Here is a 288358-nt window from a genome sequence, read left to right as displayed (position 1 = left end):
AACATCAAATGGAGGAGAGACAGACAAAAAAAACACATTATCACTGAGGGGGATGGCAGAAGGGAGGGTCCCAGGAAGAGGTGGGTTAAAGATTTGTGTATGTCCAGGCATCATATCCAACCTTCTCCTTTGGAGTCCAGTACAGCAGGTACTGTACTTCAGCAGCGCGAAACCACAGAGAGACAGGTGTTGAGTGCACTGGGTACTGGAGTCTGCAGTGCTGGACTGTGATGGGGGAGGAGTGGAATGCCACTGGTACAGACTGGAGCCAGGAGGTTGATAAGAGTATGTTGGTGGTGTCTGGGGGCGCATGGGAAAGAGTTTTGCAACAGCAGCTGCAGGGGAGGGCAGGCATGGAGCTGCTCGGTTTGCAGTGCTAGTAGTGCCTGGAGTGTGTCTGCTTGGTGTGCCATAACACTTAAGAGCTGCTCTGTGGCTTCATTCTGTCAGACTGCATTCTCCTTTCGGTCCCTTTTCTTGCTGCCCCGCCACTCCTTCAATTCTTGTTTTTCAGCCATGGAGTGCATCATAACCTCATGCAGAAAGTCCTCCTTAGTTCTTCCTGGCCGCTTTCTAATTCTGTGCCATCGTTCAGCCGGCAATAACAAAGAGGGAAGTTGGGCTTCCAAGGTCATATCTGTGAAGCCAAAGTGCAACATTTTACAGAAGCAGTATCATTTGCAACATACAGACCACTGATTGAGTGATTTAAAACACAGCCAATATTCACACACCTGTCACTAACTGGCTGACCCCAGGTAAGCATACCTGAGCCACAAGACCCCCAAAATGGTGAGTAACCTCAGGGGCAGGGGAAATCAGTGTTCCTGGACCCTACTGTACACTGGGCACGTGCTCTTGGAGTGAGCCAGCACTGCAGGGGAGACCTTATAATCATTCCTATCCCCACATTTTCCATAGGCTGTGTTCATTATGGAAGATATCTTGCTGCTAAGGGTGAGCAGGGAATAAAGGGAGGGTCTTCTCCAAGACTACGGCTTCCGCTCTGGCCCTTATGCAGCTCACCTGTGTGCAGCAATGGTGTCCCCACCCCACACCCTCCAGTGACAGCAGAGTGGCGTAGGAAAGTTACCCTAATGGGGCAAGAAACAAAGCAGTTCTGCCAAAGGATCTGTGGCAGTGGATTGCCCAGTATCTCCATTAGAGTTTCCCAGAGATCTCTGAGGCAGATTCCCGTGAAGTGCGGGAGTCAATCAACACCCTGTTCCACCACTCAAACTAGGCATGTGGTGGTACGCACATCATACAGACACAAGCCTGCTTTCTGCAACCCTCCTGCCCCCAACAACTTGCTTCAGCGATTCTCCAAATCAAAGCCACTTATTAGGGGCCTCCTCTCCTGTTTGCGCCTTGCCAAGATCCAATAGCTGTGACTGGCTAGCCTCCTCCAGGGTAGAGGAGAGCTCCTGGCTGCATGCATCTATGGCCTCCGAGTCATCCTCTGCACACAGCCAGATGGGGGCTGGATACAATCTGGCTGAGACTATGCATGTGCACCAGCCAGTTCCACAAAGTACAATGATGATAGGATGAGGCGGGCCCATCTGCGACAAACAAGCAACCAATCAGAGGAACATGGGGTTGGCAATCAAGTTCAGGCACTCACCAACTAAACTCTGAGCACCCCAGGTTTGGCTAGTCCCAGCTTTGCCACAGGTTCACAGAGGAAACTTCCCCATCTCTGGCCTTACTGCACACAAGGCCCGACCACAGTTGTGACCTCCTTCTTGCTCCCAGGTGCCAGCCCCTTCCTAGTGATGGGAAGCAGAAGGAAGGATACTGCACACTATATAGCAGAGCTGGCTGGCACAGAGCAGTGTGTACACTATGTCCTCCTAAAGAGGCATGGAGTCAGTGGGTGAAATCCTGGCTTTACTGATGTCAGGTAATTTTGCCATTGACTTCAACAGGACCAATATTTCACCCAGTGTTGCCCACCTTAAGTATTCAAAAATTGTGAATTGGGCTTGTGACACCCTGGCACCCCAATATTTCCCACTGTCATGTAATTGGGGTATGTGTTGTACAAAGTATGCCTTGTGAGGTATTCCTAAAGTCTTGATCTGCTAGACATTAATATCTCATTGGATTGTAGGTGTATCATCGTATCTGAAATTATGAAGTTTGTCTTCGTATGTGTTACTGAAACATGTTGTGCGGTTAAAAACACCCACAAGCAGCCTTTCAGGTACAACAGTAAAAAGGCCAAACAATGTTAATGGCTTATTGAGGAAATGCACACAAGCACCAGGGTTACGCCAGGAACTGTGTACAATAGAAATCTCTCAGAGGTAGCACTACACAATGGGAACTGTTTGATCCAGGTCACAGCAAAAGAGCTTTCCAGCAAGTGGGAAGAATATAAAAGGGGGAAATGACATCATGATGGTACCTCATTCTCCCTATAACAACTCACCTGGAAACACCTGAGGGGCAAGGACTGAACTGTGGGAAGTGATGGTCCCAGGCTAGAGCAATTTTTAGCCTGTGTATGAAAACCTGGGAAAGCCAAGGCAGCTTGTGCCTTAAAATCTGCCAGACTGTTTATCACTCAGGATGAGAATTTGCTAAATCATATCCTACATATCTAGTGTGTTAAATTTAGTTTGAGGTTTTGCTTATTTACTAAGGTAATCTGCTTTGATCTGTCTGTGATCACTTATAATCACTTAAAATCTATCTTTTGTAGTTAATACATTTGTTTTTGTTTTGTCTAAAACCAGTGTGTGGACATTATAACTTGGGGCAGAAAGCTGTTGCATCTCTCTCTCTCTACATTGAGAGAGAGGGCGAATTTTTGTACAGCGTAAGCGTATGTTCCCTGTGAAGCACCAGATGGTATAATTTTGGGTTTACACTCCAGAGGGGGGTGCATGCCTTAGTAATTGGGAGGTGCCTTAGCTGAGCCTTGCCATGCAGAGCTGATCTCAGCATGTGTGTGTGAAGCTGCAGCTGGGTGTGTCCCTACCTGTGTGTATGCTGGTGAAAGAGCAAGCCTGGAGAGCTTGGCAATTTATCACAGCACTACAGTGTGAAAGGGAGCCCAGGCTGGTGGATCAGGTGGGCTCACTGGTACCCAAGTTCCAAGTGGCACCCCTGGGGGAACCCATCACAGGGCTCCCAAATGATCACGAACCTGTCTTAAAAATCATGAGATTTCTTTATACCGATCAGTTTTGAGTTTGTCTTCTGAGCATGTAGTGCACATTTGGATCATGTTTCCAAACTTTTCCAAACATCCCAGAGGACTAGACTTATACCTTTTAAAAATGACAGGGGGGAATGGAAAGCCAAGGTTCTCATGCACTCTCGATTCCAGCATCTGGGCCTTTAAGAAAAACACTAAGTATTGTGACATTCGTGATAAAAAGCACAAGAGTCGGCAACCCTGAAGACCGGGAGCACTCCCCAGAATCACCCTGGCTTCCGAGGTCACCTGGTGCAGTGCAGCTCTACATAGGCAGAACCTCAATGGCACAAAATTCCTTTTTCCAGCAACCAGTTCCCATAGCATGGTGAGCATTGCACCTCTTATATAGATTTATTTTGTAAAGAGATCAGTTGAGCAGCAGTCATAACTCCTTGGTTCTATTCCCAGGTCCACCACTGTCTTATGTGACCTTGGACAAGTCACATAATTTTCAGTGCCTTAGCTGACCCTTCAGGAGAATGGGTATAGCACTATTTACTAATCTCAAAGAACTACTGTGAGAAGCTAGGTTAATGTCTAAAGTCCTTTGGATTCCTGGAATAAGAAGTGCAAAGTATTGTTATTACATATATTACTCCATAACTGTAGATCAAATGTTACAGCTAACAAAACACTAATTCCTCATTTAAACCTGATTGCCAAATTACAGTACCATGCATATCTACAGTGCCAGATAAGTAAATAGTGAAAATAAATAAATCTTGCCTGCTCTCACATGCTGTGCTGTTCTAGTGCACTTAGACTTGAAAAGAAAGGAAAATTATCAAGATTACTGGCCTTGCAAACCTATACCCCTTTTAGGTCCAATTTTGGGTCCCTGGGCGTTTTGACTGCTGCATCAAGCTCTGGGACTTCTATCCTGAGAACACTTATGCATGACGGGAGGAATCTCATGTATAAAGTTAAGCATGTGTGATTGAGTTAGTCCAGTCTCTGAGTGAGTTTCACTATCCCCAAAAAGGAGTTAAACCCCAACATCCTTTAGTTATCTACCATTAGATCCTCTAGTCTGTTTTCCTGTGTTTCACAGGCTATTAAATTTCCCCCAGTTGCCCCTGAATTGTTGGACTCAAGCATAACCTGTGTTTGACTAAAGCATATCTTCAAATCACCTCTCACTCTTCTCTTCAATAAACTAAATAGATTGAGCTCAAAGGCTCTCTTTGAAAGGCATTTTCTCCAGCCCTCAAATCATTTTGGTGGCTTGTTTCTGCACCAGCTCCAGTTTCTCAACATGGCAACCCTGATAGTATCTGAGCACCTCATATTCCTTAATGCATTTATCCTCACAGCACTCCTGTGGCACAGAGAGGTCCCATTATCTCCTTTGTACATACAAGAAACTGATGCACAGAGTGACTAAGTGACTTGCCCATGGTCACACAGGAAGCTTGTGGTGCAGCAAGGAATTGACCTCTTGGCTCCGAGGATAGCGTCTGAACCACTGGAGCAGCCATTTTCATCCTTGTCCTGGGAATTTCTGTTGCTGACATTTCTATTTTCAACTAAAGAATGGCATAGATTTTCTTTCTATAGAAAGCTTGAAACAGTTGCTTCTTCGGCCTGAGTGATTAGCCAATATTCAGGGCATTCTTTAGGAGGAGAAATCGGTTTATTTACAAAGAAGGTATTTGACTCAAAGTCCTGTTTCCTTGATCATAGTAGGCAGTTTCCTTGCTCACAATTTCCAGGCTTGTCCTTTTAGTCATTCTTGTGTCCAAGAAGTTCTGTCTCTGCTCTTAGGCTATGCTCACAACGATTTTCTCTGTCTTTCTGCTGCTCTTTGCTTTCTGCTCCAATACACATCTTTAACCAGTCAATGCCTCAGTCCCTATTTTGCAATCAGTTCCAAGGAAACCATCAAACCATGGTTTGGATTGAGTCTATTATGGGTAGAGTTGCATTGGGTGGTGGCTTCCATTGTCTCAAGCTCCCTTATGGAATAATATAACTGAATTGCTTCTTTCATTTAGCTATAATAATAAATTATATTATTATAAATTATAAATAATTTCATTTAGCTATAATATAAGAATAATAGCTATAATACCCATACTCTTTCATGAAGTCTGTAATTGCTTAGAGATCAAAGACATGCTTGACAGAAGCCATTAGGCCCTTCCAGCACAACAGGTTACCTTTTCTATTAGCATTTTTTTTTATGTTTGAGTGCTGGGACCTTTCCTGGGCTCCCTTTCTTTGGGCCTTAGCCTTTTCCCCATCAAAATTCCTATTTACAATAGAGGTAAATTTTGGCCCTCGGGTCCCGATGCAGTAAAGCATTTATGTGCACTGATTTCAATGGGGCTGCTCGCATGCTTAGACTTACACACACATCCTTTAGTGCTTTGCTAGATCAGAGCCTTAAACCCTGAAGAAAGCACTTAGGCACATGCCTGAATCCATCCCTATTCAGCAATTCACCTAAGGACGTGCCTCACTTCAATGGGGCGTAAGTGCTTTGCTGAATAGGGATGCTTTCCTGAACCGGAGCTTTCATGCTGAGCCTTTTGCCACATAACTACTAGCCTGTTTAACTCCTTATAGAAGTCAAATAAATGAAATTCTAGCCATCCTACTTGATGGCTTCTTGTCCTTTTTAACCTTCTCAGTTCAAAACAGAGCATTATCCTTTACATCAGGGGTAGTCAATAGGCAGACCGCAGGCCAGACCAGGACTGACAGAGGCTTTTTGAACAGACCCTGAAATCTTTTTTATTTACTTACTATCATCATTACTGGGGTTTTTTAATTATTATTTCTCTGGAGTTGGGACCTTGACCAAGAAATCTGGACCTTCAAAAAAAATAACTGACTACCCCTGTTTTACATCAACATAAAAAGGGAAAGCTGATTATGCCTATCCAGGGCCTGATCCTTTTCCCATGAAAATTCCTATGGATTACAATAGAGGCTCTGCCAGAGAGTAGGTATGTGAGAGACCGAAAACTTCATTCAAGAAGGTCTGAAGAATGTGCAAAAATTTGCCAAGATCTTATCTGTCATTGTCCTAACATGTGGCAAGTCAGTAAGCCCGCTCGGTGCCAGCTATTCATATCTGGGGGGTGCTACTCCCTATCCTAGGGGTGTGGGCAGGCAGAGGTGGGGAATGGATGCCTGGCTCCATCTCCACAATGCTCCAGCCCCGACATCTGAGCCGGTGCAGGAGGGGAAGTAATCTACGACTATTGACCAGGCAGGCCTATGAGAGTATATTATCCCTTTAATTAGAGGGAAACAGCTCAGAATATCTTCTCTGAATGCTGACAAGTGTTCTGGATTACAGTATGTACTTTTTATCCATATTATTATGCACTAGTTTAATTAATTAGAACCTGATACTGTGGAATATAAAGATCAGTAATAAACATAATTCTATGAAACAGGGAACAGTAATATCTAACTGAAGCATAAATATAGTTCACCTCAAGCAAGAGAAAAACTATTAATAAAGAATAGTAGAATTCTCTAATTATTCAGAAAAGCTCAATTTTCTGTTTTAAAAACAATTTGATGGAAATGTTGCAGTGAAGCCCTGGTTTGTATTCCTTCAACAGGTTCATTATTTGATCAGGTATTGATTTAAAGGGGATTTCATGGAGCAGGTTGGTATGGACTGTGTTAGCAGATGTCAGGATCATTACTCTTTGCCTTTTGCTGCACAGAACTTTCATTCGTTTATCAGGATCACTTCTCCATCAAGCCTCGCTTTGCTATGAACACAAACTGTAAACCTTCATGCTCAATCAGATTTCAACAGGTCACCCTCAGTTCCCACTGACCCCACACCTTATAGGATTAAGCACTAATGGTCATATTGTACCAGTGATTTTATAGCAGGACTCCTTGTTGTCCTCAGTGAGGAGTTCTGCTTACAAACCCATTTCTCAAAATACTGGCAAGAAAATAGCAAGCTGACATGCTCTGTGACTTTGATCAAGTCACTTCATCTCTCTGTGCCTCTGTTTCCTTCCCCACACTTTATTCTGTCTATTTAAGTATGTACAGTGATTAGCACTGTGAGACTCTGATTTCATTGGAGTCTCTGGATCCCTAAATATTTCCAGCAGCACTAGTCATAAAAAATGCTAGTATTAATTCAAAACTTTATTTTCAAGTGCAGCAATATACAGTTTAGACATGGTAGGCAGCACTTCTTACAGTATGATTTACCATTCATATGCCACTGATTTATTAATCTGTTGGGGTTGGTTTTTGGTTTGGTTTTTTAAACACATACACACACACACACCAACACACACCACACCTCTGACTTAACCCTCACACCTATCTAAAGATTGCACCTTCATTTTCATACCTGGTGATGCACAATGCTGAAATTTCATTTCTAGATATACTGTGCTAATTTCATGTCCCAGAAGAGAGACTCTATAGAATAAGAGGTTTGCTCATCACTTAGTACTTTACACAACTATCTTTATAACAGCTATTTTTGTTGGCTATCAAAATTTGCTCAATAAAGAATGCGTTAAATGATTTGATAGTCTGCCACCTGTGTCATCTGGGATATTTACAATAATTACATATAGCCAAAGAGTGTAATGAATTAGCACAAGTAGACAATGACAATCAAATATTAAAGCTCATTCATCCAGAATAATTCCTTTCATGTTCATGAAGTGTAGCCAATGCCTTAACATCTGGTCACTGAAGGCCTCTGGGAATTAAATGGCCCTAAAAGAAAAGCAGTGAGATGTTGTTAGGCAGAAGCCATGGCAAATGATAGAACACCACAACCCTCCTCTAGATAAGCAGAGAAGAAAAGTCATATTTCAGGGATCACCTTGGCCAGAAATGACATTTTTGAAGCCACTGGACATGTACTCTAAGCCGTAGACATGATCATTTGGAAAATTTAAGTCTGTTTAGTTGTCTCTACAATTCCATCACTTCTTCACTGTAGTTGACTTCATAGTCCTCATCCAGAAACCACCAAGAGTGGTGATTTGCATGTCTATGTAACTTTCATCAGAGGAGCTCGAAGTGCTTCACAGTGATTAAGGGCATGATCCAAAGATCTTAGTCATCACCGGTAGGGGTTTTTCATCACTGACTTCAGTTGGCTTTGTATCAAGCTGTAGTTTATCAAGCCTCACAAGCCCCTGTTGAAGTAGGATAACTGATTTTTACAGATGAAGAAAATGAGGCACAGAGGAACTCCAAAGACTGCACTGGTTTCCTACTTCTCTTTAGATGCAATTCAAGGTATTGATGTTGAGCTATACAGGCTGCAGGCTGAGACTGCCCCTCTCTTTATGTCATGATGTTAAAGTCAGGTGACATACTTCTACTAACACTACCCGGATTTGGATACCACAGGGCTGGGAGCACAGCATTCCCAAAGGAAGGCCCTCAACTTTGGCATTTGCTTCCTCCAGAGCCTGAATTTGCTAATCTGAAGGGCACAGTGTAAGCTCATCCCTTGTCTCAGGCTTTTACACGAAAGATCAATCATGGAGATAACAATGAGTAATGTCTATAGTCTTAAACACCATTTGTCAGCAAATTATTCCTATTACAGTTTATATATATTATACCCAGAAGTCCATTGTACAGTCACCCAATTTCACACAGTAAGAGTGGCAAGGTTGGGAGAAGAACCCAGGAGTTCCGATCCCTGTTAGCTACACTATTTTTATCTTTATAGAATACAGAGGAGCTAAATGGACTTGCCTATTTAGATATGAAGATCAGTGGGAGTTGGGCACCTAGATCATTTAGATGCTTTTGAAAATCCCACTACGTGCCTATCTGCATCTTTAGACACCCAGGCACCTTTGTAAATCTGGCCTTTGGAGTTTGCCCCTGCCCCACTGAAGTCAGTGAGAGGTTTGCCATTGAAGTCAATGGGAGCAGGATTAGACCCTTTATTAATTTGGCAGAAGCTTTTCTAATCACACAGACTAGGGGACACAGATTGTAGTTAAACATGATGAATGAATTTGTTTGCAGCTCTGTTTCATTGATGGAGAGATGTCCTGCTGGACATGGAAAAAGCTGTGTTAGCCAAACCTGGTTTTGGAAGTGGGTTCTGCTATTGCAGGTTAAAGATACTTTCCCCAGTGTAGACCAGATGAAGTCATTTTAGAACCTGTTTTCCCCACACTGGACAAAATTGATTCCAAATTTCTCATTTGGTCAATGAAAATATGACATGCTTTACTATAACTGCAAACAAGGTTTATGCCAAGGTTTAACTGTAGTCTACGTCTCTTGATCTGTAATTAGCAAAGCTTCTGCCATGTGAATGAAATGATCAGTAGTGACAACAATGCCCAGCTTGTGTTAGCTTTAGAAACAGAGAAAAGGCCTTATGTAATTACAGACACTTTACCTTGAGGTCCAATGACGGGATTACTTATAGTCTAAGGTCACTGAAGGTTTTAGCATCTTTTTTGAAGTACGCACAGGACAACGGTTCTTTCACTCTTACATATCCTTTCTTAAATGTCTTCCAGTTCAAAATGCTGACCGAGTTAATGACACATTTTATTAATTCCCAAATGGCCAGATGTCAAGATTCCATGTGCTGCCTATTTATCAAACAGCACCAAAGACTTTGTACTAACAAGTTAGATGATATTGAATTTGATTTACATTTCAAGTGCAACCTGTCTTCTCGGGAACACTCTTTTGTTCTTTGTAGTATGGGTAGAGTAGAGTAACCTATCAAACATTTCTAGTAACTATGCCGATAATCATTTTTTATGTATTGACTTTACAACTGTCAAGCTATAGGTACAATGGGCTTGGTTCTGATCTCAGTTAGACCAGTATAAATCATAATTAACTCCAGTGAAATCATTGATGTCACCAGACTAAACAAAAATTGCCTCTATATTTCTGACTTGGTCAAGGGAAATAAACAAGTGACTTCAATGAAGTCACATCCAAATTTACATGAGGTAACACAGATCAGAATGTTGCCTGCAGTGTTGTGTTTGCCTTTAACAAGGCTTACTAAATTTCATTCTGCCATCAACAGGCTTTATTACAGATCATCATTTTAGAAAAAATAGTCAGGTTTCAAACATACTTAAACTTGATACTGTAGCTAGTTTTCTTGTGACAAAAATCACAGCTGGTTTTGTTTATTTTTCTTTTGCTTCACCCCCCCCCTTCCTGTAGCTAAGACTACTGAAGTAAAATGTCAAGGTTACCTGGCTGGACCTCCTGAGCAGCAGCCTGGGGGGGCTTGAGTGAGTGTCGTGCTGGCGGGCTGGGGTAGGGGCCCCCCTGTCTCCTGGAGCTCGCTGCTGCCAGCGGGGAGGAGGAGTCCTCCTCTTTGGCCCCCCACCCCAGTCCCAGGGCAGCCTGCCCACTGTACCCCAAACTCCTCATCCCCAGCCCAGCCCCTCACCCTGCACTTCCTCCCACACCCCAAGCCTCTGTCCCAGCCCAGAGCCCGCACCCAGCCCCACTCCCGGAGCCCACACCCAGCACCCCAAACCCCCTCTTGCATCTGAACCCCCTGCCCCAGCCCAGAGCCTGCACCCAGTGTCCAAACTCCATCCCAGAGCCCGCACCTCCCCATACCTAAACTTCCTCCCAGAGCCCGCACCGAAACTCCCTCCCGCACCCAAACTCCCTCCTACAGCCTTCGGCAGGTGTTGGTGGGGGGGCGGACTTGGACCCCTGTTCTGTGCACCACCAAAAATTATACAAACCTCCTACTCCTGAGCTGAAAAGCCAGGGTGCAAGCTTTGTGCAGAAGAACGGGTGTAGGTCTGTTTTGAGACTTGTTGACTAGGTCCAACATTACTGGAGGCAATTATGATCAAATATGTTGAATGATACGTTGTTAAGAAAGGGTATGTAATGATCTTATCTAAATACTTAGAACTGGTCAAACACAAAAGGAAGCAAACTAAACACATGGTACCGGAGAGCTTTATAACAGAAGTCACAGAGACATCACTTGTGTTCATTTTATGCAGTTTTGCAACAAATGTACGTTAGAGAAAGTGAATCCAAATCCTTCTGTGATCAGAAGCAGGCTATTAATTACCATGTACAGCTCATGTTGGTGCCAGTATGGGAGGAAGACTGTCTTGTGGTTAAAACACAATGGGCAACCTCGATTATATTTAGGCTGTTCATAATTAATTTTTTTATATATAGAAAATATATATATATATATATTTCACAGATATCAATGTTTATTTTTAAGCATTTTTTCAGTTTTTATCTGTTTAAATTTCACAAATTTTGGGCTTTTAGCATCTTTCATCTATTTTAGTCTATTTAAATTTTACAGTTGTTGAAGTTACAGGGTTTCAGACAATTACAAGTGATTCAAAAAAGTTAAAGCTTTATAACCGTTAAAATACGAATTGTCAACAGCACAATATCCTTATATCAATTAAGGAGTTCTCAAGCACATTTTTCTTACTCTGTCTATCTGTAAATGTTGATCATCAATGGAATATTTTTCCATCCGTTTGTGTGTGTGTGTGTGTGTATGGTAAAAAGGAATCCGTGTTTACCAACATTTACTAATAAAAATCTAATCCTTCCAAGCCTAAATTATATTCCTGGCTCTGTCACAGATTTCCTTTGTGCCTTTGGGATAGTCTCTCTCCAACGGTCTGTAAAATAACCAGACTTCCATGGGAGGGAGCAGGGAGAAGAGGGATGTGGAGTCGCCACTCTTCCTCCCAAATCCACCCCCTATCCGAGGGGAGGGTGCTTCTACCCTCAAGTTCCAAGGCGACATGGGACACAAGTTCACATCCTTTACAGAAGGAAAGATCTGGCAGAGAGTGAATGGCCAGGCTCAGTCTTTCACAAATAAATAATTGTTTGGGGTTTTCTTGGCATTTAGAAGCCCCTGGTTGACCTTTTCTTTTTTCTTCCTGAGACAGGTAGAAGCTCCACACATGTAGACTGCTACATTATTGCAGGGATGGGGGCTAGCTGGGGCAGCAAGGGCTGCCTGATGAGGCTGCAACAGCCTAAATGTACTGGTGGCAATGGAGAAAGAATGAACCTGTGGTCCCCTTGCCACCCCCCAGGCACATGCACTGTGGGAGATAGTTGGGTGCTGCACATGAACTCCATCTCATGGTTCACTAGATGAGATGCATTGGCAAAAAGGCCTGAGAGAAAGGAGTGTGCAAACTGGATACAACACATCCCCCAGATCAAATAGCATAAGTGTTGCTGAAACGATCTAGCATCCGTGCAGTGTTTCTCTTGAGATCCATATCACGTTTACATTAACTTACTCATTACTAGCCCCAGAGCTATTTTTTCTTCCCGCCTCCTACCATGACACTCACTAACTTTCTTTGGAGAGTAAGTGTTTTTCTTCTTGCAATTAATCATCTCCCTGTAGAAGCAGGCCAGGCACATTCCCTGGCCAGCTTCAGCTGTGACATATTCTTGACACTTGGATCAAAACCCCAGAAGGCAACAGCCTTACTGAGAAATTCAGGTGTAGTGAAAATAAGATAAAAGGGAGCCACAGAAATGATAAAAGAGCTGGAGGGGCTGACTTAAGAGGAAAAATTAAAACAGTTAAATATGTATAGCCAGACTCAACATTGACTGAATGGGCACATCTACAAACAACCGAAGGATTAAACACACCAAGATCCAGATTCTCCTACTCATTTTGAGGAGTATTTCACTTTGCAAGTAGTCCTGCTAGAACCAGTGACACTCCCAGCAGGGTAAATTACCACTTAATAAAAATAAAAAAAGTCAGAGTGGCAGAACTAGAGCCTAAGGAAATAGAGGAATTTTTAGGGTGTACGTGGGAGGCATAATGCTAAGTAATGGGATGAAATTAAGGGAAAAAAGGGTCAGCCTATCAGGAAGTCCCATGCACTGCTACAGGCTGAGCACCAACTGCCTAAGCAGCAGTTCTACAGAAAAGAACCTGGGGATTAGAGTGCATGAGAAGCTGGATATGAGTCAGCAATGTGCCCTTGTTGCCAAAAGGCTAACGGCATATTGGGCTGCATTAGAAGGAGCATTGCCAGCAGATCAAGAGAAGTGATTAATCCCCTCTATTCAGCACTGGTGAGGCCACAACTGAAATATTGCGTCCAGTATTGGGCCCCTCACTACAGAAAGGATTTGGACAAATTGGAGAGTCCAGCAGAGGGCAACAAAAATGATCAGGGGGCTGGGGCACATGACTTATGAGGAGAGGCTGAGGGAACTGGATTATTTAGTCTGCAGAAGAAAAGAGTGAGGTGGGATTTCATAGCAGCCTTCAACTACCTGAAGGGGGGGTTCCAAAGAAGATGGAGCTTGGCTGTTCTCAGTGGTGGCAGATGACAGAACAAGAAGCAATGGTCTCAAGTTGCTGTGGGGGAGGTCTGGGTTGGAATTTAGAAAATACTATTTCACTAGGAGAGGAGTGAAGCACTGGAATGGGTTGCCTAGGGAGACGGTGAAATCTCCATCCTTAGAGGTTTTTAAGGCCCCACTTGACAAAGCCCTGGCTGGGATGATTTAGTTGGGGTTGGTCCTGCTTTGAGCAGGGGGTTGGACTAGATGACCTCCTGAGGTCTCTTTCAACCCTAATCTTCTATGATTCTATGAAAGATTTCCTTGCTGTGAGATCGATCAGAATGTGGAATAGGGAAATGGAAGAGGCACCATCTCTTGAGACATTTAATAGGGAACTGGCCAAAATGCTATAAAACAGACTGCAGAGAACAATCCTACCCTGGCAAGAGGAGGAACTGTTTATTGAACTAGAAAAATGTCATATAAGTGCTATGTATTCATCTGTAAGCCTCAGAGCGCTTTACAAAGGAGGTAAATACCAGTATCTCTGCTTTACAGATGGCAAAATGGAGGCACAGAGAAGTGAGTAGACTTTGCCAATGCCACCCAGCAGCAGAACTTAGAATAGAATCCTGGACTCCCAAGTCCAAGTCGAGTGCTCTCCCCAGTGGCCATACTGCCTCTCACACGGCTTAGCAGCCTGTTACTGTCTATAAGAGACACAATTCTGTTTAAGCTATCAACACCAAATAACATTACAAATACATACTAATAGTTTCAAAAGCTCTACATACTTTTTCCTGATCCCTGGCAGATCTTTCCTTGAAACTTGCCAGCTTGGTACAGAAACAAATATGTATAAATTAGCACTATGAAACATGACATGAATTAGAACATTTGATCTCTATCATTCCAACAAACGTTTTGTCATCTTTCCGTCAGTTCCTCAGATAAAAGAGGGAGCTGCTTCTCAATTTGAATCTCTTCTACCCATGCACAGTTAGCGGCTCTAAAGTCTCATTGCAATAAAGAAAAGGAGTACTTGTGGCACCTTAGAGACTAACAAATTTATTAGAGCATAAGCTTTCGTGAGCTACAGCTCACTTCATCGAAAGCTTATGCTCTAATAAATTTGTTAGTCTCTAAGGTGCCACAAGTACTCCTTTTCTTTTTGCGAATACAGACTAACACAGCTGCTACTCTGAAACATTGCAATAAAGCTAATTGTACAGAGTTTTTTTGGCTGCTGAAAATGGGGAAAAGCTGTACAGTTCTTTGAATCTCACGGCACACTGACATCCACTGGTGCTTTTGCAATCACTTCAGTCCTCCCTTCTCTTCACCCCTTTAAAATATGCAAAGACATTTTTAATTTGAATCTTTTTGTAAAGAAAAAGGAATGGCTGCATCAATCCTCTGCTTCATCCAAGAGTTTTCAACAATAACCACAGGCTGGCTGCATGTAACCTTGATGACAGCTTCAGAATCTCACCACTGTAAATTAGCATTTTCAAGACTGCATAAAAGCAAATACATTTGCATATTACCTGTTTGTTTTCATATCTCATTTACCGGAAGAACAGAGACACGGGAGAAACAAACAGTGCTCAACGCTGGAGACAAACTCGGCTGCCATATTGTCCCCCTCCCACTCAGACTTTGGAGAGGTTGGTCCTGGGCCCAGATCCAAATTTTATGGCTGAGATTCATTTCTAAAAGGTGAATTGAACTAGATTCCAGATACAAATCTATCTGAACCTTGGGGAAATCTGAATCCAGCATTCTAAGCCTGGTAGATCTCTGCAAGGTGGATCTGACCCAAATACAGATCCATACTCTTTTGAGCCTTAGGGAATTTCAGATCCAGGAACTCAGGACCATCTTTACTTAGCACTACTGACTCAAAGAGAAATACTGCAAATGGCATCTCCCCTTTCACATATTTCAAAGAACCAGATTCCAACATCCAAATCCCATTTGTAAATTTTCCAGGACCTTCAACCACTTCACTGCAATTTAGGTTATATGCTCAAAAGTAAATAAGTTCTTTTGGGCATTTGGAAGCAGAAAAAGTTGGGGGGGCCAAAGCCGAGGGATAAGTAGAAACTGAGAAGAGGCCTATCTTGTACTGTTTCCGCTGCTACCCTGCACCACACCAGGGAATGAATTCAGACTGGTCACCCAGCATGCCAGGGATAAGTCCGGCCAAGGGTAGAGATTTTTAGGTCACTTGCAGCATGGCTGTTATTTTACTACTTGAACCAACTATCTCTTACAGACAAAAGAAATAAAACCACTGTGAACTTCTGACCAGCTTAATTATTTCATTGCTCAGGGCAGGAAACAAAGTAGAGGAAGGGAAAAAAATACACACACAGAAAAGTGTCCAAGAGTCCATAATTTATCTGAAATGAACTTAATAAGACAACACCTAAGAGCAACACTGTAGTTCCTGGCCATTTGAAACAGAGGAAGAGATGGCAATGCCGTTCCATCACCGGCTTTCTGTCTCCTGACACAGGGAAGCTAATTTTACCCGGTTGCCAGGAACCACCACCCCCCCTCACCCCGCCAGGGTGACAAGTGCCAGTTTGTGATCTCTGCTTGTGATCTCAAAGTCCATGCTTGCATGATGCGAGCTGTGCTATTGCCAAGTGTCATATTTGGGTTGCGTTGCCTGCCAGAGCATTAATGGGCACTGCAGCAAATCCATGCAGCATGGAGAGAGAATGACCCAACAACGATTCCAACAAAAGCCTGATCCAGTCAATGGAAAAAACTCCACTGACTTCAGGGAGCACTGTGGGCCCCAAGTGAACAGCAAAGTGCTGCTGAAACACACTTAGCTGCATAAGCCTGATTGTGACCTGCTTATCAGATGGTAGGAAGGGTCCCCATCCCTGATAGGGTAAACTGGGCATGGATCCAGGATTAGCTCTTTCTTCAGACAATCATTGTGGCAGAACAGTTTTTACAGAGAAGAAGGCTGACCAGCTAGAGCAAATCAGACAACACAAACCTGGCTGCACCGCCCAAAGGAGAAACATTTTACAGCAACCTGCTACCATTTCTCTTTGGGTCAGATACCTCAGCTAGGACTCATTTCCTATGAATAAAACCCCCAGTGCTTTATGGTTTTCGTGCCTTTTCAGGCCTAGCTGCACCCTGCTTGCAAATAGCTGATTTATCTTCACTTTGTGAATGGAGGCAAAATAGTTAATAGACTATTAAATCACAGAACAAAAACTTAACATAGCCAAAACCAAAGTCCAATTACTGGAAAAGAATTGCTCAATCTTATATATGTGGCCTAAGAGTCGGGGCGGGGGGAGGGGGGGAGGTTGGAGCATGGGTAATAGATGATTGTTGCAGCCTTTTCCCCAGGAAATTGGCAGCTAAAGTACTCTATACCTCATGTTTAAACAGTAAACAATGAAATTGTTTTAGATACATACTCTAGGTACAGAGCTATGCCGAAGCAGATAAAAGTGGTAGCCATATATTTTGGGTTTGATCTTGCAATGTGCTCAAAGAATGTCAGCATTTCTCAGTGCACCCCTTTCTCCCAGAACTGCACAGGATAGACTGCACCTAGCCTCACCCTGTCTCAGTGTGCAAGAAAGGTAGTGCAAGGAGCCCATCTTCAATCACTTGCAGGCAGCAGCCCACAAAAGCCAGACCAAAACATGGCCTGAGCAATGACCAGGAGCTTGGTACAGACAGCAGCACTAGATTTGGCTTCCATTGAAGGAAATAGGAAGCCAAGGAGAGGAACTGAAATGCCACACCCTCCCTCTGAGTGTCCCATTCACGTAAAAAGCAGCCCTGGAGGCATTGTCAGAAAGGACTAGCTCCAGTGGCCTTGTCTACATGCACAAGTTACACGTTTAGTTAAACTGATGCAAATGTTGCACTGATTTCCTTAAACTAGTGTGTTTAGATTTGGCCTGTGACACCGATCCCTGCCCTTCCTGAATGGTAAAAACAACAACCCAGTAGAGAAACGCTGGGATGTCTACTAACAAGACTGTCAATTCTCCTTCCACAGCCTTATCCTACGCCCCTTGTTGACTTCAGTGGGTTTTGAATCAGGTCTTCGATGAAGGGAGTTTAATGTGCTCTTGATTTCAGTGGAGTCACTCCAGATTTACCTGTGTAACTTCCAGCAGAATTTTGGCCAGAGATCTTTAATTGCTCAAGGAATCTCAAGTTGTGGGTATTTATGGACCATGTGATTTCTTTTCAATAGCATAAGCTTTGATGGAGTGCAAGCATCATGCCCAGATTAAGGCAATCCCATTGCCCAGACATACCAAGACACAGGGCTCCCCATGTTCCCAACCCTGAACCATGACCCTGCCTCACTGGAGAGGTGGGTGAAGTAGGAAGGTTCCTTTTCCTTCCTGCCAGTAGTGGCAGCAACAAGCCCTTGCCTCATCTCCAGGAGCAGCAGCAGCCCCTCCCCACCAGGAGACAGGCAGGAGTGGCAGGAGAAGGGCCCTCAGCACTTAGCTCAGCAGCTGTGGTGTATCTATTTGGGTTGGTGGGCCAGGTCTGCTGCACACACTATTAATTATTATTAATTATTTGTATTGTGGTAGTGCCTGGGAGACCGAGTCATGGACCAGGACCCCTTATACTAGGTGTGGTACAAATACAGAACAAAAAGACATTCCTGTCCCTAACAGCTTCACTTACCAACATTAGTGGGTGCCCCCAGAGCAATGGGTTTTGGTGTTAACCCCCACACTGAGATGGGGCAGTTCACTTCTCCCACATCTGTTGTTTCAGGCTCTCTGCAGACTCAGGCATATAATATTTCTGCTTCAGTTACATGCAGTTCATGTTTTCCAGCTTCTCTCCTAGGAGGCTAAATACTTACCCTTTTCTTTTCTTAAAATGACAACTCAGATGTAATCACATCTCCAGGAGCTGTGGCCATGGCAATGGACCTGGAGTACATATACCTTTATACCACACTGGTAAAGATACATCAGCAGAGTCAGAAGGGCGCTGTGTGTTCATGAACCCATAGCGTACTGAATTCCTGTTTAACTAAAATCTCTTTATTGTTGTTTTCTAAAGAAACTGGAATGGTACATCCCCTTAATAATGGACTGACACATTCTTATCCCCGATGTCTTTTAGCACAAAGTAACTCAAGTAATACTGCCTTCTCCATAAGAAGAACAAATGAAAGCCAAGAGAGAGAAACATTATTCATTTTACAACTGATGTCTGCACCAATAGTAAAGTACGTCACTTATAATCATCTCTTCTAGCAAGCTGTTGTGACACTGAAAACAGGAGCATTGACTATGACTATAGTTCCAATCTATGTGGGCTACATTACTGGGCAAAATCAAGGACAGCCGTCTGATACTTATATGAAACACCATGGGAAAAATACACACTTAATGATTAGATAGCAGAAAACGATTTAAATACAGGCAATTTCATTACTAACCTTGGTGAAAATAAGGAGCCTTCATCCATGTTCCCTGTTGTGCACACAGAGCCCTATGGGTCTCTCCAGAGCACCACATATCAGAAAGCAGAAAGTATGGCTATTTGCATTGATTGATAAATTCCCAGGAGACCTTGCAACATCTCCAAGATGAAGAGGATTCTTTAGTCCAACGTGATGTTAAGATTGGGGCATAATACCATAAAAACAAGGATATTCTAGTGACATGTGCCCATCAGTGAACCTAACAGTTTCTACTGTTTGATTTAAAGAACCAAGTTCGTTAGCCTGAAAGCAGTAGCAGACATATCTCTTTGCAACGTCCGTTCACTAGACGGGGGCAAAAACACTCTTCGCCAACGTGTTACAAATGCTTAAAAGAGCATGCTGGAAAACTAAGTACATTAAGAGGTTGGCCATTGTGCCTAGACCTTGGAAGACACATAGTATAACTGCAAAATTTCTTGCTTTTAGTGTGTAGCCTCCCAAATTTAATGTTCTTTTAATCTTGTTACTGGTGCAGGAGTTGCCTTACTGAGCTCATAACACTTCCCAAGGTTTACATTAGTCATGTCTCCTAGCCAAGTTACATACAATCCCACAATAACAGATAAACATTTGCATTTTAATACAATGTGCTCCTAAAATGCTTCATTCAATAAGGTTTGTCTAGGATATTGCCATATCTGTCACACACGCACACCAAATCCATGCTCCAAAACATCCACCAGTCATATGTCTATATATGGCCAATAACTTGGAGTGATTCATTTTTTGGCCACCCAATGTGGGACTGATGTCTAGAGGTGCTGAGAACCCACACATTGATCTGAAGTCAAAAGAAGCTACAAGATCAACACGTCTGGAAAAAAAAAAAATCAGGCCCAAGGTATCTCAAGTTGGCCTCTCAAAAAGAGAGAGGCCAAAAACCAGTGGCCACTTTTGAGAAGTTTGGCCTGTAATTTCTGGTGGGCCCATGGTCAGTTCTGTTTAACATGGACAGTGATGTTATAGTGTTACAGCGTGTTGATATACAAATGTCACATTGAAAGTAAAAACCTATCTGTGAGTCACACAAGAACAACTAACAGCTACTTTCAACACAAAACTCTCCTGTTTACACACACACACACACACACACACTTCCATGTGCAAAGCCAACAAAAACTATTTGTATTTGCATTTCAGGGGGTTCTCGATCATAGACAACAAAAACTATTAACAATCTTTCCAGAGCCTTCTCCTCCATCACCTCCACCAAACACTGTTCAATCCTGCTGGTGGTCCACTCTTTCTAGTGGTCCACTCCTACCCAAAGTCCATGCTAAATGCAAAGAAATAACTCCTCCACTCTTCCGGGGCCCCATCCTTATAAAACTCTTCACCACCCCCCTAGGCGCTACAGAGTACTGCCTTCAAGAGCTCTCTCTCTGAAGACTCAAATCTTCCTGAACCACTGACCCTCAGGGCTTCTTCCTTGGTGTCATCATTCTCCAAGGCCTGTTTCAGGACTCTCCTTCACCCCTAATGCCTTTCACCCTCAGCATACCACTTCTTTCCTGCAGCTTCTCCCACAGCTGGGTCTCATCCTTATTTAAACCGGACACATCCTCCAGGTGCACTAAATGAGCTTTCCAGTTCCCCTTACCCCTTTCTGTACCAGGGTAGGGTTTATGCACTCCATCACAAAGTGATGAGAAGCTCAGAGGGATTAGCAGTTCCAGTCTCTCTCTCTCTCTCTCTCTCTCATGGGTATGGAGGGAGGGAAGAATTTCACAATATAGAGAGGCACTGTATAATATAAGTCAGCCAGAGTGACACAAAATCAGCAAGATCAGCAGGAGCCAGTGGAAATGGGAGTCTGGCCCACTGCCTATCTCTGGTGCAACCAGTCAGTGTGGACTACAGGTTTCTGGAGGTGACATAGGAATCTGAGCCTCTCCCTGAGGAGAAAAACAGGATGCCCATTGGACGCAAAGGAGGCGAGGAAAAGGAAGGACTCAATTAAAAACACAAGGGAGGGAAAGAGAAAGAGAAAAGGGACGAGTGAGAACATTGGAGAGAAAAGAGAAAATAGAGGGAGCAATGATAGATAGAGAAAATAAATAGTGAGAAGAGAAAGAACTATCTTTTTCTCTGCCACTATAGGCACCAACTTTATGAATTACCGGGGAGGTGCTCAACCCCCCCGCTCTGCCCCAGGCCCTGCCCTCACTCCACCCCACCCCTTCCCCCAAACCCCCAGCACCATCCCATCTCTTCCCACCCCGCCCTGTTCTTCCCCGTCCCCAGCACACCCCACCCTCACTCCTCCACTTCCCCGCTCATGAATGCCGCTGAACAGCTAATCATGGCAGGTGTGAGGCACTGGGAGGAGGAGAAGGAGCTGATGGGGGGGGCCTGCCAACCCCCAGAAGACCCATGGAGTCAATGCCTATGTCTGACACTACTCATTCTCTTTCTCTCTCCCTTCACTTAGTGTGTGCTTGGGCATATAGCCAGGTACACAATCTTTTGAAAAGTACTGACTCTCACACACCAGACACAATATAATTTAGGATGAATTAAAGTCACAGTTCAGAGCTGTACCCCACCTTAGAGAATGCCTGTTAACCTAATCAAATGCTGATGAGGATGGAATCCTGGGGATTGTAGAGACCTCCACACCAGGCAGTATACAAAGAAAAGTTGGCTGATTTGTGAAATCCAAAATTAAAAACTCAATACAGTCCAGGAGAGCTAGATATTAGGGCTGTCAAGTGATTAAAAAAATTAATTGTGACTAATCACACTGTTAAACAATAACAGAATACTATTTATTTAAATATTTCTGCATTTTCAAATATATTTATTTCAATTACAACTTAGAATGCAAAGCATACAGTGCTCACTTTATGTTTATTTTTATTACAAATGTTTGCACTGTAAAAAAACAAAAGAAATAGTATTTTTCAATTTACCTAATAGAAGTACTGTAGTGCAATCTCTTTATCATGAAAGTTGAAATTACAAATACAGAATTATGTATAAAAAACTGCATTCAAAAATAAAACAATGTAAAATTTTAGAGCCTACAAGTCCACTTAATCCTACTTCTTGTTCAGCTAATTGCTCAGACAAAGAAGTTTGTTTACATTTGCAGGAGATAATGCTGCCTGCTTCTTGTTTACAATGTCACCTAAAAATGAGAACAGGCGTTTTTGTGGCACTGTTGTAGCTAGCATCGCAAAATATTTAGTGCCAGATGCGCTAAAGATTCATGTGGCCCTTCATGCTTCAATCACCATTCCAGAGGACATGCGTTCATGCTGATGGCGGGTTTTGCTGGATAACAATCCAAAGCAGTGTGGACCGATTTGTGTTCATTTTCATCATCTGAGTCAGATGCCACCAGGAGAAGGTTAATTTTCTTTTTTGGTGGCTTGGGTTCTGTAGTTTCCGCATCGGAATGTTGCTCTTTTAAGACTTCTGAAAGCATGCTCCACACCTCCTCCCTCTAAGATTTTAGAAGGCACTTCAGATTCTTAAACCTTGGGTCAAGTGCTGTAGCTGTCTTTAGAAATCTCACATTGGTATCTTCTTTGAGTTTTGTCAAATCTTCAGTGAAAGTGTTCTTAAAATGAACATGTGCTGGGACATCATCTGAGACTACTATAACATGAAATATATGGCAGAATGCAGGTAAAACAGAGCAGGGGACATACAATTCTCCCCCATGGAGTTCAGTCACAAATTCAATTAAAGCATTATGTTTTTAACGAGCGTCATCAGCATGGAAGCATGTCCTCTGAATGGTGGCCAAAACATGAAGGCGCATATGAATGTTTAGCATATCTGGCACATAAATACCTTGCAATGCCAGCTAAAGTTGCACTTTCATGACAAAGAGATTGCACTACAGTACTTGTATAAGGTGAATTGAAAAATACTATTTCTTTTGTTCATCATTTTTACAGTGCAAATATTTGTTAGCAAAAATAATATACACTTTGATTTCAATTACAACACAGAATACAATATATACGAAAATGTAGAAAAACATCCAAAATATTAAATAAGTTTCAATTGGTCATCTATTGTTTAACAGTACAATTAAAACTGTGATTAATCGCGATAAATTTTTTTGAGTTCATCGCGTGAGTTAAATGCTATTAATTGACAGCCCTAATAGATATCAAACTACATTTAAGCTAAAATGCCTAGATTTTTATTATTCTGGGTATACTGCTGCTAAGGCTCTAAAACATAAATGTAATGGTCTATAATGGTGACAATACCGAACCTCAACAAAGAAGCAGCCAGTGTTTAAAAGATCAGGTAAAATCTACTATAGATATCCCACATCATGTACTGTACTTAAGTAGTGACAGAATAATCAGAGGAGGCAGCAGGAGGCTGAAAATATTAATTGAGGAGAATTCAAGTACAAGGCTAAATCAAAAAAGTTTAGGGATACTGGAAACTGCCAAGGAGCTTGGCTATCATCTCAGCAGCTTAGAGGGGAAAAACAGATAATAAGATATCAGTTTGCCCCACTTTTGTTCAGATAGGCAATTAGAGCAGTGTGATTAGACACATATCCAGCATTCCCTTTATGGGCTAAATCATCAGCTGGTGTGAATTGAATTATGACAATTTCACCCAGCTGAGGCTATGGCCCAGTATCTTTGGAACAGATCCTCTAAAATCTGATGCCCCTGCATTTCCTTAAATACATCTATGTTGAGAGAAGAACAAAAGTTATTATCCATTTCTTTTCCAACCATAGTCTCCTTGGACCATCCATGAAATGATGGTGCTCAAAGTGGCTTTTTCATCCCCATTTCACTATTAAATGGAACACAGAAATGAACTGGTCCACAAGGGATTCAAGAAACTTCCTAGGAAACTGGAGAAGATGGCGATTAGAGATCCTGATCCAGGCAAAGCACTTTAACACATGCTTAACTGTCTGTAAGCTTCTCTCAAAGAGTCCAAAGAGCCCAATGCTCTTCTTAGATTTATGGAAGCTCTTTATTAGTGTGTGTCTTCCACTGACTGAAGTCAGTTTTTGAACTAACATAGGGGCTTAAAGAGCTGGGAAACCCAGCTGAACTATGCTTCTTTCCTTTCCAGTGTCAAGTTCTTTCTCTCTCTTTTCTTCCTCCTATTATGACCACTCTCAAATGTGAAGCCCTGTCTGAAGTTTGCACTGATGTTTCTATAAATCCTGCAGCGAAGAGCAAAGTGCAAGTGAATTATTAATTATTATTTATATTCATTTATTTAGACTGAAGTAGTTCCTAGAATGTGGTGCAACCTGCCCTGAAGAGTTTACAGTCCAAACAGACAAGACAGACAAACAAGCAAAGACAAGCAAAATGTCTTAGGTCATGTTGGGTGTGTGCATCTTATCAGCCACTTTCTCTAGTTACCATCTGTCCCGCTGGCCTCAGCCAACTCATGATAAACATTGCTACCTCCTCCACTTTGCCTATCCCACAGCAAAGACACAGGTTTTGTATGAAAGTGTATGTGCAGGGAAACAGACAGTGGGGTTTGAAAGGAGAGTCAATTAGATGGTGTTGAAAGCACCTGGAACTTGAGGGGTGCTTGGGGGATAGGGTGCAGGCCCACATGGATTCTCCCTGCCCTTGCAGTTACTGTCAGCTCCTGCTGACTCATTCTGTCGTCCAGTGGAAGCCGGGGTTTATAGGATCCTTCCTTTATTGCTAAGATCATTACATGGAAGCTATGGGTGCTATCCATTAAAGGAGCATAAGCAGAATATTAGCATTTTAAAATGAGGTATCTGACCTTCCTGTGGATGGACATCAGCTATCCTTGGAATAGAGTGAAAAAACGTAAGTTAGACATAAGCAACAAACAGGTCAGAATTGCCCTGCCATTGAAATATGAGCAACATCTCAAGCTGAAGAGTAAACAACAAAACTGAGAAATTTGTTTCTCTACCCTGCCGAGGATTCTCCCTCTTTGCCTGCGGCTGCCCATAATTTGTTGGATGATTCATCTGGAAGTGTTTGATATAGCAACATTTGAAAAGGCTTAAACAAAAAACAAGTGACTGAACAGAGATTGAAGAACTTACCCAACTGAGAAACAAGCAACAAGAAAAAGGGAGACCTTGCAAACCATCCAAATTCAAAGGCTCTGACATTTCTTCTGATAATAAGCTTAAGGAAAACTGCAGCTTAAAAGAAGTGCTTCTGGGGATAGATCTGTACGAAGCCACAGAAGGTTTAGTTCTTTGAGTCCCAAGACAGAATTGCAAGATGACCGAGATGCATCCACCAGCTCCAAGCATAGGTTGCAACCTTCCCTAACAAGAGAGGAATCACTGTGACACACTTGATTAATACTGAGCTTTCCCAATGAAACTCCCTTCTCCATTCTATATGCATGAGAACAAAGCATGTACATATGCATAGGAGTGATGGATATATAACGTGCAGTATTTATTACATGCTGTGTGAGGTTGACTGGATATTGTGTTGTCTTGCCAATGACCACAGAATAAAGTCAGAGGGAAACCTTCTTAGAGGTGCAGCAGAGAACTCACTGATCAAGGGAAGGGTGGTGGGGCTAGGTTGGTTTTAAGGCTGCCCCAGAGACGGGAGCAGGCCTTATGCAACATTTATATCCCTGTGGACCTGTCTAGGTTATGACAGCCTGTCCCTAGCCGTCTACGGATATGCTGAAGCTTCATTCCCAATGCACCCTTCACCCCCAGCCTCATCTTAGGCATGACGCCTAAGATGGCCTTGCACAATGCCTGTGCTAAGGGAATCCTGCCCTGGCATGATACAGGGCTTTTAGGGTCTCTTTATAGCACTTGAGCTCTTTACCCAGTATAAAGGTGCCAAAGCAGGGGTGAACAGTCTGATCCTGTGAAAGTATTACCCGTGACAAACATAAAAAATAGACCTAGGGTGGAAGTTTCCAAAGCCTCTAAGTGACTTAGGGGCAGCTACAGTCTGCCCTGATGAACCAGACTCTGGCACCAAGGAAACAATTTTCTTACGGAGTCCTAATGGCCTAATTATGGCAGAACCAAAGAAACATATGCCTACCTGAGATCAGACCCTACTACAACCTCCAAATTAATTCCACTTGGGAGCCTGAGTATTCAATTGTTTGGTGCACATCACCCTGTTACCTACAGAACCTGACTTCTTATGGGCACTAAGTGCCCTTTCAAAATAAACTTGCCCCCCCCCCTTTTTTTGTTTTTTTTTGTTACTTGTCATAAACAAGAACTGCCAGCTGTGAAAAGCACTCAGCTGGCTGTTCTTAAAATGCTTTATAATTGTTTCTTTCTACAGAGAAGAATTTTCTACCCATACACGGGCTCAGCCTAGCCAATCACAGGATTGTAATGGGAAAGAACTCTGATAAGGCTATGTCATTGTCAATCAAAATAATTTAGGCCTCCAGAATGCACTCACAAAGTGGGAGGAAAGCACAGGCCCTGCTGCAGACTGACAAACCTCCTAGGAATATGTCACAGATGAGAAACCTCAAGAAATGTCATCCTATAGAATGGAAGTCTTCTGTTACCCAACAGGATAGTGACATCCCCTTCCTTTCCATATATCTGGCATGGGGTTCTTTGTTTGTTTTCAAACTATCATTCCAGAAAGAATAGATATTGATTGCCTGGAAGAACAGAACAAGATCTGTGGTAATTAGTGCTCAGCATAGTCTTGAGAATGAACAAGGATGCTGAAGAAGACATTATTTGTCTAAGCCGCTTTTGCCTGCAGGTGAAGTCTATTTTACAGCAGCCAAGGAACAACCAGCTGAGAAAATGATGCTAACTTCAACTGACTTTCATGCAGTGCAAGAACCAGAGGGGTGGTGTGTGGGGAAAGGAACTACTCAAAACTTGGTTCCCAAACAACTCATGCAAATTCAGGCAATCCTTCCTTTTGGCTTTGGTTTGCAAGAGTTTCACACTCCCAGAGTTATGCTCTGCATTTTGGGGTAAAAAACAATCCTAAAAACTCAAAGCAGAGACAAAAAGATGGAATTTTACCAGGTTTCCATCTAGAACCTATGTGAACCTCAAAGTTCCACAAACCTTCAGTGTCCTGGCTGAGTTTTGATTTTGCAGTGAAACCCAAAATGAGGCAAATTTTGTATGGATTCTGGGAAACAAGACCACTAAGAACCTCCAAGTTAAGAGTCAGATGCTCAGAAAGGTCCAGTCCCACAGACAAAACTACCAGTGAAATCAGTGTAATACAGAGTGTAATCAGAGTGAGAAGACTGGAGCAGATATTAATGGAGAAGAGACATTGATTCAGCTTTCCCATGGGCAGAGGAAAGCTATGCTGATAGCAGCCACATGGGGAATTGAGAAAGAAAGAAGTACATGCTGTTGCTGCAGAATGAAGGATTGAGTGACAAAGTGAGGGTTTTATCTCAGTCTAGTCTTTGGGTCAGGGCAAGGGTCGTGAGGAAACAATCGCTCAGATGCCCACAACAAATCCTGTAGGTAAACAAAACCCTTAAACTAAATCCAGAAAGGTTTAATTAACCTTTGTCGGGCATCTGAGAGAAAATCCATGACTTTCATACAAACTAGCACTGCAGCGTTGAGAAGCTGAACCTCAGCATATTATTAAAGTCAAGTACTCACCCTGCACTTTGCCAGAAGCTCAAGGTTGTGTTTCTATGAGCCAGTCTTTGGTGGCCACACTTGGGGGGATAGAAATACACAAGGGGCTACAATTATCAAATGTACTCAGGATTGGCTTACCTCTACTCCCACTGAATTAATTTGATTTTAGTGGGAGCCAAAATTAGGCCAATGTGGAGCACCTTTGTTAATCACACCCATAGCATCTGATTTCCTACCCCTCCCCTAAACCAGTGCAACTTTCAAGACTCTCATAGAAGGTGTGGAGCTTTCATTCTGCATGGACGATGGGCATCCCATATCCATTTAGATCTCTGTTTTGCTGCAAGCAAAGGATATGTGCACTTGTAGCAAGCGCTCAGTCTGTACAGCCAGAGTTCAATCCTGCCATCGGTACATCTTCCACTAGTGTGAAAAAGTAACCAAAGTTAAGCAAGTCTGGAATGTGAGTTTATTGCAGAAGCATCCTGAGGGATCTCCCCATCACCATCTGGTAAGGTCACGATACTGGGTTCTCCTTCCTCTCCTACTGCAGATGGTTGCTGATAAAAATGCCTTATTTCTACCCACAGGAAAACAGAAGTCACATTACTACTTCTTCGTTGAATATAGTCAATATAGTCAATCGGCATATCACTGTTCTTTTGGACTGTTCCTCCCAAGCCCACAGTTTTTCAACTCTGCAGCATATGCCAGCTTCAATAAAACCCAGATACAAAGGAGCCCCAGCCTTCAGCCTCATACATGGTACTACTGAACCAGTAACATTTTCTTACAGAACCCTGGAAGTGAGGGAAACACTGACAGGCCATTTAACGCATTTATAGGGAAAGCCAGATGGCCAAGATTTTCAAAAGTGATGAATGATTTTAGATGCCTCAATGTTTGGGTAACCAATCAGAAACACTTTAAAGGGGTCTGATTTTCAAAGTGCACAGAACACCCACTCTCTAAATCAAACCCCATTTAATAACCCGATCTTCAAATTGGGCACCCAAAAATGGAGGCAGGCTAAACCATTAACCATTTTTGAAAACCTCAGCAGAGACGCATGGTACCATGGCAAAGGGCCTGCATTCCCTACAGCCTGATAACTGCCTTGCTGACATGGAAAGATGTGTGATACGCTTATGTTCTCTCCAATCAGTGGCAGTGGTTTAGCTTTGAAATGGTCATAAAAGTTAATGCCTGAATGGAGCTGAATAATACAATTCTTTTAAAGGAGATTCATTTCCTTTATACATGGTGGCTACTAGGTCTTGTCTGCACTGAAACTGCACTCATCCCTTCAGTGCATGGTTTTAGGAAATTGAAAAAAGGCTAATTTTGTGACTGATACTGTCTAAATAGGTAGTAATTTGGCTTCAAGCTAATATTAGGCAAAGGAGTCTGGGAGGGTGTCATAAAAATAAAGGGAAGGGTAAACACCTTTAAAATCCCTCCTGGCCAGAGGAAAACCCCTTTCACCTGTAAAGGGTTAAGAAGCTAGGATAACCTCGCTGGCACCTGACCACAATGACCAATGAGGAGACAAGATACTTTCAAAGCTGGAGGGGGGGAGAAACAAAGGTTCTGTGTCTGTCTGTGTGATGATTTTGCTGGGGACAGAACAGGAATGGAGTCTTAGAACTTAGTAAGTAATCTAGCTAGATATGTGTTAGATTATGATTTCTTTAAATGGCTGAGAAAATAGACTGTGCTGAATAGAATGGATATTTCTGTCTTTGTGTCTTTTTCTAATTTAAGATTTTGCCTAGAGGGATTCTCTATATTTTGAATCTAATTACCCTGTAAGGTATTTAACATCCTGATTTTACAGAGGTGATTCTTTTTACCTTTTCTTACATTAAAATTCTTCTTGTAAGAAATTGAATGCTTTGTTCATTGTTCTTAAGATCCAAGGGTTTGGGTCTGTGGTCACCTATGCAAATTGGTGAGGATTTTTATCAAGCCTTCCCCAGGCAGGGGAGGGTGCAAGATTTTGGTGAGATTTTTGGGGGAAAGACGTTTCCAAACAACGCTTTCCCAGTAAACCCAGTCAAACGTTTGGTGGTGGTACTGGAAGTCCAAGGGCAAAGGGTAAAATAGTTTGTACCTTGGGAAAGTTTTAACCTAAGCTGGTAAAAGTAAGCTTAGGAGGTTTTCATGCAGGTCCCTGCATCTGTACCCTAGAGTTCAGAGTGGGGAAGGAACCTTGACAGAAGGTATAAAGCAATGCGCATCAAGGCTCCATCCGCTCTCTCTCTTGCTGTCTGTCTTATTGCATTGCAGCTCCATTCTTACCACAGTCCCCTTTGCATTGCATGGAACTCAACTCGCTTTCTCTGCCAAAAGTGTCACACACACAAAGAGCATCTGTACAGCAGTGATTTATGCTTGAAATTCCCAGCTGGGGATGACACAGAAAGGCATTTACAATGCAGCATAAGCTAAATAGCAAGCCAAGCCATATTTAGTAAATGATAAACAACCCAGAAAGAAAAAGAGAGAAAGAAGTTGGAAAAAAATACATTGCCTGGCTGTGAAATCCCTGAATATTTAGACACAAAGGAAATCAGTTGTCTATGTGTACTGGGGAAAGGATTCCCTGGCTTTCCAACTACAGATAACTGTCATAATATTTCTAATGGATGTGATGCTTTGGGGTTCACCCAGACCAGTGAGGGCTGAGGCACTGCCTGCCATGTAACCCCGGGTGCTTCTGTGCCGTGCTGCTCTGGCTCAGAGCCCTGCCACAGCAGCCTGCTTGCAGCACAGTGACAGCACCCTGGCTTCCACCAGCCCTTCCAGTCCCAAGACTCCCCCAACCCATCTCCCCTGCAGCGTCCAGTCCCTCTCACTGAACCCTTAAAGAAGTTATCAAGCTTGCTGCCTCCATAGAGACAGCACACACCCTGGCCTGTTAAGGCATTTTACCCTTCTGTTCAATACATAGCACTGATTGGGTTTTATAAGAAAACAAAAATGAGTTTTAGAAAGAAGAGGTATTTGAGTGATAATAAGTAACAGCAGAAGAGACAGATATGGTTACAAGTAAAACCAAACCAAACACGCTTTCGAATGACTAAAATTTCATTTTAGCAAGTTACAATCTTTGGGGCTATCCACACTGCAATTAGACACCTGTGCCAGCTGACTCCAGCTCCCAGGGCTCAGGCTAAAGGGCTGTTTAATTGTGGTGTAAATGTCTGTGCTTGGGGTGGAGCCTGGGCTCTAGACCTCTGTGAGGTGGGAGGGTCCCAGAACTTGGGCTGCAGCCTGAGCCCAAACGTCTACACTGCCGTTAAACAGCCCCTTAGCCCAAGCCTCAGTCAACTGGCACAGGCCAGCTGTGGATTTTTAATTGCAGTGTAGATACACTATGTCTAAGCAGGTTTCAGAGTAGCAGCCGTGTTAGTCTGTATCCGCAAAAAGGAAAGGAGGACTTGTGGCACCTTAGAGACTAACAAATTTATTTGAGCATAAGCTTTCGTGAGCTACAGCTCACTTCATCGGATGTCTATAATTAGTTTTTAGCTACTCTTGCCTCCTGGGCCAAGAAGAGCCACTTTTCAGGAACTAAAAGGATGCTTCTCCCCTTTGTCCCCTAGGTGGTGGATATCTAATATCTTTCGGCAGGTCTTTATAGCCTCAAAATTTATCTTTGTTTTCAATGTCAGGAAGCCCTCCTGGGGGCTCAGCTTTCTGTGTCCATCAGGGAGCCCCACGCATCCTCCTGTGATTTTGCAATGCAAATGATCTTTTCTCAATCGCCAGGGCAAATGAATAGCCCATTGTTCTTGGCCACACCTGGTTTGATTTGTGATTGAGTCCAAGAGGTGTTGCCATTCTCCTCTGTCTGGAAAAAAAAATATGTTGTCCTCCTTGGTCTGTTTACAGACTCCAGAACATAATATCAGAATGTCCACAATTCCACATACAGCATTGTGGCACACATTTCACAGTGATATTAAAGACTGATGTGTTAGTAGATTTCAAATGATCTATTACAAGGTATTTTTTAAATAAACATCATGACAACAGGTGTGTGTATGAGGTGTATTGAGCTGCTCAGGCCAGCTGAGTTTTGCTGTCACCTACCGGGGGCTCTGTGCCATCTGGCATGGGGTGATCTTGGGGTCACAATGCAGGAGAAGAAAGGACTTTTTCAGTTGTATCGCCATTCAGTTTCATTAGGAGCCACCTGCTGATTTGACCATGTCACTCCCCTCTAGGAATCCCTCCACTGGTTCCTCAAGCACCAGCACATCACATCCAAGCTTCTCGTCACTCAGCACCTTCAAAGCTCTGCACAGCTCTGTCCCTCCTTGCCTGTCCTCCCTTGTCAAGCTTCACACAGCCCCCTGCCCTCCTTGCTGGGCCAGTGCTCTCGGCCTTGCCCACCCATTTGTCAGCTTCCTCCACTGGGTACCCTGCATGGAGATAGGACCCTCCTGAGCTCATCACCAAGACCCTTCCCCTGCCTGCACCGAAGACCCTCTTAAAGATCCCTGACAGCAGGAGACTGATCTCAGGACCCAGTCCTGGGCTCTGCAGTGAATAGAGTTGACTTGTACACACATGACTCATTGTTCTTCCCCTGCTCCTAACCTCCGTCTTCTGCTCTGTGGCAAAATGTGACTAAATAAAAGCATGCACAGGGGCCTGAGATAGTGACCGCTCCTCAGGAATCTACTTCAAGTCTCCCTAAGGGGGGAGAGTGAAAGGAAATCTGTGAAAAAGGCCCATTGTTGAGACAGGGATGTGACGATGAGGATGCAGTGTTTACAATCAGGGGCAGTGAGTTGTATGGGCCCGTAGTGCCTGGGCTCCAGGAATATTCAGGGCTGGGGGCCCTGCTGCACCGATGTTTGGAGCTGGGTCTCTCCCTCGGGCCCTGCCTGCCTCACCCCCACACGCCTCACCCAGGTCCCAAAGGCTACAGCACTAGAGCAGCGCCAGTGAGGCAGCTGGCTGCTACTGCTGCACCTCAGGGCGGGGAGAGGGAGAGGGCACACAAGTGCTTGGCAGCCCTCCTCTCCCCCTACACCCACCAGGAGAGACGCTGAGGGGGCTTTCTTCCGGCAGGAGACATTTGGGGTAGACCTCACCGCCCCCCGTACTCCTTCCCAGTGCCTGCACCCCCACCCCATTCCCACACACCCCCTCCAGCCCCCAAACTTCCTCCCAGAGCCTGCTCCCCCAGCCCGGAGCCTGCACCCAGCACCCAAACTCAATCCCAGAGCCTGCACCCCAGACTCCATCCCACAGCCCAACCTCTCAACCGTCCTACACCCCAATCCCCTGCCCCAGCCCAGGGCCTGCACCTCAGACCTCCTCCCCCAACCCAAACTCCCTCGCAGAGCCTTAGGCAGATGGGGGGTGGAGGAGAGGGGCTCTGGACCTTCTGGGCACCACCAAAATTTCTACAAACCTGCCGCCCCAGTCTCAAACCACACTCTGATTCCATACCCCGAAAGTTTGGATTCTTCTCTCCATGAGTCTTTCCCCTCCCCTTCCCCTTTCCTTCTCCAGATGTGAGTGGTGCTTTTTTTCTTTGCAGCAGTTTGGAATCTGTATATTGAAAACCCAAGAGTAAAACTATTTTGTAGCAGATATAAAATAGGATGGATCTGGAGAGGAGTTAGAGAACACAGAGCTGTCCCCAAGAATTTACTGCCAAACAATGCCAGAAATATGTAAATAAGTGACTTTCAAACAAGGTTTACATGGAGATGAAATGTTTTAAACAGACTATCCCTGTGCATGAGAAGGGGACTGTTGTACGTGCAGGTGAATTACTTCTTCCAAAAGCCCTTTGTGAAAGTTTTCCTGGTAAAACATTTAAACACTAATGGCCTGATTTTCAGAGGTGCTGATCACCTGTAGCTGCCATGATAACTCAAGTGGGTGCTCAGCAACTCTGGAAATCTGGACAACTAAGCCCTGATTTTCAGGCAGGCTTTAACTTGGTCTCTAATTTTGCAGCCTATCATTTGCATCCACAATAAACTGCAGGCACAAAAGGTAGCAAATAGATACGTAATTTACCTGATTTTTTACTCTCAGACAGGTAGTTAGATGTCCAATTGCCACCATTTGCATCTGCAGTTCATTTACAGGTGCAAAGTTGTGGATCCATGTAGCAGCTGATGCAAAACTGTGCCTGAAAAATAAAGACACTTTGGAAAATTTAGACTTAGATCATCAATTGCAAATATCCTATTTTAAATATTAAAGAGACTGACAATACTGAGCCATGCATAGTGTGGGGAGATGTGGTTCAAGTTTCTCCATGTAGTTGTGCTTAACCTTGTCAAGCACCCTAGCCTCATATGCTCCCTATCATACATACATTCCCAGACCTCTCCTGAATACAAGCTACAAAATATTCCAAATTCTGTGGTTGATTTTAAAAGCTAGTGCAAAGAGCTGCACAAAAGGAAGACATTTGCAGTGCACAAACAAGTTTTATTGCTCCAACAAACCCCAAGAACTCTGATGCATATTCTTGAGCATCATCTACTGGCCCTTTATCTATTGACTAATTGACATATATCCAGGGAGCATATATCCTCTTGTAACAGTTGATAGTGTGCAATCAATCAATCATCAGATTGTAAGGCCCTTTCTTTTAAACTCCTTTTTGTGTCTTTACCTGCACAAGTATTCTCACTGAAGCCAGTGAAACCAAGATTGGCCTTTATTTATCAGCTAGCAAAGGAAATGGCTCAGGTGTCACACACTACATCTACATGGACCTAGGGGTGTGATTTCCCTGCTTGTGTACACATATTCGTGCTCTCTCATTGAGCTAGGGCGAGTAAAAATAGAAGTGTAGCTACAGTAGCACGGGTAATGGCAGCAGAGACATGGCTGAGCCAGGGGGAGCACAAACCCACCTGAAACCAGGGGGTACATATTCGGCACAATGCCCAGCATCAAAATGGCAGATGAAAATCAACGTTAATAAATGCAAAGTAATGCACATTGGAAAACATAATCCCAACGATACATACAAAATGAGGGCGTTTAAATTAGCCGTTACCACTCCACAAAGAGATCTTGGAGTCATTGTGGATAATTTTCTGAAAACATCTACTCAAGGTGCAGCAGCAGACAAAAAAGCTAATAGAATGTTAGGAACCATTAGGAAAGGGATAGATAATTAAATGAAAATATCACTATACAAATCCATGGTACACCCACACCTGAGTACTGCATGCAGGTCTGGTCACTCATCTCAAAAAAGATATATTAGAATTGGTAAAATTACCAAGAAGGGCAATAAAAATTATTAGGGGTATGAAACAACTTCCGTAAAAGGAGAGATTGAAAAGACCGGGACTTTTCAGTTTGGAAAAGAGATGACTAAGAATGAACACAATAGAGGTCTATAAAATCTTGACTAGTGTGGAGAAAGTGAATAATGAAATGTTATTTACTCCTTCACATAATACAAGAACTAGGGGTCACCCAATGAAATTAATAGGTAGCAGGTTTAAAACAAACAAAAGGAAGTACATCTTCACACAACATACAGTCAGCCTGTGGAACTCTTTGCCAGGGGATGTTGTGAAGGCCAAGACTATAACAAGGTTCAAAAAAGAACTAGATACATTCATGGAGGATAGGTCCATCAATGGCTATTAGCCAGGATGGTCAGGGATGCCACCCCAGTGTCCCTAGCCTCTGTTTGCCAGAAGCTGGGAGTAGACAACAGGGGATGGATAACTTAATGGATTGCCTGTTCTGTTCATTCCCTTTGAAGCACCTGGCATTGGCTCCTGTCAGAAGACAGGCTACTGGGATAGCTAGGCCATTGGTCTGACCCAGTATGGCTTTTGTTATGTCTGTTCTTGTTATATGTCTTGCTATAACCTACTTTTTATCTACAGGAAAGGGGAGAGGGACCTGGAATAACAGGGGAATGGGGAAAAAGTTGATCACAGGAAACAGTGGAGAATGACTAGAGCTTTGAAACGGAAGGGATTCTGGTTGTGCTTTTTAAATAAAATGCTTTTGTGCAAAGATTCAGCAAAATGTACCTACAATGTAATACCCTGCTAGATTAAAGGCTTAGATACGTTTGCAAACCTGAAATGAATTTTCTGTTTAATCCTGATTTAAAATATTCATTAATTTTGCAACAGCTTTCAATGATACAATTAACACAAATATTTTGCATTCTAAGATTTGATTCCATAATCTCATTTGTTTTAGAGTTTACTAGAGGATTGCTGCAAATTCAGTCCATCAGTTTGTTCACAGCAGTTAGAAGAATGATTTCCTTGTCTTAACCGGGAGAGCAGAACTAGCCCTTACATCTTAGTGCTGCTCTGGAGACTGCTATTGTCAATACAATATTGCATCACTGCAATTTCTCCTTACAGGAGCATCAGTACAGTTATAGCTTTCTTTCTTTTTTACTTTTAGGAGCACTTAAACCTCTCATGTCTCCCCAGATTATTTTTCCCAAAGAGAATATTTCCCCAATATCAATTCTCTTTGACTCTTCTGCTCACCACCTGCCTCACTGTGGGGGAAAAGTTTCATCTAGGGAATACACTGGTTACAGGATGGTGCAGGAATATTTCTTCAGTTTTGGTGACCTGGAGCTATGGAGTTCACTTCCCAGTTCTTTGAGGAGAACACTGCACTGCCCCCTCTCTGCATTTGCCACCCCTGTTTTAAACAGCTGTTCCTATATTTGATTCTTTAGTGGCTGTAAAGTCCTATCCTTTCCATTCTGCATCTCTCTGACTTTATTGAGTTCTTTTTCTTTCCTCATTTAAAGTCAGCATAATACAGCTCAGAGTGGAAGACAGTGGATTCGTTTCAATTTCTACTGGTGATTCTACTGAGAACTCTTTGGATTTAATGCCACCGCTGCTTATATATCAACAATGAGCACAAAAAGCGAAGATGCATCAAAACAAATATGTGTTACACATCACAGTGTTCCAATCCAAACTTTGGAGGATCTTGGCCCACTATAGAGAGAGAGAGAGAAGCAGCTAAGTTTACACACACACACACACACACACACACACACACACACACACACACACACACACACACACACACACACACACACACACACACACACACTCATTGAGTCTTTTGGCTTTTTTCTTTTAGAAGGAAAACAACCAAATGAGAAAGAAAAGTGAAGTATCTGTAAGGGAATGTTCTAGTGTGTATCTCCTCTGTAACAACCTCTCAAAACGGTTTCCTATCTCTGCAGGCCACAGAGTATTTAGAGATTTACAGGTGCAGTACACAGAAAACAAAGGCATTCTAGTGGCATAGTTAAATATGCCACCAGGTGAGTTGTGAAATTTGGATCTGAGCTTAGAAGGGAATGGGAGTCCTGATTTTTGGGTTTGGTTTGAAGTGCTGGATTTGTGGGTTTGGTTTATCTCACCTCAAAATATTCAGGAAGCTGTTGTGACGGTGCACTCCATATGTTTTATGGAAATATGTTTATAAGTGTAACTGGAATATGCTTCATGCAAAAAGTCTCTTGTAAGGTATTATTACAAAGTTTATGATCTACTGAGTGTGTCCATCCTAGTTGTTTGCTTGTATTATTTCTATGTCTGGAGTTAGAAGAATAACATATAAACTTGTAATACTGACGTAAACATGTTAAGTGGAAGCCATTAAGGGGGCTTCAGAATGAGCCTGAATGGGTTTGTTTACCTGCCAGCCTTCCTATGTCATCTCAACTGGAATTCATCTTTAACCTGGTGCTTTTCCATTTAGAAGGAGGGGTGGGAACCCAGAGAGAGACAAAGGATTCCCACCTTGTACCAAAGATATAAAAAGGGGGTGGAACAGAACAGAGGAGGCTTTCAGTCATGAGAAATCCCCTAGTTACCACCCATGCTGGAACTAACAAGAACTGTACTGGGGAAAGGATTGGGCCCAGACTAGGAAGAAGCCTACTCTGTGAAAGAAGCTTATTAGAACATCTCTAAGGGTGAGATTTACCTGTATTCAGTTTCTTAATGTATTAGGCTTAGACTTGCATGTTTTGTTTTATTTTGCTTGGTAACTTACTTTGTTCTGTCTGTTATTACTTGAAACCAGTTAAATCCTACTTTTTATACTTAATAAAATTACTTTTGTTTATTAATTAACCCAGAGTAAGTGATTAATACCTGGAGGAGCAAACAGCTGTGCATATCTCTCTAACAGTGTTAAGGGTGGACAATTTCTGAGTTTACCCTGTATAAGCTTTATACAGAGTAAAATGGATGTATTTGGAGTGTGGATCCCATTGGGGACTGGATGTCTGGGTGCTGGAGATAGGTGAACTTCTGAGCAGTTTTTGCTTAAAGTCTGCAGCTTTGAGAGTGTGGACCAGACCTTTGTCTGTATTTGCAGCTGGCTAGCATGTCTGGCTCAACAAGGCAGGGTTCTGGAGTCCCAAGCTGGCAGGGAAAACAGACTCAGAGGCAAATTCAGCACAACAAGTGACAGTCCCAAGGGGGTCTCTGCGACTGAACCCGTTGTTAGGATATAGATATTCAGGCCTGTCTGTAAAGGCCTATAGTCTAAGAATTTAGGTGTATTCTTATCACTTGGCTAGTTCTAGAGGTATAAAAGGGAGAATCAAAAACACTGTCTGACTGTATAAGGCCTTTTCTCATTGTGACAGTCTGAGGCCTTGTTCTTAGGCTAAGGCCTTTGGTTAAGCAACAGAGGCAATCATAAGCTGGGAAGCGATCGGTCACCTCCTCACATTCCAAACTAGTCACATTGAAATAAGGTGCTATTGGGCTGTTAGGAATACAGTCCTGCCTGATAATGCCTATCGCCTCCAGAGAAAGGGAAGTGCCTAGAAAATGTAAAAGGAAACTTAATTTGATAGCATCCTGTCTGGCAAGAACTCACTTATCAATAGCTGGGATGTGAAATCCTCACTTCTGTATTGTTCTATCACTCTAGTCCCTATTTCCCCATTGTTTGTCTGTATAATTGCTGTCTGGTTCTGTGATTGTTTCTGTCTGCTGTATAATTAATTTTGCTGGGTGTAAACTAATTAAGGTGGTGGGATATAATTGGTTAAAAAATCATGTTAGGATTGGTTAGTTAAATTTCAGTAAAATAATTGGTTAAGGTATAGCTAAGCAGAACTCAAGTTTTACTTTATAGTCTGCAGTCAATCAGGAAGTGTGTGGGGGGAATGGGAACAGGGAATGGGGGTGGGGAAATTGGAATCATGTTTTGCTAAAGGGGAAATGGGAACAGGGAATGGGGATGGGGAAATTGGAATCATCAATTGGCTAAGGGCAGGAATGGGAACAGGTACACAGGTGTAAGGCTCTGTGGTGTCAGAGCTGGGAAGGGGGACACTAAGGAAGAAAACTGGAATCATGCTTGCTGGAAGTTCATCCCAATAAACATCGAATTGTTTGCACCTTTGGACTTCGGGTATTGTTGCTCTCTGTTCATGTGAGAAGGACCAGGGAAGTAAGTGGATGAAGGAATAAGCCCCCTAACACCCATCACATCAGTAATATATTGTTTTCCCTTCTGACATCAGTGCCCCCTCTCTGCCGAGCAGTAGCAGAATTCTGAAGCCTTGCAGTGTTTTATGTACTGTGCAAGGTAATAACATCTTTCTAAAATTAAACTGGCTTTTATTAAGAGAACTATTTAAAGAGGTGTTGCAACTGCAGTTAGCATTCCAGACATGTGCACACAGACTCTTCCCTTCTCCAAACTTCCCTCCTCCAAACTCTTCCCTTCTGCAACCTGTGCTCCTCCCTCCAGGCTGGGACAAGTAGGTTGACTTCCGATCAGAGGAGAAATCAGTGATGCAGAGTCTCAGTATGTTCTAAGTGTAACTGCTTTATTTCCACATATACACCAGTCCTGGAACAGACCTGATCACAAAGAGCATGCAGGCAATTCCCTCTTCCAGAAATCTCAGACCTCACCTCAATATCCCATTCTTAGGAAGTTACTGTGTCCCAAGAATTGCCTCCAAATACAGGGTATTAGGCAGAGGCCAAACTCTGCTATCTTCCTTTGGGTCTCTCCAAGGACCACTGCATAATAAAATTAACAACGGTGCTGCATTTCTTCACAGACAGAAAATTGCAATAACACTCAGAAAAAGAATTTATAAGCCTGTATGTAACAGCACCATCTGGTGACCCCTGCCATAGCAACATTCTGAATTAAATAGATTATATTTATTGAATAAATTTTACATTCAGAGGGCCAGAGTTTCACCTATAGAATTTAAACTCAGAAAAGACCATTATGAATCATCTAATCTCCTGCATACCACAGGCCAAACAATTTCACCCAGTAATCCTGCCTCAAGCCCATAATCTGACTGAACAAGAGCATACCTTGTAGAAAGACAGCCAATCTTAATTTAAAGACTTCACATGATGGAGAATCCACCACTTCCCTTGGTAAATCATTCCAATGGTTAATTACCCTCACTATTAAAGACTGGTGCCTTATTTTCAGTCCTAATTTGTTTAGCTTCAACTTCTAGCCATTCTGTTTTATCATGCCTTTGTCTGACAGACTTCACAGACCACTATTATCAGATATTTTTTCCCCAGAAAGGTACTTCTAGACATGTGGAACAAAAGCACCTGAAAGGAGGAGATTATTTTTAGCAGATAATTAAGTGTCATTAGAGATATTACATTAAACACACAACAACACACCATAATATGCTCTTGGAAATCATAGCTAGATCCCCTCCTATACTTCCTGGGCATCTTTAATTTAGAGATGCATTGTTGCCTAGTGATTAGGGCAGGTCTCCTGGATTCTACTCCTACTGCTGTCATCTGCCTATTCACTGAGCCAGTTGTCAAAGCCTGATGGAAGTGGCGATCAAGGCAAATATGCTTATGCACTAGTGGGGTGAGGAAAACTCTGCATTTACGCACATGTCTGCGCACACAAATCAGATACAGGATTTTACCCACATAATGATGGTCAGTGTACATATTACCCAGCGCACCTACTGCGTTGGGCTTTGAAGAGTTGGCCTAGGTGTGACTATGGGAGTCATTTAACCATGATGTGACTTTAATTTATCCATTTGCATGAGCAGTGGTGTTAAGCTACCTTTGTTAATGCAAGTCAAACACTTTGAGACCCTTGAATGAAAGCTGCACTGGACAAGCAGAGAATTATTTAGTGATGAAATATGAAAATATTACTTTAAAAATTCAGATGATGTGAGTGTTACAAATAATTTATAATAAAAATAACCATCATGCCCAAACAACCATGAGGTAGAGACAAAAAAAGTACATCCCTTTCTATTCTCAGCTGCCACAGGCAGGTCATGACATACTCACATACCCCCAAAAAACTCACAACCACACACACTTTAAAAAAGTCACAGGTTCTTCTTGAGTCCAAACCTACAAGGTTATCTTGATCATTGGGGTAGCATTAAAGAAAAATTCAAATTTTAAAGTTCCCAGAATCCTCTCTTGGAAAGAGTCAATGGCAATGGGTTGAGTCAATACATTAAAAACACAAAGCTGGAGCAAAAGACCTGAGTGCTGGAAAATTTATAAAAACAGCTAATTCTTTAGAGGTTAAAAAAAAAGAAAAGGAGAACGCAGAAATGTGGAAGCTAGCGTTAGGCTTTGAGAAACCTTAAAGTCCCATGGGCAAGGAGGCATTTCTAAGATAAAGGGCTCCCTTCCAACCTGTGAGAGGCAGAAGGAGCGAAATAAGAAATAATAATGGGCGCAATTTACTAGCCCATTGAAAACCAAAAATCTTTTTTCCATATTCATTAGAGGAGGATAAACCTGGAGCCACAGTATGATAGAATCACATAAATTACTGAAATTTAGGATGCAGGTCTCTAAGGACTAGAGAAACTCATCCATTAAAATTCCATATTGGCAAAAGTGGATCAAGAATGTAAAATGAATAGGAAATTCAGAGTTTTTAGTTGCAAAACCAAACATCACTTCTTTATATTCATGTGCAACTGATAGACTTAATAAGGTGGGGTGCTGCAGAAAACAAATGTGAATGTACAAATTTGGCCGTATTAGAAGAGGGCAGCATGTTAAACTACTGATAAGGATGTGATATCCATACAAGAACACCCGCTCACTGCTAAATCTACAAAGGAGGAGTGTAAGATTTTGAAGGCTCTGCTAAGGTCTTATCTACAAAGGGACACTCAGAAAAACTAAGGTGGAAATAAGTGAATTAATAGAAACCAAATTAAAGCTATTTTTATTCTAAATGAGAGGTTCCACACAGGGGTTTAATCCAGTTTAATTAATCTAGTATATTTTGTAATGCCTACACATTTTGTCACCTAGACAAGGCCTAAGGTACCTCCCCCACCCCAGCATTTTGCTTGTCTTCAAGGAATGGGGAATGAAAATATTATCTATACTGGGAAAACCATCTACCATAGAATGCAGTCACAAGGCTCTCCTCAACATTATTTCACTGAATAAATCAGGCCATGATATAATTTAGATCAAGTCATAGGCCTCAATACTGCAATCTAACCTGCAAGGTATCCCCCTGAAATGAGGTCACTGTCAACATGACCATGGTCAACTGCAGCTAGTGAATACCCAATCTGAATTTCTTTCTGGTCTGGCAGGAGTCCATTTTCTGGGTCAACTCTTTCCTTGAGCAACTCCAGAAAGACTTTGGAAAAAACAGGCCACATGAACTGACACATCTAAAGAAGACATCTAGGACAATTGTGATTATATTGTGGGCTTCTCAGCTTTCTCTTTAGTCAGTCTGTCCAAAACATCATCTAGAGAAATACTATCTTCCTGAAGAACTAACACTGAATAGAGGATGGACTACATTTACTGTACTTCCACCAGGAGGACTTGGAAAGAGAAATATTTCTGACAGGGATGTCTTATTAATTATTAATGAGAGGTTAATCTACTAAGGATTGTTTTTTATCCTCTCACTCAAGTTAACAAGGCATGGGGAACTCCATCTTGTCTTTAGACCCAGTCTGGAATTTTATTACTATGGGTATGTACTTCTAGCAGTAGATAAAGAGAAACTGTCATTTTCCTCCCCTCTTGGTAAGGAGCATTGGCCTGAGCCTTCTTCTGAGGCTTTCCTGGCTACTCCCAGCTAGCATGATTTAGTTGATCTAGCCCAGCACTTCTCAGTGGTCTGCCGAGGGTTCACTGTGAGGTATAAAATGGAAGGAATTTTGGGCCATTTTCTGTTTTTTCTCCCTGCTGTTGCCAATCTTTTTTTGATAGTCTCAGATGTTAGGCAAAGAACGTTGGCATGCTGAGTACCTGTGTTATTTAAAAACCACATTGACCTAACAGATTGGTCCATTTCTTTATAATTTAAAATAAATTGCTATGCAGTAATGCTGCTACAAGTGCCATCTACTGAAAGAACGTATTTTCATTTTTAATAAAAATAATCCATAAAGATGCAAGAGTGCCACAGTTATATGGAGTGGGGAGAAACTAGAGAAATTCTTACAGGGTCATTTCGGTGACAAGTAGCAATACTTTTCCATCACCTGTTTTCATTAAATGTCATTTAAGAAGGTCTGTATCCCTTAGGAGGCCAGTCTTAAATGGCCTTGATTTTGTTATTATTGTACATCAAACAGTTCATTTAGGATTCCACATCTGAGACTGGTAAAATCGATTTGTTACATGGAAAGCTGCCTTTTTGCGTATAGATTGAAATCACTTTGTGGCTGGGGATATCATTTTATTATATGCATGCCCAGTATCTAGCACAATGCAGTCCTGATCAAGGCTTCAGGGCAACAATAATAATGACCCCAATTCTCATTTCCACCCAGGGCATTTCATACTACTATGGCAAAAAGGGTCATTGAAGTGGGTTTGCTTATACTGCTACCATGGTGTAAAGTGGCCTTTGTGTAAATGAGAAGCAGGCCCACTAATTTTTGAGTTGCAACAAAGATAAGAATTTGCCCAAATTTATTTCATTGCCCATATATTACCTAAGCACACTTGCATTTCAATCTGTATGTCTAAGGTGCTTATATTTCCCTATAATCATGCTATCTAAACACTTCACAGTCTGAAATGCATTTATCTTCACAGCCCCTCTGAGGTAGGGAGATGTCATTATCCCCACTTCACAGATGGGGAACTAAGGCACAGAGAGACTAAGGACCAGAGTTTTAAGATAGTTAGGTATCGCTGCACTCCGTGTTCCAATGCTTAATTGATTAAGGAGTCTAAATCTCATCGTCAGAAGGGATTTAGGCACTTAAGGACCTAAATCCCATCACTTGTCAATGGGATTTTGACTCCTAAGTCCCTAAATAATATTAAAGAAAATAACCATCCAATGGAGGCAGGAGAATGAAGCAAACAGAGATTTGATCTACACAAACAAATTAAATTAAAAATAAAGCTTCCTTATTAAAAGCTGCTTTATTAAACTTATACTTGTTGTGTGGACTGTGAAATTGTTTGGCATCTCCCTTTTATGTGAGGCAAGCTGAGAAAACAAGCTGGATCTAACTCATTGTTGGGCTTTATTATGTGCAATTCCTTTTTAGCATTCAGGGCATTTAACCTTGAAAAATAGTGTTGTTTTGCTGCTGTGTTTTCTGATTGTTAGTCTCAAGGCATCGCAGTGGCATCTTTATAAATCTGCTTTAGCTGGCAAATATTTCTTGCAGTCCAGTGCTGAAATCTGAAAAACTCAGATCACTTTTAGCTGTCAGGCAATTAATGTAATTCAAAGGAAATGAAAGGTATGTGCAACTGGGACTACTTTTAATAAGTGAGGGTTCCTGACTCATGCTTCTAAAGGGAAGAGTGAAAAAAAATCAATTAAAAAAAGCATATAGAGGGTGTTCAGAAGGATCTCCAGGCTCTAAGTGCTGTTACATTGTAGATATGCGACAACTAATATTTGGGGAAAAAAAACATGATAAATGCATGTACTATACTGATTATCTGTCTGGGAAGATGGAAATAGATTAACTTACACAGACCTGCAGCATCTCACATTATCTGTTTCTAATTTCTTTTTCTTAGCATTCTCAGGTATTTTAGACAGGGCGGATGAGGGAAAAGAGGTCTGGCTGCTGGGATGGGGGAAATCATCAAAAGACAAAATAAGACACGAGTGCTTTCACCTATAAAATACAAGGTCACATATAGAAAAGAACAAGCTCGATACAAAGCTGCTGAGTCACTGTTCAAGAAGCAATGCAGGTGGGCCATGATTTTCTTAAAACAAGTGCTTAAGGTAAGGCTACTTGGTCCATTTTCAAGCCCCGATCATTCAGAGTGCGCTATACAGACCTGGGGATCCACCCATGGAGCACTCGGCACAGGGTCAGGGTCTTCAGCACCTAAACAAACAGACTGATTATCAAAAGCAGCAAGCATCCAGTAGTTACCACTACAGTCAATGGGACCTGCTGAGTGCTCAGCTCTTTTGCAAAATCAGGCAGACACCTCACATGGATTTGGGGATTTAAGTTCCCGTTACTATTAAAAATGGCTTGTCCCTGGTAACAAAGGGTAGTGAGGTGCTTATTATAGCTGAGTGACCTGAAAAGCCCATTTAAATAATGCTCAATCCACAATGACAGCAGCTTGGATGTCTGTGTGAAATGGGGTAATGTTCTTGGTCAATATTACAAAACCTCCCCAGCACAACTGGCAACACTAGTTGAAAGGCCCAGCATGGTGGCCAATGCAGCGAAGGGTATGGCAATCAAACTCACTCTCCCCTAGAGGTGGTCAGTTCAAGATAGAGTTGAGGCACATTGGCAGAGCTTGTATGGCTACTGCCTTTGCAGTACCTGTTCTATGGGTAAATAGGGAACTTTAGTTAAGCCAGAGAAATAGATGGCTGATTGTTCCCTCTCTAGTTCCACTTGCCCTGGAAAACAACTCCCACAAGCTTAAAACTAACAAATGAGGCTAAAAAAACCTCATGAATGAACCATCCACTCAAATCTGTAGAAGGTTAGGAATCCCATGAGATCTGTGGTACTGCCTACTTCTTGAGAAACATGGTGTGTGAAGTAATGTCTTATTGGTCCAAACTGTGTTGGTGAGAGACACAAGCTTTTGAGCTTACACAGAGCTCTTCTTCAGGCCTCTCCCACCTAGTCTGTCTAATATCCTGGGACCAACACGGCTTCAAGAACACTGCATACTTCTGAGACGTCAGTTATCATGCAAGAACAGCCTGACTTGCTAAATTTTGGCACATCTGTTTCCAGTCCTGTGGAAGCCAGAGCAGCATGAAGAGTGGGCAAAACGAACTAATTTTTAACACCTCAGAAAAGATTTGGTTTGAGTTTAGGACAAAGGGTTATTAGTTTGGTTTGTTCTTATTGTTATTTGTTTGGGGGGGGAGTTGATTGTTTTGGTTATTGTTTTGTTTTTGAGAGAGGGGCCACTTAGGGACTTTATTTTATCTGAACCAGTTCATCCATCTCTGCTTCTAACATTTTGCATGGCAGATACCACAGCTCAGGCTGAAGCTTTCAGTTTCAGCAAAACTGGTGAAGATTTTGGGCTCTAGAGGAAGCTGGGGCAGGGTCAAGAGTCTGAGGAGAGAGCTAGGAACCAAGAACTCCTGAATTCTAATCCTACTGCAGACGTTGATTTGCCCTCTGATTACTTTGGACAAATCACTTCACCTCTTGAAACTGTAAAACAGGAATTCCTAATATTCACCCTCCTCTGGGACACATATAAAATGACTACATATTTGCTCAGTATTTTTACTACTGTGGCCCTCAGTGTTTCCACATTCATTGAAAATGAATTTTTAAAATGCAGCCAGTTTTGTTTATTTCTTTTGGCGCATTATCGATGAAAGGCCATTGTGTTTTACAAGCTCTGCTTTTATTTGATGGCCTGTAACTGTATGGATTAGAATGTTAGGCCCCAATTCTGTAGTGAGGTCTATGCAAGTGGAACCCTACGCCTCAGTTGAGCCCCGGACTTCAATAGAGTTCTACATGGACTTCATAGCTACCCAGATTGCTTCCTCTGAACTGTGCACTTTGATCTGATCTTCCTTCCTCTGGAGTCAGCAGGAGCTGTCTGTATTAGGATCAGATCTCTTTGTGATACTCCCATCTATAGTTATTAAAGTCGACTAAATAAATAATTCCAGCTGATGAAAATTAACTCAGCCATATAGGCAGATAAAAGCTTTGCTCATTATTGGAAGTATCTGCTAAGTTGTACCGTTAAACACCATGATAACCAATGCCATTACTGTAGGGTTTTTTAGATCTCATTTAAAGTGTAGGAAAATTTCTGCCTTATCCATTCAGAGCTTGTTTTTAAACATGACAAAAGTTTAAAATCAGGTGCAAGTCTTCTAAAAGCTCTGTCTTTTTTCCATAACAGCTTTTCTCTTAGAAATCTTAGACATAGTATGTGGATTACAGGTTGAAAACCATTCTTCTATGGTAATGACAGCCTTTCGTGGACCCCTTAAACATAGCCTGCAAATGCCCAGGGGACCGTGGACCACAGGCTGAAAACCACTTCTCTAGCTCATTGCTTCAGGTTGGCCATTTACCTCACAGCAGCTATTTCTTTCCGAGAACTTTAAAACTGGTGGAAGGGGTGTTGTCTCCATTCAGTGTTAAAAGCAGCTGATCTCTTCTTGTAGCCAGGCTCTTCCATAAATCTGTGGGGCATCCCATGCAGTTACCCTCAACATAATAAACACTCATTAATCCTGTTTAACAGTCATGTGCACTCATGGCTGTAATAGTTGCATCAAAAGCAATTCACATGTGCAGATTATGATTAGCAATTTTTGTTCTAATGCCAACGCAGCAATCAGTAAACATACAGTAAGCCACACTCGCTTCCCAACATAAGAAGCTTAGACTGGAAGAATTCATAGGAATTGCCATATGGGATCAGACAAGTGATCTATCTATTCAAATATGCAGTGGTCAATGCCAGATGCTTCAGAAAAAGGTGAAGAAAAAAGAATCCACGCAGCAGGCAGTTAAATTTCTTCCTAATTAGAAGCTGTTTTTTGTCCTGAATTACAAGGTTTATATCCCTTCCAAAACCTAATGAAGTCAATAGTCTAAGGATGGAGCTAGCAACCAAAAACTCCCAAATTCTAACCCCAACTCTGACACTGACTACCACTGTGATAACTATGGACAAGTCACTCCCTTTCTCTGTATAATGGGAATTCTACAGTTGTTTTTTTGTTGTTGTTGTAATCCTTGCCATAACAACTATGGATGTTTTTCATTAGCCATATAAATGTCCAATCCATACTTCAACCCTATTAAACTATTGGCTTCAGTGATAGTTTGTGGAATTCAGTGACACAAGGTAATTGTGAAAAAAGTATCTCCTCTTATCAGTTTTAAATTTGTTACCTTTCAATTTCATTGACTGTCCCCCTAGTTCTTGTGTTATGAGAACAGGTGCATAGAAGTGCCCAATCTAATCTTCTCTAGCCCATTAATTATGTTGCATACTTTTAGCATGTCCCCTCTAGAGCTCTAGCCAAGATTTAAATATCCATAGAAAGTGCCAGACTAGATCAGAAATGTGATCCAACTAGTCCATTACCTTATCTCTGACAGTAGCCAACACCAGATGGTTCAGAGGAAGATGCCAGCATTGCTGCAGTAGACAGATGTGGGATAATCTGCCCACCCCATGAAAGTCTCATCCTATCCCTAACAGAGATGGTTTTAAATCTGAAACATGAAGTTTTATAGCCCTTCCAATATTTGTTAGCATTAATGATTAGAACTCTGGATATTCTTGTTATCCACATAAACATCCTCTCTCTTTTTTTAATCATACTAAATTCTTGGCCACAATGTTAATGTCGCCAGATTCATTCTGCATGGTATAGTTATATTTCACAACAAGTATAAAAGACCAGCGATTTGGGAGCTGGGGTGTGCAGATTTGGAAGGGGGGTTGGAATACTTTAGTCATTATGATAGTTCTAAAGAGGATCATTGTAAAATATTCAGGAAGCAGTTGTATTTCTAATTAAACTTTGAGGCTCCATTCAGCGTAAAACTTGTGGAGGCCTATAGAACAAGTTCACATACTCTCTGGTCAAACTGTTCATTAAAAACAACTTATTCAATGAATTTAGCTCTTTTTATCATAAATTGTCAACAAACAGATGAAATTCTACAAGTTTGTTCATAATACAGAATTGTTTCATGAGTAACTTTCATTAACATACTAGAGAGAGTGAATTGTTCATGAACTGTTCATAGAAAGAATCCCATAATCTTTGGGATCTTTGGTAATAATTAATTTTTTGGTTCACCGGCCAAAGCAAAAACAAAAATTCATTTCAGGTCATTTGAAATGTTTTGTTCAAGCCAAAATGAAACATTTCATTTCGTTTCTGTCTTTTCACCCTCGCTAAAAAATTATATTGAAGTAGATTTCCAAATGGAGAAATAATTTCAAATTTAATTCAGCAAAACAAAGTTTTGCCCAACATTTTTTTTGCCCAGCTCTAGTATTTGACTTTTGTGACCAATCACCTACCTCGAGTGCTGCTGTTCCATGACTGGATACATTTTTCTGTTTTACCCAAAATATATTCTGATTTGTCAGGAAACAAACTTTGTTTCTAGATTAAACAGATCTCAGCTACAGACATTTTGAATTCTAATCTGTTTTTGCCACTGACTTGCTGGGTGGCATTGGACAAGTCACGCAACTTCTCTGCCTCAGTTTCCCCATGTGTAAAATGGGCACAAGTTTTTTCGTACTTGCAATGGTTTTGTAAGAACCAGTTTGTACAGCAATTTGAATATGTAAAGGGTAAAAGGGTAAAAAAAAAAATCAAATCCAGAGTTCTATTTGGGCAAACTGTTCACAGACAGGTTTTTACACTATTCCAGGAGCTCTTCCATTGACCTATTTACTAGAGATGGGCTAGAACCAGAACCTCAGATGTGAATGGCCTAGCACTTTGGAGAAGCTTGGATCTGGGTACAAGCTCCCCATTCTGGGCTCTACTCTACTGTTCAGATGGAGTTTGGTCTCCCCACCGAGCCACTATCTAAACCAAATCTTGCACAGATCTTTCTGGAGCTAAAATACCTCTCTGGTGCTTATGATATGTTAAGTTTGACTCACTAAACACAAAACTCATGGCATCTTCTAAACTATTGATCAAGCTTTGAGCTAAGATAGTAATGACCTATTCCCTCAACCTATAGGTACAGGAATAGAGATCAAACACTGAATGTTTCCCATTCTGAATCTGTCAGTAACATCTCTAAGTGAGGCACATGCATTTTTGCTTGGCTGTCTGTCATGAATTCACTTATCCATTCAGATGGTAGCATTCCAGCTGACATGGGTGGCAACCTAAAATGGGTTTAGATGGGTGGCATGCCTAACAGAGTAAGTACCATCTATTTTTCAGCAAAAGCACCCTTTGAGCCAACTCTACCCCCATGTCACATACATCTGATCACACAAGACCTGAATATTATTAAGGAGAAAAATAAATCACCAGCCTTTAAGGCTTCCAAGCAGAGTCTCTTGTATCAGATGTCTAGGAAACCTATAGTTATGGGGAACAGTTGGAATAAGAGCCACAGAGCATAATGCAACCCTCATGAACAATCCAGTGGCTGGAAATGTCTTTTAAGGGCCCTGACAGAAAATGTGTGTGTTTCTTTGAAGGGTGATTAGCTAGACATTTGTTTTCTGTTAGCCAGCGGGGATTATTCCATGTCCGTTCTCTCAGTACACGCTTAGTTCAGTACTGCTATGGGCTACTATTCAAATTCAGGGAAAGAGAAATCACTTTATTTTCCATGCTGTTCAGAAAAGATATCCTCTACCCCCATTTGGTTTGTGTCTTTACGTGATCCTTCCTGGTGGTAGCATGGCTGGGATGGTGTTGAATGACAATTTCTCGCAGTCACCAATGTCATATGCAGCTTCAATACATTTTCTTTAAATGAATAGTTTGTTTACCATCTCAGCCATTATACCATCCTAACACTGGCATTTTAGAATTCATCTTTTACTACTTCTTTTTTAAATGTTACTTGACTGAGGAGTGACCAAAAATAAGCATGTAAGCACAAGATGGGAGCATTGACATATTAGAAAAGATGATAAAGAACTGGAGAGAATGAAATATTGTGCCTAAAAGCCAATATGTAATCTTCACAGACATCATCTTATTAAAGTCTGAGAAGCCGCCTTTTTAGTACTATTCCTTCTATTGATTTATGGAGGGCCGCCTAGGATATCGTGTTAGTTCTTAGAGTCATTCACTGTTTTTTTATGCTAGTGCTTTTGTTTTAAATAGTCAGTCAAATTCAACCCTGGAGTAATAATGAGAATTAAAATACAGAATCGTCGCACCTCCTTACTCCAGAGGAGAACTTGGCCCTTGGCCCTGGAGATTCTTTATAAAATATAAACAAATATTTTGGCATTATAGGGTCTGATTCAGCGCCTGTTAATGTCAATAGAAAAACTTCTACAGACTTCAATATAGAGCTGGTCAAAAAGTTGGAATTTCCATCCTGTGGGAAATTGGGATATTCTGACATTTGTTTTCATTCCAGATCAGAATGAGATGTCAAATGTTTTCGTAGCACGGAAAGCAGAAAGATTTCAGTTCAGAAATGTCTAAATGTTTTGTTTTAGCTTGGTTCAGCCTTAAACTGCATTTGCCTGAGTTGCCAAGATACCTCACGAGAACTGTAGTTTGGATGCCTCTTACTCTCCTTCTCCTCTGTGGGGCAGGCTCCCTAGCTGAACTATTTGATATTTATAAGAAATAGTCACAACTAAAACACTACATTTAAATTGTATTAAGTGTATCATATAAACTGGCCTATCCAAGGAAAAACCACAATTAAGGATGAAATGATCAGACATCTTTCAGTAACTTGGTACAATGAAATGTAGCAGAAAGAGAGTTAAGATTGTTCCCTGGTATACTAGCTGAAAGGACTGTGAGACATATGGTAAGTCTGTTACAACTAATTTAACTACAGAAGAATTATAAGTTACATTTCTATGGTATATAATAAACTCAAATGCGTTAGGGAGCTGCCCACCCTTTCCAACTGTACATCGTTAACAAGTAAGTCACTCATTTGAGATCCACATTTACCTCCATGCATAGTAATGTGATGAAATATTGTTGTTATAAGTTATTTGTATGAGAAATAATTAATTTAAGTACACACAAAAAAGAGGAGTTTCAGAGTAGCAGCTGTGTTAGTCTGTATTCGCAAAAAGAAAAGGAGTACTTGTGGCACCTTAGAGACTTACAAATTTATTTGAGCATAAGCTCACGAAAGCTTATGCTCAAATAAATTTGTTAGTCTCTAAGGTGCCACAAGTACTCCTTTTCTTTTTACAAAAGAGGAGGTATCCGATGTACTGAATATAGAGTTATGTTAATGGGTACAAAGTCTGGCTCCTCTAACACTTTTCTTAAACAATGTAATGGTTGCCCTTAGAGTGAGTAGAAATGGCACCATAACCAATTGACACCAGCTTGCTCATATACCTAACTCAGAACCAGATTGTGATAGATTGTTACAAGCACGGGTGGGGAAAGCATCCAAATTGCTGTGCCAACCTTCCATAACTTGGGGTGAGAGTCTCTCTCAGTCACAGTCCCTGAGCATGCAACGGCTATTCCATTGGGGCTGATCCATGATGTTAATAGGAATCTTTCCATTAGCCCAAGATGCTCTCCAAAGAGGGCAGAGAGGTGCAAGGAGAAGGCAGGACCATGCACTCACCTGGCTTCAGCACCAGCCCACAAAGCAGACCATTTTCACAAGGAGGAGCAAACTGCACAATATTAGAGGATGATACTGCTCATGCAGTCCCCTCTTCACTGGCCCGCTCAGGGAGGATTTGTGCCAATGTGAGGCATCTGAGCCTCCCTTGGGACAGTGCATCTATGGGACCACCCCAAGACCAGGCCTACATTTGACCCCCAGTCCTACAGTTTTATAGGGTGAACTGGAGAAGCATCCAAAAATGGGTAACATATTTTCTTGAACTTTCTTTGGAATGATAAACTAAATTGAGAGTGGCTCATTCTTATGGCAAGTGAAATTGAACACCTTTAGACTAGGAGATTCCTCGAATAATGACTTTAAAAAAAGTTATAAACCAGAAATGAACCCAAACTTACCTTTCTGGTGTCCCACCACCACTTCCTCCAAGAGAGAATCCCTTTGAAAGGGATTCTGAAGGGCAGCAGCTGGCTACGGAATCCCCCCCATCTGCATGGCTCCATAATATCTCCACTGCTTAATATTATTCAGAGATAAACAATAGAAATACCTGAAATAGACACCTTAGAAGCCTAGTGATTTATTTCCACTCCCTTTAAAAAACTTTTTTTTATTATTATTATTTTCTATTTGAAAATACCAACCCTAACCTATCTTGGAACTTCACATCTGAGTTAGGGTGGCTCTGGAGTACCATGTGACTCTAAGGCCTCTATCTCTAGGTTTGTAGCAGAAGCCAAAGAGAAATTAAAGAAAAAAGAAATACAATGGAAAAATAATGAGTGTTCATTTAATCTGATCATAGTATTTTCTCAGGTGACTAAACAATCATTTGACAACCTATTTGGATTAGTGTTGAATTTGTTCTCTGTTAAGACAAATACCAGTTGGAGGCTAACTGGACCTCTGGAGTGTAAAGCTTCCCCCTATCTCTGCTGCTTGCTCCAGTTATTTATCAGGTCAATAGGTGTGCACAGATTCCAGGAAAACTGAACAGAGAAACAAAATTAGCAAGAAGACAAACAGAACTGGAGAAGCTGGTTCGTGCTTCAACTCCTACTTGGTTGTTGGGAAGTTTCTGTTTAGCTAACTCGCTTCTTAAAGATGCGGAGTGCAAACTACAAGGGTCCCAGCTGAGTACAAAATGGCACTAGGGTCAGCTAGCTGGAGTGAAAGACATGCAACGTTGCTTAGGCATTTTCCTTAGGAAAGAAGAAATTGAAAGAGAACAGTAGTAATTTCAGCACTGGTGAAAGTTGCCCAAAGCAGCTGCAGACACCAAAATACTCATTTATCCCGAGAATATATAAAGCACCAGCAGCCCCAACACAAGCCTCCACACATTACTTTGCAAATCTGACCCACTTCTAAGTCCCTTTAGTCTTCGGCCTCTCAGGGCTTGTCTTTATTGCAGCACAGTTAGCAAAGTGGAATTAGCCTAGTTTGAAAACAGCATGGGAGTTGCACTCATTGGATCAGCAAAGTGACCAGATTAGCCGTAGATGAGTTGTTGTAACTGTTGCAGCCCCTCTGCATTATTAGCTGGCATGTGTCATATGTCTGGTGACAGCGGAGAAGGAGATGGACACACACCTGCCTGCTTGGTTAGATTTATCGCTCTGACTGCTAAACTGAAATTAAACAGGAAAATGAGGCTTTGCAGTGGGAAAAGTACAGAGTCCCCTGAACATTTAAAAGGGCAGGACATCACAGAGTGGAGCATCAACTGCTTGGGAACTTCAACCACCAACTCCCTCTCCTCCCACAGGCCAGAGAAGTGGTGCCTTAAGCTTGAGCTAACTCAAGGTACAGATTTTTGTGTTTGGACAGGAATCGAGTTAGGGATAACACTTGAGTTAGGACTTGAGCTAACTGTGCTGTGAAGACACATCCTCCACTGAGAGCGCCACCAATGCTGCCAGGTGTGGCTGCTGTATTTGAGATTGACATCTGTCCATTTAGAACTGGACTGAGACCACTAAACTCACTTCACATAGATCACCCACAGGAAGCAGATGGAAACAACTTTTATGTACCAACCTGCTCTGGCTTGACTGCATTGCACCTACTTGCCTGAGCAAGACTCCTCTTGTAGGGCAGAGCTTTACAGGATCAAGCTCCTAAGTATTCCTGTGTTATTTGGTGGCAGATTTATAGCCATGTTACAGAACACTAGCTTCTCATTTCTCTGTCTTGGTGGAATTTTTTTCCTCTGTTTGTTCACCTCAGGTTGAGAGTTTTCAATATTTAAAAATAAATAATTAAATCGGTTTCAGTAAATGAAATACAACTAAAGTATGAAAGCCAAACATCTCCACTTTTATTTACCTGCCAGGCAACTGTTCTTGTAGTTTACTTGTTCATTTGGATGGGGCTCATTGGCAGGAAGTTTTCCTTGAAAACACAAATTGTAACACAAATTGTTACAGCCAAGGTATTAGTTGGTATCATTACCAGCTGAAATGAACTCCATAACAACAACAAAGAGGGTAATCTTTTCTCTGTTAAATATTGCTCACTTTGTAAGCTTGTCTCATTAGCCCTACTACCCCTTTCCTTTTGCTCATCAGGACCTCAAGAAAAAAATGAACAAATTTATCAAGCAATGAGGTAGGCCCTTTAGCACCAATGAAATCCAGGATGTGTTGGCATTCCTCCCCCTACCCACCCCCGAAAAAGCAGTCCTATTTTTCCAAGGCATTTTTTGGACTCCATATTCCAGATCCTCATTTTGTAAATCAGCTTAGTTTTATTGACACCGAAAGAGCCCATTTGTACCAGTTAAGGATCTGTCCCCCATGTAGCAGAGATATCCCACTGTGCTACAGGAAATCTTTGTTAACTGGCAGAGAACACATCATCCACACGTAGCATTGCATCAGAAGAGGGACTTTTGTGTAACGGATGCTATAATTAGCTGGAGGACTTAAGTCACCATTACTGATGCCTGGAGGTTCATTGGATAGTTCACAACAGTAGTTCTGTAAAGGGTTCACTCAATGCATGTACAAGCAGCTCAATCTACTTACAGTTCTGTAGACTAGGAACATGCTGCTTTAATGAACTACGTAAAGTTGGAAGGAAAAAAAAACATACACTAACTAAACTGGAAGTAAGGAAGAGGTGAAGTATGGCTCCAATCCATAATATTCTGAGTAACCCAATTAACCCCTTGATGACCATATTACTACAAGTAGTTTTTCCTACAGTAAGAACAGTGATGAATTTAATCCAGAGTTTCCTACCGGGAACATAAGAGTTACCGTATTGGATCGACCCACAATCCATCTTGTGCTGTATCCGGCCTTCTTCCTCTGAAGTATCTGGTGCTGGACATGCGCAAAGTAGACAGATGTTGTGCCTGCCCCAGACAGTTTACAGTCAAACACCGTAAGCTCTTCAGTGCAAGGCCTGTCTATTTGTGCAGCACCTAGCACAACAGCATCCTCATCAATAAATGGCACACCTAGATGCTGCTGCAATCTAAATAAATAAGAATGGGGGATAGTTTGGCTCCCATAGGAGCCTCCTTGTAACCCTTAATAGTTCGAGATTGGTGTAAGCATATTATATCTACCTTCTAAAAGCTTTTTTGTTAGTATTTACTATAATTACTAGTAATGGAATGCTCCAATCCTAAATATATGAACTAAATACATAGGCTTGTGTCCATATTGACTGTCTTTGCCATAAGTATCACTGTGGAAAATGCAGCTGCTCTGTTATGCTGTATGCTGACCTGGTTATTGGATATTTACTGTAGGAGTATGTTGGTTTAATGCAATAGGGGTATTTGTAATGAAAAAGCAGCAGGAAGAGAAGAAGAATGGCTCAAGATTAGGCACACATCCCCTCCAGTAGTCATTTGAGGGTTGTTAAGAGACAACGCCCACACTAGAAAACTCTTCAAAACTATCTCCTGACTCCAACCAACTTACAGAGCTGATTTTGACAAGCAGGGCCGAGACCTGGGAACCAGCGGATCAGAAGGACTGTAGCCATTTAAAGAGACTCCCTCAAGAGGGGGTTAGCTATTTGAGGGGGAACCAATCTGACACAGACACCCACTGGGGTGTCTGAAGAAGCTAGGCTTGGCCATGTCACCGATGAGGGATGAAGGATGAAATGTGCATGCAGACTTTTTATCTTTTAAAATCCATTTTCTTTAAATGCTTTCTTCTTACTAGTAAGCACTTTGGTCACAGACTCAGAGGGAAGAACAGCAGATGCCAAACCTAGTCAGACCTGCTAGATAAGAACAGTTGATTCACGGGGTATAGTGGCCCAGCAGGGCCTGGTCTAAGAGGGGAGAATCCCACCCGAAAAGGTGAAGGCACGAAGATTGGCACCTGAGGGAGTGCACTCAGACACCAGGAGGGAAGCAGAGGTGCAGCCAGCTCTGACAGTGACAGACACTTTTCTAGTCCTTTCTCAGAATTCTGCATCCTTTTTGCCAAAATATTCATTTTCCAGCTTCCTTTTCAAAGGTAAATGTTTGTCTTTACGGGTGGGAAGGGTCTGCCATCTTGGGGAAGTTGTGGTTTCATGAGTTGGACAATGGCTTCTTCCAGTGATGTGACAGTTTGAAGAACAGTCACAATGCCACCTCTTCATTCAGCTGGTCAAAGGATTTTGCCTCCCACAATGAATTAGGAAAAAAAAAAAAAGCTGGCAGATAGATTATTGTGATTATCTTAACGGCAAGTGTTTAAATCTCATTGTCACTGAAGTGCCTTGCCCGGATTCCTTGCCACAGCCATAAAGCCCGTGCACCTAGGATCTTGCTTGGGCTGACATCTTCTTAGTCTGATGGTAACATCCATTGTTCACGATTTTGTGAGAGCAGCGCAGCGCGCGATGATAATATATACCACAGTGACATACACTGCTCGTGTTAAAGATACATGGCTTGCCATCTGCTCCTCTTCTATTTTATGGTCTTTAAATTGCACTGTAATAATTGCCTGGCTGTCATTCTGGAAGGAGAAATGGGCAGTACAAGTTCTGCCAGCTAGCAAGACATAGGTGGAGAAAGCATTCAGGCAGTAAGCTTGAGACTAATTTTAATATTAAGTCTTGGGGGGAGGGAGAGTGAAGAGGGTATCACATGGGTAATCCAGGAAGAAGGATATTTTCTAGCAGCCTCCAACCTTCACTTCAGTTTTTGTTCTTTTTTACCACAATACAGAAGAAAACTATTTGAGAATATACTAGTGACAGCAGCCCTGCAATGGCCTCCTCTATAGGTCACCTTGTCCATCTTGATTATCAAAGGGTCTGATTTCCCTCTCTGCCCATACCCCATGGGAAAGAGCTCTGGAGAAGGAAAAACTGTTAAGGATACCCTCATAAAATGGGGGGTTGGGAGAGCCCCGTTTGTCTCCCTCTCACACCTACACTAGATGATAGGGCCCACCAAAAACTCTTTGGATCACAAGGACCCACTAGAGGCTAGAGTCACTCCTGCAGAGGAGTGATGCCAGCTTTAGCCCCACTGACTGGACCCCACACTGGCCCCTGAAAGCATGGCTCCCCCTGCCAAAGCTGCATACAGATGTAAAGGCAGATCCTTGCCATGGAGGGGTTCTGTAGGAAAGGTAACATAATGCAGACGGGATCTTTTCCTTTTAAACTCCTCGGGGCCAGAGAGTTGGACGCACAGAGAAGCCTCCAGAAGTCCAAAGGAAAGGAGGAGACAGTGCTGCAGATGCAGCTACATGTTCTTTCTATGCAGATGGGTGGGGTGGAAGAGCCATATAGCCATGGTACCCTTTGTATGCAGATCTGGAGGGCACAGTCCCACTCTATGAAATATGTGATATAAGTAGCTGCTCTACAAAGGCAGATAAACATGGGAGGGCAGGTGGCCAAGAGAGCAAGAATGTAGGGGCTTTATGAGAGCAAAGTATTAGTCAAGAAATGAGTCAAGTCAAGGTGAATGAGCTGGGAGAAGCCAACTCGGGAAACAAAAGGAAGGTAATCTGACTGTATGCAAAGAAGAGCAAGGGTTGGAACAGTAACTCAGAATCTGAGAGGACCATCCTGCATATATTTACATGCATGAGTAACTTGACTGTTCTAAATGGGGTTTAAATAGTTGCTTGCCGTGATGGTGTAGCCATGTTAGTCCCAGGATATCAGAGAAACAGGGTAGGGGAGGTAATATCTTTTATTGGACCAACTTCTGTTGGTGAAAAAAAAAAAAACAAGCTTTCAAGCTTACTCAGAGCTCTTCTACCAACAGAAATTGGTCCAATAAAAGATATTACCTCACCCACCTTGTCTTGCTCACTTTTAAAATGGAAAATTGGGGAGGTCAAATATTTGAAATTCAGAGAGGCTAGGGTAAGAATATGTTTTCAAAAAGTAAAAATCTTATAGAAAAGGCAAACATTAATAGTAATAAAAACTGAAAAGAGGCAAAGGTTAAATTATAAATCTTAAAAAAAATAGGAAAGGCAGGAATATGAATTTAGAAAACAGCTTCCAAGAAACAATATGCCAGGATTAACAGTACACACACCACAGTCAGTGCAATGGAGTCAAATAACAAGGAATGGGAATTTGGAACGAGTCAAATATGGGGCTTTTTACTTTATTTTATTTTTGTAGCCCTTTCCCATCCTCCTCCCTAAGTAACTTGCCAGATCTTTGGGGCAAGAACAGTCTTTTGTCTGTATGCTTTGTGCCTAGCATGCTTTGTGGTCAGAGAACAACAAATCATAATAATGGGCCATTGTGTGCTATCAGAACTCCCCATCTGGAGCAATCACCATATTGCTGAATCAAGTCCCTTGTCTTTTGGCCACCCAGATGATGGGCTTGCTGCTCACTAGTGATGTTGGGCCACACTCTGTGGGGATAAATGGGCACGGTGCTATTGATTTTCATGGAGTTTAAAACATGTGCACCTGCGAAGAAGTTGGCCCATTAATTTTAACATGGTGTAAGTGAAGGTGCCCACAAGAATTGATAAGCGAAGCTGGTGGCGCTCGCTATCCTTTTCTGAAGGAAGATTTTAGGTTGAATGCAGCAGGAGCAGAAAACATATTGCACTCAGCTGAGGCCTTTATCGGATGGTCATCTCACCTGAGATTTGTCACTATGGAAACAGGAAGCAGTGAAACAAACCAATCTGCCAGCAGATTAGTGACAGCAGACCTGCAAAGGGATCAGTCCCCCATTGCCCCCAAGCACCTGAGCCAGCTTTGTTTTTCTATTTTCCCTATGAAAACAAAAGCTCTTCCTGTAATTATGTCAGTTTTAGTTGACCAATCTTTTATTAACTTGGCTTTCAGTGAAGGCATACTATGCATGGGAGCTTTTTCATGGTGGGAGGATATAGCCATGGAGGGAGCACTGGGCCAGTTCAGAACCAAGTTTGTCATCCAAAGACTTCATTTAACGTACACATTAACCTTTTTCAGTTTATATTTTGGAGCAATAAAACAGCAAAACACTTGACAATATTACCTCCACAGTGAAGAGAGAAAAAAATTTGAACCCTGGAAAACTTGATTTTTAAAACAAAATGTAATTGACTGTACTACAATGGTCACACACACATGTGCACACACACTTGTTTCAAATCCTATCAGATTGAAATTTAGTGCACACATTTGCAGAGTAGATGTCCTCTAGCAAATAGAATAGAAGAGGTGGTTTGTTTGTTATTTTTGCTTTTTAAAAAAAATCAGTTAATATTTGAGGAGGAAATTTTACAAGTTGTCAGTGTAGTGTTTTTTGTGAATTTATTTGGTTTATGTGTTTGTGATTTAATTTTAATTTAATTTAATTTTCATAAAAAATACTAAAAAATAAACAGCTTAAAGCTTGTATACATCAAATAAAATTACACTGACACAAGTTTAAAGCTGCAAGACCAGACAAAACAAAACAAAAATCAGACAATATTACACAGATATTAGGGTGGATGTAACAAAAAAACAAAACAAACAAAAAAAAGGCAAAAAGGGGAAGAGGAAGAAAAAAGCAGAGAGGTCAGGTTGAATGGTAGTCTGAAATTATTGGACTGTCTCTGCATTCTTTATCCAAATGCATCAAGAAATGGGGTCCAAATTTCTTTGACTTCATATAGCCCTTATTGTGTTTGAGAAAAACAAAAACAGTTCCATGCAAAAAAAAATGTATAGCAGCAACTTTCAAAATACTTCAAAATACTGTACTGCATACCATGCTACATGTTATAGTAGACATGATAAGTCTAGTGTTAAAGCCTAAATGAGTGTAAATTGTAATATCTTGCATAGTGACCTGGGATCAAACTCTATACTCACATCAGGGAAAGTCAGTTATAACTCCACTGAAATACCAGCATAAAACATAAAGCATCACATGAGTAAGTGATGAATTAGGCCTTGTGTTTCCAAATGCAGTTTCCAAAAGAATCCACAAAACCTGTGAATGGAAGACCATTCCTAGCTGAAGTCATCAAGCCAAATTTACTGGTGGCCTCTCTCTATTGTACATAGTAGAGTTAGGCCAGTAGAGAATTTGGCCCATCTTCTTCCATAACTCATGATGGGCCTCTTCCATAGTCCACTGAAGTCAATGGAAAGACCCACTGGGGTCTGATGAATTGTGTATGTTCATAACAATACAATCTCTCCTGAAATAAACTGGTTTTGAAACACTCACAAATTACAACTTAATTCCCCCCCCCCTTCATTGTTATTTGAGCATCTTAAGCCAGTTCTCAGCCATGATCTAATTAGTGTTTGTTTTCAGTCATTAGGGTCTTTTCCATCTTCAAGACATCTCAAATTTGCTAGCCCACCACCTACATCTTGAGAATCATGGCTCACCATATGACCCTCTCTAATAGAGGGTTTTTTTCCTCTATTTTGTAACTGTAATGTCTATTTTAAATCAGACTGCATTGTTCCTGACCGAGACTAAGCAGCATCACTTGAAGGAATGAGAGCTCTAAAATGTGTCTTTTAAGAGTCATACAGTGGATTCACTATATTTGATGACAGAACTACTATCACTTAAACTAAGTCTGTCTATTTACTGCCTTGGAGAAGACTCAATAAAAAGATATAAATAAAATAATACTTTAAATACAGACATGTGAAACCACTCATCTGTGACTCATTTGTCCACTGGGACCCAGTACTGCACAATAAACACTGATTTAACTTGAAGTTTACAATGAGAAAATAACTTTAAAAACCCAGAAGGAGATGCATTCAAAAATTACCTCGGGGATTGGCTTTTCAGATCACTAGTGTCCTAATGTTTTGTAAACTTAGCATTTAAGATTTTGACTTTTTTTTTATGCCCAACTGAAGGGTGGTAACTAGAGTTTATAGGGTTGAGGCTAATCCCCTGACAAATACTGTTTTACCAGGGTAACATCAAAAAGGAATTGTGTTTTTTGAGGAGCAGGGGAAGACACTCTATAACAAGATGAGCTAAATAAGTAAATATGTACTAGCTTTCAAGACCATAAGAATATCTACTGTACTGTTTGCAAGCCTCAATTTCTACAGAAACTAGTTTCCAAATACAAAAGTCTGAGTACTGTACTTGTTCTCAAGGCTTTACACTATTTCTCTGTGATGTCTCAGATTTGTTATATAATTCTATGGATGATTCAAGCACGTCTTAGGCTAAGCCACAGCTATTTCACCCACTTCATGTCTTCACTTTTGTTCTATGTTCTGTATATTTAAAAAAAACAAACAAACCAAAAACAAAACCTACAAACAACCTTTAACTGCTTGTGTCACACCATTTCATAGCTCATGCACCTAGATCCAGTAGATGTGCGTTGTGTCAATCAATGACAGAAGAAACTTGAAGAAAAGGAGTACTTGTGGCACCTTAGAGGCTAACAAATTTATCTGAGCATAAGCTTTCATGAGCTACAGCTCACTTCATCGGATGCACGCAGTAGAAAATACAGTGGGGAGATTTGATATACACAGAGAACATGAAACAATGGGTGTTACCATAAACACTGTAACGAGAGCGATCAGGTAAGGTGAGGTGAGCTATTACCAGCAGGAGATGGGGGGGCGGGAGGGGAGAAACTTTTGTAGTGATAATCAAGGTGGGCCATTTCCAGCAGTTGACAAGAACATGTGAAGAACAGTAGTTGGGGGGGGAGAGGGAATAAACATGGGGAAATAGTTTTACTTTGTGTAATGACACATCCACTCCCAGTCTTTATTCAAGCCTAATGTAATGGCGTCCAGTTTGCAAATTAATTCCAATTCAGCAGTCTCTCGTTGGGTTAGTGTTTTTGTTGTGTGGTTGCTGGTATTTGCTTCAGGTTGGGGGGCTGTCTGTAAGCAAGGACTGGCCTGTGTCCTAAGATCTGTGAATGATGGGTCATCCTTCAGGATAGGTTGTAGATCCTTGATGATGCATTGGAGAGGTTTTAGTTGGAGGCTGTTTATTCGCCTTCCCCCACCCGCACCGCCCCATTCCTCACAGGTTCTTATCAACTGCTGGAAATGGCCCACCTTGATTATCACTACAAAAGGTTCCCCCCACACCCGCGCTCTCCTGCTGGTAATAGCTCACCTTACCTGATCACTTTCATTACAGTGTATATGGTAACACCCATTGTATTCATGTTCTCTGTGTATATAAAATCTCCCCACTGTATTTTCTACTGCATGCATCCGATGAAGTGAGCTGTAGCTCATGAAAGCTTATGATCAAATAAATGTGTTAGTCTCTAAGGTGCCACAAGTACTTCTTTTCTTTTTGCGGATACAGACTAACATGGCTGCTACTCTGAAAGAAAACACTTGGTCATTCTCTCATCTGAATCATCCCTACTTATGATGCTGCGTAAAGTAATAGTAATATATGTGTAAATTATGCTGTGGAATGCCCAAGCTATGCTAAACGAATTAAGGGGTTTCAGTTACTTAATGTAGTATTTTTGTGCTTTATCCAGCAATCTGGGATTTTTTGTGCTGTATGAGGAATACTGTATATATGTTGGGGTGGGGGAATTATTTGTTATGATGGTTCATTTGCTAGGAGTTTAGCACATGAACTGCATGGCTGAGATAGATTAGTGTTAAACTAGCCCAAACGGTGCAGTTTACAGAGTCCTTGCTATACCCATTGCATTCAGCTCTGGACACCAGCCAGGACACTGAAAACCAGAAGGAGTGAAGATAAAAATATTTTGTATGAAGGCAGGACCAGCTTTCATGAAAAATTACAGAAGCTACACTAAGAGACAACTAAGGCTGGAGTAACAGTCTGCATTTACTAGAAGGCATAAACACTGCTAAAAGGTGAGGTAAAAAGCACCAAGAGAAAGCCATTTGCATTTCATTGGGCCTAGAAAACCCAAGAACTATGCTACATGTTCTTGAGTGCCATCTACTGGCACTTTATTAACAGTTTAGAAATTCAGGATATGTCTACACAGCAATAGAAAAACAACTCAGGGCCCAGATCAGCTGATTCAGCCTTGTGGGGCTTTGGCTGCAGGGCTAAAAATTGCCATGTAGACGTTGGAGCTCTAGATGGTGCCTGGGCTCTGAGATCCACCCCCCTTGTGGGGTCTCATAGCCCAGGCCCCTGCCTGAACCCAAACATCTACACTTCAATTTTATAGCCCCATAGCGTGAGCCCCATTTCAGCTGACCCAGGCCAGTCGGGGCCATGCTGGGGTCCTTTTATCACGGTGTAGACATACTCACAGAGCACTCTCCTAACGAAAACCATGAATGAAGAGAAAATTCTCAGTGTAGAACTTGGAGTTATATCTTGGAGAAATAGGATAAAGTTGTGAAATGGAATATATAGACATTCAGAAAAGACTTCCTGTGAGAGAGAGCACACTCCATTTTGGCTACGGATAGACTCCCAAGTAAGGGGTGGAACGGTAGGGGGAGGGGGTAGGTACGCCAACATAGCTCCGGCAGTGACAGAGAGACTGAACAGATGTTGTAGCAAGAATTTTCTGCCTTTGACTTCTGTTTCAAATCAATCCTGGCCTGACCTTTTTTGATGACTGACATGTTTAGGATCCTGGTACCCTCCCACAAGCCTCTAAGAACATAAGAATGGCCATACTGGGTCAGACAAAAGGTCCATCCAGCCCAGTAGCCTATCTACCAACAGTGGCCAATGCCAGGTGCCCCAGAGGGAGTGAACCTAACAGGTAATGATCTAGTGATCTCTCTACTGCCATCCATCTCCACCCTCTGACAAACAAACAGAGGCTAGGGACATCATTCCTTACCCATCCTGGCTAATAGCCATTAATGGATTTAACCTCCATGAAATTATCCAGTTCTCTTTTAAACCCTGTTATAGTCCTAGCCTTCACAACCTCCTCAGGCAAGGAGTTCCACAGGTTGACTGTGCACTGAGTGAAGAAGAACTTCCTTTTATTTGTTTTAAACCTGCTGCTCATTAATTTCATTTGGTGGCTCCTAGTTCTTATATTATGGGAACAAGTAAATAACTTTTCCTTATTCACTTTCTCCACACCACTCATGATTTTATATGCCTCTATCATATCCCCCCTTAGTCTCCTATTTTCCAAGCTGAAAAGTCCTAGCCTCTTTAATCTGTCTTCATATGGGACCCATTCTAAACCCCTAATCATTGTAGTTGCCCTTTTCTGAACCTTTTCTAATGCAGTACCTCTTTTTTGAGATGAGGAGACCACATCTGTATGCAGTATTCAAGATGTGGGTGCGCCATGGATTTATATAAGGGCAATAAGATATTCTCCATCTTATCCTCTATCCCCTTTTTAATGATTCATAACATCCCATTTGCTTTTTTGACTGCTGCTGCACACTGCGTGGATGTCTTCAGAGAACTACCCATGCTGACTCCAAGATCTTTCTCCTGATTAGTTGTAGCTAAATTAGACCCCCATCATATTGTATGTATAACTGGGATTATTTTTTTCCAATGTGCATTACTTTACATTTATCCACATTAAATTTCATTTTCCATGTTGTTGCCTAATCACTTAGTTTTGTGAGATCTTTTTGAAGTTCTTTACAGTCTGCTTTGGTCTTAACTATCTTGAGCAGTTTAGTATCATTGGCAAACTTTGCCACCTCACTGGAACAATAATGGCAGTCACTTGCCTGTATTACAATTAAAATGGTAAGCACTTAGGCTCACGGGCTGTCTGTCATATTTTCGTTCTACAGTACCCAGCACCATGGTCCTCTGGCCTATAGATAATACTGTAATACAGATAATAGAATCTGTGGACCAAGTGGATTTTCCTGCTCTATTGCATACTTCAGTGTTATTCTCTCAGGACCTCCCTCACATAAGCTATTCACAGCTGATGATTTAGTAGGGGCGTAATACTCTGAGCATCCTCCACTCCCACACACTTCAACAGGTATTAAAGACACTGAGCAGCACCTCTAAGGGGATGCTTAGCACATTGCCAACTTGGGCCGTAATGCTAAGGTTATGCTAGGTGTTTGCAAAAGAAGCATGGCAACAAGTTTGCTGCTCCCAAAAGCCTATGGGATAAGCCCCCTTAAGAGCATCCCCACTATGGACCCATATTCCTGTTTGGAGTCTCATTGACTTCAGGAAGGCTCCGCACTAGAATACAGATTCAAAGTGGCACATCTATTTGCAGGATAAGGGCCTAAATCTGCCATAGTGTTTTACTGGCTTCCTTTAAAAAGTAATTCTAATTAGAAAACATTTTACATGACAAAGTAAAAATGGAGGGAAGGAGGAAAGAGGTCATCACAAACAAAACAAGCTGTATAAAAAATGGGGAATAATTCAGACTGTTTCATGCTACTTTGGATATTTCTATGAAACCTGAGAGAATTTTCCAGGTTTAAATATAAATTACTAACATTTTTTCTGCTGGCATTTTTTCTGTATTTATACATTAAGCCACTCAGCAAACAACAAAATCTGATACATCTTTTGAATGTCATAACATTTACAGCAACAGTTAGAAAAACAGTCTGACAACGTGATTGTATTACTAGGCAAGACATTTGATTTTAAACTTACTGTCAATGAAATAACCTGTTTATGATTATTTGCTTTGTGTGAGGAAGCAGTTTGTGAGGACATAGGTGATATCTGATCTTTTTTATCTAGCAAAACATGATCCAAGATATCAGGCTTTTTCAAATGACAGTGGAGTTTTATTTTGTCTCACTTTATATTTGTTCAATTGTTGTTTTAAAGACCATAAATCATAAGTAAAGAGAACAAAAACTAAATGTGTGTTATACTCCTTCAGCCTGTGTCAAATGGGGAAACGCACTCAAATTTCTAGAAGGGCATGAAAATGAAGGAAACACAATTTGTGTGGGCTTCAGTGAAGTAGATACCAGGGCATTCAATGAGTTTCTGAATGGAAAAGCTATATAGACAAATCCTTTGTTACATTATGTGGAGACCAGGTGCTTCCCAGAGTTATACGCCCAAATCATAGCATATTACCTCCGTTTTGCCTCCCTTTCCATACAAAATTGCACACAAAATTGCATGCATTTGAACTTGCTTGGTTAACAGCCAGGGAGACCCAAGGACCGTATTAATCCACAGAGTAGATGCAGCATTAACAATGGTGATGCAAGCTTCCCTACACTTGTATCTGAACTATTACCTGGAGAGACCAGCCTTAGAGGTGAAGAGAGAGCTCAGTGACCCATATCTACTCAATCTTTAGCTTCTCTGCTGAGGTCCTCAACAAGGATGCCCATTGCAATGGGCACCCATCCCTTGGGGACTGGGCTGATACCATCAACCTATTTCAAATACATAACCAAAGAGCATTTGGATTCTAACCCCTGTCAGTCACTACTGTTCTGAGATGGATTCAGACCAGTAGTCTAGGTGAGATGCTCCATTTCCTGATGATAACCCACTGAGCAGTCCAGTCCTTCTTTATGCATGTTAAATCCAACTCTGGAACTAGGCACACAACTGAGAGAGTTTGGGGTTCGAGGAAGGAGGGGGACTGTTCCTTTGAACACACAACACATCACATACCCATAAGGATGATCAATGGCAACATGTTCATCTCCCTTTAGTAGAATGATCTATAATCAGCTGAATGGCATTACAGCAGAAAGAGAAGAATACCAGGAGCAAACCTTTACTTGCATTTTCTCATCTATAGAGAGTTCATACTCTCATCGCTCAAGCATATCAGAATGTGACTTTGTGGAGCAAGCTGCCACTCTTCATCTGCAGCTATACACATCATTTTATCAGTTAAAAAGGGTTTATTCTTATCTTCAGTTGTAGGGTTTGTTTTGAATATAGGACACCTGTTGAATCTACAGGAGAACATCGGAGATAATGACATAGCTACTTGACACAACCCTACTAAAATACAGCAGCAATTCAAAAGGAAAAATATTTGATCAGGCACAGGTTCAGCAAAATTTGAATTATTTTAATAGATGTCAGGGGGGAAAAAATAGCTCCAATCAAGGGAAATGTCCTTCAGACCCTAGAACTAGCTCTCTTGTCTGTTTTTAAAGTACAATTCAACTTAAATATTCCATGCATTCTCTACTCTTATTAAAACTTCTTACAGTAAGACAAAGTTTAAAGCCTAACAAAGAAAATGTTGAACATTGTTATGGCATTTGAACACCAAAGCCCACTGAAGTCAATGAAAAAATTTCCATTAGGTTCAATGGGTTTTGTATCAGGGCCTACATTTCTAGAATACTGAAAGAGTCACATAACCAAGAGTTTTGGTTTGTTTGTTCAGAATTTTGATTTAAAAAAAAAAAGTTCTTGCTTTATCTGATTCTCCTCTTGCTTCCAAGGGAAAATGCATCATGAGGAAATGTATTTAAGCCAATGGATTCACACCCCAATGTAAGACTAGTGTGAGAAGAAAATCAGATTCCCACTCTTTAAAAATCAAAGGGACAACATAAGTGTAACTGAAGGCAGAAATTGGCCTTAAGAGATCAAATGAAAAATGCTTTCTGCAACAGCTACTCTTTTAAAGCCAAGTGTGCTGTCTATAACTGTTACACTAATGCAGGATCTCACCTGCTTGATCAGGGAGTCAAGTAAAAAAGAATATCTACAGCCCTACACTTGTTAAAGGATTAAGTAAATAGTACTGAAGAGTAATTCCAAACACAGGTGCTGAGCTGAAAACAAAGACAGGAAACAAAGAGTAAGAATACATGGTCAATTTTCACAGTGGATAGTGGTAGTGGATTCCCCCAAGCATCTGCACTGGGACCTGTGCCGTTTAAGCAATTCATAAATGATCTAGAAAAGGAGGTGAACAATAAGATGACAAAAATTTGCAGATGATACAGAATTACTCAATATGGTCAAGTTCAAAGTCGACTGCAAATAATTACAAAAGGATTCCACTAAACTGGGTGTCTGGAGAACAAAATGGCAGATGAAATTCAGCATTTACATTAGCTGTCACCACTCAAGAAACAGATCTTGGAGTCATCGTGGATAATTCTCCGAAAACATCCACTCAGTGTGCAGCAGCAGTCAAAAACACTAGTAGAATGTTAGAAACCATTAGGAAATTGATAGATTACAAAACAGAAAAATATCATAATCCCATTACATACATCCATGGTACTCCCATGCCTTGAATACAACATGCAGTTCTGGTCACCCCATCTCAGAAGAGATACATTACAATTTGGAAAGATGCATAGAAGAGCAACAAAAATGATTCGGGGCATGGAACAGCTTCCATTTGAGAAGAGATTAAAAATGGGGGGGGCGGGCTTGTCTATACTTAAACAATACAGCAGCACAACTGCACCTGTAGTGCTTCCATATAGACACAACATACACTGAAAGGAGAGGTGCTCCCATTGGCATAAGTAATTCACCTCCCCGAGCTAGATCGATGGAAGAATTTTCATACCCCTAAGAGATGTAGCTACACTGATTTAAATTCCCAGATGGAACTGCTCATCTTAGAAACGAGACAACAAAGAGAGATATGATAGAGGTCTATAAAAATCATGAATGGTATAGAGAAAGTGAACAGGGTTGTGTTATTTATCCCTGCACATAACACAAGAACTAAGGGCCACCTGATGAAGTTAACTACAGCAGATTTAAAACATACAAAAGGAAGTATTTTTTCACCCAATGTACAGTCAGGTGGTGGAAATCATTGCAAAGGGATGTTGTGAAGGCCAAAAGTATAACTTTGTTCATAACTGAATTAGGCAAGTTCCTGAAGGATAGGTCCCTGAATGACTATTAGTCAAGATGGTCAGGAATGCAATCACATGGTCTGGGTGTCCCTAAACCTCTGACTGTCAGAAGATGGGATTGGACAACCGGGGATAAATCACTTGATAATTGCTCTATTCTGTTTATTTCCTCTGAAGTATCTAGCATTGGGCACTATCCAAAGATTGGATACTGAGGTAGATGGATCATTGTTGACTCAGTATGGCCATTCTTATGTTAAATTAAATCAGTATAAAGCATCTCTTGTACCAGAGAGCAGCTTGTGAAGAAGACACAATCTAATTTGGAGGCTATTATCTCCCAAATAGCAAACCCAAACCCTTAAAAGCCCCATATAAAAGTCCTTTCTATCCCATTCAAGAAACATTCATTATAAAGCTTTTTCCAGAAGTGTCTTTCTAACATACTCCCTATTTCCTTCTGCACTCCAGCATAAATGCCTTCTAGACTAGAGTACTGGGGGTGCACGATCAAAACCTCCACTCTCTGACAAGATGTAGCATCTCATACTTGCTCTAATCTGCTGGAGAGTAGGGAGGAAGCTGGGTTAAAATAGATGTGGCTTTAACAGGGGGATGAGTTGTATGTAAACTGCTGGGTAATAGAGAGCTATGACTATACAGTTGTGGCCATATTCCACTCTATACTATTCCAGTGACTTCAAGGAGGTTGCACAGGGTGCATCAGTCAGTGCAAATGTGTGACCCTGCTCCTGTTTGGCTTGGACACTGATTTTAGCTGAATTTAAAAACAACAAGAATTCAGAGAAGACTCCCAGAGACTATCTTCCAAGCCAATTCAGCAGATTATTTTAGTTGGATTAATTCAGTAACTTCCTTCACCAGAATTGCCAATGGAAAATATAACTCAGGAGACCCTATGATATTTCCCACCTATGCGGGAACATATGCACATCAGCATTTGACTCACACCTCTTTGTGCCTCTCATTGACTAGCTTGTCTTTTCCGCTTGCTTCATTTCAAGTGGAAAAAATGAACATTTTTTAAAACAATGTTTTTATTTTCCTTGTCTGTTCATGGAACCTATGTAGAGCACTTGAAAACCATTTCTCCTCTTAGCACTCCCTACCCTAGCCCTCATATACATACAAAACAATACATCTTACAAAAAGGAATATGAAGATAAAATATGACACATTTGGGTTACCCCAAGATATACCCCTCACCAAAAACTTAGGAAGCCTAGATCGGAGGTTGTTATACTATATAGTCCACCAACACAAGCCATCAAAGGCAAGGAAATTAAACAGTAAAATCTTTCCACACCTCATTGACACCCCACTCCTCAGTTCCCCTTCTCACCCTGGCCTTGGTGGAAACCAGTAGGCTACCTGGAACTCCATGTTTGTTGGTATTATGTGCCTGATTAATGGAGGCTTTATAAGTGATTTCGCCCACAATTCTGGTTTGTATGAAACGCATATGTACGTGAAGTTTGGTGTTGGGTAGCAAATGGTAGTGGTAAGATGTTTCTTCTGTACAGTGTAGGAAGAGTACTGAATGGATGATCTACACTATTAATGGTGTTCTACACTGGGTCCTATTTTTTAACATAGATGTTACAGAAGTGATCACAGTGTGCATGTGTAATTTGGTGTGTGACACTGGTATCCATAATAGAGTTAAGACTGTACGTTGGTTGTTTTCCCACCCCAGCCCTTACCATGGCCCTACTCCCACTGGCAAGGTCTGCAGAGTCGTCAGGCCTCATGAGGTATGTTTTCTTTTCTCTCTGCAGTGTCTCTGAATTCCCATACCTTTGTCAGAGAAGGTGAATGGATCACAGTTGTACTGGGTGAGCAGCCTCTTATTCAGCATATTCTTTGAATTATTTAATTATTGTATATGCTGCCACTGCATTTATTAATGTAGACACTTCAGCAGTAAAGGAAATTTACTATCAGTTACAGCATGATTTGTTTGTGCTTATATTTACATAACTTGCCATGGCAGCACTATTGTCTTATAGATAAATCATACAAACTGCTGCTGTGACTCATATATTCCACTATATTAAATGCACTGTTGTCTTTTATATCCTGTAGGACAGAGGACAATCTCGTATCAGCAGCAGAGATCTTTCAGAATGTCATTGAAAGTCAGCAATCAGGAATCCATGGAGTACTGAATGTCCCTGAGGATATTGTGGAGTGTGGAGAAACACAAGATAAACTTGATGCAAAGCTAGCATCTGTACTCCAAAGGCTGCAAGAATCCAATTTAGCAAATTAGAAGCAAATTATAAGTTACAGAGGGTTATGTGGCACCATGTAATGGTACAGCCCCTAGTTCTGGAGCTGTTTCTGTCATATAAATATTAAGATTAAAAATCATTTTAAGGTTGAAGTTGTTTTCAGAGGGTTTTGATTAAGAAAATAGTGATGCCATTTGATTTAAACAAAGAGAGGTGTGGTTATGATTTCAATACACAAACCATGTACTAGCACTATGAATTACTTATTTTAAATTAAGGAAGACAACAAAACAAGAATGAACAAGAGTAAGGTTTCCATGAGAGAGCATGATGTTCGTTGCCTTGGTAACATACTGCATCAGCTCCACTTCACAAAATGGCAGCTGCCCTGGCAGACTCCTGGAGATGTCAAGATGAAATACGCAAAAATCAAAATCATTATGTTGTTTCCCCCCCCCCCCCCCGCCAAGTGGTAGCAGAATTCAAGGACTTGAAGGTGAGTTTCCTGATGGAGGAGGAATCAGTGACATGGATTTCCAGTGTTTTCTTTGTGCAACTTGTTTTAGTTACATTATAGACACACCAGTCCTTGAACAGACGTGGTTGAACACCACAAGCAGGCAATCCCTTCTTTCAAGAATTGAAGCCAACTCACTAGTACCAAGTTCCCATGGAGCAGCTCTGCTAGTTAAAGAGTTTAAGGCGGATAGGAAATTCTCCTGCTTCTTGCAACAACTCCACCAAAGAGAAACAGAACAATAATGCATCATTTCTTCAAAGGCTGTGCACTGCCCCCGAATGAAGCATACCCCCACCAATATGCCTACTAGCATCATCTGGTGACTCCCACCATAACAGGTTCATAGCTACCTACGCCACCTAAGTAACAAAGGCAAGGATTTAATTTTATAGTTGCATTTGATTTGGTGTAAGAAAGGAGGTATAGCTATAACATGCCATTGAGCCAAAGACTGCTGTAGAAGCAAGAAATCATCTGGGTTTCATTAATCATTGTTCCTGTTTCACTCCAGATTTAGCAACCAGTACACAGCCACAACGTGAATCGACAAACAAAGATCAACCATGGGAATGGGCTGATAGACACAGAGATGCTTGTATGCCTTTAGAAGCCATGATAACAAGTGATACTCTTAGCTTATTTTAATTAACACCAGCAGAATGAACTAATTGTTTATGCAAAAAGAAAAGGAGTACTTGTGGCACCTTAGAGACTAACAAATTTATTAGAGCATAAGCTTTCGTGAGCTACAGCTCACTTCATCGGATGCATTTGGTGGAAAAAACAGAGGGGAGATTTATATACACACACAGAGAACATGAAACAATGGGTTTATCATACACACTGTAAGGAGAGTGATCACTTAAGATAAGCCATCACCAGCGGGGGGGGGGGGGGGGGGAAGGAGGAAAACCTTTCATGGTGACAAGCAAGGTATGCTAATTCCAGCAATTAACAAGAATATCTGACAGGTTTCAGAGTAGCAGCCGTGTTAGTCTGTATTCGCAAATGCATCCGATGAAGTGAGCTGTAGCTCACGAAAGCTTATGCTCTAATAAATTTGTTAGTCTCTAAGGTGCCACAAGTACTCCTTTTCTTTTTTAAGAATATCTGAGGAACAGTGGGGGGTGGGGTGGGGTGGGGGGGAGAAATAACATGGGGAAATAGTTTTACTTTGTGTAATGACTCATCCATTCCCAGTCTCTATTCAAGCCTAAGTTAATTGTATCCAGTTTGCAAATTAATTCCAATTCAGCAGTCTCTCGTTGGAGTCTGTTTTTGAAGCTTTTTTGTTGAAGGATAGCCACTCACACGGTTGCTACTATGAAACCTGTAATTGTTTATGCCAATGCAGTTGGGCTGGGAGCTATACTAATCTAAAAGGACAGCCAAAACTCTGACAAAGTGAACATTGTTGCACATGCTAGCAAGTCACTCTCACCAATGGGGCAAAGAGATTCATACAGTAGACTAAAAAGTGAAGTATTAGTGGCAGTCAGGATGCCAGCATTTCCATCTTCATTAGTCTGAGCACAGTTTTGCGTTTATTGTGTTTTGTAATGCCACATGCATGCGTCCATAATGAACAGGAAAAATGGTATTCATACCAGTTACTAGACTATCAAGCAAATTAAAAACCAGGAGAAAACAATCCACTGGGCCTTTATATCATAACATGCAATAAAACCATCACAGGCAGAAAGTAGTAGAACACAATAAAGCAGGAACTCTGACCTATTTAGTCACATCTCACGCTGTCCCCAGAGCTGTGATACTGGGTGGAATAAATAATGAGATCTCGGATAGATGTGTGCCACTAGGGTTTTTGTTTAACTGAACAGGTTGTCACTGGCAGCCCTATTCTCCACTGCTGTTGTGTCACATCAGTGATTTCCATCTTGAGATTTTTTTTCCCCACGATGCATGTTTGGTGACTTAGGTTTTGATGTTTTTAAACTTTCGTGTTCCTTTTTTTTGCTTTTGTAATATGTATTGGGTGGATGGATTTGGATGAAGAATTTGTGCTCAGCACCTCGGCCATGCCCTTTGAGTCTGTCAGCTCCATTCAACAAACCTTATCACTCCCCCTCCACTGGCTTCCTGTCCCCTTCTGCTTCAAATCCAACTCCACATCCTCAAAGTGCTCCATGACTCAGAACATGCCTACTTCACAGTTCTCATTTCCTCCTTCTCCACCTCTTGGGCCACATGCTCTTACAGCTTGATACTCCTGAGGTCTCCTCCTCCCATACATGGCACTGCAACTTTTTCCACTCCACCCCAGACACTGGGAATATCCTCCTCCTGCATTCAGGCACCCTCCCTCTCCTCATATAAATGCCTACTCAAAACTCCCCTCCTTCAGCTAGCTCACCAGCATTGAACTCAACCTAGGCCCTCCCCACTGCCACTCTCACACCTGGCATTGATGAAAGGCACATAAATATAAGGAAGACTGCAAATACGGGTTAAACCTAAACTCGGTGTCACAGGCAGAAGCAGAAGCAATAGTGTCCCTGCTAAGGATTAAATCATATATTACATAGAAGAAAGATAAGGTGGGTGAGATAATATTTTTTATTGGACCAACTTCAGCAGGGGAAAGAGACAGGTGTTTTGATCTGACACAGAGCTCTTTTTCAGGTCACCCACCTTGTCTCTCTAATATTCTGGGTCCAACACAGCTACAACAACACCACAAACATAGAAAAAAGACACAGGGAGTCTAAAATGTTAAAAAATAATCATCAAAGCTGAGAAGCTAGCAGGATTCTCTCTCTGCAAATATTCCTTTGATGGCAAATTTTGATTTATCCACATTTTCAACCCTTTTAAGTTTGCTTTCCATGAAATTCAAACACCCACCCATACACTCATGGAAAAAGGAATTTAGGACCCAGTCTAGTATCCACTGAAGTCAGTAGAAACACTCTCATTGACTTCAGAGAGAGTGGTGTTTCTGTTCTTTGGGCTCAGATTGGCAAGGTGATGAAAACTCTCACCCCAATCCAGCAAAGCATTTCAGTTCCAATGCTTAGAATATTTGCTGAAATCAAGTTTTGAATTTGTATATTGGTTTTTAATCTTTGAAATTCACACTATGTTGGAAAACTACTCTACCTAAGTTATCCAATCAAGGACGAGAGTCAAATACCGTATGACTTGCATAGCTGAACAATTGCAATTATTCACTAGTTATTCACAAGTTACACACAGACCAAGAATTATTTGCTGTCGAAACTCACAAATAATTTAGAATAAAGAATTTATTGGAAAATTTAGCAGTCTGTTCACAGGCAGTTCTCAAACAGAATAAAAATTAAATTGATCCAATAAATGTTTAATTGAACTTGATTTGCTCATGTCTGACAATACTTTACGCTGTACCTTCCATTCAAAGACTTCAGAATGTTTCGCACACATTAATGCAGCCACACTCCTCTGCTGTGGCATCGGAGATGTATTGTCATCTCACATTTGTAGATGAGGGAGCCAAAGCACAGAAAAGTCCACCAGCAAACCTCTGATAAATCCTTGGAAAAACCCAAGGACAGTAATTTCCAAAATCAGTGTTGACTTTGGGGACATAGCATGTGACACCTTTGAGGTGACGGTCAGAGGGCGGGTTCTCAGTACAGTTGAGCAAGAAATGGTTTTCCAATCCTGGGAGAGTTTGAGAGTTCAGAATTTTTCCTCTCCTGAATCAAGATAAAATGTTGAAATCTCAAAACTTTTCACAAACTGATAATCAAAAAAGTATGAAGGTCAATTGCATTTTGACCATTTCAAAGTATCATTTTGATTTTTTTAAAACCTTTTTTTTCATACAAATTTACTAATGTTTCAAAATGAAAAGTCATTTGGAGCCAGAAAATTATCATTTTCATTTTGACAACTTAGAAACTCTTTTTTTTTTCCCTCCACCAAAAAAAATTGTACTTGAAGATTTGTCAAAACAGACTGTTTCCCGCAAACACGTTCTGTTTGGCAAATTGGCATTTTCCTATTAAAGAACATCTTGTCAGAAAATTCCCACCCAGTTCTTATGCTTGGCAATATCTGAAAAATTAAACTGCTGTAAGACATCTCAGGTTAAGCTCCCAAAATCTCTAGACCCTTTGGAAAATGTTGAACCAGATCTCTTGACTCCCAGTCCAGAGCTTTAACCACAAAACAATGGTCCAAAAAGAAAAAGAAGTGCTACAGAGAGACTTGTTAATGGACATCATGACACTAGATATGCCATGAAGACTGTGATTTTCTCTGCCTCTTTCCAGGACAAGAGGGGCACCAGCTGGTTTTCTTCTTTTACACTCAGACTACAGTTATTTAATCCACTGGAACAGAGAAGAGCAAGGTAAATTAATAATTCATACGGGAGAGAAAGAAGAGAGTCAGAGAAGGCTCACTCAAGTACAGTGCAGCAGCATCACTGCACACAATAATTATGTTTTGAGTGGTCCTACATGGCCAAAGAAAGCAGCATTGGGTCTACTCTTTGCCCACTGCTGCATTTGAACTGTGAACTCTCAAGGAAATGGCTTTCATTTTTTTGTCCAGCCAGTAAGGACTTGGAGTGGGAAGCCTACAGCTTGGGGCTTCTCACTAGTGCTAATCAGAATTTTTCAAATGAATTTTTGTTGTTGAAAAATGGGCTTTTTTAAATGAAAGTTTTTGTGGGGAAAAAATTGGGAGGTCAGGGGTGAAAGTTTCCATTTTATTCAAAAGTGAAATGTTTCTCTTTTCAGTTTTCTGCCTTCCCCTTCTAGCCTCTTGCTACTTTTCAGTTGCAAAATGAAAACAAGAGGGAGGAGAGAAGGGGGGGAAGAACCCCATCAAAATACCTGAAAATTGAAAACATCAACGTTTTTGAAACTGTTTGAAACTTTTATCAAAAAATTTCAAACAAAAGGTTCCCTTTTCAAGCCTGCAGAACAGAAATGAGGTCAAAATGTTCCATTAAAAATGGTAGAAACTTTTTAACCAGCTCTTATTGTTACTTATATACAAACAAGTAAAGACATCTCAGAGAAATGGGATGCCTGTCCCTTTAGAAAATACACAGGGATATCTAGCAGTTCAAAGGGTCTTTACTGGCTGTATTGCTTAGCAAAAATAGAGCTCAACAGGCCATGCCGAACACAGGCTCAACAAAATGAAAGGACTCAGTAAAACAAAATCCTTCCTCCATTTTCACAAGGGGCCGCTACTCACCCTTTGAAACGGGTAGTGTAATGGATTGATGGGACTGTACCTGTAGCTGGAGCTATAAGAGTTACCAACATCCTGCCTACGCCTCTAGCTCATCCCAGTCCTGTGGGCGGGGAGGAAAATGAAGAGAAACAATGCAACTGGTGCTCTGAATCAGCACAGCAGAGTGGGAGGATGACTAGGTACTCTATATTGTAGCAGTTAAATAAAATGCTTTGTGCTGCTTTGCCTGGAAACCACCTCCTTTGTCTCAGTGAAGCTGCATGAGTAAGAATAGAAATCTAACTTCATCACATAACAGTTGCACCCACTACCCAAGTATCTGAAGTGGATAAAAAAAGCTACCCCAAAAAAAAAACCCTATTAGACATTGCTGGTTCTTATAACAACCTGAACTCATGCCAAGTAGATTGATACAGTTACCCTTGCAGATTTTGACTTGTTGAATTATCCAGATTCTTGATGGGTTGACACCTTGGAACAGCATAACCCTGAACACCATTGTGCATGCAGCATCACTTTTTCCAGACTGTGGTTTAAGTGTAATTTAAAGTTCTGGAGATGTGTTTTTTCCCCTTTCTTTTTTCTCCAAAGTACAACTTTAAATGTGATCTCAGACTGGAGGGCTGCAGGAATGATAATCTAAATGCCGAGGCAAGTTTCCTGTGCGAGTATGACTAGTCAAGCTGCAAATGAAAATCTAAAGCCTGTACTTTTTCCATTTATCAATGTTCCAGAAAGGAGAGAATTAGCTATCAGAACCATTGAGATCGGGAGGGGAGGGGAGGGAATGAAGATTGGGAAAGCAGGTGGAGATTATCAAGACAGCAAAACTGATTAACATGGGGGACTTGCAGGTGTGAGAATACTTACAGGCATTTTAAGCCTCCTCATTAAGGAAAATGTAGTGGAGCAGTGCACACAAGAGGAAGGGGCACACACATATTGTGAAGGAAAGAGTGAGCAAAGCTTCTACTTACAAGAATTACCAGACTAAGGCTATGTCTACATTGGCAATTATGAAAGACAAAACTTTTGTCTTTCAGAGGTGTTAAAAACTCCCACCCCACCCCAAAAGACAAAAGTTTTTCCTCAACAAGTGCCAGTATGAACAGCACATTGTCAGCAGGAGCGCTCCTACCAACAAAGCTAACCCCGCTCCTTGGAGGTGGAAGTTTTTTTGTCGGCAGGTGAGCCGGCAAATAGCAGCTACCCTGCCCAACTTTTAGCGGCACGGCTGTGGCAACACAGCCCTGTCGCTGAAAGCTGTATAGTGTAGACAAAGCCAAACAAACCTTTTGTAACACATGATCTTTAAATTAGAGGAGAGATTGCAATTAGTGTGCAAACAGCATAATGCTGCAGTCCTGACTCAGGCTAGACTCTGAATGTTGCCAATGCTAGTCTTATATGCGTGGAAACTGAAAGACCAGGCCCAAAAGTGTTTTTGATAATAACATTTTGATAATAATAATAAATATCTATCATGGGAAAAGGACTTTGCTCCTCTTTTTGATGCAATCAAGTTTATCTGTATTAATAAGCAATATAGCAAAACACTAGGAGATGAATATGTGAGTTAAGAGATTTTATTTGATAGTCAGAAGGACTGAAATTTATACCTTATTATGAGATGTTCAACACTAAAGTAGTGTGAAGCTGCAGGGTCTGGCTTTAGTTTACAACAAAACAATTGGCAATCCAAAGACAGCAGTTAATATCCTCTATGAAGTCTCAAGCAAACTGAGCATGAAAATAATCACAGATGAGTCCCTTTATAAAGAGCAGTCTTGTAACTAAAGACATGGATGGCCAAATTTCTCTCTCCTTATGCTCCCCCTGAGATCCAATTACATGAGTACAATACTTCTGTATGCTAATATGAAGTAATCAGATCTCATTTTTCAGGATGCAAGATAGTCATGTGACAGCTCAGCAAGGTACTTTTTCAGTCATTTATAGCAAGGCAATATTGGCCAGGTGCATTATTGTTTTGATTATTTGTGGGAGGGTTTCTGTTTTTTTGGGGAAGATGTTGTTTCTCTCTATCCAGTACTGACCTAAGTGCCTTCTCTGATGAGATAACTGGCTCTGTAGATGAGCAGAAAGCAGTGGACATGTTATTCCTTGACTTTAGCAAAGCTTTTGATACAGTCTCCCTCAAAAAGAAAAGGAGTACTTGTGGCACCTTAGAGACTAACAAATTTATTAGATAAATTTGTTAGTCTCTAAGGTGCCACAAGTACTCCTTTTCTTTTTGCAAATACAGACTAACACGGCTGATACTCTGAAACCTGTGATTATGCAAGTCTCCCTCAGTATTCTTACCAGCAAGTTAAAGAAGTATGGGCTGGATGAATGGACTATAAGGTGGATAGAAAGGTGGCTAGATCGTTGGGCTCAATGAGTAGTGATCAATGGCTCCATGTCTAGTTGGCGGCCGGTATCAAGCAGAGTGCCCCAAGGATCAGTCCTGGGGCCGGTTTTGTTCAATATCTTCATTAATGATCTGGAGGATGGCATGGATTGCATCCTCAGCAAGTTTGCAGATGACACTGAACTGGGAGGAGTGGTAGATACGCTGGAGGGTAGAGATAGGATATAGAGGGATCTGGACAAATTAGAGGATTGGGCCAAAAGAAATCTGATGAGGTTCAACAAAGACAAGTGCAGAGTCCTGCATTAGAACGGAAGAATCCCATGCTCTGCTACAGACTAGGGACTGAGTGGCTAGGCAGCAGTTCTACAGAAAAGGACCTAGGGGTTACAGTGGACGAGAAGCTGGATATGAGTCAACAGTGTGCTCTTCTTGCCAAGAAGGCCAACAGCATTTGGGGCTAAATAAGTAGAAGCATTGCCAGCAGATCAAGGGAAATGATCATTCCCCTCTATTCAGCATTGGTGAAGCCTCATCTGGAGTACTGTGTCCAGTTTTGGGCCCCACACTACAAGAAGGATGTGGAAAAATTGGAAAGAGTCCAGCGGAGGGCAACAAAAATGATTAGGGGGCTGGAGCACATGACTTATGAGGAGAAGCTGAGGGAACTGGATTATTTAGTCTGCAGAAGAGAAGAATGAAAGGGGATTTGATAGCTGCTTTCAACTACCTGAAGGGGGTTCCAAAGAGGATGGATCTAGACTGTTCTCAGTGGTAGCAGATGACAGAACAAGGAGTACTGGTCTCAAGTTGCAGTTGGGGAGGTTTAGGTTGGATATTAGGAAAAACTTTTTCACTTCGAGGGTGGTGAAGCATTAGAATGGATTAACTAGGGACGTGGTGGAATCTCCTTCCTTAGAGATTTTTAAAGCCTGGCTTGACAAAGCCCTGCCTGGAATGATTTAGTTGGGGATTGGTCCTGCTTTGAGCAGGGGGTTGGACTAGATGAACTCCTAAGGTCCCTTCCAACCCTGATATCCTATGATTCTATGATCACTGCACGATGCAGGAAACCAGATTTGATGATAATTTTATATGTATGGAGAGAGAGGGTATGTGTCATTTATTCAATTAATAATACATCCAGAAGTCTTTTTATTCCAAATCATACAAATTTCAAAGAAGGATATAGCCATGACTTTTCTACTGTTTTGCAGTGACACTACAAAACAGTTCACCTCATCCAGGCTACTTTGAGCAATAAGGTCCAATGGCTGAATTAAAATTCATTGCATAGTCCAATTAAATGCTTTCAAGATTCTTTAAACATCTCAAATGCAAGGCATAAAATCCAGACTGTGCATAAAAGAAAAACACGGGAATATAAGAGGTTATTTGAAATGCATCCTATTGTTTAACAGATTCCATTTCAAAAGTGCTCCAAGTAAAACAAAGCTAAAATGAAACAATCTTTTGAGATTAAAGGCAGTTAAAATTTCAGAAGAAAAGATTTTTTTTAATTAACCTACTCCAGTTTTAAAAACACATTTTATTTACACAAAAGGAACTTAATTGTGTCACATAAATTAACTCCATGTACAAAATGAAAATCAAATACTTTAATTAAAGTTTGTGTGGGAAAGCGTCCTCATCTAAATGAGCTCAAAAGAATGCACTTCCAAGACTTTCGGAATCATTTCTATTCCTCATCTCCACACACACATAGCATCTTAGAAACACTCGGATAATTTGCTGCTCTGATGCTTTATGATGACCTAAAACTTTTATGGAAGAGATGAAGGGTTTTTTTTGTTTGTTTGTTTGGGGTTTTTTTTGGGGGGGGGGGAATCTTAATTTCTCATTGCAGTCAGCACATGTGGTATGGTCACCACCTAGCAGCCAACTTCATTCATGCTGCAAAAACAGTTTTGATACCCCCTATACTTATAGACTTCAAATGTAGTGAAAGCACAAGAGGTAGCTGAATTCTTAAGGGACAGATTTCCTGACTGATTGCATGTCCCATCAGGTATTGGTGTGCTGTTTAACCAATCCGGTTTCCTAATATATGTTTGTGAGTAAGAGATTGAGATCACATTAGCAACTTTTCTTTAATATATACTTTTCCAATAGTTATAATGCCCTTCACCACAGTATTTTCTGGGAAATAAATGACCAGGTTCCAACTTATATCTCACAGATTCCAACTAATTCTCAGGATTCCGCATGACTCTCTGTCTTTCACATTGCTTATAAAAGATGTTTTCAGCTGTCCATACGAAAGCAAAGCAAACTCCAGCACAGTGATCGTGCACAATCAGCATGGCTGATTAAACTAGAGAAGCATATTTATGCACCTGACAAGTCAGGAATTGCAGAAAAACCTGCTGGGAGTGATTTGAAAAGACTAATGAGACTTTTCCTGTCTCTGACAGGGAATACCTTCCTTTAAAGGTGTAGGAGCGTGTCATTTAGTGTCAGTACAGCCTTCACAAAATCATTCAGTCTCGTGTGAAAACTAGAGACATTAAAGGGCAAGAAATGAGCATGTTTGCTTTAAATCTATAATAATGTAGATTAAAGGCAGCAATGGAGAAGGTGCTGTTCTCAAGGAGTCAGATGCAGGATTCTGACATTTTATGACCAAATATATTCAGCAAATATGGGGGAAGGGGCATTTTCTCGTTTTAGATTCATAGATACTAAGGTCAGAAGGGACCCTTCTGATCATCTAGTCTGACCTCCTGCACAATGCAGCTTACAGAATCTTACCCACCCACTCCTACGAAAAACCACACCTACGTCCAGATACCCAGGAAAGAATTTTCTGTAGTAACTCAGATCCCACCCATCTAATATCCCATCTCAGGGGATTAGGCCTATTTACCATGAATATTTAAAGATCAATTAATTATCAAAATCACATTATCCCATCATACCATCTCCTCCATAAACTTATCGAGTTTAATCTTAAAGCCAGATAGATCTTGTGCCCCCACTGCTTCCCTTGGAAGGCTATTCCAAAACTTCACTCCTCTGATGGTTAGAAACCTTCATCTAATTTCAAGTCTAAACTTCCTGGTGGCCAGTTTATACCCATTTGTTCTTGTGTCCACATTGGTACTGAGCTTAAATAATTCCTCTCCCTCTCCAGTATTTATCCCTCTGATATATTTATAGAGAGCAATCATATCTCCCCTCAACCTTCTTTTAGTTAGGCTAAACAAGCCAAGCTCCTTGAGTCTCCTTTCATAAGACAAGTTTTCCATTCCTCGGATCATCCTAGTAGCCCTTCTCTGTACCTGTTCCAGTTTGAATTCATCCTTTTTAAACATGGGAGACCAGAACTGCACACAGTATTCCAGGTGAGGTCTCACTAGTGCCTTGTATAACGGTACTAAAACCTCCTTATCCCTACTGGAAATACCTCTCCTGATGCATCCCAAAACCGCATTAGCTTTTTTCACAGCCATATCACATTGGCAGCTCATAGTCATCCTATGATCAACCAATACTCCAAGGTCCTTGTCCTCCTCCTCCATTACTTCTAATTGATGCGTCCCCAGCTTATAACTAAAATTCTTGTTATTAATCCAATAACAGTTATGAATGCATAACTTTCCACTTCTCACTATTAAATTTCATCCTATTACTATTACTCTAGTTTACAAGGTCATCCAGATCCTCCTGTATGATATCCTGATCCTTCTCTGAATTGGCAATACCTCCCAGCTTTATCTCATCTGCAAACTTTATTAGCACACTCCCACATTTTGTGGCGAGGTCAGTAATAAAAAGATTAAATAAGATTGGTCCCAAAACTGATCCCTGAGCAACTCCACTAGTAACCTCCCTCCAGCCTGACAGTTCACCTTTCAGTAGGACCCATTGTAGTCTCCCCTTTAAGCAATTCCTTATCCACCGTTTGATGTTCATATTGATCCCCATCTTTTCCAATTTAACTAATAATTCCCCATGTGGTACGGAATTAAATGCCTTACTGAAATATAGGTAAATTAGATCCACTGCATTTCCTTTGTCTAAAAAATCTGTTACTTTCTCAAAAAAGGAGATCAGGTTGGTTTGGCTCGACCTACCTTTTGTAAAACCATGTTAATCTTATTGTAGAAAATCTTTTTAGAATATGTTACCAGATTCTCTAAAGCTTATTAAAATGTGGGAGGCCTGCAAAATTATTTCAATAGAGTAAACAAAAGACATGAATGTCAGGCCACACAAAAGGAATCTTATTACTATCTGCCTAAACTGAATGGCAGAGGGATAAATAGTGTGTTGTAAAGACTGGTTCTGGCTTTGATCCTCTGAAGCTACCTACAAATAATTCCCAGTCAAATCAACCATGTATGGCAAAAATCAAGTGCTGAAAAGAAAAAGTATCTAGAATCACAAACTTAGAGCACCACAGAGAAATAATTTTCTTCAAGTACATGCATATTGATTTATTCCAATTGGGTATAACACTCTGGATACAGATTTCTTCCTCCCTCCCGCTCTAACATGTATTGTATGAACAGCAGCTTCAAGGTGGCTATGAAATGGAAATGACAAGCACTTTGTGAATACGACTGAAAGATGGTCTAGTTTAGCTGTAGCTTCTGCAGGTATTTCTGCACCCTCTACATAGGTTCCATTTCATCACTTCTCCTAGCAATACTCTCCTGTGAATCGTAAGAGGCAACCCCTCATCTTACATAAAACGAGGAAACTTGGGGAATAATTTTTCCTCATTCACCAGTGCTGGAAGCACACATCTGACATACTAGCCTTCTCTACCATGATACTCAATAGGTACTGCAGCTAGGGCAAATCCTCCCCCTCCCTCTGTAGTTGTGGAAACCTCTTTGGCTGCAAAGTGAAAATGTTCTGTTGCCCAAGTAGATTGGGAAACAGGATTCTGGGTGCCCATCTTAGCTCCTTTGGCGGTTTCTATGCAGTGGAAGGAGGCTAGCTATGGGCAGGCCAGGAGAAGAGACAGGATGAGGATGTGCAGAGGGATGGATCTGCCAATACTGCCTCATGGGGGAGGGCCACGTAAGGGGCTGCAGAACCTACTCCCACTATGGGAGTGGAGTAGCCTCTGAGGAGACCTGGGACATATTTCTATTGTTTTTTATAAATACACTGAGGGGCATATGGTATCTGTGTGGTATTATCCTGCCTGTGTGCACAGAGCAAAGCCAAAGGGGGTTGTTAAAGAAATGAGACAAAAAAAAGATTAAACAAGGGCCTGGATAAGGAGCATCTCTGTAAGCACCAAACATAACAGACAGGTTTACAGTCCTTAACCCAGCCCAGGGCTGTTTTGCCAAGGCTGAGAAGAGGGAGATAAAGAGACAGATCTGCCCCCCAGAGAAGACTTTGGGGGAAGTTGTCAGCAGCTGCAAGGTGACAGACTGACTGAGCATCATGGTCTGCAGCAAGCAGGCTGTAACTTGTGGGGCACCAAGAAAAGGGGCTGCACCAAGGCTATGTCTACCTAGGGACCCGAGCGGAAGGCCAAGCATGGGTGTGACAGCATGTGCATAGACTTCCTGTTACTTTACATCTATTTCTCAGAGTGCTGTGCACTTTTTAAGCACAATAAATCATACTCCATTTTATGTGTCACTGCCTCCGGTTACTGTCCCCAGGATCCCTAAGGGAAACTCTTCCAGGTGCCATGTCCATTAAGCCTGCTCAGTATCATGGTTAGCAAGCAGAGGGGCCTAACCTGGAGACCCAGTCAGAGAGTGGTTGGAGCAGGGTCCTGTCCCAAAGAAAAGTGGAGGCACAGGCCTGTCACTAGGAAGGGGAGCACTCGGTAAACGAGAGAAGTGTCTCAGAAGCGGCAGAATGGTTTTTCCATCTTTCAACCAGACCACAACCCTTGCCCGCAACACAGAAGTAATGCTGCTTACTTTTCTTCTCTGTGCTCTCAACCCAACTGAAAACACAAGTCTCTTTACTTCATGCTTATCTGCTAAGACACGCCAAGATAGAGGAATCATCAATCAGTTTAGTGTCAACTACTTTCAGACTCTCTTCCCTTTGAGAGCAATAAAGAAAGAAATACCTGGGTTGTTGCTAAAATGACCAGTTTTATTGTTATGTTCCATTCCTCCTTTGTATGTAAATGTACAACATTGGTCTTAGTTAGACCCATGTGACCTAATCTTTGTCCTGGCGTATAGTGTGCTTACACAGAAGTGTTTTTTCTTATTCAGTAGTTTCACTGATCATGAGTGGTGAAGTAAAGCCCATCGAGACAGACATGTGGCTTTCAAACATTTTAGAAATCTAGACAGCAACAATGTTTCTTTCTGAGAACACTCTACGTTTGAAATGATGAAATATCGAAGGTTTGGCCTTGAGGACAAATGCTGGCTGTCTGCACTGCAAACATAAAATTAAATATGAATTTGAATTTGGTGTGAAACTCTCTCTACATATATTTTTGGTTCAAGCAGTGCAAATTAACTACCAGCCACATTCTCTTTATCACTACAACCTTAGTTGCAACCCCTTTGCTACGAATATTTGTTCTTGGGCTTTTATTTTTATTTATTTATTTTTGCAGAGCAGCAGCTGAATTGGTGTGCTGGAGTGTCCGCTACATTAGGATCCAGTGAATGAAGACAGAATCTAGGACTGTTTAGTGTACCCCAAAAAAGTGAAATACAGGGAATGGGAAATCTTTTGCTTGATGCATTCCTGTCCTACAAAGAACTTCATTTGTATGTCGCTGTGGTTTGAGAGTAAAGCTGGTACAGCATTTTGGGGATGAGGATTCATTAAACCTACAAAGGATGCTCTGTTGAAGGGTAGGATGGTACAAATAAGCAGAATATTGGAAGTCATGAATTCCCATATTCTAATCCCAGCTCACCTACTAGCTCACTGTTTGGCCTAGAGTGAGTCATATCACTCTTCTATTTTAACGGCCCTGTCTGTCAAGTAGGTATAATAATGCTTCCAGAAAAATTATGAGAATTAATTATGTAATGTTGGTAAAGCACTTTAAATATATAAGCATTATGGGTAAAATTTTCATAAGGTGTCTAAGTAACACTGACTTTGAATTACAGTGAGGCTCTTCAATGACGAAACCGCCTTTAGCAGAGTAGCTTAGGCTCCTAAGTCATGTTTCCCCTAAGTGCTGGAAGGGCTTGTTTTCCCTTAGCCCCATGCTCAGCACAATTTATGCCTAGAGCTCAAAACATGAGCTTCCTGACCCAGGAATGGCAAAAGCAGCCAACACACAGTATTTCTGCCACACCCATTGGGGGCCTTAAGGAGGAATATCTTCCCCCCCACCCCCAACACATACTAAAAAAAAAGCTACTGGGGGTTGAGCTGTTCAGGGCCCTAAGCAATTGCTTAGTCTGCTTATGCCAAGCACCAGCTCTGCCCATGCAAGTGCACAAGGATCAGATACACACTGGGGGTATGGGGGCGGGGGTTATGTCCATTACTTCCCACTTTCTCCACTCCTGTATGATACAGCACCACTTAGAAGATGCTTACCCATGTCAGGACTGGACTCAATAAGGCTGTTTCAACAGGCTTTGGATCAGACTCAACAATCACATCATCTCTGGGTGATGAGTTCTTCCTCACCTTATGCCCACAGAATTTCCTCTGAAAGCAAAGATGCATTATGCTCTTTGCTGGAGAGAATTAGCCCTTGCACCCAAGGGGCTATATTCCCATTTCAGTCACCCTGCTGTAAATCTCTTCATTCCACTAAGTGTAAGTGAGATCAGAATTTGACTTCACACCTGTGTCTGGAGAGCAGACTAGTAGTTTTTGGTGTGTTGCCTTTAAGCATTAGTTTTCCTAGTACTTTCCAGGATCGTCTTTTAATTATCTGATTTGGATTCTCATCTCATCTCCCAGCCTGTCTTGATGGTCATAGTATACACAACAGTTTCCAACTTTCAAATCGTTTTCAAGTCACGTCTCATGGAAGCTGTAGGAAGGTTATTGATACTCCTATTAATTCTTTCATTTCAACCTATTTTTGCGTTCTTTTCCCAGCAAGCCCTCCATGTGAAATTATTTTCTGAGGTGTTTCCAGCCTGCTCCTGATGTTACTCTCAGGCTGATCAGGGGATAATACAGATGTCATTTCTCAAGGTTCCCCTTCCATGCTTTGATTAAACCAAAATCGTGATTTTGATGGTGCCAAATTTTATGAGCCTATTAAGCTGTCTGTACTGAGTGATGATTTTTCTTTTTACAAGCTTGGGGCTGACACGATTCCACACTCTCTGCAATGTTTAACATTTCAGCTCCGCCCAATTGCCTTTCATTTTCTTTAGTTCACTGCATGTTATAGCAGCAGAAAACAGAAGTGAAGACACTTCGATGGCCAGGAGGGGTGTCTGGGTTATTGTTCGCAATCTGGTAGGGCAAGGAAAAGTATTTGTATTAAAAATACCATCTTCCATTCATCACAACACTGATTATCATTAATTCTTCTCTCTCCATAGCTTTCTATTCAAGAAAGCGTTTAAGCATATGCTTAAGTCCATCCATATTCAGGAAAATGCTTAACTTTAAGCATCTACTTAAATCCCATTGGTTTCAATGGGACTCAAGCACATGCTTAATGCTTTCCTAAAATGGGGCCAATTCTAAAACCAGGATATACTTAGACAGTCACCAGTAGCAGCAAAACTGAAAGTAACATGACTGTAGTTACTCATGCTCACAGTACACAGCAATTGGTTACAATGTCTGGGGTCTGTTGCAAAGTTAGAAAAGTTTTTTCTACTTTGATGTCCAGGATGGATCATCTCCATGGTATCTGGTCCATCTCAGACAGCCTTCCTCCCAGATTTTACCTGCTGTGGAGATGCAACCTTGACAAGTGCACACTCAAATGTATTAATTTATTTTTTCAATTTCCAACAACTAGCATAACCTGATGCATAGTGAACAGCCCTGCTACTTTTCATTAGGCTCTGGGTATTAACTGAGTGGCTCCCAATAACACAGCACTCAATATTGTCTACTGGCCCTGGAGTTTTTGTAGGGTTCATTGGTTCCCCCCTGCCCACTCACAAGAGAGAGCCCACAGAAAAAGCAATCATTTATTCTAATCAGAACAGTCTCTTTTGGACAAACAATACAGACTTCCCAGAGCAGATGATCACTCAGATTTACTTTCAGTAGCTTCTCCTTACAACCTATTTTTCTACAACTGTCTGTAAGAGCTGCATAAGTCACTAGCCCGTGACCGAAACAAGCTGGCTCAATTGTAACCGGTGGTTTAGTGGTGGGGGCCAGACAAAACCTCTATTTATTCCCACCACATTCTCTTCACCAAGCTGTCCCTTATTAGATAGTGATGCCGTAATAAAGTGTCTGATAAATGCCAGAAATATCAGGAGAGCTGGGGAAACAGGAGCTATTGTAGCCAGTGATAAACACAGAGCAGCGAACCATTAAAATGCTGTGATAACCCAGTTACAACCACCACTAACTTGTTCTCTCTGCAACTTCTCTCCTGTCAAGAACACTTGCAAATACAAGGGTAGCGTCTATAATCAGACAAGCCTGTGCCCTAGCGATTGTATAATAAACTCTGGGACATTTGGTTCCTGATGCTATTTGCTGTCTTTTCCCAATAGCTGACTATTCTTGATGGAAATATTCTTCTACTTATACAAAGATCATACTCTACCTAATGACAGGTTTCAGAGTAGCAGCCGTGTTAGTCTGTATTCGCAAAAAGAAAAGGAGTACTTGTGGCACCTTAAAGACTAACAAATTTATTAGAGCATAAGCTTTCGTGAGCTACAGCTCACTTCATTGGATGCATCCGATGAAGTGAGCTGTAGCTCACGAAAGCTTATGCTCTAATAAATTTGTTAGTCTCTAAGGTGCCACAACTACTCCTTTTCTTTTTACTCTACCTAAGGAACTCCTAATGCATAAACCATCACTATAATATGATCTAATGTGTAGACCACAGTTAAAGTGTTAGACCAGCGCTGTAATCTGCAGCCCATGAATAGGTACCATGGCTTTGTTTGCCTAAATTGCTCTGCCTTGCTCTGTACTCATTGCAAAAGACCAGTGTTATCCATATGCTCAATAGCACTCAGAAATGGCACTAAGAGACTAACCATTTGTGCAGATGGCACTGGAGGTACCAATCTGTCACTAGCCTGTTTGGGATATTCCAGAACCTTGCACGTGTTATGTGTCACAAAATGGTGTTGGATTTAAAAATAAAATAAAATAAAATAAAATAAAATAAAATGCAGAGGAATGCAGTGATGAGGCTTCCAACATTCATTTGCAAGAACATCGTTCCAACAAGCTGTATTACGGATTATGGTACCAGTTCTGCCTTTGAGACCAGGCTCACTCTTACTCTTTCCCTTCAAACACTCCAGACATTTGAAAGCTGGAGGATAGTTTAGAACCCAGGTAGGTTTTCTTCAAATGTTACTAGTTCAGAAATGTATCATTTGCTTTTACGTTTACTTTACATATTTCCAACCGAAAGGCTCTGATGCTACTTGATAAGCAACTGAACCATTTTTACACTTCCATTCTCATTGCTGACTCTCCAAATAACCACTTTAAGATAGCAGAGACTGTTAAGTTAAGTGGCAATAAATAATTTTCCAGTAGAAAGCAATGAAAACAAAGTGTTTCTGTTCTACTTTATATCTCCCAATGCAAGCATGAGCAGTTTCTTCTTATGCATTGCAGAAGCTTCTCAAGCATACAGTAAGTTGCATTTTAACAAGCTGAAGCATCCTACCTGATGCGATCTCTGCCCAAATTGTTATTTTCCTCCAGCTCGGTTAGAATTTTCTGGCCTTGGCATAAGTGGGACAATACACACACATTTTACATGCCTACTGTGATATATTTTCAATAAGTTCAGTATTGTGAAAATCACTGACTTTGATGGGATTCCACCCCACTCTTCATTGTTGCTTCCCTATCCTGTTGCAGGCAGTCCACAATGAGATATTTTCATACTTCATCCGTGTATGTGGCTGGATCTTCCCTAATGAGAGCAGAGCCTGATTTGCTGCAACATATGTAGTTTTCCATTTGACCCACAATTCTGTGATGATGGGAGCACTTGGCCTCTCACACTACCTGGCATCACACACTGCTCCTGTTTCATCCTGGGGTGGAATTGTTTCTCTGGAGAACACCCACCAAGGTGTAGCGCAGCGAGCAGCCTGCGATGCAGGTTTGCAGGAGGACGAGCACCATTAGCCCACCTGTCATTGCTGTGGTATTCATATTACCCAGCTAAGAACCTGGCTGGCTCACAACATATTTGCTTTTCATGGCCCCAGTTTTACAATATCTCCTGCCGTATGCCAGACACATCTAGGCCACTTCTTTAGACTCCATCACAGTTTCAGATATTTCACGAATGGCTATTCATGGTTTTCATTTTCATAGGCGATTCCCAGAGGGGCCATTGTTTCCCCTCTACTAGCCTCCCTCCACTGAAAACCAGGTGTCCACCATCCTCCTCAGCTGACGGAGCAGCAGATCATGCAGTATGGTCTGGCACACATTTGTTAGAGCAAGGTTAAAAAAAGAAAGAAATAAAGAAAGAATCCCAGCCATATTCCTGAATGAACAGACGGATGCTGTGCCTCAGCTGAATGACTTCTACCGAAGTGCTTTTACTACCCACGACACCACAGCCAACGTCAGTGAATTTATCCTCCCATCAGCCCTGTGAGAGGTGGGAACTATTACAACCCCTTGTATGGGCTAGAAACTAAGGCACAGAGAGATTTGATACCTTGTCCAAAGGGAAGTCTGTGATACAGCCAAGAATTGACCTCAGCTCTCCTAAGCAGGCCAATGCCTTAATCACAAAGCTAAGTGAGAGGGCTTGAAAATAACAATCCAGGGCTGATAATGCTTTGCAATTATATAACACAAAGATGCCAACACGCTTTACATGGTGCGCCCTGTCCATTATACAGATAGGGAAACTGAGGCATTGAAAGAGGGAGGTGATTTAGTTTTCACGCTCATGCAGCAAGTCAATGGCAGAATTAGAAACAGACCCTAGAGCTCTTGACTCATAGGCACCGACTTATGATGGTGCCGGTGGGTGCTCGACCCCTTTCTGCCCCCAGCTCAGCCCCGACTCCACCCCTACCCTGCCCACCCCCCATTCCAACCCCTTCCCAAAGTCCCCGCCCCAACTCCACCCCTTCCCTGTCCCTATTGGACTCCTTCCCCAAATCCCTGCCCCGGCCCCGCCTCCTCCCCTGAGCATGCTGCATTCCCACTCCTCCCCCCTCCCTCCCAGAGCTTGTTATGCTGCAAGTGCTGGGAGGTAGGCAGAGCAGCGGGGACACAGCGGACTGAGGGGAGGAGGCAGAGGAGAGGTGGGGTTGGGGGTAGGGGAGATGGGGTTGGCTGCCGATGGGTGCAGAGCACCGACTAATTTTTCCCCGTGGGTGCTCCAGCCCCGGAGCACCCACGGAGTCAGTTCCTATGTCTTGACTACCAGCTTTCCCTGACTCTGGTCACTAAACATGCTGCCTTTGAATATTTGTTCCGCTTTACTAGACATTTCATGTCTCTTTTTGTACTTTGACAATGCTCTGTATAGACCACTGCCAACAGACAATGCAGCAGGAAAGGTAGTGTCTGCAGGACAGAGCCATGTCTCTCTCACACTCCACATTGATTAATGAATCAGAAGAATCTACAAAGCTTATGAGAGTGGAGCCTATGGTAATATCTGAGGTCATTACATTTTTCTGTCTTTTACCTTTTGTTTTGTCTGTGACTATGGCTGGACGTTATAGAGGTGATAAGATTTCAGTGCCGTGTAGACATCCACAACAAAGGTATGTGACAGATCAGAATTACAAAGGTAGGCTTTGAGCAGTCTTGCCAACCCCAAGCATTCAAAAATCATGAGCCAGGCCTCAAAACCTCAGGAGACTGGCTTTAGAATTGTCCATAAAAATAATAATTAAAACCCATAGTGTCCTTTTTGTCTTCTGGTTTCTGAGCCTCTAGCATGCTCTCAGGGCATGTTTTGAAGTTTTCCCCAAAAACTAGAAAGAGTTTTTAAAAGGCCGATATTTTCATGAAGTAACATGACTCCAGGAGCTGGTGCTTTAAGAAATATCCCAAATATCATGAGACCCACAATAAAACAATGAGAGTTGGCTACACTGTTGTAGCTTGATGTCCAATTAAATGAAGTGCCTGCATACAGTAGTGAATGTGTCCATTATGTTTAGCCAAGACAGACACAAACCATTAGCAGAGCTCCTGGATGCAGGCCCTAAACATGCACAGTGAATTCAGTGATGCACAGTTTTGCCACAAAATTTGTTTACTAAAAACTCAGGCTGTATATGTGGAGAGTGGGGGGAAGACAGGGCACATTAGCAGGAACGTGCCCAAGGTAAAAATTCTGCAACACATTTCTGGTACTCTATACTCCCAGAACAAGCGAACATTTCATTTATTTGCTGCTGGGACTTGCAGATTACCCCAGGGCTCCATAGACTGTTGGCAGGATTATCCTCCCACAGCTGGATAAATATACCCGTGTATGTATAACAGAGCACTTAGCTTTAACTCAGGATCTCTCCGCTCTCCCTTGGAGGCTGCTCTGTACAGTTCTTCCTGTTGTGTTCATCACAAATGGAATCAAGATAAAGAAAGTTTTACAGAAACCCTGGTGGACAGGGCAGGACGATGGCAGGGTGCAAGAAACCACAGCTGGAGAATGCAAGCATTGCCCTGAGGTCACTCTTCTGTAAAGTGGATAGGAAGGGGAGGGGGATGAAGGAGACAGGGCTTGACCCCTCCTAGCCAGTGGAGCAGTGCAGCCTTTGGAGGGGTCTTCCCCACAGACTTAACTTGGGTGATTGGCACCTGAGACTGAGCAAACTGCAAAGCCATACCCAAGTTAGCAATCCTCATGCTGCGCTCACCTGTGTGCGCTGCTAGTGAGGGGCACTGTGCCTTTCAGAGGGTCTGGCATGAGCTAGTTGGAACCAGCACCCATGTTATGGAGAGGCTCATGTTATGTTGGGGGACGGAGGGAGGGATAGCTCAGTGGGTTGAGCATTGGCCTGCTAAATCCAGGGTTGTGAGTTCAATCCTTGAGGGGGCCATTTAGAGATCTGAGGCAAAAATTGGGGATTGGTCCTGCTTTGAGCAGAGGGTTGGACTAGATGACCTCCTGGGGTCCCTTCCAATGCTGATATTCTATAATTTTATGTGATGCTAATCAGTTAGAACCCAGAGCTCTCTCAGACTCTTTGGCTCTGACACCACATTTAGGACCCCAAGGGGCACATCGTTCACGTCCATGGCAAAACTTCCACTGAATTCCACAGGAGATGGACCAGGCCTGAGGTTTCTGCTCAGGAAGGTAGGACAGTGTGACTGTTGGAAACACAGCTGCAAGCTATGAGCACTGAATGAATGGAAACCTGTCAAGCTAAGCACAGAGATGACAAAGAGCACTGTGCAGCGTGCCCCCCTGGAAGCTGTGCCCCGTCACATGGAGACAGATTTTTGGGATCCTAAATGGGGGTAGCACTTTTTTGAAAATCTGGCCCATAACATTCCAGTTAGGAGGGATGCAGCCAGAAGGGTCACTGAAGACAACTGTTCCCTCAACAAAAAGCAGCTCGGGTAACCCACAACCACACCATATGAACACCTCAGAATCTTTAACACACTTATCTTCCCAACACCCCTAGGAGGTAGGGAAGTGCTATTATCCACATTTCACAGATAAGCAAGAGAGAGAGTGATTCACACCGGGTCACATGGAGCTGCAGTCAGGATCCCAAGTCCAAGATTAGTGTCCTAACCACTGGATCATCCTTCCAACTCGGAAATGAATTACATATAATACCCTATTTAATACAGCTCCTTCCAGGAGCCTCAGTGATCATTAAAGCCAGCCACAAGAGAATTTTCACTCAACTACTGAAGAGCTCTTCAAACAGTAGAGAACCCTTCAAACAGAAGGGTTTGAAAAAAAATAGCTTAAATTGTTTTCCTAGGTTTTTAAAACATTGGATCATTTTGTGCACCCAACTGCCCGTCTCACAGAGAAACTAAGCTGAAGCCCAAGATGTGCTGGAGCAGTCAGCTAGTGAAGGAAGGGCTGGCTCCTGAGAACAGAAAAATCTGTAACTGCAATAAAAAGGCTTCCCCCTTGTGAGGAATCATCCAAACCGGGGATCATTTGTTACTTTTATGCAACCTCATTTGGGCACCTATAACAAACATGCACACACTCTGTGTGGCAAGTCAGTCGAAGCTCACTATACGGACTGTCTATATCTGAGGTAATCCAGTAATGTAGGGATGGACTGATAGAAATTTCAATCTGCGTAAAAGTCTGAGATTCATTTAAACTAAATTCCTGCTTTGTTTGGCATTTATCTGTTATCTGCTTGTGTCTTATCATTCGTTAATACCATCCCTGGTTAAGGGCGGGAACACGTTTTACAGGGTTGTTTTGCCTCTGTCTAGGCATTAATTGTCAGTGGCTGCCACCTAGTGAGTACATTACTTGATAATTGCAATGTTGTAGCCGTCGGTCCCAGGATACTAGGGCAAGGTAATATCTTTTATTTGACCAGCTTCGGTTGGCAGAAAAGGAGCGCTGTGCAGCTTGAAAACTTGTCTCTTTCACCAGTAGAAGTTGGTCCAGTAAAAGAAGTTACCTCACCCATCTTGCTCGATGATACCCTACTGGGACTTGGCAGGATGAGTGAACCAAAGGAATGGCTAAAAGCAAAAGGAGCACAGAAAATGGCTTGAAATTCCAGAAGAGCGAATGTGAGTTAGATGCACATATTAGGAAACAGACATGTTACAGTGTTATTTAATATCAGTTACTTAAAATCAAGGTCAAATCAACAATTTAGTGTCCAAAATAAGTCTAAATCAAAAAGGCTTGCAATAGTATTAGCAGTATGCCCCTGGAAAGGAGAGGATTCAGCATTCTGTGATTCTCGGTGCATACATTCAGCTTATGTTTTGACAGTGCTGAGCATTATTTGATATAAAAGGCAGTACTGCATTGTCAGCTACTACAGTTGCTTTTTCCAACATGCAGTCAGCCAAGGGACCAATGGGTTTAGTGGAAATGAACTACAGCAAATGGGTTATATTGGTGCTCTTTTTGCTTTCAGCAATGGGAGGAACAGAACTATTGGCAGTGACAGAGATCTTTAGCAATCTGTCCTGCTTGAAACAGATGACCAAGCTCAACACAAACTGTTATGCAATAACTAGGTTGTGTTTGGGCCTAAAGAATAAACAACACACTCCACTGATAAAACATTAAATACTCCCACGGGTAGAAATTGACTGACAGCTTCATAGCATATGAGAACTCTTCATAGGGTAGACAGAAACCAATAGCAAGGCAGGGGCAGCGAGAGTTACCTGCATCCTACAGTGAGAGGCCTGAACCCTAGTGAATGTCTGTCAATAGACTGGAGTTGTGGCAAGCAGTGTTTATAATGATGTTTTGGAGATCAGAAGTTGACATTACCGTGTACACCACTTTGCCCTGTAATTAGACAAACAACAAGCTAAAATAAATTCTGTTCCTAAAATGCATAGCATTCTAGCAGCAAGAACAGATAGAAACTGCACTGTGACAAGTGCAACAGGGAGGACCACCCCCAATAGCAACTTCTTGTCTGAAGCAATCACTTTAAAGTATATCCAGGCTACTTCCATAACAGTTTAATTCTGTCTTTAGTTAAAGACCATCACTAACAACAATTTTTGCTCGTATGACTCTTCAAAGCAGGTTTCATTGTATTCAGTAACTTTTTATCCACATAAACTGAAATACACACACATGCAGTTTTGGTATCATGTGTGCCAATCCTATTTGCCTAAAAAAACCCAAATCCAATATTTAGGAAAAGAATCAGGCCACGGGAGCCTTAAAATCCTCCTGTCCCGCCAGAAGAAAAGAACGTTTTTGAAAAAGAACTCAATGTTATTTAATGGAATTCCACCTGCAGGACAGATGGAATTGTAGCCCACAGTGGCACTTTCTTCCCCTATAGCAGCTGGCTCAACTAATAAGTTTGAGAGTCTGCTATTACCGCCAGGCTAAGGGAGCTCTTTCTTTAGCTCAGGCAGCACCATCTTGTGCTTATAGATCCAGGAGTCTCAGATTCAAGTCCCACCTAGGCCATTGTCTGAAAATATTAAGATTCCAAGGCTGCCCACATCACCCAATAAGAGCTCCATTGTGGAGATGCATTACTTCGGGGGATCCTCTTTAAATGGGATGATCTAAGATTAAAGATTTATGATCCTTTACATATACTACTCATTTCAGAGAGCTGTTAGATAAACATAGGTAGGCCTAAAGTCAATATACTTGGACTAATTACAGATGAAATTGTTAGAATTCTCTCTCAAAAGACTGTGTTTCCCAACAAAAATAAACAGTAGCTCTTTTCAGGGGAGGAGAGCATCCGCTGCTGTGTTCTTAAATGTCTTGATCTTTCCTTTGCCAGCACTGGAAGATTACTTGACATTTACTTGGTAGGAGCTAATCAGGAATCATTGTTTTTCCTGCCTCTCAGATGCTTCTTCAGAAAAGTATCTTATAATGGTTAATTCAGTCAGCACAACAAAGGAGACCATTTCCTTATTGAACAATCCATGCCCTCCTCAACCCCCCCAAATTAATAGCGATAAACAGTGTGATTGAAAACCCTTGGTGAAATATGCACAGGTAAATCCCCCACACATAGTAATGGCTCCTGTATGACATAAAGAGGATAAGAATAAGACTTGTTTTGTGCATATATTTCTATTACGAGCACGTCTGGGAGAACATGCAGAAAACAAACACTTCCGGATGCTTAAAGCTTCAGTTAGAACTTCAAAATCTGCCTTATTCTAAACATGTGGAACAATTGTGGGAGGAGGGGTATCATTCAAAATCTTTCTTGATACTGTTGTTTGACCTCTGGCCGTACCCTACAATATGATATATAGTGGATTTACTGTTCTTGTTCTGTATGCAAGTTCCCAGAGCCTTCTCATCTTTGACATGCATCAGGTAAACAGAAAGGCTGATGGGGAATGTAAATTTAGCATCTGAGAGCCTAACTACCATTAAAACTCTAACTCAGTAAAACACACACTAATATAAGGAACAATAGCCAATCTCAAAAACAATAGATAATAGGAGCCATAAAAGAAACAAGAGACAGAAGAAAATTACCTGTCATAAGTAGCTATTAAAGAGCCCATATTCCAGTAAGAAAAAAAACCCAGGCTCCCTCATATTCTGCTCATCAAAGAAAAATTACAATCTCCAGCTGTCTACCACTTAAAAAATATCAAATAAAAGGGGGATACTATACAGCAAAATGCCACTTTTGGCACTATACTCTCTACTGAGGAAAAACATTTTTTTGACGGGGTGACCTTTGTATTGAGCTGTGTTTATACTGAAATGTGTTTCACAGACCATGGAAAAGCTGCTTTTTTGACAACAGAATGCAGTACACAGAAAATATTTAAGAGAAATTGCATTAAAACAGTGGGTGGCAGATGCCAATTAGTTTTCTTCTTTTCCTAGCATGGTACTGATGAGAAAAATGTCTCTCTACTAATCACAGTGTGCCTGAGATTACAACAAAAGAGAAGCCAAACTTTCTATTTGGCTGTTTTTTCATTTAAGCTACATAATGCGTTTTCTCTGTCTCTGTCTCTCTCTCTCTCTCTCTCTCTCGCTCACACACACACACATCCTGTCTTTTGTCTCTTTTCCACTTTCTCCCAGTCTCATTCTGTTTTTACCTCAGCCTTTTAAATGTAAGCATATTTGAAATGTGAATCCAGGGAACTTGTTCAACTGCAGGGATGTTTTGTGGGGGTTTTGTGGTTTGGTCCTTGAAGCTCAAGATACAGTTAGATGGGGTGCATAAGGAGAATGTTTCCTTTCTATAAAAAGGAAGTGTAGGCCAGCTCCTTAGCTGGTGTGAATCTGTGCAGCACTATCTGGAGTTTGATTGACACCAGCTCTGGGTCTGACTTTTTTTTTTAAAGAACTAATCCTTGCCTCACCTTGACACACTGAAACGGCTAATGGGAGAGCCTGGGAGAACATGTCCAAAAATAAATGACTGGTGGATCCAGAACCACTCAGTCAGCCGACAGCTCTTCCCCTGACTTCAGTCAAGAATAAAATGCTTATTGCTCCTTTAAAATGCACATCTTGCTAGAGAGATTTAGCAAGGCCAGGAATAGAGAGGACCTCTTAGAGGCACCACTCTCTGTGTGGGAGGCAACACAAGGTAGCAGTGAAGCTGTTATTCTATTTGGAAAGTCTGATTGGAAAAGAAGATGGCATCACACACACACACAGACACACCGCTTGCCCTGGCATCACTGACAACAGGGCAACAGAGGGAGGGTTATTAAAAGCACATGATACAGTTTACCACCAGAAAAACCAATAGGATGCTCTGAGCAGATGGTAAGCTGGTGTAAATCAAGGTAGCTCCACTAAAGTGTTTCCAAAGATATGTACCCTCTTGCCCCATGAGGTCGTGGAGGAATATCTTCTCCATTAAAGTCAATGATACTATGTTGCTTTACACCAGCTGAGGATCTAGCCCCTTCTAGGCAACAAAGCCAGGGAAGACTTAAAAAAAAAAAAACCCAGGGCCTATGGTTAGCCAGCCATGGTCTTCCTTTGTGGGCAAAGAATCCTAAGATCAGGCATCAGGCAAATGCTATTTTCCTGGAAGCCTGGAAAATCCTTATAAGATTCAGCAAACTCTTTGCTCTGTGTCTGTCCTCCATAGAAAATCCTGGAATATTTCCTTCCAGAGGAGTTCTGCCCAGGTGCAGCTCCCCTTCTGGAGCAAACCATGTTCCACCTCAATAGCACGTGTCAGCTGGAGCTGGTGCTAACAAGTCACAGCAGTTGAGGCAGGCTTCCAGAGCACAACAAAGATGGGTGCAAGCTTCATGGGAGCCATAGCCCAGATTCCCAGGGGCTGATCTAACATATGGAAGCCTTTCCCAAACAGCGTATAGGTGGCATTGCAGAACAGAATCTCCATAGCACCTAATGCTCTGCCTACTCCTCTTCCCATTTCTAACACGTGCCTCCTGCCCAGGTACCAGGCCTTGCAAAGGGGGAAGGCAGCAAAGGACTACTTACATCAGCCCTATGCTTCTCCCTCTGCTTTTACAGACCCTAGCTACAACCATGATCTTTAGTGCCTGAACTGCCCATGACCCTTGTGTGATGCGGTTATAAAACTTCAATTGAAGTAGGTGCAGGTGCATTGTTTTGAAAGGATGAGCTGTAATTACACCTTCAGCTGAGGGTGGTGGATTAATCAGTGCGTTATTGAGTCAATGCCAGGCCAATTTCTGTTTCCCTGGGGGCGTGAAGTGTTTGAGGTTTGGGGACTCTTAAGACAAGGCATGTTTGCAATGTATCATGTGTGTTCTGGCACTACCGTGATCAGGGCAGATAGATGTGTAGATAGATGGACAAGCCACCACTGAGCTGTGAGATGCTGCCAACACAACAGTCACCCATGCAGGAGGCAGCACTTGGCAGAGGAATACTCTATGAGGTTTTTACTCCAGAGTTATTCCCAAGTCATTCCTTGGCTGAGAGATGTTGGCCTCTCGCGCTCCCTGGGGAATGAAATACAGGGTTCTGCCTCCTTGAACACACTGGATTCTCACTGCAGAGGACTTAAAGCATCACACACGTGGTGGGCTTGCTCTCCCTACTCTACTGAAGCCATACAGCCAGGGTTTCCTCTGAGGAAAGCTGCCTATGGAACACCATTTCCCTTCTACATTGTTCCTCAGCACAGAGGCCTTCAGAGAGCAATGACTTCTGGTCACTCCTCACTTGGGCTGGATTACAACTGGGGATCCTAGAGGCGAAAGACTGTTGCCCTATGACTGACCACCAGAGCCAGCCAGTTCCCTAAGAAAACATAGCTCAGATACTAGTATTTCCTCTGAAAATAGGCATTTTGCATGAGCATTATTTCCCTCCTCAGTTTAACTGTTTACTTAACCCACCCTTACTTTATTTCTTTCCTTTTATTCTGTAGGAATGGGTGGCTCAGGATATGTCTGCTTAAACATTTTAGATCAAAGCAAAAGCAATCAGCTTCACCAAAGTGCTACAATGCTAATATGAAATCATGCCAAATTAGTGTTTATTTCCTAGCCAGCTAATTCATTCTGTGCTTCTTTGCACTTGCCATGGCCCATCACAAACCTGGGGGAGGAAGAGGTTTGGCAGGAAATGAATACCTGTTTGAAGTGATTTTGCATCAGTGAGAGGACATGCCATCGCCTCGCTCATGAGAGAAAGGGGAAAACAAACCTGGAGTACTTACCAGCTGGAAGAGCAGGAGCTACAGCAAGCCTCCACTAACTGGTTGCTTTAGGGCTGCAGCTGCTTAGCGCTGACAAATTTTAGCAGGCCAGCTGTTAGAAAAGCATCATTCTGGGAAAGATTCCTAAAATGGGTAGCCTGAGTGAAAGGCAGCTCCTCATAAAGAAAGGTGCCTGTTAGAAAGTACCTTAAGTCCCACTTTTAAGGAAGGAAGGAAGGGATTTAGTCAAAAAAATCATGAAGCTCTACAAGGCTGAAGCCAGTTGTGTACCTTTGTGCTGATGTTACGGCCAGAATTTTCAAAAGGACTCAGGACCCACATCTGGGACTAGAGATTTCAGGAGAGCTCAGCTTCCCTGTAGGCACCAAAATAAGACTTGACAAACTTTCAAAGAGCTCAGCACACTGGGAACTGAGGACTTCTGAAAATCTTGCTCTTATTTAGGTGCCTTAAATAGAAGCTGAGCTTCTTTGAAAATCTGGCCCTGAGCTCTTTTGAAAATCTGGCTCTATATTTAAAAACCTGGGATGCAAGTTTGATGTTCAGTTCTTCCTTTGTTTAGTATATAACTGGTGGACATTACATATTTATGTTCTCCATGATGCAGAAAATGAAAGCAGGTTACATGTGCTGAACACTTCTTTAAAGAGGCAAAAAAGATGTATGGAATCTCCACTCACCCATCTCCAGTGGTTCAATTCAGTGAAGCCCCTACATATTTTAAGACCTCTCTAAATCTCTCAGCATAGAAACTGGATTGAAAGTTTCATAAATCTTTTGTGTTACTGCTGATCATTTCTGGTTCCAAAGGGGTCAGAAAAGCCATAAGGATACCATCTATTTCAGGCCCAGTAGAATCTAGGAAGAGTATCAAAATGAAAAGAAAAAATTTGTTAAGGTTATTTTTTTTTAAGTTTTTAAAAAGACGTTAATGATTTTGTCAAAGGCTCCGCTTGATTTTTTTTTTATTTTAATCTCCCAGTTCTGCTGGCTATTCGCCTCCAAGATCTCCTGTAACAAGTCAACATTTCTGATCTAAAATAAACACCAGTGCCTAGATACAGATAACAGCCCCATGATGTGAATTTCTGCTCCTTTGAAAGATTCCCAAAATGCCTCTAGGAAGTCTGAAAGTTCCTTAATGTCAAAGGTAGCCCTGGCCCACAGCTTTTCAAACTCTGGTCTACTTTCCTGAGTCTCCCCTGGACACATGAGCCTCTTAATTAAGTGATACTTTCCGAGAAAACAGGAAGTTTGGAGGCAGGGGAGGCCAGCAGAAGAGGTTATTTATAAGAGAAACTCAGAGGAAATCTTAAAAGGGCCCTTTTTCAATATGGAGGGCTGCCTTTTCCAGAGGGTACATACACCCCAAGGGAGTTGGACCCTCCAACTCTAGACACTAAGATACTACAATAATGAGCATGATACAAATGCCTAGATAGAGCCATTGGATACTTCTGAACAAGTTGCAATCATCAAATGCAGTGTCAGACGACAGGTTCTCCAGGTTTCCTTTTGTTGTTGTTGTTTTTTCCTTTGCTTCTGGGGCATTTGTGACCTGTAGGGAGATAAGAATAAGGCTCGAAAAACGCTGATCATGCTACCTACTCAAGGGCACATGTCAAGTGATTTCAAGTGACCAGGGATATTTTGTCAATCAGCTTGCTGCAGCGAGGGGTCACCTGCCTCTATACAGTTGAGTCATTCACAGCCCCAGCAGTGCATTCTCTCTCTTCTTTGGTAGCAAGGAATCATCTCCATAACCTGTTGCCTGGAGAAAGATGCTCACTGTTGTTGCAGCTGCATGGGGAAATTCTACAGGACGAGTTCAGAAATCATGGAAGATTTATTGTTTCTCCCAATGTTGAACCACAAAGGGCTGTTATGGGTAGTGGTGGGTATCAAATGGTTAAATGATTGGAGAGAGGTTAATATTTTGCATGCATCGCTGTGTCTGGGCCAGTAGGAGCTGGGAGCATTGCGGTGCATTCAGCCCCAGGGGAATAAACTGCCTTACAATATCTCCCAAGTGCCCCCCCCAACACACACACACACTCTCTCTCTCTCTCTGTGGCCTGGCTGCTAACTCATGCAAAGAATAAACATGTGTAAAGGGAAATGGAGTGTATAATGATTGCTCTGGCAGGGTGAACTCCTATGTGAGCTCCTCCAAACCTTCCTCAATTCCATGCAGCAGGATCACATTGGGTATACTGCTGGCAGGACCATCTGCAGCTGTGGAAGGAGGACAAGAATTGCCTGTCAGAAAAGAATGTAGTCTCAGCATAAACTAGGAGCCAGGAATAACTGAATTCTAAACACAGCTCTGACACTGACTTCTGCTGTGGCCTCAGATCTGTCACTTAACTTCCCTCCACTTTCATTCCTAATCTCTAAAGTGGGAATAATACCTATCTCAGGGTGGTATAAAAATATTCTGTACAATATGTACTGATTAGTGACAAAGTACTCTAACCCAGGAAAGGAAAGCCACAAAGCAAGTGTCTGCTGCGTTTCTGATTCATTAACTGCATGGCATGTTTATTCTGTGATAAACTAGGGTTTAATTTGGGGAGAAAGCTTGTCCAGTTGTCAGTTTCAAAACAATGAGCAGTCCCGTATATGCAACTTCATTTTACTAATGGAGATTTCTTGGGGTCTTTTTTAGTTAATTTCAACCTTTGACCTTTAGAAAAGGGATTCTGTTTCTCTCCAGTTCAGATACATTTTTAGATTCAGTACTCAGATACCAGGAGATAGACACTGCAGTCCCATCTGCATTTTTTGCATGCAGAAAGAGAGACCATGTGTGTACAAATATACACACACAACACCTTCTGCTGAGGAAGAGGTGTGAATGTAACACCTTCTGCTGAGGATGACTTACCTAATAAAGGTTCATTTTTGTAGGGCTTGCTCACATTTGGTGATCCAGGAATCCATATTAAAAAAACTTGGACCAGGTTGTACTAAAATTGTGTGGGACAAACTGACAGCAAAAAGGGGAGTAAGGTATTCTATGAATTTAGTGCTAGATTCACAAAAAGACTTGGGCACAGTGACACTGAGCTTTCATAAGTCTTGACACCTAGCAGAATCCACAGCCGTGAGTTAGGCACCGAGGCTCCCTAAGCAAGGCACGGGGAGAAATAGGTGCCTAAGAATGGGACTTACAAAAGCCCACCCATTGAGCAGGGAGCTGCCTAAGCCCCCTATCTCTGCTCATGATTCAGGTTCACAAACCCCTCCTGAAGTTAGGCCACGAAGCCCCTTCACACAAAACCAAGGAGAAAAAGGTGGTGGTGCCCCCCCACTTTAACCTCAATGGTTAGGGTACTCACTCAAGGGTTGGGGAAGGGAGTGGAATTGAACCTGGGTCTCCCATCTCCAGGTGAGTGCTCTAACCACAGGGGTGGAAGTTACATGGTACATCCCTACTTCCTACCCTGGCTATTTTCTGTGGGCTTGGGCACTCTCAGAGCATGCCCATTGGATTGGGCCTCACAGGGGAACACTGGAGCCTAGGCCTGAGTTAGGCGCCCACGTGCTTAGACTGAGATGGCTGTGCATATGCTCACTGGCCGATTTTTAGGGGCCATGGGGATTTTAAAAGCAGAAATTTAGGCAAAGGGATATAAGGCCCCGCCGGAGCTAGGCAGCAGCTGAGGATCTCAGTGTCTCCTAGATGTTGGATTTAGGTGCCTACAGTGGCAGTTAGGCACCTACGTCTTTTGGGGCTCCAAAAAGGCAAATTGTTTAATCCATTCAGCAGCCTGAGAAAATCAGCTCGTGCACCAAAAAATACATTATTAGCATAAAGTTGGGACACGCTTCTCCTTTCCAACTAAAAATATCACCCCAGCTCTTGAATAGACGGCAGCAGTAGCAGCAGAATAAGAATTATATAAACCTTTGTATTCTATTGTCTGCCAAGTGCTTGTTTCAGCGAGGGTGGTCCCCATTACTTCTCTTTTCAGAAATAGTCAGAATACAGATTATTGATGCATCTGCTTCTCTGACATTCTTAGGACAATTGTATATATTCAATGGATCTGTGTAAATATACACCAGATGAGGATCTGCCCTATATACTTTCTCATGACTAAACGTAGGTAATAACACACAAACTAATCATATCTAATCTCTCCCTAGCACTTACCTTTAGTATTTCTATTACCAATATTGATTTTTGTTCCTAATATCTGATCATTTAATGTGCAAATGGGAGGGACTTAATATTTCGGGCCCAGGCTTGTAACCCTTGTCCATGCTAAGCAGTACTTAGTCACATGGGTTGTTGTAATATTGAAGTCAATGGGATTACTCACAAAAGTCAGTACCACTTGGCATGAGTTGCAGATTTGGACCCTTACACCCTGATTGAAAGACTTTTGAGGTCAATAGGACTCTTTGGGTCAGGTCCTTAATGCATAGCAATGACTCTCTAACGTGAATAGGTTGGCATAGAAATCAATTGAAAAGAGCAACACATGTTCAACACATATAGCTTCATGAGAGGGCAACAGCTTGTGCCGCTCCATGGCAGCTCCATCAGGCATCGTTAGATAAAATAAACAGCAATGCTTCTGACATATTTGACTTCCAGAGTCACCCTTATACTGTTTAAGTTTCCCACAAGTAAATCCATTCTCTATCCATGGAAATAAAAACCCGGATCTGAACATCTCCCAAACTTTGGGGTGGTTGAAATCTGGACCGAGCCCATCTGTCCATATTCCTTTCTAAGTGATATTTACAATCACCTGCGCTAAGGACCATCCCCTACCAACAAAGCCTAGTCTTGAAAAACTACTGTTCTTGAACTGGAAGAATAGAAGTGCCAGGATGGCTCCCACCCTGGCTGCCTGCTCTTTTCACTATTAATTGCCAACTAGTCCTAACCTTTAGCCTGATAACCACATAGTGAAATGTAGAGTCTTATATGATCTCAGCTGTTGTTCTAGGAAGATAGTTCTGATTCTGTATCAGGCAATTCTATGCTTTTCTGTGTGTTTTTCATCTTCATTTCGCTGAGATTCATTCCCACAACCACTCTTTTTTGGCTCCTCACAGTTTTTGTCCTTTATTTCTACTGCTGGAGCCAGAGATTATTATCTATAAAACACAATTGTTTCAACCACAGTCTGTTTATATTAAGTCCTGTTTTTCCTGGAAGATATTTCCCATATGGTTTATATTTTACTATTTGAAATTGGATGCCATGTCTGTGAGTTTCTTTTCCATGCTGTGGAAGCTCCAAGGAGCTAGGGATGTTTCAGGGAGGGGTTCAGAACCAGTACAGATGCCCCTAATCTCCAGTAGGTCTTGGAGAATCTTTAGGCCAAATCCCCTGCTTGTTCTCCAAGAGAAGAGGGAACCTCTTCTCCCTGGGACAAAATAAAAACAATCCAGAGCTCTAGGCACATCATCCAGCCCCCTGTGACTCCACCCCCACTTGCAATGGTAGTGGCATAGGAACCCCTTTTGCCCCAACCCAAGAAGCATCAGGGGTTCCTCTCCCTTGGGAGTAGCATAGTAGAAGCACAGGAGGCCCTGGTGCTTTTGCAGCCAGCATGTTCTGCATGGGTGGATGGGCCAGGCCCACCTACCCTCTTCTTCTCCTGCCACATACACTGTCCTGTGGTGTTGGTGGAGCAGGGCCACCCTACAGCAGTGGGTTTGGGAGTTAACACTCCATTAAGATGTATGAGAAGTTCACTCCTCTTGGAGCTATTGCTTCTGGCTACTTGCAGTCTCAGGTAGTGACAGTGCAAAGCAAGAGAGTGACAGCTGGCTACACCTGGATCACAGCTGCAAACTTTTCTTCACAACCATGAGGACTAGAAACTTCTTAAAAAAAACCTGAGAATCTGATGCAATTACGTCTCCAGGAGCTGGGGCCGGGTGCTACACACAGGCCTACATTGCCTATGCCTTAATACAGCCCTGCCCTTTTCCCAGACAGAACAGCTCTAGGAACACTCCACAAGGAGAATCTCACAGCAGTTCCAGTCCCCTACAAACATTTTTCCCACTTGGGGTCAATTTTAGACCTTACTTATGTTTCCTTCCTGTTCATAATTTTGCTGGTTGCTTGGTTATCAGGATAGCTCTTTTCATCTTACACACGTTACCATCCCATCTGTTCTTGACCTGTTTGAGAACTTTTAGTGTTTTTGTTGTTTACAGTAGCGTTTAAGAGGCCATAACTGAGATCAGGGCTCCATGGCGCATTGTAAAAACATAGCAAAAGAATCTCTGCTATGAATCTAAGCAGATAAGGCACAGAAGGGGAAACAGGCAGAGAAAGGTGAAATGACTCACCCCAGCTCAGAGAGCTGGGAATAGAACCAAGTTCTTCTGAGTCCCAGGTCAGGGCACTATTTGCAAGACCGCATTGCCTGGAACAGAACTGTTATGATTTCGGTCAATTATGAGGCCAATTTATTATTTATTGTATTTGTCCTTCTGTCTGTTTGCTCCTCTCCTGGTAGGAGAGGATTACGATCTGCGTAGCAACACCTCTTAATTTATTTGAGCATAAGCTTTCGTGAGCTACAGCTCACTTCATCGGATGCATTTGGTGGAAATGCATTTTCCACCAAATGCATCCGATGAAGTGAGCTGTAGCTCACGAAAGCTTATGCTCAAATAAATTTGTTAGTCTCTAAGGTGCCACAAGTCCTCCTTTTCTTTTTGCAAATACAGACTAACACGGCTGCTACTCTGAAACACCTCTTACTTGCTCTTCTCTCCTGCTTTGCCTCCAGGTAAACCTGCGGTACCTTACAGCATGCTAAAAACAACAATTTCATATTTGTACCAGGCCTTTCATACCAAACAGCATCCCAAAAGCTTTTGTGATAATGTATAATCAGAAGCACAGAACAGAATAAGCACTGTTGAAAGCCCCTGCTGTTGAAAGTTAGCATTTTTATTTTCAAGCAAAGTAGCACTTTTTGTAATTGTTCTCTCCCTCCCCACCCCCCTTTGACATTTTCATTAAAAAAAATCAACAGAAAATACAAAACCCACAACAACCCTTGAGTGAAAGTTCCGAGAAGCTGAACACCTAGTTATGAGATACTTCAAGCTATGGCTCGGCATTTTTAGAGTAGTTCTGAACCAAGCACTCAATCAAATGAACTTTGGGGGAATGAAAAGTTTGTTACTCATGGGCATGTGTCCTAAGGGTTTTCCTCTTACAGCTCAACTATGGTGGAATGGAATCATCTGTACTATAGTATACGAATAATGGTAGTTTTAACACCTTTACCAGGATAGAACTAGACTCATCAAGAGAAGTATCTTTCCATTAAACTCCCTGAAATATTTTTATTCAGCTTTCACAGTTGCACTGTGAGATTCCAGGCTCCTCTCACACAAAGTGATGCTCCAGTTTTTTCTTAGAACCCAACATTAAACCATATTAGGTATGGGTTATGTATACTTAATCCTGCCTCAGCACAGGGGGCTGGACTAGATCACCTCTTGAGGCCCTCCAGCCCTACATTTCTGTGATGAAAGAGTTAGAAAATAGACGTAGGGCAGGAAACAGTTTTCCCATCCCGTCACTATTTTCATAAGTTCAAACAAAAATTCCCATCTCAAACTGGAATGAAAAGTCAAAATTTTAAAAATATTCATATACCCCCATAAAAAAGTTTCAGCTAGGGTCAGTTGAGACATTTTGTTTCAATAATTACAAAAAATGTTGTTTGGATTTCAACCTCTCAGTTCAATCAGCTGAAATTTCTAAACAAAAATTCATTTTTGAATCAGAAAACAGGTTTTTTTGAAAAATGGCAAAGCAAAACATTGACAGTTTTGAGACTTTTTTCAGCATTTTGTCAATTTGGAAGGTTCTTCAGATCTGAACCTGTTTTGCAAACGGTTTGGGTTTTGACAAATAGGCATTTTTCAACAAAAAAATGTTGACAAAACATTCCCAGCCAGCTCTCATTTGAATACAAATGCTAGCTGCATCATCACTGTGATGGGTTCAACCCCCTTCTGGGATGCCACCTGTTGTGCGGGGGTCCCACTCAGCCCTCCGGCCTGCCAACCTGCGTTTCCCTTGCCCTGGGTTGCTGTGCCAGGCTCTCAAGCCCCTTTCCAGCACATTCCCAGGCAAGACAACACACAGCTGCAGATAGAGACTACAGTCAGATCTGTGTGAAAGGATTCACCCAGCACTTATGTGCACACCCACTGTGGAGAGGTAAACCCCATATAATATTGTCTTGTGCTCTATAGAAAGATCTGCACAGTACAAGCTCATAAAAATTCACCCTCTCCTTTAATGTGAAGAGAGATATGCACAACTTCTTGCCTCTCTCCCCAGTTATAAATTGCACAAACTGGGTTATGTTATAAATAAGAAATAAGTTTATTAGCTATAAAAGGTAAATTTTAATTGATTATAGGAGTTAGTAAACAGAACAAAGCAAATAACTATGCAAATAAAACAAAACACGCAAACTAAGCTTGATTCACTAAAGAAACAGGTTACAAAATGTAATTTCTCACCCTAAATGTTGACTTTAGGCAGGATGCAGTTTCTGTAGCTTAGATTTCCAGTTATTTCTCTTTACAGACTAGACTCCTCTGTCTCAGTCTGGACTCAGCCCTTGCCTTTCCCTCAGCTTAGTTCCTTTGTCTCTTCAGGTACTTTCAGCAGTCTTTCTTCTTGGGCAGAAAGGCAATGGAGAAGAGTCCTATTTGCCTTACTCCCCAGCCTTAAATAAGATTTACATAAGGTGGGAAGCCTTTGTTTCCTGTTGGAAAGTCCTGTTCAAGGTGGTATTTTGCATCAGGTGACATTATCACCTGACCTTGTAGTGTCAATGCAGCATCCCAGAAAACTCCTCTGGAAGCTGGGAGATTAGTATCTTCAGAGTTCTATTGTCCTTCTTAAATGGCTCATTCAGGATGTTTGCTTACTGTCTAGTGGGCATTTCCTCAAGTACACACACAGTTGTAATTGTTACATAGTCAATATTCCTAACTTCAGATACAGAAATGATACATGCATACAAATTGGAAAATCACATTGAGTAATTCATAACCTTTCAATGATATCTTACATGAGCCATCTTGCATAAAGTATATCTTAGTTATGGCATATTCATATATCTTAAGCATATTTCTATGAAGAATATGGAGTGTCATACCACAATCACCTCTTAAGCATTTCCAAGATCTTAGAGTCATCGAGTTTAAGGCCAGAAGAGACCATTAGATCATCTAGTTTAATATCTTGTATATCACAGGACACCAACATCACCCAGCATCTGCACACTGAACCCAACAACCAGAATTAGACCAAAGTCTTACAACGCTCAGGAGACTAGAGTATTGTGTGCCACAGGTAGAGAATAGATGGACCAAGGTGCACCAATGCCCAAGGCCCCTGCAATGGCAGAGAACTGAAATATACCCAGATAATCCTGGCAAGTGACTCATACCTACCCGCTGCAAAAGACGGCAAAAAAAAACACCTCCCAAAACAAACAAAAAAAACCCAACAAGGTCACTGCCAGTCAGACTTGGGGGAAAATTACTTCCCAGCCCCATATATGGTGGTCAATAAGACCTTGAGCAGGTGAGCAAAAACCAACCAGCCAAGCACCTGAGAGAATTCTTAATAACATCTCATTCCACCCTGGCCAGTCTCCAGCTATGGCTACTTCTGATGCTTCCGTGGAAGGAAACCAAAAAACAAAACAAAATTGGAATTTATTGTGGGGTGGAGCCCTTCCCGACCCTGTCAGGTGACTGGCTGAAGCCCTGCTGCATGTGATTTAGGAACATGAAACATGAACTGACAGGTATCTTTCCGCCATAAGGAATCCCATCACTCAATCCTATTCATAAATTTTTCAAGCTCTTTGCCTTAAAACAAATGAAGTTGCTTGCCGTACCCTTCTGGATGGTTCAGGGTCTGGAGCATGCCACCCTGGTCTTGACAGATAGTTCCATGTTCTATCAGCAGTATGTGGAGGCTCCAGATTGGTTCAATGGCCACATTATAAATACAAATTCAACAGAATGCCCCAACGCTTATCCTCCAGGGACTCTGGAATAACTGGAAGATTTAAGGAAATGATACCATTGACTGAAAAAAGATGCTTCTGCCAAGAAATTGGCCAGTGCTACTAAAGGACTTATGTTGTGCACATCAGATCCTTCTTTATGGGCCCAAGCCAAAGCCCATTGAAATCAATAGAAAGAGTACCACTGATTTCAGTGGGCTTTGGATCAAATCCTAAAACCTACTTCTATGCTGCTCAGAGTGAATGCATCTGATGCATACAGAACCCCTGGTTTATTGCTCTTTTTCTCCTAACCCTGCTCTACTTGTCTCTCCATAGACTGTGAGCTCCTTGGCAAAGAGATTATCCCTTCTTGAATGCCTGGAAAGTGCACTACCAAAAAATATATAAAGTAAAAGAAATAAGAACAAAGAATAATATGATGAAGGAGATGCCTAGGCCAACCGTCATCCAAAAGCAAATATATTTAATATCCAAATGACTGATCTGATCTTCCACCCGGATCTTTTCACGTTACATTGACTATAAAGTAGCCTGCATAGTGCATGGCCCCCGGAGGTTTGCCTGGCTTGTCCAGGGGGAGAGGATCAAAGCTTTTACGTTAATGACCTACAGTACTTCAGATTGGGTCTTGTAATTTACTTGTAATAAATGAAAATGTGTTCATCCCCCTCATGCTTCAACCAGATATCTTCAAGCCAAGGTTGTTACTTGGTTATGGCCAGATTGGGCCTATTTGGCAAAGGCATACACTGCAGCCACACTGCATTGGGGAACATTACACAGTGGTGGGACAGTTGCTGCATGACCCTGTAGGGGGCTCAAAGTGCAATCGCCTCCACCCTACTCTGCTGTATGGGGCTGGAAAGGCATGTGGTCAGAGTCTGCCTCCTCCCCTATACATACCCAGGGATGCCAATTGGAATTGCCCATTCTACCACCCTGTGCAAGCCGGAGCAGGAGGCATGGGACCTTGCAGCATCTCCCCTTGCATACCTGCGCAAAAGCCACTACAGTCTGGCCCTTCGCTTCAATGGAGCAACAGCAGAGAGGAGTCTGGCCCTGACTCTGTTATATTGTATTTAGGAGGCCTGAGGGAATGATGCAACTGGCTACACTCTTCCCTCACAGGGCACCTCCATTGTTTCATCCCCTATGTGTGAAGTGAACAAAGTAACTTTTTGACAAAGAAGGAGAAAACCTCAAATTGCAGCTGTGCTCATCTTGTTTGATCAGAGTTCCCAATAAACAAATGCCAGTGCGAATTACAGAGAAAATCATCTACTAACATCTGCAAGCCTCCCCACCATGATGATCTATTGTGGGGGGTTTACATATATATAATAATGCAAAAGTAAAGACCCTTCTCTTGTCACAATGTGCTATTATGCTACCTAATGAGAGATAAATATGCCACCATGTAGCTAATAAGTGTCATTCATATCAGTATTTATTCCAAACATGTTTATCTACCTATCACGTCTGCTTAGCTCGGTTCTGAGCATCACTAAAGAGAAGACCTTTATTTTTAGTGAATTAGGCAGGCAGTAGACAGAGAGATAGCAATTAAAGCAGATTTTTGTTCAGTTTATACTTCAGCTGTCAGGGGAACATGTTATCCACTGTAGCAATATTGTTCTATTTTTGTGGAGTTTGCCTGCCAGCCTTGGATTTCTCTTTTGCTGGTTTGCGAGGCAAGCTCTCACAGCTACATTTTGGAACAAGAAAATCCATTGACATAAAATGGCTTTTATTTTTTTCATACCACTGTAACTATGACACATGCAGTGGACCCAGTTCTCGGGCGCGCTCCAGCTGCTTTGTGCTGTTCTGGCAGTGCAAAAGAAACTGCTAAATTTGGTCCCTGAACATTCCCCATGTGTAGGAATCTCTGGGTGACATGAAAGACATTTTGGGTATTAAGTGTCTAAATATCTTTGAGGCTCTAGCCATAAGGTCTCCATAGTGATTATAGGTCACCTCATCTCCTGCCTCTGGCATAGCGGCATGTTTGGGGAAAACAAGCTATGGCTGGGGCTTCCCTAAAACCCGATAATTCCAAGTTGCCAGAACAGTTCCTTGGAGTTGTGGGCAAGCATGCATCAGAAAATGGACTGGCTTAAAGCCACCTTTGTTCCATACCATGTTTGGAGCCTGCACTGAGGGCATCTTGGCCAGATCAGAGAGGGCTTGTCTACACTAGAAAGTGTGCTGTTTTAACTATATTGGTACAATTAAAGTGGCAAAACCCACCTAGTGTGGATGCCTTTGCACCACTATAGACGTGATTATACCCACATAGCTTATTCTGATTTGGGAAGCAAAATAACCCTAGAGTTGTACCACTGTAACTATATTAGTAAAAAATTGGTGCTGTCACGTTTTAAGTGTAGACAAGCAGAGCCTTACAACCTGTCTTTGAATTAACTAAGGTAAGAATTAACACACCAGTTTCACCCTGAGGGACACAAGTACTTAAGTAAGTCACATAGAGAGTAGGTGGGAGAGCTGGGAAGTGACCCTAGCGTACAGGACTAGGACCCAGGACTCCAAACGACGACTCCACACAGAGACCCATGGATTATGCTTTCATGAGCTCTTTTTTTCCTGAGAATAGTTACTCTTGCCATTGAAGTATATGAGAGACCATCAACATGAATTGCAAAAGGGTGTGGAAGAAAAGAATCCCTGGTAACGTCCAAAGCATTCCTCATCATTTTTCTATGATTTCACACTGACCTCAACACCCAAAGCCTGATTTTCAAAGATACTACCTCCAGCTCCCATTGACTACAATGAACTTTGTTAGTACTCGATACTTCTGAAAATCAGACCATAAGAATGATCTGCCCCAAAGCAACTGGCACAGAAACTCCAGGATACATGAGGCTCTGTCTGTGGAGTTAATGAGATTGGGAATATGGTTTAGAAATAATTTCCAGACATTAATTTTCTTTTAATCTCAACCCATTACTTGTTTTTCACATTTTGCTTCTGATCTTAATTGTCTCCTCTTTCTGTTTCTATACAATTCCAAACGGCTGCAAAATCTGCTTGCATTGGTGATAAGCAATAAAAAAGTTTACACAAACATTTTTGCCTTGTGACACAATAGAAGAACCTCACTCTATTTTACCAATAGAGTAGAAAACTATGGAACCTTTCACATAGCACATTTCTATTCAAGATAACATGTTGAAATTGGCTAACATTCTTTGTCTTTCAAATTTCCATCTATTAAGGCAATAGATTTCAGAGTAGCAGCCGTGTTAGTCCGTATTCGCAAAAAGAAAAGGAGTACTTGTGGCACCTTAGAAACTAACAAATTTAATTTGAGCATAAACTTTCGTGAGCGACAGCTCACTTCATCAGATGCATTAGAGACAATATAGGCAATAGAGACATCTAGGGATCATAGATAGGTGATTGCAGGTTTCTGGAAGAACACGGCTTTCCCGAGGCTGAATGTCATGATGCTATAATAAATAGAAGGATCCTTTAGGATGGAATTTGAGAAAGAACTCAGTATTATAACCAGGAACTAAAGAAGGTATTCTAAATCATGGACTGGATGGTGAATGGGAATTCTTTATTTTATGATGCTTGCTTAAGTATTTTTTTTTATATATAATTTAGCACCAGACAAGGCCCTTCCCAAAAATCTTTCAAATCAATTGTCTTCTTGCAGAATAGAAAAGAATGAGTGATTTATTCAGTGCATATATTCCTCTAGTTAAGTATTGCCTCTACAAAACAGGAGTTCAAATGCAACGGCCAGGTACCAAGCAGCAATGAATCCAAGCACTCCTATCAGATATAATTGCTGGATAAATCACATATCTTCACTTGCGAGCTGGACCTAGAATCCTGCTCCTTCAGTTTCAAAATCAGAATCCTTTACCACTTGAGCTAATGGAAAACTTCCTTAGTGCATAGGAGTAGTAAGTTCCTTATCCGCCCAGCCCCTACAAGGCAATATCATACACTCACTCATATTCACAAAGTCAGTGTACATCAGCACATTTTACCTTTGATATTTCCAGCACTCTCATAACCATGCCCAAAATTAAACAAACAAATACAACAGGAAAGATTTGGGCTTCTTCAGGAAGTGCAGAGCAATGATGATAAGATTTTTCCCCGACAGTTTCTTTGGAAGGAGCAAAAGTTTATGACCTTCCTTCAGCAATGAGCTCCTAGCCCTGGGCAATGATCAACCTATTGAAAAATGAATAAGAGCCACACAGTACAGCACTTTACTCATCAGCAGAAGATGCCACTTACCTTTTCTGCATAGCTGTAAAGTACCATCATAGGTCTTCCCAGAAAACTCAGTTAGCTCTGGCTTGCAACAGAGACTGGTGTGCCAATGTCATCTTGGTACCTTTTCTGCCTTCACTCAGAACCGTAGTGAAGTTCTGAAGCTATTTAAGTGCCCTACCAAGAGAGGATTGTGATTCCTCAAACAACGATCATTTTCCAAAGTTGCTACATTCATGTTCATTACATATTACAATGGGTCCAGTGCAGACAGTAAATCACAGATGGTAGCCTCACAAAGGGACATTTCATAAACTCTACAGGGCTCTGCTGAGTACAGTATCATGGACATCAAGTTAGTAATGAGGCTCTTGTTGGCATTGCACAAGAGGTCATGATGATTAAATAGCAAAGTCACTCAATAATCATACCAGGCAAGCAACCTCAAACATCATTCTTCATTTCCAACCACATTACCAAGTGAGGTGACTGGATTTAATAGCAAGTTGTAGCTTACATTGCTTAGTAACTTGTTCATGGCTTGATACCAGTACATTTAACCAACTTTTAACCAACTCACACTGCAAGAATGCTCAATTGACCCATTTAAAAGTGCCTATAGCTACACTGACTAGGGAAACCAAATTCTGGAGTCACAGCCCAGATTAGGTGGAACAACATACCTGTTCCATGAAAATATGCAGCACACCAGCCTGATGTCAAAGAACATTTGATTTCTATCTCATAGAATTTTTGTCACTGTAAAAAGAATGGAAATTGTAGGTGCTGGGTGTTGTTGGCTATTTGAAATTGAGTATCCTGCATTCTTTTGTTTGTACAGCACTGAAATATGATCAGCTAGTACTGCATTACCCTGATGCACTCACAAGAACAAGACATATCTCACAGAGCTACCAGAGTGAGCAAAAAAGTTACTTTTCTGTCAGCAACCAACTCTGTAATGGGGCTTCTGTGTCTGCTTCTAGGTGGGGCCTCTTACAAAGCACATTGTGCTTGGCCAAACCAGCTGATGTTTTCAAATAATTAAACTAATGGCACTAATATTCTTTATTGTTGGATCCTATTCCTACCTTTGCTGTTGACTTGCTGTGTGACATTAGGCAAGTCACCTATCTGTACAATGGGAGTAATAATTCTTACTTAAGTACCTCACAAGGGTATGGAGAGACATGGGGCATTGGGAAGGCTGTTTGAAAAGAGCTTTGAAATGCTCAAATTAAAGGTGTTGTCAGTGTAAAGTTTTATTCTTATAAAACAGTTGCATATTTGACTGGTTTTTAGATAAAGAATCTGAGCAAAAAAAATATAGAATTCAATATACAGGTGGAGCAAACTGAGCTAGACTTATTGTAGTAAAGAAATTAGATAGAAATCAGATTATTTATTTTTAAATGGGAGCTGAGTGACTAGACATTCGTAAAATTGTGTTGTTGTTTTTCCAAAACAGATTCATACATGTCTAAACTGGTGCCACAGAACTCATGTATGTTAAGATTTCTAAGTTTGATGCATGAAACCTTTGTAATGTTAAAACAACCAATGGAACAATTTTCCATGATAGCCAGGCTTTTAGTTTATGTTTGTTCATTAACGTCTCTCTCTCTTGCACTCTCTCTCTCCAGCTGTCTAGGAATTTCATCCAGGTCAATGCAGGAGTAATTGGATTAAATTCTATGGTGTTATACAGGTGGTCAGGATAGATAATCTAATGGTCTCTTCTGGCCTTAAAATCTCTTAATCCAGAATTACTCAGGGGAACATCATTGTCAAAATGACAGAAGCACCATTTCTCCACCTGTATTAATACTATGTATGTATATTTCTGGTCCACAGTTTTTTCTCACCTGTCAAGCTCAGGCAGGAATGCAGCTAGAACAATTTGTTCCAGATCACTTAAAATAGCTGTACAGTGTTTCACATATCCATTCCTCAGTTTCAGAAAAATGAACAAGGTATACCTGGTGTGTTCAAGGTATAAAATTCCAGTTGAATCCTTGGTTATATAAAGTGAGTGTGACTAATATATCATCATATCAAAGCAAAAGTATCACATTTTAACAGGTTGTAATTTAGTTATTAATTAGACATCTGCTCATCTTTGTGCGTGCACGTGCTGCATTAATAACGATGAATTCCTGAAAACCACCAATTTTTTTTGTTACATTTTTGGAGGCCATTCTGATTAGGGAACGTGTAAACTAGAACAGCGTTATAACCAAAACCATTATGCAAAATGAACAAGAAAATGCCATCTGCTTCCAATACAAAAACATAACAATTTCTTCCCTAACAAGGACTGTTAAAAACCTCTTTTGTTTAAATGTATCACCATTGTCCAGTACCACTTGAAACCAGTCAGGCAATGGGGCCATTTCCCTTTACTTGTAAAGTTTTAACCCTTTAAGTGCAGCAGTGGACTTCATATTAGTCAAGATATAGTATCCCAGTATAATTTAGCTGATTACACACTGTGGAATGTAACACACTTTCTCTATGATTCATAATGCCACACTTTACAGATCGATAAACTATGGCACAAAGAATTTGTTACCTTTCATAGGCCCCGTGAGTAGTCCATGGCAGAGCTGGAAATAGAACCCCGACTCCCAGTACTGTGCTATAATCAGGTTTGGCCAAATCTAAATTACAAGACCACCTTTCCAGAAATGGTAGTTAGATTTGTATATTTACATAGAGCTCCCACAAGGAGTTGACAGGTTACTCTTTAGTCCAATCCCCATTCCTACGGAAGTCAAAACTCCCGGTGGGAGTTTGATGGGACTCTATCTATGCCTAGTTCCTTTGTATAGGATGACAGCAATAGAGAATTTTTCAGTAAATTCTCCTTTGTTTCTATCGTTTCACCAAAGATTCATCTTATTTGCTTAGCACTCATTTGCATAATGTTACATATGTGCACTGAACACCAATATGAGTGAAACATTTTATTTACAGTGGTATTCACATTTTTCCTCTGTTGTCATAGATCCTGTTTTCTTTAACAGAAGGGGTAGACTGGTATTTAAATAAATGACCTCATTCAATAGAGAATCCTTATCCAGTTATGCTTTTAATGCACTCTGCCAACATTCTGGCATATCTTTATGCTAGAAATACAATTTATAAATGAAACCAGATGAGACATTTGTACTCATGTGACACATGGGAAAACTTTCATTTACACCCATCTTTACAAAGAAATATCACAGAGCACTCTGGTATCAAATACAAAAGGTCCAGAATAACAGATTCTATTTAATCTTCACTTACTTTAATACCAATTGTGCAGTTAAAGTGGAGCCACTAGTCCTTAATGCTGATTTACTGTAGCAGACAGATAAGTATAACAGCAAGAATATTATATCAAATTAGATAGCTCTATTTATGTTTTAAAATGGAACTGTGTGTATAAATAGATTCCTTTGGAGAAAAGAAAGCATTTGAATATGATCAGAATGAACACATGCCGTTTCTGAAATTTCCTGAAATGAATAGGCCATTCCTCTGGACTAAACATTCAGGTTCTGTTTACCAAATCTACTGAGACAATTTATCAAGCTCTTGGTCAAATCATAATGTGATTTATTTGGTTGTGAGATATTTAACATTGGCTAATCTTGTTTATAAATCTGAATTGGCTGAATTAGCCTTTTGAAAAAAAAACACAAGAAACCTTGTCATTTGAGACTATGTCATTTGTAATCATGAACCAATTGAGTAGCCCTTCACTTTTTCTGTTTCCATTAGCTTTTTATAGGACACTGATTTTCCTGGGGAAGAAAAAGCAGACAAAAGCAATGCCACTGGGTGACCAGCCTTTTTAACAGGAGAAGGGCACAGCCACACCTGTGACTAATCATCTGCCTCTCAGCTCAGGCCAGAATCCATGAGGTTGGAAACAGTGAAAAGCACCTGGTCTTTATAAAGGCCAAGAACTGCAAGGAGTAGTGAGAGAAAAGGAAAACTACAGGTGCCCCTGGATCAAGGGAGAGAACCCAGTTCATCAGTGACTCAAGTTAACGATATGCAGGGTGTAATATTATTGACTATCAGCATCATTCCTCTTTGGCTACATAGAGTCAGAAGACAAAGAGCCCTCCGTCATGATTCCATCCGAAGGAGAAATGCCACACCTTGCATCCGACACTAGTGTTTTAGGACATGGATGAAGCTGAGATGCAGGCCTTTTAGCTGAAGCTTACCTGAATTGAAAGACCAGCAAACGTACGCAGTATGATTGGGCTAGCTCCTCAGGATTCAAAAACTAAATATCACATTTTGTGGGGCTGAGAGAAGCATGTGCCACTTATACCATCTGAAGTGCCACAGACAAACTGAAGGGGAGAGGGTCACAGCAACTTCTCAACCAAAAATAGATAAAGCCATGGCTGAAGTTTCTGTTACTAGCTTACTAGCCTAGCAGATAAAGGACATATTGTTTACAAAATGAGCAACTGGAAATACCAAAAACTCATCAGTTCAAACACCCTAGAAATTCAGCCCTTATTAACTCTAAAGAAGTTAATCATCAGCAGGACAGCTTGTTTCTTACATTATTTGGCAAAAAGATAATTTTATGTCACAGTAGAAGAGAAAACTTTCCTACCTAAAGTACAACAGAGAGACTTGGCAGCAAGGCTGCAATCCATTCCCAAAAAGGATAAAATCCTGGATTCAAGTCAATGAGAGCTCTGCTATTGACTACAGGGGCCAGGAGTTCACCCATATTTCATTTTACATATACAATGTAACTTCACTACTCAAGTAACATTTAGCTTTGCTCTTCATCATACCTTTTATTAACAGCCATATCTAGACCAAACTGTACCTACAGTATTAGTAACCACAGTAATGGTATGTCTCATAGATGTAGGAACACATTTCAGATTGCTACATGTACCCATAGCGCTAAGATATGTTAAGACCACAGAAGTCTGAGCCAAATGCAGCAGTAAACAGTAGTGTAAGTGGGTCCAGAACTAGGAAGCAGTAAAGCAATGTAATTTGCACTGATTTGGCATTCAGTGGGTAGGCCACCTGGGATTTACACATCAAAGTAGGGGCTGGATGTAGTAGGAAAGATAAGGAGATCACAAGAGAAAATGAGGAGATCTGCTTTATCTTACACGGTTCTATTAGTTGCACTTCCTATTATACCCACTCTCATCCCTCAACTTGCAATGATGAAAGCCAAAGCTTTGCCACTTAAACTCACATACATCCATTTTCTGTCCGGTTCATGCTTGATGACTAACATCCATCAGTGTTTGTCACCACTGAATTTGTCTCTTAGAATCTCAAAGGAACTAAAAGCCATTGAAATAATTTGACTTTGTTCAGTTTAAAGGATGGTAAAGATTTGCTGCTCTGAAAGATCTATGTGTAATTACTACTTGTATTTCTGATAACTGACCTATAAGTAGGGCCCTACCAAATTCACGACCATGAAAAGTGTGTCATGGACCGTGAAATCTGGTCTTGTGTACGCTCTTACCCTATACTATACAGATTTCTCTGGGGAGACCAGTGTTTCTCAAATTAGGGGGTCCTGACCCAAAAGGGAGTTTCAGAGGGGTTGTAAGGTTATTTTAGGGAGTCTTGCCACCCTTACTTCTGCATTGTCTTCAGAGCTGGCGGAGCCGCCGGAGGATGGCGGCTGTTGGCCAGGCATCCAGCCCTGAAGGCAGTGCCCCACCAGCAGCAGTGCAGAAGGGGGGGGGCAATACCATACCATGCCACCCTTACTTTTCTGCTGTAGCCTTCAGAGCTGGATGGCCAAAGAGTGGCAGCTGCCAACCAAGGGCCCAGCTCTGAAGGCAGCAGCACAGAAGTAAGTGTGGCAGTACTGTACCATGCCAAGCATAATTTTGTGCCACTCTCCGGCAGCAGTGCGGAAGAAAGGGTGGCAGTACTGCAACCCACTCTATAATAATGCAAACCCACCACAACTTTTTGGGTCAGCACCCCTGCACTTATAACACTGAAGTTTCAGATTTAAATATTTGAAATCATGAAATTTACTATTTTAAAAATCCTATGACCGTGAAATTCACCAAAATGGACTGTGAATTTGCTAAGGCCCTACCCATAAGTCTTAGTTTTTAAGAACCTGAAAAAGTGTGCCATTCTTGGTAGAACTACTTTGCTTGGCTTCTCCAACAAAGTAATTAAACATAAGGGATCAGAAAAATCAGTCCTGGTGTACAATTCCATTGAAATCATTGGTGTTACATCCGGCTTCAGTTTGATCCAGCATCTTGTAGAGCAAGTTTCTTTTTCATTTGTTATTCTCATCTCATTTAGCCTTGTGCAAAATAGGATCAACTCAACAGAAGTACACTAGTGTGAGGTAAGAGTCAGGATCTTTCCTTAGCTACACAAAAGACAGAAGGGCCTCCATCATGATTCCAGAGCGAGGAAGTAATCAGCACAACTAGAATAGATGGGACTTGCAGCTCGCCATTTAGCATAACCTTCAAAAAACCTTGGATGATTAAATCATATGCTACCACCTGCTGGTAGAATCTTTCACTGCAAGAGAAATACATATCCAGCAAAATTAATCAAAGTGCTTTTTATTATTATTATTATTTTTTACAATAAATTAAACTCTGAAAAAGAAACACGCACTGTCAGTAAGGAAGGGAGATGCTGTTTTTACAGTGCATATGATCAAAATAATATGTCCAATACAGTGTTTCTTAACCAGAGGTACATGTACTCATGGGGGTACAGAGGTCTTTGAGGGGGTACATCAACTCATCTAGATATTTGCCTAGTTTTACAACAGGCTACATGAAAAGCCCTGGAGTACAGGCTAGAATTTCACACAGTCGTCTTGTTTATACTGGTCTATATACTGAAATGCAAGTACAATATTTATATTCCTATTGATTTTATAATTATATGGTAACAATGAGAAAGTAAGCAATAGCAGTAATGGTGCGCTGTGACTTCTGTATTTTTAGGTCCGATTTTGTAAGAAGGTAGTTTTTAAGTGAGGTGAAACTTGAGGTATGCAAGACAAATCAAGACTCATGAAAGGGGTGAAAGTCTGGAAAGGTTGAGAGCCACTGGTCTAAGAGATAACCCACCATCATTTCCAGAATGCCCCAGACTTTTTGGCTGATCTTAGGTGAGTTATTTAAACTCTTTAACCATTCCACTACTTGTGAAATAGGACAAGTCATGCTTACCCACCTTTGAAAATTGTTGGGACATACAAGTGAGAATGCACTGTGCATGTGGGAAGAACTCCTATTATTCGCGCTTTACAAATACTCACCATTCCTCAACTAGGCAAGCAGGTTCTGCTTCCAGAAACACTTCCAAAGGCAATTAATTCAAGGAGTTAGATTTAATATAGTGATAGCGTGCAGGTTTATGAATAGCAACTAGATGCAGTCTTTCAAGTGTGTTAGTCAGGCTAACGTTTTTCTCTAAAGTCCACCTCAGGCTAGCCTAGGGGAGGGGCACACATGCAAGTTCAGAACGCTTACATGCTATTGGATTTGGAGCTCTTCTGGACAATCTGCAAAGATTAGATTTCACTCAGGAAGATAGCTAAACGTTCTGAGCACTACCACAGGTTCAGCACCTATCTCTTCCCATTTTCTACAGCCTGCTTTAGAACTGAATGTTTCTACAAAGCCTTCTAATGCAGCTCCATACTGAGGCATTATGCTGAGTGCTGTAATCCAACGTTAGTTGCTGAATCTTGTTTCAGAAATTAATTGGATCTCTAGCCTGCAGCAACTAGCTAGTAGAACCACAGCCAGAGATTATGGAAATCTTATATTAGGCAGAGTTAAATGGGGACTATTACAGAAGCAAAACTACCTAGACATGCAATTTGATTTATTATTTTACAGCTTTCAAGATTCTCTTCAAGTTACCTCATTTTAGCGTTTCCATGCTGTATGGTGACATTTCAATTTGTGACTTCAATAGATGCGCCAGATATAGGATTATAACTTCAAAGCAGTATCAGCTAATGAGGATGAGGATGAGACAGATATTCAGACAAATAGCTTCCACAGAAAATTACTTCCACAGTTATTTTTGCAGTCTCTTCACTTTGTCAGTGCAAAAGTTTTTTTTTGTTTTGTTTTAAAATGCAACCAATGCTGCTCCTTCCCTTAGAATCTCTCCGTATATGGTAACTTCAAACACTACAAGTCTGCTTTCAAGTTTTCCATCTGTGGAAGGCTGACTGATCACATGGGGCTGCTTTCCCTTACTTTTACCTGCTAAATCTCATTAAAGAAAGCTGTAAATTGCTGCCTGGGTTTTATTTGATCATGAATGGGAAGGAAGCCCATATTAGAATGTAGTCCATAGTAGGCAAGTCTGGAAACCCATGCTCTAAAATAAACTTAATATGTACAATAAAATCTGTCCAGGGATGGTGCTCCTGGTGCCACCTACTTACATACATGCCTTTCCCTTGCATCTGGTGCAGGGACTATTGATACAAAGGAACAGAAGCTCTAGGCCTAGTGTCAATGATACTGGATCATTAAATAAATTGAATACACTCTAATAAACTCTAAGGTTAAAGCAATCACACCTAATGCAAATAGACTACTGGATAGAGCTATACACATGCCAATGACTGATTACTGTAATTAGTCCTGGGCTCCATAAGCCACAAACAAAAGAAAATAACTAAATTAGTGAGCTTAAAACCACAGTGAACCTCATTCAAGGGAACGCATTACCACGGCTTTGATGTTACATCTACTTTTCTACTATTTCCAGTCCGGAGGGTAATGCCACGAAGCAAGGTATTAAAAACAAACAAACAAAAAAACACCTGTATATCTTAAGGTGATCCCAAGAGCTTTATGAACATTAAGCTGTAAGACAGAGCTCACAATGTGAGCTGCACCCATCACCACTAAATAGCACAAATAGGTATCCCCATGCTTACAAAAAAAGCAACTTGAACCTGTTTTTAGGAGTACATAAGGTCTTCCAATTATCTCTTTCAGGGAACATTTTAACACTAAACCCATTATTTTGCATTTATCAGTCTACTACTCCTCTTAGGTTATTCAACTCAAGCACTATGAATAAGGTTAGTTTTCCTTCTTAGGCTCAGGTTAAGATTCTGCAGTGGAAGACCTCCATCTGATCCAGTTATTTTTAATAGTGATTGCAATGATGTCCAGGACACAAAGATAAGGAAATCTGCAAATTGTATACTTGATTACACTAAGGAAAACCATATATTTAATGATAAAAAATGTAAAGATGTTTGTTCTATTCCAACAAGTCTATTCAAATCTTAGTGTAAGACCAGGTCTACACTAGGTCTATTTAACTATGCCAGGCTGGGGTGTGAAAAATGTACACCCAAGTGATGCTGTTAAGTTGACCCAAGTGTCTGTGTAGACAGTGCTGTTAGCCAGTGCATACCCAATACCAATCCCTGAGTAAGTTGCCCTGATCTATTAAACTGTTTTGGATTGAGTTAGAGTACTAAATGAGATTGATTTGCCAAGGGCTTGTCTTTCTGATTTCGAAGTATAAGTGCAGTTGGGCATTTTTTTTTTCTTCCAGAAGAGCCCAGTCTCGTCAGCATTAAAAACTTGTTCCGGAAGGTAGCCCTTTTCTTCTATGCTTTTTTTAGTTGTTCGGGGTAGGCTTTTGCTGCCTCTTCATTGGCAGAGGCAGCTTCACCAGTAGTCTGCACGTTTTTGAGGTTGAAGCGGTTCCTAAACTGTGAAGCCAACCTTGGCTGGCTTTGAATTCCTTCTCATCAGAGGGCTATCCCTCTTCAGTGGGAGGTTTCAACACGCGTAGAGGCTGTCTACCCTACCCACTGGATCAGCAGGCAGAGATCGATCCAGCGGGGATCAATTTATCGTGTCTAGTCTAGACGTGATAAATCGACCCCCAAGCGCTCTCCCGTCGACTCCTGAACTCCACTGCTGCAAGAGGCTCAGGTAGAGTCAACAGGACAGTCAGCTCACCGCAGTGAAGACACCGCGGTGAGTAGATCCAAGTACAAGTTATTCACGGAGCTGAAGTTGCGTAACTTAGATCGATCCCCCCTCTCCTCCCGAGTGCATATAGTTGAATTTGCACAAGTTAAATGTGCGTATGATGCGACTCACCTGTAGATAAGAGGCCAGCTGAGCAGACAAGTAATCTCAAGACACCAGTGTCATCCTGTCCTGATGGCCGTAGGAGTGCAGATTAATGACCTTGAAGCACAAGGCATCCACCCCAAACTAAAAACAAACTATAAGACAAGGAGCAGCTGTTTAAACACCCAGCACCTACTTTGTGATTGAGGATCCAAACATCACTGATGAAAGAAGACTGCGAACAGCAGATTTGCAATTAACAGATCCCAGTTGACACAGCAAAATCTGTAGACTTACATGAAAGACAACTACTATAAAGGTGGGCGAGAGCCAGGAGGTTTTGGGTTATTCTGCAACAGAGCATCAGATGCGTTCGACAGAGGCCCAGCTCCCACTACTTGTGTTGAGTCTAGCTGGCCACTAGGCTGACTCGAGCAACAGTAAGGACTGGTAACTGTAACACCAGATGCAAAACCTTTGTGTGTATGTGTGCTTGTTTATGCATATACTTACTGATTTTTAATACTCGTTTAGCATTTTAAATAAACATGGCATATTGCCTTGTCCCCTGAAAAACTCCCCTTGAGTTTTTATAAGCATAATAGTGCTAGTCAATGGAAGATTTCTTCCCTCGACCTACCTACTGCCTCTTGGATAGGTGGATTCCTATGCCAATGAGAGAACCCCTCATATCAGCATAAGTAATGTCTACCTTGAAGTACTACAGCAGCACAGCTGTGCTACAAGGAAGCCCGCTTCACATTCTCTGGTACTGTTTGAAATGAGCTCAAGTCTCTTCTCCTGTTACAGCATTAAAAAAAAATCCACTGTTTCTTGGGAGTACTTGGACTTTGAAGACTGTGACCGATAACTCAACATTAATCCAATTTTTGTCACTGCTGGCTCTGTTTATTTGTGGGAGACAGATCTCAGGGTTTTTTGCAATTTTGGAATGGGTTCAACAGGCCTAGAACCTCACAACTCTAAATTTGCACAGCTGCTTTGAGAAGGCATACAAGTTTGCGTTTTTTTTAAAAAAGTTTTAACAAAAAGATTAATTGGAAAACCTAGGAACAAATTGATTAATTTTCCACTGTACTTATTTCCTGGATTAGTAGAAACTTTTATAAGATTAGAATTTAGATTTCAAAGCATATAAGCTACTTTGCTATTCCCTGGGCGCTGTCTTTACAGCAACTTGCAAAGCATTTTTCCATTACCTAACCTTAAGGTAAAACAATCCACATTAACAACCCTAGGCACTAGATAGTCATACTTCCGAACAAGAGGTGGCACCACTCATAGGCTATAATACTGTGCAGCTCAACATTTCAGAGCTTACACAGAGGATTTGGGGGCATTTTGCAGTAATTGGCTATAATTTGTTTCTTCTTGAACTGAAATTAATTAGCTTGGTAGAATTAGAAAATTGTAAGCAGAGTGGAATAGATGCCAAATCTAGAACTGGCTCAATTACAATACGTCTTCCATGTTTTACAGCGTGTGGAGTGTACCATTAGGTCTTAAGTGTTATTACATATTGCAGTGTTCCCAAAGGAAGTGTTCTAAACCATTAATACTGAACGCAAACAGAGTCCATTTGAACAATTTATTAGTATGCCTGTTTTACAAGTTTTAGAAAAAGAATCCCAGGATTTTGCCTCCTGTGTGTTTTCGCCTTGCTTCCTCATGGTCCATGATGCCAGCGGAAGTTGTCAGCACTATGTACCTATTAAGTAAAAAGTATTTTCAGTAACATATTATGGTAGATTTCCCTACCACTCATACAATTAGAAAAAACCATCCAATCTCATTTTTGTAGTGCAACGTCTCAGCTTCTTTAGCCAATGCAAGGAAATGTTACAACTTAGACTACAACAGTTCTAATGTAAAATAGTTATACAAACCCTACAAATATGCTATTCTGAAATGCTTGAGAATTTAAAATTGCACTAAGGGCAAATTTACATTTGACAATATGCTCTTTAGAGTAGACTTCCTCACAAACCTTATCTACACTAGGAATTTTCATTTGACATTCCCGCTGTTAGCGCTGTAGAACTGAAGCAGTGTTAGCAAGGTCATAAGCCTCAACTTTGTGGTTGGCCCATGCCACCATTTTCAAATCCATGTCAATTATCTGCTCATAACAAGTATATAGTTGGTATTATGCCAGATTGCTAGCAGAGCATAACAAATTCATATGGTAGAACTCCTAAAGTTGCTCATGCCGATGCTGCTAATACTTGAATATTAGTACTAAGCTTCAGATAGAAATAACTAAAGTTACCTCAGCTAAGACCTAACTATGGTAATTATCATGCTTTCTGCACAAAAGTTGACACTGTCAAGATTAGCCTCACAAGAGTTTCTATTTAATTCACACAAAATATGCTGAAGTATATGTACTAGAATACCAGAGCAATGTTTAGCTACAGTTAACAGTTTATAGTAACTGTACATTTTGTAATGCATTTTTCCTTGCTTTAGTGTGTTTGTTCACTTAGTCACAAGATTCAGTGTCAGTGGGATTCTGCTATATATTGATTTAATGCAACAGCCAAGGCCTCTATTAAAAGAAAGTCCTTAGTTTGATATCTAGAGAATTTTTAAAAAGATCTGTCATTTCTGATACTACACCTACACCCAAGTACCTGTTAATTTGTATTTTTATTACAACTTTCTTTTTAAGTGTCTCTACAGAATTAAGACCAACGTTCGGAGGGAGAAGAGGGAGAATGATGTAGATGAAATTGACTATACGAAGTCTTGTCAGATGCATAAACTGAAAAACAGAACGCTGTCTCTTGGCGCTAACTTTTAGTGGTAGCTAAAAAATGCTTATATAAAAACTGATTTTTAAGTGTGTCCCCCTTTTCTGAAGAAGTGATCAGAACAGAGATCTTCAAAACAATGCTAGTTTCATTTATGAAATTACCCTAAGAAGTTTTTTTTGCATCAACTACTTTCACTTAGAACAATTCATAGCAGTTCTCCTCATTGTGAATTTCAACAATTTAACTCTGCATATCTGGCACTTACCCAAACTGACGTGAAGGCAAAAGGTTGTTCTGCCACTTTTCCAGGTCCTTCAACTGAACATCAAATCTGGGACTGATCACACCACACTATAAAACAAAACCCCAACAGAAGCTGAAGAACTTTGATACAGGAGGACTACTACATATATTTCTTCCTTCGTTGTATGCAATGTAATTGTAGCCCTTTTGGGTCCCAGGATATGAGACACACAAGTTGGGTGAGGTAATATGTTTTATTGGACCAACCTCTGTTGATGAGACACAAAAGTTTTCAAAGCTACATGGAGCTCTTCTTCATGTCTGGAAATGAAAATGGATGTATGGCTTATTACAACAATCTGTAACCCATTAACACACACTCCCCTTTTCATCCTATGACTGCAGAGGTGTTAGCAGGCCATTCTACTCCAATGGTCCCTTGCATGGTGGAACAGATTGTATTTTACTGTGAATACCTTTCCTAGACCTGAAGAAGAGCTCTGTGTGGCTTGAAAACTTGTCTCTCTCACCAACAGAAGTTGATCCAATAAAAGATAATACCTTGCCTACCTTATCTCTCTACACAAGTTGCAGCATTTAAGGCATTCAGTGCTATGTCTCGCCAAATCATTGATCAGAAGAGGATTAATAGTGCCAATCAAGTATCCAACGTGTCTGACAGGGAAAGATCAAAGTGTCCAAGAATGGCAATCCATTATTCCATCAACTTCATCCACTGTGCATACTCAGGTTGTCAGCTGGACTAAGCAGAGGATCCAACTATTCAGTCCTGAGTTGCTTTGATACTATCTTCTTCCTTTCAACTAGATAGGGCTGAAGCTACATTACTGCTGGGTCTGCAAACTCAGAAGGCAATGCAATTTTGTGGCCAGTTCAGTTCTGGGAGAGCTTAAGAGCATGCTGTATATTACTTGAAAGAAAGCATTAACTCTGAAGCATTATTACCAAAGAACTGAGACTACTCCCAGGTTCTTAACCCTGGCAAAGAAGAACTGAATATCTATAAAGTTAGCTACCTGGACACAAACTTTTAGGTTTTATGTATGTCTGAGAAATTAAAAAACATGCCTAGAAACTCACCACCTAATAAGAAATGTTCAAGTTAATTATACTAATCTTATGCAAACGAATAAAAACCAAAAGTATATAGTGTAGTTAGAACCACCAATATAGATTCTATCTTGGGTTAGTATCATAAGTGTTGAAGTGTCAATAACCAGTGATGCTAAAAAACTGGCCTCTAAAATGGAGCAGACAGCAACTTTCATTCTCACCATTAATTGATATTTACATTTATTTTAACAAGTTTTTGCCACTTAAGCATGCACAAAAAGTATGCTGTTGTTGCATTGTTCAATGTTTGATTGGACCAAGTAACAGAACTATTCTAGAAAAACGTATTTGTTTGTGCCAAACATCACTCAAAAAACAATTGCCAGGTAGCTCAGTGACAGCACAAACCCTTATCCTAAAATACAACAGACTCCAAACTGTTATATAGTTCCACCTGCCCAAATTATGAGATTCTACTATTGCACTTATACAATCCTCAGCCTGCTCCAGACAAGTAATTTCCAGTTGAAAAACATGTTTATGTTGACAGATTTCTGTTCTTTATGGAAGGGATCCAAAATATGCTCATGAGGGGTCAACTTTCTCTGCTACCAATTCAGAATGTTGACATACTGGATGGGCAATGTTTTCATTTAAACTATTTAAGTGAAAAATGGTTTTGAACCAATGGAGGAATCTGTTATAATAGATGATCATGATGGTAACTGTCAAGTTATATAGCCCACAGGATTTCCAGACAGAGTTAAAGAAATCTTCTTGACAACCCAAAAACATTACATGGATATTTAGGAAGGAGTTATGCAGTGCACTGACATAACTACAAGACGCACAGTTCAACAGTTCATGGCAGACAAAATCCAGTTAGTAGCAGAAAGGCTTGACTTCTACAATTTTCTCTAGTCATTTACTAGTATTATGCATCACTTGGATACAAGTTTGCATTTCTTAAACATGTTCCAAACAAATCTGTTCCAATTAAAATCAGTTTAAATATTCAATTTCTAGCTCACTGATTATTTCATAATTGAATTGTTGTCTGAAACTGGAATATGAGACTACACAAATATAGACAGGGTTTATGACTGGACAATACACACATACTAGAAGGCCCCTAAGGAAAAAGCAGAGAAAGTGGTGCTGGCAAGCAAAGTTCCCTGTACATATTCCCATACAAGCTTAATTTAATTTACTTTGTTATGGTTGCTCAAGTACATTTTTATTCAACACAATCATTAGGACCCAAGAAAGCTTCCACTTAAGCCACATGCAGACTAGCCTCCATTCACATGCCCTTATCAAATCATCTATCATTACACAACCACATTCACAGAATTCCTTCAAAGATTAACAATATAAATGCATAGGAAGAGTGTATATTTCTCAGAATTAAATTGTCAGCACTAAATCAAACCCTACCTTGTTCAGTCTGCCTGTGAGATTAACAACAATTTTCCCAGCTCTGTGATCGTCAATGATCTCAAATTCACCAATGTAACCTGTGAACGATTAAATCAAGCAGAACCTTTATTATCAAAATTAGTGCAGTCTCAAATGCAGACAAGTCAAAAACTTAACATTTAGGCCATGTCTACATGAGAGACCTGCAGTGGTTTAACTTAAAATCAGTTCATATACCAATTTTATTAAACTGGTGCCAAGCTTTTTTGGATACCTATTTTGGTTTAAGACCGACTTATTTTGGTTTAGCTTAAGAGTCCTAATCAACTTAAGCTAAACCAAATAAGCATCCACACACAGCCTTTTGCCTTGGTGTCACTGAATTGGTTTAACAATCACACTTAAAACTATTAGCACTCAACTGTTAAAAGGGTGTGACTTTTTCATGTAGACAAGTCATCACATTTCAGCTATTACAGAATACAGAACTATTATTCTCCATATAATGCATTTAATACAATGGTCTTGTATCCAGCAATATTTGAGGAAGCACTAACTTTGTAAGGTTAGTCTTGCATGTCTCCAAGTACTCTTTTCAACTTGGGAAGTTTAACAGGTTGATTAGCTTACTCTACAAAACAGCAGAGTAACTGATCAACACACTTTCCCACAGAGTCAAACTAAATGCAATTTAAGTTCACTTAGAAAGGCAATGCATGTTTTATCTAAGGAATCACTCAGACACTGAACACTGGCCACTGTGGACAGCTTCCAAAAAATTGCATTGTTGGCTTTATCTTGGCAGCATACCCAAGTTTTTCCAATGCTATCCTTCACTACGCATACCAACCAAAAGACAACAAAGTTATTTGCCCTTGCCCACTCCCCACCCCCAAATGATTTTTTTTTTTTTGCAGTTTGAAACATTGCAAGTGATGCAATATCCCTTTGCTACAGGAGAGAGTCGATCTTTACACTATTTTGGTGCCTCTTACCTTTTATAGAAATAATTAGATAAGAATTTTACTTTCTGATGACTTACCATGCTTCATCATCACAGTTAAAAACCGGACGATTACTTTAGAGCACGGTCTAATGAGAACTTGACGTTTTCCACGTTTCTCTGCATTGTTGATGCTCTTAAGGGCATCGGCCAGAACATTCATGCGCACCATGATGCCTGTGTGTGGAACAAAGTTAGTTATGTGTGCTAATTTCTTGGTTTCACATTTAAGCTGGGATACTTTTTGAAAAAAGCTAATACTGTTAATTTCAGAATTTTTGAACTCGGAACAGCAGATATTACTATTCTGACAAAGCTTCAAGATATTTTATGCAAACACCACACAGGTCAAGCTATTATTTTGGGTATGACCACAATTCAAACGCATCATAACTATATTCAACAGTCTACGTTTTATGCCACAAAAAGTTTACACAACATATACAGCATAAAACTTAGTGTTCTACAATAAGGTATGTTCAGAGACAAAGACTTACAGTCTAGACTTAAAGCATATTTGAAGATGCTGCAAGACATCCTGGCCAGGATTTTTCATAAGTGATAAGAGATTTCAGGTGTTCAATATGAGAAAGACCTAATTTCCAAAGATTAGCTGTACTTTCTGAAATCAGTCACCCCAAGACTGAAACAATCACTAGTTATTTTTGGACCTATTGGTTAATGCGGGCTAAAATCTCACAATAGGACCTAAGCCTGTTGAGACTGCAGTGGGGTACTGAGCAAAATCTTAGACCTGGTTTAAATTACAGAGCTGTTATGCTATTAAAGTGACATGGCTTTGCACTTTTTGAGGGGGAGGGTTTTGTTGTTGTTTTTTTTTTACACTAAAAACTGTCAACTCTTGATAGTGGGTTTCAAGAATCATTTACCCCACATTATAGCCTGTCCAGAACAAGGACAAAATCTTTTAGGTATTGCTCAATTCACCCATCTCTGGCAGAAATCCAGTAGCATATTGGAGATACTGTGGCACTTGGGCACTCAAGCTTGTGCTCTGATGACTAGGGCAACACATCCCACAGTTAAACAAGACATTGTACTATCGCCCCATTTGCCTACCCAGCCATTACACGATCAGCATTTGGCCTACAGAGTTTTACAATACCTCTGAGGTGCTTTGAGTCCAGAAGGGCTGTATCAAGCCACATTGCCACACACAATAAGCTCCTGCCTGGTGGATTTATCTGCACTGCGCAGGGGGGCATTTACTGCTAAACTCAATCGGCATCCACCGACTAAACAGGAGATAAGCTATGGGATATTCAGCTTGAACTCAGAGAAACTGACCGCTCCCTACCCAGGCCCAGTCTGCGCCCTCCCGCCCCCGATTCTTCCTCCTCTTCCAGGGCCAAGCCTACATCTGCACTGCCCCTCACCCCGCGGTGCCCCCTCCTACCACCGCCTCGCCCAGGGCCCAGGCTACCGTCCCACATTCCCCAGCTCCCCCACCCCCTTCCCGAGTCCCACCATCACGCTCCTCGGGCCCGGCCTGCCACCCGAACCCTCCCCCGCCCCCACCGCAGCTCCCTCCAGAGAGCGGGGCTGAGGCAAGGAAAGCGCCTCCCCCCTCCCTATTCGGGTGGCTCCACCGGCGGCCGTGGCGGGCGCAGGCGGCTCAGAACAGACTGAGCCGGCCGGGCGGAGTCCGGAGGTGGCGGGAAGGCGGGTGAAGACGCCCGCAGGGCCAGGATGGGGCTAGTACACGGCGGATGGCGCCTAGGGCCCAGCGAGGCCCGCAACTCACCGGTGCAGCAAGATGGCGGAAAAAGGAAGAGGCGGGGCCCGCGCCGGGTGTTATGGGAACTCAGGTTGGTGGAAGGAGAGCTCAGGGATCTCGCGATACCCGCTCTCCCAGTCGGAGAGAAGCGCTCGCCGGTCTCTCCTGCTGTCATTGGCTGAGAGCGGCGCCCGCCATTTTTCTTGGCCCTTCCTGGGACAGGCGGTCGATACTTCCGCCAGGTATCCAATAGCAACCGGAATAACTTCCGATCCGGGAGGGAGGAGGGTGAAGGCAAGTGTGAACGGAGACGCCGACTGCCCGCTCACCTCGTCACCGCCTTTTGGGATGGCCGCGCTCCGCAACCCGGGGGCCCGCGGTCCGACGGGAGCGAGCTGGCTCGCGGGGAGTAGGTGAGCTCAGCATCTTGGGGGGTGAGGGGAGCCCTGGGGCGGGGAAGGGGGCTCAGCGTGAAGGCCTTGGCGCAGGGAAGCAGCGACTCGATGCAGTGAGGGAAGAGCGCGGAGCTTGTGGGGAGCCCTGAGGCTGAGCCCCTCCCCCAGTCAGGGGTACCAGAAGTGGGGAGCTAAGTGCCCCACATGGCGTAGTCCAGTAGGCGAGGACCTACGGACGAGGAAGCCATGGGTTGAACTCTGTGACTTGCAGTCAGGGGGACCTGGTAAAGGGGAAGCTAAACACCAGCGGTTCATGCAACGAGCTCTGTGCCTTCCACAGTCAGGGGGCTCTGATGCGGGGCAGTTACCCAAGGGGGCATGGGGTGAGCTCTTTGCCTTGCTCTCTCAGGGGCTTCATAGCGGAAGCTTGCAGCCTCCCACGTTTAGAAACATTCATAAGGGTGGAGCTTGTCACCACACACCGTTAGGGAGCCGAAACAGAGAAGTTTGGCAAGTGCTTCAGGACTGAGAAGTGGGGGGACCTCAGCAACCAGCACAATCAGCGGTGGATCTGGCTGGAAGGGAGCTTTGTGTTGTGCATTTGACAGCATTCCAAAGACATTAGGAAAATGGTAAAATTGTTAATAATGATGCCAAAAAAGTATAAGTATTCAATAAATATTTCTGTTTTGTAGTTGGAAAGAAACAAGATGATGCTCATTACCACTACTAAAGTGATTTTTCCTCCCTTGGTATTCTACTGTTAATTGAATTGTCTTGTTAGACTGACCCCCAACCTGGTAAGGCAACTCTCATCTTTTCCTGTACTATGTATATATATATACTTGCTACTCAATGTTCCACTCCATGCATCTCATGAAGTGGGTTCTAGCCCATGAAAGCTTATGCCCAAATAAATTTGTTAGTCTCCAAGGTGCCATAAGGACTTGTTTTTGCTGATACAGACTAACACCGATACCACTCTGAAACCTGTAATCATACATGAGGCTGATTGAAGTAGTTTCCAGTGCATTAGTAACTGAGGAGGTCAAAGACCATATACTAGGGATAAACATTTTAAAATGAACAATCCTGAATAATTTGTCCTCAAATGTCCTGAAACAGGTGGCTGGGAAGATCTTTGGCCACTGATGTTAATTTTTAATACATTTTGGAATACCAGGGAAATACCAGACTACTAATGTGCTAGTATTCAAAAAGGGGCATGTGGGGTGACCCAGGTAGCTATAGAGCAGTTAGCCTGACATAAATCCTGAGCACAATAATATAAAGTTGACATTGACAAAGGATTAAAGAAAGGAATGTCATTCATCCCGTGGTTTTATGGAAAATATGTTTTATGACAAACCCAATTCTGTGATAATTATATACTTAGTTGAGAAAGGTAACTATATATATAAAATAGACTTTTGTAAACTGTTTGATTTAGCACAACATAACATTCTGATTAAAAAAATAGCATTAGACATCAATAAAGCACTTGTTAAATGGATTCAGAGCTGGCTAATTTATGGATCTCAAAGGGTATTTGTCAATAGGGAATCATCTTCAAAGGGGGATGGTTCTGCAGTGGTACATTCACTCAGCTTCTGTGCATGGTATATGTTACCATGTACATGGTCCAGTACAGTTCAACATTTTCATCAATTGCCTAAAACTAAATATAAAATTATTACTGATAAAATTAGTGGATGAAACAAAGATTGGTGGAGTGGTAAATAATGAGGAAAGGGCAGTCACACAGAATAATCTGGATTGCTTGGTAAAATAAGACCATTCAAACAAAATATTGTAATACATCTAGGAACAAAGAATGCAGGCCATTCATACAAAATGAGGGACCGTATCCTGAAAGGGAGTGACTGAAATGGAATTAAGGGTCAGAGCATACAAGCAATTGAACATGAGCTCCCAGTGCAATGCTGAGGCAAAAAGGGCTAATGCAAGGCCTGGAAAACTAAACAGGAGGAGGAAGGTGATTCTCTCTCTGTTTGGTATTGGTAAGACTGATACCGGAATACAACATACAGTTCTGATAACCCACATTTTAAAAAGGATTTTGAAAAATTGGGGAGGGTAAAGAACCACAGAAATTATTCAAACAATGAGAAAATGCCTTACAGTGAGAGACTTAAAGAGCTCAATCTGTTTATCAAAAAGATTGAGAAATTACTTGATTGTAACGTGTAAGAGATAAGGTAGTTAAGGGCTTTTTCATCTAGTGGAGAAAAAAAACTGAGTGCCTCCCTTTCTGGAAGATACACTTTAGTCCAACACAAGTTACTTAGAGCATAAAGCTTTTTGAAGGCAGGCACCGTCTTTTTGTTCTGTATTTGTACAGTGCCTATCACACTGGGGTCCTGGCACTATGGTTATACAAATTATACTGGTCTCAATGCACAGGTAACAATGAAATACATGGTATACAGATCAGACTAGATCCAATGGTCCCACCTGGCCTTAAACTCTGAAATCTCTTTTGAAACAGCAGGAAAATAAATTGAAAGGAACTGTGACAGTGAAAGGTACTGAGCACTTCATGCAGTCAGAAAGCCCCACAAGGGGAGATCAGCACCACTCTGCCAGTAAATCTGATTCAAGCAATACAAAACCACAGCTGCCTAACCTCAAGCGATTGGGTCTGCTATTCTGACTCAAAACACGGAAGACGTAAGAGGTGGCCTGTAGAAGGAAATTTACTGGTATAATTATGCTGGTAAGTTTCTTCATGTAGACAAACCCTGAAAAAAGTTTCTACCTTAGTTTATTTATGATCTCTCCTTTTAATAGCATGTATGATAGCACTCCTAATGAGACTGATTAGCAGTTGTGTGCTTTGTTGAAAAGGTCAGGTTTAAGTTTTGAGGAATAGTTTCTCTGGTTGCTATATTTTCTTATGGGTAACTCCTTCATTGTAACTTTCTTGACTGATGTAATTACAACAGCAGCCCCTCATATGCACTAGTCTCCTCCAGCATTATTTAAAAAAAAATGTATTTAGATCCTAAAGTTTTCCTTATGAGAAAGGGAGCCACTTGTACAGAGCACATTACAGGATTTGACCCTTTCACTCTCACTCTGGCTGTATTCCCTGATGTACTCGTATTCCATTTAAATCACAGTGGTACATTCACTCAGCTTCTGTGCGTGGTGTATATTACTGTGGGTATATTCAGCAGAAGTGATGTAATTGAAATGATTGATTAAACCTCTTTTCTTTCATTTTTCTTTTTGAAATTGCACAAACCTCACTAAACATTATAGAGCAGCCATAAATTTATAAACAAAAAACTTAGTCTTAAGGAGTAAATAAGTTTGAGGCCCACAGAAGAGATATGTGGGGAGAGGAAAAAATCCTAAACTGGGCATGATAGGCCAGTTTTATATCAGTGTAGGAAATACAAATGTTTAAGCTACAAAAAGAATAGAGAACAGGAGAATCTAGGATGTGAGGATACCATTACCCCTTTTGCAAGATGAAATTTCTATCCGACTTCAAGTTTACCAAAATACCAAGAATAGTTAGCTTGTTTGTTGTTGGTATTTTAAAAAGATACCTTTACATTAAGGATCACACACTCACAATTCCCCCTACTTCTGTACAGTTAACACCTAATTACTATAAAAAAAGATTTTTACTTTTACTTTGTGCAGTTAAATTCCAGGCATTCACAAGATAACATGCCATTCACTGGGAGGTGGAAGGCTCTTCCCACCCACCACGAACTTTGCAGGAGGGTATTTATCATTAATATAGCAGATCTACTACTCTAAGTTTGGAATCAAGAAGATATCACTTATTTGGATTCCTTCACAGAGCTGTCTTTTTCCATTCTCTGCAAGTGAATCAACAGATCTTGGAAGAAAATAGTGGGGTGGCTTCATTCCCTGAACCCCTTTTAGGACTCTGGAAATTCTATCCTCATCTCCAGCCCCTTCTTGAGACCAGGATCAAAAAAAGCACAGGGAGTGGTGAAACAGTTATGTGGAGTGGATTGCTTTTAAGAGAAGTGAGAAAGCCATCCTCCAAGCTCTTCTACAAGTGCTGCAATAAAAAGGTTACGTAGTTGTACTAATATGATGCCAAAATAAGTGTCTTGTTCCTCAGAGAGGCATCTCTTCCCACTCCACCCCTTCAACAAAGGTATTCCTTTCCAAATTGCCACTATATTTTGGTAACAACCTGCACAGAAAAATGCCAGTTATAGTTTCTTCAAAACAAAAGAACAGTTACTTCACTATCCCCAAGGCTGATCTTTCATTATGGTCTTCACCCAGTTGTCAAGCCACATGAAAGCCTTCATAGCCAAGAGCCAGTGTAATCCCTTACAAGCCTAGATTTTGGAGTGAAACTCTTGAATTACGTCACAGATGTCTGGAGATTCTTCAGCAACAATTTTTTTTTAAAAAGGGATGTTTTTATTGTACATGAATACCAGTGTTACTTGGCTATACCATTTAAAAAAGCTGGTTGTTTTTAAACATACACCCTAAATTTAAGCTTCAGTATGCTAGTTATGCATCAATCCACATTATGAAAACTGGCCAGGTAAAGCTGGAGGCCTGGCAGCTTGATAAAACAGATTTTTAGCATCTGGGAAGCCCATTAGAGGCTGTTTGGAATTGTGTTCTTCCGTTTCTAGAGATCTTTAGAAGTGAGCAATTTAACATTAGCATATATTTTTCAAAGTTGATTAAGATGTAAAAGTTCATACCATTGAAAGCTACTATTTCAGGCTACTTATAGGCTTAAACACTATATCAGTTTACATTTTAAAGATTCTCTGCAGTCATGGAGGCTATGGGAAATTCTGTATCATGAAATATTCTTGCTCATTATATGGGACACTCATCATAGTCAGAATCCAAAGTTAGTTAACTGTCAGCTTTGAGACATTAACAAATGTTTCATTTTCCCCAGCAGTGTCTAATTTTGTAGAGTTCAAACTTGTATTTTTTGTTGATTGGGCCTGCTTTGTCACTTTCATATATGCCCTTTCCCCACAGATTTATTCACAGTTCCTAAAAATTGACCTAGGTCAGTCATAAGCAGCTGCTGCTATGAAAGCCATGATAAGCAACAGTGGAAGGAATTCCATTTGCTGCAGAGAAAAAGACACTGCAGTCTTCTGTTCCCATGACATTCCAGGCTTCTCAGCAGCATAGGCACTACTTCTCAGATTGAACAAATAGCAGTTATACTGACAAGCTCCACTCTTTAGAAAAAAAATAGAGAGAGAAGTTTACTATCATTAGATTAAGTGCAGTAGGAGAGACTATTCTTTAAGATAGTAGCCCTGTGCCCATAGATGCATTTATGAGGTTGAAGTATAGAAGTACTTTCACATCTCCACTCTCATCCTGGCAAAGATGAGATCCCTGGTGTGTGTTCACAATGTATGTGCGAAAGAGCAACTCTTCAAAATGGTTTTCTCAAGTCTATATTTTAAATTAAAAAGGTACCACCATTTACCTGTTTTACACTTGAAACAAACATAGAAGAAAGATAGTTTTAAAACAAATGTTCAACTTTTAAGATGCCTTGATAGGTAAACATCTTTCAGCTTTTACTTGAGAAAACAGAAGTACAGTTTTAAAAACTGAAGTCATAACTCAGAAGACAGGATTATTTACAAGAGACAAATATCTAGTACATCTATGGACAGGACAACATACATAAAAACAGACTTGTTACATGGCTCCATGACTACAGCAGTTTTCAAAATAATTGACTGTTCGGGTACATATACCCTAGGCCACTTTCAACGTTTTCAGTGCAATGAGTTGACAGTTACACTACAGCTATGACTAAATTCAAATTTAAGTGTTCAGGAGCCCTATTTGGCAGAAATAATCCATGGTTTATTCAACCGATTAAGCTAGCCAACAGAAAAAAAATAAATACAATTTTAGCTAGGCCATAGATTCATTTTTAGCCATAATTCTGCACAAGTGCCCGCAGAAAGAACTGAATGGGAACGAAGACTGTTAATTGGTCCCTTCCCACTAGAATCAGTAGTAAAAAAAAATCTCCACACCAATTAACTAGTTCTTAAATCACATACTTTGCTGCTTTCTGCGCCCACAAGCCTATTGATGGTGGGGCAATACTACTAACTTCATTATGAGGATACTATTCATACATTACAAAAGTGCCAATTCTTATGCTTTAGCAGCTAAGAGACTTCCCACATGGTGTGGATGTTAAATAAGTTCAGCAGGGCTCCCCATTGCATAAAATAGGTATTTCCCAAATATAATCACCAGCAGGCTACAAAACTATGTGCCTACCAGAGCAAACATGAGATTCTCACAGCTGTTGAGAGAATGGCATTTCTGCTGAATAGGGACCCAATTTTAATTAGAGCCAATGAGCAAAGTAACTGTTTCTATAATATTAAGTATACAGGAATTCTAGAAACTGTTCCCAGGGACATCTTATGCTGTAGCTTAATTAGCAAGTGATGCTTCATTCATTTTTCTTCTCCTTTTGCTTGAGAAGTTTGTTAATCTCCCTTTTTGCCATTCCAACATACTTTATAATGATTCCATGTTGGTTTAATCCAGGAAGCAGCAACAAAAAACTCACTAAAATGAGATCAGACAGAACAAATTACTTAACAGTATATAAAGTTCCTTTCACTATATAACCCCACATGCTCACTAAACCCTATTAAGAGTTCTTTATACAGCAACTCCTTGCTTAACACTGTAATTACGTTCCTAAAAAATGCTACTTTAAGCGAAACGATGTTAAGCAAATCCAATTTTACACACACTGTGTAAGTTTTAAACGAACAATTTAATGCCGTACACAGCAATGGTTGTGAAGCTTGCTTGAGATGGTTGTGTCAGAGGGTGGAATATTTCCCAAGGAATGCCTTACTGCTAAATGATGAACACCACTAGTGTTAATGTAGCCTCGCACTCCACACGAATGGAGGAAGGAGACACAACATGACAGAGACAGACGTGTGTGTGAGAGATGTGCATTTCCCCTTTAAGTAGATCAGCAAGTTGGGACAGCAACTGCTGCCAGCAAGCTCCCTCTGTCCTGAACACTCATGTCCCTCCCCCGCCCGCTCTGTGGAAATGGGGTACAGGAGCAAGGGAGGGGGACACCCTTACATTAGCACCCCCTTCTTCCCCCCACCCCCTCTGCAAAGCAAGCAGGAGGCTCCTGGGAAAAGCTCCAAGGCAGGGAGTAGGAGCAGCACACAGCAGTGGCAGGGAGGGACAGCTGAACTGCCCAGCAATTGATAGCCTGCTGGGTGGCTGCCGCACAGGGAACTTAGGGGGCTGCCCTTTCACCATGGTTCCAAGCCCCCATCAACTAGCTCCAACGAAACAACGTGAACAGGGATGACGTTAAGTGAGGAGTTACTGTATTGCTTGTCCTTCAGTGGAAGTGGGAAAGTAGGTCCATCGGGAAACAGTGAGTTTCAAACAAATTAGCAGTTTAGCACGTGAACTTTTGGCAATTGTCTCTATCCAGAAGAGGGGAAAATATTCTTGTTTGCATCCACTCTGCAAAGTATAAACACTTACCTATAAGGTAGGTGAGGAAGAGATTATGAACTTGCTGTCCTACCCAAGCAATTCCAGCAAGAGAACAGAGCATGGTCATGAAGTACTAAGAATGAGAGATAAAACATGAAGTTACTCAAGTCCTGTCTGGGATTTCACAACATTTTAAATTCCCAAATTTAAAAAGGGAAATGAACTTCCAACCACTTCAGTTGGAAGCGCCCCTCGCTCACCAACCATACACACTATAGTTACACGCACCATTTAAAATGCCTGACCTGATCACAGACAAATGTTCTCATATTTTCAGTTCATCAGTTTCCCAGCATATTAACTGTTCCTTTTGTTTGCAAGGGTCTTTCACACTAAATATTTCTCTACATCTGTGTAATTGCACCACCATTACCACTGATAAGAAAGGTGCAGCATCTGAAGTTACTTTTAGGCCAAGATATTCTAAGGTGTGCCTAACTTGACACACCTTAGAAGGAGCCTGGTTTTCAGATGGCAGGTGCTTACTGAAAGACATCTATTTAAGATGGTATCAGAAGTTGGGCTCCTCAAAGTTGTTATACTCTGCTTTAAGGTTAAAGTTGGTCAGAGTTTGAGTTTACATTGAGAAGTGTTTTGAACCCTCATTTGGTATTCACAAAAATAAGATGTGTTCCCTAAATTGCAAACTCAGAGTTGCCAAATCTAAATACAAGATGCCATTTCATAAAGAGACAAAACCCTTATTTCAAATATGAATAAAGCAGAATCATAGTTTAAGTAATTTTTTCAACCCCCAACCCCTCAGGGCCAAGTGTGTAAAGTACCATTTTAGGCTTTTCTTCCTTCAATGTGAAGAGACGTTTCCACCAGCCAATAGTTCTGCGACGAGTTTTTACCAGGTTGCTGCAAATTTCATGAAATCTTTGCTGCTGTTCTGTGGTCCTTTTTAAAAAGGAATTTTTAAAAATAAATGTATTACAATCTGAAATATCTTGAGCCTAAGATATCATCCAAAGGTCAGTTTAAAGTTCAGGATGTAAAATTCGTTGCTCTTTCAGTAAAAAGAAAGAACACGCAGAGATCTTAACTTTTCAACATCAGTGTTATCTACACTGAAGCACGATCTTGATTTTGTTTACTTTTACATTTCCTTAAATTACTGCCCATTTTATTGAGCACCCTATATTTATCAATTGACTGTATACTTTGAACTTGTTTTAGAATTCACTGTACACTGAATCTCTCAGAAATTGTGTACTATTCTTTCAGGGGCAATTAATTCAAAAGGCTTGCATAATGCTACGTTAGAGTATGCACAAGAGATGCATACTACTACCAAAGTTTTATCCGCTACCAAGTCTGGCTACACTAGCCGATACTCTTGCATAGAATTTTTTTTTTCCCCCTCTCCAAACAGCCGTATGGTCTTACCCTGGTATTAGCCAATTATCCCATTTTAAATCCAACAGGTAATTCTCTAGGTTTTTCTTCCAGTAGATCAGGTTATCGTTACTTCTTTCTGTAAAAGTTAACTTCCCTTCCCCCAAGTTGAAGTGTTGATTATTTCCTACCCAAATTTCTACTCTAGGTCCCTTGGTGTATTACTTTCTTCATCCTAAGTTAATGTTTAGAACTACTCCTCCACTTCAGCACCTAAAATTTTCATCCATGTGCTGTATACTCCCCTTTCTAGATTTTTAGTTAGGTCATATTTAACAGTCACTCACTGTGCAAGTTTGAATTGTTAAGAATTGAAGTGTTAGCTTTAAAAGAATAAAGTTAGTAGTAGGGCAACATCTTAAAGCAGATTAAGGCAATATGCCTATCACAAAAGAGGTCTTTAGCTGGAATGAGGCAAAGCTGGGAAGATGTGTAGTACCCCACCCTCCCCATCTTCTAAAATAAAATGAAGTTCAACTTCTTACCACTGGAGTCACTAGCATCTTTTGGTTAGTAGGTGATGAGCGCCTGACCCTTGCATGCTATGGTATACACAACTGACCTGATATTAGCCACTCAACTGCCCATTTTGACAATGTTCATTTTCATAAATAGGAAAGCCATAAGGGGTTTATTTCTCAAGTTTTGATTTTACATACCATTTATTAGAGCCAAAAATTCTAGGAGCAAGAGCAGGAACAAGATAGTCAGCCAAAGATAGGAACATGACAAAACAAGAGACACCTGAAAGAACAGAAGGATCCAGATAGTAGATCATCCTGTAAAGAAAAGGGAATGTAAAAATTGCTTGCTTGTGAATTTCTGAAAATTCAGTTAGTCTAAATCTTTAAATTGCTGCATTTAAAAGCATGCTTGATTTCAACACAAAATTTAGATTTAAACAAATTCAACAAGTTAAGTGGTTCAAAGTTGCTCTCAGCTCCAGTGATTTAAAACAAAACAAAAACCAAAAAAAGAACACCAATATAGAACTATTCCCCTGCAGTACCCTCCAAAATATCACTGTATTGAACAACACTAAAACCTGCAGCAAGACAATGTGCTATGCAGATTGTTTAGCAATACAGAACGTTTACACTATTTCAGGTAGGGACAGTTACTTCACTTGTACTTCTAATTCTATGAAGATGTCACCTTAAGACTTGTCACTCTTGATCTGCAGTTCCCTAGCACAGGCATGCACAACACCATCCCGAGGACAGCAGGTTGGGGATACTTCCCCAACCCACGTTAAGTGTTGATACACCAAGGAGCTTTTACGAAAGTGCAAGGCATGGTGAGTGCTAACTCAAGAATCAAGAAACTGGTAGTACTTTATCCCTACAAAAAGTCTGAATTATTTTCCAAGCACCAAAGAATCACTATGTGCACATTTGTTCTCCATGTCCACTGAAGGTAGGACAAGAAGTAATCGACTTAATCTAGAGCAGGGAAGATTTAGGTTGGATATTAAGAAAAACTTTAGGACAATTAAGTACTGGAATAGGTTACCAAGGGAGGTTATGAAAATTCAGTCATTGAAAGTTTTAAAGAACAGGTTAGACAAACCCATCAGGGATAGTCTAGGTATAGTTGGTCCTCTAAGGTTTCTGGGACTAAATCAGCGCTGCCACTGGCCTGTGTGTGGCTAGAATGCGACTTCTGCTCCTTCCTGTTACCACTGCGCTCAGAAAGGGAAATCTTTAGAGCTTGGGGAGTTCTGCTTTACTTGCATTTGTGCAGGATTCTTACTCCAAGATCTCTGTTTATGCATCTTTAGAGAAGTAAAGACTTGCAAAGTTTCACTGCATTTTTGCTATCCGAAGACGTAAGTAGTCAGAGGGTACTGCACTCACAGAAAAGCAAAGGAAACACCACCCATCAATACAAGTGGAAACCAAGCTCTCTCCCAGCGAAGGATTTTGTCAGCTACCAGAATTACTTCTCCCCATCCTTGCAAATGTTCCTCCAAACTTGCAGTCTCTGCAGCCTGTATTTAAAAAAACAAAACAAAACAAAAACACGTCATCATTAAGAAATCAGGTAATTCATACATCTACATGCTTTACAGATACACCAATTATATTAAATAAGGACCTTTGGTTTTGAAGCCACTCTGAACCAAGTTATTTTTTATAAAGATACTATATATGGTTAGTTCCTTTTTCAATTAGAAAAACATTTTTATATCAAAAATTCTCCTTAGTCAAACAAAAGAGTATGGGATAAAGCTATATAGTCAGTTTCAATCAAAACAGCAAGACAGATTTTCCAAGCCATTTGCGGAGTAGAATGCATCTCTAAATCCCCTACACTGTTTTGAGACTCACAACCTGAATAGCATCCCAAGACATACTGCTATATTAAAAGATTTGTAATCTGCTATTTTCAGACATAGAAGAAATCCCCTAGTCTAGTGTTTCCCCAACCTATATTGGTTCCCATAACACCTTCTTGAAAATAAGATATTCAAAATACCACGTACAAATTTCTGTTTCCTACGCGCATTTAATTCAGCCCTTCATAAGATTAATTTAAGTATATCCAGACTGTGAAGTAAATGCCTAGGAGGCCTAAAATGTTAGATAATTCCAATAAAAAATTTTCAGATTTAAACATTTGGTTTTGTTCCGATGTGAAACAAAAGCAAGACTTTTTCTCCTCCCGCAATATATACTTCTAAAATAGCCAATAAAACAGTGATTAGAGCACTCACCCAGAATATAGCAGACCCAGATTCAAGTCTCTTGTCTGAATCATGCAAACCAGTCTTGTTGAATATGGGTTTCCTACAACTCAGGACCTGACCACTGAGCGACTGGCTACTCTAGAGTTGGTTTCTGGTTTCGACCAGAAATTCTGTTCCGGACCCGAGAAACCTTCCTGATAAAAGTTTCATCTGAACGATACATTTCAACTAATGAATATTTTCAATTTCCAACAAAAAAATGTAATCAAAAAGTTCTCACCCAACTTTAATTATATCACTTTAATTATAACATACAACAAAAAACCACAATGAAGCCACCACTAGGCCTTTTATGTTACTCAAATTACAACAAATAAGTACATCATAAATGGTGTCCTGATATATTTTAATATGCTTCTGAGTCTAATTTAAGTTTAATGTTCCTGCTAATTCTTATTTGGGTTATTGCTGAGTGCGAGTCAAAAATTCATTTTGCTTCCTTTAAAAACAAAACAAAACCCCACAAAATTTAAATAAAAAACAAAACGTTTTGATTAGCTCTTGCACAAATTTTAAAAAGCACCATTAATGAGAAAGGGGCTGTACTTGTGTACAACTAAAAGAGCAGGTGACTCAGAAGGAAGGGGAATGGGGGGAGTCTTGGCTTTACCTGCGTATCAGATACCACTTGGAGTAGAAGCGCTCTTGCTCCTCAGCAACTCCAGCCCCCTCCCAAGCAGGGATTGTAGTTAGCCAGTTCTGCTGCTGAAGAGCCAGGTGGCTCTCCTTAGTCTCACAGACAGGCTTTTATCCACTAGACAGTCTAGACCCAACTGACACCACCCCCGGCACACGTGCATACTTCCCTGGGGAGATAGGAGGAAAATCCCCATGCGCCCCAGGCCTCCCAGTACTGCAGGGCCCAGTCTGCAGCCTATGCAGGGTAGGGCGTGCAGAGGGAGCTCATACTCCGCAGTGGCTTTGTTTGTGACAGGCCCATCTATCTCCCCAATCCACACAGCTGCACGTTTTGAACCAGCAGTGTACATGCGTCTTTTTAGACATGAGCTCTGAAGGATGATATGGAACTTCGCAAGTTCACTTCAGTAGCTCAAGTTGTGCAGCTTGGTGCAAGCTGAAAGCTAGGCTTAGCAAAAAATAAATAAATAATTATTGGCCATTATGGCTCAAACAGGCAAGTGCATTTTGCTTCCCAAGCATTTTCTGAAATGCTGCAGTGCAGGTGATGACTACATGAAACTTTTTTTAAAAGAGCTTTTGGGATATCACTTCCAATAAGGTTTCTTACCACAGAGTTTGGGAACCCTCTGCTCTAATATAAACAACAAATGGGTTAACCAATCATACAAAGTCATGGTTAATCCATCAGACTTCAAGACCAGAGGACACCTCTGCAATAGTAAGTAAGTTGATGGTAAGTAAGTAAATTGATGGTAAGTTCAAATTGCCTATTGTTTCAGTTGTCTTCTTAAAAGTGAATTAGCATGATTTCTCCAGGTTTTTGTTTTAGTTTGTGCATTTGGTAGCACCTACATCTAGCCAGTTTTGCTATTTCCTCCTTCCTATATTTTCAAGAAGTAATTTTCCCCCTTTCGTCTATTTGGAATTTTTAGACTACTAAAAGTTGAAGAACATTAAAATATAGCTATAAAACACGTGTCCAAGGGAGTACCCAAAACTACTTCTCAGATTTGTTTTATTTACATTTTAAACTGAATGGAAGATGAACGCATCCTGCCCCTGTTCTGCTACCACCACCCATCAAGTCAAGTCTTCACTTCTTCCACCCTCGGCTTTGTAGCTATATCCAGCCCTTACCTTAAACTATCCCACTAGCCACCCTGCAACTTCTGTGGTCCTCTTACATCTGTCAAACAGCTAGTCACACCCAAAATACGCTGAAATATGACCATCCCCTCAGGAAACGCTAGTAGGGTCTCTCACAGAGATCACAGACTAAGACAAAAAAAAAAAAAGCCTGCATATGTTATGTAAAGAACAATCTGATTTTAAAATTGCATACAGGGCGGGGCCAATCGCAAGGGACCGAGGCCTCGTGTGAGGTTTGCTTGGAAGCGCCGAGCTAATCCCTGTCCCCCTTTATTAACAGGGGCAGGTGCTAACACCACGAGGACGCCCTGCGCAGTCAGCGGCTGGAGCCCCTCTGCGCGCACTGACCAAAGCCACCAAAGGCTGGGGGAGGGGAGGCGTCTGGCCACCGGCGCTCAGACGGGCCAAGGCGGTCAGCCAGGGCGGGGGGAGGGGGGGGAGCACACGGAAGCGGCCGCCCACCCCCGCTGGGCTCAGTGGGCCGCCGACTCCACGCCCTCTGCCCGGAGAGCGCTCACGGGGTAGGCTCGGCCTCCCGCAGCGAGCGCTCCGTCCCCTCCGCACAGGCCGCCCCGCTCCTGCGGGAGCCAGTCGCCCACCAGCATCTGCCGCAGGCGGGCGACGCGGGGCAGGCCCGGCCTCCCGCACAAAGCCAGGACCCCCGTCGCTACGGAACGCCGGAGGGGGATAAATTTCCGTTGGTCGCCACCCCCGGCTGGAGAGCGAGGGTTGAAGACGCGTGGAGATGGGGAGGGAAGACGCAGCCCCACTGTCTCCCTCCTTCCCCGACCAGGCCGCGCCCGGGGCAGCGAGAAGAATGGCGCAAGGGGCCGGAGACGCTCACGTCCCCTTCCGGCTGCCCAAGCGACCCCGGCCAGCCCGCAAGAGCCGCTCACCAGCTGGTTGGCGCTCTTGTTATCTCCCTCCGCCATTTTGTGCGAGTCGGGGCGCTGCACTTGCTGCTTCTCGGCCTCTAGCCGCGCCCTCCCGCTCGCCGCGCTGCGCTGCGGCAGCTCGCCGGCCGCCGCCCCTTATAGACGCGGCGTCCAGCGGGGAGGGGGAAGCGGCTGGCTCCACCCAAACGCCCTGCCCGCCAACTTGGTTGGCCGACTCCAAGCGTGGGTCCGGTCAAGCCCAGAGCGCTCAACTGCAAGCGGAGCCTGCTGGCAGTTGCTGTTTGAATACAGGCAGCGACCAATCAGGGCTCCGCTTCTCCTCTTCCGCTCAGTAGTGTAGAGCGTTCATTGGTGGCCAAACTCTCCCGGGGCGGGGGGGCGGGGGGGGCTTTCTCCCTGGTCTGCCAAGTTCCTGGGGGCAATGGGAGGGGGAGTCCCTCAGCTGTCCCACGTTTCCCGGGGGCGGGGCGAGGGAGACCCGCCACCGTTCACAGCCCCCCCCCCCCCATCTATGAGGGGAGAGTCTCCCATTCACAGCTACTCCTCAGTGGGTGCTTTGCCCCTTGAGCGGGCGCCTGCCTCGGTAGTTGCCACAGGTACAAAAACAATTCCCAGGTTTCAGAGTAGCAGCCGTGTTAGTCTGTATTCGCAGAAAGAAAAGGAGGACTCGTGGCACCTTAAAGACGAACAAATTTATGTGAGCATAAGCTTTCGTGAGCTACAGCTCACTTCATCGGATGCAACAATTCACAGACAGTGGTCCATAAGGGCACAGCTGCAACTGGCACAGGCCTATGGGCAGCCCAGAAGACAACTCTGGACGAGCAAAAAGAAAAGAAAGCAGCAGAGTGGAATTAAAGGCCAAGCAAGTGGGGGATGGTGATAGTTGCTCCTGGGCAGAGCAGCACCCTCAGGTGGCTACGCCAGGAACACGCAGGGAACACCACATGCCAGAGAGATGCATCGTTCGGGGTGGGGGGTGGACAGAGCCCATCCGGTACATACTGCACGGTTTGGCCATAGCGGACGCAGTCCCCCTGCTTTTGGCAAATGGAAGAGCAGCTCTGGTCAGTAGTGGAATGGGTGGATGGAGCTAACAGGAAGGGAGGGCCAACAGAAGAACAAACAAAGTGGATACACAACCACAGAATGGTCTGAACTTCAGCTAAACCACTTCAAGCATTCAAAAACCATGAGTCATGCCTCCACCAGCTCGGTAGAGCGGTCCCATCTTGTGTAATTTTAAAATCAGATTCGATGTTTGATTTAATCAGTTGTCTCCAAGGAGCTGAGCCTTTATGCGAGAATTTCAGCTTTAGCTTAAAAAACAAGTTTTAAGCCCTCCTGATTTTGGAGAGGAGCTTGAAGACACGATTTGAGGGTATCCTAAAGACTCAGACACCAGAAGGTAAATAAAAAGAAAGAATGGTTACTTACTTTACAGTGACTGTGATTCTTCAGGCTGTGTTATCTATAGGAATTTTACTTTTAATGCACACATGTCTAAGATCAGATTATTTTGGTATGGGGCAGGAGTAGTCAATTTTTTGTCAAAGGTCCAAATGTCATGGTCAAGGTCCAGACTGCAGAGAAAATAATTTAAAAAAATAGCAAGTAAATAAAAAGGTATTGGGGGATCCATTCAAAAGTGCCTGGCAGTCTAGACTTGGTCTGCAGTCTGCCTAGGGACTAGTGCTGATAGGGGGACAGTACCTATGCCCTAGACGTTATCACACATGCACACCCCCTCTCTGTTCCATCCCCACACAAAGGGCAGAACAGGTCCAACCATCCCTCAATTCCTTTGCCAATAAAGATTTCCAGGGGAGGAGACTGTGTAGTGGGGTGAAGCGAAGACAGGTCATGGAATTTGTGTAACCAACACACCTTGAAGAACCAGTTTTACTCTAAGGTAAGTAACCATTCTTTCTTCTTTCAGTGATTGTCCAGATGGATTCCACTACTGGTGATTAACAAGCAGTTGTCTGTGTGCTTGGAGATGGCAGAAGTGCCAGTTAAATAATGACTGCAAGACAGCTCTACCAAAATGGATACCAATTAGGAAGCCTCTGCCAAGAGTGTCTTGTAAAAGTGTGGAGTGAACTCCACAGCTAGCTGCCCTTCAAGTTTCAGAAATAGGGAAGTTCTTCTAACAGGCAGCAGAGGCAGCCTGAGCGCTAGAGGAATAAACCCTAATGGGTGCACGTGGATGGAAGTTTGCTGGCTCATAATGTGTTTTTGAGTCAGAGACCTATTTCAATAATCTTTGTGAGAATATTGCCTGTCCTTTAATCCTTTTAGAACTGGCCATGAATTGTCTAGGTGTGTTTCTGAATGATTATCCTGTTAACGGTAATATGACAGGGCCCTTACATTATCAATTCTATGAAGTTTAGCTTCCCCTGATGAGGAGAGGCTTGAGGAAGAAAACTAGGAGATGAATAAATCGATCCATACGGAACTCAAACAACTTTGGCCAGTAATTTGGGATGAGGCCTGACAGGGACCCCATCTTTATTAAACAATGTATAAGGGGGACTTAGCCTAAGGGCCTGAATCTCTCATACTCTTCAAACTGACATAATGGCTACTAAAAAGGCAGTCTTCAGTGGAAGTGGGAGAGGGAATAAGTGACCAGGAGTTCAAAGGGTTGGGAAGGGCCCATCAACCCTATTAATACTATATTGCGGTCCCAAGAGGACCGCTCCTGAACTGGGGGTGGTGGGGGGAAGAATACAAACAAGGCAACTAAGGAATCTAGACACTGTAGAACAGTGGTCACTAACCCATATAATCGCAATTGACTGGTCGATCCTGGAGCATCTGCCAGTCAATCATGATCTCTGGCTGCTAAAAATCCAGCGGCACAGCAGAGTTAAGGCAAGCTCCCTGCCTACCTGACGCCGCTCCCAGAAGTGGCCAGCATGCCCCCGCAGTCCCTGGGGGGTGGGGTGGGCTGGAGCAGAGGTCTCCGTGTGCTGCTCTGGCTGGAACTACCGCCCCTGCAGCTCCCATTGGCCAAGAACAGGGAACTGTGGCCAATGGGAGCTGAAGAGACAGTGCTTCCAGGCAGGAGCAGTGGATGGAGACCCCTGCCTCACCACCCCCTCAGGGGCCATGGGGGCATGCTGGTTGCTTCCGGGAGCAGCGTGGGGCAGGCAGGGAGCCTGCCTTAACTCCACTATGCTGCTGACTGGGAGCCGCCCACAGTAAGTGCCGCCCAGCAGGAGCTCACACCTCAGCCCTGAGCCCCCTCCTACACCCCAAGCCCCTGACCCAGCCCTAACCCCCTTCCCAGAGCCAGCACCTCAAACTCCTTCATGCATCCCAACACTCTGCCCCAGCGCAGAACCCCCTCCTGCACCCAAACTCCCTCCCAGAGCTTGTACCTCTCATCACCTGGTGCACCCCAATCCTCTGCCCCAGACTCAGCCCAAAGCCCCCTCCCACATTCTGAACCTCTTGGCCCCAACCCAGAATCCACATCCCCTCCCACACCCCAACCCCTGTCTCAGCCCAGTGAGGGTGAGGGAGTATGAGCGACAGAGGGAAGGGGGAATAGAGTGAGCGGGCTGGGGCAGATCCTAGGTTGCACTTAAATTCAAAAAGTGATCTTGTGCATAAAAAGGTTGGAAACCACTCCTGTAGAGTAAAAAAAAAAAAAAACAAACCCACAGTGTGGCTCTAGATAGAGTGATGTGAAGATAAAGCTGGTAAATAGACTCCCATGCAATAGAAAGTCCAGATTTTTTCTGGACTATTTACTAGCCCTATCACAGGTTTCAGAGTAGCAGCCTTGTTAGTCTGTATTCGCAAAAAGAAAAGAAGTACTTGTGGCACCTTAGAGACTAACAAATTTATTAGAGCATAAGCTTTCGTGAGCTACAGCTCACTTCATCGGATGCATTTGGTGGAAAAAACAGAGGAGAGATTTATATACACACACACAGAGAACATGGAACAATGGGTTTATCATACACACTGTAAGGAGAGTGATCACTTAAGATAAGCCATCACCAACAGCGGGGGGGGGGGGGGAAAGGAGGAAAACCTTTCATGGTGACAAGCAAGGTAGGCTAATTCCAGCAGTTAACAAGAATATCAGAGGAACAGTGGGGGGTGGGGTGGGAGGGAGAAATACCATGGGGAAATAGTTTTACTTTGTGTAATGACTCATCCATTCCCAGTCTCTATTCAAGCCTAAGTTAATTGTATCCAGTTTGCAAATTAATTCCAATTCAGCAGTCTCTCGTTGGAGTCTGTTTTTGAAGCTTTTTTGTTGAAGGATAGCCACTCTTAGGTCTGTAATCGAGTGACCAGAGAGATTGAAGTGTTCTCCAGCTGGTTTTTGAATGTTATAATTCTTGACGTCTGATTTGTGTCCATTCATTCTTTTACGTAGAGACTGTCCAGTTTGGCCAATGTACATGGCAGAGGGGCATCGCTGGCACATGATGGCAAATATCACATTGGTAGATGCGCAGGTGAACGAGCCTCTGATAGTGTGGCTGATGTGATTAGGCCCTATCATCATAGGGCCTAATCACATCAGCCACACTATCAGAGGCTATCATCATAGGGCCTAATCACATCAGCCACACTATCAGAGGCTATCATCATAGGGCCTAATCACATCAGCCACACTATCAGAGGCTATCATCATAGGGCCTAATCACATCAGCCACACTATCAGAGGCTCGTTCACCTGCGCATCTACCAATGTGATATTTGCCATCATGTGCCAGCGATGCCCCTCTGCCATGTACATTGGCCAAACTGGACAGTCTCTACGTAAAAGAATGAATGGACACAAATCAGACGTCAAGAATTATAACATTCAAAAACCAGCTGGAGAACACTTCAATCTCTCTGGTCACTCGATTACAGACCTAAGAGTGGCTATCCTTCAACAAAAAAGCTTCAAAAACAGACTCCAACGAGAGACTGCTGAATTGGAATTAATTTGCAAACTGGATACAATTAACTTAGGCTTGAATAGAGACTGGGAATGGATGAGTCATTACACAAAGTAAAACTATTTCCCCATGGTATTTCTCCCTCCCACCCCACCCCCCACTGTTCCTCTGATATTCTTGTTAACTGCTGGAATTAGCCTACCTGCTTGTCACCATGAAAGGTTTTCCTCCTTCCCCCCCCTGCTGTTGGTGATGGCTTATCTTAAGTGATCACTCTCCTTACAGTGCGTATGATAAACCCATTGTTTCATGTTCTCTGTGTGTGTGTATATAAATCTCTCCTCTGTTTTTTCCACCAAATGCATCCGATGAAGTGAGCTGTAGCTCACGAAAGCTTATGCTCTAATAAATTTGTTAGTCTCTAAGGTGCCACAAGTACTCCTTTTCTTTTTACTAGCCCTATATGGCTGAAAAGGGTGTTTTCGAGACAGCTAGTGATGAGATGCCGATATAAACTTCTTCCACTTAGGTTTTTAAGTCAGTCTAGTTGAGGCTTTTGTGCTTTAGGGCAGAATGTGAACTTTAGGTTCTTTTGGTGGATGTTAGCCAGTCAGTATCCAGGCGTCAGTTGTAACAATGCAGTGTTCAGTTGTAGTTTCATAGAACAACAGTCAGATCCTATGTTAGGCAAAGTGATCAGGGGACTGCGGTGAAAGGTTCATCAGATCCGAATAGCAGAACTGCCTGACCCAGGCCAGGGTTATCATAATCATGTATCCAGCATCTTGCCTTGGTTTCCTCAGCTTGTCAGCATCATGAGGACTAGGCAGAAGACATAGATAAGTCCTGGTATTCAGGGGATACGAAAGGCATTTAACAGGGAGCTTAGACTGGAGCCTCCTCTGGAGCAGAACACTTGGCATTTTTTGTTCTGGTTCCTGGTAAATAGATCTAGTGATGGGTATCCCCACTTGCAAAAGTTTCTCATCAACACTGGGTCCTTTATCAGCCACTCATGGTTGTCTGAGAATTAGCTACTATTGTGATTTGCCATCAAGTTCTGGGAGCCTGGAAAATGTAGGGCCTTGATGAACACAAGTAGTCCAGAACTGAATGGCCTCCTGACCAAGCAAAGATGACTTAGCTCCTTCTTATCTATGTGATCTGTCACCACTTGGATTTTGGATCCATGGAGTAGAGATATCTCCATCCTGTACTCTGCCCCTCTCCTGCCAGCATAAATCCAGAACCCACATCCTCTGCAGCCACCACCTCCTCAGCTCTGGTGACATTTGCCTCAACCCTGACCTTCCTTCCATCCCCACCTTCTCCATGTCCCACACCTGTCTCCACCCTTCTCATGCCACCATTCCTAACCTTATGCCCATCCTTCTTTCTCTCTCCCTCCTTCTCTTTGCTTTCCATTTCTGGAACATCCACTTCATCTTGAAAAAGATCCGTCATCCATGACCTCTTAATATATCCCTCCAGTTCCTGGGTATCACAGTGATCCTTTTGTCTGACACTGCCTCTGCAGCCACACTCCCCTCCTTGGATCAGACCAGATGAGGGTGTTGGGCTTCTCCTGTCCTCTTCCTGCCACTTCCAACACCTTCCCTCTTCCCTATCTTTCTCCTCTTTTGAACAGCACTGCATCTAATTCTCCACCCCTTTCCCCCCTCCTTTTTGCTGTCCTCTACAGTCCTTCCCATCAGCCTTCCTCTCTGATTTAGATTCCTGGCTTGCTCTCTTCCTCTGTGCCTCACAATCTCCAAGTCTTTCATGTTGACAACTTACTGGACCCCTTAGCTACACATTTCCTCACCAGCACCTCTTCATTCAACCTGCAGCCACCGAACAGGCTTGGATTTGGTTATGACCAAGTTATCTCTCCGACCTCTCTGGTGCTCTCAGCTGGTCTCCCTCAACATCGTCTATCAGCTCCCTGCCCCCACCTCATGCCCTATTTCTTGGGCTTTCTGTGACTTCCTGTCCATCAGCATTGAATTGTTTGCTCTCAGCACTCTCCTCCCTGCATCTTTTTCCTTTCTTCCATTGATACAGCTGTTGATTCTCTCCATGCTTCACTCTCCTCCACAACTTGATTCTTTTGCCGCTCTCTCCTGTCACAAGGTCTGCCCTCCAAATCCCCAGCCCTGGCTCATCCCCAACATCCACTTCCTCTGTTCTTGATCTCGTGCTGCAGTCTCTCTGGTGGAAATCCCGTGATCAGGCGGTCTTGCTCCATAACAAATGAATTCTCTCCTCTTTCAGTTCTCCCATTTTCAAAGCTAAACAGTTCTACTTCAACTTCTCTGCCTTTTTTGCCACATTTGACTCATTCCTCACACCTTCCTTCCTACTTCCATTTTTCTTTGCACAGGATGTTGCTGATTTGTTTCAAGTGGAAACTGACAAAAGACAATGTGACTTTTCTCCTCCCCTCAAATCGCCTTGAATTCCCCCTTACAACTCTCTCGTCTTCCTCCTCAGTCACAGACACACAATTTCTTCTTCGAGTGATTACTCATACCGCTTCCAATTAGGTGTGTGCGCGCTGCATGCAGAGTTATTGGAAAGTTTTTCCCTTAGCAGCACCCATCAGGTTGGCTTTGGAGCCCACTGGAGTGGCAACTTCATGGTACTTGATATATGATCCTGCTGACCCAGCGCCTCCTCAGTTCCTTCTTACCGCCAGTGACGGTCGTTGGAACTGTGGCATCTTGCTCAGCAAGTTCTACCATGTTTTCCTAGCTTTGTTTGTTTCTTGTTCTCTGTACTTATTAGTTAGTTCTTAGTCATTAGTTAGCAGTTGGGTTGGGGAGTTTACCCTCTATCCTGACCGCTTTTCCTTGGGAGGGCTTACATGCCCAAGTCCCAGGGGTTCAAGTCTTGCAAGTCCTGCAGCAAGCCCATGCCAACGGGCGACCCCAACGACACTTGTCTGGGGGAGGCTCACTGAGTCGACAAGTGCAGGATTTGTAAGGGGTTTTGCCCCAGAATGAAGGAGCAAGACGTTTGCCTCAAGCAGTTCCTTATGGAGGCGGCACTTAGTCCACAGCCTCCAGTGGTGCGGCGGGACCTGGTGCCAAATTCATCCGTGCGTAGCACCCCAACAAATGTAGTGGAAGCAGCACCACAGAAGGACTCAGGCAGAGACTCACGGCACCACTGCTCCCTGGTGCCAAAGCGGCACCGGAAGCAAGGGAGGAGCAGCTCTCTGTCCCAGAGGTCCACCCCTCTGGAGCTAGCCAATGGGGTGTGTCCTCGAGAGGAGCACCCAGTGCTGAAGTCTGCGGAGATGACACCGTTGACTTCGGCCTCGCAAGGGGGACTGTCGAGTCCGGTGCCGTTTGACTCCCCGGCCCAGGTCATCGAGGAGGTGGAACTTTTGAGGCTGCGAGGCACCTCATCGCCATAACAGCGCTGAGGTCACCCACCCTTTGCACCAAGCCTTTGGTACCGCACCAAGTGGCACTGTCCCGAGGCAAACCGGTGATGCTCCGTCCCTCAGCACCACTGATAAAATCACAGCATCGCTCGCACTTGTAACACCGGTCACACTCACGACACCAATCCAGGTGGTGCCAGCACTTCCGCTCGTGACGCCAATCTGTGTGTCGATCCGTGTCACGCAGCAGGTTCTGCTCCTGGCGCCACTCAGGGACCCCATGGAGCTCCAGATCACAGCATCAATCCAGGTCTTGGCACCACTCCTCAGATCAGCTCCAGTCAGAATCACCCTGGCCATCGCGGTCCAGATCCCGATCTTCAGACGCGGAGACGGGATCTAGATACTCCGAGTGGGGATGGTACTGGTTGGGCCGTGAATGCTCTAAGGTGGAAGCAGGACCATGGCCTGTTCAGTGGCAGGGACCAGCGCAGTGGCCATTTTGAACCCCCTGTGCGTACCACCAAGCCCAGGGCGCCCAGTCTGAAGGCTCCCAATCGGCCACTTCTGAACCGCAGGTGCTGGAGGCTACCGCCAGTCGCCCCACCCCTAGGGGTGCAGAGGAGGTGCCGTGCCCGTGCCCCACCCCCCATGGAACCAACTCCAACTCCAGTTCCTGAGCAGGACCCTGGTCTTCCTGGTTGAGCCAGCAGGACAGGACAGGAGGTCCCTGAAAAGCAGGAGGACCCTGTTCCCCCATTAGCCTCCTCATCGTCCTCCCCAGACGAGGCCGTTGCAAGCACTTCTGTCTCCGGACCCCCCTCCATAGACAGCTGCTCCCACCAGGACCTCCTTTGCAGGGTAATGCACAACATGGGTCTGCAGGCCAACGAGGTTGTGGAGTTGGAGGACCCGATGGTTAACATCTTGCCCCTGGAAGATCCTTCAAGGGTGGCTCTGCCCATCATTAAGTCCATACAGGCCAATGCCAAGACCGTCTGGCAGACCCCGGCCTCCATCCCTCCCACCGCCAAGTACGTTGAGAGGAAATACTTCATTCCATCGAAGGGGTACAATACCTCTTCACACACCTACAGTCTTGTTCATTGGTGGTTGCAGCAGTGAACGAGAAGGAGAGGCAAGGGCAACAAGCTCCAGCGCCTAAGTCCAAGGATGCCAAGTGCCTGGACTTCTTTGAGCGTAAGGTGTACTTGATAGAGGGGGTGGAGGGGTTCCTAACTCAGGATTGCCAATCAGCAGGCAATTCTGAGACAGTATAGCTTCAACTCCCGGAACTTGATGCTCAGGTTCAAGGAGTTCGTGCCAACAGAGTCCAGGGAGGAGTTTGGAGCGATAGTGGAGGAGGGCAAGGCAGTGGCATGGACCTCTTTACAAGCCTCACTGGACGCTGCGTACTCGGCGGTGGTTAAATGCCTCACAGCCAATTGTCGAGGTAAGGGTAAATCTGGAAACCCCGATGCCTGAGGTAAGACACCATCACCGACATGCACTTTGTAAGCACTCTTGGGGTTGTCGCCAGGCCGAACAGGAGCACCGCAAACTGGTAGTGAGCGGATCGCACCATGAAATGTGGGAAACGTCTGTGCCTGTGGAATGTCGATACGTGAAAGTAAGCGTCCTTCAAATAGAGGGCAGCGTACCTGACTCCTGGATCCAGGGAAGGGATAATGGAAACCAGGGAGACCATGCAAAACTTCAACTTCTTGAGGCATTTGTTGAGATCTTGCAGGTCCAGGATGGGCCTTAGACCCGCTTTGGGATTAGAAAGTAACAGAAGTAAAAACCCCTGCCCCTGTAATTTAAAGGGACCTCCTGCATAAGCAGACTATCATGAGAGGGGTCCCTGAAGAGGGACAGGGAAGGGGAATGTGAGGGGGGACAGAAAAACTGGAGGGTATAACCCTGAGCCACAGTGCTGAGGACCCAACGGTCCAAAGTCATAGAGTCCCAGGCGGGGAGGAAAGGGGACAGGTGGTTGGAGAAATGCCGGGAAGCAGGATCCAGGACACAGGCTGGCAGGTTGCCCTTGAGTGCACCCTCAAAATGCCCGCTTACCACCCTGTTGGCTACAAAGTTTTTTAAAAGTAATACTTAGCACTTATAGTGCTTTTCATCTATAGATTTCAGAGCATTTCACCTAAAAGAGTAAATATTATATCCATTTTATAGATAAGGAAATGGAAGTCAGAGAGAGTTTAAGTGACTTGCCATGAAGGCACTATGGTAAGTTAATGGCAAGGTTGAGCATAGAACCAAGGTTTCCTGACTCCCAGCGTGGTGCCTCTCCAGCAGACCATGCTACCTTTTCTTAGTTTCCTACAAGACTAGTATAAAACCCCATTGATAACAAAAACCTAATTTTGACTAGATTTCAAAGGAAGTTGAGAATTACTGTATAACCGTGGGGATAATTAATAGGGCATGTTAGCCCCTAACTGATCATCTTCACTTATGGGGTTAAAAGTATGTCACGGCTGTTAATCATAGATTAAATGTTTTAGGATATTTACATGTTAAGACTGAAGACTAGACTGGTGAAAATGTAACAGCTTTTCAAGCTATTAGTCCACCAGGGCAGTACAGTACAACCATGCACTGGGAAACAGGACCAACAAGGCACTCCAGACAACTTAACTACCAGGGATCAACAAAAATTATTTTTTATTAAATATGTATGTAAAATTGCTAATACAGCTGCATTAAAGGGTCTTTCCTATTGATCCAGATAGTCAAGAAGGAAAGCTAAAATAGGCAAAAGATCATGAAGCACCTACAAAGCATTAAAGGAAAAGGAAAAAAGTAGATATTGGTTTAGCAAAGGCAAGTTTGATTACTGGAAAACGTGTTCACAACTTCATAATTTTACCTTGAGTTTTATGACTTGATATTTTTATCAGTTTCATCACGTATATTTAAGGTTGTATATTATGGGCCCCATTACCACAGTAGCTGAGCACCTCACAATCTTGTAGCGTATTTATCTTAATAACATCCCTGGGAGGTAGGGAAGTACTATCCCAATTTTACAGATGGGGAACGAAGAGACTAAGAGACTTATTCAAGGTCACACAGGCAGAGTAAGGAATTGAGTCAGGGTCTCCCAAATCCAAGGTTAGCAACCTAACCACTGGACTAATACTTCCTCCATCTATGTGAACTTACAACGCTAATTCACATTAGACTTGGAACTGGTACTGTAGCTTTTTCCTGTACTAAAGTTCCACTATCAATATTTGTGTTACAACTGAAAACTACAAAGCCACTTGGAATTTAACTTTTATGAGAAATTAATTCACGAGGACCTGAAAATGGTGGCTTAATGGCCAGTTTACTGAAGATAAAACCCATGGGTAAAATTCTCACGAGTTACAAAGTACGGCTCCAATTATCTTAGCTGAGGAAAGTGCACGTGATGGAGTGTATTTTCTAAATAGACAACCTACCCTAAATTCTATTACTGAGGGACAATCTTCACTCTAATATATTTGCCTTTCCACATCGAACTCTGTACAACTTTTCATGAGTGAGGTACCCGAGTATTCGGATTCTAATATTTAAACTGTATTGTTAAAATTATATTCACCTCAATTTGGGTTATTGCTGATCATGTACTATATGTATCTTATGACTTTTAAAACAAACTTTGTATTTGTGCATAATCTAAGCACTATACCCAGGTGTACAGACACTATTTTCTTAACCTGTGTATTATATAAATTTAACATTAGCTTTAATAACATTTTTAATTCTGATTTTGCATAGCAAAGCCAAACAGCTTTTCCAACCTGCAGAAAATAATTCTGTTCTTTTAGTATGGGCCCTCAGGAAAAATTAGGTATTGAATGTCAGTTTTGTTAAAGGATTATTCCATAGTTTATGTATATGGCTTTGTATCAAAAGATATGCTATTGTTGGCCCTTTTTGATCCAAGTGGGTAATCAAAGTTCACGGCTTTGTGGGTTTTCAGTTGGAAACAGAAATTTGTGATAGCTAGGTATTTATTTAATGCTATCTTGTTTATTTACAAGGAATGTACAAAGCCCTGTATCTCTGTATGCAGAGGGAACCAATAAAAAAGGATAAGTTTTTAGCTTACCAGCTCCCCAAACCACATTAGCCAACACCAGACCCAAAAAACTTTCTCTGGGGGTCATTGTGCTCACAGGCTACTGGTTAGCTTTCTTTCCTTTTTTCCCCCGTTGCAATTTTGGATGGCATTATGGGATAGAAAAAGTTATAAGATGGGAACTTGATCCCTTGATCCTAGTCACTGCTGTGCTACTTGGTTCTGCCCCAAAATGCATTGTGAAAATTTCCCAAGAATGTGCCAGGTAGTGGTGAGTGGCACTGGAATACCTACCTGTGCATTGACACAAGCACTCGTGGTGCACACACACAGTGCCAACAAAGTAGCCATGTGTGCTCATGCCCAAGTGATATACTAACTCTGGCAGCTTTATGTCAATGTCTCTTTTCTGGGCTTAGGTTCTGCAACACAATAAGAGCTGGGCCACCTAAATTGGTGGCTAATAACCACCCCTTTCTGTCCCTCTTCTCAGTCATTCGAGTTATAATGTTGAACTGAGCCAAATAAGTCTCCAAGAGAGTTTTCCCCTCAAAGATAGTGGGGCTTTTGCATCATTTGAGCTGAGACAACCTGATCTCTCCCCTCAGGGCATATGTGGGTTACAAATGGGGTAGAAAACCATTGTAAATGTCTGGTCTTATCCAAGTCTTCTGGTTGGCTCAATTCCTTATTCAGGTCGTTATCTTCCACTATGGTCAGTGAGTGACTGATTTCCTTCTGTAGCTGAATTTTCAGCTCAAGTTCTTACTGCAGTTCATCTTAGCAAGTTCCAAACTGGACAAAGCCTTTTTGGTCTGCATTATTTTGTGGAAAAACTTCTGGTCTATGGTAGTCAGATTATTGATCACCTCATCAATCTGTTTCACCATTCCATCCTGGGTGTGTTGCAGCTGGGTTTCCTCAATCTGTCCTGGCACTTTGTAGCTGCTGCTCCAAACAGGGATCTCATCTCAGCCTGCAAGCCATCTCTGAGCCCTTTCTGGGAAACCTCCAGATCTTGTTTTAATTCCATTGGCAAAGTCTCCAGTTCCTGTTTTAGGTCTTGTTTTAAATCCTGCTGGCCGTTTCTGATTTCCACAAGCAACTCCATTTATTTGGTCCATCTTGGTTCAACAGGATACCAGCTCACAATCTCTCTCCTTGAAAAAATGAATCCTACTCCTGACAACAGTGAAGCCCCTTTTGAACTGAGCAACTAGTCAAAGTTCAGGACCCTGGGGATATAGAAATTGGGGGTAGTCACATTTCTTTGATGCATTCTTGTTTATTTACAAAGTCTCATGTCTCTGAATGCAGAAGGAACCAAGAACAAAAAGGAGCAGTTTCATAGTTTACCAGCCCCAACCCCCAAACCTCTACAAACCCAAACCCAAAAGCTCTCTAGTTTTTTCCATAGTCACATGGTACTCACAGACTATTGCTTGTCTCTTGCTTTTTTTCCTCTTGCAGTCTTATCTGTTCCTAGTTTCTTTCTGTGTTCTCTTACACCCACACCTACAACCATTTGGTCATAATACCCAGTCAATCCCTCTACCCCCTTGGTGCTAGTTTCTGGACAGACTCTTTTAGGCTTTGTTTTAGGTGTGGCCCCTTAACTGTCTCTTACAACTATCTTAAATGGAGGACTGGTTTATGCATTAGCTTGGAGGTTTAAACTCAGCCCATAACATAGTTTCATCCAGCTCATAAAACTGTCTCATCTTTTAAAAAATGTAATTAGATTAAGCCCTCTATTAAGATCTAATTTATAAACAGATTCTACTGTTCACAGATTGCACTTCAGGTTTACCTAACTTTATACTGAATCTGCATATTTACCAAGAAAAATGTTTATAACCCCAGTTCGTTGAGGCTCCAATACTACAAAAACTTAGCATGTGAGAAGTCCTACTGAAGTCAAAGTTATACATATGCTTAATTCTAAAGGCCTACATCTGGCACTTGCTGGCTATTTAAGATGATTTAATTTTGTTCCTCTCCCTACAACTTACAAAAACAGAAGTAATTTAGAATACCATCGAAGGAAACCAAGAATACAAGCTGATTTTCTTTTTAAACTTTATTCAGTTAGGCAATAAAGAACCCATCTCCACACAAGCGTTTCATTTCTGGATAGCAGAGGTATAATACATGAGCCACAGGTGAGTGCTTTAACCTTCCCCCTCCCCCAGCTTCCAAGAAATAAAACAGCATGTATAATACAGTCTTATTACTATGGTGCTCCAATACAGATTGTAAGGTTATTTGAAAGTGGAGAAAAAGTAAAATGGACTAACAGTGTGAGTGTCTTGTTAGGCATACGAATCTTCTTTGCTTTAACATTCAAACACTGTATTACTTGCAATACATGTCATGGCAGAGAGTTTCGAAAGCATTGATATTGGAATGCATTTGTCAATAAACAGCCTGTGACTTCCCTACACCTAGTCAGGCAATCAGAATGCATAAAAGGCCATAGTTTTGTTGGAATATCTTACACTTAAAGCGTATGTCCATGAAAGATTGGCAAAAGGAGAGTGAACGCAGATCTGCCTAGGACCTACTGAGAAGGCAGAACAGGTAACACACGGTAAATATGTAAAATAATGTATGTTCTTCTGTTACTATGCCTGTTAATTTGTGTTATTTGATAATCACTAATCTAGCTAAAGGGCTAAGCTCTCCACTCACAGAAGCAAGTGCAACTCCATTAACGTCAATGAAAATTGTGTCAGCTCATGCAAGTGGTGAACTTGGCCCAAGATTTTTAATTATGATTACATTTTGATTTAAAATAATCATTTTGGGTAGCTCAGTATTTAAAGTGTGTTTTTACTCTGAAAAGTGGCTAAAATGGCACAAGTTCTAAAGTTCTACGTGGTTAAAATGGAATTCCAAGTTTATCATCTTTTAATGGCTTTCATACCAGATTTGCTAAGTTTACAAATAGAGAATCTGGGATCAGAGGGTCAAGCAATGTCCTTTCTGTCTTGGACATTACCATTAGTAATAGATTCTGTAATTGGAACAGAATTGTGCTAAGTGCATGAGCCAGAAAAAGAACCAGCTCTTCTCTTCCATAGTATGGCATAGTCAATATAGTCTAAAGAATAAAACAGTGGAAAAAAATATTTTAATCAATAGGCAGATATGACAGTACAAACTGGATATAGATCTGTTAAGTAGATGCCATTTTTATAGAAACTTTTCCGACCAAAACCACACTTTGAGTGCAAAGCTTAATTTAAGTAAATCTTGATGGTAAGAAATTAATCATCAATGCATTATTGAACCATCATCTACTGAAGTCCTATGGCAAAGCAAAAATTACTTTGCACAAATCTTTTCAAATAAGTTGAACAAAAATTGGATAGTCCTTCATTTTAATATTATATGTATAGGTCCTGAAAACCACAGTAAACTGAAGCACAATAATTTACAAGTGTAAATTAAAGTATTAAGAAAGTGAATTAAAAAGCATATCACTCTACCTCCACCAGAACATCACTTTATTGTTTGTTTATCTGTCATCAACAATGTAAAACTCTACTAGATACTCTATCCTGGTTTTTAAAAAGGTAAAGATTACATTGGATTAGCTACATTTTACCAAAGAAACTACAGCAATCACAGTAGAATGAGATTTGAAGGACAATTCTGAATTACAAAAAAGTGTACACTGCAAGCAGAGGGAAGTGCACATTAAATCAAATGCCTGCTAGATTCATTACTTTTAAATGCACAGTGACAATCTTGAGAAACTGTACATGATAAAAATCACAGAAATGATTTTAAAGTAACCAAAATTACATTTTGCATTTGATCAGCCAACTCAGAAATAATCAATGAATGTTCAATATTTTCAGTGCTTTTGGAAAATTTCCTGTTTACCAAACAAAAATTATGTTAATTTGACTAAACTGTGAAATACAAGGATTGAAATAAAAAGTATATTGGAAGTACACCTAAACTACAAGAATAAGCCAAGGAGGCGGGACAAGGGGGGGGGGGGAAGGGAAGACACAAAAGGCTTTTTCTTCTATCTCAGAAGTTCTTCCAATGTAGTGTGCATCTGATACCGCTCTTGCTTTCAGTCCATTTCTGAAGTTCATATCTTGTAGCCTTTTTATACTAACTGGTCAACTCAACAGCACTGTTGCCAACCAACAAGAGTAACAAGAATCTAAATGCATCAAATCTCCCTTTGTTGTGATTTCTTCACGGCCCCATTTTTTCTGTTTTTCTTTGAACAGGGTTTGATGTTTCCTGAATTGTTCACTGGGTCAGGTGGAATTGAGTTCCAATCACTCCGCGGTTTGTAGCATTCCGATTTCTTTTCTGCAGCTAACCCCCTGACACGTTTGCAGTTCTTCTGTAGCAGAAAGACAACCGTGTTGTTCAGGCAGTGAGCTTTCACCCTTGACCCTGGGGGGTTGCAGACCATTGTGTTTAGCATATCCCTGAGTGCAGCTATCCTGCAGGATTCACTTCCCAGTGCACCGAGATTTCCTAGGTTTCCTCAGATGAAACCCCAGTATGCATCACCACCGGCTGTGGTGCAGCTATGGATGCCTGAGGCCGAGTTGATTCTGGTGGATGTCTGACCTTGCTGAACCAGACTGATCTGCTTTCTTCCTATTCATACCCAGGCTGTCCAACCTTCATACAGCTGAGCCAAGTTATCTAGATTAGTTGCTTCCTTAATCACAAAGTCAACCTATTAAAGAGATAAATAAATAACAGTTATTAAAACTAGTGCAACTGAATGCATTTTCATATCATAGTTAACTGTTAAAAGTACTTGCTGACTAGGCCTTAACATTTAGAAACTTTTGTAGTGAATTTCTAAGTAAATTTTAATTATTCAATTAATTTATTCATTCAAAGTTACATAAGAACGGCCATACAGGATCAGACCAATGGACCATCTAGCCCAGTATCTTGTCTTCCGACAGCAGCCAGTGCCAGATGCTTCGAAGGAATGAACAGAACAGGCAATCATTCAATGATCCATCCTGTGTCGTCTACTCCCAACTTCCGGCGGTCAGAAGCTAGGGACACCCAGAGCATGGTGTTTCATCCCTGACCACCTTGGCTAATAGTCATTGATGGACCTATCCTCCATGAACTTATCCAATTCTTTTTGAACCCTGCTATAGTTTTGGCCTTCACAACATCCCCTGGAAACAGTTCCACAGATTGACTGTGTTGTGTGAAGTACTTCCTTTGTTTGTTTTAAACCTGCTGCCTATTATACAAAAGTTTCAAGAAAGGAAAGACCAAGTATCCTCTTTAAAGCCCCAGTGCTGCAAACATTTAAGAACATGCTCAGCTTTTCATATATACATAAATTACATGGCCAGAAATGATTACAATCATCCAGCACCTCCTGCATAGCAGGCCATAGGACTTCCTTGAATTCCTGTTTGAACTAGATAGGTTCCATTGACTTCAATGGCACTACTTACGTGTGTAAAATTAAGCATTTGTTTGTAATGCTGAAATTCACAGGGAAATTATGCCCTTTATGTTACTCATTCAAGACATGGAGTTGCAAAGCTATGCACAAAAGACAACAATTCTGATGCATGAAAAAAGGAATACAATATAGTTCACACTTAGTTGTGTTGGCTCTGCAGAGCTAACAAGAATGAGAACTTTTGGGTCACTAAAGTAAATATATATGACATAGGCAGCACGATGTTCAGTAAAAACTAGATGGAATATTACAGATGCACTTTACACCAGAGCCTTCCTACTCTGCAGTGACTCTCTGCATATATAGCCTAAACTTGCAGTGGGTGCTTTTGCTCCGACACTGTATTGCAAAGGCACGTCTTATTTGTTGTTCACTATCACACGCCCCTCTTCCTGCTCTCCCAAACTAGATCTAGTGTAGCAATACTGATTCCCATTTTATCCCTCCCACTGACCCTCTTTTCATTAAACAACCAGGACAGAGCACAATATTCCAGTGTGGATTAACCAATCCTAAAACCACTCACTGTAGGTTTCAGTTTTGCAGTCAAGCTTTAAAGAAAGATAAATAAGTAAACTGATCATTTATTGACAAGTATTGTTAACAAGGACTGGTACTTAAACTTTTATGAAATTCAACTCACCTGTTCAGCAACAGACATTCTCCTGTTGGGATCCACATCTCGGCCCTCTAACTTGGCTTTGACTCGCTTCCAGACACTAACTGCATATGAATTCCTTTCTTGCACTGCTAAAAATGCAAATTCAAACCATCAGCTACATTTAACAGTACATATAGGAGCACGTTAACACATTTTACAACAATTTTTACTCCACTATTTACCCTTCCTGTTTTAGGGTCCCTGACGGCTTTTTTAGGACTACAGGCGACACTTTTGCCAGTTCCTGGAACCGTGCTTGGAGGAGTATCTGCTGACGTAGCAAGATTTTTCTGAACTGGCTTTCTTGCATTCTGCGGACATGACCTCTGGCTGGGTCTTCTGTCCTGTATTGCTACGCACTGCTGTAAAGAAATGTTTAATCATTTGAGCAACAGAATATAGAAAAGTATTACTAAAACTGATTTGTTTTACACTCAAATTTAAATGTAAAAATTAAAATTCTAAATAAGAGGAAATATATATAAACAGGTCAGTAACTTGCTAGTTCTCTAAAACAAGTTCCTGGGAGATGATTAGTAGCCGGAGAGTGATTAGTAGCCCATTAACAACTAGCATATGAATGAATAAGCAAATTCAACTCCATAGCCCTGGGATTTGGATTCCTGACACTAAATAGATATTTTTTAAAAAATTGTAAATTGGCCTTCTCATCCATCCACAAATCCTGTCCAACTACTAAACAGCTGCATTAGCCTCGGCATATTGCTCTCTTCTGCCCCTTAAGTCTCTGATTTTGCCTTCTTTGCCTCCTCTCTCCAGCTCCTATGACCTTTCCCATCCTCCCCTTCTTTCTTCTGCACCCAGCCTGGAGCTACCTGTCTCTCAAGGCAGCTTCACCTTTACTAGCTAAGCAGATTACTGGCCTTTTGGTTTCCCATCCACCTTTTCTCCATATGCTCCTCTACCCCACAGGCCTGAGGAGAATGTGGCACTCCAGAACTTTTCTTAACTGGGCCATTTGTGTGACAGCCTGGTCTAAGTTGCTTGCAGTCACCTCCAGATGCCTACAGCACACACATCTGCTGTGAATGTACATTACTATTGAACTGTGCGTGCAGAATGGACTGAAGGAAGCTGTAGAAATGGTTTACAAGGCAGATCAATGTTAATTTTCAAAAAAAAATTAGGCTTAGTATAGAATTTGTCATGCTTATTTTCAACCCCGACAAAAATTTGGAAAGTCTGAATGAAAACTCGATCAGCTATTTAAGAACTGTCCTTTTCAGACTAACAGTTCAAACATAGTTTGGCTAAAACTAATATTTTTAATTAATACTTGGTATACACACACGTAGTCTGAGAGAAATACCTGTTCCACCAAGTTTGATTTTTTTCTCTTTCAGAAATAGGTGTAGGAAGTGTGCCAAAACAGTACACCTGTAGAAATTTAGTCCTTTATTTTCCTATTATTTTTAAAAAATTCTCTATCATGTTTGATTTGATACTTTCCCAAATGTTACCTGCAGCAAAGGTTGGCTGATAAGTAGTAGCTGATGTTGGGCTTGAACATTCATTTGATGTATCCGTGACTAAGGGTGATGCAAAACTCACTAGATTATTGTAGACACTAGGAAACATAATAAAGTCCATAAATATTTATACATTCAGCTATAGTATGCTGCTTGAAAATTCCAAATGAAAACCTGAGTAAAAATGAAGTGAAATTCTGCAAACAGATTGGAAAAGAACTAGAATGGTATATATGTCTGAATTTATTTACATATGTACACAGAAAAGAAAATTCTCTACAACCATACAAAAGATATAGCTTACCTTTGACTCTGTGTTTTGAGTTCTTTCAGGTGGAAGTTATTTCCTGTAGCATTTCAACATGCTCCTGATTGCGGGACCTGACCCATAGCTTGAACTAATGTAAACAAACTGTCTGAATATTGTCTTGCCATGATTTATATTCACCCAAGAACTGCCTAACACTATTCTCATAGGGAACATCTTCACCATCTGCCAGAGCAGCTTCTTCATCCTATAAACAAACAAAGAAACTAGGTGTTAAGATTCATGTTTGCTTTGTTCTGCATCATAGAAAAGCTTAGCAGTTGCCCTGTCTCTACAGCCTTTGATGGGTTTTTCCTATGACAACACCACGTACATAAGTGACTGTAATTTCAATATAAGAAATTTTTCTTCAAGTTAGATAAATCTGAAAAGGAAATGTTGGACATGTCCAGCATTTTAAAAGGTTTGTTGCGCAGCGTGTGGATTAAAACAGAAACAGAGACCTACGTACAAAAAAGGCAAGCCTTAGGTCTACCAATATATGATCAACCTGTATCACTCCGACCTGAACCCCTTTACTCAATATAACCTTGAGTAAAATTTCTTTAATCTCAAAGTGTTAATCTGTTTCAACCCTATGTACGTGTGCAGGAATCACCATTATTAAATATTTAATTTTAGGGGATACCATGAGGTAGCCTAACATGAATAAACAGTAATTTTTTTTTTCTTGAACACTAGGTAGGTCTTCTGTAACAAAACAATGGAAGTTTGGGGCATTACCTTTGCCATGGCTTTCAGCAGATGTTTGACATCTCCGAGCTGTCTGTTGTGACCAGTGAGCACAGTTTTAATACTATCAACCAGATTCTGAATTGTTTCACAAACTGTTTCTATCTGTTGTTCTTTCTCTGTTTGCACTGCCCTCTGCGTAGACATGCCTGGGTTAGTTGTTTGTGAGCTGAGAGATGCCATTCAGAACTACCAATAGGATGTTCAAGATTGTACCAACTGAAAAAAGAAATTTAAACCTCCATCTAGATACAATAATTACTATAGCAAGTACTTACATTTTATGTTACTGCTAAATTGATTAACCCAATACCCTTTACTTGCTTAAAAACAAGGCACACAAACTAGTAAGACGTGAAAATGAAGTGGAGAAGTCATTCATCAGTTTGGTAATTATGTTGTGTTTTACAATCCGTCTCCCCCATTAACTTACTCACCACTCTCTGAAGTAAACGTAGCTCCAGGTCAGAGACTGAACTGTTAAACTGTGATGCAAATGAACACATTTGTTGACAACGTTTGATAAGTTCAAACAATGCAGTATCAAGACTCAAGGCTTCTGCTGTTCTAGTGCGTAAACTTCAAAATGAATTATGTTACTGCAGAGGAAAGTAACCTACAAAGTAGAAAAAGTGAGAACCACCCCAATTAAATTGCATATTACGTCAAATAAAAACACAATGAAGCTTCAAGGTTTTTATCTGCAAGTCTACTTCTAGACAAGAGCACTCAGAGCAGGCAGTAGTAACAACTGTGTCAATTCATGGACAATAACATTATAAAATTTTTCTAATTTAAAAGCAGTTGGAATTCCTAAAGAGAGTCAGCTGCCCTTACTGACACCAGAGATTTCCCAAATCCTACCTGCAGTAGGGCTGAAACAAACTTTCAATGAAATAGCTTATAGTACCTGACTTGCTCTTTGACTTTCTTTAAGGACAAGGTTTCTTCTTTCGCAATAGTGGCATCAAAATCTTGTAGAACTGGGGCCAATGCAGGATTGGCACCTCCTGCCCCATTTCAAACGCTGCTCAATGCTTGCTTCAAGTGCTGCTAGCTTCTCCTATATTGAGGAAATGATGAACCAAAAATTGCAAAAACACCAACAGACTTTGGTTTAAAAAAAAAAAAAAAAAAACTACCCATGGGGACTACCCTTCCTCTTGAAGGATAAGTGTCTCAGCCTTCAGGAGAAGTGCTTTGTATACTTGGGTATTTAGTCAGAGCAAATTTCCTGCCATCCCAAGCAGAGAATGCTGTGTCTGCTGAAGCAGAGGGATGAAGTAATGGAATACTACGCAAAAGGTGGGACAGAGAAAAGCAACTCAGACTAACAAGGCCAGGTAAAAGATGTTAGCTCACATTGGCTAATATCCAGAATTATGGTGAGCAACAGGTGGACGCTTTTGGAATGTACTAACGCAGTCCACACAATGAGAAAGAATTCACATTTATACATGCTGCAAAAACACACCCAAAAAAAAGAAAAAATACCTGAACTGTTCCAACTGAAGCTTCGATCTGGCTGAGCGTATGAAGTTTCTTTTTCATGCTGGCTAAAATTGCAGAACGGGGTGGAGGAGTAATGGACATGGCTTGTGGGCGACTGATAAGGAGATCTTCATGCTGCCACTTTTTCGGAAAAATATTTGTATTGAAGTTTATATCATTTCTTTCAAAAATGTTAAACTTTTATAAGACGACATTCTAACATTATGGTTACATTTTATATCAAGGATATATTTATAAAGGGTTAAACAATTAATAAATGGTAACTGTTACAGATATAAGCAGCAGGCATCATAGATGGTTATAAACATCAGTAGAAAGTGATACATATGGTTATACACCCTGGATATAAATAATGTACTGTCCTGTTGGACTAAATTAACCATTTATTATTAACCCTTCAGAAAATATTTATCTATGTACCCTTAATCTAAAGGAAAATGGATTACACTTTATACTTTTTTTTTTTTAACCCATCACAGGTTAACAGAATATTCGAGAAAACATCTATGAAACAGTTTAGCAATTAATCTTCTAATTGTTATTGCTTATTATTTTTAAAAAAAACTCATTTTCATTTAAAATAAAAAAATTTCCTACTCCACTTTTCTAAAACATACAAAACATTCCAAAAGGAAGACTTATCACAATACTACACTCAACCAAATATCTACACAGCAGAAATCATTAAGGGCTTGTCTTCACATACAGCGGTGCAGCTGTGCTGTTTAGCACGCAGTGAAGATGCTACGAAGCTGATGGGAGAGCTTCTCCCATTGGCAGAGTTAATCCACCTCCCCAAGAGATGGTAGCTATGTCGATGGGAGAAACTCTCTTGTCAAGATAGCGCTATCTACACGGAGGATTGGGTTGGTATAAATATGTCACTCAGGGTGTGGATTTTTCACTGTGGGCACTGCACTAGTTCCTCCTTTCTCGGGAGGCTGGAACAGAATTTTCTCCTCATCACCAGATTGGACAAGTGTTTTTTTTCCAGCTTCCACACAGCTGGTTTGGGGTGGGGAGAGGCTTAGTTGGGCAAACAGGAAAGGAATTAGACTATGATGTTGCAACTCATTATGTGAATATGGGACAGATGTCCAGTGCAGGTACTCCGTAGGGAAGGGATAGAGAGATCAGATAAAATGGATTAGTTTTAAAGGATTTAAAGAAGATATCCTTTAAAGGAGTGGGAAAGAGAGGGGTGAGGTTGGGGCTCCTACGACTGGTACCGGCAGGAAAACAAATCCCCTCCCTTTACAGCCTCTCTTACCCCTATTCAGAGAGGGGAAGGGGAGGTCCAAGCTGCGGGTTGATTGAGGACCACAATGGGTAAGAGAGAGGGCTGACGGAAGCCTCCCGGGTACACACTGAAATGATTAATGAATTACCTGCACCATACACTTGTATCTGTCGGGTACTCCCAGTCATTTAAAAATACATTTATGGCCTAATTAAACACATCCAATGTCTCTGGTCCTTCTTCTGGCATTGCCAGACACTGGTTTATATATGGTTATTTCCAAAACTTAAATTACAAATGGTCATGTCTGCACCCTTGAGAGCAACTAGCTCCACAAGCTACTGCCAGCATGCTATGCTATTCTTCCACATCTGTGTATTAAACAAAATTTAAAAACTGAAAACTAAATTAAGTCTACTAAAAACCATCAACATTCATTATACACTCCACAAGCAATATGCATTTTATGTACCTGCATGACATAACTGAAGCATATTTTTAGATGAACAATTTGGAAAGAGTTTACATATGGTTTTACCTGGAACATGGCAATATGCAATTGCACCCTCTGAAGGCTAGTCTTGCAAGAAGAAATACTTGTTTCAAGTCTGCGCACTAAATCATGTTTCTTCCATGCTGTGTCATATGAACTGGCCAATACTGTTGCCCTGTTCATGACCAACTGTGAGAACTTGCCAATTTGGATATTGTGTTCTACAGCTTTCTTACACAGGTCATCCACAGAAACTTTGCTTTCTGCTCCAAAGTCCTTAGCCTCTACTTGAGCAATGATATCCACACCCAGAGCACTGATGAAACTGCACAAGGTAAGCCCCAAGGCTTGATTTGGAAGGCCAATTAAAAGCTGTCTCACAAAATCTGCTGTAAATGCCTTTATAGGTTTGGCCATTTGGTCTTCACTAAAACAAGAATTTCTATAAAGGGCTTTCACATTGACAATTTGCACAGGTCCATTTACTGTGTTCTGATCTTCAAGTGAACTTGATCCTTTAAAAAATAAACAATATTTCATATAAACATTTTGTATATCTAGAAAAATTTCATTTATTTTCTGCACAGACAACAACATTATTACACAACAGAATTTACATTTATTTTCTAGACCGGGGTCTCATACTCAAATCTCCAGGAGGGCAACATGAGGACTTGTACGTTGGCCTGAGGGACGCTGCCCCCGCCCCTCACTCCACCCCCACGGGGTGCAGCAGGAGGCTCAGGGCAGGGAGTTGGGATGCAGGAGGGAGTGTGGGGTGTGTGGTAGGGGTGTGGCAGGGGGCTCAGAGCAGTGGGTTGGGTGCAGGAGGGAGTGCAGGGTGTGGCAGGGGGTTGGGGTGCAGGGAGGGGCTCAGGGCAGGGAGTCAGGGTGCAGGAGGGGTTCGGGGTTCTGGCCCGGCACCGCTTACCTTGAGCGGCTCCGGGATGGCAGTGCTCACCAGGGCCAAGGTAGGCTCCCTAGCTCTGGCCCCAGCCCCGTGCCGCTCCAGGAAGCGGTGGGCACCGCTTCCCTGCAGCCCCAGGGGAAGTGGGAGCAGTGAACTCCGTGAGCTGTTCTTACCTGTGGGTACCTCCGAAGCTTCCATGGGCCACACTTCCCCGTTCCCGGCCAATGGGAGCTTCAGGGGAGTTAACCACAGGCAAAAAAGCTCACAGAGTTCTCTGCTCCCCATTCCCCCGGGACCGCAGGGAAGCAGTGCCCGCCGCTTCCCGGAGTGGCATGGGGAACTCAGCACCACAGGGCTGGCAAATCCGCAGGCCAGATCCAAAGCCGGAGGGGCCGGATCTGGCCCGGGACAGTAGTTTGCCCACCCCTGGCCTGGGGGTAGGCTGGGGACGCGGCGCGCTGGGGAAGGGAAGGGGCTGTGGGGAGCTTGGCGGGCCGCATGGAAGAACCCCGCGGGCCACATGTTTGAGACCCCTGTTCTAGACACTAGCATCTTAAAATATGTAAGTTACAAAAATATTAAAGATTGAAAATATTAAAAATATGAAAAGATTAGTTTCATTCTGTACTCGGATCACAGGTAAAATGGTGTAGAGCAGGGAGGTTTCCTATTGCTATAAAACAAAAATGGTTTCTTTTACATTCATGCATATTTACCTGACAAAGTTTTAGAAAATGTACCACAGAGTCTGAAAAATTCTTTAATTGTCTGTAGTCTCTTTAGAAAGAAAATCTCCTCTAGAACTTGTCGATTATCATCATCATCAAAGAAATTAACTTGAGTGCTTCGGGCTTCCCTGATTATATCAATCTTACGCCAAGCGACAGGTACTTCCATCTTGTTTAGCTGAATGAAAGTAAGGAAAGGATTATTTCTTGTTTTACAAATGCCTTATGCCTCAAGGATATTTTGAAAAATAAAGCCATACCTTTTCAATTAACAAGCCAAATGCAGTTTCTACTTGGGCAAACATTCCATCAAATGCAACCAAAAGCATCTGACCAGCTGACATTTTTGGAGTTTCATCAACTGAACCATTTCTTGGCTGAATTAGTTCACCATACTGAGCATGAAGTATTCTAGGAAAAAAGATAAAGGGGTTAAAATATTTTTGGGACCAAAAATACCTATGGCCACCGGTGATTCTATCTGACCAGGAAGTCTTGTACAGAAAACTCAAACAGTGGCTGCTGCAGGAACTGCAAAAATTATGAATTCCTCACTCCAGTTCACAGCCTTCTCAGATTTTAGAGACACTTGCTCTTCTGAAATCTCATCTCTCCATATTTTCCTAAGTTTTTCTTTTAAATCTCTAACACAAAAGTGTCTGGCTAAAAGAATGGTCTTGTGTTGCCTGTACACTTTGGGAAATACCCCAAACATCAAATGTCTAATTTATGTTGATTAAAATATAAAAGTTTTCATAATCTCACATTTATACTCATTTTACTATTATTCATTGTTAGGAGACAAAATTAAATTAAAGACAAACCAAGAATTGGATATGGTGGGTTAGAATATGGCAAAACACACTGAATTTGAACTAAAGGAATCACACCACAAAACTATTTACCTTGCAACATCAATGTAATGAGTATGTGTTTCTTCTCCTAGCCCCATAGCTGCATTTCTTAAATAAGCTTGAAGAGATTCAACCAGCGTTTGCAAAGGGACTCCATCAGTTGTTTGTTCAATAAGATTGTCCAGTTCATGAAGCATACTTTCTAAAGTGTACTCTCCTTTCATTAAACACCTAAGAGCTTCTGGAAAAATGATCTGCCTGAAGTTTGAGTTCAATTCCTGTCAGAAATATGCAAAAATAAGAAAAAAAATAGCTTCTTCCCTTTTTAGGTGTCATATGCAATGCCTTATTTATATTATAAATTATGCCACCTACATAAAGGTTGTTTGAAGACAATAGACTATTGGCTAGCAAAAGGATCAGAAACTTGCTTCAAATATTTTATCATATAAATTGAGAATAGGAAGCCCTGTAACATTGAATTTAGATGTCCTAAACCGATGGCATTTTACATAAACCAATGGATTTTAAAACATTAAGTAGTAAAGGCAATATTTTAGAAGAAGTGTCTTTTTGCCCACTTTGTCACCTTTTCATGACTTATGCAGGTTACTGAACCACCACTCTGTAGCAAATAATCAATTTTGTATGGAAAAATAATTGGAAAACATTTAAAGTAGTTTTAGCTTATCTGTCTGCTGTTTAGCAACTAGAAATTAGGAGTTATAGTACCATGTGACCAACTAGCTCTGCAAGGACTAACTGCAAGTGCTCTGCAGATGACTGGTAGTACAGAGAGTTCATTTTGAGAACCACTATTTTCACTAAGCAGAATGCATCTGAGGGCTAAAGCAGATTGTGCAAGGTATCATCAGCCAGTGCCCTCCATCTCCAAAACAAGACAAGATGCACCAAAAGAAAGATTAGGTAGCTTAGTTTAGTAAGATTTTCAAGTCTCATCCAAGAACTCAAAAGGAATATGGCCTTATTTGTGTGCAGTGCAATTAAGTTATATGCATGCTTCTGAAACACGAATTAATGCTTTGCACTTGTATAATAGCACCTTTCTTCAGAGACTCTCAAAGCCCTTTATAAAGGTGGGTAAAGAGTGCTTTTGAAAAGTGACTCGGGAACACAAAATCCTCAAAAGTGTAACAGTCACACTTGTCATAGCCAAATGGATGGCTGGTGAAAACCAAGTAATTGGTCCATATGATTCAGAGTTGCCCTTAAAGTCAAAAGTTTCTATGAGCACTCTTCTGTAGGTAAAATGAAGATAGTTAATTTCCCCCTTCCCACATCTGGGAGCTGAGGCCTGTAAAGTATTCCTTTAGTGTTTCAAACAGCTTGTGGTTTTTGTTTTTTTTGGGGGGGGGGGGGGATAAACTGTAGCTAGAAATAAATAGAAATGAGAAATTTTAAACACTATTTGGAAACCTTTTTGGACTCCCAGTGATAGGGGTTATGGAATAATATGAAACAACAGCAAGACATAAAGCTATTATTTTGACTAATTTGTTACTATCTCATTATGGTTAATAAATAGTAACTTTTTTCAAAATTTTGGGTTGCATTAATAGTTTGTTTTAGTCATTTAAATATGAAGTAAAGATAGTAAACGTAATAGGTTGAGAGTCAGGGAATAAATGGGATATTTAAGACTAATACCTGATAAAAGACTTCTGGTGATAATGTAAAATAATTATAAATACTTTTTTAGGAGATTTTCTGGAACACAATGAACTATATGGCTCCACAGAAGTCTTTGGGAAAAAAACAATGGCATAAAAGTACACTTCACCTGAAGTGAGATGTAAACTCCATTAGCTAAGTGAACTGCTTCTGATGCTTCAATTGGGTTTGGAATGTCCAAATCTTGTGGGACCAGATGACATTGCTTCAATAACTGCACGAGGCATGTAACATTCCCACTCATGCTACACAACTCCTCCAAGAACCAGGCTCCATCCCTTGAAGTCAGATCAACCAGTTGCTCTCCAGCACTAGATGCAGCACCTTCCATCATTAGATTACGTCTAAATGAAGCAATATTTCTGTTAGACAAGTAAAAGCACGTGTGCTAATGCATATTAAGTTTACTTTGCTACCACTTAAATTGATAAGCTAGCCATAAAAACATGGAATGGAACAGATCTTAAAAGAAGGCAACATATTTTATAGTATATTCTTGACAATATGGTAATTTAGATTTCTGATACTGATATTAAATTGATATTAATATGTAAATTTAATGTGATTTTCTAATTAAAGTCAATAACTCAAGTGTAAAAAAAATTACCTTTTTTGGCCAAAAAAGGAATTATAGTCATCTGTGATGACCTGGGAAAAAGTCTGTTATATTTCTTATGAATACTGTGTGACTGTTTCACAGCAATTGTGTATTGCTGCCTGCCTAAATGCATAGAGTGAAATCAAAGGACGCTGTAAAAGGATGTTGAGGAGCCAGGTAAGAAAAGTAAAACAATGAGACAGATAAGACAGCCTCTTAGGTAGACAGCTACAAGGGAATTAAGATAACAGTGGCTGGGCCATCAGGTGTGGTGATATGGGAGGGGGACCACCTAGCTCCATCCAAGTTAAAGGTTTCAGAGTAGCAGCCGTGTTAGTCTGTATTCGCAAAAAGAAAAGGAGTACTTGTGGCACCTTAGAGACTAACAAATTTATTAGAGCATAAGCTTTCGTGAGCTACAGCTCACTTCAAGTGAGCTGTAGCTCACGAAAGCTTATGCTCTAATAAATTTGTTAGTCTCTAAGGTGCCACAAGTACTCCTTTTCTTTTTATCCAAGTTAAAGTTACTCTTCCAAAGTTAAACTGGGATCAAAGGAGAACCTGAAAGATCAGAAAATCCTGACCAGTTTAAAAGATGCTTCTGGCAGAAAAGTAGGTGGGGAAATGGTCAGAGAGGCTGGTCAGGATGTGACACTGAAAAGGCTGACAGTGACTGACATTCAGGGACTGGGGGGAAAAGCTGCAAGCAGGACACACTGTTTCACCCAACTCAGAGATGGGGAATAAGCCAGACTCGCCTGAGCTATGGATTAAGAGGTTAAAAGCTTAGGTAAGGAAATATACATGTAGGTTTCTTATTTTAAATCCACTTCTCTAAGCACTGGGTATCTTTGGGAAAAATAAATCATGCTCTTTTTTTAAATCAGCTGTTTCTGCATTACTACACACACATACAGTCACAAGGCTCCCAAAAGGGAAACATTGCAGTATCCAACCCCATCTGGATCTCCTGAATTAGTCACAGCTGGTAGCCAGGGGGACTGTAACCCAGAGACAATGGTTGGATCACAAGACCCACACACAAAAAGAAGTGGAGGCACAGGCCTGAAACTTGAAAGGGTACACTAAGGGGACTGGAAAAGGGTTTCATAGCGGGCAGCCTATCCAGGGATCATGAGATCATCTACCTATAGTATATTTATAAACAGACAGCTCACCTTGTAAGGGTGCAAAGAGCAGATATTATAACACTTGCTAGGCTCAATGACCCCTCCTCTCCATTTTCATGAAGGAAAACCTTAATGCAACGTTCAATTTCTTTCAACTGTTCCTCACAAACTGGCACAGTGACTGCTTCTTGTTTCAAACGTTCCACCTGTCTGATTAGTCTGCTGTTTATATCTGCTGCATATCTTTGAAGAGTCATTTCTGTAGCAGTTATGAACTGACATACAGCTGGAGGTGGCTGAGGAGCATACTGCATTTCATACCTGTAAAATGACAACAAAATGACAAGTTCTCCTTTCTGATGCTCTAACAAGCTGCATTCCATTCCCTAGGAACTGAATCAAATATTTTGGGCCAAATTCTAGATGTGAACAAAGTTGACAATGGCCACCCTACTTTGGCTCTTCTGTCAATTCATGGACTTGTAACTCATTCAGTGGCTCCTGACATGGAGTGCACGGACAGCTCTTGTGCAGATCAAGTCTCTCGGTCAAAAAAAAAAAAAAAGATGGCAAAAAATTCACAAGATTTCCATCCCCCCTTCTGAAAATTTTGGTTCTTCCCAACCAGTTTTAGTCTGCTTCTAAACAAGTGCCAGACCTAAGTCATGATGTCCATCCACATTTCCCCCCCCCCTTACTTTTGGCACAAAAAGAAATCATGAGAGTTGATCTAAGCCAGGATACAAATGCAAATTAACACTGCTTTTGTTTTGAATGCATCTCCTTTTATTGAGGTGAAGAGTTTAAGTTCACTTCCCCTTCATTAGCCAGAATTCGACCCTTTGTTTCCAGAACATCTCTAATACAGTAGATGCACTGAATATATTGATCTAGCAATTTTTTTTTTGAGTTAAAATAAAGTCTTCCTTCTTCACTGTCACCTTTCAACATTTTTTAGGGAATGAGTTGGCAATAAATTTAGAATAGCACCGATATAAGTCAATGGACATCCTACCTTTCTGCCTTTTGATTATAATCCAACATTAACACTAAAATCTATTCTCAGGATCAATTTGTGGACAACAAGCCAGAAGTCTCTTAATTTCAGAAGTACAATTAGCGTTAAAAAACAGCAACCATGCTACTAAATACCAGTTCACTATGCTTTTGAGGTTTTTTTTAAAACCACCCATCATTGTAATATTTGATAACAATGCCAAAGTCCCTAGTGACCTCATGGAGTCTCAGGCACTTCTTTTCATGATCAAAATTCTGCTGGGTGGGGTAGGGTTTGGTTTTGTTTTAAACCATGACAGTCACCTTCCTAGAGCTGTGCACAGCCATTAATCACAAAATAAAGCAACAATATTTGTAGTTCTATTTTGTCACTACATGGATGAAGCTGTGACCACACTTTAAAAGATATTCTTATTATCTTTTTAAAACTTCTGTAATAGCACCTTAAAAAAAAACAGTCCTTGGAAAGACTATGGCATTTTAATATAAAACAAAACTTTAGTGTTTTACATTTCCTGCTTAATATAAAGATATCTTGAAAGTAGCAAGGATTAAATTACTAGGGAAATCCATTGCGCTGTCAACTTACTTCCCGTAGAGATCCTGACAACGTTCTATGGTCATGTTACAGATGAGTTCTTCCATCCATGTCTTCCACTGCTCAATTCGGTGTTTCTGAAACACAGCTTTGGGATACTGAAGAGCTACTGTTGCATAGTTATGCAACTGTTCAAGACAGCCACGTAAAACTGACCGCCTCTGTTGAAGAAAAGCACCAACCTCTCCCTCTAGCTGTTCACACTGACTGATCAAATGTGCCTGGCCAGCATTCTGTAGAAAGGCTGTTGCTGGTACATAACTTGGGGGACCTTTCAAGAAAGAGATTAAATTTTAACTATTTTCCTGTAACTATTGGTGATCACATATTTAATATGACCATAATTTAAAATCACATCTTTATATGTATAAAACCAGAGTATTACAAACATACTTTTAAGTCATTTGTTAAAAAAACATTTGGTTTTAAATACTAGTTCAATTATTTTGTCATGGATAAAAATACCTAGAGAAGGATACAATACTATTTATTTCATACCAAGGTCCATTTGGGTGCTAATTTCTTGAAGAAGACTCGCAAGTTGTGTTGCCTCTAAATTATTAAAAGCAGCTTGGTAATGGGTTATCCACTGCTCAAATTCATTCAGCTTCACTTGGATTGCTTCCTGAACAGCTCTTTGCTGTGATTGCAGCTGGGTGTGTTCAGAATACCTGAGTTATAGAAGTCAGGGAATATATTAACCACCATATGAGAAATATTTAACTACACCGATCAAAGCAGTACTAACTCAATTGATCTGAAAATCTGTTTTATAATTTTCACAGATTACATATTATAAAAGTTAAAAACAAATATATTAAACACTAATTGTATTTGTACTGTGAGAACATGTTTCTCACTGCTGTCAATCTCTAGTTTGAAGTAACCGTTATAAAGTTAATCAATGTGCATACAGCATCCTATTCATAAAAAGCTGCAACGTCCTAACAGTGCAATATTAAACAAAGCTTTAAGATCCTCAAATAAATGCACTGTAGAAGCATAGATATTTCGATACCTGTGCTGCAAAGTACGAGATGGGTGATCCACTCCTTCTGCTCCTTCTAGAAATTCTAACTCTTCTAGTAATTTGCCTTGCAATTTTTCAATGTCCGTCAACTGTTCTTGCAAGCTTAGATACTCTTCTAAACTGCTGTCCAGCTTAGGAAGCACAACCAGCATTTCATCTCTGTTCTTAAACCAGTTTACCTATAAATCAAGATACAGAAATTAGAAAATAGATGTGATACTTATTCAAATGGCTAGAGGAGGAGTACTTCATTTCTGTGCTGCTGCTCAACTGTAATCCATGGATACAGATTCTTTCATTCTCACAGGTATTAAGCTTTTAAGATTATAGGTCAATATTTTGATCAATGTCTCTAGGCTTCAGATTTCAACCCTGTGCCCAATGCAGGAAATTTCTTTAGCACATACTTAAGAACACGCTTAACTTTTAAGCACATGAAGGTTAAGTGTCCTTCCTAAACAGTGACTTTCCTAAATCTGGGCCTGAATTAGCTCAATAAAAGAGGTCAGTATTATGCTCTTAGCAAATACTATTTCTAACATGCAAAATCTACTTTAAAATGTGAAGAATTTCTATTCATGACATTTTTAAAATGTTTTATTTGATAGTATAATGTGAAGTTTTACTGTAGTGACTCTACTTCACCTTTATCTCAGCTACTCTTGAAGAAAAGAGGCTACGAGTGATGTCTCTTTCCATCTCTCTTTTGCTCTGTTTGTTTTCAGCTTGCTGGCCACCACCACCATACACAGCCCCAGCAAATCCTGCTTCCCCTCCTGCTGTCCAGTCCACAAGAGGATCATAAACAAAAGCCTCAAGCAACGTAAGCAAAGTCTCTCTCCCACGTCGCATATATGTAGAACCTGTATTTTGTGTATTTTAACAAGTTTAGTCAGGTTAAGTTATCCTCATAAAATAGCACAGTTTTTAAATACAATATAGACATTAATATTGAATAGCTAAATAAAGCAATCCATAACTTTCCTGAAGGTGGATATACTGAAGTATATACAATTATAGCTGCAAATTCAAATAGCACTTTGAGTTACAGCTGCACCAGAGTTTGCATTCTAACCTTTCTTCACAAGCTCCTAACTCTCTGAAAACATTACTTTGGGGATGAATTTTCTGTATTTGTCTCCGCCCAAAGCTGATTTTTCTTTTCTTATTTGTGCATAAAGGGTGCAGAGATGGGAAGACAGAGAGAAGAAAAGTAGTAAAGAAGAAGAGGAAAGATAATGACAACTAAGCAAAATCCCTGCAGTCATCTCAGTTATGGCTGAGTAAATAAATTTCAACTTCCCCCTTGTGTAACAGATAAATAAATAAATAAAAATCTCTCTCTTTTTTTTAAAAAAGAAAACAAAACATGACAGTACACCAAAAAAAGTCTGAAGTCTGAAATGTAACTTTGTCATGCATATAGTCTTCCTGGAGAGCAACTTCATTTGTTTGATATGCAGTAATAAATAAAAAGGTTCTTAAGGGCTGAAAGAAGTCTTTGAACATGCTCAGTAGTAAGTTAAGATTTCAGTGAAATCTAAGGCCTTCTTTGTCATATCACCACCAATTCTCCAGAAACGCCCCCTCAATTTACTATTAGAATACAAAAACTTTTCAGGTATTAAATTCTCTAACCATCTTATATATCTCCATAAGACATAAGATTCATGGAGCTTAAGGACAGAAGATATCATCAGATCATCTAGTCTGACCTCCGTATATCACAGGCCAGTACATTTCACACAATTACCCCAGTACTGGGCTCAATAACCCGTGTTTGGCCAAAGCATATCTTCCAGAAAGGCATCCAAGTCTTGATTTGAAGACATCAAAAGATGGAGAATCCACCACTTCCCTTGGTAGTTTGTTCCAATAGTTAATCACACTCATGGTTAAAGGTGTGCCTTATTTCTAATTTTAATTGGTTGGCAGGTATGATTGACTACATGCTTCTTACATTGCATTTATCTCAAATTTTAACATAGTATTCTAAACATAATAGTTTATATTCTGATCTGGAGAGCCTAATTTTTAATAGTCATTTAAACCTGCCAAAAAATGGACCATTGTGATCATACCAACATCTGGAGCTAAATTTTATATACTTGTACACTTTTTTTTTACGTGTTTCACATAAATATAAAATGTCCCCAAAATAATACTCTTATTTCCTCCATATCAAAACACAACATTTAAAGAATAAGAATAGAATAAGGCTTTGAAAAGGCAGTAAGAAGAAGGGAAGCATTTCCAAAACAAACAGATGAGAGCTCCCCACACTTCTAGAAGTCATACAGCCTACCTGTTCACAAGAAAGCCTGAAAACCCCTTCTACTCCTGTTACTCCAAGTGCTGTTTCAATATTGTGCGTCATCCGGAACGGAACTTTTTCTGGTACTCTAAGGCTTTTTCCTTCAAGAGAAAGATTCAGATTTTTAATTATTAAGAAAAGGTTATATTGAACAATGTATATAAAAAATTATTTTTTACCTTTTTCAAAGCAAACATTGTAATCTATATGTACAACTTCTCCTGTAGTCATGTCGATAAGAACATTATCCAGATGTCTGTCTCCAAGACCAATTATAGCCAACCATGGACATAACTGCAGTGGATCTCGCGTATGACTTTAAAGAAAATTTCAGAATCATATTTTGGGTTTTAGAATCTTAAAAGAACATCACTTTTTTGATTATTCTTTTTAGGATAATTCACAGCATTCAGTTGCAAGTTCTCCTTTACTGATTGTCTCAGGACATCTACCAACAGAGCACTCATTTCTTTAAGAACTTCAATTAATAGGCTAATTAAGATACAGGTAATCAGGTTTCCCACTTCTTTCTAGGTCACCATTTTTTCTGCTTTTACTTCTAATCTCTCTCTCGCTCCCTTCTTCCAACTATCCATATTAAAGCATACACTTCTGGTAAGTGATGATTCAATAGTACTAGTTCATCTGTCCCTACAAGAGTGCCATTGCTATAAGCATCCCAAGCATCTACTGCCCCTCACTCAAGTCAAAAATATGGTTTTAAAAAGGAAAATAATATGTTAGCTTACCTGTGTAACTCTCCACCACTCATCGGGTGTAGTACATGATGACCAAAGTTCTTTAGCTAGAAGATTTGGTGGAGTTGCTTCCATAAGCTCCTCTAGAACAGCCTTCATTACATTCAAAGGCCAGTCACGACGAGATACATCTAGACTAAGCCCAACTGCCTTCAAAGCAGGTCCAATTTTACTGTAGTAAAGTTCACTAGGTCTAGGTACTATTCCAGGATTTTGAGGGGTCTGGTAAGAATCCTGAGCCTACAAGAAATTGAATTATAACTATCTTTTTATTCTACTACAATAGTGAGTTGCGAAGTTATCCTAAAGTCAGTTCAGACTAAAAAAGTTGGAATCTAAATTCTCTCTCCTGATTATGACTTGTAGCGCTTGGACTACTATTTCAAATTCAGGAGGTTGGGGTTTTTTTTAAATTTATGACTGTGATTTTCAAAGTACTCAGCACTGTCCTACTTTAACTTCTACTGAAGTCAATGGAACTTTTATAACTGAATTCAGTAGCAGCAGAGTTAGGACAACATTTAGCACTTTTGAAAATCCCTTTCTAAAGCTACAGAAGGTAAAGTGACAAAAGAGCTAAGAATGGAAAAGAAAATGAAATGGTTTAAGAGTAACTTTAGCTCAAGCTATCCAAAAATGCTCCTACCCTTGAAGTATCATGCAAGAATAGTATAATTAAATTAAAATAGCCTAAGAAATGTTCCTCTCGCTAAAGACAAAATTTGTCTATACAGTTTTGCCTGATATCTGATCAAACCCATGAGATATGAACATACAGATCTACTCAGAACGAATGCATGTACAGATAAAAATAATGAAAAATATTTTAATATTTGCTTTAGGTTTAAAGCATATGATATATTCCACTTCTGAGAGGCGCTAATTAGTTTAAAATACAGTAGTTACCTTTTGAGCTTGTAAAGCAGCTTCTCGCTGCTGCCACCGCTTGTAAAGGCCAAATAAGGAGTGGCTCCATCCACCCATTGAATCAGGCCTGATCTCGTTCCCAGTGGTGTCACAGAATAGTGCCTAGCATGAAACCGTGGTGTCTCTTGACGATTAATTGTAGCAAACATGGTGTTCACAATTGATAAAACTGCATGATTCTCTCATCTAGATGTAAATCTTCTAAACCTGTATTATAAATTTAAAAGTATTCTGTTTAAAATTTAGCTTCTACAACTAAAACAATAAAAGCTCTTTTTCCTTAAATGAATCCCCCAAAGTAGCATTTCTGAAGTGCACATTTCATTTTAGACTTAAGCTATATCTATCCAGACCCGAATGGGCTCCTAAGCAATGGGTATTTGCTAATTAAACAGTCCTTGGGCTTGGGCTGCTGTTCTAACTCCATGGGAGAAGCATGCAAGTGGAGTTTCAGCTCTGCAGATCACTTCACTACCATTCACACCTCAGGCTGACGCTCTCTCTTCAGGTTACTGCATGAGTTTTGTGAGAGAGTTCAGCTGAGAAAAAAAGATCAAAACAGGCTGCAGCTGGGACTCTGTTTTCTGTTGCAACAGCCACAAGGACCCACAGGCCTCTTCTTCTGCAGCTTATGAGAGTCAAAGAATCTTACAGCATTTCTGGAAAGAAAAACTGATGGATGATCAACACTATTACATATGGACACCTACAATGTCTTTCATCCACTGTTCAGGTATAATTTTAAGGGCTACCTAAAAAGTTTTTTGGCCTGGCTGACTATCACAATACATACTCAACGTTCACAATACATCTTTCCAACTTTAGGTATGCTACTCTCTAATTTAAAGTGAGTGTAAGCCTGACACACACACAAAACATGTAACTCCCTCCCACTCCAATCCTGAGGAAATTTCCAGGTCTTACCTTTGAAAAGGTATGGGTAGTTCTTCCCATCTGAACCCAAGAAAAGGAGTTTTGGGTTTGGTTTTAGTAGGCAGAATTGTGATAGTGCTCCCCACGCTTTGAATCGTGACTGTCTCTCTAGCGGACACTTCTCCAGGGAGTGCTATTTCAGTGTTCATCGTGGCAGCCAACCAAGGACTAATTTCTTCAAGGCGTAAGATGTAACTAGCACGTTTCTGTGCTCTTTGTTGCAAACTTAGCATAACCTTTTAAAGAAATTGTTAAAAAACTGAGGTTCAAGCTGATATAGTGGTAAACATTTACAAAAACAAATAGATTTTCCACTTTTGGGGGGAAGGAAGGAATTTCCTTTCTTATGCCATGTATTCTTCCATTTTATTGATGTACTAATCTATATTTATAATTATTGGTGGCAAAACCATATCAAAGACAGTAACATTTTCACCATTTTTATTTAACAAAAGAAAAGATTTTCGCTTAGAGAAAACTGTATTTATAAGAAGGGAACTCCCTTAAAGGGGCTAGTTCCTGTATTTATTAAGATTTGGTACTAGGACTGTTTTGGGAACAGAAAAAAAAACAAAACAGCGCAGAGCACTAGAGAGTTACTTGCTACCAAGAAATCTGCATGTTTCCTCACTTCTGTTTTGCAGAACAGGCTAACTTTAATATGTAAATTGGTTTTCTTGAATAGCATTCATCTACCAATCCGGTTCAATTACCAGGTTGGCTCTGGCCATTTAACAGTTGGACAACATCTCTCTCTTTAGGGATGTCTACACTTAAAATGCTGTAGCGATTCAGTATAGACACTGCCTACCCTCACTGGAGGGCTTCTCCTGCCAGTATATGTAAATCCACCTCTCTGAGAGGCGGTAGATTGGAAGAATTCTTCCATCGATCTAGTGCTGTCTAACCTGGGGAGTTAGGTCAGTATAGCTATGGGCTTGCCTTCACATACAGCGCTATAATGGCACTGCTGCAGTGCTTTAGTGAAGACGTTACTACGCCGACCTGAGAGCTTCTTTCATCGGCGCAGTTAATCCACCTCCCTGAGAGGTGGTAGCTATGTCAACAAAAGCTCTCCTGTCGACACAGTGCTGTCTACACAGAGGGATAGTTATACTGACCTATGTTCCTCAGGCGTGTGGATTTTTCATACCTCTGAGCAACGTAGTTATACCGTAATAGGTCTGTAGCGTAGACTTAGCTTATGTCTCTAAACTTTTCACACCCCTGAGAAACATAACTACACCAATGTAAGCTCTTGGTATAGACCAGGTTTCAGTTCTCTTTTCCAGCCTGTAAGAGCTCTTTTGTTGCTACAACCCTCTAAAGCATCAGCAATAAAATAGGATAGGAAGTGACCAAAAGGAGTCACAAGACGGATCCTAAGATTTAGCGAGTATGAAGTGGGAGATACATAGATGTCAGAGGGTAGTTAGCCCCCTGAAGGGGTCAGGGGCACAGCCTACCTCTGAGAGGGTCCACAAGGGGAATGAGACAGCTCAGGTTCACCTACGAGTAGTTAACTCATGGAGTAACTGGAAGGCAGTTAATTCGACAGTTTAGCATCTGGACATGATAAAAGGTACTTCAGTTAGAGGGGGAACTCCTGAGGAAAAGGGCAGCTGCCAGAGAGGCAGAAGGCCTGCAGAGAGATACCAGGAAACTGGTGAGAAGCCAATGCTCCAAAAAGGGAGAACAGAGCAAGACACTGGGGAAGCCTATAGAGGAAGAAGGTAGGAGGCAGCTCAGGGAGCAGCAAGGGACTGAGAAGGATTGGTTCTGGATGTTCCAAACAAGGGCCCTGAGCTGGAACTCAATGGCATAATGGGAATGGAGTCAGGTGATATAGCTCCCCATCCTGCCAGGGACAGCTAACAGATAAAGGCCTCATATTACAGTAGGTGACCAAGATGTTCTGCCAGGTCCAGAGCTGCCAACATTGAAGACTGTCTCTACACAGTGCTGGGTTTGAGACCTTTAATGAAACCATTTAAAACAATTCCAAGATGGTAGTTCATTGAACTTGTTGAAGCTCCAAACTTAGTCTTCAACCAATAGAAAAATATCAACCAAATGCACTGGTGGAAGGATTATAAAAAAGTCTCATTACTTCATAACAAAGTCACACCAAAGAAACCTTCAGAAGAGAGCTGCATTTCCTACCTTGATCTAGCAGCCCAAGTCTTCCAGTACTGAGATGGCAAAGCCAGTACCTGGAGGAACTAGGAGAGACTGCAAGAATTGTGAGATTTTGAGTAAGCTGTCAGGTGGTAGAAAGCAGGTCATGTAAAGAGAACTGGAGAAGTTGAGGACTACTGTTAAAACTAACTGGAGCACTGCTGGACTTCCAAGAGAGGAAATGTTTTCGGTGGCAGAATCTGAGATGACTAGGCTCATGGGGAGGGAGATGGGGAGAAGTTTGAAGAGATAGGATGGGAAAAACAGGAATGGAATAGCTGCTTGCTCCTATCATTTTCCAGGATCCCACAGACTAGCAGGTAGGCGGGTAAAAAAGAAAGTATTACCAATGGCTGGAAGGTTAGTAGTGGAGAGGGTAAAGATATAAGCTGTATTTGTGGCAGAGGCAAAATACTAGGATTTGATGATAACAGAGCTCCTAAAAGGCCTGGAGAGGGCATAAAAAAAATGTACATATGGAACATTACTCTAATTGCAAGGGATGAAGCCAACCTATAGTCAGATGGTACTGGAGGACAGATGCTTATTGATGCAGTGGTAGCTCTCACACTGCTTCATTCTGCAGTCTACTTAATCCATGAGAGGATATTTCCTTTGTCTTAATGCACCTGTGCCTGGTTCCTAAGCATGTCATTCTGCAAACTATAATTTGAGCACCACTGCCCTAATTTGGCCCTATTATGATTTTAAACAAGTTCCCAACGTCAGCTTCCGCTCTTGAGACAAAAATATTTGCTATATTATAAGGACACAAAATCTGTCCTTGGTTTCAGAGTAGCAGCCGTGTTAGTCTGTATTCTCAAAAAGAAAAGGAGTACTTGTGGCACCTTAGAGACTAACAAATTTATTAGAGCATAAGCTTTCGTGAGCTACAGCTCACTTCATCGGATGCATTTGGTGGAAAAAAAAAAAAAACCACCATTTTTTTCCACCAAATGCATCCGATGAAGTGAGCTGTAGCTCACGAAAGCTTATGCTCTAATAAATTTGTTAGTCTCTAAGGTGCCACAAGTACTCCTTTTCTTTTTGAAAATCTGTCCTGTTAATCTTCCCAGATTCAACCAGCTATGATCTTGCCCTAAAATAATATGACATTCAAACCCATGATACAGAGGAAGAGACTTTAATTGGTACATTAGTCATTCCAGTAACAAGTCAGTTTAATCATATGTAGCAGAAAAAGTTATCAGATTTTCTATACAATTTTCTTTACTAGCATGTTGAAGACACAGTACCTCTTTAAATGGGATCCAGCTGCTTCCAGGTTTAGCAGGATTAGAAGGGTTCTTAAGTTTTTCTAAAGCATTTTCAATTGCATCTCCATAATTGTCCTGAAACCACTTTTCATGAGGAGTTTCTGCAGGAGCTGCAGTGATGCTTTGTACATGTTCCAAAGCAAATACAATGGGCTTCATTAGAGCTGTATGCTTTTCACGCATGATGGCTATCTTTTCCTCTCTGTGTAGGAAGGAGAGAAAAAATAATTCTATATCAGCTTTAAAAATGAACTATTTAAAAAAAAAGGCATATTTTATAGGATATATCACACTGACAGTTACCCAGTTAAATACAAAGACTAAATTAAGATACCAATCTTTCAGGATAAATATAAAGAAGAAAATAGGTATTTTAACACCAGCAAGCAATATTTAAAAGCCCGTAAGTGAGCCAACCAGATGTTAATACCAGGAAGAGAAAAAAAGCTACTTATGTATACCCAAACACTAACAGTATTTCTAATATTATATACAAATGTCAAATAAATGTCTATATTATAAATAATTGTTAAAGAACAACCAAGGAACAAGCTCCTTTCTTCTTCATAAAAAAAACACTGCAAAACAAACCTGAATTTATATTTCTAAATCCATTGGACTTTCGTTTGTGATGCCTTTCAGAAGAGGAGATAATAAACACTGGGAACTTGTCAACGGTTGATGCTTTAGGACAGGAGACAGATCAGAAACCAGAAACACTTATGTCTAACATTTCAAAAATGTTGGGTACAACACTAGTGTTGGGTTCAAAATTATACTAAATAAAATGTCTTATAATTGAAAAGATGAATCACAGAAGTTTTAATAGATACATTTAGTATATTTTTCCATCTTCAATCTTGCCTACCAGTGCAGAACTTAGAATCAAACAGATATATGATAAAGGTGATCTCATACATTAATAAGAGAGACAACAAACTAAAAAGCAGTCAAGACAGGGATGTACAACCTTTGGTTCCCAGTTCTCTAAATTGTGGCCTTTGAGGGTGGCTATGTTAAGAAGAAAATTTGTATTTAGTTACATATTGAAAATATGGTCCCCGAACTTTGGCTTCTAATTTTTTTTAAACGGAAGCCCCTGAATCAGCCCCATCACTATGGGGAATAGAGGCACAGCCTGTCACTTCTTCCTTTCTAGTCACAGGAGCTGCTCTGGTGTGAGCAGGGAGGGCTCTGAGCAGCTGCTGCTCTGCCCGGCCGCATGTAGCACTGTATATGAGGAAGCAGTAATAGTTTTGGTTTCTTTATTGTCTGCTTCCATGCTAGACAGAAGTAATTACAGGGAGAGCAGGACTGAAAGTCATCTGATTCTTCCGGAGGCTACACAAGTGCTTCAAAAAGCATCACTTCCCTTCTCCACACAGCTACCCAGGAAAACCCAGGAATGGGAAAAAGACAAGCTGAAAATCAATTAAAGCTTCCTATACAAGCCTAACATGAGCTGTTAACTGTCCCTCCACCACCGTACACCAGAGGTGAATAGCTGGGTACAGTGTACACCCAGCCACTCCACTCTACCCTTGACAAACCTCTACCCAGCTGACATGAGCCTGTACTAGGGCTTGTGAGAAGGGAAGGAGTAGGATATGAATACTGTAGCTCACACCCACAGGTGACTGCTCCATACTGGGGAATCCACAGCAAGGAAGTATTGCTGTATATTTTGCTCCACTTGCACCATCTGTGTGGTGCAAATGGAGTGCACCAAAGTACCAGCTGTGGCATCCTGACCTCTTAATACCGACTTAGGAGGAAAAGCATGACTGGTCAATTTAATAATTCTACTGCGCAGCAACCATCTGTTCTCTCACCAATTTTTTTATTTAGAAGTTATTCATGAAAACCTACTTCCGTAGGTGTTGTTGTTTTGAACTCTCTTGACTTCATCTTCCAGTTGCTGAATCCGTCTCAGGACATACATGTGCTGCTGCAAAAGCACTCCCAACCAAAGTTAATACCCACAGAAACTGTAACTCGGCGCAGCTAGGCTCTGCTACTAGCATCTGAACCTGTTAAAATACATTAAAATGCCCTTATTTTTAAAGTTCAAGATTTTTTTTTCTAGTTCATCTATTTAATAGCAGCTTGAATGTCTTGAAAGAATGACATCTTTACAGTAAGATCAAAGTTACACTGGAAACTTTAGCAAACCATCCACGCAAAGAAACAGTTACGTAACATTCTGTAACTGTTGTTCTTTGAGATGTGTTGCACGTCCTTTCAATATAGGTTGTGACGTGCCCAGAGCAAATTTGCCAGAATTTTTTCCAGCGAATCGGCTCCTGCACCCCCTGGTGCTACATGCTCATAGCACAAATATAAGGGGGCCCCATCAATCCTGCATCCTTTCAAGTATTTCTTACCGATCTCTCAGGAAAGGGAACAGCGGGAAGGTCTTGGAATGGATATGTGCAACGCATCTCGAAGAACAAGAGTTACAGAAAGGTTAGCAAAATTTTTTCTTCAAGTGCTTGCACATGTCCATTTCAATGTAGGTGATTCACAACCAGTTGCATAAGATGGTGGGCTCAGAGTTCAAGGACATTAATTCATTAATGACCTGGAGGATGGCGTGGACTGCATCCTCAGCAAGTTTGCTGATGACACTAAACATGGGAGGAGTGGTAGATATGCTGGAAGGGTAGGGATAGGATACAGAAGGACCTGGACAAATTAGAAGACTGGGCCAAAAGAAATCTGATGAGATTCAACAAAGATTCATAGATAGATTCATAGATACTAAGGTCAGAAGGGACCCATTATGATCATCTAGTCTGACCTCCTGCACAACGCAGGCCACAGAAACTCAACCCATCCACTCCTCTGAAAAACCTCTCATCTATGTCTGAGATCTGAAGTCCTCAAATCGTGGTTTAAAGACTTTGAGGTGCAGAGAATCCTCCAGCAAGTGATCCATGCTACAGAGGAAGGCGAAAAACCTCCAGCGCCTCTGCCAATCTGCCCTGGAGGAAAATTCCTTCCCGACCCCAAATATGGCGATCAGTTAAATCCTGAGAATATGGGCAAGATTCACCAGCCAGATACCCAGGAAAGAATTTTTCTGTAGTAACTCAGATCCCACCCCATCTAACATCCCATTACAGGCCATTGGGCCTATTTACCATGATATTTAAAGATCAATTAATTACCAAAATCACGTTATCCCATCATACCATCTCCATAAACTTATCGAGTTTAATCTTAAAGCCAGATAGGTCTTTTGCCCTCACTGCTTCTCTTGGAAGGCTATTCCAAAAGTTCACTCCTCTGATGGTTAGAAACCTTCGTCTAATTTCAAGTCTAAACTTCCCAATGACCAGTTTATATCCATTTGTTCTTGTGTCCACATTAGTACTGAGCTTAAATAATTACTCTCCCTCTCCGATATTTATCCCTCTGATATATTTATAGACAGCAATCGTATCTCCCCTCGACCTTATTTTAGTTAGGTTAAACAAGCCAAGCTCCTTGAGTCTCCTTTCATAAGGCAAGTTTTCCATTCCTCGGATCATCCTAGTAGCCCTTCTCTGTACCTGTTCCAGTTTGAATTCATCCTTCTTAAACACGGGAGAAAAGAACTGCACACAGTATTCCAGGTGAGGTCTCACCAATGCCTTGTATAACGGTACTAAAACCTCCTTATCTCTACTGGAAATACCTCGCCTGATGCATCCCAAGACCGCATTAGCTTTTTTCATGGTCATATCACATTGGGGCTCATAGTCATCCTATGATCAACCAATACTCCAAAATCCTTCTCCTCCTCCATTACTTCAAATTGATGCGTCCCCAGCTTATAACTAAAATTCTTGTTATTAATCCCTAAATGAATAACCTTACACTTCTCACTATTAAATTTCATCCTATTACTATTACTCCAGTTTACAAGGTCATCCAGATCCTCCTGTATGATATCCCAGTCCTTCTCTAAATTGGCAATACCTCCTAGCTTTGTATCATCCGCAAACTTTTTTAGCACACTCCCACTTTTGTGCCGAGGTCAGTAAGACAAGAGTCCTACATTTAGGATGGAAGAATCCCATGCACTGCTACAGACTAGGGACTGAGTGGCTAGGCAGCAGTTCTGCAGAAAAGGACCTAGAGATTACAGTGGACAAGAAGCTGGATATGAGTCAACAGTGTGCCCTTCTTGCCAAGAAGGCTAATGGCATTTTGGGCTGTATAAGTGGGGGCATTGCCAGCAGATCAAGGGACATGATCGTTCCCCTCTATTTGACATTGATGAGGCCTCTTCTGGAGTATTGTGTCCAGTTTTGGGCCCCACGCTACAAGAATGTGGAAAAATTGGAAAGTGGCCAGCAGAGGGCAACAAAAATGATTAGGGGACTGGAACACATGACTTATGAGGAGAAGTTGAGGGAACTGGGATTGTTTAGTCTGCAGAAGAGAACAATGAGGGGGGATTAGATAGCTGCTTTCAACTACCTGAAGGGGGTTCCAAAGAGGATGGATTTAGACTGTTCTCAGTGGTAGCAGATGACAGAACAAGGAGTACTGGTCTCAAGTTGCAGTGGAGGAGGTTTAGGTTGGATATTAGGAAAAACTTTTTCCACTAGGAGGGTGGTGAAGCACTGGAATGCATTACCTAGGGAGTGGTGGAATCTCCTTCCTTTGAGGTTTTCAAGGTCAAGCTTGACAAAGCCCTGGCTGGGATGATTTAGTTGGGGATTGGTCCTGCTTTGAGCAGGGGCTTGGACTAGATGACCTCCTGAGATCCCTTCCAACCCTGATATTCTATGATTCTATGACACACTGACTGCAACACTGCCCGGCCAAAGCTGGCATAGTCTCTGGCTTGTTGGGTAATGGCAAGTGTGCCGAGAATGTGTGCGCCGAGGGCCAGGTTGCTGCCCTGCAGATATCTTGAATAGGGACTTGAGCTAGGAAAGCGGCCTAAGAAGTCTGAGATCTTGTGGATTGAGCAGTCAGATTAGGTGGACAAGGAATTCCCACAGGGTCATAACATGCCCCGATACATGAAGTAATCAGAGACGAAATCCTCTGGGCAGAGATGGGGAGCCCCTTCATTCGCTCAGCTATCGTTATGAATAGTTGATCTATGGAATATAAAATGCCAGGGCCCCTCTAACATCCACAGAGTGCAGACACTGTTCTTCCCCATCTGCATGCAGCTTAGGGTAAAATACTGGTAGAAAAACTGCTTAGCTGCAATGGAATTGTGAAACCAAATTTTGGGAGGAACTTTGGATGCAGACACAGCTGTACTTTATCTCTGAAGAACATTATATACAGGGGTTCCACCGTGAGGGCTCAGATCTCTGAAACTCTTCTGGCTGAAGTGATGGCCATTAAAACGGCCACTTTCCAGGAGAGGTGCAACAGTGAGTACATTGCTAGTGGCTCAAAGGGCGGGCCTGTCAGCTTTGACAGGACAAGGTTAGATCCCAAGGAGAGATTGACTTCTTTACCTGAGGAAACATCCTCTCCAGGCCTTTGAGAAAACAAACAGATCACCATTTCATGCAAAAAGACCAATCTCTTGTCAACTTTATGATAGAAAGATGAAATGGCCACCTTGTTGTTTCAAGAGCAGAAGGTACTCCAAAATAAGTTGCAATGAGGACTGTATAGGTGGAACCCTGCATTGGGAAGACCAGATGGAGAATTGTTTCCACTTTGCCAGGTAAGTTGCCATGGTGGAAGGTTTTCTATGGCTTAGTAGGACTCTATGAATCTGCTCCGAGCAAGCTTGCTCTTCAGGATTCAGCCAGGTGCAGTGGGAGCTCCACTGAAAGGCTTAAGAGGATGGTGAGTGAATCAGTGCTATCTGAGCCACGTCGAGGCTATAAGGATGACCCGTGCTCAATCCTGCTTGACTTTCGACAGAACCTTTCGAATTAATGGAATGGGGGGGGGGGGGGAAGTTGTCCATGCCAACAGGAAGGCATCCATAAGAGACCCAAATTGTGGCCCCTCAGGGAGCAAAACTGATGGCATTTCCTGTTGTCGCAGGAAGCAAACAGGTTTATAAAGGTAGTCCCACATTTAGGCTCTGGAAGATGTCCCTTGCCATCTCTGGACGAAGGGACCACTTGTGGCAAGTGGAGAAGGACCTGCTGAGGTCATCTGCGAATTTGTTCTGTGTACCTGGCAGGTAAGATGCTTCTAGGTAGATTGAGTGTGTAATGCAGAACTCCCACAGCGGATTGCCTCCTGTCATAGGGAGGAAGAGAGCACTCCGCCCTGCCTGTTGATGTAGTTAACGCAGTGGTAGTGATTTAACGGGTCTGGTGAAGACACAATTAGTCGACTTGCCACAGGAAGAGCAGGGCTTAAAACCCGGTGACAGAGGCATACCCTGGCACTGGGGAGCAGACAAGCCTCTCCGAATAAGTATAGCGGCATCCAAACACACTAACTACTAAAAGTACTACTACTACCACCACCACCACCACCACCACACCACTAGCTAAACTACAAGAACTATATACCCCAAAAAAGGAGAAGGAAACCACTGGAAGAGATTGCCAGAGCAAAGAGGGAAGTTCCAGCATTCGTCACAGGCGGTAAGAAGGAACTGAAGGGATACAGGCTCGGCTCGGCTTCATACTAGCACTATCAGCGCACAGCACCAGGGGGTGCTGGAGCCAACCCAACGGATACCATTAAGGGAAAAAATTCTGGCAACTGTGCTCAGGGCGCGCGCACACATACATTGGAATGGACACGTGCAAGCAGTCAAAGAATACGTAATTTCACAAACTGTATGTCTGGTTACAAGTCAGCTTGAATAAATTACAAAAAAAAACAAATTTATTTTACCTGCAACACCATTGTTGGATTTGCAGTAGACAGTTTTTCTACAATTTGCTATAGCAGTCCTGCATCATTGCTTGGTCTTCATTTAATCCATTTTTTGGTTCATCCTTATTACTTTCTTGAGAAGCTGGGGGACTTCCTCCTTCACATTCACCACCTAATAGTTCGTCACCTTGAATGTTACCTAGCAAAGTAGGGATTGCAGAGGGCAACTTGTTCCCTAGATTAGAAAAAGTGTATTGAATATACATACTGCAGTAGCATCCAAAGGCCAAATTTTGAATCAGGGCCCCATTATGCTAGGTACTGCACAAACTTACGGAAGTATAAAAGGCTTAGATATAATATATGAAATCACAATGAAACAATTATGGTGTGCCAAAGGGGTCTTCATATAAGGTACTAGAATTTTAGACAGTTCACAGGTGTAGTCCATAATACGTCACACCTTAAGGAGTGTTGTATCGAAAGATATAACCAAAGTGAACTTTCACTGTATAAACAGTAAAAGTTCAAAAATACTGCATTCTAGCTAGCCACACACAGACTTTCTGTATTTCTCAGCAAATTGTTTAAAATGGACCTTCTGAACATAATTTCATTTATCAACTATTTGCCATTAAGTAATAACCCCAACAACAAAAAGAATCCTTCCATACCTGAAGACTGGGATTCACTGCTAAGTGAAATGGTACCCACTATTGCAGGGTACAATATAAGATGAGGAGAATCTTGAGCTACTCGACACAGTAAATTGCAAATACTTTGACGAACATATACTTCAGGGTGGTTCAGGCGGGAGAAGAGCTGAGGAATAATACCTTTATAAAAAAGAGCAGAAAAAAGGGCTACATTGATTTTTGTACACTGAAGCCACAGAAAGATGTTTTCAGTGATGTGTAATTTTTGTACCAGGAAACTGAACAGTCACATTCTCCTGTTATTTAAACCACAGCAAGATCTCTACATTTTACTGTATGGGTACTAGATTATTTCCCCCTACCAGTCAAGAAGCAGAATCAATTATATTTAGTACATAAACCTTGCAACAGAGCACTAGCAATTGAGTCCTGCACATTGGGCCTGTTAGCATCATATGGTTTTTAGGGATTACATCACTAGAAGCTCCAAAACAAATGTGATTTTGTGACAATGTAGAAGGTGAAATAAGAAGAGACCCATTTCCACTCAAAGAGAAAAGGAGTACTTGTGGCACCTTAGAGACTAACAAATTTATTTGAACATAAGCTTTTGTGAGCTAGAGCTCACTTCTTTGGATGTGTGCAATGGATGCATCCGATGAAGTAAGCTGTAGCTCACGAAAGCTTATGCTCAGATAAATTTGTTAGTCTCTAAGGTGCCACAAGTACTCCTTTTCTTTTTGCGGATACAGACTAACATGGCTGCTACTCTGAAACCTGTCATTTCCATTCAGCATCACTCTTTTATAGTCAGGTCACTGCATTTTGCTGACTAATCCTAGCATTGAGAGAAGTGGTAGGAATTCACCCATTCCTGGAAGGGCTGCCACTGTCCAGCAGTGACCACTGTAATTCAGGGATATGGTCCATTCCTCTGGCCCACCTGGGAAGGAATAATTAACTTCCTACAAGAAACTTAAAATAGTCTTTCAAATTTGAATACAGGTTAGTCTTTGCAAAAGTCTTAGGGAATACCAAAATCTTTTTAAAAAATAAGTTTTGTTAGATGAAGAGTACACAATAATCTGCTTATTAGACGGGAGACAAACTATTGTGTATATTTTTTTTTTTAATAAACTTAGGGTTTACAACGGTTGAAAGACAAAGGTTTACAAAGGCAAGTTTGATAAGAAGTTTTCTGTTTATTTATATTTAGCAAAAAAGTCTGTTAAAATTCAGTTTAATAATTCAGCTAAGACCACCTTACCTCTCCATGGAGCAGTAGGGGTTGTTTCTAGTCCCTGCTCTAGATATTGTCGAAGTTCTCCAGCATGTTTCACAAGTAACCTCAACAATCTCAATGTTGCCATCACAATAACATCATCAGTGCTTTGTTCAGAAGTGTTTCTTAAAAGTAGTCTGGGGTCATCTTCATCAAGAGGAACCTACATATTATAAAAAGAAGTAGCACTCTTAACTGACCATACTGTTTTGTCATGGGTCTTGAGCTTTAAAAATGTTTAAGAACTAGCTTTCATCATCACAGCAGACTGTAATGCATACCTGACCAGCATTGAGTTTAAGGAAGGTAAAATGCACTGCAGGACAGTTTATAGAGACTGAAGATTCTGTCTACTACTTTTCTCCACACTTTGATTAACCCCTCTGTTGCATTTTCATCAAGATCTGAAAGCCAGGGGCAACTACTCAACAATTGACGCCATATAACATCCACCATATCATCTTCTTCATTGTCTTCATTTTCTGTGATCTGTAGGGTCATATCTTCATCCTAAACTCAGATTATGCAAGAATATTAAGAGGAAAGAATGAGATAATTGGTTTGAACAAGACCACAAAACTTTTCCACAATGTATATTAATTGCTGATCCTGGGAAGGGTAGCCAGGAATTTGAAATGTGTACACACACAGTTCTTTCAGTTGCCTCATTCCAGAGCAGACATAATGCCATACACGTGTAATCACTAACATAGCTTATTTCTTTGGGAATTTCTGCATTTTTTGTGCAGTATGCTATTTTGGGAGAAGTTTGATTTAAGACATTATATAAATATTGTAGTCCACTACACACAGGGAGGAAAGCTAAAGTGGAATACTGAATGAACTGGAACATTTTTCAAGAATGCAAGTTTCCACTTACCTGAATTCCAGCTGGACGACATACTGCCTGTCCAAGAATGCCATAGATTTTCTCGGTCTTCCTCTGCAATGTTGTCAGGAAGCAAGCTTTGAACCTCAGATTTCTCTTTTGGCAGAAGACGGACACCTCCCTGACTGTAACATTTAATAATAAGTCATCAACCCCAAAACCACAATTAATGTAAATATTTACAGAGCTACTTACCTTCATAATACTGTATATTTAAGGCTTCGTCTTAGGGTGAAATTCACCCCTATTTGGAGGGCCAACAATCAAAACAGAACACAAGAGGCACATCAGTCTTGTTTGGCTCTGCACCGCACAGGGGTGAATTACACTTATTGAGAGCCAACATATACTCAACAAATGTGAAATTAAGGTTGTTTTTTTTAAAAAAAAAAACAAGAATAATAGATTTACCTGGCATTATCAACTACCTTCCTGCCCCATCTGTAAGCCCAACTAGCCAGTGCTGCCCATGACTTGGCTACTTCAGGTGCCTGTACTGAAGACAGGTGATACAGCTGCCCCAAAATGAAGTCAGGTTCTCCAACGCCAATATTTACTGTCGTGGTGGAAATAGAACAACAGAGGTTACACACAAAATAAACACATCTGATTCACATTTATGAGAATCCTGAACTTCAAAATACCAGAATACTGTGCTTCAGAGACTGAGACTTCAATATATCACTTTAAAGAGAGTAGAGATATAGGAAAGGTAAAGAGAAAAGAATATAGATTCAAGTCAGGTAGAGCATGTGCTGAACAGAGGCCTAAATTAGATAGGAAGTCCAGATTCAAATGAAGAAAAATTTAATTGCGACACTTGGAGAAGTCTCCTGAAAAACAACCAAATTTATTAACTGCAAAACACATCACAATTCTAAGAGCAATAAAAGTGTTTAGAAAAAAATCAGTTACCCTGTGAGGAAAAAAAATCTTATAATTGATTATTTAAAAAAAAGTTTATTAAAGGTATTTAAATATAGATCTTTTATATTCACAGTCTGGGTGCCAGATCTTAAGTGAGAGTTTTTTAACTTTAAAAGCATAGTGTTGCCCTTAAGAGAATTCATTCCAAGCTCCTGTAGTTCCCATTAGTATTTAAATTCTACAAAACACCAAAATAAGAATTTTATGTAAAATATTAACCTAAGTCTGAAAATCATTTTTTTTTTAAAATAGCAAAGCAGTTGTACCACATTAAACTTTACCAGCACAACTGGCTCTGCCCCTTATTGGAACCATCACATCTGAGTAACCATATAGCCTGGCAAAGCATAAACTAGAAGGAGGAACTTCTACCTGTAGATTCACTTTCAATTCTAGGATATTCCTCTTCTATTGTATTAACAGCCGGCAGGTCAATCAAATATAAGTTTTTAGACAATGTAGAAAGGCCAGTGAGATTCTGTTGCTGTCGTGCTCTGTATACTTGCTTCAGTTGTCCTGAAATCTCTTTCCATTCAGCCTGAATCCATTTAGCCAGTGTAAGAATAGACTTAGCTACTGCATATTCGGCTTTGGCAGATTTGCAGAAGGATATGGCACAAGAACTCAGCATTTCCATAGCGTGTGTTGACTGACCTGCAGATCAAGACACACAATACATTTTTTTAGAGATGTTCGTTTTATTCAAAGTACTTCCCTGTAATCTCAAAATTCCGCAAATTTCAGATGCAGCTTTAACAAATCATGAACAGAAATGAGAGACTGCCTTTTTCTATCTGATAATGTTACTGGGATATTATAAGAGTCTATACTACAGGGCCAAATATTTAGGAGTTAAACTTATAATACAGAAACAATTATATACTATCAGCAATTTGTAAGAAAGCGAGTTTCTCTTCCCAAATCTAAACAACTGAAGAGAAAAGCCATTTTAAAATACTCAAACTGAGACATTAGTAATTGAGTTGAAAGCAATTTCTAAGTTTACTGTACCATTATGATTTCTTGGAAAAAAGAACCTGGCAAGAAGTACTATAAGACATAGTATCTATGTGAGATTATCAAACACTAACCAGCTGTGTATAGCAATTTTGTTTTCTCAATATCAAGTTCAGGACTCCATTTTTCATCTATTTGACCTGGTGCTGACAATTTTTTGAAGTGCTGAACTAAATCTTGAGCAGTAGTGGTTTTTCCCAGCTGAACTTCACTGCATTGAGCAAGCAATCGTGTGGCTAGGGCCACATTCCCCCGTTTTCTAGCAAATTTTGCTGCTGTTAGTCCCAGTTCCATTAGATGACTTCTAACGGAGACAGTCTGTTCTGAAAAACAAAGCAAATCTTTGTTGAAAAAAATTGTTTTAAAGCAATAAATTGCATTTGGAACACACAGTAGATGATTGCCTCACCATGCCAGCCATATACAGAATGCAATTACTAACAGAGGAAAAAACTATACCCACTCTTGGTCTTTTCTTAGTCCATATAAATTCTAACATTATCTGTATGCCGGCCAGAGTTTTATCTGAAATGATTAGAGAGAGATTTTGAAACAAGAAAGATATCCTGGGCAACAATATTAATTTTGATCATGGCTATTCTTACCAACGAAGTAATTGCATACTTCCTCCAGCACCCCAAATCTTTTTTCATCTGCTGAAATAGTAATTTGAAAAATTAAATCATTTAGCTTTTGGCTGGTTTGAGATTTTAATTCCCCAGTATCTTACAGAATTTGTTGCCTATGTGTACCCAAATGTTTTCTGGAGGGATAACTTCTCAAAGTCTGGTAAATTTATAGCTAGTATTACAGATTTATAATTATACATAAAAACAGTATAATTTATTTCATGCCTCATGTTTTCCTGACATCATGGATTTCTTTAGATACTAATTTTAAGGAAATGTTCAGGTTAGATACTATTACATCATTAGCATATAAAGCTATTTTCTGAGATGTTGTCATGCTTACAGTGATAAATTCATTTTTCTTTATCCTCTGTATAAAGGCCATGGAAATGCAAAAAGTAAAGGAAACAATGGATATCCTTGCCTAGCTCCCCTGTGTAATTCAAACAGGGGAGCTTTAAGTCCAAAAGGCACAGCTGCAGTTATCCATTTAAGGAATCGGGGGTCGACGTCAATATGATAGGACTACATAGACAGAAAGTTCCACTCTATCAAAAGCTTTCTCTGTATCAAATTCTAACAAAAAAGACATGGACCTCTTTTGGATTTGGCCTGTGAAACTTGATAAATGTAGACCTGTGAAAACTTGATAAATAAGTATTTTAAAAAACTGGTATGCTGGCTTAAGTCTATGTATACTACTGCTTTCTCTTCAGAGAAATGAGCGCAGCTCAAATATTTCTAATTGGTTTGTACTGAGCTTCAGATCATGCTCAACCTTCATTCTTCTCCCAAGCACTTTTTTTTTTTTTAAAGGGACCATTAAGTGGGAGTGTTCTTTTCTGAAGAGAGAAGAATGACTTAAGGGTTTTTAGAGTCTTGACAATGGTCCAAATTCATTATTGTGCAATTTTACTGATACTTTTTTTTTAAAAAAATCAGAAGACAGATAAAATCCAGAGTATTGGATGGGTGATTCACAGCAAAAAAAAAAAAAAAAAAAAAAATATATCACTGACAACTAGTGAAGAGTCTGTGAGGTAAAGTGATATATGAGATGGCTTTGGAGCAGACGATTGTGGGCTCTCTCCCCCCTAATATGCATGCGATTTAACAGATGGCTGATGTCAGAGGCCACAAAACTAGGTACATAAGCAAAGCAACATTTTTGCAATTTGTTTACTTTTTTCCATTTTAAGATTCTATTAGACAATATAAAAGTAAAAAACCTGTTTGGAGCCGGTATTAAAAACATTAATCACTCTTCCACAGTTTGCTCTCGTCTCATGTAGCTAGTTTTAATTCCAGTTTGACATTTAAAATTTGAGACTCATGGATTACCAAAAGAAGAAAAACGGGGTGGAGATTTTACCCGTACCCTGCTTCTTTGCATACAAGAAACATATTGCATACTTGAATTACTGTAAAGGAGTTTGTTTTTGAAAACACACTAATGACAGCACAAGGTATGTCTAAGTACACAATGGAAGTGTTTAAAAACTTGAAAATGAGTGAATTACATTATTGCATTGTTTCCTAAGTATTTTATAACATACATAAGCATTTGCTAAATAAAACATGTTTATTTCATATTTCTAAGCAAATTATTTGAACCATGAAAATGCAGGTGCTTCTACCAAAACAAAAGTCTAAGTTACTAATTCTGTATAATGAGGAGTCCTTGTGGCACCTTAGAGACTAACATAAAATTTAGATACCTTTAAGTTTTTCCAGCAATTGATTCTGGTACACAGTATATCTTAGGGCATGCATCCATGGTCTTACATCATGCTGTTTGCACGACCGTAAAGCATCACTAAAAAGAGGGATAAGACAGTCCTGTGGAAGGCATAAAAAATTTCATGTTTGTCATGGAATGTAGAGCTTGTAGTTTTCAATACCTAGAGAACATTTTAGAGTAGAGTAAGCTGTAGTTTACTAATTTAAGTTTATATAGCAAAGCGTAACACCAAAAATATTTGGTTAGTTGGACTGTTTGAGCAGGGATGTTACTGCATGAGAGAGGTGTCTAAAGTGAGGTCTGAAGAGTCCTGCAATGAAGCCCTTTTTACTGTGAGATTACAAAGATGCAGGTGGAAGTGGTGTTAAATGGTCAGAAATTTTACTAACAGATTAAAAAAAAATATTTTCAGGTGCAACTATTTTAGGAAATTCAATGTGTTCTCAATTTAGTATGAGTAAGAATGAGCCCATCTCTGCAACAGTGTTCATGCAATAACAGTTCAGCAGAAAGATGTTACCTGATACATGTATAACACATGACCTTATTAATATTATTTTAAGAATTTATACACAAAAAAAATACCTCTGATGAAAGCCTGCTTGATACGGTGTTTTCCAAAGCAGATGAACAATATAACTGCAGGGTGCTCAACACTGGCAATGACTGAGACACAGTCAACGTGGAAAGTCTTAAAGGTCCAACGGCTATTCGTGACGTCTGTTTCAGGTATTTTACAATATTTCTGAAATAAAGATTTAGTGTTAGAAACTAGAACAGTCCATTCTATTAGCTACTAATTATCCTTGTCTTTTTAAATTAACAGATATTGTTATTTATTAACATTAAAAAAAACCTATGAACCTGCAACAGGCAGCAAAATTCAGCCTCTTCATATGGAAGAAAGGATCAGGTCTTGCATAATCTATAATTTTTCATGCACAGTATGTTCCACAGATTGTCTGTTTCAAAGCATTGTTTACTGTCAACTGGCCAGGTGAACAAAGCATTAGATCTCTAAAATTAAAATCCCTCCTTACTCTTTCTCCTAGTGGTTTATATTCCTAATCCATGAAACAATTTCGTGCACTCTCAGAAAGGCAGCCAAACAAAAGCTTCATACTTAAATACAACGAAGACTACAGTTACTACAAAGTGGTATTTAATGGATTACAACTTCTCTCACACAAGAGATACAAGGTCCTTGTATTCAATCAAAGGTTCTTTAAACTTACTCAGTTATCAATTGCCACTTTTGTTCCTGTTCTGTGTGGTTAATAGCTCTTGCCAGACATACTGAACTTCTCAACAACTGTACTTCAATTGCTTTCTGAAATTCCCTTGGATCAGGACTTAGCATGTTAGGAAGCAGCTTCTTCATATCTACAAAGATTATACATACATTCCACAAATGATTAAAAATTACCAACCCTTACCATAATTCTTGCAATAAAAGTTTTGAAAGGAAGAAAGTTTGCGATAAGAACTGCAGAACAAATATTGATAATTAATGAGAAAATTACATTTTTAAATCCAAGTTCTTTTCTCAAAAAACATCTATATCCAAAAAAAAAAAAAAAAAGAAGATACACAACAGCATTTAGGATTATGATTGCCAATTATTTCTCAACTTGGTAAATAAAGTTACAGTAGTTCTGCTGAACTCTGGAATCCGTATCCAGAAAGTCTCCGAGTGTAATTTCTATATTGATATGGTACCGTATTTTAAGCTTATAATAAGTGTTTAGGAATTACTTTTATTATGAATTTTGATTTTATTTGTACCTATTTTTTCTTTGGATCCTCCAGTAAGTAGGTTGATGTTTTCTCCAGGTAGCAGTTCTAGCTGTTCTGTACAGTCAGTAAGTTCTCCACATTCAAAGCTGCTTAAAGATCTGCAATTCAATTTTATAGTTTTATTTCCATACTCCTACTTCACCCTAGTTGGTGAAGATCCTACAACTTAACAGCAATGAAAAGCCAGAAGGAGCACTACTAATAAACCAATTGTCTTTTAACATGTTTCTTCTGTAGCCTTACGGTATGTACACTTTGAGCAGGGGGTGTGATTCCCAGCTTGAAGAGATATTCACGCTAGTTCTGAATGAGCTAGCGTGTTAACAATAGAATATAGCCACAGCAGCACAAGCATCAGGAAGGGCTAGCCACGCAGAATGTGTGTGTCAGAAACATTAGACAGGCCATCAGGGCAGCTAGCCCACTTGCGCTGCTGCATCTACATTCCATTTTTAGCATGCTTGCTCAGTCAGAGCTATTGTATGTCTCCTCCAGCTGTGAATTATGCCACCAGCTTCAAGTACAGACATTCCTTTATTCAAAGCCCTGAGGTTTTCACACAGCACTTTTAGACGGTGGAATTCAGAGCACATTCACATAACTTGAAAACAAAGATTTCCATCTTAATATACAATCATAATCTGTACAATGAAGGTAACGTAGCAGAAACACTTAAATCAATTTTTGCTATTCATGAAAATTTAGAAGCTATCAGACTATCAAAATTAAAGAATAAACATTTCAAAGTTTCATATTTATAGAAAATCATCAATTAGTCTACACATCTAGTGCTCTTCCACCAGGTATAGGGATAAAGGAAGGAAAAGAATAAGTACTGGCAAATTAAAGTAAGATACTTTCAGGGAGCAATCTTAAAAAAGAGCTTTCCTTTATGTTTAAGGGGGGAATCCTGGTTCCATCCAAGTCAATGCGAGTTTTACCATTGACTTATATAGGGCCAATAAAGAGGCCCCAAAATTTTTTTTGGCCAGTAATTGAACTGCTTGGTGCACATGACAACAAGAGACACAGGGGGACACTCAGAAAAATTAATCCAAACTAAATTTTAAAGGGGATTAGTTAAACTGCATTAAACCCCTACGCGAACCTTCTTATTCAGAATTAAAGTGAATTAAGGCCACTTTAATTCTCAATAGTAGCATCCACAAAGGGGTTTAAACTTGATTTAACTAATCCACTTTAAATGTACACCTTCAGTTAATTTTCCTGAGTGTCCTTCCGTAGACAAGCTCCTAGAGCAGTGGCTCTCAACCTATTTACCATTATGGGCCACAATGTGTTATGTGGCCCACATCCAATACTATCTGTAAGGCCCTGAGGATGTCACATGGGTTGCAGCTGCGTGCTGATTGGGCCGCAAGCGGCCCACAAGCCGCAGGTTGTGAACCACTGCCCTAGAGTCTTGTGTAGCGCATAGTTTACACAGGAGTACGCTGACAGCCTGCAACAGCCAAAATCTAACTTCCTCACCTAACCCTTCTACCCTGTTGACAGCATATCAGTTGAGCAGTTCAGGAGACTAGATTCTTCTAGAACAGTATCAGTCAGCCAACTGAGATAAGACATTGAAGATTGAGCCAACAAACCCCTTAACGCAGAATGTCATGATACAAATGTTCAAGTGTTCTGTTACCATCTGCTGGCAGAAAGGAAATATGAAGTGTCTGGACTAACAAAGAAGAAAAAACCCACATTCACTATGAAAATGTTTATATCCCATTACTACTGCATATTTATTTGATTAAAAACTTCTCTCTCTAGCTACATAGTTTCTCCCTTTTGCTTGATTCTGCAGTGAAGTCATAATCTTAAATGGGAATAGAGCACCCTAAAAAGCTTTTTAGAGGGTGTACAAATTTGGTGCCTAATAACCAGGAAAATATGTAGATTAGACAGACGACCTGGATAAAACTACACCTGCCCCACACAACTCAGAATGATCGAATCTCTGCACCTGCAAACTATTTGTGGATGCCTATCACTGAAAAAATCTCTGCCAGCACAGACAAATGTATCTAAAAAGGATGAGGATATGAAGTATTCATAACTATTTCTAAACAAAATATTTTCAGACACATCGTAAAGACTTGCCCACATTGTGGATTAACTACATGGCAACTTTTAAAAAACAAACCTTTTGAGTTATGTTATATGAGGAAGTCCACCAGTTTTACTAACAGAAAAAAAGGAACACTTTATCCTTAGAAACTCAAACTTCTTGACAGACTATATTTAAACTTTTCCCCAAGAATTTACTTTTAGGCCAAGTCTGCATGTGAGAAACTTCAGACAAAAGATTTTTTATAAAGTTTATTGGAGAAGTACAGGCTTGAAAAAAATAGATCTTCAAATGGAATGGCTACAGAAGTCTTATCTATTGCAATTTCAACTTTATATTAACTAGAGCAGTGGTTTTGGACCTGTGGTCCACAGACCTCTTAGGGGTCCGCAGACTACGTCTAAGTTGTTCGCAAAAGATTGTTATTACTCTAGAACAGTGGTTTTCAACCTGTGGTCCCTGGGGTTCCACAAACTATGTGTAAAATTTCTAAAGGGGTCTGCACGTCCACTTGAAAATTTTTAGGGGTTCACAAATGAAGAAAGGCTGAAACCCACTTGAGTAACAAGACAAATGTCTGCTAGAATCATAGGTGCACTTTTTTTATACTTAGTTACAAAAACCTAAAGACTATCATGATTCATTAGATATATGCAGGGTTGTTGTAGCTGTGTCGGCCCTAGGACATTCGAGAGACAAGGTGGTGAGGTAATATATTTTATTGGGTGAGAGAGACAAGCTTCCAAGCTTACACAGAGATCCTGAAGAAGAACACCATGTAAGCTTGAAAATTTCTCGTCAACAGACAGTGATTCAGTAAAATATTACCTCATCCACCTTGTATCTTTAATGAATCATTAGATATCAGCCAACATAATCTTCTTTAATTTCTGAAAAAGCTTTAGAGTCAAAATTTTAATTCAGAAATCTAAAGAATAAAAAAAGATACAAGTGAAAGACAAGATATTTTAAAAAATTATTCTAGTTGTGAGAATAGATGAATCCCCTTACAATGAAAAATAACTAAAACAAATCCATTATCTTCTGCCTCCAAATAAACAAATTTAAGAGGCCTTTCCTAATCTTAAGAATCATGAAAACCCCAACAGTTTATTTAGGATGGTGTCAATTCACTAATTATTTGTTATAGCTACTATACATCAAGGAAGTTTTCCTTCTAAATCATTATTCATTTTGCATCACAAAAGATAAAGATCTTAGAAACCACATGGCACTGATATGAAACTAAGAGAAGCTTTCATGTAACAGTTTACTGTTTTCAGAGATATTATTGAAAAAATTAATGAGAACCTTACTTTATGTAGTTAAAGTCTGCTTTTAAATTGACTGAGGTATTACTTGTGCTTTTTTTCAAGTCATGGACAGCATTCTGCCATTCTTGTACAGCAGACCAATCAGCAATTGCAATGTAACATTCACATGCTTTGTTACCCAAGTAATTTATAACTTCAGGTGAAGAATCACTTGGTTTAGTCAGAACAGTTTTTCTAGCTTCACCTGTGAAATTAAGAAAATCAATATTTAAGAAAAATAAGCCTTATAACTTGACAAAGCATTGGGAAATTATGTTTAAGGCAAAAAGTTTCATCAGTTTTAGATAAGATTAGTTACACAATATTTACAGCACCTAACTTCTCATCTGTAGCATATTTTATCACCTGTAAAACTGAAATACTTACGCAAGAGGCTTTGGAAGAATTTAGTGAATATTTATAAAGAAACTGGAAGAGAATGATCTGATCAATATAGAACTAAACTAACATGTGCACCTGATAATACACACAAAAGTGTACAAAATACCCCTTCCCACTTCTCAAGATTTTAATAGAGTGCTGTGACAAGGTCTCATTTTAAAGCTTCTTTTTATACTATACTACATTCATGACATATACAAATAACTGGAAGTAATGATGTATTATTAAAGTTTAAATAATTAGAACTAAACTGCTTAAAATACAATGTGTTATCCTTGCTTTTATCCATCTCTTCACTAGGCCCCAAACCTGCAAACATCTATGCATGTGCTTATCTTTACATATGTGAGTAGCTCCAATATCTTCAACTGGATTATTCAGTTAAACTTGTATGCAAGTGTTTACAATGTAAATTACTAAGACAATATAGCAAGGCTTTACTGTTGACTGTATTACCTGTAAAGCACAACAATGTTATGCACATATTCAATACATGAAGTTTGTGACCATTTTAAAAAGCAATAAATAATACTTACCATTGAAAGAATGCTTTGGGCTGGCATTATTGCCACTATTTGAATTGGCCAACTTCAGGACAGATTTATCAAAACCAGCTATGGAGCAATCCACTCCTGTCATGGAACTCAAGTGCTCCTGGTATTCAACAGTTGCTTTTTCAAACCTTAAACATTTAAGATTTAATGTTTAGTCAACATTTCACAGCAATGATTTTCTACTTTTTGTATATGAAGTTTGTATTAAAATTTCCTATAAAAGGACAGAATGAATGATCCCTGCAATGCCACAAGAATAAAACAAAGGAAGACCAAGAGGATTTCTCCCTATAGTAAAACGGAAAACAGAAGTGGTGGGGCGGGGAAGCTACTGAAGGTGGGTGTTCTAGTTACTGATCTCTTATTCTTGGAACTGTCTTTATCCTTCAGCCCAAAACATCAAACTGGGATCTTTAAAAAATAAGGTTGAATAAGATAGAACACAATTAAGGTTGTCAGTTAATAGACATAATTTCACATATATGAAACTATGTATCAGCTTTTCATGCCAACTTCAAATTACTATGAACTGAAGCAAAATTTACTTGCTGGCACTGTTCTAGATGAAGTAGCTTTAATATGATTTTTCACAAGAAAAGTCTGCCAGAAACTCCCCCCCTCACAGGAGACAAAAGCAACAACACAGCAGGGTGCAGACGAGCAGAGCTCCCCCAGCTATGTTGGTTTGGGGAGACAGAATGGAAAACATGGTTAGTGGAATGAGCTTCACAGCCTCTAGGCCCTAAAGATGTCAGCAGTTGGCATTTTAACAATTTGAATTCTAGATTTGTTTTTTTTGCTGTTTGCTCCTCCTAATCTCATTCTCACCCCTCAACACAGTCCCTCCATTGCCATGAAATGCATCCGATGAAGTGAGCTGTAGCTCACGAAAGCTTATGCTCTCATAAATTTGTTAGTCTCTAAGGTGCCACAAGTACTCCTTTTCCATTGCCAGTGTCACTCTTCCCGCACTCCTGCCTCTCAATGACCTTCCCCCAACCCTTGTTCCTCGTATCTCCCTTGCTCCCCTGCCACTGTCCATGTCCAATGTAACAAAACATTTTTTAAAAGAACAAACGAAAACCATGGAACAAACAGGACACACGCTAACTGCCATGGCCACTTTGCTCATACGTGTACCTCTCTCCCTGCCTAATATGTTTTCTCCTTTTTTGACTCTAAAACCCTTGCAACAAGGCTCACTTTCTCTCTCTCGCCTGTTTGGAAAGCACTTAGCATACTGTGAGTACTGTACCTCTGCAGATGAAAGATGACTAGACTAACAGCTTTGTTATATTCACATAGGTTTGCTACTCATGACTTGAACTGAGAGAAGCAAATATTGGATTCTTTCTCTCTGCTTACAGGAACCACAAGCAGGAGACAGAGAGCTGTAATCTGGCAAGGTTACCTAACGGAGGCTGGTATAATAGGAGTGCTCATCAGACACAGCTGGTCTTATGGAGGGAGCTGAAGTTGTTTGAAGGAGAAGAGCCATGAAGTTCCCATTTCTCTCACTCAACAGAGCAGGAGAAGAGAAGATAACTGGTGTGATCTGCTGGCCTGATTTGCATCCACTCTGCTACTCTTCATGCCTCTGACCAGATCCTATTTAAGATATGTTGACACTTAAAGTAGCACATCTATGGGCCCTGACTGGTGGCAGAGGAAGGAAGTGGTAAAATATTGGAGGGTGAGAGACATCGAAGCTAGTCCTGCAGGAAGATGCTTCCACACAGGCCAAACCAAGCAGTTAAGAAGGTGGGGGAAGGAAGCACTTGTGACAGAGACAGAGGTGGGAAGAGAGATAAGAGTGCTGTTTCTTTCAGTATGCCAGCAAGACGAAAGGTATACACGGACACAGAATGTGTGCGCATGTTTTTCCCTTAGGTGAATTTTAGTCTAATATGTAAAACACAAGTACTTTGGTATGGGTGGAAAGTTTTTCCCTACATGTTCAAAACTCCGAAGACTGCCCACATTAAAACTACATAACATAATATCTATTTTCAATAAATTGTTAGCTCTGTGGTTGGCAGTAGTGCTAAGTATATAACCCAGGATGACCTTTAAAAAAAACAAAAAACAGTGTTTTGTTTTAGTTTATTGTATACCCCTAACAGAGCACAAATCCCAAATTTAGATGTCTTTGCCCTAAATTAAAACACAACCAAACAAAACGTCACTTTTCCACACCCTGAAGAGCATATAATGATGGCTAGTTTAAGCAGCAGTTGGGAATAATTCTCTTTCTTTCTTTATAACAAAAAATGTAAAGGTGTAGATATATTATAATAATTGTATCTGACTTTTTCCTTCTACCCTCTACTCTCTGTAGATTGCATATTTTCTTGGACTGTAAGAAGGGGCAGGGACTGTCATCCTATGCCTTTGTGCAGTACTTAACAGAATGAGATCACTATCATCATGATAGAGAGGCTCCGAGTACTACTGCAAAACAAATGTTAAACCAAACAACATAAACCAACATTTCCCTTTTCACTGCTAACTTTCCTTTCAGAAATGTCCCATTAATTTCCTCTCTCATTGTGGCCTGTTGTACTAGTCATATTCCAACAACTCATTAATCTGAAAGGATGTTGCATAACAACAGAGTTGAAAGCTTTGACTATTCAAATAGTTGAATAATATATCAAATATTATTTTGCTTATTCAGTCACATATGTAATAACTGTCTTGACACAGTGAAGCTGGATGTCTATTAGCTAAATAACCTTTAGTACAGTAGATTTTAGGACTGAAGATTTTCTGCAAGTCTTGGTACAGCAACAGTTCACATTACTACCACACTTTGTATCTTATAAAGATATGCATTATTTGAAGGATCTAACAAAAGAAAACAGACATCAATAATCCTTATAAAAATTCTATAGATTTTTGCTGCCTAAGTTTTGTTTGTCTGCACATGTACCTAAGAATTAACAGGGTGTCTCCTGTTTCCTTTCTGGGATTCAGTAGCTACCTTCCACAGTGAAAAGGCGAGTTGATTCCCCATAAGTGGATGAAAATTTCAAGTATGTTTCCATGTATTTTGTTCCACTTTCTAAAATCTATCACACTGATCTACGGATTCTTGGGGCAGGTCTAAACTATAAACAAGTCGACCTATGTTAGGTTGACTTACAGCCACCGCAGTGGCTGTAAGTCATAAGATGCTTTATGTCAACCTAACACGGTAGTGAAGACTAGGGTTTATCTGTAATTTAAGACCCTACCTCAGCGGTGATCAACACTCATAACACAAAAAGAGCCAGGTCTGAAAATTACGTCTGGATATCCTTAAAGAACCTCAGATTACTACCTCTGGCCAGGAAACCGGGTAAAAAAAAATTCAGATTAAAGAATAATTTGCAACATAAACCTGGCTAAATAATGCTGCTACACTACAGAGAATTTTTGAAATACTACACAGCACATAACATAACAACTTAGTGATGTTCTTATGCATCTGTTTTTAAAAAATCCTAGGACATGCTAACCATCTCCCAAAGACATGTTAAAAATGAACTTCTTGTTCAGATAAGGAAACCAGAAGAGCAGCTTTGATCCATGAAGCAACTTACATTAATTGAGATAAAATATTGGCACTTCATGTATTTAGAAAATAAACTCATATTTATACCAGTTCTCCAGCCATTTGTGCCAACTTACCGTCCTTCTGCTTGCTGAGCTACAGAATTAATCCAAGACAGACTCTTCCCAACTATAGCAGAAGACCAGACAGCTATTCCTTGTATAGCCTCAGGGCAATGAAGCTCACATAGTGCTTCCACCAACATCGTAATTGTCACTTCTAATTCACTTCCCTAGAAATGAAGTTTAAGCCTAATTTAACAGATCTTGTTTGAAGAGAAAAGATATGCAAGTTGTTAAATGTTTTAAATGTGTAATGCAATACTTCATGTTTATATTTAATAAAGTATTCTCAATGGTCACAGTTACCCCACTCCCACAAAGTAGAGCAAAGAATATTTGAAAAATCAGACACTGTACACTACTTTCTGAAAAGCACATCCAGCTTATGGCCTATACTTATGCAAATACATTACTTTTTCACAAATCCCCAGAAATTCATCAGCAGACAAATTACTACCCAGGCATAAATCTAGAAAGTGTTCTCTGCTAAAAAAAACCAAACACGTCATCAGTACCCTTCAGCTTTTATACAAAGTGTTCTAAATACAGTGGTTTTTCCAACTCATTGTGCCAACATTTTGTAGAAAGAGCCCCTCCTAGGCCACATCCTCTTCCAGTCCTCATCCCAGTCCTTGGTTAGAAAAGGGTTGCTTTTCACAATACCAGGAAGGGCTCCAAAGACAAAAAGTTTGAAAAATACTGGTCTAGCAAAAGTATCAGAAACTTCCACAAGTTTTAAACAGAGGCTCCTTACTTAAACAGTGGGAATTATATAGTTCAAAATATGAGCTAGCTATAAATCTTTGACTAAATGTGTAACACAGAATTTCCAAATTTTAACTATTCTGCCTAGAAAAAACTCCACCTCCTCAAAAATAGATAAGTAAAAGTTCAAAACTGTTGCTCTAGAATACAGTTTTTAACAGGCCTATTGGTTTGATTACTTAATCCATTGGTGTATCTTTTAGTTTATATACAATACTATGTTTTTTCTACAGCTTACTAAATTTTGAAAAATACAGTACCTTCATTTCTGTGAGTAAATCAAAACCATGTCTGACTGTCACAGCAGGTTGACCAGCCAACAATCCAACCCGCATGATAGAAAGTCTAATCCGAGTTAGCCAATCTTGGCAGGTCTGGCGGTTAGTATAGAAGAATGTCCTGATAACCTTTTCAATAGGGAGAAGGGAGAAAGGGAAAAGAAAAAAAAAAAAAGATAGAGTTTTATAAACCAATACTTTCTATTTTTGTATAAATTAAAATAGATGCAGTATAATATTTAATACATAGAACACAGCATAATCTTATCCAGAGGGTTCCCTTCTGTAACTAAATTTTCAAGTGGTGTAATTTACTATAGAATGATTAAAATGTAACAACATTGCCGTGGAAAGATTTCTGTCAGCAAGTCCATTACAAGAAGTTAGATTTAAATGCGTTTTAACTTGTCCTTTCAAATTCTCTTTCCCCCGTATCTAAGAAGCCCTACTTACAATGGATGATTTATCGGAAAATATTTTTGCTTTATTCAACCCTCCTTCAATACCTGCTCTTGGAGGACCACATTTCCATATGAAAGAGGCTGGAAGTTGGGGGGAAAGAAGGGATGGAAAAAGAGAAAATCTGCCTCATCAGTGACTCACTGCTTCTTGCCAGCCTGGGAGAAAAGAATTCAGCTTGATCCTTAAAATTTGATCCCCTGCACAGCAGCAAAATGCACTAATTCTAGATTACTCCCAATTTAGTTTGACCTGCCATTGGGAAATTACAACATACATTATAATTATAGAGATTCTGAGGCAAACACATGAGTGGTGCAATATCTTTCTACCAAATATTAATCAATCAGATTTGGATGGATTTGTTCTCAACAAACAGAAATGGTTTCCTTGGAACCCTTCCAAATACATATCTGGACAGGCAAAATAGCAAACAAATAATTCTTGCAAAAACTCATTGCAATTATGACATGATTTACAATGTCAACAACTTGGCCATTTTACATATTGTTTAAACAGAAATGGGAAAACAGCAAAGTGGTCATTTCAATTTTTAAAGCAATTTGTTTCTATGAAGGCCAAAGCTTCATAGATTCAACTGTAAATACATCAATTTTTGTTTCATATTCAACAAATGGCAGCTTGAACCCCTCACAACTGAATTCATTTCATAACAAATGTTGATAGCTTAATAGAGCAGTGGATACTGTGCCTTTAATTCACATTCAATAGTTATTCATTTTATCATCTGCAACGTGTTTGATATTGTGCTGCTGTGCACACAGTTACTCAAGAAAATGATGTTCCCTTTTCAGTTGTTTAATAGTAAATAACATTAAATCAAGTAAGGCAAAACAAACTGAAGGAATATATCATGTTTGTTTGAAAAGAAATTAGACAAACAAGGTTAAATGAAAATCAGAACACAAGCCTAAAATGTTTGGAAACAAGGTTGTCTGCAGCTCATCTTTTTCAAAAACAGTAAGCTCCACCAACAGGGAGAACAGCTAGGCAATCCTGAGCTTTTTAAATTTTTTAAAGTGGAAAAATTGTTGGCTTATAATCAGGGTAGTATATCGAACATTTCTATAGAAAAGTTATTACAAGGAATCATTTGGAAGTGGCATATGATTCTTGATAAACATCAAGTGATATACAGTGAAATATTCCCACTTTTGTAGGACAGTTTGCAGTACACTGTCAGCATTGAAAGAGACAAACCTTTGGTGGAGAAGTGAGTGCATTAGCACATCCTTCATAAGCATTGTACATCAATTTCTCCAGATTCTCCAAGTACTGTAGAAGGAGAACAAGTCTAAGCTGATTACTGCTGTGTCCTTCATCATTGTCTGCTATAGTCCACTGGCTAACATCTTGATCCGGGTTTAACGTGTGGGCTGCAAGACTTCTAATGATACCTATGAACATTTGGCCAGAACATTTCAACACAATGGTTAATCAAAAATCAGGATTTACATCTTTATATAATATAAAAAATATCTGTGAAAATTGAGTCTAAAATTATTAACATGTACTTCAACAAATAAACTACATAAAGCATCTCCAAAATTATATATAACCCTTGATTTCTTGACATTTAAGAAAGGTCTAAAAAAAGCAACAAATAGCTGAAAAAGAAAGTAATTTTTTCCTATCTTAACCATAATTTAAGAAAACAGCTCACTACTCTATTTCTTAAACCAAATATCCCATTAAAAAATATACATTATTTATATTACCTTCAATTGTCTGGAACGTATCTTGGGCTCTACCTAGAGGGGTTCTTAACTTAGAAAGGACCGTAAACTGAGCTGCTTCCCAAACAGCCCACTGCCAAAGTACAGCATCCGTCTTCAACAGATTGCGAGGAATGGTCGATTGGTCACGCTTATCTAATCTCTGACAGCTGTAGAACAATCTTTCTAACCAATTGTCCTTCCTGAAAAAAAGTTAAGACAAATACAGCAATTCATATCTATATACATACTGTAAACGTATTTTAGCTTGTATCTGATTATTCTTGTAATCAAACCTCTAATGGACCTATTTCCTATGGTCATGCACATGTGCATACACACAGAGGATTATTTTGCAGGAAGAAATACAGAGCTCAAGAACATTGCAAAAAAATGACAAAGGCAGAAAAAATGGAGACAAAGGGTTTGCTAGCCAAAAATGAAGAAAACGCAGTGCAGAAGACAAATTTGGAAAAGAGGCATACACTTTTGGTTGAAAATGAAAATGCGCAAAGAGAAATAAGATGTTCAAAATTCAGAGAAAAATAGATGTGAATAGAAATTAATGAAGATTGTGAGGATTTAGCAGCATAAAATATTGCATCCCAAAAACTGGAATGGTAAATAGTTTCAGCTGGTGCCAAAAACCGGAAAAGGATTTCAGACACTCTCTTCCAGGTGTACAAAATGACAGAGAAGGCCCACAAGTTAGAAAGATCGCAGTGAAGCCAATTGCAAGTAGTATAACTCAATATCTTTCCAACACCGTCTCATCTTCTAACATGAACCAACACCACCAAAACATGCCTCATTGTCAGTTTGCATTGAGTCTGCAGTCTCAGAATGTAGATGATATCAGTATAACTTCTGAGCGTATCATATGTCAAATACATGAGGAGATAGGCATCCTACAGAAATGGTATAAAGACATCTGTATTGAATACCTACACACTGAGTTCATGGGGGGGTAGGGGTGGGGAAGGATGAGAGGAAGGGGCATGTATAACTATACAGAACATATGGTTCCAGGCAAGAAGGTTGATGGCATCTGGAGTACCTGAAGAAGCAGTGTGCTATATACCAGTCAACAGTTTGTAGCATCTTTTGTGCACAATGGGACTAGCTGTATGGAGGGTGCATCTAGCTAAGGAAATCCACTAGGACAATAGTGCAATTAAGACAAGAAAAAGAAGTTACTCCAATTCACCTATCACACCCAGCTGACTTAAGGCTATCAGAAAAAAAAATCAACTATTAAACAGACCATAATTAAAAACAAACAAAAAAACAAAAAAAAATTATTTACTTACAGCTGAAAAGACCTTAAATTTTAAAGAGCGACTTGGCAGGGATAAAGGAGGAACAGATGGTTGAAGACTATGATGTATATAGAATTTGTTCTCTGGGTTCACAAATGCTGCCTTACCTAGTCTGCTTTCAAAAACTTCTGAAAACATTGAAGGCCCTCCTACTGCCACATGACCAACCCAGTGGTAATAAAAAGTAAAAAAAAAAAAAAAACATATTCAACTCTTTCAACATGGATGTGAGCAGTAGTGGGTTTTAGTAGCTACATGGTGACAAAACTGATTATACAAAGGCTTACATAACATCCCTTCTTGTAGATTTAATACATTAAGTCTTTACATACCAAAAAGAATTAATTGAAACTTAAAATTTAATATTTACAATTTGCATTAGTAAATTATGTAATTTTAATAGTTTCTGTCTGGAAAAATACGTAATCTTCTGTTCTTCAAAATGTGACGCAGACGTGTATTCCAGGTCGGTGTGCGCACTCCATACTCTGGAGCTGGGACATACCCGGAACAAAGGCTCTCACACCCTGTGGCTGTAGGGCCTCCCCCAGCCGTATACGGGTGGCACTGCCCCAATCCTCCCAGTTCCTTCACATAAAAGAACTGAAGTACAGACTCCAAACGCAGAGGCAATGAAGGGCAGGTCATGGAATACACATTTGTATCACATCTGGAACAACAACTGTTACAGGTTGTTTTTTACTTCAAGTAGATGCAGCCGCGTATTCCATGTGGGTGACTTGCAAACAGTCAGGACGCAGGACGTGAGGCTCAGAGTCTACTTAAAGAAGGCAGCACTTCCTAAAGTTTGCATCTGATCTGGACACAGCTATAATGACATAGCACATAGCAAAAGTATGCACAGAGGACCCAGTGACCACCCTGCAAATGTCCAATATAGGAACGTCATAGAGAAATGCTGTTGTCATTGCCTGAACTTGCTTGGAATGCCCTCACACCTCTTGAAGTGGCGTAGCCTGAGCTACTTCATATGCTTCAAAACACATGATGTTATCCACCTGGAGATTGTCTGTGAAGAGACCACTTGACCCTTCATTCAGTCTGCATATGAAACAGACGAAGAGAGGAATGAAAAAGTTTAGTTCTAGCCACATAAAAATGTAAAAATCACCTGACATTCAAGGTATGAAGACGCTGTTCCTTTGGGGTTCAATGCAGCTTAAGGAAGAACACCGGTAAATATATAACACTGTTCAAGTGACACTGGGAAATCACCTTTGCTTTGGGTGCGGCCTCAGGATTACTTTGTCTTTTGAAAATTGCATGTGGGGAGGCTCCGCCATCAAAGCCTGCAATGTGCACACTCTCCTTACAAATGTTACTACCACAAAGAAGGCTGTTTTCTGACACAAAAAGTGGAAAGAAGAAGTTGCTAGAGGCTTAAATAGAGGATGGATGGAGAGGAACAGTATGGCATATCCCAATCTGACTGTTTAGGATCCAGTTGTCCATTGTAATTGAGTCCTAAACACTGTACAAGTGGGCTAGCTTGTCCCTGAACTGGGGGCATGGAAAAGGAGAGGTTAAACAAGTCAAAATGGGTACCTACTAGATGCCAGGCGGACAAATGGGTGGGAGGGGGTAGTTAAACTCAGAAACAGAGGACCTCCTCCTTTGTAATCACTGGCTCTTTCTGGAGTAATCCCACTGCCACACAGGATGGGACAATTATCCAAAAAAACCACAACCCACTGCAAGCGGTATAACTGCTGCAGCTGCTGACCACTATAGTGGTGCCTCTTCACAGCCAGAGTATATACTCCCAAAGCATAAAGTAGCTCAGGAGTCTTTTAAAAGAGGGCAAAGTTTTGTCAGTTTTGAAAACAAAACCCAGCCATCAAATGTAAACCTTCAGTGGTCTGCTGCACATCAGGCACAAAACCTGAGTTCTGTCACCACCAGGCTCTCCTCATGGTTACAGACAATGCCATAATCCTGGCTGAGGCACCCACCCCGTCCAGAGCTGCCTGCAACAAAATCTTGGCCAGATGGCCTTCTGCAATGAATACCTTAAACTCTTCCCTGAACGCTTCTGGCAATTTCTCCATGAACTTAGATATGGCTGCTCAATTAACAAAGTCATATTTAGAGAGCAACACCCACTGGTTCATATGCACATCTGCAGTGAAGAGGAGATACACAATCTTTCTTCCCAATTCCATCCTCTTTGACACTCTGTCCTTGCGTGTGGATTTACACATTCCCTGCCAAGCCCTGTCATTTGCTGCAGTCATCACCATGGAGTTAGGGGATTGGTGGAAAGAGAAACCCTCAAACCCTTGCATAGGAACCCTTGCATCCAAACAAACACTTTGCCACAGGGGGCAATGAAGATGGGGTATTGCAGAGGGCCTTTGTAGTCTCCAGAAGAGCCTCATTTAATCAGGAGGGGTGCTCTACCTGGAGCTAATGATTGGAGAATATCCAGCAACTTATGCGGATTCTCCTGCAAAAATTCTTCCTGTATACCCAAGGCAGTAGCCATATGCCAGAGGAGGTCCTGATAAGTTTTAATGTCTTGAGGCACCAAGTGAGAGGAAGATTCCAGCACAGTAGAGTCATCTGGGCAGGACAAGAAGGCAGTTTGGTGTGCCAATGACGGATTCTGTTCTTGTACCACAAGATCCAGACAGAAGAGCCACACAGGTCCTTAGGGAATCAACTCAGCGATCACTTGCAGCTGAAATGATGTATGGGAGTGGGTGCCACTGTCAGGACCGGTGATCTTGCTCTGGAGCAGGACCTCGGGGACTGAGGAGCATCCCAGGGATTCCAAGGAGGCCACTGGATATGTGTATAAGGCATTGGTGGCCAGCAGGTAGAGGGCCAAGAGACCCTGTCCCGACTGCAGGACAGATGTCAATCTCGGAAATGAAAGTGATCTCAGAGTGATCTCTGGCACCTATCGGACAAGGAGGATTACCCCAACCTGGATCTTGAGGAATACCAGAGTTTCTGTGGTAACAATGGGGGAATCAGTTCCTGATGGGGCAAAGAACCAGTCAGACTCATCTGAAGCACAATAAATAGGCAGCATAGGTGCCGAAGAGGAGGGAGGAATCGACATCAGTGGCACAAGTACTGCCAGTAGAGGCTTCAGCACCGAAGCTGGTACCAAACTCAATGATGGGATCTGCCGCCAAGACAATAATTGGGCTGAAGCCTGCACCAGCATCGTGGGAGCCTTCAGTGCTGGGCACAGCTTTGACTCCGAGTCTCGCCTATGCGGGTAGAAGTTGCATTGCCAACAGAGCTGGTGACTGCGATATGGCCAGAAGATGCCAAAGGCACAATGGAGGATGAGCCAGTAGAAGCCATAACACTAGAGAACTCCTGAAACAAGAGAAAGTCTGGAATTGAGAGGCAAAGCAGGTCTGATGCGTGGTATGCCATAATGGAGACAGTTAGCGCTGGTGCCAATGTCGTCAATACCTGACTCAACCTGTGCACCATGGCCAGAACCAAAGTTGGCAGTAAGGGCCCTCGCTGCTCTCGGTCCAATATTAGGGAGCGGTTGGACAGACTTGCTCCATTCCACATGCCAAAGGAAATATAATGCTGGTCAACACTCCTCCTAGAAAAGACATCATCATCTCCCCGAGCCCTGGAATGGGCCTGACTCATATTTTTAGGACCTTTCTCTCACTGCACCAGAGAGGGTGAACAACCCTTTTCTCTTGGGAGAAGCACCAGAGCCCAGGAGCAGGGCAGCATCACTTGCTGAATCCAAAGGCGACTGTGAGGAGATGAGGGCCTCAAGACCTGCTCCACAAGGTTCTGCTTCAACTGCAAGTCTCTTGCCACCTGAGTCCTCTTGGTGAATGACTTGCAGATAGATTAAAGAGAGGTGCTCTGACCCTTGCTGAGGCACAATAAGCTGTTAGGGATAACCCCCCTATATGATGGACATTGCTTGAACCCTGGTGAGGGCATCACACAGGGCAGCTAACTACTCTAACACTAAACTAACAAACTTAACCGAAGGTACTAATATTACTACATAAAAGTTCTCAGAAAACTGGGAGTGAAAGTGTGACTGCTTAATGATACATGCTGCATGGAATCTTTTTTAAAACATGAGAGGTTCAAATTAAATGTTTACCCCAAATTTAAAAAAAAAACTGTAAGAGGATCAAAAAAAAAAAAAAGAAGCCATCAATAGAGTAAAAAAAAGAGTCAAAAAGGCATCTTTTAAAAATTGGAAACCAAATCCTACTAAAGAAAATAGAAAGGAGCATAAACTCTGGCAAGTCAAACGTAAAAGAATAATTAGGTAGGTCAAAAAAGAATTTGAAGAGCAACTACCAAACAGCAAAAAAAATTTAAGTACAAAAGAAGCAGGAAGCCTTCCAAACAATCAGTGGGGCCACTGGACAATCAAGATGCTAAAGGAGTACTCAAGGAAGACAAGTGTGCTGAGGAGAAGCTAAATGAATTCTTTGCATTGGTCTTTACTGCAGAGGATGTGATGGAGATTCCCACAGCTAAGTCATTTTTTTAGGTAACAAATCTGAGGAACTCTCTCAGACTGTGGTGTCAGTAGAGAATGTTTCAGAACAAACTCATAAATTCAACAGTAATAAGTTACCACGTCCGAATGGTATTCACCCAAGAGTTCTGAAGGAACTCATATATGAAGTTGCAGAATTACTAAATGTGGTATGTAACCTATCACTTAAATCAGGCTCTGTCCAGATGACTGGAGTATAGCTAATGTGACACTAATTTTTAAATAAAGTCTCCAGAGGTGATGCTGGCAATTACAGACTGATATGACTAACTTCAGTACCAGGCAAATTGGTTGAAACTATAGTAAAAAACAGAATTATCAGACACAGATGAACACTATTTGTTGAGGGAAGAGTCAACTGGCTATTGTAAAGGGAAATCTTGCCTCACCAGTCTATTAGAATTCTTTGAGGGGGATCAAAAAACATGTGGACAAGGGTGATCCAGTGGATACAATGTACTTGGACTTTGACAAGGTCCACCACCAAATGCTCTTAAGCAAATTATGCAGTGATGGGATAAGAAGGAAGTTTTTTTCATGCATCAGTAACTGGTTAAAAGGGATGGAATAAATGGTTTGTTTTCAGAATGGACAGAGGTAAATAGCAGAGTTCCCTAAGAATCTATACTGTGACCAGTGCTGTTCAACATATTTATAAATGATCCAGAAAAAGGGGTAATCAGTGAAGTGGCAAAGTTTGCTGATGCTAATTAGTTACTCAAGCTAATTAACTCCAAAGCAGTCAGCAAAGAGTTACAAAGGGATATCACAAAATTGGGTAACTGAGCAACAAAAGGGCAGATGAAATTCAGTGTTGATAAACGCAAAGTAATGCATATTGAAAATAATAATCTCAACTATACACACAAAATGATGGGGTCTAAATTAGCTATTACCACTCAAGAAAGATCTTGGTGTCATTGTGGATAGTTTTCTAAAAATATTCATTTAATGTGCAGCGGCAGTCAAAAACCTAACAAAGTTAGGAACCATTAGGAAAGGAACAGATAATATGAAAATATACCGCCGCTCTCCCACCTTGAATACTGTGTTCAATTTGCTCATCTCAAAAGAGAGATGTTAGAAATGGAAAAGGTATAGAGAAGGGCAACAAAAGCAATTAAGGGTATGGAACAACTTCCCTATGAGGAGAGATTAAAAGACTGGGATTGTTCATCTTGACAAAGAGATGACTAAGGGGGGATATGACAGAGATCTATAAAATCATGAATGGTGTGAAGAAAGTGAATACGGAAGTGTTATTTACCCCTTCACATAATACATGAACCAGAGTCACCCAATGAAATTAATAGGCAGCAGACTTAAAACAAAGAAAATATTTCGTACAACACATAATTTGTGGAATTCATTACCCGAAGATGCCATGAAGGTGAAAACCATAACTGAGATCACTTAATAATTGCCCTGTTCTGTTCATTCCCTTTGAAGCATCTGGCATTGACTACTGTTGGAAGACAGGATACTGGGCTAGATAGACCGTTGGTCTGACCCAGTATGGCTGTTCTTATGAGGTGAAGATACCACACAGAGCTCCAACTCTATCCATGGGCAGTGCAAAGGAACTGAGGTGGTGAGGGCAGCACCACCCTTATGTGGCCAGGGTAAGAGCTATGGCTGCAGGGCGTAAGTGCTGCCCCTACAGGTACTGCGAGGCAAAGTTCTCTGGCTCACCGGTATGTGGGGTGCACACATCCACATGAATTACATGGCTACATCTACCTCAAAGAAGAATCTTACTTTCTTTAATTCAATGGAAAAGTGATTGAGGATTAATAACATCTTAAAGCATCAGGTTATATAAAGCAATTTTCCCACAGCAACTGCATTCCTGCAATTACTATTTATTATTTGTATTGCAGTAACATCTCAGTCTGTAACTAATCGCCTTTGGTTATACACAGTATTGTAGGTTTTATTGTGTGTGATGTGACGTGCAAAAGGATCATACATTCATTTCAATGTCTACACAATCATATCGTGTATGCTGTAAATATAATCACATTTGTGAGATTGCACACAACAAATGTACTGGCATTTGCATTTAACCGAAAGAACACTACGTGCAGCTCACAAGGCTTAATTGTTATAATTTGGTGGCTATTTCAATTACACTTTCAATTACACTTACAATTTCTAAACTACATTTCTTCACACATATCTAAAGGCTCAAGCATGAGAAGTTTCATTTTTAAAAATAAATCCCCCAAGTTAGCCAAGTGTAAACCTATGTGCTTGGATGGAGCAACACCAACTACAATGGGTGTCTGCTCACATGGAGTTCTTTATAGAACTGGGGCCTAAGACTGAAGACACCTTCCCACAAGCACTTCCCATCCTGATCATTCAAACAGCTCAATGGAATTTTACCAAACTTTCCAAAATAAGTTTAGACTTTGGGATGAGAAAAAGAATGAGAAGTTAGAGCACAAAGTACGCACACACTTACAAACATCTGAAAAAGACAGTCATGTAATTAAAGTGCTTGTTCAACTACATTGTCACTAGCACAACCCTATACACAGTTCTCATTAACTGAAAGGTAGAGAGGGTGAACAAAAAGCAATTTTTTTTAGTAGCTGAACAGGAGTTTTTGAAAGGTGGAAGCAGCCTTCTACGACCAAAAGTGACTTTCCATAACTCTTAAGAGCAAAAGGCCCAAGTTCTAAAATGAATCCAATTCTTCCAGGGGGCACTGAAAAGAGCTACCAAAGCTATTTGGTCTACATATTTAATAAAAGCAGAGTCTCAAATTCCATCACAGGTAATATCTATATTATGAAGCAAAACCATTTGTAAATTAGTTACCACTTTTGAACTAGGTCTGTTGATGAGCTAATTTAATATTTCAGGATTTAAGGTAACCAATGCAAACCAAACACATTAAACTTGTCCAATTAATAGGCATATATTTAGTAAATAGTCAAGTGTGGATTCTACATGATATTTTTTATTTTAAAAGGTAAAAAGTTCTTACCCTGTTCTGTTACAGCTCCCATACAAAATAAAACTAATGACATCAGAGAAGTCCTGTGGGTGGAATGTATTACTTGGAGCTTTGCTCATGTGATTTCTTACAGCCAAAGAGATTTCTTGTATTTCTGTGTGGTTGTTGTTACTACAAACAGAAAAACACATAAGATATGTCCGATTCTCCTTAGACCAAACTATACTATAGAAGGAAGTTCACAAAACAAATTTAAATTATTCCTGTATTTACTAACTTTAGGAAAGAAACTGCAATACTATTTCAGTTTTAACTAGTTTTTGCATGTACAGCAAAACATCCTTAGAGCTCATTGGGCCAATCTCATCCCACATAGGCCTAGAAAGAAGGGATAAGTAAAACTAAAAAAGTAATGTACTTTATCTCAAATTACCTATACATTTATAATTGTCTTTTTTACCTTTTTTCAACTCAGTGACCTCAACCAAGCAGAACTACATATTTTATTTTGGAGTACAATTTGTTGAACTGCTTTTGTACCTGTTTTATGTCCCCGATAAAGATTTTGAGACTTGGCTGTTTGTTTGAGAAGTTACTATACTAAATGGCTGAGAAACTCCTCAGTGAAAGTTTTGAAGTTAAGGATTATAACTGGTTTTGATACAATTTTGATAGTACATTACTCACCCTTTGGAGTAAAGCAAGGACTTTTTTGTTGTGTGTGTTATTATTAAGAGATTTGGGGCTGACTAGTATATTTTAAATTTTTTAATACATGTGTGGAATTTTATATTGGCAGGATTTCCTTCAGGGAAACAACTGAGTTTCTGAAAAGCTTCTAAAGAGACAAAGTTTCCAGAGAAGTCCCACCATCAAAAACCCCTCAACATATATATAAATGCTGGACTGGGAAGAATAGGGGTAAGAGTCTACCTATAGCCAGTGCTCTGCCACTTATACCTTTTTAATTTGCCAGGTTTTCCTCGCTTTGGTAGATATAGACTTGGAAAATACTTGGAAATTTTTTTAAAAATAATTTTGTATAACATTGCCACTTGTTTTGCCGAGGCGGAAGAACACCTTAAGAAAGATGGCAATCTCTGGCAGAACAGGAGAAATTAGAGTAAGAAATTTCTAAAAATATAGATTATTTAATTATCCAAGGATAAAAGAAAACAGCTCACAAATACATGTTAAGGCAGAATCTAAAGATTTATGTAAGGTTTGAGGGACTTGATACTTTGATAAATTTACCAGATACTAGAAGCATTTCTGGATTTCAAGTACTCTGCCTATACAAGTTGAATCATCTTATTGAATTATAGGGTGGTCTATAATATATATATAGATATAACAGAGTTGCCATATATTGTTTGTCAATATTTGACTCTAGATAGTGGCTGTTTCAGCCCAAAAGAAGGAGTTATGAAGGAAACACATTCATATGTTCCTAGATTAAGAATACAATTTGATATATCAAAATCAGAATTTACTAGATATGCACAGAAGCAATAATCTTCTTCCCAGTCAAAATAAAAGTTATAACTGCTGTAAATAAGTATGTTCTCAGATTATGAGAATGAAAAATGCTTTTTGGAAGCCAGGAGTCTGTGTCCTGGAGACCAAGAAGATGTTATAGTTGAAACACCGGGTGATACTGATCTTACAAAGTTCACATTTTATTGAACTCCAAGTCAATAATTATCATTTTATGTATTTTATCTTAGTACACTAAGCACTCAATTAAAAACAAAAACAAAAAACAGTCTCACGGTACCATCATGTTTTATATGCTTTTAAAAAAATTAACTCTGTATAGCTAAGCTATTTGGATACATTACAAAAGCGTACTTTCTTAAAATTAAAATAAAGTTAGACTGTGAAACAAAGAAGTAAAACACTTTCTAGATACACAAATACTTAAACTATTTACCTCAGAACCACGTCCAAAGGAATTGACTTTAACAGCTTCCCAAAAGCTTGTCTTACACGAGCACCACTATGGATTAGCTGAACTCGGCACACATCAACACACCTGGATAAATAAATAAAATAAACGGAGTCATAATAAAATGTGCATCTAGTAACATATAAGAAAATGTATTGAATTTGGGGGAAGTACCTTTGTAAAAGGTCATCTGGTAGGGAAGATGACAGAGCATGGAGGCTACTACATGCTTGAAGACAGATATTCACATCTTCAAGAAGGGCTGCATTAAGGGTACAAATAAAGGATGTCATTTTCGTTAAGATGGAAAAACTCATTCATCTCCACACAGAACTATCCTGAACGTTTAAGGACATTACTGTATTCAAAAAATCATTTCATTTTTGTTTTGTTCCATTTTAGCTGCATGGATTTTATTAATACTAATAGAAGCCGCATGGAAATCAAAGCTGAAATTGTATCCTTACCATGTGTATTTAACATGATTGTGTCATTTTAAAAATGTATATTCATCATTAAGAATAATGCCTGGCACGTATGCAGCACTTTCTGACCTAAAACATTGTTGACAGGTTAATCCTTATATTGCCCTACGCAATGGGGATAATACACATTTGCCTATTTTGCAGTTAGGGGAAACAGAGATAAGGAAAGTAAATTAATTGTCCAAGGCCAGAAGGATATAAAGCAGGGCTAGAATACTTGTTTCCATAACTCTGTCACCATTTAGTTTTCCAATCTCTATCTAGTACAATACTTCAAATTATGGTAGGATTGCTTTTCTTTTGTCAAACATATGCAATCTGACTTCCAAATATCTATTATTCCACTGAGAAGCTTAATCAACCTCATGATTGTAGTCCCTTCATGCAAGGACATTCTCTTCTCCAAATAACTGACAGTTTGAGGAACAAGAGGAAAAGGCAAGGGAGTAGTTATGCAACCAGAGCTCAACAAAAAACTGCAAATCAGAAGATGACCACAGTTGTATCTATCAATCAGCTGTCTTCAACCAAGGACATATCAATACAGTTAATGGCATCTTAAAGGGTAACCAATAAGAAAAAACAATTTTGTGTGATCTTACTGTTTCCTAGAAGTCCTTTACAAAACTTGTGGAAAGATGGAAGAGAGAATAATGGCGCATATGTTTCTGATTTTTTCATTAGAACAGCCACTTCCAAAGCCCAGGTCATCAGTAGTTTCCTAAAAATGCATTACAGACTAGTCATTCTATAAAACTAGATTCCGGGACAAAGTTACTCATAAAACATTAAATATTCTGAGTTTTCACATCAATGTGGTAATGCAAACTTGCAAATATTTGTGAAAGAAAACCATCAAATAAGTGAAAATTACCTAACAATTGAGTTTTGGAAGCTCTATATTCAATGTTTGGCCTAGAAAAGTTTCACCTTTGGTGTTTTCATGAATATGAAAACGTTTTTTTTCAGCTGTTTTAGCCTGAATCTTATGAACCAATTATGTTGAGCATGAATGATTATTTTAGTTCTTATGTTTTGTATGAAACCAAAATCCTCCACTTTAAAATAAAAAAAGGAGTGGGGAGGACTAAACATTTCAAAGAAAAATAATGCAAACATTTTCTTGGTTCTAAATCAGAACTAATAATTCTCTTTAAAAATAATCTCAATCTCTGATATGAAGACAATACTATTTACCTGGTATCCTGAATAAGGTTATCCTTCTTAAGTAATAACCCCAAAAGATTTAGTATGATAGAGAAATGTTTCTTTGTAGCTGTGGTTACAGTACTAATCACTGCTCCATCAAACAAAGAAGGAGAGGAGGAGCTGAGGCTACTGGATATGAAGTGGTCATGCCTGAAGGAAAATTAGAAAAAAAGTATTTTATTTCTTTAAACATACAACTAAATCAGAAAAAAAAAAGTGTTATACTCAGATGTGTTGCCCAGAAACTAGTTTCAATGTTATAATCACATGATATCTAAAATTTAAAAGCTCCAATACACTATGAATGCCTAGCTAAATAAGAATGGGTTAAATTAATTATTTTTAAATAGTTCTATGCTAACTACAGCCTCAAATCCTTTGAAGTATTGAAATAAATGTAATTTCAACATTAAACAGCGACAGAAAAAATATAAGGTATAAGCAAGAAAGGAAGCTAAAGCTAGATAAGTTGAAAGGGTTGGATCTAGATGTGTTCCACTACAAAATCACCAGTTTGTCACATCTATTAGCATTTGCTCAAAAGTGTCCCAAGTCTAGAATAATGAGAGTACTGCCTATGTTATTCAGTCCTGACCTGCAAAACTGTATGTAGATGCTGCCACCATGCTTGTGTGCACCATGGTTCTAGTTTATGTCAGTGCTCCTATCCCTCATCACCGACGATGGATTCAACCACAAGACATACCTTGCAAAATACCTTAAGTAATGAGCAACAAGAATGGTGAGGTAATATCTTTTATTTGAAACTTCTGTTAGTGAAAGAGCTCTTCATGCTACAAAGAGCTTTTCTTCAACTTGTCTCTTTCACTAACAAAAGTTGATCCAATTAAGGATATTACCTCACCCACCTTGTGTCTCTAATATCCTGGCACCAACACGGCCACAACATCACTTCAAGCATTAGATAACGAGTGACCAATCATGTACTATTAATTCCAAGGTGACACAGGAGCAACTTGTGTTTCAGCAATCTGTTTCCCCCCGGATTTCTTCTATTTCAAGCTGGATTTTTTACTTCACCCTTGTAGTCACCCATGTTATGGCTACTTGTTGATCTGAAATCTAGAAGTTTTTTACTCATAGGTATTTTATCCCTAATACAACAATTAAAATCTACTTTAATTTTTTTGTAGTTGCAATGTACAATGTTTCGGTTAATGTTTGCATGCAAGATGCCATACAAAATGAAGCATTGTTTAATGTGTACTGAAAAGAATACGCTAAGTATCAGAGGAACCACGTAACATTCCAGAGGTTAATTTTTTTCAAAAAAGGAAAACCCATTAGTTCACATCATAAACTGCTTGCAATATTATTTTAGACACACTTAAATTAGAAATTATAAAATAAACCTTAATTCTCAATCTTAAAAATACCTAAAACTGTTTTGCACAAGATTTTTAGGAAACTGAGAATATGCATGGCCAATTTCAACCAAGAACCGTTTTTCATGGGTGATCTCTAGTACCGATGAAATAAGGATTTATAAGAGAAATGGTGGCAACACTTGATTACACGACCATCTGTGCTGCTATAGTAAAATTCTCCCCTAAATTCAAATACAGTTTACATCTATCTATTTATGCTCTTAAATATTAATGCCTTAGATCTTCCTACCTGGTACAATGTGAATATAAAGTGTAGAGAACTGCATACTGGACAGCAGGAAAGTGAATGGCTATGTCACTGTGAACGATCATCAAATTCTTACTCAACAGTGCAAACACAGTTGGAGAAAGGGCCCACATCTATAAAACAATTGTAATAAAAGCACAAAAATATGTATGTAAAGGATATTGCTACTAGTCATATTTACATGTATGTGGTTTATAAAGAAATAAACGGTCAAATTTGCTTTAAACAAAAAAATGTAATGCTGAAATCACAAAAAACCTGCTGAAATTAGGACATTTTTACTAGTAATCTTTACTGGTTTTGTCTATCTAAAATTTCTCAAATGTGAATGCTGTCTTGCCCATAATTGAAGAAATACACATTAGTCTTTCTGATGTAGAAGTTTTCTTTAAATGGTGATGCAAGGGTACTTTGAATCAAAGTGGCACAATATGGAAGTTGGAGACAGTGCAGTTTTCTACATTTTTCTTTCCTACTCGGTAATTTCTATATACTGTATTCAAATACATTGGCAGATTCGGGTTTTTTTTTTAAATGAAAATATATCCTTCATATTTCTGACCATGTTTGCTAATCTTCTACTTTGCTGTTCCCATTTTTTTTTAAAGCACCCTAAACATACACTGCCCCAAAAGGTTTATATTGTACCTTGAAAAGACAGAAAACACATGACATCAAATGCAAGGTAGCGTTTTATTGTCAGTGAAGATCACTGCAAGATATGTCGAAACTACTTTAGTTTCTTTCTTTTCTCATCAAGTTAGTAGAATGTCCTGACGGTATCAGAAGTAATTACCATCACCCCAGTAAAGTACTGTAAGGTAGACATTACATTTCATCACACCTTTAAGATTAGAAATAATTATCTCAAACAATTTTGCACCATAGAAGTTAGTATTAAAATTCCTCCCTCAAAAGTAATGAAGTATCAAGAAAAAGACACCTTAAGTACATATATGCACGCATGCAATGAAGATTAAATGCATTACATGAATCCACAGAGACTTGTATCAATAAAAGCCAAACATTATATGATTTATTGAGCAAAAATTAAAAAAGTATTTATTTTTACTGCAGTTAAATACTTACCCCAATCAATGAGTTTTTAGCATTTCCAATAGTAGTTAAGGCACTGAGATCAAATATAACTACAAACTTTGCATTAGCCACATTGAATACATGGTTCTTAAAAGCATCATGCTGGATTTCAGAACATGCCTCAGGAAGTTGTAGGCTACAAAGGAGACTATTTAGAGCACAGGTCATTTCTCCCAGAATTAACCTGTAAGCAGTCTCCAAAACAGGAATGTTCTTCAGGCTCAATACTGCTTGATAGACAGCATGGGCTGCTGCAACAACCTTGAAAATGAAAAGATTCAAAATGTTATTTAACAATGAGATATTTCTGAAGTGAAGCTTTCTTGTTAGATGAAAGAAAGACTTATGAACATGTATGGTCTGACAGTGTCTCGCTCTTCAGTTTATTATAATTAACAGTTTCTTTAATTCTTCTAGGCAAATTAAGCTGATCATTATTTCAGGGTACCAAAACTACACCAGCCAATAGTAAAACAAATTGGACTATTTGCCACAAGTAGGTGAACTTCCATTAAGAATCAACTGTAAAACTAAAATTAAAATTGAGTTAATCTTAAAATATATGCTAAAAGCCCTACTGAATAAACTTTGAGTTAAGATATATTTAGCGCACACACAAAAAACCCCAAGTAAACACTAGATTGTAATCCTTTTCTTTTCCACCTTCCAATTTATATTTGTAATAAATGATGTTATGCAAATTATGAAAAAAATTTTAAAAAAATAATTCTCTTCTGTCTGGTATATGACAAAGTATGTTTCCCCACATGCCAAAACCGAATGAACAATAACCAAACCTGAAGTTGGGCTTCTGTTTTTCTAATAGTTCTACGCAACTAACTGTTCTTATGGGGCAAAATTCCATAAGATAATATTCTACTACTCTAAAACAGTATTAGAATTGCTATAGCATATTAGTAGCAACCATCCACTTCTTACCTCTTTCTCCTTATGGTAACGGAGTACAAGTAGTTTAGATTCTGGTACAAACAATTTCTCTACAAATGTCGATGGCAATTTTGTATTTATTTGTTCAACAATCTAGAGACAAAACATAAGCACTGATAATGTACATCTTCAGTTGCCTGAATTCTTTATTCAGACACATTTATGGCACTAATTTATAGAACTTAATAAATCAGAACCCCTTAAAGATTTATAGATATTTGACAACATTAGAGTTAAGAAATCAGTTACATAGATACCGATTAGTTATTTTTGTAAGCTAATGAAAAAACATAATTGCTCTGCCAAAATTCAATATTCAGAGGACAGGCTATTTTATGCTATCTTGTCAACCTCAAGCGGAACTCAAGCACATGACCAATATAGATTACCATAGAATTTACGTCCAGCAATGTGCTAATATGGTTGTTTAGCCAATAGAAGGTTAAAATAGTTATTTAGCCAACCCACAGGTTGTTGAGATCAATATTCTGAAGTCATCCACTATCCAAAGTGTTTAGCCATGGCAGAGTGACTGCATAAACATACTAAATCCTGGTCTCTCTGGTATTTCATCAAAAATACTGCTACCAGTTGCAGAGGAAAGTTAACCCATTGGTTAAAGAATAGGCACTATCCAAAGGTCAAAGGAAAATTATTTTCGATAAACTGGAAACTATTCAGTAATAGGACTAAGTAGGAAGGCTATCAGCACAAGCGCTACCAGTTTTTCCAAAATGATTACAAACATTTGATAGGTTGTTTGTTTGTTTTGGTTTTTTGTTGTTTTTTTTGAGGGGGAATACAAGACATTAAAATAGAAAAAAAGGAAAAAAGATCACGATTTACTGTTAAATCAGTTTGTAATTCAGGTGCCAGAATGAGATATGTTAAATATTTTTTTCTAATTAAAAAGCCCCACAAAAATGAGAATTTGTATGTACCAGTGTCAATAAATTCAAGACCGAGATGATATAATCGGTACCACAAGTCTGGCAATTCTCCAGTTGATCTAAGCCATATGTGATGACCATGTCACAGTGTATAGTCATACTGGGGTCCAGACTACCAAGTAAAACCCCAACACACTCATTGGCAGCGGTCAGTACAGCCTCAGAGAAGAACACTTGGTTTGCTGTAGTCACACATCTCATTACTCTGTACAGAACCTGGAAAAGAGGGAAAGTGAATTCAAGTCAGTTTAACTAGTACTGGATGGTTTAAGCATAGGGGAAAAAACACTATCCATTTGAAACTACACAGAACCAGAAATGCAGGGCTAGAAGGGACCTCAAGAGGTCATCTAATCCTCCCATCCCCCCATAATGAGGAAAGATTAAGTACATCTAGAACATCCCTGCCAGATGTCTGTCTAATCTGTTTTTTAAAAACCACCAAGAATGGGGATTCCACAACCTCCTTAGGTAACCTGTTTCAGTGCTTAACTATCTTTAGAGTTAGAAAGTTTTTCTTAATATCTAACCTAAATCTCTTGTGCTGAAAACTAAGCTGATTACTTCTTGTCCTACCCTCGATGGACAGGAAACAACTGAACACCACACTGCTTGTAACAACCTTTTACATATTTGAAGACTTGTGTCCCTCCTCAGGGCTTCTCTCCTATAGACTAAACATGTCCAGGCTTTTTAACCTTTCCTCATTTTTCTAAACCTCTTATGTTTGTTGCTCTCCTCCAGACTCTCTCTAATTTGTCCACATTTTTCTGAAAAGTGTGATGTCCAAAACTGGACACAGTACTCCATCTGAGGCTTCACCAGTACAGAGTAGAGTGAAATAATTGCCTTCCATGTTACATATGACACTCCTGTTAATAATCTCAGTGTCCAACACTACTCGCACTGGAGCAAGTTCTTTGTCAAAATAAATATTAAAATGCTTAATGTACATTTATATTTCATTAAATAAAAAATGCAACAACCCGAAATTTAGAATAATTTTAAAGACAATGAACTAAAAGAAGCACAGAAACACAGAGTTAAAGTAATTATTTTGGGTCCTATCCACCTTGAACTGAAGTCAACGTTAAAACTTCTATTGTCTTCAGTGAGAAAAGAACTGGTCTTCTTTTCTTAACTTGTCCCACAAGGGTCTCATATTTCAGTGCCTATGCACATGTCACTCAAAGACAACCTTAGATCCCAATAATAAAATCTGTGCAGGTGGACCCTTAAATTTGGGACTCCTTGCAGGCATATCAATGTGATTCTGTACAGGCATAGGTCCACCCACTCAGATTCAACTGCAGGATCAGGACCTTATTCCTGAGTGTCCTTGTTTGGATTAAATTGGATCCTTGTTGCTTTAACTGTGATTGTAACCCATTAATTATTTTTGTATTACAAACATACGAACAAAAGTCACCTTGTCATACTGTGCAATACTATCTATTCCAAAAGATACTCTAAAATGAAAAACTTCTTATATATCAGATTTCAACTAGATGAAGATTAGAAAGGGATAAAGTACAAACCTTTAGATGGTTATAATTACACTCCAGTTTTTTTTGTTTGTTTTTAAAGAATCATGATAATTTGCACCATGATAATTTGAACAGATCATAATAAAGGTCTATAGCCAGGTCAGACTGAAAAACCTTTGGAAAAATACTTACATCAAATACATTGCGGTTTCTGGTACCTATGGCTATCACCGGTCTCTGTCACAGTCACTACTAAATATTAAACCAGATTCTATTAGCTGTCAAACAAATCTCGTCCTTAAATAAAGTTGACCATGAGTACTTTTGTACTCTGCCAAATTTTGCAAAAATATGGCTGTTGGGTTTCATTATTATTTACAATAAATTTACCAGCAAAATTTCTAATAAATAGCATGAAACATGTTCTGAAATCTTACAATCCGTTACATATGCTTCAGTAATTGGTTGTCCTCTAATTGGGACTGAAGCGTTCCCCAATACTCCTCACCACAGTGCTGAAAACCCGAAGAAGTGCAGCTAATTTAGGTAGTGATACCTGAAGGAGGAGGAATATCTTCATCCACTGATTCTCCAGAGGCACATGGCTGAGGTCCTAGATAGGAAAATTTATGTCATTAAGTAGTAAGTACAAGTAGTTCTAATATAGACAAATATATATAAAATTCCGTTTTAATGTCAGACTTATCCCAATGTATCACAATAAATATGCAAAAAGAAAAGGAGTACCGGTGGCACCTTAGAGACTAACAAATTTATAGAGCATAAGCTTTCGTGAGCTACAGCTCACTTTCATCGGATGCATTATGAAATCCGGATGGATGTAGCTCACGAAAGCTTCATGCTCTAATAAATTTGTTAGTCTCTAAGGTGCCACCGGTACTCCTTTTCTTTTTGCGAAACAGACTAACACGGCTGCTACTCTGAAACATAAATATGACAACACTAAGAAGCCCAGAGTTTTTTCTTTACACTATAGCTTCAACAAGCTGTAATTATACTTGTTAATTAAAGCCAAGCCAACACAAAATGTCTGGAAATTGTATTTACATTAGCTCTGTGTATACAGTCACCACAAATTTTAAGATAGATTACTGGTGTACAAATTACAGATGCATTATTGTTGTACTTTATAGCAAATAAAACCAGGTACCATATTAAATAGATTTAAGAAGCAACTTTCTGTTTTTTATGTTGTCCTTTCAATTATTGTGAACATCTCAATGTCATCTCATCTGTTTAACAGGAAATCATGATGACGACAAGATTACAACACTAGCAGAAAATGCTAAGAAAGCTTTGTCTCTCTCACCAACAGAAGCTGGCTGGTTCAATAAGAGACTTACCTCACCTACCTTGTCTCTCTAAGAAAATGCAGTATTGCACCCCGGTGTTTCAATATGCATGTCTTAAACACATCCCAGAGCTACTGACTAATCTGTTACAAAAGATAATTGTTTCTCCCTATTCCATCCTCAAATTAGATCTCCTAAAAACAAGAGGGGCTGACTTTAATGGGGCTAGAATTTCATCCAAGCAGCATATCAGTATGCAAGCACCTGTATTTTATTTTCTACAAGCATATGCAGCATTTGAGTCCCATTCCATCAACCCCACACCTTACTTTCAACATACTTTCTATAAACTTCTATAAACAAATAAGGTAATATGATCAGACACACAAGGTGGGCGAGGTAATACCTTTTATTGGATAAACTTATGTCGGAAGAGAAGAGTTTTCAAGCTACACAGAGCTCTTCAAACAGGCCTTTATGGCTATAATATATCAATTATTTTAGACCTCTTAATGCTGCTTCACAATAAACTTTGCTTACCTCAGCATATGCCTCCATATCCTCTAGAAACTGACCAAAAGCGTGGTGGAAAAAGCAAGATCAGCTACCCAAAATGGCTCCAAGCTCTGTAGCCATCCTGTATAAGTCAGACCAAGTGAAACAGATCATTACAAGCAAAGTAGAACACAGGTATAATATTTCAGATACATATTACTGAAGGAAGGAAAAGATTACTCATTTAAATTCTCTTTTTTTTTTTTAAGAACAAAATATTTTTATATATAATTATCTGTATTACAGTGACCCAAGGAGCCTCAAGGAAATTGGGGTCATACTGGGCTAGACACTTCATAAATACATTGTAAGAAAGAGTCTACAATTTAAACAGACAAAGGCAACATTAGTCCCCTTTTACAGATGAGCACCTGAGGCATAGAGAGATTAAGTGACATGCCCCAAGTCATCACAGGAAGTCTGTGGTTAAAGCCAGAAAATTAACTTCAATCTCCTGAATCCCAATCCATCCTTCCTTTTTCTAACCCATTATTTTTAAAAGGTGCACAAGAAGGAGGTTATGTTTTCAGAAGTTCGCTTAAGGGTTGATAACTATAAGAATAATTTCATTTTCTCTAACAGAGAAAGCAAATGATGTTTAAATGTAGACTGACTAAAATGTCCTTTAATTAAATTTTAACTGACAGACATGTACGGTGTATGACAATAGGTTTTTTGGTTCTGAGTTCTATTAATATACTAAGTCTCCCATATAACCAGCCTTTTTTTTTGTTTTGTTTTTATGTAAACTCCTTTACCCCATGTGGAAGGAACTGCATTGGACTTTTAATAATTAATGAATGCCACTTACCTGGAGGGGTGCCACTGAGTGACAAGAGGCATCCTCTGTCTGGGGATCAGGCAGGTTGCCTTCACCGCAGTGTGCGCACAGTGGCAGTGAGCAACGCTTAGAAATAAATCCACATCCTCCACAAGGTGGAGCAGAACACTAATAATAGGTCATCACATGTAACGATTTTGTAGGCCAGACTTACCAGACACCTGCTGTGTCAGAGAAGGTTTCTGAGTGTGATCTATATGCCACCCAACCAATATGTCAACTGTGTCCTTGAAAGCAATGAAAAAGGTAAATCACCTATGTGATGTGCTATGACAATGTTTTATACAATAAGAGGGAGCAGAAGAAATTCAGGCACAAGCTTACCCTAAAATTGGTGCTGAAAATATGTGGGTAACATCGGGACACCAGAAGGATGCACTTGACACATTTGCACAGTAACTCTGGTGTATCCACATTTTCTAGAATGGACTGCAGGCTGGTCATTACAAGCTTAAAAGAGTCACAAATTAAAAAAGTTACTAGTCATTTCAGCTTATTCAAAATATTAAAAAGTCATGAATGTTGTTAAATCAATTGTAATCTTGACTAGTATAAGAAAGATCTGCTACAAAACAGATGGCTGCTCATTAAGATTCAAGCAACAGGTATTTGCATAGTATTTTGATGTATAGTATATATTTCTGTCTTCCTATGAAACATGGAAATGCCAAGGTGTGAAGGGGGGGGAGTGATAGGTTAACAATGACAAACTTATTTAAGCTTACTAGGAATTACAGAGACTAATAAGCTACCTGGGAGAGGGCTTGCATGGTGTTAGGGTTTCCAACGAACTACAAAAGACTTGAAGGTACCCCTAACAATTGTTCTAACACTTGCATGGGCTGAACGTGTGGATGGGTATTCCAAATACCTGAGGTTCACAAAGAGCTTGTCTTCACTAGACTTTTTACATCCAGTTAGGAGATATTTAACATTCATAAAGACTGTGTGGTCACTCTTCACTTTGATCCAGGCTACAAGCATTCATGCTTTAGCCTAGGGAGAACCTGGTCTTTCCTAAGGACTGGCCTACACACTTACAAGTTACGTCTACATAGCTACACTATCAGTGGTGTGAAAAAACATACCCTGATCACACAGCTATGCTGACCTTCCCCGCCCCTCCCCGTGTAGATGCAACTATGTTGACGGAAGAATGCTTCCGTCAATGTAGCTAATTTCATTTGTGGAGGTAGTGTTCCTACACAGATGGAAAAACCCCTTCCAATGTCAGCGTGGCTATGCCAGCGTAACCCTGGAGCACAGACATGTCAACAGAAGGTTTTTTTCCATCAATGTAGGAACACTACCACCCAAATTAACGGTATGTCTACACTACACAAACTACAATAACACAGCAGCTTAGTGGTACCTAGGTTGATGGAAGAACTATTCCATCGACCTAGCCACATCTACGCCAGGGTTGGGTCAACCTAATTACAGTGCTCAGGAGACGAAATTGTTCACAGCCTTGAATGGCATAGCTACGTCAACCTAATTTTTAAGTGCAGATCAAGTCTCCAGATTGTAGACACAACCTAAAGGTAAAGCATAAACTCATGCCTTGATTCTCTAGAGTTTATCTTGACTTAACTGACTGACAATTAACACCTTTTAAAAGACAGTTTGAATACTTTTTACCCAAACATTAGGGGTTTACTGTAGGCTGATCCCCAGGCTAAATCACAAATGTTTTAGCTTGCAGCGACTGTCTGGAGAAGGGGAGGGTGGAGCTATAGCCACGCCATAATAAAACATTTGAGAGATGGAAAAAATGTAAGGTACCTCAGGCCACAGGCTAACTGAAGCTACCACTAAATAAAATGAGCTCCTTGACCATAATTAGCATTTTTTCCTTACAGACTTCTTCCACTGAAGGAATCCTCATAAGTGACCGTGAAAAAAAAGTTTAGCATTTCAAAACAAGCGTAGCAACTATGCTACAGGTGTGGGCCTGGTCTACACTTAAACTTTTGTCAGCATAGCTATATCGGTAAGGTGTGTGATTTTTCTCCAACCTTGACTGACAAAGCTATGCCAGCTAAAGCCCTAGTATAGATGCAGTTAAACTGGTAAGAGTCCTTAGGCCTGGTCTACAGTACAAAAGGTTTGCCAGTATAGTTATACCACAAACTATTCTAGCATACTTTTCTAATATAAATGCAACTTATACTGGCAAAAGAGTTTTACTGCCAATACAACTCTTATCGGTTCCCTGCACAAAATAAGCTATACTGGCAAGATGACTTTTCTGTCACTGTACCTGCTTCTATACTATGGCTTTTGCCAGCACAGCTGTAGGTCAAGGATAGGAGGAGAAAAAAACAACCTAGTGTAGACACAGCTATACTGGCAAGAGTCATTTTGCCAGTAAAGTTTATTGGGAACTGGCGTAAGCTATATTGGCAATAAAACTCTTTTACTAATATAATTTCTGTCTACACTAGAGGTTGGCCAGAATGGCTATCTATACTAGGGCTTTTGCCAGCATAACTATGTCAGTCAATTATGCCAGCAAAAAACTTTTAAATACAGATCAAGCCTTACTCCATTTTAGGAATTGGTTTAAGCTATACTAGCAAAAGAACATCTCCATCTAGGGCAGTTTTCCAACATAACTCTACCAGTATATCTATACTGGAAAACCCTTTTAAGCGTAGGCAGGTCTCCCTAGCAAAAACCACCCAGGGAACTGATGAAATCATGAATACTCACAAGAACAAAACAGGATGAAGAGTAAAAAGGTACAAATTAAAATACAAGGCAAACAAGCTAGTGCTCTGGTGGACCTTCCAGCCACCAGGCTTATTTTAAATATTTCACAGCCCTCATACTGGACAGGTGATATTTCAGATGTCCCTGTGACTGAAAATAATTTTTCAAGGGGAGGGAGGGTCTGGCAAGTTTTGCTGCCAAGTCTTCCAGTTTAATCAAGTAAAAAGGTGGAAAAATTGCTATAACCACCAAGAGCAGGCAGCAAGGTCACAAGAAGTGAGATAAAATAGTAGTTTTAGTTCTAAAATACTTGCAGACTAGATATTAACCAAGAACAGAATAAAGAAGAACATTTAACACATCCTTACTATATAAAGATTTTTCAAACTATAATCCAGACATCAAATTCAAATCACATTTTTAAAAGGAAAAATAAACTTAAATCTCATAAAATATTAAACTTTTTTATTCCAAATGTAAAATGCGTTTTTCCACAGGGTTATGTATCTCTATTATTCTAACACCATGACTGTTTACTGTTCATGTGTTCATTTTAGTAAAAGCAATGATTTGATTCAAGCTGTGCATCAATAAAATACCGGAAAAGCAATAATGCCCCAATTTTAACTTTTATTCTTACCTGCATTACAGATGAAAAGGCTTTCTTTTCTCCCACAGTCTCTAGTGCTTTATAGGTTGCACGCAAGTAAAGAAGTTTAACTTCATCTTTAGTGGATGAGCTAAATTTGCTAAAAATCCATTTAAAGATCTTCTCAGCCTCGTAGCTCAAAGAAGCACAAAGAAGGCCAAGACAGCAAGCTCCCTCTTGTCTCAGTTCTTGAAGCAATTTGCTACTGTATTTATACAAAAAAAATAATTTAAACTTTCAGAGGGTAAAAGCAGCTAGACCTTTTTACACAGTGAACAAGTACAAGAACAGAAAAAATCATGAACATATTCAGTAAAAAAGTTTGCACAAGCAATCATTTCTAATGCAAAAAGGCATGTATATGTGAAGCTATTGTATTCCTTTCACTAAATAGCTGCACCAGCCATTTAGATCAGTTATGTAAAAACGAATAATATGAAATGGATTTCCATTAAACAAGTCTATATAAATATGGAAATACAACAGTTTGATTGGCAAAACTATTTTAGACCTGCCATCTGATGAATAAATCTCTCGAGTAAACAGACAGCTGACTTTAGATACAAGAATACATAGCAGAGAAAGTTCAGGGCCTGGCTATCCCAGACATCGCCTCTCTCCCATGCTCCACTTGCAACAGATTCTATCTACTCAGGTGTTCTTCTGGCAACCCTACAAAATGACCTCATTGTGGCCTATGGCAATGCACTCCTAATGGGAGATCCTCTGGAACTCACTCCCTCTCACACTACATGAAAACTTATGTCTGGCCACTTTCTAGAAACCATGTAAAACAGTTTTCATTTAGCTTTTAGTTGGATTGTGTTTCTTCGCTTATATGAAGTTTGTCTATTGGCCACTGGGGGAGGCTTACAAAAATACTAATTTATTTTTTGTGTGTAACATTTAATATTAATTTTATTTTAATTTAAGTTATAGCACATAGGTACCAAGGTTGCATTTGGCACAAAATTTCTGTAATCTGTACGTTCCTATAATTAGATATTCAAATGAGTAAATCTTGGGTTCTCTCGCTCCCAACCCCCCGAGGATAACTTACTTCCTTTACATTATAATAAAGTTCCAGTATTCTAGGTATAAAATTTAAAAACTTGAAGAGTCCAACTATTTAATTCAGCCAGCAGAGAAACAGCAAAATAAAACTGACAGATTCAGAAGCTCCTGTAGTGAAATTGAACTTTCAGGTTAAGTTAAAAAATGCCAATGCTTAAGGTCTGAATTATTTTCATTATTTAGGAACCTAGGAATTACGTATAATACCAGATCAAATCAGCAGTCTGTGATCAGTATCCTGTTTAGCAGTTGCACTAGATATTTCAGAGAAGGGTGCAAAAAACCCCATAGCAGACAATGACGGAATAACCTTCTCACAAAAGAAGCTTCCTTCTAACCCTCGTCACTTAGTGGGTTTGCTTATGCCCATACACACACAATATATATATACACATACATATACACATACACACAAACACCCCCCCCCCATCCCTTCTAAAAGGTATTTCGAGTCTAATGCAATTATGGATGTTCTTATTTACCCATACAAACGGATCATTCTCTTTTGAGTCCTACTTAAATTCTTAGTCCCAATGATTTCTAGTTGCATTTAGTTCCAGAGGTTAGTTATGTGTTGTGTAAAATTTTACTTCCTTGTAACCATATCTAATGTCCCCTTTCATGTATAGCGACAGAGACATGAGGGGATTTGGGTGTCCGCAGAAATTTTGGAAAAAGCTACTATATAAACAAAGGAGTAGGAAACTATTATGGAGAGATGCAAAATTTAAGATGGATACAATATGAAGGAGTTTTTGAAAAATAAACTCAAGTTAATTGTTTTTATTTTGTAGAATTTGTTCATGAAAGATCTCGTGAATTGGAAACAAAAAATGTCAACTGAAGAATTATTTTAATATCTGAACAGGGATATTAGTGACTTTTACTAAACAGTGGTCAGCTCAATACACATCATGAAACAGGACCAGTAGCTTTGTGAAAGTATCCTTGGCAACTTGACAGGAGTAGAAAGTTGATTGTAATGCAATACATACAGTGTATCATGTTGGATGAAGCCAAGAAAGGCTTTCTGCTGCAATGACCACCAAATAAAAGTTTGTCAAAATACCTCTGGCTACTAAGAGCATTTATACTAATCTTACATTTTAATTATACAAATTGAGAACAAACAAGTGTCAATGATGTTATACAACCTTTCAGTTACAGGGATATCATAACCCCTTGCAAATAACAATCACGTTTCTACATGAAAATTCTGTACATTATTGTTAAAAGTAGCATCCAAGATTTGAAAAAAGTAAACACCTCAGATATATAAGGTGTGTGTCATTTTTGCACTTCAGCAATGTGGGTGGGATTTTCTGACATGCCTAAGAGTTGGAACCCCAATCCCTTAAGCATTTTTTAAAATCCCACCTTACTCATATAACTTGTCATGCCTATGAAGTAATACTTCATAGACAGTTGGAGAAAAATGTCTTTTTGCACTGTGTTTACTTTGTGAAACTGACTACATACTTTCAACAGTCAGTTTCACCTTTGCTGTTAACTCAGGAACAGAAAAGCACTTAAAAAATGTTTAAAAGGATTTTTTATTTAAGTCGGGCACAATATTTGAAAAGGTGTTCTATAAGAAATAGACATTTTAGAAATTAGTCAATTTGAAAACATTCAAGTGGACAGTTTCCCTTTAAAACTTTTGGACTGCTTCGTTTTTCTAGCTTATTGCAGCTTACCTTTCATTAAGCACATCATGTATGGCTGTCAGGATATTATCCAGTTGTTTAACTAGTACCTGCAATAGTTAAAGGATATACACTTAAAACCGTCACAATTGCTACTGCAATTTAGACCCTTCTTACACTCACATTAAAACATTAGCAGCAATAGTGGACTACTATAATATCTTCCCTGGACATCATACACAGCTATGAATTATTTTAAATAGATTTGTAATATTGTGCTACAGATTATGTTTCATACCTATCTGCACAGGCTAGAAAAAATTACTAACATACTGCGATTAAGACTAAACGTAGTTTTCACTAATACTGTTGCATCACAAACATGGAGAGCCTTATCTCCAGTACAGTAAAACTTTAGAGTTACGAACACCAGAATTACAAATTGCCCAGTCAACCCAGACACTTCATTTGGAACCAGAAGTATGCAATCAGGCAGCAGAAGAGACCCAAAACACCCCAAACACACAATACAATATTGTGTTAAATGTAAACAACTTTAAAAAAAATAAAAAAGAAGGAAAGCAGAATTTTTCTTTTGCATAGTAAAGTTTCAAAGCTGTATTAAGTCAATGTTTAGTTGTAAACTTTTAAAAGAACCACCATAATGTTTTGTTCGGAGTTACGAACATTTCGAACCTCCATTCCCAAGGTGTTCGTAACTCAGATTCTACTGTAATGTCTTCCGTGGGTACACAATTTTGTGCTGACCATCAGGTATATCAGCAGAATAACCCTTTAATTGATTAGTTAAGGATGTGGGGTATTTATTTAAAAAAAAAAAAGCATGTTTTGTTAGGTGATCCTAACTTTGGAAAACAGTAACATCTCTTATTCTGCAAAGGAAATTATTGCTGAAGCTAAAGGAATAGTTACTTGCATGGTATATACTGCAGTGCACTGCCAAACAAAAATACATCAACTGCAATAGTGTTAGGCACTATAACAAAAAACATGACATGTTTAAAAACTAATACTCCTACTTTTATGTTTTTTTATTTATAAAACATGTTTACCTTCTAATGTGCTTGGGGGATAAAGTGTGTGGTCACTTCAAAAGTCTTACATTCTGATCAATACTGATCCATTTCAGAAAACAATGGCAAAATAAGAGGGACTGTGTGCTTGACGCCCTCAGAATACCATGGTGTCATTATAAAACAAGTTGGGGAACCTTTGCTTCTGGGAAAGAAAGTATGAAAAGGCACAGGATACCATGGAACCAGGAAGGGAAAGACTTATGCAGGCTTTGCGAGACAGAATGCAAAAACGGTGGTGGCATCTAGTGCAGGGGTGGGTAAACTATGGCCCAGGGGCCGCATCGGGCCCTTTTGATGTTTTAATCTGGCCCTTGAGCTCCTGCCAGGGAGCGAGGTCAGGGGCTTGCTCTATGCGGCTCTGCTCTGCACAATGCCCCTGCCCCAAGCGCCACCCCCGCAGCTTCTATTGGCCAGCAAACAGGGCCAATGGGAGCTGCAGGGGCAGCGCCTGCAGATGGGGCAGCGTTCATAGCCACCTGGCCACGCCTCTGTGTAGGAGTCAGAGGGGGAACATGCCGCTGCTTTCAGGAGCTGCTTGAGGTAATCACTGCCTGGAGTCTGCACCCTGACCTCCTCCTATGCCCCAACCCTTTGCCCCAACCTGGATCCCACTCCTGCCCTTTGAACCCCTTGGTCCCACCCTCCTGCACCCCAGAACCCACACCCCAGCCGGAGCCTCACCCCCTCCCACGCCCCAACCCCCAATTTCGTGAGCATTCATGGCCCACCATACAATTTCCATATCCAGATGTGGCCCTTGGGCCAAAATGTTTGCCCACCCCTGATCGAGTGCCTACAGATATTATGGCTCACTAAAAATCTTTGTCTCGAATATGTTTTAAAGTTTTGGCTCAAGATTATGTCAAGAACATTATCCGCTCATAGCTAAAAATTTCAGTGATGAAAAGTGTACTTCCTGGAATGGTTTAAGTTAAAGAAAATATTTCCTTTATAAAAATATTAAAAGTTTGACACTGTGTAGAGGCTTTGACAATGTTCTGACAGGCCACGTGTGAGAAGTATGATACTTACTGTTCTAATTGTTTGTGGGTCTACTCTAAAACTTCCTTCACTGTTGAATTAAGGACAAGTTTGATGGGCATTAGCACTGTTCTGAGAAATGTATCTGCAAGTCTACTGTATCTTCCCTAGTGTTCTGAAAAGTCTAAATTAAAAGATTATAAAAAACTGAGGTTGGACTGAGGATGGAGAAGGGCATGGGGTAGAGGTCAACTAATAAATAGTGGGAACCTGAGCCAAGATCCTACAAGTAAAACGATATGAAGAGATTTTTAGCAAGTCTTCATATTTTCAGCTAGGCTAACCCTTAATTTAGGAGTCCTGCTTTCATGCTAGCAAACTAAATGACGACAGTGCTCTGAACTGTCCCATTTTGAAAAGTTTTAACTTCTCCCACATTAAAATACACTCACACTCACCCCCAAAATAAACAACATGAAATGCTCACAGATGATCAGTATTTTTTTCTGAGCATACTTGTGAAAAATCCCAAGGCCACTGAAGAGCTTGAGAGATGCAACTAAGCCTAAAACAGGTAAGATCCACAAGGGGTGGGAGGGAAACAGGCCTATGTTAGATTCCAAAAAGATGTTTATAAATACATGTGAACTAAAATTCACATGTAAAGTAGTCTGGCCTCCCAGCTACTTATGCTTAATTTTATTCCAATCAGCATCAGATAAGACTTTTTATGAGTTGTGGGTTCCTTCAGAAGTTTTAACAGCATTGTGGCTATGAAAAGCATAAAACAGGCATGCACTTCACTGGGAGTATTCTTATGCCTTTATTTATTTTTTTAAAGACATATGTATAATAGCTCCTCTCACATGCCTGATAGACAACAGGAATCCTTGATGGAATATGCATTTCCTGGTGTTTAATAATCAAGACCAAACAAGATTTATTCAATAAAAAAAAGATACTCAATATGATGCAGAAATCAACACCACACTGATTTTTCAGAAAGAAACTTTACAGTTACTGTAAAATAAGCTAAAGGAGAGTAACTCATGTAGGTCTCATTTGCATGAGAAAAGTGTACTGGTTTAAACTTTAAGAGGGAAAAACATTTATATGATTTCAAAAGAAGCCTCTGATGTTGATAGCAAGACTGCTGAACTCAGCACCAATTGCTGCAGAACAGGAGATTAATAAATATCCCATGTAGATATTTTACCTGCAATAGATTCATTCTCTCGCCAACATGTAAATACTGGCAAATTTGCTGTTTCTCACACCTCAGGTCTATACTGCCAAATCTTTGTAAACTGCAGAATGGGATTAGAAGACTCTTATTGTGTCTAACAGTGATTCAGAGGAAGCAAAACACTTTCTTCTAGAACAAGGAAGCCCTAACCACCAGAATGTCTTTGAGAGGTATACTGTCTACTGCATCAAGGCTGCCTTCTCCAAGAAACAGTAATATTTCTGTTGTGGTCAGACGGATGCCTTCATGGTAGCAAATTTGTATTTAGAGGAGACAAATGCAATGTCTTCTTTGTTTCAGTTCAGTTTTAAAAATACTAGATGGGCTCACAAAGCTTTGACTTCCAACTTGCTAACTGGACTTGTGCCCCTTATGGTAGCAGACCTAAAATAATCAGACAATATCTGAACTCAGTCTATTGCTAAGATATCATTTAACAATTGCAGCACAGTCTCATGGTAAAGGCCTGCAGCCAGAGTTTCATCATGAGAACTGCCTTCCGCGCCCTCTCGCAGCCAAAGTCACTCAACAGGCAACCCTGCCTCAATTTCCCACTTCAAGAGGCTCCTTAAACGACACTTTCTCCTAGGATCTAATTTATTGGCATGAAAGGCAAAACTATATTCAGTCCTGGGACTTCTCTTCTCCCCCCAGCTCTTTCCTGCCTTGGCAAGCCATTCTCAGCCCCACCTGGCTGAAGTCTCTCTCTTCCCATGGAATCTGCTCTCCCTGGCCCTCAGCCTTGTTCTCTGTCTTCCAGGCCCAAACCCTTCTGCCTGGACAAAGGTCTTGTGTGCATAACAACTCTTCTACGGTCTCTGTCACAGCTTCCTCTGGTTCTCTCTCTCTCTGAGCCTCCCCTCTCTCTGCAGATTCCTGCTGCTCTTATAGGGAACTAACCTGATCCCTGCTAAGGTGTGCCTACTTATCTAAGATTGGCTAGCCCCAGGCCTCTCACCTTTAAAAGGTGCAAGCTATCCTGTTACATAGGGTCATGGATGAAGTCAGTCAGAGGGCTGCAGTGGAACCAAAGCTATTTTGCCATAATCTTTCCTATTTGGGCAAAGATAGTAAAATGGCTATGGCAAATTAACTCCAGGTGGAGCCCTCTTCTGACCTTGCCCCTTTTAACTGGCTTTAAGTCTGGTTTGCAACACAGAGACTGCCCTTTAATCATTAACTATCAATCCAATCCTGGTAATGGACAGGATTCAGATTTATTATATTATACAGTTAACTATGAGATTTTGCTAACTTGGCAGTGATCCCTGGAAGGAGTAGAAGGTTCATGCTTCAGTGGTTCTATTTTGCCCTTTAGAGAGATCTGAGAGGTTGGTGTTAAGCAAACGTTCGTTTTTCTGAAATATTCTAATCTATCACCCGTCCCTGTTCAACAGCTGGGAAGTTACTGGTGAGACAATGATATTTGCATCAAGCTAGCTCATAATTAAAATGGGGATGGGGTGCTTCTGGTTTCCCAAGTACCACTGTAGGAAGTTCTTCCCTCCCCCACATCTGTATTTTCTAGAAAATTGCATTTCCCTCAGATGTGACCCTTGCCACAGTAATCCATGATTTATATAAGTATTCAATTTTTATTAAAAATATTGAAGTTAATTATTATTTTGAATACAATAAAATCATTTTAATGCAAGTAAAAATGCACTTAATGCATCAAGAAAATATTTCCAGAAGCAGTCAGAAGAAAAAGAACAGACTGACTGTTATACAATGGATGTCGTATTTACATCTTGGGCTCACACATATTTGTGGTTTTGCTTTGAGGCAAATGTCTTAAGTAATCAAGCTATAAATCATTTCCTGAATGCTACAGAAAGGGCGCATGGCCCAGAAATGTTTACCCTTTAAAAAAAAAAAGTGCATTAACCCAGCCTACACTTCAATAGTCAAACGTTTATACAATTGATTTAAAAAACGAACATATTATACATTTTAATGATACATGGAACTGCATGTTAACATTACTAACCAGTTTGTTTTCTGGTTGCTGAATAAATTCTTTCAATTGCTTTACAGTAGCCAGTCTTCGGTCTCTGTCATCTTCCCGAGTAATTCTCCGAAGAAGATTTGACAGTCGAGACTCGTCAGAATAAGTCAACGATCGCTCTGAAAAATATTTTTTTTCTCTATAATGATGTATGAGTATTTATAAGCAAGCTGAACTTAAATTCATGGGTATATTTTAATAGCATAGCCATTTCTTGTGAAAAAAACAACTCAGTTTTATTTTTGTTTTTACCTTAGCCTCAAATTAAAAAAATGAAATAGAAAAATGGGTTCAGATACCTGAAAATTTCTTCTCTTTAGCAAATAGGAAACACTATGTCTCTTCAGTCTCCTTGTTGCTCTTAGGCAGAACAAACCTGTGGTTACAGCATTAGGCTAACCCTGCCTGCTGAAGAGCCTATCAGTGCAATAACTTCAGAACTGAAATAAATTTAATTTTATGATGGATTAACAATAAGAACAGATTAACTGTTTGAACAGCTCTGTTTTCCTGCCTCTGCAGCAAGGTCTTCCACTTATAAAACAACAGAATACCTTTACTGTAATTATGTCTCTACTTCTTATAGACTCACTAATCCTATTCTCCCTAACTATTAAGAGAAAGGAAGTTTTCAGGGGAATACAACTTTCCTAATCTCCAGTATATTCAGGTCCAAAGATCTTAAAATGAAATCTTAGCAGCTGGTGTCCCAAGCAGGAGAGATTTTAACAGGAATGAAACATTTTCAGAAATTCAGAACAGTAGAACACAGATTTGACAATCATTTTTATTAGTATTCATAAAGAAACAAAAAATAAAAAAGTAAACAATTTACAGCTTGTACATGTTACCAAATACCGCCCATTTCACAGGCTATTCAATAAAATTATGCAATTTTACAGCTTGTCAAAGATGCAAGACTAGATTATACAAAAATAAAACAATACTGCACAGAGACAACATGTTAGGGTTGAGGTAACAAAAATACACACAAATAGTCAAAAAAGGGAAAGAACTGGGGGGATGAAGGGAGACAAAAAAAGCAGAGGGGTCAGATGGAAAGGAAGTCTGGATTCCTTGAGCTGTCTGCATTCTTTATCCAAGTGTATCAAGAAACAGGGTCCAAATTTCTTCCAATTCATACAAGTGCTCTCGATATTGGTAAGATATTCTTTCGCTGCTCACTCAGATAGGTCCGAATACTATTGCTCTATTCTGGGCATAAGCCTACTCCTTCATTTTTTGTAAAATCACAAGCTTCATAATCATGACAACCCTCAAGAATCAAAGTCTTGTAGTGGAGTTAAACCAAGCATAGTAGGTACATAACCTAGGAAATAATTTTAAACTGAGGTCTGGTTGAAGAAGCTTGCGTCCACCTCTTTCCACAACTGCCTGACTGTTTGACAATCCCATGCCGAAGGGTTCCTTTTTCTCTTTTACAGCACCAACATATATCAGAGGACAAAGCTCCCATCTTGCAAACTTCCATGGAGTCCAATACATTTTGAATAGAATCTTTTGCTGTATCAGGCATAGCCTGAGATCCATAGAAGCATTTGTAACATTCTGTAATATGCTCTGCCACTGAGATTCTTTTAAGGGCTGTGATAACTCACCTTCATATGCTTACACAAAGAACTCCAGACTAAAGCATATATATAGCATATATAGCAGACATGGACTTGGGGAGTTTAAGAGGCATTTCCAAGGTTTCCTGTCGCTCAGGGGCCTTGAGCAGGCCTAGGGCATCCACACCAAACTGAAAGATTAGGAACTGTTTTCGTTTTAAGTACTGCCACTCCACTCTGGGTGGCAGGTCATGTTGTTTTAATGTTAGAAGAGAGACAAATACAGAATTTTTAATCTGTAAAATAGGCATCATACTTATTTCTTCCATCCCCTCTGTCTTGTTTAAGACTCCAAGCTCTTCTGGGCAGGGACTGTTTATAATATATGTGTATGTACAGAGCAAATGGGGCCATGATCTCAGTCGGGGCTTCTTTTGTGCCACTGTAATATAAAATAAATGTAAGTTAACAAGTTACTACTACATGCAAACCTTTCCGTCCAAATGTTGTGTTGAGTATGGACTCCACATAAGTTTTGTATTGTTTAGTGAATGAGTGATCAATTTACTACCTGACCAGTACCTTCATTTGAGATGTACCATCCCATGGTCCATAAGGTTATTACTGATAGGTGAGTTGGAGCCCTATATAAGATGACAGGTTTCAGAGGGGTAGCCATGTTAGTCTGTATCAAAACAATGAGGAGTCCTTGTGGTACCTTAGAGACTAACAAATTTGTTTTCCTGTATTTTCACTCCATGCATCTGATGAAGTGGGTTCTAGCCCACGAAAGCTTATGCCCAAATAGATTTGTTAGTCTCTAAGGTGCCACAAGGACTCCTCGTTTTTGCTAAATAAGATGGTAACCTACTAGCTTCAGGAATCTTGATGACTCTGGAGTTGTCTAAAATTTGTCAGATTTATTTTACATGGAGAGAATCTTACCAAATGACATCAGAACTACTCCAGAACTATGAAAAGTTTTGTTTACTTTGAAAATAGAATCTATGTTTGGTACCTGTTTGTCTAAGTAGAACAAACATAAGTGAGTTCCCCCTGAAATCCCTCACTACACCTCCTCATGACCGGATTTGAAAAGACTCCGATAAATAAAATGTACAGTGAAACCTAAATCAATTTTCAGTAAATACTTTTAATATCAGATAGAAGAACTGAGGTAAATGAACTGCTCATCTATCAGAAGTAATAGAGAGTCTGCTTTCAGCTATATCTTGACATCTGGATGGAAGGAAAATCGTAGTCATTACTATGAGAACAAACAAAGATAGAGGAAACATGCACTCCACATGGATTCATCTTTATCCATACCATAGTGATAAAAAAATCCCATACTTGTACAATCTTATGAGAATTAGAAGTGATTTGTCCAACCTTGCCCTAGTGTTTGAATACCAACAGGCATGCATAGACTTTACTCATAATTCTTTCTTTGATGAGAAAGGCATGTTGATACTGGGGAAAAAAGAATAGTTAGATGACCTAAACAAGCAGACAGCTAACTTCTACCTGGTAGGATCTTGATATGGCATCGATTCCTATGCTAGCAGATTCTTCCTGTGTGGAACAACCAGATTATTTCCCAGAGACTTGTTCCCCAAATACATGGTATCCTACATCAGGTTTGCATGATAAGAAAGACTATTGCTCTTCTTCTGATCTTCAATGAGATATCTTGTTCTGAAGAAAAAAGTAAATGTGGACAAGAGCTCCCTTGTTCCTAACTGAGAGTGGCTACTGCTCCATGTTTTAGTCTAGTGGATAAAAATACAAAAAGAAGAATTGTAGTTTTGCTTGGACGCCCTTAGGTCTGACTAAAGCCAACCAATATTACTACTAATACCCAAGACAGGAAGTGGCAACTCCAATCCATAAAATTCATCCGTTCTTTGCTTAGCCAGCCAACTGTGATGGTGTTCTCTTGAATGGGGGAGTTCAGATGGATAGTAGTTTTTCTTCCTCTGTTTAAAGAAGATTGTAGGGCTCCTTCTGGAAGACTGGTTGGCTAGATTTTCCCTGCTGTTTAAGACATATGGAGCATGAGAAAGATTACCGTTAGTCATCACTGACTACTGGATCAATGGTTTGAGACCATTGTGGATTGTCACTCTTTGTTCTGGTAAACTATTAAATCGGTCATTTCACCCTAGGAGACCACGCTCCTTGTACTATTCTGGTTGGGAAAGGTGCTTCCCAACCTTCCAGACAGGTATCAATTGTTGTAACTGCCCTGCCTGGTTTAAAAAAAATTAAAAGGCATTTGAGAATCTGTTTCTCATTGGCCATTAGTTCAGAGTCTTAAAACTTTGAGGAAGATAGGTGATTGGGCATCTTTATGAAAAGGAAATGGCAAGGAAAACTTGACGCAGTCTAATGTACATCTTGTTTCTGGCCAGCATGTCTATACATCCCCAAAAGCTCAAAGAATTTCAAAAAGGCTTTTGGAGAATATGTTACTTCCTCATTGTAATTTCTTCCTTGGAACCGAGCACAATGTATTCAACTTTACTGATTACTGTAGCCATGTAGATGGAATTCATTTTCCTTTTCTCTTCACTTATCTGGAAGTCATGCTCTTAAGAAATGGGAAAACACACCATATATCCCATGAGGAGTGTTGAAGGAACCATAGTCAGCTCCTGGTGTTGCTAATGCAAGAGCTGGAATTTCTTCCATGAAATTCCCACTCTAGGAACTGGAATCCCTGCTACAAGAAGATCACTCTAATTTGAGAAGCCTTTGGCTGCTGGACTTAATTGGCAGCTTCTCTGCAAAGATTACCTGCCAATGTTCCGTACATGGCTGAGCTATAGAGATAGGAGAGCAGGGTGCAAGGGCACTGTAATGACTCATCAGAAAACAGAAAATCACCAATCTCTGACCCACTGTGGAAGAAAGGAGAGGAACAGGATGAGTAGTTTTGCTCAAGGTTTTCTTTTGCCTTGTCAGCCAATTTCTGTAGCATTTGGGTTGCAGAGAAACAGGTCACCGGAGCCTTAGAGAGAAACTACTTTTCTGAAATGCACTCTGTACCAGTTATACTATAGTTAGGAATAAGAATATAAGTACTCTTTAGTAAGTAATTTAGAAATGTCTTGAATAAGGCAGTGCTAAACCTGCGCAGAGGGATTTCTGTCACCAATTGCAGCTCTGGAGGTAGAGCAAACTGGCAGGCTCTTCAGTTTTAACTTGTATACCTAAAGTTAACAGAAATAACTAAACCTGTAGTAGTTAAATCTTCACCTCTTGACTTCCTGGTGTCTCATCTTGTGTGTATCTATCCTTTTGTTTGTAATCTCTTCAGAAGAACTGTACATTTATTTCTCAATTAAAATGCAGCTATGCTGTTTTATATACAAAAAGAAACTACAATATGAAACTATAAAGAAAAAGAGACAAAGTTTACTGGTTTAGACAGACATACTTCCTTCCTCTATGAAAAAGTCTTGCAGTTTCTAATTCTGTTAAAGACAGCTTTCTTTCAATTTGATTAATAAATGAAATATTGACCTTTATACATAATAAAATGTTGAGACTGGCAGTTTGTAGAGCCTAAATCATAGGCTGAAACCAAGTCAGAAGGACAAAATGAACATGAATGAAGTTGTGCAAAGCAAAGCATTAAATACAGGACACCTGCAAAAGACTTTCTGTTTGCAAAATAGGGAAGTTTCTGCAACATGCTAATTACCCCTCATAGTAAGACAACCTCCATATTTAAACAACTGTAAAGAAACCACATTCAGATCATGGCAACAAAGAAATTAAAATAAAATCCTACCACAAAAAAAAATATTCTATATTTCAAAGGAGACACTAAGTTTCAACATAACTTGCTAAGAGACTACACCACCAATTAGTGAACTCTCCCCAATAAAAAGTTGCCCTCAACTGTTGAGTGCAAAGACAGATGAAATATGAACAGATGTGTACTAGTCACAGATGGGTTTCAGAGTAGCAGCCATGTTAGTCCATATTCGCAAAAAGAAAAGGAGTACTTCTGGCACCTTAGAGACTAAAATTTATTAGAGCATAAGCTTTCGTGAGCTACAGCTCACTTCATCGGAGTGATCTGTAGCTCACGAAAGCTTATGCTCTAATAAAATTTGTTAGTCTCCAAGGTGCCACAAGTACTCTTTTCCTTTTAGTCACAGATGGTTACTTTTAAATTTCATTCTTTAAAGACTGTAGTTTTTGCACTTTAAGAAGCAACTTAAAGATGTGGCTTGCTCAAGGGAAACATACATACTATTAAGAATATTCTGCTAATACTGAAAAATATTCTCTCCTCTCACCCCTAAATTCTATTACTAGAGACATGAGACTTAAAACAGGGACAGCTATTAGTCATTCATCTACTTATGGCTCATTTGAAGAAATCAGAAAGGGCAGGACATTCTTGTTAAGGAACTCGACTGGGGACTCAGGAGGTCAAGGTTTAATTCCTAACTCTGCCACAAAATCTCTATTTGAATAAGTCAGTCTGTGTCCCCGTTTTCTAATCTGTAAAATGGAGATAATATTCTTCTCTCATAGCTTTTGTCTGTCTTGCCTAAAGTAGACTAAACTATCTGGGTCAAGGACTGTCCATTACTATTTGTTTACAAATTGCATAGCACAGTCAATTTGGTGGAGGCCTTTAGGAACCACTAATTACACCTCTACCCCGATATAACGTGGTCCTCGGGAGCCGAAAAGTCTTACTGTCTTATAGGTGAGACCACATTATATCGGGGTAGGGAGAGGAAACGCTCCCCACCCCTGCTCACCTCTGCTCCGCCTCCATCTCCTCCCCTGAGCCCACCACCGCTGCTCCACTTCTCCCCCATTCCTTCCCTTCCTCCCAGGCTTGCTGCACCAAACAGCTGTTTGGCGCGGGAAGCCTGGAAAGAAGGGGGGAGAGAAGCAGAGCGGCGGCAGTGGCAGGCTCAGGGGAGGAGGCAGAGGCAGAGCGCAGGTGACCTGGGGCAGGGAGTGGTTCCTCTGTACCCCCTGCCCCAGCTCGCCTCCGCTCCGCCCCCTCCCACAAGTGCGCTTGCAGAGCCAATCGCGGCAAGCCTGGGAAGGGGGAGAAGCAGAGCTGCAGCGCACTTGTGGGAGGGAGCGAGCGGAGGTGAGCTGGGGAGGAGGAGCCGCAGCAAGTAAGGGGGGAGCTCAGAGGAATCGCTTGTGGTAACATGAATTCTGATATCATGAGGTAAAGCAGCCCTGCTCCCTGGAGCACTGCTTTACCGCATTATATCCGAATTCATGTTATATCGGACTGCATTATATCGGGGAGAGTTGTAATTATAACAATCAGCTGTTGTTGGACTAAGTCATACAACTGTAGTTAGTGTTTATGATTTCATTTAGCCATAGAACAAATCCTATTTTCATGCAAACACTGTTCAAATTAAACCATCATAAAAATAAGGCTGAAGATCTGTTCAACTTCACACAGGAAGTCTCTGATGCAGCGGGAGCAGAGCTCATGACTGATTCTCATCTTGCTCTTATCACTAAGTAGACCACGCTCCTCACTTTAGAAGATAAATTGAGTTGTCAAATTCGAGTCATATTTTGATGTTCTCTTTTTCCCATGTAACAATATAGCCAAAACATTTGTTTTTAAATTGTGTATTTTTCCCCAAATATTTTTCATCTGAAGTCAACCTATCTTTGGAAGTTTACAATTTTACACTTCAAAATAATTTACTGTTATTCTTCCTGTAAACACACAGCATTCTTACCCTGTGATTTCCTCATGTCTTTTGTGGCTAAAGCACGATTTCCATGCTGAACAGTGGTAAAATCAGGGTTGGTCACATTGTTAACTCTCAGCTCTTGCCCCACCGACTTCCGACCATAAGTATTTTCCCCAGATCCTCCATTGACATTGTAGCCACCTGGGAAAAAATTGGTTTGAAATCAGAATATTATTGCGTTGTCTATTTAGTACCACGTTTATACCGATGTAATAAAGTGCTTAAAATAATTAAAAGGCTTCCAGTTTAATTATGAATAAAATTGAATGTGTTATTTGGCTTGATTTTAGACTTTCATACTCAAAAGTGCTTTGCGAGGCCCTTTGAGTTTCTGGGTCACTTGTTCAGATTAAATTAAAGGGACACTATCAATCTGAAATTAGAGTTAAAAATAATCAAAGTTCAATTTTTCAAAATAATACGTATGTTTGAGTTTTTTAAAATCCCTTAAAAAGATTAAGCGTGTTATTTATGTTTAGAGAGGTCTTCTGGGTGAGCCTGAGTGTAAACAGGCTTAGGGCCCACCCATCCTCTGTGCATATACCCACCTCTTCCTTGCTGCCTGCTTATTTCTAGTTCCAGACCTTCTGCTGCTAACAGGTAACAGGTAAACATTATCTTGTACACTCTGGGAAGTGGTGAAAAACACTGAGAGGAAGTTCTCTAGTTTCAGTCATAAAGATGTTAGGGGTTATTTGTAGCAATAGCCAGTAAAAAAAATTCCCGGAAGAAATGCTTTAAAAGGGACATTGTCAATTTGAAAAACTGCATGTGTCAACGAATATCCTCACTCACACATGGTATACTAACAATCTATTATTTGGAAAAACTTTTTTAAATTTGGAACAGAGTCTATTCCAGGCATTCTCAAACTGGGGGGGTCATGATTCCTTAGCGAGTCACAAGGTAATGTGGGGGTTGCGAGCTGTCAGCCTCCACCCCCAAACACCACTTCACATCCAGCATTTATAACAGTATTAAATATTTTTTAAAGTATTTTTAATTTGTAAGGGGAGAGGGAGGGGAGGGTCACATTCAGAAGCTTGCTGACCAATACAAAAAATTGAGAACCACTGGTCCACTCTAAGTGCACAACGTATACTTAAACTGGGAACACTTCCTCTAACAGTTAAATAAAATTTAAAATGCTGCCACTGCCTTAAATTCTAAAAACCTTCCTGAACTAACACATTTTTCCCTAATGGATCATGTTCCTTAAAAGCCTGCACATTACCAGGCTATACAAGCCCTGGAAGTTAATTAGATACGGATTCACCATTGATCAGCCAACCCAGAAGAAAGGATGGTCTCTTGTGCATGACCTTCCCAATGTCTTGCAACGCCTCCTCATGGTACTGCACAGCCCACTGTTGTTCATACTGTCCTACGGTGACCGTCAAATGCCACTGCCATCCTGAAAGAACCAGTTCTCTGATAATTTACATAGTGAATGGAAGAACCTTCTGCTCCATCATGTCTGCGGCAGCACTTTGTGTGATGGACTTCCCTCTGCCCATCTCTCCACAGGATTGCCAATTTGTACAGGGAAAAGAATAGTCTATTGGGCCTTCACAATCCTTTGTCTGATTGGCAAGAACTCAATCTTGAAGCTCAGACATGGAAAGAAAATTTCAAGCCATGCAGGCAGCCTTTTAACATTTCTTCCCTACCTGACCCCTACAGTCAACCAGGGAAGAACTCATCTAGATTTTTTGACACAAGATCACCAATAGTCGATAGGCCCTCTCTCAGCAACACCACTTCCAGAAGCCAAACTGCCTCACAATATAAGGAAGATGAAAAAGAAATATGACTATTACGCAGACCATCTTCTAGCAGCCATAGCAGTTGCTTGGAACAGGGATGTCTTTTAAAGCTGCAGGAATTAGGAAATTTAAAAACTGAAGTCCAAATGATGTTGATATGCAGTGGGCCCAAAGAGCAATTATAAAGCTTCTCTCCAAGAGCAGTGCATCTGAGATGTTAATGGAAATTTCACCATTCCCTAAGGACCCCACAAAGTTCTGTACAGAGACCTGTAACATCCTTACTTTGAAACTATGTAAAGTATATTATGTAATTAACTGGAAAATTAGAGTAAAGGATAATCTTTTATTATGTATTTTTATTTGATCTACACCATTTCTCTAATTTTTTTCAGTTCAAACAGAAAGAACATACGTCATCAAGGCCTTTTTGCCACAAGTAAAGCAACACTCCACTCTGGAGTTTCCTTGTTTGGTGAAGGCAGTTTTAAGAGAAATAACAGATACAAAACCTGCAGGTGTGTCTCCACTGGATTTATGGCTCATTACAACAATCTGTAAACTATTAAACCTCTTTTGTCCTATGACTCTAGAGATGTTAACAGCTCACTTCACCTTGAATGGTCTCTTGCACCACAGGTTACTCCTTATCTGTCCCTCCCTTTTATTTAGCTGTGACACTGCATACCTTCCGCAGATCTGAGTAAGAGCTGTGTATAAGCTTGAAAGTTTGTCTCTTTCACCAATAAAAGTTGATCTAATAAGAGATATTACCTTGTCTGTCTAATATCCTGGGACCAACATGGCTACAACACCATTTCTTTTAATTATGTTTATAATATATTTTATTGTTAAGGGACAGTATACCACAATAAAATTCAAGACTAAAAGCATGTAATTTAATTGAAGATGTCAGGTAACATCTGACTTCACACCAAACCAAAGCCACATTTAAATATCCACCTTCCAAAATATCCACATTGTCATATAAATAAGGAGGAACAGGATATGACCGGGAGGGGGGAGAGGAAGGGAGAGAAGGACAGTGTGTGGAACATGGAGCTGCTAGGGGGTCATATAAACTGGGGTTCAGAAGGGCTAGTGGGGGGGAAAGACTGGAGCGAGGGCACAGGAGCTAGTGGGGTGACAATATTGAGGCAGGGGCTGAATGAGAATGGAGGTGCAGGGACACATGGGGGACAGGAGAAGAGGGGTGGCTGAGTGGAGGCGCAGGGACACAGAGGACAGGGACAGATATGCCTGACTGAATGGGAGAGGCTAGGGGATGGCCAGGGTCTGCATGTTTGTCAAAAAATATTTCCTGAATCTTTTTTGTCATCTGTATTCTTACAGACATACTTGCTGACAGGTATTTTGAAATACATTACCAAAATAATTGGCGCTCACATGATTATATTGTGTTATTCTGACAAATAAAATATGCAGAATTTTACAATATTGTCCATATAATTTTTAATATTTTGGTGCTAAATTCCACCAGGAGTAATTAAATATGTTAATATTACAGTGTTGTTCATTTTAGCAGAAACATGCAGACAACATTACGTGCAATGGTGGAAATTGAGACAGTATATACAAGGGAATAGCTGGCTGCTGTGAAAGGTTGTGGAATGAACTTCCAGTACCCGCACAATCAAACGTAATGTTACCTGCCTACAACAGGGAGGAAAAGGGGAAAACGTACTCTTCCCCTCCTTGCCAAACACCACCTCCTGGACTGTTGCCCAAGAGTGGTGTAACCTCTCAAATCTCGTTACAGTGTTGAAACATTCCGCCAATGGCAGTCCCATGATCACTACTGAGTCAGAATTATGAATGAAGAGAAACAATCCATATGTGACAACTATTAGCTTGACTATTCCTTGGACAAAACATAACTTATTCTGATCAGGTTAAACATACATGTTCTAGTTCGCACACAAGCAGCCACAAGTACCTGGACCTCTATAGGCAGACTCAGTGGAGAGAAGTCTGTAATGTAGACATACCCAAAACCACCACTAATGCAAAAACCAGAGCAAAACACAAAGCTTGACAGAAATATGGATTTCTTGTCATCATAAAATGTAAGTTCCTTTAGTGGATAAGATAAGAATGTGGAGGTATATATCCTTTAAGTCTACTAGAATGAAATACTTCCCAAGCCTGATTACCAAAATCAGTGTATTTGGTCATTTCCACAGTACAGACTTTCACAAAGAAAACTGCAAAACTATGATTTTTCAGAACTTGCAGGGGGTGGGGGGGAGGAGGAGAGAAAGCATGGACTTTTCTAACTCAAACCCTTTCCTACTAGGGAATTTTTACTGCACACAGCAGAGTCCACGCATGCTAGTTACTGCACAACACTGGTGGGTTTTAGAATTCAAAGTACTCCAGTGCACATTGCTGTGCTGCGTAGACAAGCTGTTAGAATCTAGAGAAACTTCCCAATCACAAAATAGCTATAAAGTTGAAGTAGACAAATGTCACTTTTTTTTTAAATATATAGATATAGGAACATACTTCATACTTTCTCCAAGGACCACGAAATGTTTTATCTACCAACTTCATAATACTGTGGGATAAATAGATATCACACCAATTTTATAATAAAGGTAAGCTGAGGCAGAAAGAAGTTAAACAATTTGCTCAAGATTACAGCGAGCGGCAAAGTACAGACTAGATCCCAGAAGTAAATTCCAAATCCACTGCTATGATCACTAGAAAAATAGTGATTCCCATAACAGATCAGACCTATGGTCCATCTAGTTCAGTAACCTACTTCCAACAGCAACCAGTACCAGGTATTTCAGAGGAAGGAGCCAGAAAGCCATAGCAGACAATTATGGAATAACAGGACCACAGCAAACTTTCTTTCTAATCAGTCAATTAATATCTGTTTTTTTATTTTATATAATGCAACTCTGGATTTTCTCATTATCCAAATCAAATGTCTAATATTTTTTGAATCCTGCTATGTTTTAGACTCAGTGATATCTTGTGGCAATGAATTTCACAGATTAACTACGCTTTATGTAAAGATAATCCCTTTCATCAATTTTAAAGTTTTCTGCCTTTCAGGGTTTTTTTGGATATCCCCTGGTGCTTTACACATGAAACAGAAATCCATATACCTTTTTCTTCATTCTGTATGTCAGTGTGGACTCTGATATCATCGTGTCTTTGTCGAGACACCACAGCTGAATTTGAGGGTTGTAATCCATAGGAGGCAGAGCTGCCCCGGTCTCTGGATGCAGGGTATTTTAAATTGTCTTGATCAGCTGATGCACTGTCAGATCTACAAAAAGAAAATTATTTTTATGTAAGAGTACACTAAAAGAGGGATTCACATTTATGAACACAGCTCACATTTAAAAACAATCCAATAATCTTCTTAGAAAGAAAAATAAGCTTACACTGTATACCCTAGCTACTTTTAGAAGAAGCAAGCACCTTAAACTTGTGCCTTGAATCAGAACTGAGTAAGCACAGTAACAGAACACAAAGATAGTGTGTTCTAGCATGTCAATGCCCTGCTGTGAGAACTACGGTCAAGTTCTCAGACTTGGATGGACTGTATGGAATGTCAGATCTTGATCAATTTGGCAAGAAGGAAGAGATGGACAAAAAGAGAAAAGCAGATTGATCTCCGTCTCACATATACACACACACACACTCCCACCCACCCCAGCCAGGAACAAACACCATTTAGTTAACTGTGGAGGAACTAAGAACTGCTCCAAGGTAATTCCTCCCTGTAAGTAGATAAATTGTTTGTGATGAGCTGCCTAATACTGAGATGAGATTTAAAGAGAAAGTGACTGTGGAAGAATTAAACTTGCAAAGTAAGAACTGTTACCCTTTTCAAGGGTCAGGAAATAACAAATGACTTTTCAGACAATTCCTTTGCAGTATGAAGTTTAATTTGTGATGTCCCAGAATTGGAGATTTTAAAAAAACCAAATCATAATCAGATCATCACACTAATATGTCTCAAAATAATTATACAGTAAGAATTTTTACCAAGTATTTTCAGTACCTCTCAAGTATAATGCAAAAGTATAGCAGCAAGTTTAACGTTAGGAAGTTATTTATCATACACAGGATAACTACATAACAAGAAACTGAGGAAAGACTATAAAGGTGCATTACTTTCATTAAGTTTGTTGGATATACTTTATGTCATGCTAAATAACTTTGGGGGGAGGGGGAAAGAGTGGGGGGAGTGATAAACCGAAACATCAACATTCATTTTCTCCCCATATATGTCAAGTGAATATGACTTTGAATGCTGTAACTTTATTTAATATTCTGAAGTTATTGGTTTTGCATATCCAAGTCCAGTATCTTAAGTTAATTAAGACCAGACTCTTAAATGCTTCCTTATAACTAGCATTGGAGGTTTTAGGTTAAATCCAGTAAAACTATATCCAACAAAAGTGATTTTTATACTACACACTGAATGATATCTGAGTTTACGTTGCTGAAAATTATTTACAGAGGGGGCTGTTCGGCAAGATCTCCCATACTCATTGTGAGCTTTGTTTATGTTTAATAAATCAAGAAAAATAATGATAGTCTAATTTTTCTACTCTTAAATATAAACCCCCCAAAAAAAATCAGAAGAGAAAATACTACAAATCCTCAATGGTCTTCCAATAAAAACAAAACAAGTCACTGTGGTAAGAGCCAAGAGGCAAATTCAAAACAGTGGAATTAAATAAACTTTGCGGGCAAAAAAGTTACCAAAACAAGAAATAGTAAGACTTATTTCTTCAAATATTTCTTAAAGATGCTCTCAAAAATCAGCTTCTCAATCTACAAAACAGAATAAAAGTCCTGAGGGTTAGTGCTTGTCAAGCACTTCGCAGGTGAAAAACCACTAAAAATATTATTGGGAATTTAAAAAAAAAAACAAAAACAAAAAACAATTTCTTTTCCTGAATTCCCCAATGCCCACTCCAAATTACAATTTTGTCCCCAGTCTACAGACTCAAGTAGCTAAGAGTCCCAATTAATACTTTCATATTGCAACACAGACAGATGTCCCTTAGGCATAAATCCTCATCCAACAGGGAAAGCCTGAATAAAAGACTTTGCTCATAAGAACTAACTGTGGGCTGTGAACATGCCCACACAACTGGACTACAGTCACTACTACAGCATATGGTATTAAGTAGCAAATGAAGCCCATTTTATGCCACATGTATCTGTATCATACTCAACTCCACTTACATGGCCCATGCACATTTTCTCCCTCCGGGGTAAACTGCAGAAATTTCTAGTTCACGCTCAGGGAGATGGAGAATGTCCCATATAACGTGTCTGCTGTCTCAGCCACCCTATGCAACAGATTTTCAATTGCTTTGAATTTAAATGCCCAGAAGTTTCATAACAGTTGGCTCCTCTGATAACCATGGCCTTCCGGTACAATGTACTGTACCATCTCGTACTGTCAAAATGGGGAGTTGTCAAAACTTAGCCATGGTCTATACTAGGAGTTGAGGTCGAATTTAGCAGCGTTAAATTGATTGAACACTGCACCCATCCACATGACGAAGCCCTCTTTTTCAACTTAAAGGGCTCTTAAAATCAATTTCTTTACTCCACCCCCGACAAGGGGATTAGCACTGAAATTGGCCTTGCTGGGTCGAATTTGGGGTAGAGTGGACGCAATTAAACGGTACTGGCCTCCGGGAGCTATCCCACAGTGCTCCATTGAGACCGCTCTGGACAGCACTCTCAACTCAGATGCACTGGCCAGGTAGACAGGAAAAGGCCCGCGAACCTTTGAATTTCATTTTCTGTTTGGCCAGCGTGACAAGCTGCAGGTGAGTGCAGAGCTCATCAGCAGAGGTGACCATGAAGGAGTCCCAGAATTGCAAAAGAGCTCCAGCACGTACCGAACAGGAGGTACGGGATCTGATCGCTGTATGGGGAGAGGAATCCGTGCCATCAGAACTCTGTTCCAGTTTTCAAAAATGCCAAAACATTTGTCAAAATCTCCCAGGGCATGAAGGACAGAGGCCATAACAGGGATCCGAAGCAGTGCCGCCTGAAACTTAAGGAGCTGAGGCAAGCCTACCAGCAAGGCAAACGGCCGCTCCGGGTCAGAGCCCCAAACATGCCGCTTCTATGATGAGCTGCATGACATTCTAGGGGGTTCAGCCACCACTATCCTAACCGTGTTGTTTAACTCCTTCAATGGAGATGGAGGCAACATGGAAGCAGGTTTGGGGGACGAGGAAGATGATGATGATGAGGTTTTAGATAGCTCACAGCAAGCAAGAAGAGAAACCAGTTTTCCCCGACAGCCAGGAACTGTTTCTCACCCTGGACCTGGAGCCAGTACCCCCAGAACCCACCCAAGGCTGCCTTCCGGACCCGCCAGGCAGAGAAGGGACCTCTGGTGAGTGTACCTTCTTAAACAGTATACATGGTTTAAAAGCAAGCGTGTTTAATGATTAATTTGCCCTAGCATTCGCGGCCAATACAGCTACTGGAAAAGTTTGTTAATGTGTCTGGGGATGGAGCGGAAATCCTCCAGGGACATCTCCATAAAACTCTCCTGGATGTACTCCCAAAGCCTTATCAAAAGGTTTCTGGGGAGGGCAGCCTTATTCCGTCCACCATGGCAGGACACTTTAGCACGCCAGGCCAGCAGCACATAGTCAGGAATCATTGCAGAACAAAGCACTGCAGCTTATGTTTTTGGCATTCTAACAACATCCGTTCTTTATCTCTCTGCGTTATCCTCAGGAGAGTGATATTATTCATGGTCACCTGGTTGAAATAGGGTGCTTTTATTAAGGGGACATTCAGAGGTGCCTGTTCCTGCTGGGCTGTTTGCCTGTGGCTGAACAGAAATGTTCCCCGCTCTTAGCCATGGGGATGGGGGAGGGGTTAGCCATGCGGTGGGGGAAGGCAAAATGCAACCTTGTAACAAAAGCACGTTAAGAGCAAGGTTTACCGTGAAAGTGTACCCATTGTTCAATAAAAGGTGTCTTTTTAAATACCGCTGTCCCTTTTTTTTTCCTCCACCAGCTGCAAGTGTTTCAAGGATCACAGGATCTTCTCCTTCCCAGAGGCTAGCGAAGATTAGAAGGCGAAAAAAACCACACTCGCAATGAAATGTTCTCTGACCTCATGATGACCTCCCACAATGACAGAGCACAGACAAATGCGTGGAGGCAGACAATGTCAGAGTGCAGGAAAGTACAAAATGACCAGGAGGAGTGGTGGCAGGCTGAAGAGAATACGTGGCGGGCTGAAGAGAGGGCTGAAGCTGAAAAGTGGCGGCAGCGTGATGAGAGGAGGCAGGATTCAATGATGAGCCTGCAGGAGGATCAAACTAATATGTTGCAGCATATGGTTGAGCTGCAGGAAAGGCAGGAGCACAGATCGCCGCTACAGCCCCGGTGTAACCAACCGCCCTCCTCCCCAAGTTCCATAGCCTCCTCATCCAGATGCCCAAGAATGCGGTGGGGCGGGAGGGACATGGGCCCCTCCGGCCACCCAGCCACTCCACCCCAGAGGATTTCCCAAGCAACAGAAGGCTGGCATTCAATAAGTTTTAAAATGCTGTGTGGCCTTGTCCTTCCCTCCTCCACCACCCCTCCCGAGCTACCTTGGCAGTTATCCCCCTATTTGTGTGATGAATTAATAAAGAATGCATGAATGTGAAGCAACGACTATTGCCTCTGCAAGTGGTGATCGAAGGGAGGAGGGAAGGGTGGTTAACTTACAGGGAAGTAAAGTGAACCAAGGGGGAGGGGGGGTTTCATCAAGGAGAAACAAACGGAACTTTCACACCGTAGCCTGGCCAGTCATGAAACTGGTTTTCAAAGCTTCTCTGATGCGCAGCGTGCCCTCCTGTGCTCTTCTAACCGCCTTGGTGTCTGGCTGTGCATAACCAGAGGCCAGGCGATTTGCCTCAACCTCCCACCCCACCATAAACGTCTCCCCCTTACTCTCACAGATATTGTGGAGCACACAGCAAGCAGTAATAACAATGGGACTATTGGTTTCTCTGAGGTCTAACCGAGTAAGTAAACTGCATCAGTGCACTTTTAAACATCCAAATGCACATTCTACCACCATTCTGCACTTGCTCAGCCTGTAGTTGAACAGCTTCTGACTACTCTCCAGGCTGCCCACGTATGGCTTCATGAGCCATGGCATTAAGGGGAAGGCTGGGTCCCCAAGGATAACTATAGGCATTTCAACATCCCCAACGGTTATTTTCTGGTCTGGGAATAAAATCCCTTCCTGCAGCTTTTGAAACAGATCAGAGTTCCTGAAGATGCGAGCGTCATGTACGTTTCTCGGCCATCCCACGTTGATATTGATGAAACCGCCCTTGTGATCCACCAGTGCTTGCAGCACCATTGAAAAGTACCCCTTGCGGTTTATGTACTCGCTGGCTTGGTGCTCCTGTGCCAAAACAGGGATATGGGTTCTGTCTATGGCCCCACCACAGTTAGGGAATCCCATTGCAGCAAAGCCATCTACTATGACCTGCACATTTCCCAGACTCACTACCCTTGATATCAGATCTTTGATTGCGTTGGCTACTTGCATCACAGCAGCCCCCACAGTAGATTTGCCCACCCAAATTGATTCCCGACTGACCGGTAGCTGTCTGGCGTTGCAAGCTTCCACAGGGCTATTGCCACTCGCATCTCAACTGTGAGGGCTGCTCTTATCCTGGTATTCTGGCGCTTCAGGGCAGGGGAAAGCAAGTCACAAAGTTCCATGAAAGTGCCTTTACGCATGCAAAAGTTTTGCAGCCACCGGGAATCGTCCCAGACCTGCAACACTATGCGGTCCCACCAGTCTGTGCTTGTTTCCTGAGCCCAGAATCGGTGTTCCACAGCATGAACCTGCCCCATTAGCACCATGATGCCCACATTGCCAGGGCCCGTGCTTTGAGAGAAATTTGTTTCCATGTCCTCATCACTCTCGTCACCGCACTGACGTCGCCTACTCGCCCGGTTTCGCTTTGCCAGCTTCTGGTGCCGCATATACCGCTGGATAATGTGCGTGGTGTTTAACGTGCTCATAATTGCCGAAGCGATCTAAGCGGGCTCCATGCTTGCTGTGGTATGGTGTCTGCACAGATAAAAGGCACGCAACGATTGTCTGCCGTTGCTCTGACAGAGGGAGGGGCGACTGACGACATGGCTTACAGGGTTGGCTTACAAGGAATTAAAATCAACAAAGGGGGTGGCTTTATATCAAGGAGAAACAAGAACAACTGTCACACAGAATAGCCCCCTCAAGGATTGAACTCAAAACCCTGGGTTTAGCAGGCCAATGCTCAACCCACTGAGCTATCCCTCCCCCCAGTATTCCAGGCAGGACTGAATCTCCATTAAACTTTTCAAGGTGCCCCTGACAGACCTCACTGAAAGGATTGTCGGCCGTTGATTTCACGGAAGGAGGGAGGGGGGAGCAAATGAATACAACACAAATCTGGTCCATTTCTTGTTTTGATCCATTCCATCTATCTTTTACATCTTTGGCTTGCAGCAGACGGTGCAGTAGGACTGCTAGCCATCCTCATCTCCTGGCTGCTCACCAGAAGACAGTGCAATAGGACTGTCAGCAGGACTAAAGAGAATGACCTGGTCGAGTCACTCTTATTTTAGTCCCTCTGCCCATGTCTGCCCAGACGCTCCTGACCGACCTTACCGAGGCGGCCAAGAACACCTCGTAATAATGACGATAGTTATCAGGCCTATTGCCCCACCTGCTGCCAAAAGGCAATGAGCTGCTGCTGAGTAGCAATGCAATACCGCATCTGCCAGTGCCCAGGAGATGTACAGTGACAGTGAGCTGAGTGGGCTCCATGCTTGCCGTGGTATGGCGTCTGCACAGGTAATTCAGGAAAAAAGGTGTGAAACGATTGTCTGCCGTTGCTTTTTTGCCTGATAACATGTACCCAGAACCACCTGCGACAATGTTTTTGTCCCATTAGGCATTGGGATCTCAACCCAGAATTCCAAAGGGCAGAGAAGACTGCGGGAACTGTGGAATAGCTACCCACAGTGCAACGCTCCATAAGTCGACGCTAGCCTCGGCACTGTGGAAGCATTCCGCCAAGTTAATGCACTTAAGACACTTAGAGCATTTTGTGTGGGGACATACACAATCGACTATATAAAACTGATTTCTAAAAAACCAACTTCTATAAATTCAACTTATTTTGTAGTGTAGACATACCCTCAGTTGAGTAAAGCATTAATTGACTTTGCACTTTTAAACTCTGCAGGGTTTTGTACATCAGTTGACCTGAGAATTGCACATGTTCTTGACTAACCTCACTCCTCAAATGTTGCCTTCTTTTAAAAAGTGTGTTTTAAAATCTTTTTATTGTGGTGAAGCCTACATGCTCTACAAGCCTGTAGATGCTTTGAGAAGTATTATGTACTATTGTGGTTCTGTGTTTGGGAGCAGAGTCTTGCAAACTAACAGAATCAAGAGATGATGGGCAACCTGGCATAACAGCCCATCAACTGCAGAAGGTAGAGTGGCATTTTGTTTAAATAAAAAAAGCTCTTTTGCCCCCATGCATCTTTCTCAAGCAAGCATTATTATCTCTTTTAAAAAGTCTGTTCCTCTCCTTTGCAATCAATGTTCTCATTTCAAACAACCATCAATTTCTGATCCTCTCTCAACAGGCACAAAGGGGCCACTTCTATACAAGTTTTTGGTTTCCTGAGAATAGACTTAATGATTCAACTATGACCTGTCATGCTTTGAAGATGGACTCTCACACTGAAGCAAGCTTGGAATAAGAAAATTTATGCAAAAAGCAATTTTCTTAGCAGTCATTTTGGTATTACTTTGTTACTTATTCAAAAATGTGTGTTTAAGTAACAGTCACACAGCCCATATTCTCTTTTTGATTTGATCTTATCAGAGTTTCATGTGTGACATCATAATATGTCACTATGGACATTCAGCCTCTATATTTCACTGAAGGAACAAAGAGCAAGACGACTGCTGAAATCATGGCTTGTGGGTGCTTATCCAAATATGTTTGTACAATTACTGGTAAATACTAAGAATAAAACCATAAAAATAAACCCATTTTCAAAGTTTAAAAGCTTCTTCCTATATTAAAGTACATGTATTTTGGAGAGAGAGTGCTAATCTATTTTATCCACTTTAAAACCATACCACACTTTACATAGATACTTACAAATACAGAACCTTTTCAGTGACTTGCATTTAAAAGTATACTTCCTTGACCTGTCTCCCCATTTCCTCTTTTATGATGCAATACAATTGTGCCAAACATCAAGCAAATTACAAGTTTTGTATATCTATTCTTGCCTTTCTAAACGCATGCCTTTATTTTAAGATGGCGCTTTTCTTGTTCATAAAGTAATATTTATATTTTGACTAGATTGTGCCAGGCAGATAAGTTTGAGTAATGAACATAACTCTATTAATGCCATCTCAAAGTCTTGTGGAACGCCGATTTTACATCGGTCATATATTTTTACATGACCTCATAAGAGAACATGCACAGTGTGCTGATCAAGCCATTATGCAGTGGTGCCAGTAGACCAGCTCAGTCACAAATACATGATGAGATATCAGAATAAAAATTGTGCAGTTGGAATGAGATGCGAGAAACCAAATGAAGGTGAATAACCATAACTACACTGTAAGGTGTTGGATGCACTTCTACAGGGCAGTGCCAATTAGACACTTTTAAGTCTTTGTTTCTATCTGATAAACTCATGACTAGAGAACAGACAAAGAACACAGAATATTATGGATACAAAATGCACTATCAGGTAACAGTAGAGAAGCAAATCAGCATAGCTGCCTACTGATCAATTTCCTTGCCCATACTGTGATTGTTTTTGTGCTGCACTTTGAAATTGAGAAGCTCACATTTAAACACTCAAATAGTCACTGCATGTTCGCAAAAGTTACTGTACTCATGTTCTAACAAATGAATAAGGAGACAGGCAGAAATCTCTTTGGAAAAGGAGTACACTTAATTGTCAGTCAAAAGTGGAGTCATTATGATTGAGGGAATACATCATCCCGTGGTCAGTGACCTTACAAGTAGATTGATTTCTTCCCTCCTAGATGAATATATTGATTATAGTTCCAAGTCAGTAAAAATAACCTGTCATCATAGCTGGGTGGAGATAACACTTTTAGGATGCCAGAAGGGTTTAAGATTTCTATGGCCTTGTCTACACAGAAGCAATTCACTGGCATGGCCACTCCAGATTAACTATTCTGCTATTATTTAGCTATCTCAGAATAACAGTCCTCTGTGGACATTACTCTGGAATAAAAGTGATTTTATAGCAGATTAGTTATTCTGGAATAGCCTTGCTGGTCAAGTGTTCCATGCAGACAATCCCCAGGACCTACGTGCCCAAGGTAGCAGGGTGGATTGATTTAAATCTCCAACTGGAAAGCCTCAATTTAAATCATCAATTTTAAGCAACTTTTCCATTTGTACTTCAGTTATTTTCTAAAGAAAGGTGCATTCTGACTGGTTGATATAACCATTAAAACATGTTGATTTACAACTAAATAGAGCCATTACACTAGATTTGGTACATCTTTTTGCACTATAAATAAGGCTGCGTGTCTGTCACAGACCTCCACAGTAAAGCAGCGGCCGGTGTGGCTAGCTCAGGGGTTGCCTAAGCACTTGGGCAGCCCCATGGCCAGCAGTAGCAGTTTGGTTATGCGAGGGGACTCAGCACCAGGTCAGAGGTTGAGGTGTGGGGCCAAAGCTCATGGCAGGGGCAGCGCACAGAGCTCCCCTGGCCTTCCCTTCCCCTAGGAGCTGCAGGGACATGCCAGCCACTTCCAGGGAGCTGCAGGGATCCGGGTAGGGAGCCTGCCAGACCTTCCAACCCCCCATCCCCAGCACCAGTGAGGTGCTAGGCCACATGCTGCTGCTGCCCAGCCCACCCCAGCTGAGCCCCCGACCTCCACCAGGAGCCCCGGCCCGCTGTGTGCGCCCGCCCCGCAGCACTTGCCCACATCCTCCCCCCCGCCCACACACACCCCGCGGTGCCCAGCCCAAGTTTTAGTTAGGGGTATATAGTACAATGAATTTTTGTTTACGGCGCGTGACCTGCGCATGACTTTTACTAGAAATACCCTTGACTAAAACGTAGCCTTAAACTATAACATTTATTTAAACAACTATTAAAAGTTTAATATTTTCAGATTCTTATTAATTGTACATTTTTAGTATGTACTAGTATTTAGTATTAGAAAATGATGAATATATTGCTTATTTACTAGATAATTAATTTTCTACTCATGATTTGTGTTCGGATGCATTGGAAAGGTGGCTAGAATATAATTAAACACACAAAACAGCATATAAACTGTTTTAAACAAAACAAGCCCTTAATACAGTACACGACCTATTCTGCCATATTTATAAAGCTTGATACTAAAAGTTAGATTTTTTTCCCCCGATTCTTTTTTTTAAATACAGAAGAGTAAGTAGCCTTTAACATACAGTTTGTCATAGAGGCTCATGGATTCAGCCTACTTATTTAAGAGATTATAATAAATTTAGGCCTAAAACAGATTTAGTACTAAATTCAAGGTTAATTTTAAACAGATTTACTTTTAAAAAAAAAAAATTTTTTTTTTTTTTTTTACAAAAAACAAAAACTAAAAAAAGTCAGATTTGTACCCATCTTGCAAGGTAGGAATTTTTTCCAGAGGAAATTAATTATTAAAATATTTACTCTTAGCAGAATTTTTAGAACCTGCAACAGCACAGGTGAATGACTGACTGAACATCTAGCCTGTTCATTGGTCTGAATTAGCCAAGAGATTCTCAATGCTTAATATTCTTCACACATCCTCTGGCATACAGCCATTCATAACTCTATAGCTCTATATATTCACTCTATAACTACCCACCCACAATAGTGCCAGCACCAGGATTATGTGATCCTGTTCAGTTTCACACTTGCCAACAAAAATGAAAAAACACTACTGTGCTAGAGCACAGGGTGGTCCACCAAAGTGCTTGGGGTCATCAAGACACAAATGAAGGGTAGAAAGGAGTACGGATAACAAATGAGGTGACAATAGTAATATCTACATGTTGACAATTCTGATAATATCTACTGTTGACAATTCAAGATGGAAACACCGAAGGAGCAGAGTTATACATCCATCAGGTAGAGTGTATTTTACCTTGAGGTAATATATGAATTTGAAAATATGCTGTCCAAAATTGAAGTTGAGGTACAGTTCTAGAATGAAAAATAAATCCCTGTGGGTCATCGAACGTCTCTCCTTTCTCCAAAATACGTAGAAAGAATTTGGCATCGAAATCCAGTTTTAAAAAAAAGGGGGGGGAGAAGAGGGCAGGCTTTGATCTGCGTTTCCTGCCCTGTTTGCCAAGGCTGTTTTTCTAAAGCAAGCTCCCACTTCCTGAAACAAAAGTCCATGCACCTGAAAAATGGCAGAAAACTTCCACTGCTATTCCACCAATTCCCATATTTTAAGGAAAATGGGAAGGAAAGATTATCCCTTTCTCCCCCAATATTTTTTTCACAGAATTCAAAACATAAACCTAGGCAACTGAGAGAAAAAGGCATTTTTAGTCAGAATGTTTAAAACTGTGTTTGTTGATGCCCATTTAAATACAATTAGAAATGTTGTGGTTAAAGAATCCTCCCAATGACAAGAAGACAATGTCTACTTCTGTATTTGTAGTGTCTAGCACAATAAGATCCCCAAAATGATTTGGGCCACTAGCTGTAGTAGCAGGGAGGATCATAGAACATTCTGAAGAAAGGATATCTTTATTAGAAGATTCAACTCCACTGACCATTCAGTAAGACATGAGAGATCACAATCCATTTGCTCCAAGACCTGGAAGAGATATTCCAGCAAAACTAGAAAAAAAACCAAGCTTGATATTTCAGTTATTTACCAAATTATTAAAAAGAAACAAAAAACAACATCTTCACACACACCCCTCCCCCACATCATCTTACAGGCCACTTTTATATAGAATTAATAAGGTATAATACTTAAAAATCCATTGCAGCTCATTTTAAAGACTAGTAAGATTGACAAGCAAAATTATTCACAACAGTTTTCATGAATGCTTAGATAATAGCACTAATGAGGCCAACAAGGATGAAATATTACATATCAATCACCTAGATTTCTGTAAAGCAATTCAGTGGACAACTGAACTGACTGATTTCAAGATTAGAAAAGCATGGCATTTGGGACAAACTACTGAAGCTGAATCAAAACAACAACGACAAATAGAATACTTGTTAAAAAAAAAAAAAACCCAACAACAACAAAACACTTCAAGGAGGCCAGCAGTAAAGTGTGGTGTCTGAGTAATTATAGGTAAATATTCATCATATGAAGGATCTCTCTCACCGTAATTTTACTAATGTGATCACTGCTACCTCAAATTCTTTCTACCTTCATTTTACACATCAAGCCTTATTGCTCTTTCCTGCCATATACAATTAAAACACAATCCCCAATATAACAGTAAAACTGCTTGAATCAGAAAAAAAAAAAAGTATCTTTGAGCTCGTTATAATCTCTTCATTCTGAGTGGAATAGTAATCAGATACACTGCAATATTTAAAAAAGGATTTCTGTGCTAGGAAAAGCATTCCACTAGGATTTTGCAGTATCTCTGTTGGGAACATGAACCACAACTATCAGTTGTTACCTCAGTAAGTTATCTTTTCAGTGCAAGCTGGCACCAAAAAGGCAATAGAGCATGTACACAGTAAATGGACTTGTGCAGGTAATTCTCTGTATACTACACTACACGCTTACGTTATCTCTATACAAGTTTGAATCCTTGATATAATTAGCTTAAAAGCTCTGTATATTAGAACAGAAAATCTTGAAATCCATGTGCCACACTTGAAAAGAAACTGAAAAAGCCACACAAGAACTTTTAACTTGCAGAAAAAAAAAACCAAACAATGTTTATGGATTGCATAAAAGAAACTGCTCCATGAACATTACATGAAACCTACAGAACATATCAAATAGGAGATCCTGATAAAATTAAATTATAATATGTTTTGATTGTTTGTTTCATACAACACTGAAAAATTCAGAATATTCTGTGACTTCCAGTCTATTAAGGTTGATGACTTCTCATCTGCTCTCAGTCCTCACCTCCCTTTTTATCCATTGATATGGTGGATGATTCTCTCCATGGTTCATTCCCCTCCACACTTTGACTCTTTTGCAAGACCCATCCTCTCAATCTGCAGCCTTGGCTCAGTCACAACATCCACTTCCTTCTGCTCCCACACAGCAGAGCATCTCTGGCAAAAAGCCTGTAATCAAGCTAACTTCCTAAACAACTCTACTTCTCCAACTTAACTGAATGTCCTGTCCTCCATCCCAGCCACCTTTTCAACATCTTAGACTCAGTCCTCAAACCCTCCCCACCTCCTGCCTCCATTTCTCTCTCTGCTCAGGATGAACTTATACAAGAAAAAGTTGTCAACATAGGCAAAATGTGACAACTTTCCCTCTCCCCTAGGCTTCCTTCCTTTCCCAGTCCCCTCCTATAGCTCTCTCCTGTTTGAGACATAGAAGTTTCTTGAAAAAAGAAAAGGAGTACTTGTGGCACCTTAGAGACTAACAAATTTATTAGAGCATAAGCTTTCGTGAGCTACAGCTCACTTCATCGGAAGTTTCTTGTCTGACCTTCTCTAATCCCTCCACTTGCCTCAGTGACCACATCCCATGCCATCTCCTGATCTCCTCTCATACCCTCATTTCCTCTTCTCCTCAACCTGTCACTTTCCTCTCGCTCTTCCCCTCACAATACAAACAAACATGCTCTAATCCAGTGGTTCTCAACCCTGGGGGTACACAGAGGTTTTCCGGGTGTACACCAACGCTTCTAGATATTTGTCTAGTTTTACAACAGGCTACGTAAAAAGCACTAGTGAAGTCAGTACAAACTAAAATTTCATACAGACAAGGACTTGTTTATACTGCTCTGTATACTATACACTGAAATATAAGTACAATCCTTATATTCCAATTGATTTATTTTATAATTATATGGTAAAAATGAGAAAGCAAGCAATTTGTCAGTAATAGTATGGTGGGATATTTTTGTATTTTTATGTTTGATTTTTTAAACAAGTAGTTTTTAAGTGAGATGAAACTGGGGAGTATGCAAGGAAAATCAGACTCCTGAAAGGGGTACAGTAGTCTGGAAGGTTGAGAGTGACTGCTTTAAGAAAGACTAAAACAACCTTGACCTCACTTGCCTCTCCAACACCTTCTTCCATCTATCTGTAAGTTCATTGAACACAAACAGCCCCCCAACCTGAAGCAAGTACTCACCAGCAACCACATGCCACACAACAAAAACACTAACCCAGGAACCTATCCTTGCAACAAAGCCTGATGTCAACTCTGTCCACATATTTATTCAAGTGACACTATCATAGGACCTAATCACATTAGCCACGCCATAAGGGGCTCATTCACCTGCACATCTACCAATGTGATATATGCCATCATGTACCAGCAATGCCCCTCTGCCATGTACATTGGCCAAATCAGACAATCTCTATGCAGAAGAATAAATGGACATAAATCTGACATCATGAATCATAACGTTCAAAAACTGGTAGGAGAACACTTCAACCTCTCTGGCCACTCACTAAAGATTTAAGGGTGGCAATTTTGCAACAGAAAAGCTTCAAAAACAGACTCCAATGAGAAACTGCTGAGCTTGAATTAATATGCAAACTAGATACCATTAACTTGGAAGTGACTGGATCATTACACATATTGAATCTATTTCCTTAAGTTAAGTATCCTCACACCTTCTTGTCAACTGTCTAAATGGGCCATCTTGATTATAACTACAAAAGTTTTTTTCTCCTGCTGATAATAGCTCATCTTAACTAATTAGCCTCTCAGTTTGTATGCAACTTCCAACTTATCTGTATGTGTTATTTATATATATATAACTATATGTTCCATTCTATACATCCGATGAAGTGGGCTATAGCCCACAAAAGCTTATGCTCTAATAAATTTGTTAGTCTCTAAGGTGCCTCAAGTACTCCTGTTCTTTTTGCAGATACAGACTAACACGGCTGCTACTCTGAAACCTGTCACTGAACACACTGGTTACAATAGCTTTCTTTTCTCCAATTCCATCCTTGACCCTCTCTAATCTGGCTTCTGTCCCTTGCACTCCACTGAAATCCCTCTCACCAAAATCTCTAATGACCTCTTCCTAATCAAAGTTTAGAACAGTATTCCATCCTCATCCTTGACCTGTCAGCCACCTTCAACCTAGTCAACCATGCTTTTCTTTGAAACCTTGCCTTCCCTGCTTCTGTCCTCTCCTGGTTCTACTCCTACATCTATAACTGGTACTTCAGCATGTCTTTTGGTAGATCCTCTGCATCACCTGTCCACCTTTCTGTGGGGGTTCCACAAGGCTCTGTACTTGGCCCCTTCTCTTCTTTCTCTACACTTTATCTCTGGGGAATATCATCCACAAAGACAAATTGAACGACCATCTCTATGGTCACAGACCTACCACTTCTCACCAGATTTGTCTCCTTCTGACATGTCCTTGTGGTTGTCTGCCAGCTCAAGCTGAATACAGCTAAAGCAAGAGCTGTTAATCTTTTCCACCAAACCCTCCCCACTACCCCGTTTCTAAATCACAGACGAGGATACCACCTTCCTGCCTGTCATTCAGGCCTGTAACCCGCGTGTCATTATCAACTTGGAACTCTCTCTCTAGGTCCTCACATCAAGTCTATGTATAAATCTTGAAAAAGAAAAAGGAGTACTTGTGGCACGTTAAAGACTAACAAATTTATTTGAGCATAAGCTTTCGTGAGCTACAGCTCACTTCATCGGATGCATTCAGTGGAAAATACAGTGGGGAGATTTATATACACAGAGAACATGAAACAATGGGTGTTACCATACACACTGTAAGGAGAGTGATCACTTATGATGAGCTATTACCAGCAGGAGGGTGGGGGAGTAGAGGGGAAAACCTTTTGTAGTGATAATCAAGATGGGCCATTTCCAGCAGTTGACAAAAACGTCTGAGGATCGGGGTGTGGGGGGGGGGGCAGGGCGAACAAACATGGGGAAATAGTTTTACTTTGTGTAATGACCCATCCACTCCCAGTCTCTATTCAAGCCTAAATTAATTGTATCCAGTTTGCAAATTAATTCCAATTCAGCAGTCTCTCGTTGGAGTCTGTTTTTGAAGTTTTTTTTGTTGAAGAATTGCCACTCTTAGGTCTGTAATCGAGTGACCAGAGAGATTGAAGTGTTCTCCAACTGGTTTTTGAATGTTATAATTCTTAACATCTGATTTGTGTCCATTTATTCTTTTACGTAGAGACTGTCCAATTTGACCAATGTACATGGCAGAGGGGCATTGCTGGCACATGATGGCATATATCACATTGGTAGATGCGCAGGTGAAGGAGCCTCTGATAGTGTGGCTGATGTGATTAGGCCCTAGGATGGCGTCCCCTGAATAGATATGTGGACAGAGTTGGCAATGGGCTTTGTTGCAAGGATAGGTTCCTTGGTTAGTGGTTCTGTTGTGTGGTTGCTGGTGAGTATTTGCTTCAGGTTGGGGGGCCGTCTGTAGCAAGGACTGGCCTGTCTCCCAAGATCTGAGAATGTGATGGGTCTTCCTTCAGGATAGGTTGTAGATCCTTGATGATGCGTTGGAGAGGTTTTAGTTGGGGGATGAAGGTGATGGCTAGTGGCGTTCTATTATTTTCTTTGTTGGGGCTGTCCTGTAGTTCACCTGCGCATCTACCAATGTGAGATAAACCATCACGTGCCAGCAATGCCCCTCTGCCATGTACATTGGTCAAACTGGACAGTCTCTACGTGAAAGAATGAATGGACACAAATCAGACGTCAAGAATTATAACATTCAAAAACCAGTTGGACAACACTTCATTCTCTCTGGTCACTCTATTACAGACCTAAGAGTGGCAATTCTTCAACAAAAAAAACTTCAAAAAAACAGACTCCAACGAGAGAGCTGCTGAATTGGAATTAATTTGCAAACTGGATACAATTAATTTAGGCTTGAATAGAGACTGGGAGTGGATGGGTCATTACACAAAGTAAAACTATTTCCCCATGTTTATTCCCTCCCACACACCGTTCCTCAGAAGTTCTTATCAATTGCTGGAAATGGCCCACCTTGATTATCACTACAAAAGGTTTTCTTTCCCCCTACCCCGCCCTCCTGCGGGTAATAGCTCATCTTAAGTGATCACTCTCCTTACAGTGTGTATGATAAACCCATTGTTTCATGTTCTCTGTGTGTGTGTATATAAATCTCTCCTCTGTTTTTTCCACCAAATGCATCCGATGAAGTGAGCTGTAGCTCATGAAAGCTTATGCTCAAATAAATTTGTTAGTCTCTAAGGTGCCACAAGTACTGCTTTTCTTTTTGCGAATACAGACTAACATGGCTGCTACTCTGAAACCCGTATAAATCTTGCCGATTCTTTCTGTATAACATCTAAGATACAGCCTTGTCTATCCATTCATACAGCTAAAACTCTTATGGGGTCTCATCTCAATCATGTCTACACTGGGGGATAGGCCATCTTAACTACAGCACTCAAGGGTGTGGATTTTCTGATCCACAATTTTCTAATGTAGCTCAGGCCTAAAATTTAGCCTATAAGCACTTTGAGGGCAGGGACCATGTTTTTGTTCTATATTTGTACGGCACCTACCACACGTGTATCCTAATTCGTGACCAGGGGTTCTAGGTGCCATGGTAATACAAATGAATAATAATTCAGAACACTAACTTCCATTTTCAAGAATTAAATTCCAGATTTGAACTTGTATCTATCAGAGTAGTTTTGGAACTTTTACCAGTCAGAGCTTTTGTTTCTTACTTTTCCATATACATCCTCAGCTACCGTATTGTTTGTGTCTTTTTCTGTTCATAAAGAGAAGTTCAGTTATTCCATAAGTAATTCCTGATAACAAGAGCAGGCGATTTAAAATCCATCTATCCTTTCTCACCATAGCCTGAAAAGGTGAATGTTAAAACTATGGTTCTAGTCTTTACCATTATGCTGCATCAGTAGACATCAGTTTGCTTAATGCTACTGTGTTACACAAACCCTGCTTTCCTGTCAGTGTGAAGAAGTACTGTGTGTTGCACAGTTAATTCAGCCCAATGCTAAAGATTAATAGCAGACAAACTAGCAGGAGCTACACAGTTATATGATTTTTTAATTTTTTTTCTTATTTCCAAAAGCCAAAGGAAGTGGAAACTTGAAATGAAAACTAAGGAGGCAGATGCCTGGAAGTTCAGAAAGGTAGCAATGGAGGGTCTAAATCTGATCAAGTTTCTTGCTCAAAGTTCAGCCACATATACTCAGGTCTTGTCCATACACAGTAAACTATATCCATTTAGAAACAGATATAGTTAAACCGGTATAACCCCCTAGCATGGATGCAGTTATTCAGGAATAAAGGAGCTTATAGTATATCATATAGCTTATTTGTGGTCAATATACAGTGTTACAAAAACTTTGTGTAGACCAGCCCACACACATCTGACAGCTACTGCCACATTCACATGGGCACGAAATTCAAATTCTGCTTCACCAACTAGACTTTATTAGAGATGGATCTGAGCTACAAAATTCAGAACCAGATTTTTCACACCTCAAAGTTCAGGAAGTATTGATTCTGACGATATAGTTCAGATTTCATCTCATCTCATTTATCACATTTACAGATAATTAAACTTCAAAACACAATATCCTAATTAAAGGGATACAGTCAACTTCAAAAATAGTATTTCCATTTGAAAGTTTTGTGCCATGAAAGATTAGTGAAAAAAGTTCTATTTTCTTTTTTCTTGCATTGGAAATTTGATGGAATTTTTGCAATTTTGGTCCCTGCATACAACCTTCCTCTGTCCCTGCAAGAAGCTATTTACCATTAACCAGCAGAAACAGAGCTAGAACTGAACAGGTAAGTAAACAGCAGACAGGTGCATACACAGAAGAAGAAAAAGTCTGAGCATATTTTGTGTTATAATTGCTATCCAAAAGTTCATTCTAAACATAAAACAAGGAAGCAAAAAAATTCAGCTACTTTTAAATTTAAAAAAAAAAATCAGAACATACTATTTAAGAGAGTTCTATCAGATTTTTTTTAATTCGTTGACAATATACCTTTGCAAAGATTTTTTTCATGTTGAAGGCTCAACTAAACAACCGTATATTGATTCATATGGTCAAAGTGATCTTTGTATTATGGTAATATTTTTAGACTTCATATATGTAGAATTAGCTCTCAACTCTCATTGTGCACATTTTTATACTTTTTGGGGTGCCTAGTAGATAAACTAAGGGGTAAAGCTAATTGCTGCAGGTTCAGGTTGCTCCTGAGGACCCCAGCTACAGATCTCACTTATTCCTTTACAAATACTCCAATTTCATGATCCTCCGAATGCAGAGAATCAGGCCCCATTCACATTAGGAAACTTGTCAGTGACAATGGTTCATCTCCCCTCAGTCACACTTTCTGTAATACTGCTGAATAGTTTTGTTCTTACTGTGCCAACAGTTATACCATTTTCACCTCCTCCAGTTCAGTGGTTTTCAGTAAGTCAATTTCCAAGCATAGACAGGGCTTCAGCATCTGTAAAGCACATTTTCTATGCTGAAAATAAGATGTTCATTTGCCACAAGACCCATGTCCTATCAGGAAGCCATCATCACAGCTGTCACCATATCAGCAGGGACAAACTGTACATCTAATGCTTTTCCTTGGGGGGAAAACTCTGGGTCAAGAGCTTAAAAGTTTTTGACTTCAAGTATGGAGTCCATTATTCCCTAAATGATTGCCTACAGAGTAAGGGAGGTACCAGACTGTAGGCCATTAGAAGTCCTCCATTGTTACTGAAGAAATAGGATGCCACAACAGGACATCAATATGATGGTTTGCAAATTTCTAACTTTTAAACTTACAATTTACTACACCTCAACAACTAAAGAGAGCAGAATTTAGTGAGGTCTGACCATGTGATCATTTAAATGTTGCATGCTTTTTGCATACTAAACATCCCTAACATGTGGAGAGCTGAATACTTAGTCAAAATTAACTTTTGGTTCTTTCACATATATGAAACTAACATTCCACCCATACAATAGCAGGATCCACTTCCACATCCATTCAATCTCCCCATTCCAATGACAGTCTATCAATTTAATAAACTACATGATACTGACAGCAAACTTCAGAACCATAGTCCCTTTCTCTGCCAACTTAAGTTTTAGTAACATTCAAACAAAGCCAAAAAAGTTTGACATAGAAACAGTTAAGTCAAAGGACTTAGATACTGTACTTCAGGCCAAATTATGAAGTTTTACAAAAACAACTTTAAAAATTAATATAGTAAACTAAAGCAGTTTAGCAAATATATGGGTGACAGGACATGCTGAAAATAGTTCAATAAAGTGAAAAGTGTATTTTGCATCTGAAGTGTAATAACTGCAACACATCCCATACAAAAATCCCATGAGTTTACTTACAACTCTGAACTACTTTTCCTAATTAAAGAACAAAATTTATATACATGTTTTGTGTGCTATTTTTTTTTAGTCCTTGAAAGACCTCCAGTATGTTTGCAGCCTCCATTCTCCTTCAGGAAATTTCCAATTAAAAAACACAAAAAGAGAACAAAAATACACCTACTGAAGGTTCCCGTAAATTCTGTTTCGATATAAGCAACTCAAAACGTCTATTTACCACTAAAGGAAAGTGTCTCCTACTATAAAATAAGTCACTGAGCAACAAAGTTGCTACTTATAATACTGTGTGGGGTGCCAGCAACAGCTGAACTGAAACGTCTTAAAATCATCATAAACCATAAATCACCTAGGACAAAACCTTGAAAGGCGAAGGAGAGCCTGGGCTAAATCAAGATAAACCCAACTAGGATCCTAGGACGTTCCGTGTTGTGTGATACAGAAACATTTTGTCTCTCTAACCACCAATAGATAAGAGATTGCTTATATAGCAGGAAATACCCTCCACTGTCCACACGTCCCGCCCCAGCTCTTTCCAGTACCCAGCAAAGTCTGGAGCCTTTATATCAGAGGCGTCCTGGCGTTTCGTTCCCCATTTGACTAGGCCACATTAGCGAGGCAGTGCCCGTTCACCCCACACACACCCCAATCCTGAGTGTGTAGGCCCCAATAGTCAGGGACCGGGTCACTCGCACCTTCTCTCCCCCGCCCCCACCAACTCCTCTAGGCCCCAAGAGTCAAGGAATGGGTCACTCCCCCCGCACCCCCCTCTAGGCCCCAACAGTCAGGAGTTGGGTCACTCCCCCCCCTTCCTCCTCCTCCCCATTTCCCTCTAGGCCCCAGCACTCAGGAAGCGGGGCCTGCCTACGTAGAAAGCCGGGGGGGGGGGGGTTCTCCTCTCCCCCACACCTTCCCTCCTCCCCATCTCCATGGGCCCCAGCACAGCGGGAACGGGAACAGGCCAGGCCAGACCCCCTCCCCGCATGTCCCCGGAGGCCGCCTAGGCCGCGCCTCCCCCTGCCCGAGCCCAACCCACCTGGGTTGCCAGTCATTCCAGCTCCGCGGGTGATAGTGCTGCCTGGTGCCGATGCCGCTCAGCCGAGACCCCGGGGCTCTGCGGCTCATTACCTTGCCCGAGAGGGCATGGCCGGCCGGGCAGCGGCGCAGGGCAGGGGCGGCGGCGGCTCCTCACTCGCTCCCCTCAAGCTGCTGCTGTCTCACAGGGAAGGAGGAGACGACGACGGCGGCGGCGGCGGCTCCGCCTGCTGCTGCTCTGCTGCTGCCTGGCCGAACGGCATGCTGGGATCGCGGGCCGTGGGGCCGCCCTCCGCGGGGCACCCTGGGACGGCGGCCATCGAGCGGGGTCACCCCCGCGGGGTCACGCGGAAACCCCCCACCCCCCCCCCAGCCGCCGTATACTCAGCACGGGCTTCCCGAACCCTTCCCTCACGCCGAGCGGGCACCCCCGGGGGAGTCTCCCCAGCGGGGGACTCAGCCCTCTGCCTCCTGGCCCCTGCCCAGGAGGGGTCTCCCCATCTCCCATTCTTTGGTGTGTTGGGGGGGGGTTCGTCTTCCCCTAAGGGAGCCTCCTGCCCCCCCCCCCCACACACGGAGAGGGGGTTAATCCTCAGGAGGGGTCATCCTGTGGTGAGGGTGTCTCCTCTCCCCATGAGCGTCGGGGTAGGGTTTCCTGCCCTCCCACCCATATTAAGGGGACTAGTCCCCCAAAAGTAGTTTCCTGCCTTCCCACGTATCTTGAGGGGGCTCCTGCCTACCCGTCCCAGCCCAATTCACACTGAGGTTGTTTCTCCCACATATAGGCCAGAAGTTCACGGGTTGGTGTGCTACAGTGGATTGGGGGTGGTTAGCAGGAAGCTGGCTAAATGTACTGTGCTGGTTTCTCCTTTTTACTTTCAGCTGCTAAAATGCATTTTAAAAGAGCTGAAAAATACATGATACCTTTGTACAGGTACTTTTCTAGGGAAACAAATGCTGTAGTTGCCACAAGGATGTGACTGAAAATGGGAGGGGAGACAAATCTACAAGAAAATGCCTGCCTATTATAACGTGGTCCACGCTTGAAAGAATGTGAAAACTTGTGCCATTGGATACATTTTCAAGGAATATAATAGGGCCGGGTCTTGTGTGAAGTCTTAGGTCACTCTTGTGTGAAAAATCCACACCACATCCAACATAGTTAAGCCGACCTTAATCCCTCTGTAGACAGCATTAAGTTAATGGAAGAATTCATCTGTCAAACCATCTACCACCTCTTGAGGAAGTGGATTAACTACAGCAACAGGAGCACCTCTCCCTCGCTGTAGTGAGTGTCTACACTGAAGTGCTACAGTGGTGCAACTGCAGCAGCTTAAGTCATAGTCTGACACAGGCATTTTTTTTTCTCCTCCAAGAAATGGATGCCTTGCATTGGCTTATTTGGTCACCCTGTGTTCCTGTTCTTACTGAGTATTCCTCAAGTTTTCATGAAATCTAATACACTTTAGTCAAAGACTCAGTAAAGATGCTCATAGGCTTAACTGCTCTTATTTATTACTGTATCCGAGGTTGGGCAACAGCACGACTTGGCCTTGTTAATATCAGCCAATAAACTGCAGTTGTGTTGTTGAATGAGCTGAGTCAGTTGGCATATTGCCACTTTTAGCTTTTTATTGGACAGTACTGAACATATTGATTTGGTTTTGCATCCCTCAAGCAATGCTTGCAGGACATCCACAGGTTCCAAAATAAAATTCCAGGGCTCAGAGCCATCACATCACAATGCTGAATTGCAACATAATTATATTTTGATGTGATGTGACCCCGTGTCATCATAATGCATCACAGTGTCACAAATAGTAACCTTGGGTAGGTGCAGTGTATGCACTGTGTTTCTACCTACTAGCTTTCAAGTGCTTAGGAGTTTCAGGGCAATACTATAAATCATGTTGGTTCACTTGCAATTCTTAAATATTTGAGTCAATTTTACACATATAACCCATTGTATATGGCATCATAATCCTGTCATTTGCTGTCTTATTTCTACTTCTTTTGGTATTTAAATTGAGAAAATTAACCAGTAGCATTTGATATTCAGCAAGCTGAAGAAATAAATTTAAAACAGTAAAATCAAAATCAGATTTTAGTGGAGTACTAGCAATATCAAGTGCAAAGATTCTCTGACTTTTAAAGAAAGAATCTTGTGGATCATATCACCATCCACTGATAATGGAGCAGATCATCTCCCCTGTGGGGAAAGGAAAAGTAATATTAGAGATGTATTTTTAGCTGCCTTTTAACGTGATTTAGCAACTGGACCCAAGAAAGAGAATCAGCACCATGTGGCCAACCTCTGTCTGTAGACCACCACAGTTTGAACACTGCTGATTTAGTAGGTAGAGCAGGAATTATTGTATAAGAACTGGATTCTAGTCATGAATCTGCTCCTGAATCTGTGTGGTCTTGTGGAAATAATTTAGCCTCTCTGAGTCTCATTTTCTCCTTTTGTAAAACAGGGATAATAATGACAAGTTTCAGAATAGCAGCCGTGTTAGTCTGTATTCACAAAAAGAAAAGGAGTACTTGTGGCATCTTAGAGACTAACAAATTTAAAAATTCATGAAGTTGATAGATTTCCACTCCATACGGCTAAATTCAGTGCCTTGCATAATGACAGGTTTCAGAGTCATTTTGAAATCATTGTTCAAATATTAAAATGCTATGTAAGGGCCAAGCACTATTAAATATGTAATTGAACTATTTCTGTTTAGAATGACTACATTGTGAAATTTTGATAGTGTTTTAAGTAATAATTAAACTTTTCATCATGATCAATGAGATACAATAATATTTGTCACATAGAACTTTTTCCATCTGTAGATCTCAAGGTACTTTACAAAAGTGGATAAAAACATTTAATCCCCATTTTACAGAGGAGATAGCTAAAGCACAGGGAAGTTGAGGCCCACATTTTCAAAATTGACATTTCAGTTTGCTCCTCTTGGTTTTTGGGTCCCAGATTTAGATACCTAGGGCCCAGGATTGATGTCAATGGGAGCTACAGATGCTCAGCACCTTTGAAAATAAAGCTGTAGGTGTGTAAAGCTGGATATCCAAAAATTGAGGCACCCAAAAATTAGAGGCCATTTTTGAAAATGTAGGTTTAAGTCACTTGTCCAACGTCACAGAATGAGTCGGGGAAGAGCTGGAAATTGGGCTCTGGTCTTCTGACTCCTAGCAATGTGCTCAGTCCACTAGACCACATTGCTAATGTTCTTTCTATTGCAGAATTTTAGTGACACCACTAATTTAGTGACACCACTAATTCTTTGCTGATTTCCCATTTATCCTCGTGATTTACTGACTTAATATGTAAAACTATTAGTCCAAGTGTTACTTTTAGTTGTAATAAAAAGCAGTGTGTATACTTCTACTGTGCTTAAATAGGACAGCACATTAGATCTTCCAACCTTCACCAGTTTGCTTCCTAACCCAGCATGGTTTTTCTAAAAATATCTGTGCATGCTAAGGAGCACAAGCCAAGCCGAGCCATTTTCTTGGCTCCATAGCTCCACCTGTACCCTTAACAAAACCACATATTGAAAGAAAATCCAATCACCATTGTGGGTGAAGGAAAGAGATGCTAACCATTTCCTAGTTTAGAAACAGGACTGAGGCCAAGGGGGGGAAAAAAAAAAAAAAAAAAACAGTATTTGACTAGAGCAGAGAAACACAACCCACCAAGATTCTGTAGTTTGAGAATTACAAGTGGGTGCCTACTAAAGATTGCAAAGAATTCCTAGAGATTCCCTGTAAAGATAACACTGCTATGCAGATATGACTGTATCATGTACACATTGTACAATTTTCATTTAATCCAAAATTGATGTTTACACAACCTCCTTTACACTAACATGTAAACAAACTGAAACAATAGACCTCATAAGATAACACACTCATACATTCTAGATTGTTGTTGCCATTGCAAATTTTGTTTATTTAATGCCAAGAAATCTTACACTAGCTTCTTTGAGTGATGTGGTAAATTAAGGCAGTTGATTAATCACAGTTAACTCACACGATTAACTAAATAAAAAAATTGCGATTAATTGCACTTTTAATCACACTGTTAAATACTATACCAATTGAAATGAATTAAATATTTTTGGATGTGTTTCTACATTCTGAAATATATTGATTTTAATTAAAACACAGAGTACAAAGTGTACAGTGCTCACTTCATATTATTTTTATTACAAATATTTGCACTATAAAAATGAAAAACAAGAAATAGTATTTTTCAATTCATCTCATACAAATACTGTAGTGCAATCTCTTTATCACGAAAGTGCTTACAAATGTGGATTTTTTTTTGTTACAAAACTGCAATCAAAAAACAAAACAGTGTAAAACTTTAGATCCTACAAGTCCATTCTGTCCTACTTCCTGTTCATCCAATCACTAAGACAAACAAGTTCGTTTACATTTATGGAACATAATGCTGCCCGCTTCTTATTTACAATGTCACCTAAAAGTGAGAACAGGTGTTTGCATGGCACTTTTATAGCCATCATTGCAAGATATTTATATGCCAGATATGCTAAACATTTGTATGTCCCTTCATGCTTCAGCCACCATTCCAGAGGACATGCTTCTATGCTTATGATGCTCATTAAAAACCTGAGTTAATTAAATTTGTGACTGAACTCCTTGGGGGAGAATAGTACGTTTCTTGCTCTACCTGCATTTTGCCATATATTTCAAGTTATAACAATCTCGGATGATGACCCAGCACATGTGGCTCATTTTAAGAACACTTTCA

At 40.7% G+C, this 288358-nt stretch overlaps 3 protein-coding genes and 1 long non-coding RNA gene across 6 annotated transcripts; all 4 read right to left on the bottom strand.

Moving 5' to 3' along the window:
• Nucleotides 1–52778: 52778 nt before the first annotated feature.
• LOC122455422 lies at nucleotides 52779–115737 on the bottom strand. Of its 2 annotated transcripts, XR_006274727.1 has the most exons (4): nucleotides 115680–115737; nucleotides 54704–54769; nucleotides 54416–54599; nucleotides 52779–52925 (listed from the first exon to the last, which is right to left on the bottom strand). It is a non-coding gene; the product is annotated as an uncharacterized LOC122455422 (long non-coding RNA). The 2 variants fall into 2 exon arrangements; XR_006274726.1 differs by having other exon boundaries at nucleotides 54416–54769.
• An 11628-nt stretch (nucleotides 115738–127365) lies between these two features.
• On the bottom strand, nucleotides 127366–134214 carry RPS15A (ribosomal protein S15a). Of its 2 annotated transcripts, none has more exons than XM_038418927.2 (5): nucleotides 134052–134214; nucleotides 132326–132463; nucleotides 131302–131381; nucleotides 128813–128898; nucleotides 127366–127499 (listed from the first exon to the last, which is right to left on the bottom strand). In XM_038418927.2, exons 1-5 carry the CDS (start codon nucleotides 134197–134199, stop codon nucleotides 127406–127408), a joined length of 546 nt encoding a protein of 181 aa, XP_038274855.1. In that variant the 5' UTR covers nucleotides 134200–134214; the 3' UTR covers nucleotides 127366–127405. The 2 variants fall into 2 exon arrangements, with proteins under 2 accessions (XP_038274855.1, XP_043349680.1); XM_043493745.1 differs by having other exon boundaries at nucleotides 132784–134052.
• A 5651-nt stretch (nucleotides 134215–139865) lies between these two features.
• On the bottom strand, nucleotides 139866–149091 carry ARL6IP1 (ADP ribosylation factor like GTPase 6 interacting protein 1). The gene is made up of 6 exons (XM_038418925.2): nucleotides 148838–149091; nucleotides 145258–145391; nucleotides 144061–144180; nucleotides 142786–142903; nucleotides 141989–142073; nucleotides 139866–141028 (listed from the first exon to the last, which is right to left on the bottom strand). Exons 1-6 carry the CDS (start codon nucleotides 148871–148873, stop codon nucleotides 140910–140912), a joined length of 612 nt encoding a protein of 203 aa, XP_038274853.1. The 5' UTR covers nucleotides 148874–149091; the 3' UTR covers nucleotides 139866–140909.
• Nucleotides 149092–163293: 14202 nt separating this feature from the next.
• Nucleotides 163294–285157, bottom strand: SMG1 (SMG1 nonsense mediated mRNA decay associated PI3K related kinase). Its single transcript, XM_038418662.2, is given in 82 exon segments — nucleotides 163294–165948; nucleotides 167354–167460; nucleotides 167547–167685; nucleotides 167687–167733; nucleotides 168853–168959; nucleotides 169166–169193; nucleotides 169196–169238; nucleotides 169240–169274; nucleotides 169277–169376; nucleotides 169913–170070; nucleotides 170073–170140; nucleotides 170351–170501; nucleotides 170504–170537; nucleotides 170832–170878; nucleotides 170881–170935; nucleotides 170937–170984; nucleotides 171416–171553; nucleotides 173212–173681; nucleotides 174793–174982; nucleotides 175065–175215; nucleotides 175710–175936; nucleotides 177460–177694; nucleotides 179127–179399; nucleotides 180685–180964; nucleotides 181192–181364; nucleotides 181712–181902; nucleotides 182369–182586; nucleotides 184022–184138; nucleotides 184217–184311; nucleotides 184313–184353; nucleotides 184787–185035; nucleotides 185702–185757; nucleotides 185760–185888; nucleotides 185891–185929; nucleotides 186647–186699; nucleotides 186701–186891; nucleotides 190090–190312; nucleotides 191976–192082; nucleotides 192084–192140; nucleotides 196936–196979; nucleotides 196982–197152; nucleotides 197592–197753; nucleotides 198841–199018; nucleotides 199137–199167; nucleotides 199169–199365; nucleotides 199736–199790; nucleotides 199792–199869; nucleotides 200156–200300; nucleotides 201044–201325; nucleotides 201763–202011; nucleotides 204036–204156; nucleotides 204644–204803; nucleotides 205294–205441; nucleotides 205844–205953; nucleotides 209252–209453; nucleotides 210187–210332; nucleotides 213877–214031; nucleotides 214887–215033; nucleotides 216585–216781; nucleotides 217103–217302; nucleotides 225945–226085; nucleotides 227848–227949; nucleotides 228037–228124; nucleotides 228950–229068; nucleotides 229545–229706; nucleotides 231195–231325; nucleotides 232302–232571; nucleotides 233250–233351; nucleotides 234200–234424; nucleotides 236116–236175; nucleotides 236177–236251; nucleotides 236253–236300; nucleotides 237540–237586; nucleotides 237589–237645; nucleotides 238559–238631; nucleotides 238729–238854; nucleotides 241760–241973; nucleotides 244540–244598; nucleotides 249803–249939; nucleotides 257142–257297; nucleotides 262060–262223; nucleotides 283577–285157. Coding segments are annotated over 82 exon segments (10971 nt in total). The 5' UTR covers nucleotides 283666–285157; the 3' UTR covers nucleotides 163294–165870.
• Between the last annotated feature and the right edge of the window lie 3201 nt (nucleotides 285158–288358).

This window comes from Dermochelys coriacea, chromosome 10 (assembly GCF_009764565.3).
Source record: "Dermochelys coriacea isolate rDerCor1 chromosome 10, rDerCor1.pri.v4, whole genome shotgun sequence".
Classification (NCBI taxonomy): domain Eukaryota; kingdom Metazoa; phylum Chordata; order Testudines; family Dermochelyidae; genus Dermochelys; species Dermochelys coriacea.
The sequence above is the reverse complement of the archived record's forward strand: the minus strand, read 5'-3'. Positions and strand labels throughout refer to the sequence as shown.

What these genes read in the sequence shown, in the direction of transcription:
- RPS15A (XM_038418927.2), bottom strand. Translation starts at nt 134,199, where the DNA reads ATGACAGCAGGAGAGACCGGCGAGCGCTTCTCTCCGACTGGGAGAGCG. An exon ending in TCACAGGCAGACTGAACAAG is followed by an intron (nt 128,899 to 131,301) that starts GTAGGGTTTGAT and finishes TTTGTTTTATAG; the next exon opens with TGTGGTGTGATCAGTCCCAG. An exon ending in TTGCCTTCACGTCAGTTTGG is followed by an intron (nt 127,500 to 128,812) that starts GTAAGTGCCAGA and finishes TTTACTTAATAG; the next exon opens with GTACATAGTGCTGACAACTT.
- ARL6IP1 (XM_038418925.2), bottom strand. Translation starts at nt 148,873, where the DNA reads ATGGCGGAGGGAGATAACAAGAGCGCCAACCAGCTG. An exon ending in ACAAGAGCGCCAACCAGCTG is followed by an intron (nt 145,392 to 148,837) that starts GTGAGCGGCTCT and finishes TTTTAAATACAG; the next exon opens with GCTGCAGAGACTGCAAGTTT. An exon ending in ATTTTTGGCTCTAATAAATG is followed by an intron (nt 142,904 to 144,060) that starts GTATGTAAAATC and finishes CTTTTTAAAAAG; the next exon opens with GACCACAGAACAGCAGCAAA.